A 249581-nucleotide genomic window follows, 5' to 3' on the forward strand; every position below is an offset into this window, starting at 1 on the left:
CTGCAGTGTACACTGCAGCCATACTGCTTAGCGGAGCTGTGCTTATATTCTCGGGAAGAGGCTGCTCCCTAGCAAGAATATGTTTATGTATATTATCCGTGCTTGCTCCCTCTCCACGTACAAGACCCCTCTGCTCCCCCTCCCATGTACTAGACCCCTCTGCTCCCCCTCCCATGTACAAGACCCCTCTGCTCCCCCTCCCACGTACAAGACCCCTCTGCTCCACCTCCCATGTGCAAGACCCCTCTGCTCCTCCTCCCATGTGCAAGACCCCTCTGCTCCTCCTCCCACGTACAAGACCCCTCTGCTCCACCTCCCATGTGCAAGACCCCTCTGCTCCTCCTCCCACGTACAAGACCCCTCTGCTCCACCTCCCATGTGCAAGACCCCTCTGCTCCTCCTCCCATGTACTAGACCCCTCTGCTCCCCCTCCCATGTACAAGACCCCTCTGCTCCCCCTCCCATGTACAAGACCCCTCTGCTCCCCCTCCCATGTACAAGACCCCTCTGCTCCCCCTCCCATGTACTAGACCCCTCTGCTCCCCCTCCCATGTGCAAGACCCCTCTGCTCCCCCTCCCATGTGCAAGACCCCTCTGCTCCCCCTCCCATGTGCAAGACCCCTCTGCTCCCCCTCCCATGTGCAAGACCCCTCTGCTCCCCCTCCCATGTGCAAGACCCCTCTGCTCCCCCTCCCATGTACAAGACCCCTCTGCTCCCCCTCCCATGTACTAGACCCCTCTGCTCCCCCTCCCATGTACAAGACCCCTCTGCTCCCCCTCCCATGTGCAAGACCCCTCTGCTCCCCCTCCCATGTGCAAGACCCCTCTGCTCCCCCTCCCATGTGCAAGACCCCTCTGCTCCCCCTCCCATGTGCAAGATCCCTCTGCTTCCTCTCCCATGTGCAAGACCCCTCTGCTCCCCCTCCCATGTGTAAGAAAATCCCGAAGAGCATTATCGGTGGTGGAGACCAATAATATCTAAACTGAACGTGTGTGTATGTAAAACCACACACTGTTCTATTCCTGTCCAGTATACCACCACCTCTGCCTGGACCAAAGGACAACTGCAATATGTACCAAATACAACAGAAAAAGAGCACCAAGCAGTCATGAAGTCCGAATAACAATAATTTTATTAAATCACAACATTATTAAAACCAGACAAAAGATACATAATAGGGCTAAAAAGATGACACTAGGGGGTCACCCGCAACATACAGAGCCCAAGGCAGGGTGTCAACCTAACACAAAGACAATGCTAGCATACAGGGAACAGTACTAGATATAATAGCGTGGCCACATGTAACAAGAGAATACCTTTGGCCACAGTCCAAAAACGCTGTATAAAGACAAAATGTCCCTAAGCTCCAATGAGCCATGCACGTTACCTGATGCAGTTGGTCAGTAATGAAGGGACACCCGACCACCCCGACGCGCGTTTCGGTGTGTTACCTTCCTCAGGGGGCGCATAGGCAGACAGGGGGCTGAACCGCATAAATAGGGTCCCGAGGATAGGGCGGCGCAGCTGTGTGCAATAGCACTTCCGCTCAGCCTCAGTGAGCCGGGCGCGAGACGACCGGAAGTACGTGGGGCCCCACGTGACCAGGAAGTCCGCGCACGGTCAACAGAGAGTCGGCGGTAAAAAGAGCGCAAGCGCACATGTAATATGCGGCAAGTTACGCCATATTAGTGAAGGGCAACATACGGGCAAAGGGGAGCGGACGCCAAGCTAATGAAGGTAAAAAATAAATATACCAGGCGCCATCTAGCGATGCATCACAGTAGGCAGTTGCCGCACTGCCTATATAAGTAAAGATATAGATATGGATATACAAACACAATATGAGTATATAGGGGACTAATTGGAAAGTATGATCCATAGTATAACCTATAGGTGTACATAATAACTAGAGAACCCATCGCCTCCACCAACATCCACAATATGTACAGTATAAAACAGATGTATAAATATAATTAACGCATGTACAGATATACAATAATTTGGAAGGGATACATTCTCTAGTAGTAATGATCACTCATAACACCTGGTCACACATTCACATAATTAATGAAATATGCCCCCCATATTAAGTATGCATCCAAGAACCGCGATATGCAAGATGGAGTTCTTCCTCTGCTCCAGAATTCTAACAAGTTCCCGACAGTTGCCACCACCATATCCCTTCAAAGGAAAACCTAAGATTAAAGAACGAAAAAAGAAAAATTTAAACCCATATAAAAACATATACAATGGGGGCGCAAGACCCCTCTGCTCCCCCTCCCATGTACAAGACCCCTCTGCTCCTCCTCCCATGAACAAGATCCCTCTGCTTCCCCCACCCATGAGTAAGGCCCTTGTGCTTCCCCACCCATGAGGGACGTACTAAAAAGAATGAAGAAAAGGAATAAATAAAAAGAATGAACATAATAACTTATAGGTCCAAAGAGATGGAGAGAAGTTATAGATTTCTTATGCATCTTGGATATGAACTGAACATAAATTATATGTAAAAAAAATTAGGAAATCAACATAGATCCCGTAAAAAAAGGTGTATATTATATTCCCTGAGCTTTATAGGTGGGCAATGAACATGGAATATATGTAGATAATAGGAGAATGAACACAGATCCCATATAAACAGGTGTATAATATATTCCCTGAGCCTGATAGGTGGGGAATGAAGATGAAATATATGTAGATAATAGAAGAATGAACACATATCCCATATAAACAGGTGTATATTATATTCCCTGAGCTTTATATGTGGGGAATGAAGATGAAATATATGTAGAGAATAGGAGAATGAACACATATCCCATATAAACAGGTGTATATTATACTCCCTGATCCTGATTAGTGGGGAATGAACATGAAATATATGTAGAGAATAGGATAATGAACACATATCCCATATAAACAGGTGTATATTATATTCCCTGAGCCTGATAGGTGGGGAATGAACATGAAATATATGTAGATAATAGAGGAATGGGACAAACGAAAAGAGAAAGGGTAGACTAAAAATAGTATGCACAACCCAAAATATAGAGACAATCGGTAGTACTATAAAGCAAAACACCTTTATTAAACACCTCAAAAAACATGTTAAAAACATTTAAAAACAAATGTACAAATCCCTATACCCATCATATCCCATAATAAATGACAATCCCATAATACAATAGGAAAACAGTAATATCCTACCCTAGATGCACCTAGTCACATATGCTCTCCTGCAAAAATGTGCCTATACAGGCCGCAAAGGACTCGACCACAATATGTCAGTATCCACTGCTAATAACCAAAAAATGAAACATCCATGCAATACATGGTCCTGAGATTGGAATGTGATAGCATGCTATATAACAGCTGTGGATACAACCTGTCCTGCGTCAATTCTGGTATATGGAGATGCAGCAATGTCAAAGGGCACAGAGCACCACAAGGGTTAAATCCACATAGAGCCAGGGAACATAACAGCCCCAAAATGGCCCTGAGGTAGGAGAAGGATAAGGTGGGAGCGCACCCCACGCGTATCGCTGCCTCCGCAGCTTCGTCAGGGGAAGTGAAACTAAAGGTGCAACAGTGTGTGCTTAAATAATAAATCCAATAAGGTAAATTGCATACCGGTGTGGGAGAGAGAGAGAGAGGTAAAAGCCGGAAGACGCCGGCGACGCCATGACGACAGGAACACAATCATAATGAACGGCAATCCTAGAGCGTCCAAAGGGTCACATGCGCACGCGCAAACCGCGGTATTCCATAGGACCACGTTGCGCACGCGCCGTGCCAGCCGGCTAGATGGACACGTCATAGGACACAGGGCAAAGAGAAATGGAATAAAGCCCGAGGACCGGACTAAGCTAGCGAGGCCGGCTAGATGGACACATCATGGGACACAGAGCAGAGGGGGTGGGATAAGGACCAAAAAGCCAGAGAGGGGGGAAGGGAGGGGAAAAAAAAAAAAAAACACAACAGGTAAAAAGAGGGCAGAGTGTGCATGTTGCAGCAAGACACAGAGGCACAAGATATCCACCCGCAGAATGCCGGGAGATATCACAATCATAGACATATACTAGTGATTAAAGGCAAAACCGCCAAAGGACACAAAAAGACAGGGCATATAAAGCCACCCAGAAAACCTGAAAGGGAGAAAGGAATATTATTATTGTTGGCAAGTGCACAGGTATAAGTGCACGTAAACACCTATACAGCAACCATATACAGTATGTAACAATATCAGGCAAAAAACACACACATATATAAATATAAACAGACTGATGTCCCTTGAGTCCGTAAGTATATGTACGAGTATTCTCTCAATGCCGCTATGTAGACGTTTCCGGTCCCCAGCTTATAGTCCCATAGTCGATGAGGCCGACACCATCCAGATCTATACGAGAGAAAGCACTCTTCATCACAAGCCCCTTCCGACTTGCCAATCTCAAATGCGCATCCGAGCCCATAGTCCATAATAGGAGTTTGCCATAAAATCCGCATTGTAGCTGTGAGAGCAAAATCTCTTCTGCATAAGATGTCCTTCCATTTGCCATAATGGCATGCCGCACATCCACCCTCCAGGGTCCACTTCATTATCTAATGTGTCAAAGACCTCTGCATCCATGTTGGTCCCCACAGTAAGCTTGTAATATCCATATCCCAATTTCCAGGGATGATCATCACCCTTTTGGGTGCGTCCTCAGCCTTCCTGAATGGAGACAAATGCAAAATTAGATATGGGCACCAAATCTGAAGGGAACCAAATCAGACGTCCCAGAAACTAAAAATACCCCAATGAATCTACGCGCCAACTATCCTAGGAACCCCGTGAAGAGCAATTCCTCATTTAGGCCCATGGGTGCGACCGCCTGAAGATCGAAAATCCACCTGGACTCAGCACGCAAGAGATAGTTAGATATATTGCCACCCCTTTCGCCACAGGAAACCCTCTGTAACCCCACAACTTGCAAATCAATGGGCGAACCCCTATGTTTCAGCAAGAAATGCGCCGCCACAGGAGTCAAGATTTTACCTTTGCCTTGGTCCGTAGCCGCCAGGCGTATGGTTGATACGTGTTTTTGAAACCTCTTACGTAGTTCTTGGGATGTTTGCCCTACATAGATCATATTACAAGGGCAAATTAGCACATAAATAACATTTCTGCTCCTGCAGTTGATGTAAGCCTTTAACGCATGTCTGCTGGAGTTCGTGGGGTGTGTAAATATGTCCCGGGTGGGCGTCATAAAGGGGCAGACATTACATTCCCCACAGGGGAATGATCCCTTGAGGACAATACCCCTATTAAGTTTGACCGTGGGCCTAGAAAAATGGCTCCTGGTCAACAACTGCCTCAGATTCGGGGCTCTTCTAGATGTCAATAACGGCCTATTGCTGATGACTTGTGTGGTTTGCATATCTGTTTGCAAGATCGGCCAATGTCTAGTGAGGATGTGTCTTACCTGCCCCCAGCTGTCATTATAGTCCGTGATGAACCTCGTCTGCGATTCTCGGGAACGACCCACAGGAATCAAAAGTGAGGCCTGATCATGTTGTCTTGCTTGCTGGAAAGCCGTGGCAACCACTCGTTTGGGATAACTCCTCTGTCTGAAGCGGTCCGTCAGATCCCGAGCTTGCATCAGAAAGTCTTGATCCCGAGTGCAATTACGTCTAATGCGTAAAAATTGTCCCGTCGGGACGCCCACCTTCGTGTGCCAAGGGTGAAAACTGTTGAACTCCAAAAGAGCGTTAGTAGCAGTGGGCTTCCGGAAAAGGTCCGTGACCAGCTTGTTCCCTTGTACGAAAATTCTCAGATCCAGAAAGCTAGTCGAACTGTTGGAAATAGAGTGGGTTAAAAAGATATTATGGGGGTTGGAATTGAGGCTGTGGATGAAATCAGTACAACCCTCCCTGCTGCCCGACCAAATAAAGAATAAGTCATCGATATAGCGATGCCAATTCCGGACATGATGTTGATATGCCAGGGATGGGTACACAAACACCTCCTCCCACCAACCTAAGAAGATGTTTGCGTAGGTTGGTGCACATTTCGCCCCCATTGCCACTCCAGCTGTCTGTAAATAAAATGTTCTGTCAAACAAAAAATAGTTGTGATGAAGAACAAATTTCAGCAGATCCAACAGAAAAGAATCATGCCCCCGATCTGAGTGTGACAGTTTGTCTAGGCAAAAAGTAACCGCATGCAGGCCATCACTATGCTTGATGTTGGAGTACAAAGACTCCACATCACAAGTTACCAGGTAGAATTCTCCCGGCAGTTCTATCCGTCCACAGACCTCAATAAAATGGGCAGAATCCCTTATAAAGGAGGGCAAGGCCGTGACTATTGGCTGGAAGAAGAAGTCCAAATACTCACTTGCCCGCTCGCAGATACTCCCAATGCTAGAAACAATCGGCCTTCCTGGTGGTTTCTTCTCGTCTTTATGTATCTTCGGCAACATATAAAATGTTGCCGTGACCGGATGTTCCACCCATAAATATTTTTTCTCTTGGGGCGAGATAATGCCGAAACTTAGCGTCCTGCAGAGTAAAGAGTCAAATTTAGACGCAAACACTGCCGTGGGATCTGAAGGTAATTTTTGATAGCATCTGGGGTTAGTGAGCTGTCTATTGGCCTCCTCTAAATATGCTTCAATTGACCACAGCACCACATTGCCCCCCTTATCCGCCTCTTTAATCACAAATTCCTTGTTGCTTTGTAAGTCCCGCAAGGCCCGTTTTTCGGCAAGATTAAGGTTAGAGGATCTACCCACCTGTGTTGGCATTGCCAGAATGTCTCGTTTCACCAGCTCAAAGAATATCTTGATTGCGGGTACCAAGGAAAAGGAAGGCGTTTTAAGGGATCTATTTCTGCCAGGGAACTTTCTTCTGGTACACCCTGATTCGTTCTCCTCCAGTAGGGCTAGTAGATCTTGAAAGGCTTGGCGCTCATCCTCAGGTATTGATTGTAGAATATCCGGTTTTTTGTAGATAACCTGAAATGTGAGGTTCCTACAAAACAAATAGAGGTCCTTAACTAAAGTAAATTTGTCGGCCGTATGTGTGGGAGCAAAAGTTAAACCCCTCTTCAGGACGGCAAGTTCCACCGCAGTAAGTTCATATTTAGAAAGATTTATTACCTGGAGGGTGGATGTAGAGGCTCCAGAGGTCTGTTCCGTATCAGGGGGGGAGGAGGCTTGATTTATTTCCGTCTGGTTGAGTATTTGTGGGGGTAAGTCGGATTGTGGTCCCTGTGGCGCGTTATGCGTTTTCTTGTTCCCCCTCCGTCTCCTCCCACGCCTGGTCCGTGGTCTACCTCGCTTCCGGTGGAAGATAAAAAATCATCACTAGAGCTTTCTTCACCACGAGGTAGAGAGGTGGATATTGTAGTTGCTGTCACGGAACCATGGCCATAGGTTCTAGTACGGCGTGGGTTACCCCTGTGCGTCCATCTATACACTGCATTTTGCTCAAAATCAGTCCTGTCCCTAAGAAGTTTTTTACGCTTCCTGCTCGTCACCTCTACCTCATATTTGTCCAAGGTCTCTTTAAGTGTGGTCTTGAAGGTATGCACCTGTGTCCCTTCAAATGTGTTCAATTTGGTTTCCAATTCTTTAATGGAGGTCTTGGTCGCCGTAAACAGGTCTCTGTCATGCTCCAATAATAGGTTGATAAGTATATTTGAACAGCGTGTAAGACCCTGTTCCCAAATCTGTTAAAATGATCCTGAGGGTTCCCAAGCTGGAAATATGGAGACCCTCAAACCACGAGGTATCAAACCTAATTTCAAATACTCTTCTAGACTCCTCATGTTCCACCAGAGTCTAATCCCTGTCTTATGTGCCCTCATCAATTCTGAGCACACATTGGAAAAACCTGATTCTGACTCAACAGCAACCGATCCAGAAAGATCAAACACATTGGATGGTTTGGCTAGCCAGGCCGCCTCCCTAGCCTCCCAGTCCATCACCCTAAACCCGAGTATGCAAAAACCAATATGGAAAAAAAAAAAAAAAAAATAATAATAATTATATATATAATAATAATAATATACAAAATTACGCAAAAATATGCGTGTGCTGCTCCCAAAGAACACCCCGGGACACGGGGCAACAACTAGCACAAGAGTAAAGATAGAAAGGGGCGCACCAATATATAATGTCACAGTCACCATCAAGGGGTGCAATACTTAGTCTATAAATAGAACAGGACAAACGAAAAGAGAAAGGGTAGACTAAAAATAGTATGCACAACCCAAAATATAGAGACAATCGGTAGTACTATAAAGCAAAACACCTTTATTAAACACCTCAAAAAACATGTTAAAAACATTTAAAAACAAATGTACAAATCCCTATACCCATCATATCCCATAATAAATGACAATCCCATAATACAATAGGAAAACAGTAATATCCTACCCTAGATGCACCTAGTCACATATGCTCTCCTGCAAAAATGTGCCTATACAGGCCGCAAAGGACTCGACCACAATATGTCAGTATCCACTGCTAATATCCATGCAATACATGGTCCTGAGATTGGAATGTGATAGCATGCTATATAACAGCTGTGGATACAACCTGTCCTGCGTCAATTCTGGTATATGGAGATGCAGCAATGTCAAAGGGCACAGAGCACCACAAGGGTTAAATCCACATAGAGCCAGGGAACATAACAGCCCCAAAATGGCCCTGAGGTAGGAGAAGGATAAGGTGGGAGCGCACCCCACGCGTATCGCTGCCTCCGCAGCTTCGTCAGGGGAAGTGAAACTAAAGGTGCAACAGTGTGTGCTTAAATAATAAATCCAATAAGGTAAATTGCATACCGGTGTGGGAGAGAGAGAGAGAGGTAAAAGCCGGAAGACGCCGGCGACGCCATGACGACAGGAACACAATCATAATGAACGGCAATCCTAGAGCGTCCAAAGGGTCACATGCGCACATGGATACTGACATATTGTGGTCGAGTCCTTTGCGGCCTGTATAGGCACATTTTTGCAGGAGAGCATATGTGACTAGGTGCATCTAGGGTAGGATATTACTGTTTTCCTATTGTATTATGGGATTGTCATTTATTATGGGATATGATGGGTATAGGGATTTGTACATTTGTTTTTAAATGTTTTTAACATGTTTTTTGAGGTGTTTAATAAAGGTGTTTTGCTTTATAGTACTACCGATTGTCTCTATATTTTGGGTTGTGCATACTATTTTTAGTCTACCCTTTCTCTTTTCGTTTGTCCTGTTCTATTTATAGACTAAGTATTGCACCCCTTGATGGTGACTGTGACATTATATATTGGTGCGCCCCTTTCTATCTTTACTCTTGTGCTAGTTGTTGCCCCGTGTCCCGGGGTGTTCTTTGGGAGCAGCACACGCATATTTTTGCGTAATTTTGTATATTATTATTATTATATATATAATTATTATTATTTTTTTTTTTTTTTTTTCCATATTGGTTTTTGCATACTCGGGTTTAGGGTGATGGACTGGGAGGCTAGGGAGGCGGCCTGGCTAGCCAAACCATCCAATGTGTTTGATCTTTCTGGATCGGTTGCTGTTGAGTCAGAATCAGGTTTTTCCAATGTGTGCTCAGAATTGATGAGGGCACATAAGACAGGGATTAGACTCTGGTGGAACATGAGGAGTCTAGAAGAGTATTTGAAATTAGGTTTGATACCTCGTGGTTTGAGGGTCTCCATATTTCCAGCTTGGGAACCCTCAGGATCATTTTAACAGATTTGGGAACAGGGTCTTACACGCTGTTCAAATATACTTATCAACCTATTATTGGAGCATGACAGAGACCTGTTTACGGCGACCAAGACCTCCATTAAAGAATTGGAAACCAAATTGAACACATTTGAAGGGACACAGGTGCATACCTTCAAGACCACACTTAAAGAGACCTTGGACAAATATGAGGTAGAGGTGACGAGCAGGAAGCGTAAAAAACTTCTTAGGGACAGGACTGATTTTGAGCAAAATGCAGTGTATAGATGGACGCACAGGGGTAACCCACGCCGTACTAGAACCTATGGCCATGGTTCCGTGACAGCAACTACAATATCCACCTCTCTACCTCGTGGTGAAGAAAGCTCTAGTGATGATTTTTTATCTTCCACCGGAAGCGAGGTAGACCACGGACCAGGCGTGGGAGGAGACGGAGGGGGAACAAGAAAACGCATAACGCGCCACAGGGACCACAATCCGACTTACCCCCACAAATACTCAACCAGACGGAAATAAATCAAGCCTCCTCCCCCCCTGATACGGAACAGACCTCTGGAGCCTCTACATCCACCCTCCAGGTAATAAATCTTTCTAAATATGAACTTACTGCGGTGGAACTTGCCGTCCTGAAGAGGGGTTTAACTTTTGCTCCCACACATACGGCCGACAAATTTACTTTAGTTAAGGACCTCTATTTGTTTTGTAGGAACCTCACATTTCAGGTTATCTACAAAAAACCGGATATTCTACAATCAATACCTGAGGATGAGCGCCAAGCCTTTCAAGATCTACTAGCCCTACTGGAGGAGAACGAATCAGGGTGTACCAGAAGAAAGTTCCCTGGCAGAAATAGATCCCTTAAAACGCCTTCCTTTTCCTTGGTACCCGCAATCAAGATATTCTTTGAGCTGGTGAAACGAGACATTCTGGCAATGCCAACACAGGTGGGTAGATCCTCTAACCTTAATCTTGCCGAAAAACGGGCCTTGCGGGACTTACAAAGCAACAAGGAATTTGTGATTAAAGAGGCGGATAAGGGGGGCAATGTGGTGCTGTGGTCAATTGAAGCATATTTAGAGGAGGCCAATAGACAGCTCACTAACCCCAGATGCTATCAAAAATTACCTTCAGATCCCACGGCAGTGTTTGCGTCTAAATTTGACTCTTTACTCTGCAGGACGCTAAGTTTCGGCATTATCTCGCCCCAAGAGAAAAAATATTTATGGGTGGAACATCCGGTCACGGCAACATTTTATATGTTGCCGAAGATACATAAAGACGAGAAGAAACCACCAGGAAGGCCGATTGTTTCTAGCATTGGGAGTATCTGCGAGCGGGCAAGTGAGTATTTGGACTTCTTCTTCCAGCCAATAGTCACGGCCTTGCCCTCCTTTATAAGGGATTCTGCCCATTTTATTGAGGTCTGTGGACGGATAGAACTGCCGGGAGAATTCTACCTGGTAACTTGTGATGTGGAGTCTTTGTACTCCAACATCAAGCATAGTGATGGCCTGCATGCGGTTACTTTTTGCCTAGACAAACTGTCACACTCAGATCGGGGGCATGATTCTTTTCTGTTGGATCTGCTGAAATTTGTTCTTCATCACAACTATTTTTTGTTTGACAGAACATTTTATTTACAGACAGCTGGAGTGGCAATGGGGGCGAAATGTGCACCAACCTACGCAAACATCTTCTTAGGTTGGTGGGAGGAGGTGTTTGTGTACCCATCCCTGGCATATCAACATCATGTCCGGAATTGGCATCGCTATATCGATGACTTATTCTTTATTTGGTCGGGCAGCAGGGAGGGTTGTACTGATTTCATCCACAGCCTCAATTCCAACCCCCATAATATCTTTTTAACCCACTCTATTTCCAACAGTTCGACTAGCTTTCTGGATCTGAGAATTTTCGTACAAGGGAACAAGCTGGTCACGGACCTTTTCCGGAAGCCCACTGCTACTAACGCTCTTTTGGAGTTCAACAGTTTTCACCCTTGGCACACGAAGGTGGGCGTCCCGACGGGACAATTTTTACGCATTAGACGTAATTGCACTCGGGATCAAGACTTTCTGATGCAAGCTCGGGATCTGACGGACCGCTTCAGACAGAGGAGTTATCCCAAACGAGTGGTTGCCACGGCTTTCCAGCAAGCAAGACAACATGATCAGGCCTCACTTTTGATTCCTGTGGGTCGTTCCCGAGAATCGCAGACGAGGTTCATCACGGACTATAATGACAGCTGGGGGCAGGTAAGACACATCCTCACTAGACATTGGCCGATCTTGCAAACAGATATGCAAACCACACAAGTCATCAGCAATAGGCCGTTATTGACATCTAGAAGAGCCCCGAATCTGAGGCAGTTGTTGACCAGGAGCCATTTTTCTAGGCCCACGGTCAAACTTAATAGGGGTATTGTCCTCAAGGGATCATTCCCCTGTGGGGAATGTAATGTCTGCCCCTTTATGACGCCCACCCGGGACATATTTACACACCCCACGAACTCCAGCAGACATGCGTTAAAGGCTTACATCAACTGCAGGAGCAGAAATGTTATTTATGTGCTAATTTGCCCTTGTAATATGATCTATGTAGGGCAAACATCCCAAGAACTACGTAAGAGGTTTCAAAAACACGTATCAACCATACGCCTGGCGGCTACGGACCAAGGCAAAGGTAAAATCTTGACTCCTGTGGCGGCGCATTTCTTGCTGAAACATAGGGGTTCGCCCATTGATTTGCAAGTTGTGGGGTTACAGAGGGTTTCCTGTGGCGAAAGGGGTGGCAATATATCTAACTATCTCTTGCGTGCTGAGTCCAGGTGGATTTTCGATCTTCAGGCGGTCGCACCCATGGGCCTAAATGAGGAATTGCTCTTCACGGGGTTCCTAGGATAGTTGGCGCGTAGATTCATTGGGGTATTTTTAGTTTCTGGGACGTCTGATTTGGTTCCCTTCAGATTTGGTGCCCATATCTAATTTTGCATTTGTCTCCATTCAGGAAGGCTGAGGACGCACCCAAAAGGGTGATGATCATCCCTGGAAATTGGGATATGGATATTACAAGCTTACTGTGGGGACCAACATGGATGCAGAGGTCTTTGACACATTAGATAATGAAGTGGACCCTGGAGGGTGGATGTGCGGCATGCCATTATGGCAAATGGAAGGACATCTTATGCAGAAGAGATTTTGCTCTCACAGCTACAATGCGGATTTTATGGCAAACTCCTATTATGGACTATGGGCTCGGATGCGCATTTGAGATTGGCAAGTCGGAAGGGGCTTGTGATGAAGAGTGCTTTCTCTCGTATAGATCTGGATGGTGTCGGCCTCATCGACTATGGGACTATAAGCTGGGGACCGGAAACGTCTACATAGCGGCATTGAGAGAATACTCGTACATATACTTACGGACTCAAGGGACATCAGTCTGTTTATATTTATATATGTGTGTGTTTTTTGCCTGATATTGTTACATACTGTATATGGTTGCTGTATAGGTGTTTACGTGCACTTATACCTGTGCACTTGCCAACAATAATAATATTCCTTTCTCCCTTTCAGGTTTTCTGGGTGGCTTTATATGCCCTGTCTTTTTGTGTCCTTTGGCGGTTTTGCCTTTAATCACTAGTATATGTCTATGATTGTGATATCTCCCGGCATTCTGCGGGTGGATATCTTGTGCCTCTGTGTCTTGCTGCAACATGCACACTCTGCCCTCTTTTTACCTGTTGTGTTTTTTTTTTTTTTTCCCCTCCCTTCCCCCCTCTCTGGCTTTTTGGTCCTTATCCCACCCCCTCTGCTCTGTGTCCCATGATGTGTCCATCTAGCCGGCCTCGCTAGCTTAGTCCGGTCCTCGGGCTTTATTCCATTTCTCTTTGCCCTGTGTCCTATGACGTGTCCATCTAGCCGGCTGGCACGGCGCGTGCGCAACGTGGTCCTATGGAATACCGCGGTTTGCGCGTGCGCATGTGACCCTTTGGACGCTCTAGGATTGCCGTTCATTATGATTGTGTTCCTGTCGTCATGGCGTCGCCGGCGTCTTCCGGCTTTTACCTCTCTCTCTCTCTCCCACACCGGTATGCAATTTACCTTATTGGATTTATTATTTAAGCACACACTGTTGCACCTTTAGTTTCACTTCCCCTGACGAAGCTGCGGAGGCAGCGATACGCGTGGGGTGCGCTCCCACCTTATCCTTCTCCTACCTCAGGGCCATTTTGGGGCTGTTATGTTCCCTGGCTCTATGTGGATTTAACCCTTGTGGTGCTCTGTGCCCTTTGACATTGCTGCATCTCCATATACCAGAATTGACGCAGGACAGGTTGTATCCACAGCTGTTATATAGCATGCTATCACATTCCAATCTCAGGACCATGTATTGCATGGATGTTTCATTTTTTGGTTATTAGCAGTGGATACTGACATATTGTGGTCGAGTCCTTTGCGGCCTGTATAGGCACATTTTTGCAGGAGAGCATATGTGACTAGGTGCATCTAGGGTAGGATATTACTGTTTTCCTATTGTATTATGGGATTGTCATTTATTATGGGATATGATGGGTATAGGGATTTGTACATTTGTTTTTAAATGTTTTTAACATGTTTTTTGAGGTGTTTAATAAAGGTGTTTTGCTTTATAGTACTACCGATTGTCTCTATATTTTGGGTTGTGCATACTATTTTTAGTCTACCCTTTCTCTTTTCGTTTGTCCTGTTCTATTTATAGACTAAGTATTGCACCCCTTGATGGTGACTGTGACATTATATATTGGTGCGCCCCTTTCTATCTTTACTCTGATAATAGAGGAATGAACACATATTTCATATAAACAGTTGTATATTATATTCCCTGAGCCTGATAGGTGGGGAATGAACATGAAATATATGTAGAGAATAGGAGAATGAACACATATCCCATAAAAACAGGTGTATATTATATTCCTTGAGCTTTATATGTGGGGAATGAAGATGAAATATATGTAGAGAATAGAAGAATGAACACATATCCCATATAAACAGGTGTATATTATATTCCCTGAGCTTTATATGTGGGGAATGAAGATGAAATATATGTAGAGAATAGGAGAATGAACACATATCCCATATAAACAGGTGTATAATATATTCCCTGAGCCTGATAGGTGGGGAATGAACATGAAATATATGTAAATAATAGGAGAATGAACACATATCCCATATAAACAGGTGTATATTATATTCCCTGAGCCTGATAGGTGGGGAATGAACATGAAATATATGTAAATAATAGGAGAATGAACACATATCCCATATGAACAGGTGTATATTATATTCCCTGAGCCTGATAGGTGGGGAATGAACATGAAATATATGTAAATAATAGGAGAATGAACACATATCCCATATGAACAGGTGTATATTATATTCCCTGAGCCTGATAGGTGGGGAATGAAGATGAAATATATGTAGGTAATAGGAGAATGAACACATATCCCATATAAACAGGTGTATATTATATTCCCTGAGCCTGATAGGTGGGGAATGAACATGAAATATATGTAAATAATAGGAGAATGAACACATATCCCATATGAACAGGTGTATATTATATTCCCTGAGCCTGATAGGTGGGGAATGAAGATGAAATATATGTAGGTAATAGGAGAATGAACACATATCCCATATAAACAGGTGTATATTATATTCCCTGAGCCTGATAGGTGGGGAATGAACATAGAATATATGTAGAGAATAGAGGAATGAACACATAACCCATATACACAGGTGTATATTATATTCCCTGAGCCTGATAGGTGGGGAATAAACATGAAATATGTGTAGAGAATAGAGGAATGAACACATATCCCATATAAACAGGTGTATATTATATTCCCTGATCTTGATAGGTGGGGAATAAACATGAAATATATGTAGAGAATAGGAGAATGAACACATATCCCATATAAACAGGTGTATATTATATTCCCTGAGCCTGATAGGTGGGGAATGAAGATGAAATATATGTAGATAATAGGAGAATGAACACATATCCCATATAAACAGGTGTATATTATATTCCCTGAGCTTTATAGGTGGGGAATGAACATGAAATATATGTAGAGAATAGAGGAATGAACACATATCCCATATGAACAGGTGTATATTATATTCCCTGAGCCTGATAGGTGGGGAATGAACATGAAATATATGTAGATAATAGAGGAATGAACACATATCCCATATAAACAGGTGTATATTATATTCCCTGAGCTTTATAGGTGGGGAATGAACATGAAATATATGTAGAGAATAGAGGAATGAACACATATCCCATATGAACAGGTGTAGATTATATTCCCTGAGCCTGATAGGTGGGGAATGAACATGAAATATATGTAGATAATAGAGGAATGAACACATATTTCATATAAACAGTTGTATATTATATTCCCTGAGCCTGATAGGTGGGGAATGAACATGAAATATATGTAGAGAATAGAGGAATGAACACATATCCCATATAAACAGGTGTATATTATATTCCCTGATCTTGATAGGTGGGGAATAAACATGAAATATATGTAGAGAATAGGAGAATGAACACATATCCCATATAAACAGGTGTATATTATATTCCCTGAGCCTGATAGGTGGGGAATGAAGATGAAATATATGTAGATAATAGGAGAATGAACACATATCCCATATAAACAGGTGTATATTATATTCCCTGAGCTTTATAGGTGGGGAATGAACATGAAATATATGTAGAGAATAGAGGAATGAACACATATCCCATATGAACAGGTGTATATTATATTCCCTGAGCCTGATAGGTGGGGAATGAACATGAAATATATGTAGATAATAGAGGAATGAACACATATCCCATATAAACAGGTGTATATTATATTCCCTGAGCTTTATAGGTGGGGAATGAACATGAAATATATGTAGAGAATAGAGGAATGAACACATATCCCATATGAACAGGTGTAGATTATATTCCCTGAGCCTGATAGGTGGGGAATGAACATGAAATATATGTAGATAATAGAGGAATGAACACATATTTCATATAAACAGTTGTATATTATATTCCCTGAGCCTGATAGGTGGGGAATGAACATGAAATATATGTAGAGAATAGGAGAATGAACACATATCCCATAAAAACAGGTGTATATTATATTCGAAAATAAAAATCATAGAGTTCATTCATAGAGTTATGCACATGAAGTTATACTAAGGTAACAAATCTCCAGTTAGTGATTCATGGGTTACCTTATATAGCAGCGATTAGGGAGTAATCCAGTGTTCGATCTCTAGATAGTCCCGGAGAAGGGAGGGGGTTTCGCAGAAACGTTAGTGGTTGGAGTTCAGGAAGTCTTCTGGAGCGCTGTCCCGGCCGATGACAGATGCCCTCTTGCTTCTCTGGTAGGCCCTTGCGCAAGCATGGAGCACTCGTGGTAGAAGCCAGCAGTGCGCGGTGAGCGTGCAGGACCTAGCGTGATGTCAGAAATCACGTGACCAGGCACGTGACAATGTACAGAGCTCTATGTGGACTAATTCCTAAGTGTTTTGGAAAGCTCGGATTCCTTCGTCAGGGATGGTCCATTGATTGACGGAGCTGTCTTTTATCTTCAGAGTGTGTCATGTGACATAGAATTTAGTCAGTGAAGGATAAGAGTTCTACTTCACTTTTGAGACCTCTAGGTATTAGAGTGTCTAATTCAAATATCCATCTATTCTCTGCAAGGGACATTTGTTTAACCCCTTTCTACCATCAGATGCACTATGCCATTTGTGTGACCTGGGACCTAATTCCCATGCACGGGATAGTACGTCACCACCAATCAGCTGTGCTCACGGAGGAAGCGCGGCCGGGTGTCAGCTGATTATCACAGCAGACATCCGGCACTATGTGCCAGGAGCGGTTACGGACCGTTCCCGGCACTCTAACCCCAGAAACACTGCGATCCAACAAGATCGCAGCATTGCGGTGGCATAGGGAAGCATCGCGCAGGGAGGGGGCTCCCAATGTGTTTCCTTGGGACTCTCGGAACAACACAATGTGATTGCGTTGTTCCGAGGGTCTCCTCCCTGCGGGCCCCGGAACCAAGATGGCAGCGGGGTCTTTTTGGGTCCTGTATTTTAATATTCCTTAAAATATGGCAATTTGCATTGTATTGGAAAATGATAGCGATATCTTCCCTAATGTTAGGGTCTCTCATTTTTTTTTTTATTTTGGAGTAAATTTATCCTCGGTATGTTTTCCACTAGTTCTTTTGTTTGCATCAATTGACGTTTGTCGTACCCTTTGTTGACAAATTTCTGTGTCAGAAAATCAGCCTCCTTATTAAAGTCGTGGGTCTTAGAACAATTCCTATGTGCCCGTATATATTGACTCTTTGGGATGTTAATAAGACAGCTGGGGAGATGGCAACTGTCCATTGAGGTGTAATTGTTACAATCAGTTGGTTTATGGTATGTTTGGGTCTGAATAGTTCCTTCCTCTACAAAAATGTTCAGATCCAGAAAATTAATTGATTCTGTACTCATGGTTGCCGAAAAGTTTTTTAAAAATATCATTTTTATTTATTTAAGCAATAAAATCAGTTAAAAGTTTAGGTCCACCTGACCAGATGAAAATTATATTGTTAATAAAACGATTCCAGAGGACCAGGTTCGCCGGTAGTTCACACCCAAATAGTCAATACATACAGGCACATAGGAATTGTTCTAAGAGCAACGACTTTAATAAGGAGGCTGATTTTCTGACACAGAAATTTATCAACAAAGGGTAAGACAAACGTCAATTGATGCAAACAAAAGAACTAGTGGAAAACATACCGAGGATAAATTTACTCCAAAATAAAAAAAAATGAGAGACCCTAACATTAGGGTAGATATCCCTATCATTTTCCAATACAATGCAAATTGCCATATTTTAAGAAATATAGTGGAAAAACATTGGAGTGTCCTAAAAGAAGACAAAATCATGGGAGATCGTTTTTCAGCTCATCCCAAATGTATTTACAAGAAAGCTATCACCAATCCCTCAATAAGTCTTCTTTCACGCTTCTTACAAGTCCGTAGAGGATTTTACCCCTGCCACAAGTGTAAAACATACAAAACATTGCAAACAGGAAAACAATTTAATATTTCAAACGGAACCACAGAATTCACCATTAGGGATTGCATTGCATGCAATACTTCAGTAGTTATTTATTCATTAAAATGCCCTTGCGGTAAACATTATGTGGGACATACCAAGCGCCCACTTAATGTTAGAATCAGTGAGCACTTGCGCACTGGTCTCCATATTGTTAAAAGGGACTGGAAAAAAGGAAAATACATTAAACAAATGTCCCTTGCAGAGAATAGATGGATATTTGAACTAGACACTCTAATACCTAGAGGTCTCAAAAGTGAAGTAGAACTCTTAGCCTTCACTGACTAAATTCTATGTCACATGACACACTCTGAAAATAAAAGACAGCTCCGTCAATCAATGAACCATCCCTGACGAAGGAATCCGAGCTTTCCAAAACACTTAGGAATTAGCCCACATAGAGCTCTGTACATTGTCACGTGCCTGGTCACGTGATTTCTGACATCACGCTAGGTCCTGCACGCTCACCGCGCGCTGCCGGCTTCTAACACGAGTGCTCCATGCTTGCGCAAGGGCCTACCAGAGAAGCAAGAGGGCATCTGTCACCGGCCGGGATAGCGCTCCAGAAGACTTCCTGAACTCCAACCACTAACGTTTCTCCGGAACCCTCTCCCTCCTCCAGGACTATCTAGAGATCGAACACTGGATTATTCTCTCATCTCTGCTATATGAGGTAACCCATGAATCACTAACTGGAGCTTTGTTACCTTAGTATAACTTCATGTGCATAACTCTATGAATGAACTCTATGATTTTTATTTTCGAATATAATATACACCTGTCTTTATGGGATGTGTTTCATTCTCCAATTATCTACATATATTTCTTCTTCATTCCCCACCTATCAGGCTCAGGGAATATAATATACACCTGTTTATATGGGATATGTGTTCATTCCCCTATTATCTACATATATTCCATGTTCATTCCCCACCTATCAGGCTCAGGGAATATAATATACACCTGTTTATATGGGATATGTGTTCATTCCTCTATTATCTACATCTATTTCATGTTCATTCCCCACCTATAAAGCTCAGGGAATATAATATACACCTGTTTATATGGCATATGTGTTCATTCCTCTATTCTCTACATATATTTCATGTTCATTCCCCACCTATCACGCTCAGGGAATATAATATACACCTGTTTATATGGGATATGTGTTCATTCTCCTATTATCTACATATATTTCATCTTCATTCCCCACCTATCAGGCTCAGGGAATATAATATACACCTGTTTATATGGGATATGTGTTCATTCTCCTATTATCTACATATATTCCATGTTCATTCCCCACCTATCAGGCTCAGGGAATATAATATACCCCTGTTTATATGGGATATGTGTTCATTCTCCTGTTATCTACATATATTTCATGTTCATTCCCCACCTATCAGGCACAGGAAATATAATATACACCTGTTTATATGGGATATGTGTTCATTCCCCTATTATCTACATATATTCCATGTTCATTCCCCACCTATAATGCTCTGGGAATATAATATACACCTGTTTATATGGGATATGTGTTCATTCTCCTATTCTCTACATATATTTAATCTTCATTCCCCACCTATCAGGCTCAGGGAATATAATATACACCTGTTTATATGGGATATGTGTTCATTCTCCTATTATCTACATATATTTCATGTTTATTCCCCACCTATCAGGCTCAGGGAATATAATATACACCTGTTTATATGGGATATGTGTTCATTCCTCTATTATCTACATATATTTCATGTTCATTCCCCACCTATAAAGCTCAGGGAATATAATATACACCTGTTTATATGGGATATGTGTTCATTCCTCTATTATCTACATATATTTCATGTTCATTCCCCACCTATAAAGCTCAGGGAATATAATATACACCTGTTTATATGGGATATGTGTTCATTCCTCTATTATCTACACATGTTTCATGTTCATTCCCTACCTATCAGGCTCAGGGAATATAATATACACCTGTTTATATGAGATATGTGTTCATTCCTCTATTCTCTACATATATTTCATGTTCATTCCCCACCTATAAAGCTCAGGGAATATAATATACACCTGTTTATATGGCATATGTGTTCATTCCTCTATTCTCTACATATATTTCATGTTCATTCCCCACCTATCAGGCTCAGGGAATATAATATACACCTGTTTATATGGGATATGTGTTCATTCCCCTATTATCTACATATATTCCATGTTCATTCCCCACCTATAATGCTCTGGGAATATAATATACACCTGTTTATATGGGATATGTGTTCATTCTCCTATTATCTACATATATTTCATCTTCATTCCCCACCTATCAGGCTCAGGGAATATAATATACACCTGTTTATATGGGATATTTGTTCATTCTCCTATTCTCTACATATATTCCATGTTCATTCCCCACCTATCAGGCTCAGGGAATATAATATACACCTGTTTATATGGGATATGTGTTCATTCTCCTGTTATCTACATATATTTCATGTTCATTCCCCACCTATCAGGCACAGGAAATATAATATACACCTGTTTATATGGGATATGTGTTCATTCCCCTATTATCTACATATATTCCATGTTCATTCCCCACCTATAATGCTCTGGGAATATAATATACACCTGTTTATATGGGATATGTGTTCATTCTCCTATTCTCTACATATATTTCATGTTTATTCCCCACCTATCAGGCTCAGGGAATATAATATACACCTGTTTATATGGGATATGTGTTCATTCCTCTATTATCTACATATATTTCATGTTCATTCCCCACCTATAAAGCTCAGGGAATATAATATACACCTGTTTATATGGGATATGTGTTCATTCCTCTATTATCTACATATATTTCATGTTCATTCCCCACCTATAAAGCTCAGGGAATATAATATACACCTGTTTATATGGGATATGTGTTCATTCCTCTATTATCTACACATATTTCATGTTCATTCCCTACCTATCAGGCTCAGGGAATATAATATACACCTGTTTATATGAGATATGTGTTCATTCCTCTATTCTCTACATATATTTCATGTTCATTCCCCACCTATTAGGCTCAGGGAATATAATATACACCTGTTTATATGGGATATGTGTTCATTATCCTATTCTCTACATATATTTCATGTTCATTCCCCACCTATCAGGCACAGGGAATATAATATACACCTGCTTATATGGGATATGTGTTCATTCCTCTATTCTCTACATATATTTCATGTTCATTCCCCACCTATTAGGCTCAGGGAATATAATATACACCTGTTTATATGGGATATGTGTTCATTCTCCTATTATCTACATATATTCCATGTTCATTCCCCACCTATCAGGCTCAGGGAATATAATATACACCTGTTTATATGGGATATGTGTTCATTCTCCTATTATCTACATATATTCCATGTTCATTCCCCACCTATCAGGCTCAGGGAATATAATATACACCTGTTAATATGGGATATGTGTTCATTCTCCTATTCTCTACATGTATTTCATGTTCATTCCCCACCTATAAAGCTCAGGGAATATAATATATACCTTTTTTACGGGATCTATGTTGATATCCTAATTTTTTTTTTACATATAATTTATGTTCAGTTCATATCCAAGATGCAGAAGAAATCTATAACTTCTCTCCATCTCTTTGGACCTATAAGTTATTATGTTCATTCTTTTTATTTATTCCTTTTCTTCATTCTTTTTAGTACGTCCCCACCCATGAACAAGACCCCTCTGCTCCCCTTCCCATGTACAACACCACTCTGCTCACCCTCCCATGTACAAGACCCCTCTGCTCCCCCTCCCATTTACAAGACTCCTCTGCTCCCCCTCCCATGTACAAGACCCCTCTGCTCCCCCTCCCATGTACAAGACCCCTCTGCTCCCCCTCCCATGTACAAGACCCCTCTGCTCCACCTCCCATGTGCAAGACCCCTCTGCTTCCCCCACCCATATACAAGACCCCTCTGCTTCCCCCACCCATGTACAAGACCCCTCTGCTCCTACCTCCCATGTGCAAGACCCCTCTGTTCCACCTCCCATGTGCAAGACCCCTCTGCTCCCCCTCCCATGTGCAAGACCCCTCTGCTCCTCCTCCCATGAACAAGATCCCTCTGCTTCCCCCACCCATGAGTAAGGCCCCTGTGCTTCCCCACCCATGAACAAGACCCCTCTGCTCCCCTTCCCATGTACAACACCACTCTGCTCCCCCTCCCATGTACAAGACCTCTCTGCTCCCCCTCCCATGTACAAACCAAGTAAACAATGAAGGACAGCATCCAATCCAGGTGAAAGTGTACAAGACCCCTCTGCTCCACCTCCCATGTGCAAGACCCCTCTGCTCCGCCCTCCCATGTGCAAGACCCCTCTGCTCCCCCTCCCATGTGCAAGACCCCTCTGCTCCCCCTCCCATGTGCAAGACCCCTCTGCTTCCCGCACCCATGAGCAAGGCCCCTGTGCTTCCCCCACCCATGAACAAGACCCCTGTGCTCCCCCTCCCATGTGCAAGACCCCTCTGCTCCACCCTCCCATGTACAAGACCTCTCTGCTCCCCCTCCCATGTACAAACCAAGTAAACAATGAAGGATAGCATCCAATCCAGGTGAAAGTGTTCAAAAATGGATTCCTTTATTTGCCAAAGTGCAACGTTTCAACCCACATGGGTCTTTGTCAAGCATGTACAAGACTCATCTGCTCCCCCTCCCATGTACAAGACCCCTCTGCTCCCCCTCCCATGTACAAGACTCCTCTGCTCCCCCTCCCATGTGCAAGACCCCTCTGCTTCCCCCACCTATGTACAAGACCCCTCTGCTTCCTCACCCATGTACAAGACCCCTCTGCTCCACCTCCCATGTACAAGACCCCTCTGCTCCACCTCCCATGTGCAAGACCCCTCTGCTTCCCCCTCCCATGTACAAGACCCCTCTGCTTCCCCCACCCATGTACAAGACCCCTCTGCTCCTACCTCCCATGTGCAAGACCCCTCTGCTCTACCTCCCATGTGCAAGACCCCTCTGCTCCGCCCTCCCATGTGCAAGACCCCTCTGCTCCCCCTCCCATGTGCAAGACCCCTCTGCTCTCCCTCCCATGTGCAAGACCCCTCTGCTTCCCCCTCCCATGTACAAGACCCCTCTGCTTCCCCCACCCATGTACAAGACCCCTCTGCTCCTACCTCCCATGTACAAGACCCCTCTGCTCCACCTCCCATGTGCAAGACCCCTCTGCTCCGCCCTCCCATGTGCAAGACCCCTCTGCTCCCCCTCCCATGTGCAAGACCCCTCTGCTCTCCCTCCCATGTGCAAGACCCCTCTGCTTCCCGCACCCATGAGCAAGGCCCCTGTGCTTCCCCCACCCATGAACAAGACCCCTGTGCTCCCCCTCCCATGTGCAAGACCCCTCTGCTCCACCCTCCCATGTACAAGACCCCTCTGCTCCACCTCCCATGTGCAAAACCCTTCTGCTCCACCTCCCATGTGCAAGACCCCTCTGCTCCCCCCTACCATGTGCAAGACCCCTCTGCTCCCCCCTCCCATGTGCAAGACCCCTCTGCTTCCCCTCCCATGTACACGACCCCTCTAAATCCTCCGTACCTCCTTGTTTCCGTAGCAGTTGCAGTATATGTGCTTGCAGAGTCTGTATTATTGCCACTTTGGGTGTTGTGGTATCTTTAATGTATATACAGGAACCTGCCACTGTTCCCTTTGTTATAAAGAAAAAAATCCTCCTTTCTCACCAGAGGACCTTTGCAAATTATGACATTTTACCAGAAAAATACCTTTTTTTTCTGGTAAAATAACAGAAGCCAAGTAGATCTTAAGGACAATAAAGTCTTTTAGGTTCTGTTGGTGACCATAAAGTAACAGATCCAACACTTCTGTCAGTTCCTTTGTTTTGCTTTTATCACAGCACTACAATGGAGTAACTTAATGGATTAACTTAACCCCATTTTGAACAGAGCCCAAGTGCAATACAACTGGGGGGAGTACAGCATCCCTAGGTGCAAATAACAGTGTCTAGTCTGGAGCTCATATTTTGATCCATGATCAAAGTGGAAAAGACGTGTCTAAAAAGAACAAAACAATTGATGGCGTTATATGAAGTTTTATATCGTTGAGCTCTCGGTGCCAGACTGGTCATGCCATGTTTTTATGTACTGGTGATCTTTGGTTTCCATAGAACAAAGGCAGTCTGACATATCTAGGCAACAAATTTTATATGATCTAAGAACCTGAGATTAAAGGGGTTGCCTGCTTCTAATGGATCCCCCAAGTGATAGGTGAAATTTGTGACATTTTTGATGCAAGGGTTGATAATCCCTTGAAATCAGTGTTTTGGAATAAAATATAACTTTTAATAATAGGATATTAACAACCGTGAGTCTGCCATTTGAAAGAGGACTCGGGGTCTCTAAGGTCTTTTATAGACTAGTGTGTTTTTCGTGTGTACCACATTATTTGTCTTGGCACCTTGCACTTTCGGTTACCTCTTTTATACTATACTTATTAAAATTTATATTTTATTCCAAAACGCTGATTTCAATTAAGACTAGTTGGATGTAACCATCTGCTACATTTCATTGGTTGAATCCATGCAGCACCAGTTGTCTGCAATATACTAACATGTCTGCTTCTCCAGAGCGAGAACTGGACTATGTAGCTCAGGGGTAAGGAACCTTTTTTTGGACATGGGACATTTGGATATTTATAATATCAGTCACAGGCTGAACAAAATTATCACCTTAAAAATTAGCCTGTTATATGTGGTCAAACAATTAACTCTCCGCTAATGTGATGGCTGGAACTGCTTTTCTTTGGTGAGGTGTGCGATAAGTGGTACTGATGATGTTGCTACTCACAACTGCTTTTCCAGGCTAGCGTCAGTCTGGAGCTCAGTGGGCTCTGCAATAAGTTTTGTAAAAAGAAAAAAAAGGCCACAGCAGTACGGTGTTCCAAACACAGATGTATATTACACTGCTTGTCTCCTCAAATAATACACATGTCTACTGTATGTACATCACATAGGATACACTGAGACTGCTGTATATGCATCACCTAACATACACTGAGACTTTGGTGTATATACATCATACAACCCCTGGCAAAAATTATGGAATCACAGGCCTCGGAGGATGTTCATTCAGTTATTTAATTTTGTAGATTAATAGCAGATCACAGACATGGCACAAAACTAAAGTCATATCAAATGGCAACTTTCTGGCTTTAAGAAACACTAAAAGAAATCAAGAACAAAAAAAATTGTTAGTCAGTAATGATTACTTTTTTTAACCAAGAATAGGGAAAAAATTATGGAATCACTCAATTATGAGAAAAAAATTATCGAATCACCCTGTAAATTTTCATTCCCAAAACTAACACCTGCATCATATTACCGTATATACTCGAGTATAAGCCGAGATTTTCAGCCCAAATTTTTGGGCTGAAAGTGCCCCTCTCGGCTTATACTCGAGTCACAGTTTGTGACAGGGTCGGCGGGTGAGGGGGGGAGAGGTCTGAGGCATACTTACCTAGTCCCGGCGATCCTGACGCTGCACCTGCCTGTCACACTGTCTCCGGGTGCCGCAGCTCTTCCCCTGTTCAGCGGTCACGTGGGACCGCTCATTAGAAAAATGAATATGGACTCCACTCCCATAGGGGTGGAGCCGCTTATTCATTTCTCTAATCAGCGGTAACGGTGACCGCTGATAGAGGAAGAAGCTGCGGCACCCGAAGACAGTGTGACGGGCAGGGGGAGCGTCAGGATCGCCGGGAGCAGGTAAGTATGTCATATTTACCTGTCCACGATCCACACGCCGGGCGCCACTCCATCTTCCCGGCGTCTCTCCGCTCTGACTGTGCAGGTCAGAGGGCGCGATGACGCATATAGTGTGCGCGGCGCCCTCGGCCTGATCAGTCAGTGCAGAGAGACGCCGGGACCGGACGCTGGGGAGCTGCAAGCAAGAAAGGTGAGTACAGTTAGGTCCATATATATATTTGGACAGAGACAACATTTTTCTAATTTTATTTATAGACATTACCACAATTAATTTTAAACAAAACAATTCAGATGCAGTTGAAGTTCAGACTTTCAGCTTTCATTTGAGGGTATCCACATTAAAATTGGATGAAGGGTTTAGAAGTTTCAGCTCCTTAACATGTGCCACCCTGTTTTTAAAGGGACCAAAAGTAATTGGACAGATTCAATAATTTTAAATAAAAGGTTTATTTTTAGTACTTGGTTGAAAACCCTTTGTTGGCAATGACTGCCTGAAGTCTTGAACTCATGGACATCACCAGACGCTGTGTTTCCTCCTTTTTGATGCCCTGCCAGGCCTTCACTGCGGTGGTTTTCAGTTGCTGTTTGTTTGTGGGCCTTTCTGTCTGAAGTTTAGTCTTTAACAAGTGAAATGCATGATGAATTGGGTTGAGATCAGGTGACTGACTTGGCCATTCAAGAATATTCCACTTCTTTGCTTTAATAAACTCCTGGGTTGCTTTGGCTTTATGTTTTAGGTCATTGTCCATCTGTAGTATGAAACGACGACCAATCAGTTTGGCTGCATTTGGCTGGATCTGAGCACACAGTATGGCTCTGAATACCTCAGAATTCATTCGGCTGCTTCTGTCCTGTGTCACATCATCAATAAACACTAGTGACCCAGTGCCACTGGCAGCCATGCATGCCCAAGCCACCACACTGCCTCCACCGTGTTTTACAGATGATGTGGTATGCTTTGGATCATGAGCTGTACCACGCCTTTGCCATACTATTCTCTTTCCATCATTCTGGTAGAGGTTGATCTTGGTTTCATCTGTCCAAAGAATGTTCTTCCAGAACTGTGCTGGCTTTTTTACAGTTTTTTTTAGCAAAGTCCAGTCTAGCCTTTTTATTCTTGATGCTTATGAGTGGCTCGCAGCGTGCAGTGAACCCTCTGTATTTACTTTCATGCAGTCTTCTCTTTATGGTAGATTTGGATATTGATACGCCTACCTCCTGGAGAGTGTTGTTCACTTGGTTGGCTGTTGTGAAGGGGTTTCTCTTCACCATGGAGATTATTCAGCGATCATCCATCACTGTTGTCTTCCGTGGGCACCCAGGTCTTTTTGCATTGATGAGTTCACCAGCGCTTTCTTTCTTTCTCACGATGTACCAAATTGTAGATTTTGCCACTCCTAATATTGTAGCTTTTTCTCGGATGGGTTTTTTCTGTTTTCGCAGCTTAAGGATGGCTTGTTTCACCTGCATGGAGAGCTCCTTTGACCGCATGTTTACTTCACAGCAAAACCTTCCAAATGCAAGCACCACACCTCAAATCAACTCCAGGCCTTTTATCTGCTTAATTGAGAATGACATAACGAAGGGATTGCCCACACCTGTCCATGAAATAGCCTTGGGGTCAATTGTCCAATTACTTTTGGTCCCTTTAAAAACAGGGTGGCACATGTTAAGGAGCTGAAACTCCTAAACCCTTCATCCAATTTTAATGTGGATACCCTCAAATGAAAGCTGAAAGTCTGAACTTCAACTGCATCTGAATTGTTTTGTTTAAAATTCATTGTGGTAATGCCTATAACCAAAATTAGAAAAATGTTGTCTCTGTCCAAATATATATGGACCTAACTGTATGTGTTTTTTTTTTTTTTTTATTGCAGCAGCAGCGTTATATTTGGCACAGATTTATAATGAGCATCTATGGGGCCAAACTGAACGGTGCAGAGCATATATGGCACAGATTTATAATGAGCATCTATGGGGCCAAACTGAACGGTGCAGAGCATTATATGTGGCACAGCTTTATAAGGAGCATCTATGGGGCCATAATGAACGGTGCAGAGCATATATGGCACAGCTTCATAAGGAGAATCTATAGGGCCATAATGAACGGTGCAGAGCATATATGGCACAGCTTCATAAGGAGCATCTATAGGGCCATAATGAACGGTGCAGAGCATATATGGCACATCTTTATAAGGAGCATCTATGGGGCCATAATGAACGGTGCAGAGCATTATATATGGCACAGCTTTATAAGGAGCATCTATGGGGCCATAATGAACGGTGCCGAGCATTGTATATGGGGCACAGCTTTATATGGAGCATCTATGGGGCCATAATGAACGGTGCAGAGCATTCTATATGGCACAGCTATATATGGATAATATATGGGGCAATAATCAATGGTATGGAGCATTATATATGGCACAGCTTTATGTGGAGCATCTATGGGGCAATAATGAATGGTATGGAGCATCTATTTTTATTTTTGAAATTCACCGGTAGCTGCTGCATTTTCCACTCTAGGCTTATACTCGAGTCAATAAGTTTTCCCAGTTTTTTGTGGCAAAATTAGGGGGGTCGGATTATACGCGGGTCGGCTTATACCCGAGTATATACGGTAGATCAGCTCATTAGTCTGCATCTAAAAAAGAGTGATCACACATTGGAGAGCTGTAGCACCAAGTGGACTGACATGAATCATGGCTCCAACTGAAAACAAAGGAAAAGATTATCAAACTCTTAAAAGAGGGTAAATCACACAATGTTGAAAAAGATGTTGGTTGTTCACAGTCAGCTGTGTCTAAAATCTGGACCAAAAACAAACAATATGGGAAGGTTGTTAAAGGCAAACATACTGGTAGGCCAAGGAAGACATCAAAGCGTCAAGACCAGAAACTTAAAGCAATATGTCTCCAAGACAGGAAATGCACAACAAAACAAATGAGGAACGAATGGGTGGAAACTGGAGTCAATGTCTGTGACCGAACAGTAAGAAATCGCCTAAAGGAAATGGGATATACATATAGAAAAGCTAAACGAAAGCCATCATTAACACTTAAACAGAAAAAAACAAGGTTACAAAGGGCTAAGGAAATACAATCGTGGACTGTGGATGAGTGGATGAAAGTCATATTCAGTGATGAATCACGAATCTGCATTGGGCAAGGTGATGTGGCTGGAACTTTTGTTTGGTGCCATTCCAATGAGATTAATAAAGATCACTGCCGGAAGAGAACATGCAAATTTCCACAGTCATTGATGATATGGGGGTGCATGTCAGGTAAAGGCACTGGAGAGATGGCTGTCATTACATCTTCAAATGCACAAGTTTATGTTGATATTTTGGACACTTTTCTTATCCCATCAAATGAAATCATTTTTTAAGATGATAATGCATCCTGCCATAGAACAGAAACTGTGAAAACATTCCTTGAAAAAAGACACATAAGGTCAATTTCATGGCCTGCAAATAGTCTGGATCTCAATCCAATTGAAAATCTTTGGTGGAAGTTGAAGAAAATGGTCCATGACAAGGCTCCAACCTGCAAAGCTGATCTGGCAACAGCAATCAGAGAAAGTTGGAGCCAGATTGATGAAGAGTACTTTTTGACACTCATTAAGTCCATGCCTCAGAGACTGCAATCTCTTCTAAAAGCCAGAGGTGGTGCAGCAAAATACTAGTAATGTGTTGGAGTGTTTTTTTGTTTGTTTGTTTTTCATGATTCCATACTTCACAATTGAGTGATTCCATAATTTTTCCCCTATGCTAGGTTAAAAAAAGTAACCATTACGGATTACCATCGGGAATTTCTGATGCGATGCTTATACACAATGTTGAATAAATCAAGATGTTTTGAAATCTTTTCCATTTTTCATCATTTGTAGATCACTAACATGTCTATCCTTCCTATGATTTCCATAATTTGACGACTTTTCCTTCTTAAGTGTTTTAATTAAAAGTGAAGCTGTCAGCAGGATTGTGCTAAATAAATTACAGGCATTGTTATGTTGCCACTGTTCCACTGATTAAAATGATACCTGTGGTGAAGAAATTTGTCTTGTGGTTCTTGTGTAATCAGTGTTAGACGTTTTCGTTTAATGATATGCCTGTGCTCCTGGGCGGTACTGTAAGCAGAGTCTTATCTGTATGTTCTAGGCCAGAAAAACTAAGAAGAGACCTGCCCACAGGCCACCATGAAAAACAAACATGTTTCTCATCAGTGAGACAGAGAGAGAGACAGACTTTTTATGCTTTAGGGCTGATTGTGGGGCGACCTGTCTTTCCTTGGTTTCTCTGGCCTAGAGCACCAAGATAAGACTCTGCCTGCAGTTCCGCCCCAGTGCATGAGCATATCATTACCTGCAAACTTCTAACACTGATTACACAAGAACCACAAGACGGATTTATTCAGAGAAGGTCTCATTTCAATCAGTGTAAAGGTACCTTCATACTGAGCGACTTAACAATGATATCGCTAGCGATCCGTGACGTTGCAGCGTCCTGGATAGCGATATCGTTGTGTTTGACACGCAGCAGCGATCTGGATCCTCCTGTGACATCGTTAGTCGGAGCAGAAGGGCCAGAACTTTATTTCGTCGCCGGATCTCCCGCAGACATCGCTGAATCGGCGTGTGTGACGCCGATTCAGCGATGTCTTCACTGGTAACCAGGGTAAACATCGGGTTACTAAGCGCAGGGCCGCGCTTAGTAACCCGATGTTTACCCTGGTTACCATTGTAAATGTAAAAAAAAAAAAGCACTACATACTTACATTCCGGTGTCTGTGCCCTCACAGTCAGCTTCCCGCACTGACTGTGAGCGCCGGCCGGCCGTAAAGCACAGCGGTGACGTCACCGCTCTGCTTTACGGCCGGCCGGCGCTGAGACAGTGCAGGGAAGCTGAGGCCGGAGGACAGACACCGAAATGTAAGTATGTACTGTTTGTTTTTTTTACATTTACAATGGTAACCAGGGTAAACATCGGGTTACTAAGCGCGGCCCTGTGCTTAGTAACCCGATGTTTACCCTGGTTACCAGGGGACTTCTGCATCGTTGGTTGCTGGAGAGCTGTCTGCGTGACAGCTCTCCAGCGACCACACAACGACGAAACAGCGACGCTGCAGCGATCGGCATCGTTGCCTATATCGCTGCAGCGTCGCTTAATGTGACGGTACCTTAACTGTGGCAACATGACAATGCCTGTAGTTTTACTTATCAAAATCCTGCTGACAGGTTCACTTTAATTGTTGAGAGAAAATATATGGGGATTTAATTTTTTATTATGGGTTTACCATTTATAGAGATTTTTACACTCATAAGGCCAAGCCCTTACAAAAGTACCCAGGTTAGTGATGAGTGGATCGCTCCAACTACGGTCAAGGTCAGTTCTCTCTAGCCATGGGCATGAGCAGCGGGATATCCTAAGCCAAGCCTGGGATTTCAAAAGATCAGCAAATTGGCACAGCTCCCGCCAACAGCCAGCGATCACAGATTGTGGACCAGTTTTGCGCTAAGCGATCTGCTCATCTCTTGCTAAGAAAATTATATCGGAGGTAATTTTGGAAGATACTCCGGAATTAAAAGTTGAAGCAACTCCTCTGTTAAAATGCCCATACACATAACATAAATGTAAGCCAAACAAGTGTATTCTGGAAATGGCGAACAACCATCTAATGTGTATAGTGGTTTCTTTACTCTTCCCTTACAGCAGATGTCAGGGAGCAGAAGGATTGGGCATGTCGGATTTCAAAATGTTGATCCTTCTGTTATGATGGGATAAACTGCCAAGTGCTGATAGAGGTTCAGTTTAAGATATGTGGCCACAGTTCTTTTAATCCTCTTATTTATCAAAATTCCGAAAAACAGTGGGGAAAATACGGTAAGGCCACATTCACACGTTCCTTTTTTATCCTGCGGGTTCTCCCGCAGCGGATTTGATAAATCTGCAGGGCAAACCCGCTGCGGTTATCCCTGCAGATTTATCGCGTTTTGTCCTGCGGGTTCCGCTGCGGGATTTACCCCTACTATTGATGCTGCATATGCAGCAATATGCAGCATCAATAGTAATGTTAAAAATAATAAAATCATGATGATATACTCACCCTCTGACGTTCCGATCTCCTGGGCGCTGCAGGCGGCGGTCCGGTTCCAAAGATGCTGTGCGACCAGGACCTTCGGTGACGTCACGGTCATGTGACCGCGACGTCACCGAAGGTCCTGGTCGCATAGCAAACCTGAGACCGGACGGCCGCGTGCAGCGCTGAGACTTCAGAGGTGAGTATATCATGATTTTTTATTTTAATTCTTTTTTTTTTTAACTCAAATATAGTTCCCGGGGCCTGGAGGAGAGTCTCCTCTCCTCCACCCCGGGTATAACCCGCACATTATCCGCATTACTTCCCGCATGGTGGGCACAGCCCCATGCGGGAAGTAAGCGTATCAATGCATTTCTATGGGTGTAGAATCGCTGCGATTCTGCACAAAGAAGTGACATGGTCCTTCTTTTTTTCCGCAGCAATTCAGCGCGGTTTTTTTCGGGTTTTTCCTCATCATGTGCACTGCGGTTTCTGTTTTCCATAGGGTAACATTGTACTGTACCCTGCATGGAAAACAGCTGCGGACTCGCAGCGGCAAAATCGCCGCGGTTCCTCAGTAAAAACCGCATAGTGTGAACATGGCCTAAGTATTTGATACACTGCCGAACTGGCAAATTTTCCCACCCAAAAAGAATGGAGAGATCTGTAATTTTTTATTCTCATTACCTGTATAAAAGACACCTGTCCACAAAATCAATCACACTCCAACCGCTCCACCATTGACCAAGACCAAAGAGCTGTGTAAGGACACTGGGGCCAAAATTGTAGACCTGCACAAGGCTGCGATGGGCTACAGGACAATAGTCAAGCAGCTTGGTGAGAAGGCAATTACTATTGGTATAATTACGGTATTAGAAAATGGAAGAAACACAAGATGCCCGTCATTCTTCCTCAGTCTGAGGCCCCATGTAAGATCTCGCCATGTATGTTAAGAATGATTTTCAGAAAGGTCAGGAATCTGCCCAGAACCGTGAAGGATGGTGGGAGAAACCTCATACTTTGGGGGTGCTTTTCTGCAATGGGGACAGGATGACTGCACTGTATTGAAGGGAGGATGGATGGGGTCATGCAATGCAGTATTTTGGCCAACAACCTACTTGCCTCAGTAAGCCCATTGAAGATGGATCGTGGCTGTGTCTTCCAACATGACAGTAACCCAAAACACACAGCTAGTGCAACTAAGGAGTGGCTCTGTAATAAGCATTTCAAGGTCCTGGAGTGGCCTTACCAGTCCCCAGATCTGAACCCAATAGAACATTTTTAGAAGGAGCTGAAACTCAATGTTGCCCAGCGACAGCCCCGAAACCTGAAAGATCTGGAGAAGATCTGTATGGAAGAGTGGGCCAGAATCCCTGCTGCAGTGTGTGCAAAGTTGGACAAGAACTACAGGAAACTTCTGACCTTTAATTGCACTCAAAGGTTTCTGTACCAAATACTACGTTGTGTTTTTCTATTGTATCAAATACTTATTTCATGCTATAAAATGCAAATTAATTATGTTAAAATTATACAAAGTGACTTTCTGGATTTTTTTTTTAATACTGTCTCTCATAGTTGAAGTGTACCTACAAAAAAATTACATACCTCTCCGTTCTTTGTAGGTGGGAAAACTTGCAAAATCGGCAGTGTATAAAATACTTATTTTCACCACTGTACTTTCTATTTTGTGCATAGCCTTTGGCTATGTTTACACGTTGCAGATTATTTGTGGTTTTTTAGCGTTTTTGCGCTATAAAAACGCTATAAAACCGCAAATAATCTGCATACATTAAGCATCCTATCATTTTTAATGAAATCCGCAATTTTTGTGCACATGATGTGCGTTTTTCCACATGAAAAACGCATTGCGGAAAAATAATGAACCTGCTCATTAATTTTGCGTTTTTTTTCGCGGTTTTCCCACTGTCTAATGCATTGGGAAGTGTCTGGGAAAAAACGCACAAAAAATGCATGCGGATTTCATGCGGAAATCTGGCAGAAATGTCCGGATTTCCACAGGAATTTTCTGCATGAATTCCTGAACGTGTGCACATAGCCTCAGGGGTCCTCCAGTGAGCTGGATTCTAAGCTAGATACATCACTTTACATTAGGTCAAATACAAGGAGAAACATGAGTTAATGCTATATCATTAAAAATCCTTTACATTTTGTTATAAAAATGCTAAAAGCAAAATTATACACATACAAACACAAACAAAATTGAGCAAAAATGTAACAAAAGTGGGGACAGTGCACAGGAGTGCTATCCTACCTACATCCATGGGTAATGACCACTATATTTGAGCTATATATGTATGTGTCTGCCAACCTTCACTAGATTGTTGACTGTTATAACTTTATGTCATGGTTGACATTGCTTCATTTCCTCCAGTGCGGACTTGGATGTGGGTATTATGCAACATTTGAATTCACGTTGACATCAACATTACACATTGCTGCGGTCCACTTTGAATGCTCCACTTGAATGTCGCATGTATAAATATTATTATTATGGGCATTGTCACCTTGACCACTTTTCAGATGGCCATAATATTTTGATTACTTTGCAGACATTAACCCAAGGGCTATTTGCACACCTAGTACTCCTTGCCCTACCTACTTTGGTTCTAGTGTCACCGTCCCCATTTTTGTTACTTTTTTGCCTAATTTTGTTTGTGTTTGTATGTGTATAGTTTTGCTTTTAACATTTTTCTAATAAAATGTAAAGGATTTTAAAAGATATAGCATTGACTCATGTTTCTCATTATACAGTTGTGCTCAAAATTTTACATACCCTGGCAGAATTTTTGCTTTCTTTACCTTCTTTCAGAGAATATGAATGATAACTACAAAACTTTTCCTTTACTCATGGTTAGTGGTTGGGTGAAGCCATTTATTGTCAAACTACTGTGTTTTCTCTTTTTAAATCATAATGACAACCCAAAACATCCAAATGACCCTGATCAAAAGATTACATTCCCTGGTGATTTGGGCCAAATAACATGCAGAGAAGTTGATGCAAATGGGTTTGAATGGCTACTAAAGGTAACATCCTCACCTGAGACCTGTTTGCTTGTAATCAGTGTGCGTGTGCATAAAAGCTGAGTGAGTTTCTGGGGTCCAGACAGACTTTTGCATCTTTCATCCAACCACTGACATTTCTGGATTGTGAGTCATGGGGAAAGCAAAAGAATTGTCAACGGATCTACGGGAAAAGGTAGTTGAACTGTACAAAACAGGAAAGGGATAAAAAAAGATATCCAAGGAATTGATAATGCCAGTCAGCAGCATTCAAGCTGTGACTAACAAATGGAAAATCAGGGGCTCTGTAAAAACAAAACCACAGTCAGGTAGACCAACAAAAATGTTGTCCACAACTGCCAGGAAAATTTTTCGAGATGCAAAGAAAAACCCACAAATAACATCAGCTGAAATACAGGACTCTCTGAAAACTAGCGGTGTGGCTGATTGAAGATGCACAATAAGGAGGCACTTGAAAAAATATAGGCTGCATGGTTGACTCGCCAGTAGAAAGCCATTACTACGCAAATGCCACAAAGTATCTCGCCTACAATATGCAAAACAGCACAGAGACAAGCCTCAAAACTTCTGGAACAAGGTAATTTGGAGTGATAACATCAAAATTGAACTTTTGGGCCACAACCTTAAACGTTAAATTTGGAGAGACGTCAGCAAGGCCTGTAATGAAAGGAACACAATTTCTACTGTAAAGCACGGAGGTGGATCGCTGATGTTTTGGGGATGTGTGAGCTACAAAGGCACAGTAACCTCTTTCAAAGTTGAAGGAAAGATGAATGCAGCAGGTTATCAGCAAATACTGGAGGCAAATTTGCACTCAACAGCCCAGAAGCTGCCCATGGGACGTAAATGGACAATTCGACATGACAACAGTCCAAAACACAAGGCCAAGTCGACCGGTCATTGGCTACAGCAGAACAAAGTGAAGGTTCTGGAGTGGCCATCTCCGTCTCCTGACCTCAATATCATTGAGCCACTCTGGGGAGATCTCAAGCGTGCAGTTCATGCTAGACAGCCCAGGAATTTACAGGAACTGGAGGTTTTTTGCCTAGAAGAGTGGGCAGCTTTACCATCTGAGAAAATAAAGAACCTCACCACAACTACCACAAAAGACTTCAAGCTGTTATTGATGTTAGAGGGGCAATACACATATTAAATGGGGTATGTGAACTTTTGATCAGGGTCATCTGGATGTTTTGAGTTGTCATTATGATTTAACCCCTTAATCCCATATGACGTACTATCCCGTCCAGGTGACCTGGGACTTAATTCCCATGGACGGGATAGTACGTCATATGCGATTGGCCGCGCTCACGGGGGGAGCGCGGCCGGGTGTCAGCTGCCTATCGCAGCTGACATCCGGCACTATGTGCCAGGAGCGGTCACGGACCGCTCCCGGCACATTAACCCCCGGCACACCGCGATCAAAGATGATCGCGGTGTGCCGGCGGTGCAGGGAAGCATCGCGCAGGGAGGGGGCTCCCTGCGGGCTTCCCTGAGACGATCGGTACACGGTGATGTGCTCACCGTGTACCGAGCGTCTTCTCCCTGCAGTCCCCGGATCCAAAATGGCCGCCGGGCTGCATCCGGGTCCTGCAGGGAGCACTTCCGGGTCAGGATCAGGCTGCAGCTGCAGCTCTAATCCTGCCCGGCTGTATGTCAGATCACCGATCTAACAGAGTGCTGTGCACACTGTCAGATCGGTGATCTGTGATGTCCCCCCCTGGGACAAAGTGAAAAAGTAAAAAAAAAAATTTCCACACTTGTAAAAAAAAATTAAAAAAAAATTCCTAAATAAAGCAGAAAAAAAAAAATATTATTCCCATAAATACATTTCTTTACATAAAAAAAAACAAAAAAAACAATAAAAGTACACATATTTAGTATCGCCGCGTCCGTAACGACCCGACCTATAAAACTGGCCCACTAGTTAACCCCTTCAGTGAACACCGTAAGAAAAAAAAAAAAAAAACGAGCCAAAAAACAACGCTTTATTATCATAACGCTGAACAAAAAGTGGAATAACACGCGATCAAAAAGACGGATATAAATAACCATGGTACCTCTGAAAACGTCATCTTGTCCCGCAAAAAACGAGCCGCCATATAGCATCATAACCAAAAAAATAAAAAAGTTATAGTCCTGAGAATAAAGCGATGCCAAAATAATTATTTTTTCTATAAAATAGCTTTTATCGTATAAAAGCGCCAAAACATAAAAAAAATGATATAAATGAGGTATCGCTGTAATCGTACTGACCCGAAGAATAAAACTGCTTCATCAATTTTACCAAACGCGGAACGGTATAAACGCCTCCCCCAAAAGAAATTCATGAATAGCTGGTTTTTGGTCATTCTGCCTCACAAAAAATCGGAATAAAAAGCGATCAAAAACTGTCACATGTCCGAAAATGTAACCGATAAAAACGTCAACTCGTCCCGCAAAAAACAAGACCTCACATGACTCTGTGGACCAAAATATGGAAAAATTATAGGTCTCAAAATGTGGAGACGCAAAAACTTTTTTGCTATAAAAAGCGTCTTTTAGTGTGTGACGGCTGCCAATCATAAAAATCCGATATAAAAAACTCGCTATAAAAGTAAATCAAACCCCCCTTCATCACCCCCTTAGTTAGGCTAGGTTCACATTGCGTTAATGGGTTAACGCTAACGGACAGCGTTGCACGGCGAAAATGTCACAATTAACGCCGTGCAACGGGTCCGTTAGCACAACCATTGACAGCAATGTGATTTTCGGGTGTAGCGCATCGCTAGAGCGTGCCATTTTCGGCTCGCGCTAGCAAGGTGCCGTTCTTTTGTGGCGCGCCTCAGACGCTGCTTGCAGCGTCCGCGGCGCGCCCGAGGTCCGATCCCCGATCTTCCAGAGCGGGGACGTTAACGCGACCACTAAACACGACACCTAAAAAGACATTGCATTAGCGCAATCCGCTAGTGCTAAACGGATTTCCCTAATGCAATGTGAACCTAGCCTTAGGGAAAAATAATAAAATTAAAAAAAATGTATTTATTTCCATTTTCCCATTAGGGTTAGGGTTAGGGCTAGGGTTAGGGCTAGGGTTAGGGTTAGGGTTTGTATTACATTTACGGTTGGGATTAGAATTAGGGGTGTGTCAGGGTTAGGTGTGTGGTTAGGGTTACAGTTGGGATTAGGGTTAGGGGTGCGTTTGGATTAGGGTTTCAGTTATAATTGGGGGTTTCCACTGTTTAGACACATCAGGGGCTCTCCAAACGCGACGTGGCGTCCGATCTCAATTCCAGCCAATTCTGCATTGAAAAAGTAAAACAGTGCTCCTTCACTTCCGAGCTCTCCCGTGCGCCCAAACAGGGGTTTACCCCAACATATGGGGTATCATCGTACTCGAGACAAATTGGACAACAACTTTTTGGGTCCAAGTTCTCTTGTTATCCTTGGGAAAATAAAAATTTGGGGGGCTAAAAATCATTTTTGTGGGAAAAAAAAGGATTTTTTATTTTCACGGCTCTGCGTTGTAAACTGTAGTGAAACACTTGGGGGTTCAAAGTTTTCACAACACATCTAGATAAGTTCCATGGGAGGTCTAGTTTCAATATGGGGTCACTTGTGGGTGGTTTCTACTGTTTGGGTACATCAGGGGCTCTGCAAATGCAACGTGACGCCTGCAGACCAATCCATCTAAGTCTGCATTCCAAATGGCGCTCCTTCCCTTCCGAGCTCTGCCATGCGCCCAAACAGTGGTTCCCCCCCACATACGGGGTATCAGCGTACTCAGGACAAATTGAACAACAACTTTTGGGGTCCAATTTATTCTGTTACCCTTGTAAAAATACAAAGCTGGGGGCTAAAAAATCATTTTTGTGAAAAAAAAAAAGAATTTTTATTTTCACGGCTCTGCGTTATAAACTGTAGTGAAACACTTAGGGGTTCAAAGTTCTCACAACACATCTAGATAAGTTCCTTGGGAGGTCTAGTTTCTAATATGGGGTCACTTGTGGGGGGTTTGTACTGTTTGGGTACATCAGGGGCTCTGCAAATGCAACGTGACTCCTGCAGACCAATCCATCTAAGTCTGCATTCCAAATGGCGCTCCTTCCCTTCCGAGCTCTGCCATGCGCCCAAACAGTGGTTCCCCCCCACATATGGGGTATCAGCGTACTCAGGACAAATTGGACAACAACTTTTGGGGTCCAATTTATTATGTTACCCTTGTGAAAATACAAAACTGGGGGCTAAAAAATAATTTTTGCGAAAAAAAAAAAAAAATTATTTTAACGGCTCTGCGTTATAAACTGTAGTGAAACATTTGGGGGTTCAAAGCTCTCAAAACACATCTAGATAAGTTCCTTATGGGGTCTAGTTTCCAAAATGGTGTCACTTGTGGGGGGTTTTAATGTTTAGGCACATCAGGGGCTCTCCAAACCAACATGGCGTCCCAACTTAATTCCAGTCAATTTTGCATTGAAAAGTCAAATGGCGCTCCTTCCCTTCCGAGCTCTGCTATGCACCCAAAAAGTGGTTTACCCCCACATATGGGGTATCGTCGCACTCAGGACAAATTGCACAACAACTTTTGTGGTCTAATTTCTTCTCTTACCCTTGGGAAAATAAAAAATTGGGGGCGAAAAGATCATTTTTGTGAAAAAATAAGATTTTTTATTTTTACGGCTCTGCATTATAAACTTCTGTGAAGCACTTGTTGGGTCAAAGTGCTCACCACACATCTAGATAAGTTCCTTAAGGGGTCTACTTTTCAAAATGGTGTCACTTGTGAGGGGTTCCAATGTTTAGGCACATCAGGGGCTCTCCAAACGCAACATGGCGTCCCATCTCAATTCCTGTCAATTTTGCATTGAAAAGTCAAATGGCGCTCCTTCCCTTCCGAGCTCTGCCATACGCCCAAACAATGGTTTACACCCATATATGGGGTATCAGCGTACTCAGGACAAATTGGCCAACAATTTTTGAGGTCCAATTTCTTCTCTTACTCTTGGGAAAATAAAAAATTGGGGGCGAAAAGATCATTTTTGTGAAAAAATATGATTTTTTATTTTTACGGCTCTGCATTATAAACTTCTGTGAAGCAATTGGTGGGTCAAAGTGGTCACCACACATCTAGATAAGTTCCTTAGGGTGTCTACTTTCCAAAATGGTGTCACTTGTGGGGGGGTTTCAATGTTTAGGCACATCAGTGGCTCTCCAAACGCAACATGGTGTCCCATCTCAATTCCTGTCAATTTTGCATTTAAAAGTCAAATGGCGCTCCTTCCCTTCCGAGCTCTGCCATGCGCCCAAACAGTGGTTTACTCCCACATATGGGCTATCAGCGTACTCAGTACAGATTGTACAACAATGTTTGGCATCCATTTTATCCTGTTACCCTTGGTAAAATAAAACAAATTGGAGCTGAAATAAATTTTGTGTGAAAAAAAGTTAAATATTCATTCTTATTTAAACATTCCAAAAATTCCTGTGAAACCCCTGAAGGGTTAATAAACTTCTTGAATGTGGTTTTGAGCACCTTGAGGGGTGCAGTTTTTAGAATGGTCTCACACTTGGGTATTTTCTATCATATAGACCCCTCAAAATGACATCAAATGAGATGTGGTCCCTAAAAAAAAATGGTGTTGTAAAAATGAGAAATTGCTGGTCAACTTTTAACCCTTATAACTCCCTAACAAAAAAAAATTTTGGTTCCAAAATTGTGCTGATGTAAAGTAGACATGTGGGAAATGTTACTTATTAAGTATTTTGCGTGAGATATCTCTGTGATTTAAGGGCATAAAAATTTAAAGTTGGAAAATTGCGAAACTTTCTAAATTTTCGCCAAATTTCCGTTTTTTTCACAAATAAACGCAAGTTATATCGAATAAATGTTACTACTAAAATGAAGTACAATATGTCACGAGAAAACAATGTCAGAATCGCCAAGATCCGTTGAAGCGTTCCAGAGTTATAACCTCATAAAGGGACAGTGGTCAGAATTGTAAAAATTGGCCCGGTCATTAACGTGCAAACCACCCTCGGGGCTTAAGGGGTTAAAAAGAGAAAACACAGTAGTTTGACAATAAATGGCTTCACCCAACCCCTAACCATGAGTGGTGAAAAAGTTTTAGTATTATCATTCATATCCTCTGAAAAAAGGCCAAAAAAGCAAAAATTCTACCGGGGCATGTAAACTTTTGAGCACAACTGTATTCGATATTTGACTGAGTTGCTATCAAATTTAATATATGGGTATCTGTTGCATAAATATGTATAAACCATTATGATTTTGATTAGTTTTCTTTCTATACTTTACATAAGGTGTTTATTACCCGTTGTCTGTAGATTTTAGGGTTCAGTGACATCAGTTCCATGTGCAATCTAATTTTTGTTTTTTTTCCATTCCAAACAGGATATATATTACCTGTTGAGGTCTTATTTTCCACCACAAAATACTCCTGTCCCTGACAAACTCACCAAGGATGGACATGACAAGAAAAATGATGACAGAGAAGATATTAAAGCTCACCCTGGAGATCATCTACCTGCTGACTGGAGAGGTGAGGGATTCTTGGAATTATGTCACATGACTGAAGTTATTTTTTTTTACTCATAATAGCATGTCAATAAAACTACAAGCTTTTTATTGGCCCATCCACAGCATCAATGGAAAACGAGCAGCACTCTGCTGTGCACTTCTGCCCCTTTGTTTCCATAATCAAGGGCCTGACCAGTACAGATGAAAACTTCTGACAATAAAGTCACAATAAAATGTAAAACATCTACTCCTTAATTCTGTCCTAATCCAATAGGCAATAAAATGATGACAGTTTTCCATCTCTTCTGGCTTCCAATATCTCCTCTAAAGGTCCAACTCTGGGTACTGTCACACATGACATCTTGATGCTGACCAATATTTTGGACATATTGTGTACAGTATAAAGCGATATTCAATTATGTCCCACTTTATATGCAGGATTGCAAAGTGGTGAAGGAGAATTCTGGTGAATGTATTATTCCTGGTGCATCTGTGGTATGGAACAGAATGCAAAGCCTCATGATAAAGCCCTCACCTCACTTACTGATACATGAGGAAAACCAAAAGAAGATCCTAGACCTCACCAACAAGATGATTGAGCTGCTCACTGGAGAGGTAAGCGCTGCTTTGAATACTGGGGCATTATACAGTAACCAAAGGTGTAGCTAGGGTTAGGGTAGCACCTGAGTGGGCCCCTAACCAGAAAACCCTGATTACAACTATGGTGGTGCATCCTAATTGTGGATGTAGGAGAACCTCAGCAGATGACTGTGCTGTTACTGAAAATAACCTGTGTACAAAAACCAAAACTGATATTACCGCCATATGGTGACCATATAGTGGTAGATGCCAGTCCTGCAGAACATGTAATAGATTACAGTACAGTTACAGATAGTAACTTGCAACTTATGTTTTTTCTGATGAGTCGTTAACTTTTCCTTTATTTCCCATCTGGCCCAGACCAACACAACAAGTTCTCCAACTACGACTCAGCTGCATAGATTACAACAAAGACACATTTGACGTCTCACATTTCCTGTACTGTCCCCATCTGTTCCCAATTTGCACAATCTCCTCATCCTGCTGATACCACAATTCTGAGCTTCGCCCATGAATTTTCAATAGGATTGAGATTAGGGCGTTGTGATAGCCACTCCAAAACATTGACTTTGTTATCCTTAAGCCTCTTTGTTACCATTTTAGCTGTATGCTCCAGTCATTGTCCATTTGGTAGACCCATTTCCACCCAAGCTTTAACTTCCTGGCTTAAGTCTTGAGATGTTGCTTCAGTATTGCCACATAATCTCCTTTTCTCATGATGCCATCTAAATTGTGAAGTGCACTTGTCCCTCCTGCAACATAAGAACTCCATAAAGGCTACGTTCACATTAGCGTTACGCTAATGTGCGTCGCTGTTGCGTCGGCGACGCAGCGGCGACGCGCCCCTATGTTTAACATAGGGGACGCGTGCGTTTTTTTGTTTGCGTTTTTCGACATGTGCGTCGTTTTCGACGCTAGCGTCGGACGCACGAAAATGCAACAAGTTGCATTTTTCGTGCGTCCGATTTTCGTCAAAAAACGACGCACGCGTCGCAAAACGCAGCGTTTTTGCGCGCGTTTTTGTTGCGTCGCCGGCGCGCAACGCTAATGTGAACGTAGCCTAAGATGATGATGCTACTCAGGGCCGGACTACGACAAAAAAGCAGTCCTGCCACACAGATCCCACCTGCCCCCAAACTATAACGCGTCCCACCTCAGATCTGTGAATTTTTATTTACTTTCTCCAGCGGTTTGTTTTTTTTTCAGTGCTAGAGTGACACTTTAATTGTAAGCCCCAGTGATATCCTCACCCTCCAACGTCTTCCCCGCTTTTCAGCACCGCTCCAGTCCCCCGACACCATTTTGTAGGCGCAGCTTCTGGCAGCCAGAAGTCAGAAGCTACAACACAAGCTTTCAATATAAGACTATCGATGTGAATATTTTTCTGCCCAATGATGACAGAAGTATTCTAGGAGTGATACCTTTATTGGCTAACCAGAAAATAATATGTTTGCAAACTTTCAGAGCACAGTGGCTCCTTCTTCAGGCAAGATTACAAATAGATTAATAAGAAACAAGCACATTTAAAGAATACTACAGGAGGACATTTGCTAGAGGGTGGGAAGTGTGATGAGTCCATAGATAAGCCAAGGTAATCAAATTAGGCATTTTCTTAAGGTACCTTCACACTCAGCAACTTAACAACGAGAACGACAACGATCCGTGACGTTGCAGCATCCTGGATAGCGATCTCGTTGTGTTTGACACGCAGCAGCGATCAGGATCCCGCTGTGCCATCGCTGGTCGGAGCTAGAAGTCCAGAACTTTATTTGGTCGTCAGGTCGGCGTGTATCGTCATGTTTGACAGCAAAAGCAACAATGCCAGCAATGTTTTTACATGGAGCTAACAACCAGCGAGAACGATAAGTGAGTTGCCGTTACGTCACTGGATCGCTCCTGCATCGTTCTGGTGTTGCCGTGTTTGACGTCTCTACAGCAACCTAAACAGCGACGCTGCAGCGATCGGCTCGTTGTCTATATCGCTGCAGCGTCGCTGAGTGTGACGGTACCTTTTACAAATGGAGAGGCAGTGGGAATAATGTTCTTAGTTATCTGGAGTCCGTCTGGTGGAGGTGTGAATTGTATCCATGTAGTGACTCATAAATCTTGCCTGAAGAAGGAGCCACTGTGCTCTGAAAGCTTGCAAACATATTATTTTCTGGCTAGCCAATAAAGTTATCACTACTAGAATACTTCTGTCATCATTGGGCAGAAAAATATTCACATCGATTTTTCGAACACGGTACCACAATACAATTTGTTATTGTACATCAATATAAGACTACGAGAGCCAGAATGAGGCCAGGACGAAGCTCTCATAGAGTTGTACTGAAAAGTGACCTCTGCGCAGCTCCATGAAACAATAGATCTGCGAGGAGGTCACTTTTCACAAGAGACAAACCGGAGCGATGCTGGAAACCACTGAAGGCAGCGTAAGGAGAGTACAAGACAGGGGTCTTACATGTAAAGTACCACTCCAGTGCCATACTGGGGCCGACGTGTATCCACCACACGGGACATGCTGGGGCCGACGTGTATCCACCACTTGGGACACCCTGGGGCCGATGTGTATCCACCATAGGGGACACACTGGGGCCGACGTGTATCCACCACACGGGATATGCTGAGACCCATAATGTGTGTATATATGTGTATATATATATATATATATATATATATATATATATATATCTCAAATGCAAAAGGAACAGCCAGACAGCACCACTGCCAGGAAGAACAAAGTGGGAACCGCTCACCTGTGTAAAGCCAGGATATCTGATCTTGGGTGCGTAGCTCCGCTGGAGAAAAGTCCATATGAAATAGTGAATGTATAAGGAAATAGAGCGCACTCGCCGATCATCCAGTGCAGGAATCTTTATTCAAACATCGTGCTGTACATCTTCACGACCGGGGGTGCTGTACAGAGAGTGCGGCAAAGCGGGACGACGGCCGTTTCACGCCTGGCTGGCGCTTTTTATATATAAAAAGAAAAAAAAACAACCAGCACTCCCAATGTGAACACATGCAAGCTGTATCATATAGATATAAAGAAATGAATTGGCCAATTTATGCGCTAAGAATCTTCATTTTATCTATAACTGTAAGTTTTATGAAAAAAAAATTTTTGAAAAATTTTTTATGAAAAAATATTTTTGAGTAGTATGATTCATATCGAATATTTGTCTGTGTTTTCACATGGCCTAGATTCATATACATGTGCTGCTGTGTTTCTTTATATCTATATGATGCAGCTTGCATGTGTTCACATTGGGAGTGCTGGTTGTTTTTTTTTTTTCATTTCTTTGTTTAGTGTATGGATGTGGCTGCATCCAGACTGATCTTGCACTCCTCCCATTGACCTTGCAGGTGGCGGTAATCATCTCTACTTGCCCTTAAATTGTAGGTTTAGCCCAGAGTGACATGTTTGTCCTAAGTTGTAGGCTGGTGGCCCAAGAGTGGCATGTACAGTAGAGTAGGACCCATCAGAGGGAGATCACCTTGCCGTGGTTGATGGGCACACATGAATTGGCCAATTTATGCGCTAAGAATCTTCATTTTATCTATAACTGTAAGTTTTATGAAAAAAAAATTTTTGAAAAATTTTTTATGAAAAAATATTTTTGAGTAGTATGATTCATATCGAATATTTGTCTGTGTTTTCACATGGCCTAGATTCATATACATGTGCTGCTGTTTTTCTCTATATCTATATATATCTATATATATATCTATATATATATATATATATATATATATATATGTATATGTATATATATATATATATATATATATAGATATATATATATCATATGTGATTTTGTGGAGCATGAAAGTGAAATCATGGGCTGCCCGTAATGGACAATGTCAGCTGTTGGCCTCTAATGGGGGGGTCGCTATGTGGTACTCTGGTTACATATTCATCTGTATGGCTCAAGACAGGTCACTGAACCCTCAGTGACCCGCCCTCTATTTTACATACTGCCTAGAATTATCATTTGAAAATAAAATTGCATTCATCAGGCAGGCGGTGGCGCCTGTGCTGTAGCATGATCAGGTGGCTTCTTTCATTTTATTTATACAAAGACTGGAGTAAGGTTTGAGACATAAGGAACCCCATAGCTCGTTATGAATTAGATGAGCAGTGACCTCATGCCCCCGTTTACCTCCGCCTATTGTGATGTCACTTCTCACCTACCCTTCTGGGCGTTTGCAAAAGGATATGTCAGGATGAAGTTTAGGATCATAGTTACAAGACATTTAGTTGGTGACTGCAATGCAATACTGAAATGAAATGTGGGCACTGTCACCGAGGACAGCTGACTGCTCTTTTTATGTTGGTGTTGCGTTGCTCACTTTTTTTTGTACAGAGTTCTGATAAGAGAAGTCAAATAATAGTGGCTGGAGCTGTCACGGGGCTACTGCGAATAAGAGGCTTCAGAGAACCGCAGCGCTCTGGACCTCGTTCACACACAGTGAACAGAAGCTCTTCTCCTGAATTCTGACCTGGCTGCCTTGTGCCAGCAGTGCAGGAGTTAACCTTGTTGCTGAAGTTGCTGAGAGCTTGGTCTCTCAGCTGAATTGGACTTTGTAATCTCATCCTCTATATAGACCTAGCTTTGACTACAACTGTTGTCAGTGATCAGTTCAGCTGCCTGGCTAGGAGTGTGAAGGAGGGTGGTGTTAGGAGCTTGTAGGCTTATCTACTTAGATTGTTGTCTGCTTATTTGGTTGCATGTTAAACCTGTTTTCCCTCCTTTGTTGTTGCTACACTTTTTCCTACTCCATGTTTCCTCTGTGGTTGTGTGAGCTTTTGGGGTCTTTGCTATTTAAGTTACCTTGTCTGTATTCCCTGTCTATTTGTTATTTTGCTATTTTTGTGCAGTCCTCCTTCCTGGGGGGGGGAGAGAGGGGGCCACTGATAGGGTTTACACAGGAGACAGGGATACGCTGGCGGCTCAGGCCTCCTAACCATTATAGGTACCCCTGAGATAAGGGCAAGTCAGGGCCCCTTTATAGAGTCAGGGACAGGTGCGGGTCCCAATACGCCGTCCTGCCCCTTTATCGCAGTTTACGGCGTGACATGAGCACTCAGATCACAGTAATTATACGGTTCAGCAATCAGAATCACATTTGATAAGAATATCTTCACAACTATGTGGATGTTGTCTCATATGATAAGATACATGGACTATATCACAGGTGTTAGTCCGCAGAGCGATATATCTAATACTATCACACATGATAAGATTGGATGCATATCTCAGTGGATTTTATAACATATGATAGGATTAGATACACGGGTCTATAGGTTGAATCATACATGATAGGATTAGATACAGAGCCTAGCAGACTGTATTTCACATGATAGTATTCGATACATGGGCTTTATCACATACAGTGGGGAAAAAAATATTTAGTCAGCCACCAATTGTGCAAGTTCTCCCACTTAAAAAAGATGAAAGAGGCCTGTAATTGACATCATAGGTAGACCTGGGATTTTTGCTCACCGTTCTTGAGATCATTTTGACCCCACGGGTGAGATCTTACGTGGAGCCCCAGATTGAGGGAGATTATCGGTGGTCTTGTATGTCTTCTATTTTCTAATTATTGCTCCCACAGTTGATTTGATCACACCAAACTGCTTGCCTATTGCAGATTCAGTCTTCCCAGCCTGGTGCAGGGCTACAATTCCGGTGTCCTTTGACAGCTCTTTGGTCTTCACCATAGTGGAGTTTTGAGTGTGACTGTTTGAGGTTTTGGACCGGTGTCTTTTATACTGATAAGAAGTTCAAACAGGTGCCATTACTATAGGTAATGAGTGGAGGACAGAGGAGTCTCTTAAAGAAGAAGTTACAGGTCTATGAGAGCCAGAAATCTTACTTGTTTTGTGACCAAATACTTATTTTCCACCATAATTTTCAAAATAAATCTTGCCAAATCAGACAAGGTGATTTTCTGGATTTGTTTTCTTAATTTTGACTCCCATCGTTGTGATCTACCTATGCTGTCAATTACAGGCCTCTCTCATCTTTTTAAGTGGGAGAACTTGCACATTTGGTGGCTGACTAAATACTTTTTTCCCCACTGTATGATAGTGTTTGGAGATTTAGTTTTCATCACCTCAGCTGAATGATTTACAGCTACTAGCCAGCTTGATTACATGTGGGGGTTCCCTAGCAGCCAGCCATGCATACAAGGACGGGAGGGAGGAGCCATGCATATACCAGGATAGGGATGAGGGTGACAGTGCATACCCGGCTTATACTCAAGTCAATAAGCTTACCCAGTATTTTGTGGCAAAATTAGGTGTCTCGGCTTCTACTTGGGTAGGCTTATACTCGAGTATACAGTCATGGCCAAAGGTATTGACACCCCTGCAATTCTGTCAGATAATACTCATTTTCTTCCTGAAAATGATTGCAAACACAAATTATTTGGTATTATCTTCATTTAATTTGTCTTAAATGAAAAAAAAACACAAAAAGAATTGTCCTAAAGCCAAATTGGATATACAGTAATTTCACACCAAACATAAAAAAGGGGGTGGACAAAAGTATTGGCACTGTTCGAAAAATCATGTGATGCTTCTCTAATTTGTGTAATTAACAGCACCTGTAACTTACCTGTGGCACCAAACAGGTGTTGGCAATAACTAAATCACACTTGCAGCCAGTTGACATGGATTAAAGTTGACTCAACTTCTGTCCTGTGTCCTTGTGTGTACCACATTGAGCATGGAGAAAAGAAAGAAGACCAAAGAACTGTCTGAGGACTTGAGAAACCAAATTGTGAGGAAGCATGAGCAATCTCAAGGCTACAAGTCCATCTCCAAAGACCTGAATGTTCCTGTGTCTACCGTGCGCAGTGTCATCACGAATTTAAAGCCCATGGCACTGTGGCTAAAGAACCTCGACTAACATCCAAACAAGTTCAAGCTGCCCTGCAGTCCGACGGTACAACAGTGTCAACCCGTTCTATCCGTCGGCGTCTGAATGAAAAGGGACTGTATGGTAGGAGACCCAGGAAGACCCCACTTCTTACCCTGAGACATAAAAAAGGCAGGCTGGAGTTTGCCAAAGCTTACCTGAAAAAGCCTAAAACGTTTTGGAAGAATGTTCTCTGGTCAGATGAGACAAAAGTAGAGCTTTTTGGGCAAAGGCATCAGCATAGAGTTTACAGGAGAAAAAGAGGCATTCAAAGAAAAGAACACAGTCCCTACAGTCAAACATGGAGGGGGTTCCCTGATGTTTTGGGGTTGCTTTGCTGCCTCTGGCACTGGACTGCTTGACCGTGTGCATGGCATTATGAAGTCTGAAGACTGCTACAAAATTTTGCAGCATAATGTAGGGCCCAGTGTGAGAAAGCTGGGTCTCCCTCAGAGGTCATGGGTCTTCCAGCAGGACAATGACCAAAAAAAAACACTTCAAAAAGCACTAGAAAATGGTTTGAGAGAAAGCACTGGAGACTTCTAAGGTGGCCAGCAATGAGTCCAGACCTGAATCCCATAGAACACATGTGGAGAGATCTAAAAATGACAGTTTGGAGAAGGCACCCTTCAAATATCGGGGACCTGGAGCAGTTTGCCAAAGAAGAATGGTCTAAAATTCCAGCAGAGCATTGTAAGAAACTCATTGATGGTTACCGGAAGCGGTTGGTCACAGTTATTTTGGCTAAAGGTTATGCAACCAAGTATTAGGCTGAGGGTGCCAATACTTTTGTCTGGCCCATTTTTGGAGTTTTGTGTGAAATGATCAATGTTTTGCTTTTTGCTTCATTCTCTTTTGTGTTTTTTCATTTAAGACAAATTAAATTAAGATAATAATACCAAAGAATTTGTGTTTGCAAGCATTTTCAGGAAGAAAATGAGTATTATCTGACAGAATTGAAGGGGTGTCAATACTTTTGGCCATGACTGTATACTGTATTTGATTTATAATGAACTCTTGAGCGTGGGAAAATGAACTGGCATTTTTCCGCACTCCAAAGTTCACTGCGGGCCAAGCTGTGAGTCAGCGCAGCATCAGTGACTTCAGTGCTAGTCACTAATGCTGCCGCCGGCATCTTCTCATTCATTCATCAATGGTTCGCAGCCGGGGCTGTCGCATTAGCACCAGCTCCCAGTTGTAAACTGTATATCCCCTAGATATAGATTACAGCGTGGGACTGAATGCCGGACAGGTATGGTATATTGTTGGTTTATTTTTTTTTATTATTACAGGAGATCGAGGGTGTTGCATGGATTATCAGAATAATAAAGATGGCAAACTGTGTTTAGTGTTTTATTTAATTAAAAGACTTCATTCTGGCTGTGTCTTTAACCCTGTACCAACTATAGGATTAGTAATGAACAGGTGTCTTATTGACACCTCTCCATTACTAAGCTGGGATTGATATCACCTTACAAACTATTACCCCACTTGCCACCGCTACAGGGCAAGTGGGAAGAGGAAGGCTAAGTGCCAGAATTGGCGCATCTTACAGATTAGCTTTTTCTGGGGCGGTTGAGTGCTGATGTGTTTAGCTGGGAGGGAGACAATATCCATGGTCCCTTCCTAGGCTATTAATATCAGCCTGCAGATGTCTGTATAGCCTTTGCTGGTTATTATTTATGGGGGAACCCCATTTTATTTTTTTGGGGGGTCCCCCATTTTAATAGCCAGTAAAGGCTAAGTATACAACTGTGAGCTGATATTAATATCCAGGGAAACTCCATGGGTATTACCCCCTTCCCTGGCTATAAACATCTGCCCCCAGTGCTGGCTTTCCCTCTGCTGGTTTTGAAAATTGCCCTGGAGTCCACGCCATTATTTTTCCTGAAATAATCTTTTATTATGTACATGTCTCCTAAATTGCACACACTGTAGTAATTGTATTTGTCACTGACATCTATATATGTACCTATTCTATATGTATTTACTATTTGTAATCCATCTCTTCTATCCTGTCGGCTCCTGCAGTGAATTTACAGAACCCGGCAAATGAATTACCCACTATTCTTCTATCTATCTCTCTAACTATGTAATATGTGTGTGTATGTGTAATTGGCTTGTGTATATATGTATTCTATGTGTATATATCTATTCTATCTTTTCTATTATAATCTGTCAATGTGATTATTACAGTAGCCGCATATGAATTGCCGACTTTTCACCGGTGCGTAAAAAACGGACACCGTTTTTTTTCTCGCATCCATTGACTTGCATTGGCGAGTATCGTCCGAGATACGCAGCAAATGGCAGCATGCTGCGATTTTTTTCTCAGTGTGATTCCAGTTGAGAAAAAAATCGCAGATGACATGTCACCCATTGAATAACATTGGTCTGAGTGCAATCCAAGTTTTTCTAACAAATGGGTATGAGCCCTTACAGGTGCTTCTCACAAGTTCTTCAATACAAAAAGTGAAACTCATATATAGAGTCATTATTATCAGAGTGATCTATTTCAGTGTTTATTTCTGTTAATGTTGATGATTATGGCTAACAGCCAATGAAACCCCAAAACTCATCATCTCAGTAAATTAGAAGGTTATAACACCAGATTGAAAAATGATTTTAAAATCCAAAATATTGGCCTACTGAAATGTATGTTCAGTAAATGCAGTCAATACTTGGTCGTGGCACCTTTTGCATCAATTACTGCATCAATGTGCATGGAGGCGATCAGCCTGTGGCACTGCTGAGGTGTTATGGAAACCCATGTTGCTTTGATAGCAGCCTTCAGCTCGTCTGCATTGTTGGGTCTGGTTTCTCAAATCTTCTCTTGACAATACTCCATATATATAAGGTTAAGGTCAGGTGAGTTTGCTGGCCAATCAAGCACTGTGATACTGTTGTGGTACATTGTCTCTGTGTTGTTTTTAAACCAGGTATTGGTACTTTTGGCAGTATGGACAGGTGCCAAGTCCTGCTGGAGAATGAAATTTCCATCTCCAAAAAGCTTGTCGGGAGAGGGAAGCATGAAGTGCTCTAAAATTTTCTGGTAGACAGCTGCGCTGGCCTTAGTATGGTTAAAACATAGTGGACCTACACCAGCAGATGACATGGCTCCCCAAACCATTAATGATTGTGGAAACTTCACACTAGACCTCAAGCAGCTTAGATTGTGTGCCTCTCCACTCTTCCACCAGACTCTGGGACCTTGATTTCCAAATGAAATGCAAAATTTACTTTCATCTGAAAGCAACACCTTGAACCACTTAGCAACAGTCCAGTTATTTTTCTCATTGACACAAGGAATGCGAAACTTGTAGCCCATGCGCTGGATATGTCTGTGTGTAGAGGCCCTTGAAGCAATGACTCCAGCAGCAGTCCATTCCTTGTGAATCTCCCCCAAATTTTTGAATGGTCTTTTCTTAACAATCCTTTCAAGGCTGTGGTTATCCCGATTACTTGTGTACCTTTTTCTACCACACTTTTTCCTTCCAGTCAACTTTCCATTAATATGCTTGGATACAGCACTCGTGAACAGCCATCTTTTTTTAGCAATGACCGTTTATGGCTTACCCTCCTTGTGGAGTGTGTCAATGACTGCCTTCTAGACATCTGTCAAGTCAGCAGTCTTTCCCATGATTGTGATGCCTTCTGAAACAGACGAAGGGACCTTTTTAAACGCTTAGGAAGCCTTTACAGGTGTTTTTGTTAATTATTCTAATTTACTGAGATAATGACTTTTGGGTTTTCATTGGCTGTAAGCCATAATCATTAACATTACCAGAAATAAAGACATGACATAGATCTCTATGTTTATAATGACTCTATATCATATATGAGTTTCACTTTTTGTATTGAAGAACTGAAATAAATTAACTTCTTGATGATATTCTAATTTTGTGAGAAGCACCCGTATATAAGAGTAAAATAAATTATTTATTACATTTGTTTAAAAATGTACATTCCGTCATGTTACAAAAAAAAACAAAAAAAAAACCATACATGTATGTGTACTAAGGAAATATCAAACACCTTAGCGGACATCTAGGAGTACGGGTCGGGTATAATAGAAAACAAGATAATGTAATTAGGAAGTACTCAATTGATGACTCTCCCCAAGGGATATAGCAATATTAAGCATCATTAATATCATATATATATAAGCGTGATTATGTAAAAGATAAAAAAGCATGGTCAGTAATATAATAAATAGTTACCCCAACCAACACTAAAGATGACTGCTCCCCGATGCTCGTTGCTTTCTCAAGAGAAATGTAGCTGTTTGATTTTTTTGTTTTATGTGAGACAAATTGTATTACTTTTTACTGCCGCTTTGAAATGCATATAATTACTATGGAATTTATATTCATTCTCTTTTTGTGATGTAAATATAGGAAAAAGCTGTTGTTGATTTAGTTTTTTTTTGGTTACTTTCACCTTTCACACTGAATAACCTGTTGAATGAATTCTTCAAGTTATTACAGTCATGTGGAAATAAAACAATTATTTCAGTATTTTTTTTATAGTGGAGCCTTGCTTTCTTTTTTTTTTGCAGATGAGTTACACTTATTTATATATTTAACATAAATTTGTCCTCAAAAGATCATAAAAAAAAATCTCTGGAGAATTTTTTTTTTTTTTATCTTTTCTGGTTCATTTTTTCTCACTGTAACTGGGAAAGGATTATCCTACTTTGCAAGCTTTCAGTGACAGAGCTAATCAGGAAGTACCGAGCAACCCAACTGGGACAGCAGAAGCCCAGTGATTATGTGACTTCCAGATTCTATAGAAATATCATCACTGCCGATGGTTAGCTTCACTGTATAGGGCTCACTGAGCAATAAGTAGCCCGTAATGGAGACCATTGAAGCAGTAATAAACCTCTTCTGTTTTCTCCCTAGGATTCACTATTGACAGCCAGGGACAGTACCTGCTCTTGCTAGACTACAGGAGCTTTAATCTTGCACCGTAAATTTACTGCACTTGGTCCTTTTCTGGTCAATAAATATACTAAAAAGAAGAGGGCCCTATACTGATCCCTGTCTACACCACTGTTAAATATATCCAAATCAGAGTGTTTTCCATTGATAACCATACTCTGTTTCCTATCACTGAGCCTTTTGTTAACTATCATTGTGTATCAGGTTCCTTTAAGGTGTCAGGATGTCACTGTCCATTTCTCCATGGAGGAGTGGGAGTATATAGAAGGACACAAGGAACTGTACAATGACGTCATGATGGAGGACCACCAGCCACAAACATCAACTGGTAAACTTTTATTGATGAAGGCAAGATCATCATCTGATTATCCTGCATATAAAATGTATTTCTTCACTGTGTATATACGTTTCCTGCAGATGAATGCAGTAACAAATCCACACCAGAAAGATGTCCCAGTTCCCTGCATTCCCATGATTGTCTAGAGGAAAATGACTTAGAAGATTTTCAGGTAAGCTGAGCTCACAAAATAGCAAAACGATCCAGCTAGTAGAATATCTACATTTTTATTGTATTTACTAGATGGTGGCCCGATTGTAACGCATCGGGTATTCTAGAATATGCATGTCCACGTAGTATATTGCCCAGCCACGTAGTATATTGCCCAGCCACGTAGTATATTGCCCAGCCACGTAGTATATTGCCCAGCCACGTAGTATATTGCCCAGCCACGTAGTAGTTTGCCCAGCCACATAGTATATTGCCCAGTCACGTAGTATATTGCCCAGCCACGTAGTATATTGCACAGTGACGGAGTATACAGCACAGAGCCATGTAGTATACAGACTTAAAATAAAAAATAAACATATACTCACCCTCCGTTGAAGTCCTGGCCCTGTGTGCGGTGCACGCGGCAGCTTCCGGTCCCAGGGTTGGCATGGGCGCAGGACCTGTGACGTCACGGCAGGTCTGTCACGCAAGACCTGTGATGACATCGCGGTCACATGACCGTGACGTCATGGAAGGTCCTTGTCGCATACCATCCTTGCCATCGGAACCTGACGCTTGCATGGAGCAGTTACTGGAGCGTCGCGAGGAGCGGGAAAGGCGCCGGAATGTGAGTATATGAAGATTTTTTTTTTTATTATTATTTTTAACATTAGATCTTTTTACTATTGAGGCTGCATAGGCAGCATCAATAGTAAAAAAGTTGGTCACACAGGGTTAATAGCAGCGTTAATGGAGTGCATTACACCGCGGCATAACGCGGTCCACTAGCGCTGCCATTAACCCTGTGTGAGCACTGACTGGAGGGGAGTACGGAGCGGGCACTGACTGCAGGGAGAAAGGAGCGGCCATGTTGCCGCCGGACTGTGCCCGTCGCTGATTGGTCGTGGCAATGGTCGTGGGCATTTTGCCACGACCAATGGTCGTGGGCATTTTGCCACGACCAATCAGCGACTTGGATTCCATGACAGACAGAGGCCGCGACCAATGAATATCCGTGACTCTTAGACAATTATATAGTAGATAGGTGTATTACAGTATTTTATGTAATGAGGAAGGCGATAACTAAATGATGAATTTAGGTCAGTAGATGGCCTAAAAATACTTATAGTATTTCATACTTGGTTGAATTTGTCTTATGAGGTTAGATCCATTCTTATATCGTTAAATCATTTGTTGATACAGGCTGAAGATTTCATGGATATTAAAGTTGAAGTTTTAGAGGACGATGAAGAGACATATGAGATGGGTGATCAGGAGGTGGGAATTCCTATAGATCTAAGCCCAGGTGAGTAATAACGGCTAAACACAGAAAATAGATAATGCTTGTTGATAATGAATGAACTGTGGACTCTGAATTGTTCCCATAGTCCAATGTATGCATACAGTGGCTCGTGAAAGCATTCACCCCATTGGCATTTTTCGTGTTTTGCTATCTCGCAACCCGGAATTTCACTGGTTTTTTTAGGGTTTGCATCAGTTCATGTAAAGAACATACCTACAACTGTGAAAATTTGTTTTCCTTTTTATTGTGAAGCAAACAACAAATGGGACAAAATTTCTGAAAACTTCAGTGTGCATAACTATTCACCCTTCTAAAGTCAGTACTTTGTAGATTCTCCTTTTGCAGCAATTACAGCTTTAAGTCGCTTTGGATAAGTGTCTATGAGCTTTCCACATCTTGCCACTGTGATGTTTGGCCATTCCTCAAGGTGAAACTGCTCAAGCTCCTTCAAGTTAGATGGTTTCCTCTGGTGAACAGCAATCTTTAAGTCTGACCACAGATTCTCAATTGGATTAAGGTCTGAGCTTTGACTGGGTCACTCTAAAACATTCACACATTTCCCCTTAAATCCTTTAATTTTGTTATAGCAGAATGCTTTGAGTCATTTTCTTGTTGGAAAGTGAACCTCCGTCCCAGTCTCAAATCACTGACAGCCTGAATCAGGTTTTGCTCAAAAATATCCCTATAATTAACACCATCTTCCCCTCGACTCAGACCATTTTCCCTGTCCTTGCTGTCGAAAAACATCTCTACAGCATGATGCTGCCACCACCATGTTTCACTGTGGGGATGGTGTTCTTGGGGTGATGACCTGTGTTAGTTTGGCGCTAGACATAGCGTTTACCATGTAAAAAAGTAAAATTTTTGTCTTGTCTGACCACAGCTCCTCCATACATTTTGGGATTCTCCCACATTTTTTTTTTGCAAAATCAAACCGAGCCTTACAATTTTTGTGTGTAAGTAAAGGTTTTTTTCTGTCCACTCTTCCATAAAGGCCACCTTTTATGGAGTGTGGTCGTATGGTCAGATACTCCACTCTTTATTTGGGAACTCTGCAGCTCCTTCAGGGTTACCTTTGGTCTCTGTTCTGCCTCTGATTAACCCCTTAAGGACCAGGGGTATTTCCATTTTTGTATTTCCATTTTTTGCGCCCCTTCTTCCCACAGCCATAACTTTTTATTTTTCAGACAATATGGCCATGTGAGTGCTTGTTTTTTGTGAGACGAGTTGTACTTTTGAATGGCACCATTGATTTTACCATACTGTGTACTGCAAAACGGGAACAAAATTCCAAATGCGGTGAAATTGCAAAAAAGGGCAATTCCACAATTGTTTTTTTGGATTTTTTAAACATGTTCACTAAAAGCTAAATCTGACCTGCCAATATGATTCTCCAGGTAATTACGAGTTCACACACACCACACATGTTTAGGTTCTTTTTTAAGTGGTGAAAAAAAAATCCAAAGTTTGTAAAAAAAAATAAAACAAAAGTTGCCATTTTCCAAGACCTGTAGTGTCTCTATTTTTTGGGATCTGGGGACGGGTGAGGGCATATTTTTATTTGCGTGCTAATATGACATTTTTATTGATACAATTTTGGTATGTTTACAATCTTTTGCATTTTATTGCAATGTTGCAGTGACCAAAAAAAACGTAATTCTGGCATTTCGATTTTTTTTCTCACTATGTCATTTACCGATTGGATTAATTCTTTTATATATTGATAGATCAGGCGATTCTGAACTCGACGATACCAAATATGTGTAGATTTGATTTTTTTATTGTTTTATTTTGAATGGAGCGAATGGGGGGTGATTTGAACTTTAATAATTTTTTAATTTTTTTAATATTTTCAAAAAATTTTTTTTTACTTGCTTTCATAGTCTCCATGGGAGACTAGAAGCTGCGATCATCCGATCGTTTGTAATACATAAATCAGGGCTGCAGCTATGTAGCAGATATGCTCACTTGCTTGAGCAGATCAGCTGTCATGTGCCGGAAATGTGGCGGCTCATCGCCGGAGCCCGCACCAAACAGGGAGAGGTGTGCAATGTCTGATATATCCATCATTGGATGGTAAGGGGTTAATTCCCTCCTTGCTCTGGCTGACAGTTTTGGTGAGCGGCCCTCTCTTGGCAGGTTTGTTGTGGTAACATGTTCTTTCCATTTGATGGTGCTCCAGGTGATCATCATAGATTGGGATATTGTTTTATAGCCCAGCCATGACTTGTACTTCTCAACAACTTTGTCCCTGACTTGTTTGGAGATCTCCTTCGTCTTCATGGTGTTGTTTGGATAGTGGTGCCTTTTGCTTAACCCCTTTCTGCCATTAGACGTACTATTGCGTCCATGTGGGGTGGGCTTTACTTCCCAAGGACGCAATAGTACGTCATATGCGATCGGCAGCGCTCACGGGGGGAGCGCCGCCGATCGCTGCCGGGTGTCAGCTGCCTATCGCAGCTGACATCCGGCACTATGTGCCAGGAGCGGTCAAAGACCGCCCCCGGCACATTAACCCCCGGCACACCGCGATCAAAGATGATCGCGATGTGCCGGCGGTGCAGGGAAGCACCGCGCAGGGAGGGGGCTCCCTGCGGGCTTCCCTGAGCCCCCCGCAGCAACGCGATGTGATCGCGTTGCTGCGAGGGTCTTACCTCCCTCCCTCCCTGCTCCAGGCCCGGATCCAAGATGGCCGCGGATCCGGGTCCTGCAGGGAGGGAGGTGGCTTCACAGAGCCTGCTCAGAGCAGGCACTGTGAAGCAGCCTGCACTCCTATCAGATCGGTGATCTGACAGAGTGCTGTGCAAACTGTCAGATCACCGATCTGTGATGTCCCCCCCTGGGACAAAGTAAAAAAGTTAAAAAAAAAATTTTCAAATGTGTAAAAAAAAATTTAAAAAAATATTCCAAAATAATGAAAAAAAAATAATAATATTATTCCCATAAATACATTTCTTTATCTAAATAAAAAAAACAAAACAATAAAAGTACACATATTTAGTATCGCCGCGTCCGTAACGGCCCGACCTATAAAACTGGCCCACTGGTTAACCCCTTCAGTAAACACCGTAAGAAAAAAAAAAAAAAGAGGCAAAAAACAACGCTTTATTATCATACCGCCAAACAAAAAGTGGAATAACACGCGATCAAAAGGATGGATATAAATAACCATGGTACCGCTGAAAGCGTCATCTTGTCCCGCAAAAAACGAGCCGCCATACAGCATCATCAGCAAAAACATAAAAAAGTTATAGTCCTGAGAATAAAGCGATGCAAAAATAATTATTTTTTCCGTAAAATAGTTTTTATCGTATAAAAGCGCCAAAACATAAAAAAATGATATAAATGAGGTGTCGCTGTAATCGTACTGACCCGAAGAATAAAACTGCTTTATCAATTTTACCAAATGCGGAACGGTATAAACGCCTCCCCCAAAAGAAATTCATGAATAGCTGTTTTTTGGTCATTCTTCCTCACAAAAATCGGAATAAAAAGCGATCAAAAAATGTCACGTGCCTGAAAATGTTACCAATAAAATCGTCAACTCGTCCCGCAAAAAACAAGACCTCACATGACTCTGTGGACCAAAATATGGAAAAATTATAGCTCTCAAAATGTGGTAACGCAAAAAATATTTTTGCAATAAAAAGCGTCTTTCAGTGTGTGACGGCTGCCAATCATAAAAATCCGCTAAAAAACCCGCTATAAAAGTAAATCAAACCCCCCTTCATCACCCCCTTAGTTAGGGAAAAATTAAAAAAATGTATTTATATCCATTTTCCCGTTAGGGCTAGGGTTAGGGCTAGGGTTGGGGCTAGGGCTAGGGTTAGGGTTAGGGTTGGGGCTACAGTTAGGGTTGGGGCTACAGTTAGGGTTGGGGCTAAAGTTAGGGTTAGGGTTTAGATTACATTTACAGTTGGGAATAGGGTTGGGATTAGGGGTGTGTCAGGGTTAGGGGTGTGGTTAGGGTTACCGTTGGAATTAGGGTTAGGGGTGTGTTTGGATTAGGGCTTCAGTTATAATTGGAGGGTTTCCACTGTTTAGGCACATCAGGGGCTCTCCAAACACGACATGGCGTCCGATCTCAATTCCAGCCAATTCTGCGTTGAAAAAGTAAAACAGTGCTCCTTCCCTTCCGAGCTCTCCCGTGTGCCCAAACAGGGGTTTGCCCCAACATATGGGGTATCAGCGTACTCGGGACAAATAGGACAACAACTTTTGGGGTCCAATTTCTCCTGTTACCCTTGGGAAAAAACAAACTAGGGGCTAAAAAATAATTTTTGTGGGAAAAAAAAAAGATTTTTTATTTTCACGGCTCTGCGTTATAAACTGTAGTGAAACACTTGGGGGTTCAAAGTTCTCCCAACACATCTAGATGAGTTCCCTGGGGGGTCTAGTTTCCAATATGGGGTCACTTGTGGGGGGTTTCTACTGTTTAGGTACATTAGGGGCTCTGCAAACGCAATGTGACGCCTGCAGACTATTCCATCTAAGTCTGCATTCCAAATGGCACTCCTTCCCTTCCGAGCCCTCCCATGCACCCAAACGGTGGTTCCCTCCACATATGGGGTATCAGCGTACTCAGGACAAATTGGACAACAACTTTTGGGGTCGAATTTCTCCTCTTACCCTCGGGAAAATACAAAACTGGGGGCTAAAAAATAATTTTTGTGGGAAAAAATTTTTGTTTTATTTTTACGGCTCTGCATTATAAACTTCTGTGAAGCCCTTGGTGGGTCAAAGCGCTCACCACACATCTAGATAAGTTCCTTAGGGGGTCTACTTTCCAAAATGGTGTCACTTGTGGGGGGTTTCTACTGTTTAGGTACATTAGGGGCTCTGCAAACGCAATGTGACACCTGCAGACCATTCCATCTAAGTCTGCATTCCAAATGGAGCTCCTTCCCTTCCGAGCCCTCCCATGCGCCCAAACAGTGGTTCCCCCCCACTTATGGGGTATCAGCGCACTCACGACAAATTGGACAACAAATTTTGGGGTCCAATTTCTCCTGTTACCCTCGGGAAAATACAAAACTGGGGGCTAAAAAATAATTTTTGTGGGAAAAAATGTTTGTTTTATTTTTACGGCTCTGCATTATAAACTTCTGTGAAGCCCTTGGTGGGTCAAAGCGCTCACCACACATCTAGATAAGTTCCTTAGGGGGTCTACTTTCCAAAATGGTGTCACTTGTGGGGGGTTTCAATGTTTAGGCACATCAGTGGCTCTCCAAACGCAACATGGCGTCCCATCTCAATTCCTGTCAATTTTGCATTGAAAAGTCAAACGGCGCTCCTTCCCTTCCGAGCTCTCCCATGCGCCCAAACAGTGGTTTACCCCCACATATGGGGTATCAGCGTACTCAGGACAAATTGTACAACAACTTTTGGGGTCCAATTTCTTCTCTTACCCTTGGGAAAATAAAAAATTGGGGGCGAAAAGATAATTTTTGTGAAAAAATATGATTTTTTATTTTTACGGTTCTGCATTATAAAGTTCTGTGAAGCACTTGGTGGGTCAAAGTGCTCACCACACCTCTAGATAAGTTCCTTAGGGGGTCTACTTTCCAAAATGTTGTCCCTTGTGGGGGGTTTCAATGTTTAGGCACATCAGGGGCTCTCCAAACGCAACATGGTGTCCCATCTCGATTCCAGTCAATTTTGCATTGAAAAGTCAAATGGCGCTCCTTCGCTTCCGAGCTCTGTCATGCGCCCAAACAGTGGTTTACCCCCACATATGGGGTATCGGTGTACTCAGGACAAATTGTACAACAACTTTTGCGGTCCATTTTCTCCTGTTACCCTTGGTAAAATAAAACAAATTGGAGCTGAATTAAATTTTTTGTGAAAAAAAGTTAAATGTTCATTTTTATTTAAACATTCCAAAAATTCCTGTGAAGCACCAGAAGGGTTAATAAACTTCTTGAATATGGTTTTGAGCACCATGAGGGGTGCAGTTTTTAAAATGGTGTCACACTTGGGTATTTTCTATCATATAGACCCCTCAAAATGACTTCAAATGAGATGTGGTCCCTAAAAAAAAATGGTGTTGTAAAAATGAGAAATTGCTGGTCAACTTTTAACCCTTATAACTCCCTAACAAAAAAAAATTTTGGTTCCAAAATTGTGCTGATGTAAAGTAAACATGTGGGAAATGTTACTTATTAAGTATTTTGTGGGACATATATCTGTGATTTAATTGCATAAAAATTCAAAGTTGGAAAATTGCGAAATTTTCATAATTTTCGCCAAATTTCCGTTTTTTTCACAAATAAACGCAAGTACTATCAAAGAATTTTTACCATTGTCATGAAGTACAATATGTCACGAGAAAACAATGTCAGAATCACTGGAATCCATTGAAGCGTTCCAGAGTTATAACCTCATAAAGGGACAGTGGTCAGAATTGTAAAAATTGGCCCGGTCATTAACGTGCAAACCACCCTTGGGGGTAAAGGGGTTAATGGTGTTGCAGCGTCTGTGGCCTTTCAGAAATGTATATATGTACTGACAGACCATGTGACACACAGATTGCACACAAGTGGACTTCTTTTCACTAAGCATGTGACTTATATAGGTAATTGCTTGCACCAGAAATTTTTAGGGGTAGGATTAAGGTTACCCCTAAACCTAACCCTAATGCTTCATTGCAAAAGGGGTGAATACACATGCACATGACAATTTTTAGATATTTGATCCCATAAATTTTATTTATGCCTATATTTTTCTCTCTTCACTTTAGACTATTTAATGGTGATGCATCACACACAAATCGGAAGGGAGGGAGCACCATTTGACTTTTTGAATGCAAGATTGACTGGAATCAATGGTGGTGCCATGTCGTGATTGGAGACCCCCTGATGTGCCTAAACAGTGGAAACCCCTCAATTCTAACTCCAACACTAACCCCAACACACCCCTAATCCCAACTCTAACCATAATCACAACCCTAACCATAACCCTAACCACAAATCTAACCCCAACACACCTCTAACCACAACCCTAACCCCAACACACAACCAACCCTAATCCCAATGATAACCCTAACCTCAACACACCCCTAACCCTAATCTTAACCCTAATTCCAACCCTAACCCTAATTCCAGCCCTAACCCTAATTCCAACCCTAACTCTATTTCCAGCCCTAACCCTAAGGCTATGTGCCCACATTGCGGATTCCAGTGTTTTTTGTGCGGATTTCACCTGCGGATTCCTATTGAGGAACAGGTGTAAAACGCTGCGGATTCCACGCAAAGAATTGACATGCTGCGGAAAATACAAGGCAGCGTTTCCGCACGGTATTTTCTGCACCATGGGCACAGCGGATTTGGTTTTCCATAGGTTTCCATGGTACTGTAAACGTGATGGAAAACTGCCACGAATCCGCAGCGGCCAATCCGCACCGTGTGCACATAGCCTAATTCTAACCCTAATTGCAACCCTATCCCTAATTCTAACCCTAATAGCAACCCTCACCCTAATTCTAACCCTAATTGCAACCCTAACCCTAGTGGAAAAATAAAAACAAATATGTTTTCTTTATTTCATTATTTCCCCTACCTATGGGGGTGATGAGGAGGGGCTTTATTTACAATTTTTTTTTGTTTTTATCACTGTGATAGAACCTATCACAGCGATCAAAATGTACCTGGAACGAATCTGCCTGCCGGCAGATTCGTCGGGCGCACTGCGCATGCGCCCGCCATTTTGGAAGATGGCAGCGCCCATCGCTGAAGACGGATGGACACCGGGACTCGGTAATTATGGAGAAGGGGTTGGACAGCGGGGGGGGGGGCGGAGGGAAGGCCGGGGGCAGGCGGAGGGGAGAGGAGGGCAGCGGAGCACAGAATGGAGGGGAGGAAAGACTGACAGCGGTGGCAGATCGCCGCTGTCAGTCGGTGGAGGGTGCAGATTGCGGTCTCCAGCCATGGCCGATGATATTGCAGCATCTGCCATGGCTGAATTTTAATATTTCACCAAGTTTCACTGGTGAAATATTACAAATTGCTCTGAATTGCTGTTTCACTTTCAACAGCCAATCAGAGTGATCGTAGCCACGTGGGGGCAAAGCCACCCCCCAGGGCTGAAGTACCACTACCCCTGTCCCTGCAGATCTGGTGAAATTACAGTTAACCCTTTCATCCCATCTGTAGGAACGCGATCCTGCCATGACACCACATAGGTGTCACAGGTCGGATTGGCACCGACTTTCATGACGCCCACGTGGCGTCACAGGTCGGGAAGGGGTTAATTTCTCTACTGATGGAGCTGTATGGTGGCTTGTTTTTTTGCAGAAGAAGATGACATTTTCAAAGATACCATTTTTTATTTCCATTTGAATTTCTGATCACATTTTTTCTTTTTACAGGATGATGAAAATTCATTATTTTTTGGCACTTTTTTTTATTGGTGTTCAATGAAGGTGTTAACTAGTGTTAAATTTTTATAGGTTGAGTCATTCCAGACTGGCAATACCAAATATGTGTACTTTATTTTGTTACGTTTTGTTTTTACATACAGTGGGTACAGGAAAGTATTCAGACCCCTTTGCAAAAATTTCTACATTTCTGTTTTTTTTTCAGTGAAGATGGGGTGCAGAGTGTACATTTATGTGAAAAAAAACTTTTTGGAATTTACCAAATGGCTGCAATGAAACAGATTCAAAAACTTAAAGGGGTCCGAATACTTTCTGTGCCCACTGTAAATATACCTATTTATTGGTACAATATTTTTTTCCTTTTTTTTTTTTATTAGTTTGATTTTTTATATTTACAATTTTTTTTTTACTTAGTCTCTCAACGGGACTAACTTTCATTACTATTATTAGTGGTATAGTATTAGGCCATGTTCACACTCACACCAGGAGTGGGTGATAAATACAGAAGTGGTGACGTGTTCCTATTATACTTTTCCTCTGATTGTTCCACTACTGATTTTGGCTTACAAATACTGAGGTAAAATACCGACCTAATACTGAATGTGTGAACGTGGCCTAACACTTGCAGAAGCCATAACGTATAGGTATGTCAAAGGTCCTGAAGGGGTTAAATGTAGTAAAACTTTAAAGACTGCAGAAATTTGGCACTACCATAAGTGCACTAACCAACAAAATAAGGTTCATGTCATTTATCCCTTACAGGGAACATTGTGAAAACTAACCTTAAAATTACCTGATTTCATTGTAACAACTCTGCTGGCATCACAGCATGGCCTCACATCTCTCACACTATCTTACCCACTGCTCCAGGCCATGATGTGGTTTCTGTTTCATGCCAGCTCCATGTTCTGTGTCTCTGCTCTGTGCATGCCTCATGGCTATGTGTATAGGGGCCGGCGCCTGAACTCTCTGGTTCTTATAGGAATCAGGTGCATCTGTCTAATCAGTTCCTGACCAATTACCAAGAGGCCTCCTGTATATAGTGCAGCTCCACCCTGTGGTCTGGGCCTGTGCAACTTACTCCCTCAGTCAGTTCTTAGCTGCTGAGGTGCCAGGTCCTGTCTCGGTTACTCTCTCTTGTCTGCCACCCAGGGGAGCGTTGTACCCTGGTCTGTGTCCTGTGTAGCCACCCAGCTAGGCTTCGTACCCTGGCCTATGTCTGCCACCCAGAGGTGCATCATACCCTGGCTTGTGTCTATGTCTCTGTGTCTTGTCTCGTTCCTGACTCTGTCTTAGTCTAGTCCTATTCCACTGTCTGTTTATATCTGTCTTGGTTTGCCTTTTTTGCTCTGTTCGCCACTGTCTGTGGCTCTGCTTCTCTTTGCTCAGTTCTACCACAACCTGTGCTTCTGTGTCTCTCAGCTTTTCCCTCAGCTCTGCTCTCTGTAACTTTGCTCTGCACTCTGACCTTGCTTTACACTCTGTGGTTTTGCTCTCAGCTTTGCACTCAGACCTTGCTTCGCACTTCTCTGGCTTTGCTCTGTGGCTCCGCTCTTTGCGGTTCTATCTGGCTCCGCTCTTTGCGGTTCTATCTGGCTCCGCCTCCAGCGTCTCCGCACTTGACTCCGCCTCCAGCGTCTCCGCTCTTGGCTCCGCCTCCAGCGTCTCCGCTCTTGGCTCCGCCTCCAGCGTCTCCGCTCTTGGCTCCGCCTCCAGCGTCTCCGCTCTTGGCTCCGCCTCCAGCGTCTCCGCTCTTGGCTCCGCCTCCAGCGTCTCCGCTCTTGGCTCCGCCTCCAGCGTCTCCGCTCTTGGCTCCGCCTCCAGCATCTTGGCTCCGCCTCCAGCGTCTCCGCTCTTGGCTCCGCCTCTTGCGGCTCTGCCTTCTCCTTCTCTTCTTTTTGCTCCACCTTCTACTCGTACTCAGCCTCCTGCGTTTCTGTTCTTGGTTCTAGCTCTTGTGCTTTCGCTCTGCATCCGCTCTTGCAGTCTTTCTCTACTTGTTACTTAGTCCTCTTGTCTGAACAGGTTCCTACCTGTTTCACATACCTGCCTGCAGACCGGTCCCTACCGGTTCTTCCTATGTTCCAGCCGTACCTGCCTGCCTACCAGAGAGCCAGTCGTGTCCGCCTGCCCGCCAGTGTCTGTTGTACCCGTCTGCCTGCCTGTGTCCCAGCCGTGCCAGCCGTGCCCGCTCCGTTCCTTAGTGGGATCAGCAGCCACAGCCAGACATCACCCTGGAGTGGCACCTGGTAGCTTCCTATTGTACAAGTCTGACCTCACCATCAGAGGCTCCAGCGAACACCTAGAAAGCTACTTAGTTACGCCCCTTCCAGGGAAGTTTGGTCTGTGGTCCAGTGGGGCCACACCCCCGTATGCCCGCGCCAACCAGTCTGGGCGCGTGCGTGACATTCATTTTCAATTTCTCAACAAAATATAGTTGTTTTTTTATACATTATGTATGCCAAAATGGTATCAAAAAAAGTTATAGCTCTTCAAATGATAGAAAAAAAATCACTTTGTCATGAAGGCTTAAAACTGGCGTTTTTGTTGTTGTTTTGTTATAAATGGTCTTTTTTTTATAGATGAATGTTTTGAAATACCCAATAAATACAGATATAAATATCTGAAACAATAAAAATATTTTTTTTCTAATTGTCAACAGATGGCTACAGCAAAGGTAACCTTCAATTTCCAGATTACGAATTGGTAGAAAACTCTCTTACACAAAATATGTATCCAGGATATCACAGCAACAATCTGTCATCTAATGCTTCTTGCCAAGATCAACTTTCTCCTCATATATTGGATAGAAATGCAGAACATACAGACTGTGAATTATTTTTTTGTTCAGAGTGTGGGAAATGTTTCACTCAGGAAGTCTATCTTGTTAATCATAAGAGGACACACAAAGACACTAATAAACCTTCATCTTTTGAATGTATTAAATGTACTACCCAGAATGGTGGTGTTTGTAACCATATGATGATCCCAAAAGGCTTGAGGAAGTTTTCATGTTCATTGTGTGGGAAGTTTTTTACCCGAAAGTCATATCTTGTCCATCATCAGAGAATTCACACAGGAGTCAGGCCTTTTCCATGTTCAGAATGTGGGAAATGTTTTACTCAGAAATCAGTTCTAGTTCAACATCGGAGGATTCACACAGGTGAGAAACCATTTTCATGTTCCGAATGTGGAAAATGTTTTACCATCAAATCAAGTCTTATTGAGCACCAGAAAATTCACACAGGAGAGAAGCCGTTTTTATGTTTGGATTGTGGGAAGTGCTTCTACAAGAAATCAGATCTTGCTAAACATGAGAGGTTTCACACAGGGGAGAAGCCTTTTTCGTGTTTAGAATGTGGGAGATGCTTTGCCAATAAGTCAAATCTTATTACACATGAGAGAAGTCACACTGGGGAAAGGCCATTTCCATGTTCATTTTGTGGCAAATGTTTTACCAAGAAATCAATTCTTGTTAAACATCAGAGTTTACATACAGAAGGAAGGCAATTTTCTTGTTCAAAATGTGGGACAACTTTTACAAAAAAATCTGATTTAGTTAAACATGAGAGAACTCATACAGGGGAGAAGCTGTTTACATGTTCAGAATGTGGGAAATGTTTCACCCGAAAATCTGTTCTTGTTCAACATCAGAAAATTCACACAGGTGAGAGGCCGTTTTCATGTTCACTATGTGGAAAAAGTTTTACCCAAAAATCGGATCTTAGTGATCACCAAAGAATACATACAGGTGAGAAGCCATTTTCTTGTTTGGAATGTGGGAAATGTTTTACTAAGAAATCAAGTTTAGCTCAACACCAGAAAATTCACACAGGAGAGAAGCCGTTTTCATGTCAAGATTGTGGTAATTATTTTAGCCAGAAATCTTATCTTATTAGACATCAGAGAATTCACACAGGGGAAAAACCATTCTCATGTTCGGAATGTGGGAAAGGATTTACTCAGAAAGTAGGTCTCATAGCACATCTAAAAGGTCACACAGGGGAGAGGACATTAAGATGTTCAGAATTTGATAAATGTTTTACCCAGGAACCTGGTCTGGATGAACATCATACAATTCAGATAGAGGAAAAACCATTTCTAGACAACACAATGGATGACGAAAGTGAAGATCCAGTGTTTTTTCCTGAAACATTCACCAGTGCAGAGTCTTGAGATCTCTTGTAATGTAGTTTCAGTTGTTCTCTTTTTTTTCTGTAATATATTTACATTTTGTAATATATTTAAAAAAAACATTTTTGAATAGACCATTGATGATGTTTGGTTATGTAATTTTTATGTTTAAAAAAAAACTTACAATATAAATAACTTTGATGTTCATTTTTATATGTGTATATGGTTAGCACACTGAACATGGAATTGTAGACCTGACTGGTGCTTTAGTATACGTTGTATTATATTTACTTACAATGTAACACAGCTAGAGAGGAAGGCCAAAAATATAAACCTACAAAGCAATAGATGAATTATGTTTTATGTGGATTTATTTTAACATTTTCATTTTGGTGTGGTCAATGATGTTTGAAGTAATTTTTTTTTATGGAATTGGTAGGTTATGAACTTTTGAAGGAGTAGTCCAGGTTAGGCTTAACTCTGCAGACACTCTTTGTGACTGCAGACTTGTAATACTCACACCACGCACATTGCATGTCTTCCTGTTAGGATTCTCTTGGCCACATTCTGATTAAACTGTGCAGCCTCACTCAATACAAGACGGTGGCTGTCTCGCTCAATTCACTAGTCGGTCAATTCACTAGTCGGAATGTGGCCGTAAGTATGAGTATCAAACATGCTTGTGGTTGCATGACCGCCCAGTCTCGCTGAAGATGTTTTAGTCCAAGTTCAGATGTTCCTGAAACACGGTCCAAGTACAGACTGTGATGACTGAACCAGCCATGGTTCTCCTGACCTAAACTCCAAAGTCTTATAGGTATATGTGAGGCTGAGTTTGGGTCAGAAGACCTGTGGCCAGTCTGGACATCATGGTATGCGCTCGAACTGTCATTCACAGATGTGAATTCGGCCTTTGTTGCAAAATTCTTAATTGTAAAAAATGTAATGATTCATGCTTGGACATGAGAACTAATGCTTACTTAGCTCTACATTGGATCTTGGAACGGACCATCTTCTTGGTTAAGTAATTATCTCCCTATATCATTCAATTGTCTATTATTCAGAATAGTTGAAAAGGCTCCCCCCACCTATCACAAGTACGGGGGGTTTTGATTGCATGTTGCTCCCTGTCACGATATGGTATGAAATATCACATAAGTTTAGTTGCTCGTCAGCTCATGAGGTGGGCTAAACCCCCCCTTCACTAGCTGACTCTACTTGTTTCTCTCTGGGCTACGGACTGTATGCTAGAAGGGGGTATTATTGCCCTGGGGTCGTAAATTCCAGGCTCAGAGGAAAGTCCCTCACCCCTCCCACCTTCACTAGTCAGAACTGGTAAAGTGGCTCCAAAATTCATGAAAGATCCTTTGTTTGGTTTTGGTACGATATTATGCACCATGTTTACGGTAAGAACACGAAAATATATATTCGTATTCCCACTCGGTGTAGGTACCCATCCCTTGAAACTTGGGCTTCTAACTCCATCTGCTAAAGAAGTAGGGATTTCTCTGTAAATATGTATCCCAGTTAGGACATATTTGATCTCATTAGAATGCTCACGTTAATCTGAGATGAATGATGAGCTTTTTAGGACGCTGACATGTTTTGTAGTGAAGTTATAGAAACTAGAGAGAATAGTTTAAAGTTTAGGCAGAATGTAGAGAGAGGAGGGTCTGGATAAGCCAGCCTTTCTGTGATGTCACAGCCTTAATGTTTAAGTGTCTGGCAGGCTCTGAGGAGTCACTTGCTGCTGGATTTCTTGTCCTGTCCTGGAAGAGCCCTGCTCACGTCCCAATGAGCTGGGACGTATGGGAAAAACTCCACTAGCCTGGTTGCCTGTCATGCTTTGAACATGTAAGTGTTGTTTTTTTTTTCTCTTTTATTCCCTTTATGTTATAATTACCCATGTACATATTTGCAATTGTCTCATTTGTAACTTCTTTATAAAATATTTTTGATAAAGCACTGCCTAATTAATTTAAATGGGATATAATATTATATATTAGTCCGTTCTCCTGTTCTAAACCGTACCCTAAGTCTCTTGAAGGGAAAATACGCTACTGTTACTGTTGTGTTGGGTTAGCTTTGGACCCGTTTAATCGAAGCTGGTGGCGGCGATACCGTGTGCAGGCTTTTGGGTTATGTTGTAGCGGCTGCGGCGTTAATAATTATTGTTCCTGCCTGAGTGGGAGTAGTTATCGCGTCGCTGCAGCGTGCCCAATAGCCAGTACATAGCAGGCAGCCTTTCTGGCGACTAATTACCCAGGGTGCAGTACCTAATCTGACCTGAGAGTAAGGGGGCGCCAGAGAGCTGCAAGTGTTAAGTGGAACTGTAAGCGGGATATACATAAATCCCTGCAGTTTGTGGTATATAGAAAGCAGTGGGATACCTAGAATAAGCCCCTGCTGTAAACTAAGAGGTCAATAGCCTTGTGTGTGGTTTTTTCATCACATTGTTAGCAGTGGAGGGATAACTAAGATAAGCCCCCCTGCACATGTGATAGCCGTCTGTTGGCCTAAAGTCACCCCAACCCGTGACGCAGGGGTGACGGTCACGGTGTGAATCCTGACCAATTGGTGACAGCGGTCAGGGGAATCGTGACACTCCCCTCTAAGGATTGTGCATAACTACTGCCACTCCAACTAATTTCAATATAACTTACTGAGATAGCTGAAAAAAACAAACTAAATCTTCAAAGTCATCCAGCAATATAACATCATTCCAATATTACTGATGTCCAGATTGGTGATCTGTACTGTCTGCATCTTTTTCTTTGCTTCTTGAAGCTAAATTTGGTTTTCTGCTTTGCCCGATCCACTTTAACCCCTTCAAGACGGACCCCTTTTCGTTTTTGCATGTTTTTTGCTCCCCTTCTTCCCACAGCCATAACTTTTGTATTTTTCCATCAATATGGCCATGTGAGGGCTTGTTTTTTGCGGGACAAGTTTTACTTTTGAATTACATAATTGGTTTTACCATATTGTGTACTCTAAAATGGGAAAAAAATTTCCAAGTGCTGTGAAATTGCAAAAAAAAAGTGCAATTCCACAACTTTTTTTTTTTTTTTTACCATGTTCACCAAATGCTAAAACTGACCTGCCATTATGATTTTCCAGGTCATTACGAGTTCATAGACATCAAATATGTCTAGGTTCTTTTTTTATGTGGTGAAAAAAAATTCCAAAGTTTGTTAACAAAACCTGTAGCGTCTCCATTTTTCTTGATCTTTGGTGAGGGCTTATGTTTTGCGGGCCAAGCTGACATTTTTTATTCCATTTTGGTGCGGATACAATTTTTTGAGCTCCCGTTATTGCATTTTAATGCAATATTTTGGTGACCAAAAAAAAACGTAATTCTGGTGTATTTACTTTTTTCTTGTTACGCCATTTAGCGATCAGGTTAATTTTTTTATTGATAGATCGGGCGATTCTGAACGCGACGATAACAAATATGTTTGATTTTTTTATTGTTTTATTTTGAATGGGGCAAAAGGGGGGTGATTTGAACTTTTATATATATATTTTTTAAAATTATATTTTTAAAAACATGGCCGGAAGCGCGCATTAAATGCCACTGTCAGAGTTTGACAGCGGCATTTAACGGGTTAATAGTCGTGGGTGGATTGCAAATCCACCAACAGCTTTTCTGGGCACATGTCACCTGTTCAAAACATGCACAAGGAGACAAGACCTCTCTCCACACCCATAGGCATGGAGAGAGGTGAATATTCATTACCTTAATGAGTGGGGACACATGATCGCCCGACCGCAGGAGCTGCTGGCACCGGAACGAGATGCTGCGAGGACGCACAGGGAAGGTAAGTAGGATTTTTCTTTGTAATGCTTTTCTCATGGGGACCATACATAAAGGATGGGACTAAGGAGCCATGCAAACAAGGATGGGAATAAGGAGCAATACATACGAGGATGGGAATAAGGAGCCATGCAGACAAGGATGGGGATGAGGAACCATGCATACAAGGACGGGGATGAGGAGCCATGCATACAAGGACAGGGATGGGGAGCCATGCACCCCTGAATAGGGATTAGGGGACAATGCATACCCAGCTGATACTCAAGTCAATAGGTTTTCGCAGTTTTTCAAGGCAAAATTAGGTGCCTTGGCTTATACTCGGGTCAACTTATACACGAGTATATACGGTAATTAAAAACCAAGTGGGTCCAACCACTCAAGTCCTGCTCCACATGCAACAATGGAAGTACACAGACATATGTAAATAATCATGTAGGATATAATGTCCATAAATAATATCTGTATTAATCCTTAAACACCCGACACACCACGGTGTCTATACAGGGTGTAAGATAAGTGAAAAATCCCAATCACCCAAAGTATGGATATTGAGGGCCCAAACTAAACTGTAATAGGTCATCAGTCAGAAAGCCTAGAGAAATGAATTCCTGCTAAGGTTAGCATCAGGTCCACACTGACAAAGCAGCACAGGCTGGATCAAAACACCCTGAGCAAAGTTACCAAAAGCAGCCCAAGGCGAGGGGCTAATGTTGTGGAAGGGCTGCTGGAAACCGAAAGGTGCAGCCCATAAGGTAGATGGGAAAACCTGGAATAGCGTGCACCAAGGGTGTCCAGGAGATGCATCCATCTATCTAGAATAGGGACCAAAGGGAGGCTGAACCAGGAGAGCAAGGGCACGAGTGGGGATCCCCTGACGAAGCCGTATCAGATACGGTGATATGCGTGGTACCTAATTTTGGACCCACTTGGTTTTTACTTGTGTTTTATCTTTTTGTATATTGTATGCCAATAAAGTTTTCCCACACTATTATATTTGATTCTTAGTGTGCAAATCATTCAGTAGTGCTTCTTTTCTCTTAGTCGTGTATACTATCACTAGATGGTAGCCCGATTCTAACGCATCGGGTATTCTAGAATATGTATGTAGTTTATTTATGAAGATTTTAGAATAATACATTGAATACACAGGATTCGGCCGGCCGCGACCAATTAGCGAAGCGTGGTTCAAATCCCACGCCAATTCGCGTCCGGACTGCGCCTGTCGCTGATTGTTCGCGGCCGGCCACGTACTATATAGCACAGCCGCATAGTATATAACAGCCCACGTAGTAAATATCACAGCCATGTAGTATATTGCACAGCCACGTAGTATATAGCACAACCACGTTTATAGCACAGCCCACGGAGTATATAGCATAGTCCACGGAGTATATAGCACAGCCCACGGTGTATATTGCACAGCCACGTAGTATATAGCACAGCCACGTATTAGTATATTGCACAGCCTGCGCAGTACCACGCACGTAGTGTAGGCTACGTAGTGTATAACACAGGCCACGTAGTATATAGCACAGCCCGCGTAGTACATAGCACAGCCCGCGCAGTATATTGCCCAGCCCGCGTAGTATATTGCCCAGACCGCACAGTACAGTCATGGACAAAAATTTTGAGAATGAGACAAATATTAATTTTTCCAAGGTCTACTGCTTCATTTTTTCTAATGGCAATTTGCATATACTCCTGAATGTCAGAGTGATCAGCTTAACAGCAATTACTGTACTTGCAAAGTCAATATTTGCCCAGAAAATGAACTTTAACCCCCAAAACACATTTCAACATCATTGCAGTCCTGCCTTAAAAGGAACAGCTAACATCGTTTTAGTGATTGATCCATTAACACAGGTGTGGGTGTTGATGAGGACAGGGCTGGCGATCAATCAGTCATGATTAAGTAAGAATGACATCACTGGACATTTTAAAAGGAGGCTGGTGCTTGGTATCATTGTTTCTCTTCAGTTAACCATGGTTATCTCTAAAGAAACACGTGCAGCCATCATTGCACTGCACAGAAATGGCCTAAAGGTACCGTCACACTAAGCGACGCTGCAGCGATTCCGACAACGATCCGGATCGCTGCAGCGTCGCTGTTTGGTCGCTGGAGAGCTGTCACACAGACAGCTCTCCAGCGACCAATGATGCCGGTAACCAGGGTAAACATCAGGTTACTAGGCGCAGGGCCGCGCTTAGTAACCCGATGTTTACCCTGCTTACCATCGTTAAAGTAAAAAAACAAACGCTACATACTTACCTACCGCTGTCTGTCCTCGGCGCTGTGCTTCTCTGCTCTGGCTGTGAGCACAGCGGCCGGAAAGCAGAGCGGTGACGTCACCGCTGTGCTTTCCGGCTGCCCGGCGCTCACAGCCAGAGCAGAGAAGCAGAGCGCCGAGGACAGACAGCGGTAGGTAAGTATGTAGTGTTTGTTTTTTTACTTTAACGATGGTAACCAGGGTAAACATCGGGTTACTAAGCGCGGCCCTGCGCTTAGTAACCCGATGTTTACCCTGGTTACCAGCGAAGACATCGCTGAATCGGTGTCACACACGCCGATTCAGCGATGTCAGCGGGAGAGCCAGCAACGAAATAAAGTTCTGGCCTTTCTTCCCCGACCAGCGACATCACAGCAGGGGCCTGATCGCTGCTGCATGTCACACTGGACGATATCGCTAGCGAGGACGCTGCAACGTCACGGATCGCTAGCGATATCGTCTAGTGTGATGGTACCTTTACAGGGAAGAGTATCGCAGCTACAAAGATTGCACGTCAGTCAACAATCTATTGCATCATCAAGAACTTCAAGGAGAGAGCTTCCATTGTTGTCAAAAAGGCTCCAGGGCGCCCAAGAAAGACCAGCAAGCGCCAGGACCATATCTTAAAACTGTTTTAGCTGCGGGATCGGACTACCAGCAGTGCCGAGCTTGCTCAGGAATGGCAGCAGGCTGGTGTGAGTGCTTCTGCACGCACTGTGAGGCGGAGACTCTTTGAGCAAGGCCTGGTTTCAAGGAGGGCAGCAAAGAAGCCACTTCTCTCCAGAAAAAAACATCAGGGACCGACTGATATTCTGCAAAAGGTACAGGGAGTGGACTGCTGAGGACTAGGGCAAAGTCATTTTCTCTGATGAATCCCCTTTTCGACTGTTTCGGACATCTGGAAAACAGCTTATTCGGAGAAGAGGTGAGCGCTCCCACCAGTCTTGTCTCATGCCAACTGTAAAGCATCCTGAAACCATTCATGTGTGGGGTTGCTTCTCAGCCAAGGGAATCGGCTCACTCAGTCTTGCCTAAAAACACAGCCATGAATAAAGAATGGTACCAGAATGTCCCCCAAGAGCAACTTCTCCCAACCGTCCAAGAGCAGTTTGGCGCCCAACAATGCCTTTTCCAGCATGATGGAGCATCTTGCCATAAAGCAAAGGTGATAACTAAAAGGCTCATGGAACAAAACAGAGATTTTGGGTCCATGGCCTGGAAACTCCCCAGATCTTAATTCCATTGAGAACTTGTGGTCAATCATCAAGAGACGGGTGGACAAACAAAAACCAACAAATTCTGGCAAAATGCAAGCATTGATTATGCAAGAATGGACTGCTATTGGTCAGGATTTGGTCCAGAAGTTGATTGAGAGCATGCCAGGGAGAATTGCAGAGGTCTTGAAGAAGAAGGGTCAACACTGCAAATATTGACTTGCTGCATTAACTCATTCTAACTGTCAATATAACCTATTGGTACTCATAATGATTGCAATTATATTTCTGTATGTGATATAAACATCAGACAAACACTAATAAAAACCAGAGGGCAGCAGATCATGTGAAAATATAATTTTGGAGTCATTCTAAAAATTTTTGGCCATGACTGTACATTGCCCAGCCCACGTAGTATATTGAACAGCCCATGTAATATATTGCACAGCCCACGTAGTATATAGCAATGTGGGCATCATATCCCTGTTAAAAAAAAAGAATTAAAATAAAAAATAGTTATATACTCACCCTCCGTTGTCCCCCGGATCCAAGCGAAGCAGTTACAGACGCTTCACGCGCGCTCCGGTCTCCAGAGTGCATTGCGGTCTCGCGAGATGATGACGTACCAGTCTCGCGAGACCGGTACGTCATCATCTCGCGAGATTGCAATGCATGGAGCGGTCACCGGGGCGTCGCGAGGAGCGGGAAAGGCCTGTTCCTGATCCGGGGGCCGACGGACGGTGAGTATATAACGATTTCTTTTATCTTATTATTTTTAACAGATCTTTTTACTATTGATGCTGCATAGGCCGCATCAATAGTAAAAAGTTGGTCACACAGGGTAATTAGCAGCGTTAATGGACTGCTTTACCCCGCGGTCCGTTAGCGCTGCCATTAACCCTGTGTGAGCGCTGACTGGAGGGAAGTATGGAGCGGGCACTTACTGTGGGGATGAAGGAGAGGCCATGTTGCCGCTGGACTGTGCCCGCCACTGATTGGTCGTGGGTGTTTTGCCACTACCAATCAGCGACTTGGATTTCCATGACAGACAGAGGCCGCGACAAATGAATATCCGTGACAGAAAGACGGAAGTGACCCTTAGACAATTATATAGCAGACTAGATGTTGGCCCGATTCTAACGCATCGGGTATTCTAGAATATGCATGTCCTCGTAGTATATTGGCCAGCCACGTAATATATTGGCCAGCCACGTAGTATACAGCATAGAGCATATTGCCCAGCCACGTAGTATATTGTCGTTACGTAGTATATTGCCCAGTGACGTAGTATACAGCACAGAGCCACATAGTATATTGTCCAGCCACGTATGTCACAGGTTAAAAAATAAACATATACTCACCTTCGGATCGGAGGGCCCCTTGTAGTTCTGTCGCCAGCTTCCAGTCCTAGGGTGTGATGACGTCACGGTCACATGACCGTGACGTCATGGCGGATCCTTCTCGCGTAGGCGCGCAGGACCTGTGATGACGTCGCGATCACGACCGAGATGTTATGGAAGATCCTTCTCGCGCAGGACCTGTGATGACATCACGGTCACATGACCGTGACGTTATGGAAGGTCCTTCTTGCGCAGGACCTGTGATGACTTCACGTTCACATGACCGTGATGACATGGAAGGTCCTTGTCGCATACCATCCTTCGCACGGAACGTCGTGAAGAGCGGGAAAGGCACCGGAGGGTGAGTATATGCTATTTTATTTTTAACAGATCTTTTTACTATTGACGCTGCATAGGCAGCATCAATAGTAAAAACTTGGTCACACAGGGTTAATAGCGGCGGTAACAGAGTGAGTTACCTGCGGCATAACGCGGTCCATTACCGCCGGCATTAACCCTATGTGAGCGGTGACTGGAGGGGAGTATGCGGGCGCCGGGTAGTGACTGCGGGGAGGAAGGAGCGACCATTTTCTTCTGGACTGTGCCCGTCGCTAATTGGTCGTGGGTGTTTTGCCACGACCAATCAGCGACTTGGATTCCATGACAGACAGAGGCCGCGACCAATGAATATCTGTGACAGAAAGACAGACGGAAGTGACCCTTAGACAATTATATAGTAGATAGCCTATATGAAAGCAGAGGCAGGGAATGGAGTAGCTGAATCTGGATAGGATGTCACAGCTTAACAATAAAAATAGGGAGGTAGGGAAAGCTATAAAACAATAAACTTTTCAGATAGTGACAGCAAACCAGTAAAGGTCAGTTACTATAAACTTGCCAATATGCATATGCAGTGGTGTGAAAAAGTGTTTGTCTCCTTCCTGATTTCCTGTTCTTTTGCACGTTTGTCACACTTAAATGTTTCAGATCACAAAACAAATGCAAATATTAAACAAAAATAACACAAGTAACAGAAAATGCAGTTTTTAAATGAAGGTCTTTATTAAGGGAAAAAAATCAAAACCTTCAGGGCTCTGTATGAAAAAGGTATTGCCCCTAAACCCAATAACTGGTTGGGCCACCCTTAGCAGCAACAACTGCAATAAAGCGTTTGTGATAACTGGCAAAGAGTCTTTTACAACGCTCTGGAGGAATTTTGGCCTATTCATCTTTGTAAGAATTGTTGTAATTCAGTTACATTGGAGGGTTTCCGAACATGAACCGCCTTTTTAAGGTCATGCCACAGCATCTCAATCAGATTAAGGCAGGACTTTGACTAGGCCACTCCAAAGTCTTAATTTTGTTTTTCTTAAGCCATTCAGAAGTGGACTTGCTGGTGTGTTTTGGATCATTGTCCTGCTGCATAACCCAAGGGTGCGTCAGCTTGCGGTCTCAGATGGCCAGACGGTCTCATTTTCCTCTTTTTGGTGTGGATAATGCAGGAACCGAAATCTTATGCCTGTGCAGTATCATTGCTGGCTGGTGCAGGTACACTTTGCTCTCCCATGCTCGTTTCGGAACATAGGACCCCAAAATGACGTGTCTCTGCACATGCAGTTGTTTTATGCCCAACCCCCAGTAGGGCATAGCAAAGGGCACCTGTGCGACCCAGCGATTCTACTGTGCAGGCGGAAGCTTTCATTTTGCTATAAACATTCCCATCAATCAAAGCTAGAGGAGACGAAAGACAGCTGCCTCAGGCCATTGGACTGTCTGGATTAACATACTGGTAGGGGGCAATATAAAAGGTATTTTGGGGGTATACAGGGGGAGACGATAGAAAATTATGGACTGCAGCACAGGCGATGAGGAAGGTGTGGGAATTGATCAAACAATAAAAAAAACTGATGGCAGGTTGCCTTAAACTGTCTCAACAGTTCTGCAATGTTTGCTACGGTTACTGGCAATTTACCATAGCCTCCGTAGCTGTATAGGACAGAAGCAGACTCGTTACACGCAGAATCACACAGCTGGCACATATGGCTTTGTGTCTTGTAGCTCGGCGCCCTGCACCTCGGGTGCCAGTCCCCACACCAGTTCCATGGTGAGCCTGTGCTGAGCACGCTGGCCGCACACGTGATACCTGACAGGCCGCGCTCCTGCTCCGCGTCTAGCCTCGTGGTATACAACACAGAGGAAGCAACCACAGCACAATGCCCGCCTCCTCAGAACCCTCTGAACGCCCGCCGCCTCAGAACACCCGCCGCCCCAAAACCCTCTGAACGCCCGCCGCCTCAGAACGCCCGCCTCCTCAGAACCCTCTGAACGCCCGCCGCCTCAGAACCCTCTGAACGCCCGCCGCCTCAGAACCCTCTGAACGCCCGCCGCCTCAGAACCCTCTGAACGCCCGCCGCCTCAGAACGCCCGCCTCCTCAGAACACCTGCCTCCTCAGAACCCTCTGAACGCCCGCCGCCTCAGAACGCCCGCCTCCTCAGAACACCTGCCTCCTCAGAACCCTCTGAACGCCCGCCTCCTCAGAACCCTCTGAACGCCCGCCGCCTCAGAACGCCCGCCTCCTCAGAACCCTCTGAACGCCCGCCGCCTCAGAACACAAGCACTCGGGGTTTCCATGACGCAGCCAATAGCGTGCACAGCGAGTGACGTAAGCGAAAATAGCTTGGAATAACCGGAAGTGGAGATTGGAGATGAAACGTTTCCGGGGCAAAGGAAAAGTGGCTGAGTGTGGTGAAAAGATAATCGGCTGCTGTGCGTACGTAAGACTTAATGTAATCCTGCCATGTGTCAGCCATCAGCTGGCATCATACATCTCTCTGCTGTACCCGCAGAGCAACTACTGTATATACAGCATGCTCCCTGCAGTCTCCCTGTATATAGTATGTTACCCACTGTTCATCTACTGTACATGCAGCATGTCTGCTGATGTCCCCACTGGGCACTTATTATTTATACCGTATATATAATGTATATATAAAATGTGTGTGTATATATAGAATGCCCCCTGAAGTCTCCCTGTATATAGGATGTTCCCACTGGGCACCTGCTGTATATACAGCATGCTACTGATACTCCCTGAAGCCTCCCTGTATATAGGATGCTCCCTCTGTGCATCCACTGTATATGTTATAGTCCCACTGTGCACCTACTATATATACAGAATGCCCACTGATGCTTCTAGTGTGCACCTACTGTATATACAGAATTCCCACTGATGCTCCTTCTGTGCACCTACTGTATATACAGCATGCCCACTGATGCTCCTTCTGTGCATCTACTGTATATACAGCATGCCCACTGATGCTCCTAGTGTGCACCTACTGTATATACAGAATTCCCACTGATGCTTCTAGTGTGCACCTACTGTATATACAGAATTCCCACTGATGCTTCTAGTGTGCACCTACTGTATATACAGAATGCCCACTGATGCTTCTAGTGTGCACCTACTGTATATACAGCATGCCCACTGATGCTCCTTCTGTGCATCTACTGTATATACAGCATGCCCACTGATGCTTCTAGTGTGCACCTACTATATATACAGAATGCCCACTGATGCTTCTAGTGTGCACCTACTATATATACAGAATGCCCACTGAAGCTCCTAGTGTGCACCTACTGTATATACAGAATGCCCACTGATGCTCCTAGTGTGCACCTACCGTATATACAGAATTCCCACTGATGCTCCTTCTGTGCATCTACTGTATATACAGCATGCCCACTGATGCTCCCACTGTGCTCCTACTGTATATACAGAATGCCCACTAATGGCGCCTGCAGTTTCCCTCTTTATAGGATGTTTCCACTGTGCACCTACTGTATATACGGTATGCCCGCTGATGCCCCCTGAAGTCTCCCTGTATATAGGATGTGCACATTGTACACCTACTGCATATACAAAATGCCCTCTAATATCTATTTTGGACACCTGTATATGCATATATGCAGCATGCCCTTTGATATCTCCGCTGAGCACCTACTATACATACAACATGCCCTCTGATGCCCACCAGTGCAGTCTCCCTGTATGTAGGATGTCCCAACTGTGCACCCACTGTATATACAGAATGTCGTCTGATGTCTTCTACATTCACTTTGTATGTAGGATGTCCCCTCACTGCATATACAGCATGCCCTCTGATGCCCCCTGTAGTGTCACTGTATATAGGATGCTTCAACTGTGCACTTACTGGAAATACAGCATGCCCTCTGGTGCTTCCTGTACACATTACATTAAAGGGGTCTTTATCTTTCAGGAAAGTGGTCCCAAATGTTACAATATACATAAAATAGAGTAGCCCCCCCCCCCCCACACACACACACACACACACACACACACACACACACACACACACACACACACACACACACACACTACCAGGCCCAGTTTTGATAAAATCCCTGTTTTAGTTTTATCGGTAGGAGACTATCATTAGAGGACAAGTAAACCTGCTGCCATGTAGTCCTCCGTATTCATGAGCTCTGTTACCAAACCACTGATAGGCAGCTCAATACAGCCTAAACACATGCAGGAATTGCCTGTTAGGGAATCCCCACATGTGTTGAGGCTGTGTAACAGCCATGAATCATGCAGCCTCAGGGACTCGAACATAATAAACGAGCACGGCGTGAGATATTCTGATGACACCCGAACATGTTCGGATAAGAAGTTATCCATCTGAGCACATTCGCTCATCAGTAATGTTGATGTATAAGTACGGATGCCACATGGACATAAAATACAGATGCAGGAATAATTATTTTTAAAGCATCATTAATTCCAAAGTGTTGTACATGTGAAGATTGTTTACATAGATATAATACACACATGGAGATAATTGTTAGCACCCTTATGTTGTCTCACGAGATTAGAAAGAACTCTGTAATCACCCAGAAGGGATGACACCTGGAGGAGATCCACATACACCCAGATGGCTGATCTTTCACAATACTCAAACCTCCGCCTCACATTATGCGCTTGAGCTGTCACTCACTCCCATTCCTGACAGCTCAGCAAGCCCTGGATCCCATAGAGTGGCAGAACTGTCATTTATAGTATACATAGGATACAATGAGTAGTGGAATCATGACACAAGGTACATCAGTGTCAGATTTCACCATCCCTCGCTGCCTTAGGAGGACTAGGACTTCATGGAAGATCACAGAAGAGGAAACCAGTGTTAAAATCAAATCATTAAAATGTGAAATTGAAATGTGCCAAAATGCATATTGACTAGCCACAAAGCTTCTGGGAGAATGTCCTTTAGACACATGAGACAGAACTGGAGCTTTTTGTAAAGTCACATCAGCTTTATGTTCACAAACTCAAAATTGAAGCATACAAAGAAAAGACATTGTACCTACTGTGACAGATGGAGGATGCTTGGCAATGTTTTTGTTTTGCCGCATCTGACACAGGGTGTCTTGATTCTGTGCAAGTTATAATGAAATCTCTAGACTATCAAGACATTCTGGAGTTAAATGTGCTGCCCAGTGTCAGAAAGCTTGGTCTGAATTACAGGTCATTCATCGTCCAACAGAATAATGTCCCAAAACACACTCTAAAAACCAAATCCAAGATTGGCTAAGAGCAAATCATTGGCCTATTCTAATATGGCCTTCTATTATCCCTGATCTAAACCATATTAAACAGCTGTGGAAGGAGCTGAAACATGCCCTCTGGAGAAGATACCCTTCACACCTGAGACAACTGGAGCACTCGTGAGGAGTGGGCCAAAATACCTGTTGGCCCGTGCAGAAGTCGCATTGAGAGTTATGGAAATTGTTTGCAGTGACTGTCTCAAAAGGTTGTGCAACACAATATTAAGCTACGGGAACCTTCGTTTTTGACCAGGCCAGTTTCATTCTTTGGGTTTTTTTTCTGTTGAACCAAAATTACAAAGCAATGTATGATTTATATTAGTTAATATTCAGTAAATCTAAATTGAAAATTACTTTTGTCAGTTTCAAGATATGTCTGTGACCAGTGTGGGGTTTTCTCACTTTAACAGAAAGGCACTTACAATTTTGTCCATGTGTGTAAGGCATAGCTTCAAAATATAGTGAACATTCTAACAGTGACAGATTGGTACAGAGGGGAAGAGGACTCTGCCCTCATGGGATTTAAAAATCAACAGGATAATGGGGAATGAGATAGTAGGTTGGGGCTGGTACCATTCCAGTGGTAGTGAGTTGGCAAATGGGTTATTGCAGCTTGCAGGCTTTCCTGAAGAGATAAGTTTTTAGTTTGCATCTGTAGATTTCAATTGTGAGAAACAATTGGATGTGTTGAGTCACTGATGGGATATTTATGGAGGAGACAGATTGTGGACAGCCTTTTAAGTTGTTGTTAGTAATTCACTGGATTCTCTGGGGAATTGGAAGCCAGTGTAGGGATTGGCAGAGTGGAGAGGTGGATTTATCAGGCAGCAGAGTTAGGGTACCGTCACACAGTGGCACTTTGATCGCTAGGACGGCACGATCCGTGACGTTCCAACGATATCCTTACGATATCGCTGTGTCTGACACGCTACTGCGATCAGGGACCCCGCTGAGAATCGTACGTCGTAGCAGATCGTTTGAAACTTTATTTAGTCGCTGGATCTCCCGCTGACATCGCTGAATCGGCGTGTGTGACGCCAATTCAGCGATGTCTTCACTGGTAACCAGGGTAAACATCGGGTTAAAGAGGGGAGAAGCCAGCGCAGCCTAAGGTTAAGACGCAATACATAAAGTGCAAATGCACATATTAATTTCTAACTGTATTTTCAAAATGAGACATTTAGCAAACAATTGATCAATTCTTTGAGCCACCCCGCCTCTTCACGGCAATCTCATATTGGGGCAGTCCTACACTACGTTTTTTATATTCGCTGTGCCATAAAGGCCTCCTAAATGAACTAAAAGCAAGACCACATTAAAAACATGCTGTACCTGGAGCATTACTGAGTCACCCCCATGGCGCCAGAGTAGGCAAGCGAGGATAAAGGTTGACCAGGTCCAGACAGACATTTCGGATCCAACCTCCACACTGCCCATCCAGTACCACAGATGAAGAGTGAGACAGGCTGAGGCACAGGTGCATAATTAAACAAAGCCTGAGGCAGGGCAGGGCTGCTATGTGTGTGTACAGCAGCCTATCAATCACTGAGACACAGAAAGAATGGCGCACATAACCAGGCGCGGCGCACAGCAACAGTGGTGGTCAGCCACTTACCAATAACAGAGCAAAAGAGGGGAGAAGCCAGCGCAGCCTAAGGTTAAGACGCAATACATAAAGTGCAAATGCACATATTAATTTCTAACTGTATTTTCAAAATGAGACATTTAGCAAACAATTGATCAATTCTTTGAGCCACCCCGCCTCTTCACGGCAATCTCATATTGGGGCAGTCCTACACTACGTTTTTTATATTCGCTGTGCCATAAAGGCCTCCTAAATGAACTAAAAGCAAGACCACATTAAAAACATGCTGTACCTGGAGCATTACTGAGTCACCCCCATGGCGCCAGAGTAGGCAAGCGAGGATAAAGGTTGACCAGGTCCAGACAGACATTTCGGATCCAACCTCCACACTGCCCATCCAGTACCACAGATGAAGAGTGAGACAGGCTGAGGCACAGGTGCATAATTAAACAAAGCCTGAGGCAGGGCAGGGCTGCTATGTGTGTGTACAGCAGCCTATCAATCACTGAGACACAGAAAGAATGGCGCACATAACCAGGCGCGGCGCACAGCAACAGTGGTGGTCAGCCACTTACCAATAACAGAGCAAAAGAGGGGAGAAGCCAGCGCAGCCTAAGGTTAAGACGCAATACATAAAGTGCAAATGCACATATTAATTTCTAACTGTATTTTCAAAATGAGACATTTAGCAAACAATTGATCAATTCTTTGAGCCACCCCGCCTCTTCACGGCAATCTCATATTGGGGCAGTTCTACACTACGTTTTTTATATTCGCTGTGCTATAAAAGCCTCCTAAATGAACTAAAAGCAAGTCCACATTAAAAGCATGCTGTACCTGGAGCATTACTGAGTCACCCCCATGGCGCTAGAGTAGGCAAGCGAGGATAAAGGTTGACCAGGTCCAGACAGACATTTCGGATCCAACCTCCACACTGCCCATCCAGTACTACAGATGAAGAGTGAGACAGGCTGAGGCACAGGTGCATAATTAAACAAAGCCTGAGGCAGGGCAGGGCTGCTATGTGTGTGTACAGCAGCCTATCAATCACTGAGACACAGAAACAATGGCGCACATAACCAGGCGCGGCGCACGGCAACAGTGGTGGTCAGCCACTTACCAATAACAGAGCAAAAGAGGGGAGAAGCCAGCGCAGCCTAAGGTTAAGACGCAATACATAAAGTGCAAATGCACATATTAATTTCTAACTGTATTTTCAAAATGAGACATTTAGCAAACAATTGATCAATTCTTTGAGGGCCGCGCTTAGTAACCCGATATTTACCCTGGTTACCAGTGTAAATGTGAAAAAAAAAAAACCACTACATACTTACCTTCCCGGTGTCTGGTCATGTCCCTCGCCTTCAGCTTCCCGCACTGACTGGTGAGCGCCGGCCAGCCGTAAAGTACAGCGGTGACGTCACCGCTCTGCTTTCCGGCTGTCCGGCGCTCACTGTCGGTGCAGAGAAGCACAGCGCCGAGGGACGCGACAGGAATGTAAGTATGTAGTGTTTGTTTTTTTACGTTTACGCTGGTAACCAGGGTAAATATCGGGTTACTAAGCGCGGCCCTGCGCTTAGTAACCTGATGTTTACCCTGGTTACCAGGGGACTTCGGGATCGTTGGTCGCTGGAGAGCTGTCTGTGTGACAGCTCTCCAGCGACCAAACAGCGACGCTGCAGCGATCGACATCGTTGTCGTATCGCTGCAGCGTCGTTTTAGTGTGACGTACCCTTAAAGATGTACCGGAGATCTGCAAATATGTTAGGAGTGCACAGAAGTATAGTGCAGTAGTACTAGCAGGAGATGATGAGGGCATGTATTAATATATTTGCTGATTCGGGGTTGATGAAAGGAATTCTGAAAATATTTGAGTTGGAGGCAGGAGGTGGTGAAGGCTTGGATGTATGATTTGAAGGACACAGTGAAGTCAAGGGTTACACTGAGTTAGCGCACTTGTAAGAAAGTGTGTCATTTATAGTGATAGATTGGGTAGGGGGGTTCAGTGAAATAGAGGAAAGATGATGACCTCGGTTTTGTCTACATTGAATTTTATAAAACGTGATGAGATGAAGGATATGGTTGATGGACATTCTGGGCAGCAGAGGAGGTGGCACCTGGCCAGACAGGTAGATTTGAGTATCATCAGCATATAGGTGGTTCTGGGAGCCATAGGACTTTTTGAGTTGTCCTGTGCCAAAGGTGTAGATGGAGAAAGTAGGCTTCCCTGGACAGAGCCTTGAAGGACACCAACATAGAGAGGGTGGGATGAGCCGGTACTATAGGAATCAGAGACACTAAATGTAAGGTATGAGGAAATCTAGGCGATGGCAATGTCTTCATGCCAATGAAAGAGAAGATCTGTAGTAGGAGGCAGTCTTCAACTGTGTCAAAGGCTGAGGACTGGTCAAGAAGTAAGAGTCTAGAATACTGTCTGTAGGTATGGCAGTAAGTAACTCATTGATAATTTTTGTTAAAGCTATTTCAGTGGAGTTGTGGGGACAGAAGCTGGATTATAGATTGTTGAACAGCAAGTTGGATGGGAGGTGGGAGGAAAGTTAAATGTGGACATGCTGTTTAAAGCGTTTGGAGGCGAACAGATGTAACGATATCGAGCGATAGCTGGACATATATGTTAGGTCAAGGGATGATTACTTCAGGATAGGTGTGATTGTTGCATGTTTGTAAGCATAAGGGAAGATATCTTTAGGATTGGTGTGATTGTTGCATGTTTGAAAGCAGAAGGTAAGAGAGTGAGATATGAGGAGATCCAAGTAAGGGCAAGGTGTTTTGATGCCAAATAAAGAGAGGATCTGTAAAAGGAGGGAGTGATCAACTTTGTAGGTTGCAGAGGACAAATCTACATGGAGGACTACAAAGCCTTGTCTATTAGCATAGGCAGACAACAGGTTGTTTGTAATTTTGGTGAGTGTAGTTTCAGTGGAGTAATGGAAGCCAGATGGTAGGTTGAGAAAAATGTGTCAAATAAGAGGTTGTTTGTGGCAAATGTGGAGTAGTGACAAGGATGCTCCACTTCTTTCTTGCTTAAAAAAAGTCTTAGGGCATGTGCCCACTATCAGGAATAGCAGCGTTTTGGGCGCTGTGTCCAAAATGCTGCCTTCTACATTAGAAGCACAGTGGAACGTATTGGATGTGGTAAACACACATTGTTCAGTAAACACTTGGATTTACCTGTGTCATTAGAACTCAGCGTTTTGGATGTAGTGAAAATACGTTGCATGCAAAGCTCTGCTACTTCCTGATCATGGTCTCGTAGCTTTATAGTCCAAAAAATATGGTAAATATTTTTTCCCTAATGTTGGCTAAAGTTCCGCCTCCAAAATGAGTCATGAACCTTCTACATAACTATTATATACTGTATTCACTCATTTTTCTTTTTGTTGCTGTTTTAGAAACTCTTCCAACTTGAAGTCTTTGTAATCTCCCTCATGAGCCAGTGGCCCGCTCGTTGAGTAAACCACATAGTATGGAGAAGGGCAGAAACACAATTTCAGGACAGATGTTAAACTTTGCACTGGAGATTATCTATCTGTTAACTGGAGAGGTTGGTTTGTTCACACTGTACCTATAGAACAGGATAATGTAGATATGATTGGGGAGGAGAGTGGGTCTGGTCATGCACATTGTCATATTCCTTATCGACTCTACCTACGTACAGGATTACACAGTGGTGAAGAAGACATCTAGGGAGTGTGTGAACCACAAATGCAGTCATTGTGCATCCGAAGGATGGTGCAAGAGTTGTAGCCCCATCATGGAGCCTCCACCTCACTCACTGATACTAGACAGATACAATGATCAGAAGATCCTGGACCTCACCAACAAGATGATTGAGCTGCTGACTGGAGAGGTGAGTGCTGCTGGGAATACTGGGACATGACACGGTAACACAAGGGATGATGTCTCGTGTGTCAGGTTCCTATAAGTTGTCAGGATGTCATTGTCCATTTCTCCATGGATGAGAGGTGTCATATGAACTAGATTGTTTAGAGTTGAATTGCTGTACTTCTGTGGTACTTTCACTAATGTTCTCAGAAAAGTGTATGTCAATGTTATAAGCCAGGTCACTTCAACTACAGACAGGAGTGATCAAGCAGACAGTGTAACTTCTTGTAAGTCTCTCAACAAGCTATGAGCTGAGTATCAAACGGAGTGGAGACTAGCAATGCATTATACAGGTATTGATGGCAAAATAAGCAACCCACCCTGAACTGATACCTTGGGCCTGTTCATATGCATTTCTGCAGTTCTTTTGAGGTACTTTTTGAATTCCCTTAAAAACAGCAGTCGGAAGAACCGCCAACAAACCCAGAAAATTAAATATTACAAAATGAGTTATAATAAACACCATTTCTGTTATTTTTTTTCTGTGAACGTGTCCATTTGTTCAGAATGGCACAGAAATGTAGCAGCAGACTATGTTTCTGTGAACATCTAAACAAACGGACACATTCAGAGTAAAAATGGAGGTCATTGAATTCTATGGTCCCATCAATGGTTTGTGTCATTTTTAGGTGAATTGAAACGCAGTGCAAAAGCGAAGTGTAAACCGAGCTGTACAGTGTTTGCTACCATGCATCAACCTTTCCATGCACTGACAACCTCCTAAGAATTATATGACTTTTTAATGATGTACTGAATTCTTACAGAAGAAATGAAAACTTCCTCTTGTTTCTAAATCTTTGTGTGCAGTAACTTTGTATCTTGTAATATCTGTTCAAAGATCTGCTGTTTACTATATCCCACTTAACAGATAAAAATTTCTATCATATTGAAGATTTTAATGGATGAGATAATTGATCTTAAAGCCACCTGATATCTTGCTACCTCCCCTCCGCCATGGTGTCCTCTGTAAGTTAGTCACAGTTCAGAGCGAAATTACTGCTAAACTACAACACTAATATTTGAAAGGTTGGGAATGGGTTATGGTGAAACATTTTCTGTTACATACTTTAGCATGCTATCAATAAGGTTATCAATGGTTATCCAAGGAACGTTCAGCCGTGCTGATTGCACTTGTGGACACATCCGCTGCTGGCAGCTCCCTTTACAAATGCTAGCCAATGACTTTTCAGATGTGCTCGATGTAAAACAAGCCCGGAGACACTGCAGGCAATGGTGGCAACTTTAGGAAGACACTGCAGGCAATGTGTTGTGAATTCTGTGGCTGAGTTCACTTCTGTGGTCACAAGTGGTATTGCAGTCTCTGGGCTTCCTCCCTCAGGTGTTTTGGTGAGCTCGTTGGCTGCCTTGCTATTTAGCTCCACCTGAGTCTGTCTTCCTTGCTCCTTGTCAATGTTCCAGTGTTGGATCTGAGCTACTGCATCTTTCCTTGGGCCTGCTGCTCTGCTAGATAAGTGCTTCTAGTTTGTTTTCTGTTTTTTCTGTCCAGCTTGCTATTAACTTTTGCTGGAAGCTCTGAGAAGCAAAGGGGTGCACCGCCGTGCTGTTAGTTCGGCACGGTGGGTCTTTTTGCCCCTTTGCGTGGTTTTCGTTTTAGGGTTTTTTGTAGACTGCATAGTTCTCTTTGCTATCCTCGCTCTGTCTAGAATATCGGGCCTCACTTTGCTGAATCTATTTCATTCCTACGTTTGTCTTTTCATCTTGCTAACAGTCATTATATGTGGGGGGCTGCCTATTCCTTTGGGGTATTTCTCTGAGGTAAGTCAGGCTTGTATTTCTATCTTCAGGCTAGTCAGCTCCTCAGGCAGTGCCGAGTTGCATAGGTAGTGATAGGCGCAATCCACTGCTGCTTATAGTTGTGTGAGGATAGATCAGGTACTGCAGTCTACAGAGATTCCACGTCTCAGAGCTCGTCCTATTGTTTTTGGTTATTGCCAGATCTCTGTATGTGCGCTGATTACTGCACGCTGTGTTGCCTGATTGCCAGCCATAACAGTACAAGGAGCCCCCAATGATTCCCAATAGAGGGAAAAAAGAAATCCTGACATCATTTTTTTTTCTTAGCTCTGTCTTCAGTCTTTTTTTTTCCCCTAGACATTAGAGTGCTTCAGGACACAGCTGTGGACATGGATATTCAGGCTCTGTGCTCCTCAATGGATAGTCTCGTTGTAAATGTACAAAAGATTCAAGATACTATTGATCAGAAATCGATGCTAGAACCAAGAATTCCGATTCCTGATTTGTTTTTTGGTGACAGAACTAAGTTCCTGAGCTTCAGAAATAATTGTAAGCTATTTTTGGCCTTGAAACCTCATTCTTCTGGTAATCCTATTCAACAGGTTTTGATTATTATTTCTTTTTTGCGCGGCGACCCACAGGACTGGGCGTTTTCTCTTGCACCAGGAGATTCTGCATTGAGTAATGTTGATGCATTTTTCCAGGCGCTGGGATTGCTTTACGATGAGCCTAATTCAGTGGATCAGGCTGAGAAAAATCTGCTGGCTTTATGCCAGGGTCAGGATGATGTAGAAGTATATTGTCAGAAATTTAGGAAGTGGTCAGTACTCACTCTGTGGAATGAATCTGCACTAGCGGCTTTGTTCAGAAAGGGTCTCTCTGAAGCTCTTAAGGATGTAATGGTGGGATTTCCTATGCCTGCTGGTTTGAATGAGTCTATGTCCTTGGCCATTCAGATCGGTCGTCGCTTGCGCGAGCGTAAATCTGTGCACCATCTGGCGGTATTGTCTGAGAGTAAATCTGAGCCTATGCAGTGCGACAGGACTATGACTAAAGTAGAACGGCAAGAACACAGACGTCTGAACAGACTGTGTTTCTATTGTGGTGATTCTACTCATGCTATTTCTAATTGTCCTAAACGCACTAGGCGGTTCGATAGCTCTGCCGTTATTGGTACTGTACAGTCCAAATTCCTTTTGTCCATTACCTTAATGTGCTCTTTGTCATCGTATTCTGTCATGGCGTTTGTGGATTCAGGCGCTGCCCTGAATCTGATGGATTTGGATTATGCTAAACGTTGTGGATTTTTCTTGGAGCCTTTGCGGTGTCTTATTCCGTTGAGAGGAATTGATGCTACACCTTTGGCCAAGAATAAGCCTCAGTACTGGGCCCAGCTGACCATGTGCATGGCTCCTGCACATCAGGAAGTTATTCGCTTTCTGGTACTGCATAATTTGCATGATGTGGTCGTGTTGGGGTTGCCATGGCTACAAACCCATAATCCAGTATTGGATTGGAACTCTATGTCGGTAACCAGCTGGGGTTGTCAGGGAGTACATGGTGATGTTCCATTTTTGTCTATTTCGTCATCCATTCCTTCTGACATCCCAGAGTTCTTGTCGGACTTTCAGGATGTATTTGAAGAGTCCAAGTCTGATGCCCTACCTCCGCATAGGAATTGTGATTGTGCTATCGATTTGATTCCTGGTAGTAAATTCCCTAAGGGTCGTTTATTTAATTTGTCCGTACCTGAACACACCGCTATGCGCAGTTATGTGAAGGAGTCCCTGGAGAAGGGACATATTCGCCCATCGTCGTCACCATTGGGAGCAGGGTTCTTTTTTGTAGCCAAGAAGGATGGTTCGCTAAGACCGTGTATTGATTACTGCCTTCTTAATAAGATCACTGTTAAGTTTCAGTATCCCTTGCCATTGATTTCTGACTTGTTTGCTCGGATTAAGGGGGCTAGTTGGTTTGCTAAGATTGATCTTCGTGGTGCGTATAATCTGGTGAGAATCAGGCAGGGAGATGAATGGAAAACGGCATTTAATACGCCCGAGGGTCATTTTGAGTATCTGGTGATGCCGTTCGGACTTGCCAATGCTCCATCTGTTTTTCAGTCTTTTATGCATGACATTTTCCGTGAGTATCTGGATAAATTCTTGATTGTTTACTTGGATGACATTTTGATCTTCTCAGATGATTGGGAGTCTCATGTGAAGCAAGTCAGAATGGTTTTCCAGGTACTGCGTGCTAATTCCTTGTTCGTGAAGGGATCAAAGTGTCTCTTCGGTGTGCAGAAAGTTTCATTTTTGGGGTTCATCTTTTCCCCTTCTACTATCGAGATGGATCCGGTTAAGGTTCAGGCCATCCAGGATTGGACTCAGCCGACATCTCTAAAAAGTCTGCAGAAATTCCTGGGCTTTGCTAATTTTTATCGTCGCTTCATCTGTAATTTTTCTAGCATTGCCAGACCATTGACCGATTTGACCAAGAAGGGTGCTGATTTGGTTAATTGGTCTTCTGCTGCCGTGGAAGCTTTTCAGGAGTTGAAGCGTCGTTTTTGCTGTGCCCCTGTGTTGTGTCAACCTGATGTTTCTCTTCCGTTCCAGGTCGAGGTTGATGCTTCTGAGATTGGTGCAGGGGCGGTTTTGTCACAGAGAGGTTCTGGTTGCTCAGTGTTCAAACCATGTGCTTTCTTTTCCAGGAAATTTTCTGCTGCTGAGCGTAATTATGATGTGGGCAACCGAGAGTTGCTGGCTATGAAGTGGGCATTCGAGGAGTGGCGTCATTGGCTTGAGGGTGCTAAGCATCGCGTGGTGGTTTTGACTGATCATAAGAACCTTACTTATCTTGAGTCTGCCAAGCGCTTGAATCCTAGACAGGCCCGTTGGTCGTTATTTTTTGCTCGTTTTGATTTTGTGATTTCATACCTTCCGGGCTCTAAAAATGTGAAGGCGGATGCTCTGTCTAGGAGTTTTGTGCCCGACTCTCCGGGGTTATCTGAGCCGGCGAGTATCCTCAAGGAAGGAGTCATTGTGTCTGCCATCTCCCCTGATTTGCGGAGAGTGTTGCAGAAATTTCAGGCTAATAAACCTGATCGTTGTCCGGCCGAGAAACTGTTCGTCCCTGATAGGTGGACTAGTAAAGTTATCTCTGAACTTCATTGTTCGGTGCTGGCCGGTCATCCAGGAATCTTTGGTACCAGGGAGTTGGTTGCTAGATCCTTCTGGTGGCCATCTCTGTCACGGGATGTGCGTGCTTTTGTGCAGTCCTGTGGAATTTGTGCTAGGGCTAAGCCCTGCTGTTCACGTGCCAGTGGGTTGCTTTTGCCCTTGCCGGTCCCGAAGAGGCCTTGGACACATATTTCGATGGATTTCATTTCTGACCTTCCCGTTTCTCAAAAAATGTCGGTCATTTGGGTGGTCTGTGATCGCTTTTCTAAAATGGTCCATCTGGTGCCCTTGGTTAAATTGCCTTCCTCCTCTGATTTGGTGCCTTTGTTCTTCCAGCATGTGGTTCGTTTACATGGCATTCCTGAGAATATTGTTTCTGACAGAGGTTCCCAGTTTGTCTCGAGGTTCTGGCGAGCCTTTTGTGGTAGGATGGGCATTGACCTATCTTTCTCCTCGGCCTTCCATCCTCAGACTAATGGCCAGACCGAACGAACCAATCAGACCTTGGAAACATATCTGAGATGTTTTGTTTCCGCTGACCAGGATGATTGGGTGTCATTTTTGCCGTTGGCTGAGTTCGCCCTTAATAATCGGGCCAGCTCGGCTACCTTGGTCTCTCCATTTTTCTGCAATTCTGGGTTCCATCCTCGTTTCTCTTCAGGACAGGTTGAGTCTTCGGACTGTCCTGGTGTGGATTCTGTGGTGGACAGGTTGCAGCAGATCTGGACTCAGGTAGTGGACAATTTGACCTTGTCCCAGGAGAAGGCTCAGCTTTTCGCTAATCGCAGACGCCGTGTGGGACCCCGACTTCGTGTTGGGGATCTGGTTTGGTTATCTTCTCGTCATATTCCTATGAAGGTTTCCTCTCCTAAATTTAAACCTCGTTTTATTGGTCCGTATAGGATTTCTGAGATTCTCAATCCGGTGTCTTTTCGTCTGACCCTCCCAGACTCCTTTTCCATACATAATGTATTCCATAGGTCGTTGTTGAGGAGATACGTGGCACCTATGGTTCCATCTGTGGAGCCTCCTGCCCCTGTTTTGGTGGAGGGGGAATTGGAGTATATTGTGGAGAAGATTTTGGATTCTCGTGTCTCTAGACGGAAACTCCAGTATCTGGTCAAATGGAAGGGTTATGCTCAGGAAGATAATTCCTGGGTTTTTGCCTCTGATGTCCATGCCCCAGATCTTGTTCGTGCCTTTCATGTGGCTCATCCTGGTCGGCCTGGGGGTTCTGGTGAGGGTTCGGTGACCCCTCCTCAAGGGGGGGGTACTGTTGTGAATTCTGTGGCTGAGTTCACTTCTGTGGTCACAAGTGGTATTGCAGTCTCTGGGCTTCCTCCCTCAGGTGTTTTGGTGAGCTCGTTGGCTGCCTTGCTATTTAGCTCCACCTGAGTCTGTCTTCCTTGCTCCTTGTCAATGTTCCAGTGTTGGATCTAAGCTACTGCATCTTTCCTTGGGCCTGCTGCTCTGCTAGATAAGTGCTTCTAGTTTGTTTTCTGTTTTTTCTGTCCAGCTTGCTATTAACTTTTGCTGGAAGCTCTGAGAAGCAAAGGGGTGCACCGCCGTGCTGTTAGTTCGGCACGGTGGGTCTTTTTGCCCCTTTGCGTGGTTTTCGTTTTAGGGTTTTTTGTAGACTGCATAGTTCTCTTTGCTATCCTCGCTCTGTCTAGAATATCGGGCCTCACTTTGCTGAATCTATTTCATTCCTACGTTTGTCTTTTCATCTTGCTAACAGTCATTATATGTGGGGGGCTGCCTATTCCTTTGGGGTATTTCTCTGAGGTAAGTCAGGCTTGTATTTCTATCTTCAGGCTAGTCAGCTCCTCAGGCAGTGCCGAGTTGCATAGATAGTGATAGGCGCAATCCACTGCTGCTTATAGTTGTGTGAGGATAGATCAGGTACTGCAGTCTACAGAGATTCCACGTCTCAGAGCTCGTCCTATTGTTTTTGGTTATTGCCAGATCTCTGTATGTGCGCTGATTACTGCACGCTGTGTTGCCTGATTGCCAGCCATAACAGCAATGGTGGCAACTTTAGGCCACACATGCTGCACTCAGTAGCACGAGCATCATGCTGCCTGTTGTCATTTTGAAAAATGGTTTCTGGGACACTTTGGAGAAATGGCAGTACCACCTGTCCTGTTATGAAAGGCAATTCAGAATCACAATGGACATGGAGGTCAGAGCACATACAGTGTGTCATGATCCCAATGGCAGGGGATCACTAAAGGACAAGCACAGATACAAACAAGCTCTAGGGCGATGGAACCTGAGCTGACCGCGACCCTGAACCTAACACACAAATAAAAGTAGCCGGGGAACGTGCCTACGATTATCCTAGACGTCTCGCTCCAGCCTAAGATCTAACTTCCCCTATTAGAAGAAACACAGACCTCTCTTGCCTCCAGAGAAATTCCCCACAGAAATAGCAGCCCCCCACATATAATGACGGTGAAATGAGAGGAAAGCACATACGCAGTATGAAAACAGTTTCAGCAAAATGAGGCCCGCTAAAGCTAGATAGCAGAGGATACAAAAGTGAACTGCGCGGTCAGCGAAAAACCCTTCAAAAAACCATCCTGAAATTACTTGAACTCATGTGCCAACTCATGGTACATGAGGAGCAATTTCAGCCCACTAGAGCAACCAGCAGCAAGAATCACATATCTGCAGGCTGGACTAAAAACCAAATAAAGCAAAACACCAAAACAGGAAAATCCAAACTTAGCTTGACCAGAAGGTTCTAGGAGCAGGGAGCAGAGGTAACAAGACACACTGGATACATTGGTAACCGGCGAGGAAATGCCAGCAAAGCCAGGTTAAATAGGAAACTCCCATATGCTGATGGAACAGGTGGAACCCAGAAACCCAGGAAAGACAATTCACCCAGTACCATCAGTAACCACCAGAGGGAGCCCAAAAACAGAACTCACAACAGTACCCCCCCCTTGAGGAGGGGTCACCGAACCCTCACGAGAACCACCAGGGCGACCAGGATGAGCCCTATGAAAAGCGCGAACCAAATCATCAGCATGAACATCCGAGGCAACCACCCAAGAATTATCCTCCTGACCATAACCCTTCCACTTGACCAAATACTGGAGTTTCCGTCTGGAAACACGAGAATCCAAGATCTTCTCCACAACATACTCCAATTCTCCCTCCACCAGCACTGGAGCAGGAGGCTCAAGCGAAGGAACAACAGGTACCTCATACTTCCGCAACAACGACCGATGAAACACATTATGAATAGCAAACGATGCCGGGAGATCCAAACGAAACGACACAGGGTTAAGAATTTCCAAGATCCTATAGGGACCGATGAACCGAGGCTTGAACTTAGGAGAAGAGACCTTCATAGGAACAAAACGAGAAGACAACCACACCAAGTCACCAACAAGAAGTCGAGGACCCACGCGGCGACGGCGATTAGCAAACTGCTGAGCCTTCTCCTGGGACAACTTCAAATTGTCCACCACATGACTCCAAATCCGATGCAACCTATCCACCACCATGTCCACTCCAGGACAATCAGAAGGTTCCACCTGACCAAAGGAAAAACGAGGATGAAACCCCGAATTACAAAAGAAAGGAGAAACCAAGGTAGCAGAACTAGCCCGATTATTAAGGGCAAACTCGGCCAGCGGCAAAAAGGTAACCCAGTCATCCTGATCAGCAGAAACAAAACACCTTAAATAAGTTTCCAAGGTCTGATTAGTTCGTTCAGTCTGGCCATTCGTCTGAGGATGGAATGCAGACGAAAAGGACAAATCAATGCCCATCTTAGCACAGAACGTCCGCCAAAATCTAGACACAAACTGGGATCCCCTGTCAGAAACGATGTTCTCAGGAATCCCATGCAAACGAACCACATTCTGAAAAAACAGAGGGACCAACTCAGACGAGGAAGGCAACTTAGGCAAGGGTACCAGATGAACCATTTTAGAAAAGCGATCACACACAACCCAGATGACGGACATTTTTTGAGAGACAGGGAGATCCGAAATAAAGTCCATGGAAATGTGCGTCCAAGGCCTCTTCGGGATAGGCAAAGGTGACAACAATCCACTGGCCCGAGAACAGCAAGGCTTAGCCCGAGCACAAACCTCACAAGACTGCACAAAAGAACGCACATCCCTCGACAAGGAAGGCCACCAAAAAGACCTGGCCACCAAGTCTCTAGTACCAAATATTCCAGGATGACCTGCCAACGCAGAAGAATGGACCTCGGAGATGACTCTACTGGTCCAATTATCCGGAACAAACAGTCTCTCAGGCGGACAACGATCAGGTTTACCCGCCTGAAACTCCTGCAAAGCACGTCGCAAGTCTGGGGAGACAGCAGACAAAATCACCCCATCCCTAAGGATACCAGAGGGCTCAGAATTTCCAAGGGAGTCAGGCACAAAACTCCTAGAAAGAGCATCCGCCTTCACATTCTTTGAACCTGGCAGGTATGAAACCACAAAATTGAAACGAGAGAAAAACAGTGACCAACGAGCCTGTCTAGGATTCAGACGCCTGGCAGACTCAAGGTAAATCAAATTTTTGTGATCAGTCAAGACCACCACACGATGTCTAGCACCCTCTAGCCAATGACGCCACTCCTCAAATGCCCGCTTCATGGCCAAAAGTTCCCGATTACCAACATCATAATTCCGCTCAGCCGGCGAAAACTTTCTAGAAAAAAACGCGCATGGCTTCATCACTGAGCCATCGGAGCTTCTCTGTGACAAAACCGCCCCCGCTCCAATCTCGGAAGCATCAACCTCAACCTGAAAAGGGAGCAAAACATCTGGCTGACGCAACACAGGAGCAGAAGAAAACCGGCGCTTAAGTTCCTGAAAGGCCTCCACAGCCGCAGGAGACCAATTAGCAACATCAGCACCCTTCTTAGTCAAATCCGTCAAAGGCTTAACAACACTAGAAAAATTAGTTATAAAACGACGATAGAAATTAGCAAAGCCCAAGAACTTCTGTAGACTCTTAAGAGATGTAGGCTGCGTCCAGTCACAAATAGCCTGAACCTTGACGGGATCCATCTCAATAGTAGAAGGGGAAAAAATATACCCCAAGAATGAAATCTTCTGGACTCCAAAGAGACACTTTGAGCCCTTTACAAACAAGGAATTGGCCCGCAGGACCTGAAACACCTTCCTGACCTGCTGAACATGAGACTCCCAGTCATCAGAAAAAACCAAAATATCATCCAAATACACAATCATAAATTTATCCAGATATTCACGGAAAATATCGTGCATAAAGGACTGGAAGACTGAAGGAGCATTAGAAAGTCCAAAAGGCATTACCAAATACTCAAAATGGCCCTCAGGCGTATTAAATGCGGTTTTCCACTCATCACCTTGCTTTATTCGTATAAGATTATACGCACCCCGAAGATCAATCTTAGTGAACCATTTAGCCCCCTTAATGCGAGCAAACAAATCAGTCAACAATGGCAAAGGATACTGATATTTTACGGTAATCTTATTCAAAAGACGATAATCTATACAAGGCCTCAAGGAACCATCTTTCTTGGCCACGAAAAAAAAACCTGCTCCCAAAGGGGACAAAGATGGACGGATATGTCCCTTTTCCAAGGACTCCTTAACATAATCCCGCATAGCAGTATGCTCTGGCACTGACAGATTGAACAAACGACCTTTAGGAAATTTACTGCCTGGAATTAAATTTATAGCACAATCGCAATCCCTGTGAGGAGGAAGCGAACTGAGCTTAGGCTCCTCAAAAACATCCCGATAGTCAGACAAAAACACAGGAATCTCAGAAGGAGTAGATGAAGCGATAGAAATCGGAGGTGCATCATCATGAGCCCCCTGACAACCCCAGCTTAACACAGACATTGATTTCCAGTCAAGGACTGGATTATGAGTTTGTAACCATGGCAGACCAAGTACTAGAACATCATGCAAATTATACAGTACCAGGAAGCGAATCACCTCCTGATGAACGGGAGTCATACGCATGGTCACTTGTGTCCAGTACTGAGGTTTATTCATAGCCAAAGGTGTAGAGTCAATTCCCTTCAAAGGAATAGGGACTTCCAGAGGCTCCAGACTAAACCCACAGCGATTGGCAAATGACCAATCCATAAGACTCAGGGCAGCGCCTGAATCCACATAGGCATCGACGGAAATGGATGATAATGAACAAATCAGAGTCACAGACAGAATGAACTTAGACTGTAAAGTACTAATGGCAACAGACTTATCAACCTTTTTTGTGCGTTTAGAGCATGCTGATATAACATGAGCTGAATCACCACAATAAAAGCACAACCCTTTTTTCCGCCTATACTTTTGCCGTTCACTTCTGGACTGAATTCTATCACATTGCATTATCTCAGGTGACGGTTCAGACGACACCGCCAAATGATGCACAGGTTTGCGCTCCCGTAAACGCCGATCAATCTGAACAGCCATAGTCATAGACTCATTCAGACCAGCAGGCGCAGGGAACCCCACCATAACATCTTTAATGGCCTCAGAAAGGCCATCTCTAAACTTTGCAGCCAGAGCGCACTCATTCCACTGAGTAAGTACCGACCACTTCCGAAATTTTTGACAATAAATTTCTGCTTCATCTTGCCCCTGAGAGAGGGCCAACAAAGCTTTTTCAGCCTGAATCTCTTGGTTAGGTTCCTCATAGAGCAAACCCAATGCCAGAAAAAACGCATCTGCATTAAGCAAGGCAGGGTCCCCTGGTGCCAATGCAAATGCCCAATCCTGAGGGTCACCCCGCAGGAAAGATATAATTATCTTGACTTGCTGAGCAGGGTCTCCAGAGGAGCGAGATTTCAAAGAAAGAAACAACTTGCAATTGTTCCTAAAATTCAGAAAACGAGATCTATCTCCAGAAAAAAACTCTGGGACAGGAATTCTAGGTTCAGACATAGGAGCATGTACAACAAAATCCTGTATATTTTGAACCTTAGTGGCAAGATTATTCAGGCTGGAAGCCAAACTCTGGACGTCCATGATAAACAGCTGGGATCAGAGCCATTCAAAGATTAAGAGGAGGAGGAAGTAGCCAGGCTGCAATAAGGCTAGGCAGCAAACTCTGAGGGAAAGAGAAAGAAAAAAAAAAAAAAAAAAAACTTCCTCAGACTACTTATCCTCCTACTTCAGCCAATACAATTAACACTTTGTGGGCCGGTTATACTGTCATGATCCCAATGGCAGGGGATCACTAAAGGACAAGCACAGATACAAACAAGCTCTAGGGCGATGGAACCTGAGCTGACCGCGACCCTGAACCTAACACACAAATAAAAGTAGCCGGGGAACGTGCCTACGATTATCCTAGACGTCTCGCTCCAGCCTAAGATCTAACTTCCCCTATTAGAAGAAACACAGACCTCTCTTGCCTCCAGAGAAATTCCCCACAGAAATAGCAGCCCCCCACATATAATGACGGTGAAATGAGAGGAAAGCACATACGCAGTATGAAAACAGTTTCAGCAAAATGAGGCCCGCTAAAGCTAGATAGCAGAGGATACAAAAGTGAACTGCGCGGTCAGCGAAAAACCCTTCAAAAAACCATCCTGAAATTACTTGAACTCATGTGCCAACTCATGGTACATGAGGAGCAATTTCAGCCCACTAGAGCAACCAGCAGCAAGAATCACATATCTGCAGGCTGGACTAAAAACCAAATAAAGCAAAACACCAAAACAGGAAAATCCAAACTTAGCTTGACCAGAAGGTTCTAGGAGCAGGGAGCAGAGGTAACAAGACACACTGGATACATTGGTAACCGGCGAGGAAATGCCAGCAAAGCCAGGTTAAATAGGAAACTCCCATATGCTGATGGAACAGGTGGAACCCAGAAACCCAGGAAAGACAAGTCACCCAGTACCATCAGTAACCACCAGAGGGAGCCCAAAAACAGAACTCACAACAACAGTGAACTGACAATAACCCAAAATAATAGAACGAACTCTGCAGACCGCAATCCCTAAGCCTATCAAACCACACTAAAGGTAGCCGTGGAGCGCTCCTGACCAGAACCTAGGCGCCTCATCACAGCCTGAGAAACTAGCTAATCCTGAAGATAGAAAAATAAGCCTACCTTGCCTCAGAGAAATTCCCCAAAGGAATAGGCAGCCCCCCACATATAATGACTGTGAGTAAGATGAAAACACAAACATAGAGATGAAACAGATTTAGCAAAGTGAGGCCCGACTAGCTGAACAGAACGAGGATAGGGAAGATAACTTTGCGGTCAGCACAAAAACCTATAAAAAAACACGCAGAGGGGACCAAAAAGACCCTCCGCACCGACTAACGGTACGGAGGTGGTCCCTCTGCGTCTCAGAGCTTCCAGCAGGCGAGAAAAACCAATGAAGCAAGCTGGACAGAAAAATAGCAACAAAATAACATAAGCAAAACTTAGCTTTGCAGAGCAGCAGGCCACAGGAATGATCCAGGGTAAAAACAAGTCCCACACTGAAACATTGACAGGAAGCATAGATCAAAGCATCAGGTGGAGTTAAGTAGAGAAGAAGCTAATGAGTAGGGTTGAGCGACCTTGACTCTTTTAGGGTCGAGCCGGGTTTCGCGAAACCCGACTATCTCAAAAGTCGAGTGAAATCGGCCGATTATGGCGAAAAGTCGAGGATCGACCGAAACACGAAACCCAATGCAAAGCCAATGGGAATTTTTTTTTTCTCTCTCTCTCTCTCTCTCTCTCTCCCTCTCCCTCTCCCTCTCCCTCTCCCTCTCCCTCTCCCTCTCCCTCTCCCTCTCCCCCTCCCCCTCCCCCTCCCCCCCTCCCACACAGGGGTCGGGTTCATGAAACCTGACTTTGCCAAAAGTCGGCGACTTTTGAAAATGAACGATCTGATTCGCTCAACCCTACTAATGAGCTCACCAGATCACCTGAGGGAGGAAACTCAGAAGCTGCAGTACCACTTTCCTCCACGAACGGAAGATCCCAGAGAGAATCAGCCGAAGTACCACTTGTGACCACAGGAGTGAACTCTGCCACAGAATTCACAACACTGTCCAACCAAAAAATGAATGTAAAGACTTGGGCAGGATTTTATTACAAAGTTTATAGAAAGATATAGCTGACTGTTGATTGAAGGAGTCAGACAAACATATTCATGACCTATCCTCGGGACAGATAACTTAGATTGCAGAGTGAATGAAACCTGGTAACTCTAGCAATCTGCTGTCACCATCTACGGCAAGATGTAAGGGTTCATTCACATTGCGGGCAGCACGGTGGCTCAGTGGATAGCACTGCAGCCTTGCAGCGCTGGAGTCCTGGGTTCAAACCCCACCAAGGACAACATCTGCAAAGAGTTTGTATGTTCCCTCCGTGTTTGCGTGGGTTTCCTCCAGGTACTCCGGTTTCCTCCCACTTTCCAAAGACATACTGATAGGGAATTTAGATTGTGAGCCCCATCCGGAACAGTGATCATAATGAGTGTAAAGCGCTGCAGAATATGTTAGCGCTATATAAAAATAAAGATTATTTTTATTGCGTTAAGGCACCCGTTCAATGGCCTCATTGTGGCATATGTCTGAACTTCCCCCGCAAATCAGTATTCTGACGTATGCGCCGATGGGGCCATAGACTGTAATAGTGCCACAGAGCGAACGTGCGCTCTGCCTTGCATCACTTCAAGTCTTGTATGCCCACTGGAGGCGGCCACAGTCTGCTCTGTCTGGGTTTTTGCCTCCAGTAGGCGTACATGCCCGAAAATGATTCATGGCAATGATGGCATACCTCATGCTCGAACTGTCGGCACCATTATAGTCTTTGGCCATCCGAATCCCGTTTTGTGGGGGGTTCAGTTGTAAGCCTCAATGGGGCCACTGAACGGGTGCCTAAACACAATGTGAAAGCACCCTAAATAATGTACAGAGATGGACAAGCACAGCTCTATACACTGTTTAGGGGTCACTCCCAGTTACAGGACCTCATGTTCTGCCTAAGTGAATAGGTGCTAGTCTGCATTATTAGGGAGCTGCCACAAAACAGTGTACAGCGCTGTGTTGTTTCAGCTCCGTACATTATTTACATCTGGCTACTTGCAAAGCTGATCTCAAATGATTGTGCGTCTGCGAGGTTTCAGACCCCTACAGATCTGTTATAGATGACCGATTTTATGGATAGGTTAATAGTATGTTAGTCCTGGATGAACTTTTAACATCAGGTTAATTACCAAGGATAGCGCTTTATTATATACTCAATGGCACATAAAACATTTTTGTTACAATGCCTGGAAGTCTGCTCTAAGTGTTGGGCAAGATCCTATGGTCTATAAGTGCTATCTCTTTCTGATTTCTATATGTTATTATAGTGCCCTTGAATTAATAATAAATAAACATAATGTACATCAATATCTGCTTCCTACCTGGCTAGAATATTGGTAGTTAATTGCGTAAAGACAGAAAATGCTTTAGAATACAGTAGCAATTTACAGTATAAATTCAAAAGGTATTATGGTGCCTCAGGCTTTGTCCCTGTATTTTGTCATAACTTTTCTACGCACGTTAACTTTTTTGCTAGGACTGCATTATGCAAAGTTTAGGACTCTCTTCTAAACACTACCAAGTACTCACTGGTGCTTTTATCTATCCATACACCTGTAGAAATGCTAGTGTGAGTACATTGAACATAAAAGGCAACTGATTTTCTCCACCGAAAACAGTTAAAGGCCTTATACTGAAAAATAAAAGGTCAAAGCATTAGATCATTTTTTTGGTAATTTATGTATTTATTTTACTTTTTTGGTGGTGTAAAATGTTTCGGCTGGAAATTTTCCACTTTGTTTGATGGTACGTTCTTTTTCAACAGGAAGAAGATATGATTGATATTAAAGTTAAAGTTATAGAAGATGATGATGAAGAAGAAGAAGAAGAGGCATTTGCCATGGGAAATGAGCAGTATAAGGAAGAGGAAAGTCCAGTAAAGATCAGTCCCGGTGAGTAATAAAAGTACAAAAATTACCAAAACCAATGACCTACCCTCCTGTCTGTACGATCTACAGGTCCTTCTCAAAAAATTAGCATATAGTGTTAAATTTCATTATTTACCATAATGTAATGATTACAATTAAACTTTCATATATTATAGATTCATTATCCACCAACTGAAATTTGTCAGGTCTTTTATTGTTTTAATACTGATGATTTTGGCATACAACTCCTGATAACCCAAAAAACCTGTCTCAATAAATTAGCATATCAAGAAAAGGTTCTCTAAACGACCTATTACCCTAATCTTCTGAATCAACTAATTAACTCTAAACACATGCAAAAGATACCTGAGGCTTTTATAAACTCCCTGCCTGGTTCATTACTCAAAACCCCTATCATGGGTAAGACTAGCGACCTGACAGATGTCAAGAAGGCCATCATTGACACCCTCAAGCAAGAGGGTAAGACCCAGAAAGAAATTTCTCAACAAATAGGCTGTTCCCAGAGTGCTGTATCAAGGCACCTCAATGGTAAGTCTGTTGGAAGGAAACAATGTGGCAGAAAACGCTGTACAACGAGAAGAGGAGACCGGACCCTGAGGAAGATTGTGGAGAAGGACCGATTCCAGACCTTGGGGAACCTGAGGAAGCAGTGGACTGAGTCTGGTGTGGAAACATCCAGAGCCACCGTGCACAGGCGTGTGCAGGAAATGGGCTACAGGTGCCGCATTCCCCAGGTAAAGCTACTTTTGAACCATAAACAGCGGCAGAGGCGCCTGACCTGGGCTACAGAGAAGCAGCACTGGACTGTTGCTAAGTGGTCCCAAGTACTTTTTTCTGATGAAAGCAAATTTTGCATGTCATTCGGAAATCAAGGTGCCAGAGTCTGGAGGAAGACTGGGGAGAAGGAAATGCCAAAATGCCTGAAGTCCAGTGTCAAGTACCCACAGTCAGTGATGGTGTGGGGTGCCATGTCAGCTGCTGGTGTTGGTCCACTGTGTTTCATCAAGGGCAGGGTCAATGCAGCTAGCTATCAGGAGATTTTGGAGCACTTCATGCTTCCATCGGCTGAAATGCTTTATGGAGATGAAGATTTCATTTTTCAGCACGACCTGGCACCTGCTCACAGTGCCAAAACCACTGGTAAATGGTTTACTGACCATGGTATTACTGTGCTCAATTGGCCTGCCAACTCTCCTGACCTGAACCCCATAGAGAATCTGTGGGATATTGTGAAGAGAAAGTTGAGAGACGCAAGACCCAACACTCTGGATGAGCTTAAGGCCGCTATTGAAGCATCCTGGGCCTCCATAACATCTCAGCAGTGTCACAGGCTGATTGCCTCCATGCCACGCCGCATTGAAGCAGTCATTTCTGCCAAAGGATTCCCAACCAAGTATTGAGTGCATAACTGAACATTATTATTTGATGTTTTTTTTGTTTGTTATTAAAAAACACTTTTATTTGATTGGATGGGTGAAATATGCTAATTTATTGAGACAGGTTTTTTGGGTTATCAGGAGTTGTATGCCAAAATCATCAGTATTAAAACAATAAAAGACCTGACAAATTTCAGTTGGTGGATAATGAATCTATAATATATGAAAGTTTAATTGTAATCATTACATTATGGTAAATAATGAAATTTAACACTATATGCTAATTTTTTGAGAAGGACCTGTAATAAAGAGACTGCAGAGTCAAATATGGCTTGAGTTTCTAATTTTCTTCACTCTGTCAAGTATATTAATCTCTGTACAAAACTTCTGTTTCTCGGTAAAGTTTAGTTTTCCTCCAGTCAATCGCATAATCATCAGATTCATTGCGGATGATTGTGTTCAATACATATCACAAAGCATTCAGGCAGATCTGGAGATAAAGCTGTGGCGCAACACATTGCACTAGAATATTAGACACGCATCTACTATTTATCCACTTTATTTCCTTCTTTCCCCATGACGTACTATAGTGTCATAGAGTGAATGTAGGTGTTTGGAGCGGCTTTATTTAAATAGCTCATTATTTAAATGCCCATTTCCCCCACCACCACACAACGTGATCACGGGGGTGTTGATGGGTTACCATTGCAGCCGGGGGCTAGCTGAAGGCCTCCATGCCGTCTATGAAAGCTATATTTTTGAAACCTAATTGTGACTGGGCTTCATTGGAGATCACGACTTAACCCCTTCACGACCTTGGGATTTTCCGTGTTCGTTTTTCGCTCCCCTCCTTCCCAGAGCCATAACTTTTTTATTTTTCCATCAATATGGCCATGTGAGGGCTTATTTTTTGCGAAACAAGTTGTACTTTTGAACGACATCATTGATTTTAGCATGTTGTGTACTAGAAAACGGGAAAAAAATTCCAAGTGCTGTGAAATTGCAAGAAAAAGTGCAATCCCACACTTGTTTTTTGTTTGGCTTTTTTGCTAGGTTCAATAAATGCTAAAATGCTATTGCGGGCACATGTCAGCTGTTCAAAACAGCTGACATGTCCCGGCTTTGATGCGGGCTCACCGCCGGAGCCCTGCATCAAAGAGGGGGATCTGACCTCGGACGCACTATCCCATCCGAGGTCAGAAAGGCGTTAAACTATATACTGCAATATTGAAGTATTGTGCGAAAAAAAGACAAGCTGTCAAATGAATGCAGGTTCAAATCCCCTATGGGACTAAAAAAGTGGAAAAAAGTTTTTCAAATATTAGAAAATAAAAAACATAATCTTTTTTTTCCAGAGTCAAAGATAAAAAATAGAGATAAAAAATAAATCTTATTTGGTATTGCTGCTTCTAATCTATCACAATAAAAAAAACTATTTACCCTGTACAGGAAATGTTGTAAAAAAAAAAGCAGATTGCCAAAATTTGCTGTTTTTTTTTTTTTTTTGGTCAGTGTACAACCAAGAAAAATGCAATAAAAACATTTGTATGTGCCTCAAAATGGTACCCATGAAATCTCAAGTGACAAAAAGATGCAAAAAGTTATGTCTTTGAAAATGTCGACACAAACCAATTTTCTTTTTTTCCCAAAGTTCAGAATTTTTCTAAGTCACTGAAAGCGCAAAATTGCTATCGCTGTTATTGTACTGACCTGGGAAATCATCATGCCATTCTTGTGTACTGGATAATTAATGCCATAAAACTGAAACCCAAAACACCATTTACCATTGCACCAAACTTTATTTTTTTTATGTTTCTCAGCACATTATATGGTAATGTGAATTGTCCTTAACCCCTTCATGACCCTGGGTATTTTCATTTTTTCATTTTCGTTTTTCACTCCTTTCCTTCCCAGAGCTATAACTTTTTTATTTTTCTGTCAATATGGCCATGTGAGGGCTTATTTTTTGTAAGAGAAGTTGTACTTTTGAACAACATCATTGGTTTTAGCATGTCATGTACTAGAAAACGGGAAAAAAATTCCAAGTGCGGTGAAATTGCAAAAAAAAGTGCGATCCCACACTGTTTTTTTGTTTGGCTTTTTTGCTAGGTTCACTAAATGCTAAAACTAATCTGCCATTTTGATTCTCCAGGTTATTATGAGTTCATTGACATCTAAGTGGTAAAAAAAAAAATTGCGCAATTTTCCAATACCCGTAGCGTCTCCATTTTTCGTGATCTCGGATTAGGTGAGGGCTTATTTTTTGCGTTCCGAGCTGACGGTTTTAATGATACCATATCAGTGCAGATACGATCTTTTGATCACCTGTTATTGCATTTTAATGCAATGTCGCGGTGACTAAAAGTAATTCTGACGTTTCAATTTTTTTTCTCACTGCACCATTTAGCGATCAGGTTAATCCTTTTTTTTATTGATCAGGCAATTCTGAACGCGGCGATACCAATTATGTGTTTATTTGATTTTTTTAAATTTTATTTTGAATGGGGCGAAAGAGGGGTGATTTAAACTTTTATATTTTTTTTTTCATTTTTTCATATTTTTTAAAACATTTTTTTTCTACTTTTGCCATGCTTCAATAGCCTCTATGGGAGGCTAGAAGCTGGCACGACTCCATCGGCTCAGCTACATAGGAGCGAAGCATAGATTGCTCCTATGTAGTAGAATTGCTGCATTGCTATGAGCGCCGACCACTGGGTGGCGCTCACAGCAATCTGGCATCAACATCCATCGATGTCTCAAAGAGACCTCTGGTTGTCATGCCGACGCATCACTGACCCCTGATCACGTGACAGGGGTCAGCGATGCGCGCATTTCTGGCTGGAAGCTAGTTAAATGCCGCTGTCAGCGTTTGACAGTGGCATTTAACTAGTTATTGGCGGCGGGTGAATCGCAATTCCACCCGCCGCTATTGTGGGCACATGTCAGCTGTTCAAAACAGCTGACATGTCCTGGCTTTGATCCAGGCTCACCACCGGAGCCCACATCAAATCAGGTGATCTGACCTCGGACGTACTATCCCGTCCGAGGTCAGAAAGGGGTTAAAAGTCGTTTAAAGTATAACTCATCCTCCAAAAAAACTCTTCTTACTGCTATGACTGCCTTGAAGGGTTAATAATGTTTCTCTACTATTTTCATGTTTTAGGAATCAACATCGTAATTAATTACTTTATGCAAAGTGTACAGGAAAAAGGAGCTTGGATAATAATCTTATGTTTCAGGAAATTTTTTATTAATTTTCTTTACATTTTTTATTCTCAGCTAATGAGCAAAGCAAGACCTTTGAGAGACATGATAAAGATATACAAAGTTTTCCAAATAAGAATCCAATTGGTGAAAATTTGTGTTCAGATTCAGGACTCCATGATGCCAATCTATCTTTTGATTACCCCAATGACGAGGGATGTTCTGATAATTCACATATCGTTCAACAAAATGCAGAGCTGTACTCTGAATCTGAGGAATGTTCTACAGAGGAATCTGAGAATTTAAGTCAGGAAAGAATGCGTGAAGTGGAAGAAACATTTCTTTGTCCTGAATGTGGACAATGTTTTGCCCAACAGGCAAGTTTAATTTTACACAGAAAATTGCACGAAAAATGTTGTGATGGACTGGAAAGCACTCCGGTTAAAAAGCTCTTCTCTTGCTTAGTGTGTCCAAAGAGTTTTACCAAGAAATCTCTTCTCATTGAACATCAGAGAACTCACACAGGGGAGAAACCATTTTCATGTTCACAATGTGGGAAATGTTTTACTAAGAAGTCAAATCTGGTTAAACATTGGAGAATACATACGGGGGAAAAGCCATTTTTGTGTTCTGAATGTGGGAGATGTTTTACAAATAAATCTGATCTTGTGAAACATTACAGAATTCATACAGGGGAGAAACCATATTCCTGTTCATCTTGTGGAAAGTGTTTTACCCAAAAGTCAGGACTTATTGAACATCAGAAAATTCACACAGGGGAGAAGCCATTTTCATGTTCAGAATGTGGAAAATGCTTCACCCATAAATTGGGTCTTATTGACCATCAGAGGTGCCACTCAGGGGAGAGGCCTTTTAAATGTACAGAATGTGGGAAATGTTTTGCTCGTAAATCATTTCTTTTTAAACATAAAAAAGGACACTTGGGGGAGAAACCTTATCCCTGTTCAGATTGTGGGAAATGTTTTGCCAAGAAGTCGAATCTTGTACAGCATCAAAGAATTCACACAGGGGAGAAACCATTTTCATGTTTGGAGTGTGGGAGATGTTTTACACAGAAATCAGCTCTTGTTGAACATCAGAGAATTCATAAAGGGGATAAGCCATTTATATGTTCAGATTGTGGGAAATGTTTTACCCAGAAATCTTATCTCTTTAGACATCAGAGAACTCACACAGGAAGTAAGCAGTTCTTATGATCACAATATATGAGACATTTAGATCAAAATTTTGATTGCGTAAGTTAATCACAAAAATTAAGTCACTCAATTTCTTAAATATTCAGATGACCGGTGATCCATTTTGTCAAAAGTAGCTGTTTAATGTGAATTCTATCAAAACAGCTTGACTCAGTGAGCAAAGTATTCTTCTATAGGCGTTCTTCACTGAGTTCTTCTCTCTTGTACATGAGAGGACATTATTAGGCATTGTTCATACGTCCATTCAGACATTTTAGTGTGTCTATTGCCTTTTAGGAGTAGAAACATGGAACAAGTTATCCATTGTATCGCTTATGCAAACGGAAGCAAAGTGATCCCATTGATTATTATGGGGCTCGTTTGGTATCCATCCTTAAATCCCTTCACAACTCGGCCATTTACTTTTTTTCTTTTTGTTTTTTACTCCCCTTCTTAGAGCAACTACTTTTTATTTTTCTGCCCACATAGCCATATGTGGGCTTGTTTTTTACAGGACAAGCTGTACTTTTAAGCAACACCATTTATTTTGTCATGTGATGCACTGGAAAGTGAGAAAAATATTCCAAGTGCATTGAAATTGCAAAAAAAGTGCAATTTCACAATTGTTTTTTTTTATATTTTATTTGTTTACCCCTTCATGACCGGAGGTATTTTCGTTTTATGCTTTTTCTTTTTTTGCTCCCATTCTTCCCAGAGCCATAACTTTTTTATTTTTTTGTAAAAATGGCCATGTGAGGGCTTGTTTTTTGTTGGAAAAGTTGTACTTTTGAACGACACCATTGGTTTTAACACATCTTGTACTGGAGAATTGGAAAACAATTCCAAGTGCAGTGAAATTGCAAAAAAGTGCAATTCCACGTTTGTGGGGTTTTTTTTTTTTTTACCATGTTCACTAAATGCAAAAACTGACCTACCATTATGATTCTCATTACGAGTTCATGGACACCAAACATGTCTAGGTTCTTTTCTATTTAAGTGGTGAAAAAAATGCAAAACTTTGGTTAAAAAAAGGCATCATTTTCCGAGACCTGTAGCGTTCGTGATCTGGGGCTCGGTGTTGGCTTTTTTTTACGCACTGAGCTGATTTTATTGCAATGTAGCGGCGACCAAAAAAATGTAATTCTGACGTTTTGAATTTCTTGTTATGCCATTTAGCAATCGGGTTAATTCTTTTTTTTTTATATTGATAGATCAGGCGATTCTGAACGCTGCGATACCAAATATGTGTGTTTGATTTTTGTAATTGTTTATTTTTGAATGGGGTGAAAGGGGGTGATTTGAACTTTCATGTTTTTTTATTTTTTCTAATATTTTTAAAACCATTTTTGTAACTTTTTGCATGCTTCAATAGTCTTCATGAGAGACTAGAAGCTGCAGTTGTGTAATCGCCTGTGCTACACAGAGGCTATGAGCAGATCCCCGGTGTGTAGCAGAAATGCTCGCTTGCTATGAGCACCGACCCATCGGTGACACACGATCACGTGACTGGCACACTGATGGATGGGATTAACAGCGTGCTTCCGGTAAGCGTGAGTTAAATGTTACTGTCAGAGATTGACAGTGGCATTTCACAGGTTAAAAACTGCAGGTGGAACGAGATTCCACCAGCGGCTGTTAGAGGCACATGTCAGTTGTTCAAAACAGCTGACATGTGCCAGAAAAGATGTGGCCTCCGTGCCTACATCAAAGGGAGGGATTCTGATGTGTGTGTACTATTACGTCCAACGTTGGAAAGGGTTTAACTCTACGGTAAAACTGACCTGGCAATATGATTTTACAAGTCAGTAAGATACCAAACATGAATATTTTTTTAGTTTTGTTTTGCTTTTTTAATTTAAGTGGGGTAAAAAAAAAATAGGATAGTTGTAAAAAAAAAAAATTTGCTTTTGTTGCCATTTTCGAGAAACGTAACGCTTTCAATTTTCGGGCTACAGGGCTATGTGATGGCTTATTTTTTGTGCCCTCATCTGACATTTTTACTGATACTACTTTGGGGTAGATACGATGCTTTGATCAGCTCTTACGTCATTTTATTTTTCACAATGTTGCGGCTGCCAAAAAAAATTCTTTAGAGTTGAGAGTCCTCAGTGGTTTTTAATTTTTAATGGCTAACTGAAAAGATGGTAATAAATTGCAAGCTTTCGAGACTACACAGGTCTCTTCATCAGGCAAAGACTAAAACAAATTCTGAAGAATCACATATTTATGCACAACATAGTATAAATATGTGATTCTTCAGAATTTGTTTTAGTCTTTGCCTGATGAAGAGACATATGTAGTCTCAAAAGCTTGCAATTTATCACCATCTTTTCAGTTAGCCTTTAAAAGGTATCAACCACTGAGGACTCGCAACTCTAAATATTTTTTTATCTACTGGCTAACACGGTACCAAGATATATTTCTTTCCTGTATCAAAAAAAAATTCTGACATTTAAATTTGTTTTCTCCTTACACCATTTACAAATCAGTTTAATTTATTTAATATTTTGACAAAACTGACTTTTACTAATGCAGCAATACCAAATTTTAGAATTGTATTATTTTTCTGAGGCAAAATGGAGGTAATTTGATTGTGATTTCTTCTTTACACATTTTTAAAAACATTTTTTTTTACATTTTACTGAATTTAATACTTAGTTACATACGGTAGGTTGAAAAAAGACCAACCTTTCCAACCTGTCATCAAATGAGAGGCCTTCCATCCCTTGTTGTAATGTAGTTGCCCGCCATTGTACTGACTGTAACTTCTGATTATCCGTTTTAAAATGTGGAGCCCAAAATTGGATCCAATATTCTAGATGTGGCCTCCCAAGGGATTTGTAAAGGGGTTACAATACGTAGGGATCGCGGGATTTTATCTTTCCCTTAGGGGACTTGAAGCTGTGATAGCTTGTGCTATACATAGCAGTACATTAGCACTACTATGTATAGTGAAAATGACGATCTCCTATGAGTGCTAGCCACAGAATGGCTTTCACAGGAGAATCGTCATGACAACCACAGGGGTCTTCATTAGACCCTCGGCTGTCATGGTAACAAATCAGTGCCATGCGATCACACTCCGAGCATGCTGGTGGGTGCGTGGAATGACTGCCTGTACGTGTTTAATGCTGCTGTGAGAAATTGACCTAGGCATTTTAACAGGTTAACAATTTCGAGAGGAGCTCAGCTCTGTTCGCGGCTGTAAAAGACACATGGTGACCATCATCTGCTGGGAAAAAGGTGAAATCGGCGTTCGATACTGCTTCAAAGGCAGAAACACGACATGACATAGTGTATGTGATATGTCGTGAAGGGGTTAAAATGGAAAGAAATGTCTGCCGGAGGTTATTTTTTATATTCTAAAAAACTAACTGATCCCAGAATACTCAATGGGGCCCCTTTGTTTTCATTTGAATAATTTATGCAATGGAGGATAACTTATTCTGTTTGTCTGTTCCTAAAATGGAATGTTCTAATGGACATGCTAAGAGAGCCTTATCAGTCAATTATCGTCTCTGGGTGCAGTATAGTATAAAAGACCGCCCAAACGCCCTGTGTCTTGCTTTGGCGGCATCGCTGAAATCATGTTAACAGCGCTGCTGCCAATCGTGAACGAAGCAGCTCTGAATGGGGTGTTTCTCCTGCACTAGCAAAACTGCTGAACACACTGATTGGCTGCCGCACTGTCAAAGTGACATCACCCCCGCAGCCAATAGTAGGCACCAGGAGCTGTGGCAGAGACTCGGCGGTGGACCTAGGGAAGGTGAGTGCAGCTCTGATTGTTTTTTAATACCAAACTGCACCCAGGGAGGAAAACTAACTGAAAGGAGACCGCCCCTTTACCAGTGTTTTAGCTGTTGTATTATTGTGTGCAGGAAGATATTTTGGTTTTCATAATAAAGGAATGGCTGAAGTTGTTTTGGTTTTGTGGTTATTCTGTGATAAAATTCAAAAATGGGGGACAGGTGGTTTGTCCTAATGAGGAAGTCTGTGAACTTCGAAACGCGTTGACAATAAAACCACAAATCCTGGATTCCATCTTTTCCATCTGGAAACCATTATTGGTGTGTTCGGCAGCGCCAAAAAAGGTTGATCCTCCATTTAGTTTGCTTCTTAGAATACGCCCTTGGATCTGCAGAAGCCATTGTTTTGAGCTTTTATGGTGTTCTGGTCTTACAACAATGCCAAGTGAGTACATCCCTGAACTTGTTAGTCTTCCATCATCTATTTTTGCAGGACCCTATATTGCGCTATTTTTTTTTCCAACTTTCTTATTGAAAAATAGGGAACGGGCATTCACTTAGTAAGAATTCGGTGATCCTTTGCAGGAATTGGCAGAGTAAGTGCTCCTGTTGCATATTTAGACAATATAGGGGCACTAAACATACTGATCCACTGGGCAGATATTAAGCTGCATGTCGAATCAAAAAAGAGTGCCATAATTTTTTTAATAAAAAGTTAGAAAGTTATGGAAGGTCGGTCGATTTTCTCGATTTGCAGATACGTGCCCTGCCTGAAGGGGACCTTGTTACTAATGTTTTTCGTAAGCCCACTGCCACCAATTCGCTGCTTCATGCAGAATCCGCCCACCTGCCGTCCACAATTAGAGGAATACCTGTAGGACAGTTTTTGCGGGTTAGACGCATTTGTTCCAATGATGATGATTTCTCGGTGCAGGCGGATGACCTTGCTGAGAGATTTTTGCAGCGAGGTTATAACCAAAAAACTATACGGAAGGGTCGGATAAGGGCCGAAAGGACTCCCAGAAACACCTTATTGTATGGCAACACCTCTAGGTTGAATAAGGATGGGGACCAAGTTAGATTGATCACCGGATACCACGATAAGTGGTTTCAATTTAAAAACATTATAGAGAAACATTGGGCTGTGTTACACACTGATCCAGTTCTCAAACAATGCTTGCCTTCTAGACCATCGATAGTGGCAAAAAGGTCGAGAAACATTCGAGATGTTTTGGTCCATAGCCATTATGAGCCACATGATCGGAGTAAGGGAACCAAACGGGATCTTATTGGCTTTTTCCATTGCGGCCGCTGCAAGGCTTGCGCCAACTGCGTTAAAGCCAAAAAATTTTCCAATTTTGATGGATCCAGAATTTATGAGATCAGGAATTTTTTGTCATGTGGATCTAAAGGCGTGATTTACCACTCTACGTGCCCTTGTGGCAAGATCTATATAGGCCTCACAACGAGGGAGTTAAAAGTTCGTGTTCGGGAGCATTGCCTTGATATAGAAAAATCTAAGGGTGTTCAGGATTTGGCCAGCCTTAAAACGCTCCCTAGGCATTATAAGAAATTTCACAACAGTGATCCAAGGCTTATGAAGGTTAGGGCCATAGATCTTGTCAACATGGGACCTAGAGGGGGTGACTTGGCTAAGAGATTGGCCCAGGTTGAAAGCCGATGGATCTATCGATTAGGAACATTAGCACCACAGGGCCTTAATGAAAACTTTGGCTTTGGGGCCTTTTTGTGACTTACATAGTTCACGCATCTCTTTCGGTTTAGTTGTATTGGTCATTTTTAATTTAATTTTCGTGTCGTTGAGGTGTCTTTATATAGTTTCGTTTTAACTTGTTTTAATCCAGTTCTATTTTTTCATAGAGCCTTGGTCCCACTGATCTTTAGAGGATGTGTGTGTTGCGGATACAGATGGCCTGTTCTTCCTTGTGCCCGGGATAAAAGATGAGATTCAAGAGACGCCATGTATCGATGTGGTTGCTGACTCTTCTTTGGAAAATACAGCTGTGTCACAAGCAGGCTCTCCAGTTTTCATCCACAGAATTTTGGATCTGTTCAGCCATCGGATACATTGGGTGCACTTTGAATTTTGTGGCCAATGGATAAGGAAGAGCCATTTTGGACTGGTTAAGACTCACTTTCTGTGGGTCATAAGTAGAGCAGGGCCATTCTGGACTTGTTATAATTCACGATGTGTGGTTCATGATTAAATAGGAGCCACAATGGATCTTTAACAACTTAGAATGCATGTTTATTAGTGGAAATTCTTATCTGGATACTGGACTACAATCATCTTGAAGAAGAGTGTTTCACTGCTTTATAGCTTTTACTATATAGTGCACTATAAACACTTTAATTAGCTGTGGAGGTGTTCCACTGACTTAAGTCATGTGCTAGTTTAAATAATATTTTCTAATTATTTTTTCATTTATTTATTTATTAATTTTTTTTTTTTATTTTATTTTATTTTTTTTTTATATTTATTTGTGATACACATTCGACCTTTCCTAGTAAATGTTTTTTCAATCTGTTTTTGTGGTTCTATCACTTGTTTACTACATGAATTTTATCATTTGGCTGTGGATATCGGCAGATGGTCCCACCATTGTAGTGGGCTCTTTGTTGATTTTCACGGCCATTTATGGATGTTCTTTTTATTTTTATATTTCCTTCTGGAAATTATTTTTTTCATCTTTTTGTCGGTTTCATTAACATTTTATTTTTCTTTCACTGATCAATAGTAGGTTTGGCCGTTTGGTCCAATTCGTTAGTTGTTCACCTATGCGGGTGTTGTGATGGTAGTTGGTTGCCCCTACCTGCAGGGGGAGGCTCCAATCTCCTCATACCGACCTGCATGGGTGTTCATTGTCACCACTATGGTTTATGTCTACATAGTGACATTTTATGCCGCTATGCTCACCTTTTTTTTTTTTTTTTTTTTTCCAGCACTATTGTTTTCCGGTTTTAACATTTTCAATTATTGAGTGGGGTTAGTTTTTGTCCTATTTGACAGTTGTATTGATAGTGTTATTCATAAGCGATCGTGGTTATTGCCGGTCTATGTGCTTTTTGTGTTTAGTTAATATCGTGTATTCATACCTCTTTTTTGAGTCCTTTGTTCAGTTTAGCATAGTCCGTTATCAGTAAGTAAACCTGGCCGTTAATACCTTTGCCAATAAATACCACTGGCATATGGATATCTCTAATACAATGAGGTTATCTAATAATACGGCGATGTACCCGTGAATTTACTTGTATTATTGGTCCCGTGGCGGTAGTGAGCTCTGCTGATTGTTCTAACCAACACTACGTGACGACATGGTCCGCCCCTCTAAGATTTCATTGGCTTTTTGGTGTTTAAAAGCTCTATGATGCCTCTTTGCAGACACGCCCCCAGGAGGAAGCTGTCGCGAAACGCGCGTCGGGGTTTGTGGAAAGCGGCGTGCCATGTGCGGCTGGAAGCGATTAGCACTTCACATTTAGGTAATATGTATATTTGTGGGTCTTGGTGTACCCATTATTCAGGCATGCATTAATGTATGCAGGTGACTGATCACACGGCATTTCAAACCTATCTGGGACTGGTTAATGGGCGCACTGTTTATTTATGTATTTATGAGTGGCTATATCGCTCTAATTTTAGTTCTGAGTACCGTCTGTTAGCCTGTTCATAGTAATATATGGAAATCCTTGATATAGAGTGTACTTACCTTATGCGGTGTTGAAATCAGGGCGTGCAGCGGCTCTGCATGGTTGGTCTATTGCAGCTAATGCTATCAACACATGGTATGTATTGGAATATATCTATTTAGTGTATTTTGTGTGGCCAAAATCGGCTTTTGATATTCTAGAGCTGTTTACCCTCACTGCAACAGTGGCGTATGTATAACGGGCTGTGCTGTCTATGAGTCCAACGGTGACGACATCAATAGTAGTTGAATTCACATTGTATAACCGTGTATCCATATGGCAGCAGGTGCACATTTATAACAAACTGCCCTGTGGTTATAATCATTAATCTTATAGTTACGGTATCAACAGTAGCCAGTTTGTCATCTTAAAAGCTATTCACGCATACGGCGGCTAGCGCTTATTTTTGTCAGGCGGCTCTGTTTATATATCCAGTGGTCACGGCATTGAGAATAGCTGGTATGACATTACAGGGGTACTTCCCCATACGGCAATTAACGCCTATTCATAATAGACTGCCCTGACGATATAATCATCAGTCTATTAGCTGTTGCACTAGCTGGGGTTGAAGTAGGGGATTTTCCGATGGTGTATGCAAGTTATCACTAAGTAGCACTTTAAACCAATAGTGTGCCTAGCGCCCGTGTGTAATAATTTGCTTTGGCAGTATCGACTTTGATATAAACTATACCGTGAATAAGATTTTTGTAAGAGTGTGCCCAGCGCCCGTATGCATTATTTTGCTTTAGCGCTTTCAAGTGCCTGTGTTGGTTCTTTAGCATGCCTTTGATACAATCTATATCTTCATCAAATTAGTTTGAGATATGGAATCAATGTATAGATTGGTATCATCAGGTAATAAAGAATAAATACTAAAATCTATCAAGAATTTTCTTAGCATGCTTTAGTGCCAAACATAACAATGTTCAATTATATATATATTACCTAGTGCTTTCCTATAATTCTATAAAACGCCTATTTCTAGTATATTGTGTATGGTTTTGAGGCATTGTTTTATTATGTGTATTGTTCGTGTCAATAAATTTCTAACTTTTTATTAAAAAAATTATGGCACTCTTTTTTGATTCGACATGCAGCTTAATATCTGCCCAGTGGATCAGTATGTTTAGTGTTGTATCGGAGTGTTACCCATCCTAAGTGTGTGGTAATGGGTTTGGGTTATATGTTTAAATATAGGGGCACTGCATGGTAAAGTTCTGATAGGGCAGCAAAGAATGAACTAGATTGAAATTTGCTCACCTGATGGAGTTGTGGAATGTAGGCACAACTCTGATGAGAGTAGTATTCCATGTGTACACTGCTGCTCTGCCCATTCAGCCAATTAGAGGCTCAGAAATTAATAGAAAAAAGGAGAAATAGCTTGAGGAAGAAATCAGACCAATTTTAAAACGCATTGCTGTTTTAATTTGATTTATTTTTTCCTCTATGCTTGTACTCATTTTCACATCTCCCACTGTAATGTTATTCCTGGTTTTATTTATTATCTGCTGCACATGTTGGGGAGTTGTTAGACAGAACGATGGCAGTGCACTTTAATTGCTAATGATTTAACATTATTTTTTTTAGGGGGGATGAGGGGTGCAGTGTATCATAATGCAGCTAGCCATTTAGCCTGTAAATAGTATGGGCCACTAGTAGTTGTCGAATGTTGTGCTCTAGTTGCGTTGTGGCACAGAAATGGAGACAAATGTTCATGCATCCTTCTATAAATAATGTTATATTGTCTTCGAGAAAACTAACATAAAGACACATTTTGTATGAGACATAGTAGGGAGAGGTTGTGAGCAACTGATTTTGCATAATTTACTCCATAATACTGGTTGCAGTTTCTTTTTTATATACCTGAAGTTGATTTACGGTAATTTTCTTGACTCCCCAAAATGCACACTCCTTTTTTTGTTAAATATTACCATTTTATTCTGGCCGTCTTTTTGTAAAAGACTAGCATATAAAAGCCAGTCCAGATAACTTTTTCCTCAGGTTGGTAACATTGCGAGTCAAGACTCTGGATGCTGGAACTAGATGCTATAAATTTCCAAATGTGAATATGGAAGCTACATGGTTTGGGATGGAAAATAGGACAAAATAATAAGCACTCGTTCAACTTAATTGAAGAACTGTATATATTTTATTTCATGCTCAAAGAAGTGTGGAGGGGTTTTCCCACAAAGAAAATTCTGCTTCGAGGTGATTTATGTGGAAAAGCTGTGGTTATCATTCTACCCGTAATGGGGGTTGGGTTGCCACTATTGCGAGGGGAGCTGGATGTGACTCAAGACCCTCTCTCAGAGGATGTGGCTCTCAAGGTCATAAAGGATGGGAACCACTGATACAGAATATCCTTATGAAGAATGCTCCCATAATGATAATGTGTGCAAACTGTAAAGCGCTGCGGAACATGTTAGCGCTATATACAGGGGTGGATTAAGGGTAGCCAGGGCCCCGGTTCGTTCAAACACTGTGGGCTCCCCGGTCATGTGACGGGGTCATGCTATACCTGAACCAGATTAGTCCAGAAAAATTATTCCAGAAAAAGTGTGAAACTAAAACCTGTCAAATATCCATTGATCTAGTCAATTTACCCTTCAGTTAAGGTACCTTCACACTAAACGATATCGCTAGCAATCCGTGACGTTGCAGCGTCCTCGCTAGCGATATCATTTAGTTTGACACGCAGCAGCGATCAGAATCCTGCTGTGATGTCGTTGGTCGGGGCTAGAGGGCCAGACCTTTCTTTGGTCGCTGGCTCTCGCACTGACATCGCTGAATCGGCGTGTGTGACACCGATTCAGCGATGTCTTCGCTGGTAACCAGGGTAAACATCGGGTTACTAAGCGTAGGGCCGCGCTTAGTAACCCGATGTTTACCCTGGTTACCATCCTAAAAGTGAAAAAAACAAACGCTTCATACTTACCTTCCGCTGTCTGTCCCCGGCGCTGTGCTTCTCTGCTCTGGCTGTGAGCACAGCGGCCGGAAAGCAGAGCGGTGACGTCACCGCTCTGCTTTCCGGCTGCCCGGCGCTCACAGCCAGAGCAGAGAAGCAAAGCACCGGGGACAGACAGCGGTAGGTAAGTATGAAGCATTTGTTTTTTTTACTTTTAGGATGGTAACCAGGGTAAACATCGGGTTACTAAGCGCGGCCCTGCTCTTAGTAACCCGATGTTTACCCTGGTTACCGGCATCGTTGGTCGCTGGAGAGCGGTCTGTGTGACAGCTCTCCAGCGACCAAACAGCGACGCTGCAGCGATCCGGATCGTTGTCTGGATCGCTGCAGCGTCGTTTAGTGTGAAGGTACCTTTAGGAAGAAAAAGAAAACAATACTATCACCATAAGTGCCAGTATTCACAGGAGATCTGTACTTAGTATGAGTCTGTGTAGAGGTTATACAGTGATCACCGGTGACATTATACACAGGACCTCTATATATAGTATACAGTGTATAGTGTCAGTGTATAGGCAACACACTGACTCACCAGTGACGTCTCTAGGTGAAGTCCTTCATCTTTCATCCAGCACAGACCGCCATCACTTCATCCAGCCAGGACTCGTCTCTGCAAGAAATAGCACAGTTATCTCGAGCTCCGCTTGCAGAACACATTACTTAATTTTTCCCAACTTCTACATTACACCACATGAAGAAAAAGCACCATAGTGTCACTCTACTCAGTAACAGGACCGCCCCCCCCCCCCCCCATTTAAAACCATGTCGTCAAAAAAATAAAATAAATACATCACTGCAGTAATAATATCCCTTAATTAGCCCCTATGGTAATAATAATATCCCCCATCCTGGCCCCGTGTATCTCATTCCTGGCTCCAGCCATATGTTTTCCCATCCTGCCCTCATGAGTATCCATCCTGCCCCATGATCCTGCACGATCTGTCTCCAATCCTGCCCCATGTCTTTCATTCTGCCCCGTGTCTCCAATCATGCCCCGTATCTACATTCTGCCCATGTCTCCAGCATCTCTGCCCCCAGTGTCCAGCATCTCTGCCCCCAGTGTCCAGCATCTCTGCCCCCAGTGTCCAGCATCTCTGCCCCCAGTGTCCAGCATCTCTGCCCCCAGTGTCCAGCATCTCTGCCCCCAGTGTCCAGCATTTCTGCCCCCAGTGTCCAGCATCTCTGCCCCCAGTGTGTCCAGCATCTCTGCCCCCAGTGTGTCCAGCATTCTGCCCCAGTATCTCCAACAATCTGCCCCAGTGTGTCCAGCATATTGCCCCCAGTGTGTCCAGCATATTGCCCCCAGTGTGTCCAGCATTCTGCCCCAGTATCTCCAACAATCTGCCCCAGTGTCTCCAGCATATTGCCCCCAGTGTGTCCAGAATCCTGCCCCAGTGTGTCCAGCTTATTGCCCCCAGTGTGTCCAGCATCTCTGCCCCCAGTGTGTCCAGCATCTCTGCCCCCAGTGTGTCCAGCATATTGCCCCCAGTGTGTCCAGCATTCTGGCCCGGGCCCCCTGGATTGCCGTTCGCAATTAAAAAAAAAAAAAAAAAAAGTTCTCACCTGTTCGGGCTCCTTCATCAAAGCAGCTCCTTCCAGCAGCGCACACTCGCTGGCGACTGACAAGGACTTCAGACACCGGCGACGTGCGCGCTGCGGCTGATGTCAGCTGCCAGCCTCCGATTGGCTGTTAATTATTGACGTGCGGGTGCGCGCCCGCACATCTATAGCGTTTAACTGCCACAGCGCAGGTAGGGGCCCGGTTAGCAGATGAGACGGGGCCCGATGCGGGCCCCTTCTGCCCACTGGGCCCATACGCCAGTCAGGGCAGTAATGCCCTGATGGTGGCGGGCAATCTGAGCGGTAGCCCAGGGTCCCCCCACACCACTGGGCCCTGGGCTACCGCCCAGATTGACCCTGTTATAATCTGCCCCTAGCTATATAAAAATAAAGATTATTATGATTATTATTATAAAACAATTCCTGTTAGAGACTACACCATTATACAATACCAGCAAGTACCCACATACAAATAGTGCAAGCAAAGACCAATGCAAAGCCCACCTTTGCTGTCTACACACTACATACAGTGGGGGAAATAAGTATTTGATCCCTTGCTGATTTTGTAAGTTTGGCCACTGACAAAGACATGAACAGTCTATAAATTTAAGGGTAGGTTAATTTTAACATTGAGAAATATAATATCAAAAATAAGATCCAGAAAATCAAATTGTGTAAATTATATAAATTTACTTGCATTTTGCAATGAGAAATAGGTATTTGATCCCCTACCACCATTCTGGCTCCTACAGACCAGTTAGAAGCTCCTAATCAACTTATTACCTGCATTAAAGACTGCTGTCTTACATAGTCATCTTTTATAAAAGACTCCTGTCCACAGACTCAATTAATCAGTCAGACTCTAACCTCTACAACATGGGCAAGACCAAAGAGCTTTACAAGGATGTCAGGGACAAGATCATAGACCTGCACAAAACTGGAATGGGCTTACAAAACCATAAGTAAGACGCTGGGTGAGAAGGAGACAACTGTTGGTGCAATAATAAGAAAATGGAAGAAATACAAAATGACTGTCAATCAACATCGACCTGGGGCACCATGCAAAATCTCACCTTGTGGGTTATCCTTGATCATAAGGAAGGTGAGAGATCAGCCTAAAACTAAACGGTGGGAACTTTTTAATTATCTCAAAGCAGCTGGGACCACAGTCACCAAGAAAACCATTGGTAACACATTACACTGTAAAAGTTTCAAATCCTGCAGTGCCCGCAAGGTCCCACTGCTCAAGAAGGCACATCTGAAGTTTGCCAATGAACACCTGGATGATTCTGTGAGTGATTGGGAGAAGGTGCTGTGGTCAGATGAGACAAAAATTGAGCTCTTTGGCATTAACTCAACTCGCCGTATTTGGAGGAAGAGAAATGCTACTTATGACCGAAAGAACACCATCCCCACTGTCAAGCATGGAGATGGAAACATGTTTTGTGAGTGTTTGTCTGTTAAGAATACAGGACTACTTCACCGCATCAATAGGAGAATGGATGGAGCCATGTACCGTAAAATCCTGAGTTATAACCTCCTTCCCTCCGCCAGGACATTAAAAATGGGTCGTGTATGGGTCTTCCAGCAAGACAATGACCACAAACATACAGCCAAGGCAACAAAGGAGTGGCTCAAAAAGAAGCACATGACGGTCGTGGAGTGACCTAGCCAGTCTCCAGACCTTAATCCCATAGAAAACTTATGGAGGGAGTTGAAGCTCTGAGTTGCCAAGCGACATCCTCAAAATCTTACTGATTTGTAATGAAGAGTGGACCAAAATTCCTCCTGACATGTGCGCAAACCTCATCATCAACTACAAACAATGACTTACTGTTGTGATTGCCAACAAGGGTTTTGCCAACAAGTATTAAAGGGACACTGTCGCCTGGATTTGGAGGGAACAATCTTCAGCCATGGAGGCGGGGTTTTTGGGTTTTTGATTCACCCTTTCCTTACCCGCTGGCTGCATGCTGGCTGCAATATTGGATTGAAGTTCATTCTCTGTCCTCCAAAGTACACGCCTGCGCAAGGCAAGATTATTCTCACCTCTGCTGTCTACTTGTTACACACATGCAAACCTCTAACGTGTAGTCATATACCTGCATACCTCAGCTGCTTACACATTACATGCATACTCCTACTCTCTTGAGTATTATATGCATGCACACTCCTGCTGTCTACTCATTACATACATGCACACCTACTGTCTACACATTACATACATGCACACCTACTGTCTACACATTACTATCATGCACACCTTTGCTGTCTACACATTACAATCATGCACACCTCTGCTGTCTACACATTAAATACATGCACATCTCTGCTGTCTATGTATTACAAACATACACACCTCTGTTGTCTATGTGTTGCATACATGCACACCGTTGCTGCCTACAATTACATGGATGCACGTCTGCTGCCCACACATTACATGGATGCACACCTCTGCTGCCCACACATTACATCCATGCACACATCTGCTGCTGCCCACACATTACTTGCATGCATGTCTGTTGCCTACACATTACACGCATGCACACCTGCTGCCCACACATTATATGCATGCACATCTCTGCTGCCCACACATTGCTCACATGCCTACATACCTCTGCTGCCCACACATTACACACATGCACACCTGTTGCCTATACATTACACACATGCACACCTCTGCTGTCCACACATTAAACACATGTACACTTCTAATCAAAATAGTGTCCACCATCATATCAATCTATAAGAGGTGTTGATAAAACATATTACATCAATAAAGGATAAAAAAAATTATCCAAAAAACCACTTAACAAATAATAAAAACCTCAATCTTTATTAGAGATATCAGCATACAAATATAAGGATAGCATGAACCGTGTGTACCACGAGAGGTATAAGGTATAGCAAAAATATAGAATCAAGTCCATACATATAGTGGAACAGACCAAAATTCAGACTGCAACACACTTAAATGATCATAGTAAAGCTCCACCAGGTCAGAAAAAAAGACCAAATAGAGCAGTAATTCATAAATTGATCTTACCCATGTTGCTGTAAGCCTCTGTCTGTGATGCCACAGAATGCCCCGACGTGCGTTTCGCAGATGTGCTTTCTCAAGGGGAGTGTGTACACTTCTTCTGGCTACACATTACTTGCATGCCCACCTGATGCCCACACATTACATGCATGCACACCTGTTGCTCACACATTACATGCATGCGCACCTCTGCTGCCTACACATGACACACATGCACAACTCTGTGCTCCAGACATTACACACATGCACACCTGCTCCCTACACATTACTTCATGCTCACCTATTGCCATTACATCCAAGCACACCTCTGCTGCCCACACATTACACGCATGTACACCTGCTGTTCACACATTACATGCATGCGCACCTCTGCTGCCTACACATGACACACATGCACAACTCTGTGCTCCAGACATTACACACATGCACAGCTGCTGCCTACACATTACTTGCAATCACACCTGTTGCCCAAACATTCCATGCATGCAGACCTGCAGTACACACATTACATCCATGCACACAACTGGTACCCACACATTACTTGCATGCATACATACCTCTGCTGCCTACACATTACACACATGCACACCTGTTGCCTACACATTACACACATGCACACTTCTGCTGGCTACATATTACTTGCATGCATAGCTGTTTCCCTTACATTACTTGCATGCCCACCTGCTGCCCACACATTACTTGCATGCACACCTATGCTTCCCACACATTATTTGCATGCACACCTCTGTTGCCTACACATTACACGCATGCATACCTGCTGCATACACATTACTTACATGCACACCTGCTGCTCACACATTACTTGCATGCACACCTATGCTTCCCACACATTATTTGCATACACACCTCTGCTACCCACACATTACTTCATGCTCACCTATTGCCATTACACCCAAGCACACCTCTGCTGCCCACCTGCATTACACCTCAACTGCCTACACATTTCATGCATGCACACTTGTTGCCTACACATTACACGCATGCCTACTCATTAGATCCATGCACACCACTGCGGCCCACACATTACTTGCATTCACACCTCTGCTGCCCATACATTACTTGCATGCAAACATACCTCTGTGGCCCACACATTACTTGCATGCACAGCTGTTGCCTACACATTACACGCATGCACACCTGTCGCCTACTGATTAGATTCACGTACATCTCTGCAACCCACATCACACACATGCACACCTGTTGCCTACACATTACACTTATGAACACCTGTTGTCTACACATTACATACATGCACACCTCTGCTGCTCACACATTTCTTGCATGCAGACTTGCTGCCTACACATTACACGCATTCACACCTCTGCTGCCCACACATTACACAAATACACATCTGCTGCCCACACATTACTTGATGCCTAAACATTACACCCCTGCTGCCTACACATCACATGCATGCACACCTCTGCTGCCCACACATTGCACGCATGCACACCTGTTGCCTACTCATTAGATCCATGCACACCTCTGCTGCCCACACATTACTTGCATGCACACCTCTTCTGCCCATACATTGTATACATGCTGCCAACACATTACTTAATGCCTAAACATTACACCCCTGCTGTCTACACGTTACATGCATGCACATCTGTTGCCTACACATTACACACATCTGTTGCCCACTCATTAGATCCATGCACACGTCTGCTGCCCACACATTACTTGCATGCATACACACCTCTGCTACTTACACATTACACACATGCACACCTGCTGCCTATGCATTACACGCATGCACACCTCTGCTGTCCACACATTAAACACATGCACACTTCTGCTGGCTACACATTACTTGCATACATACCTGTTGCATATACATTACTTGCATGTGCACCTGCTTCCCACACATTACACGCACACACACCTGTTGTCTACACATTACATACAGTCATGGCCAAAAGTATTGACACCCCTGCAATTCTGTCAGATAATACTCATTTTCTTCCTGAAAATGATTGCAAACACAAATTATTTGGTATTATTATCTTCATTTAATTTGTCTTAAATGAAAACAACACAAAATGAATTGTCCTAAAGCCAAATTGGATATAATTCCACACCAAACATAAAAAAGGGGGTGGACAAAAGTATTGGCCCTGTTTTAGGCTTTCTCAGGTACGTTTTGGCAAACTCCAGCCTGGCTTTTTTATGTCTCGGGGTAAGAAGTGGGGTCTTCCTGGGTTTCCTGCCATACAGTCCCTTTTCATTCAGACGCCGACGGATAGTACGGGTTGACACTGTTGTACCCTCGGACTGCAGGGCAGCTTGAACTTGTTTGAATGTTAGTCGAGGTTCTTTATCCAACATCCGCACAATCTTGCGTTGAAATCTCTTGTCAATTTTTCTTTTCCGTTCACATCTACGGAGGTTAGCCACAGTGCCATGGGCTTTAAACTTCTTGATGACACTGCGCACGGTAGACACAGGAACATTCAGGTCTTTGGAGATGGACTTGTAGCCTTGAGATTGCTCATGCCTCCTCACAATTTGGTTTCTCAAGTCCTCAGACAGTTCTTTGGTCTTCTTTCTTTTCTCCATGCTCAATGTGGTACACACAAGGACACAGGACAGCGGTTGAGTCAACTTTAATCCATGTCAACTGGCTGCAAGCGTGATTTAGTTATTGCCAACACCTGTTAGGTGCCACAGGTAAGTTACAGGTGCTGTTAATTGCACAAATTAGAGAAACATCACATGATTTTTCTAACAGTGCCAATACTTTTGTCCACCCCCTTTTTTGTGTTTGGTGTGGTATTACCGTATATACTCGAGTATAAGCCGAGATTTCCAGCCCACTTTTTGGGGCTGAAAGTCCCCCTCTCGGCTTATACTCGAATCATACCCAGGGGTCGGCAGGTGAGGGGGAGCGGGGGCTGTCTAATTATACTCACCTGCTCCTGGCGCGGTCCCTGCAGGTCCCTGGCTTCCTGACACCGGCAGCTTCCTCCTGTACTGAGCGGTCACATGGTACTGCTCATTACAGTAATGAATATGCGGCTCCACCTCACATAGAGGTAGAGCCGCATATTCATTACTGTAATGAGCGGTAACGGTGACGGCTCACTACAGGAAGAAGCTGCAGCGCCGGGGAAGCAGGGACTGCACAGCACCAGGAGCAGGTGAGTATAACGGGGAGCGCAGCGCTGTGTGGTATTCACCTGCTCCTCGTTTCGGCGCCGCTCCATCTTCAGCAGTGATGCTCAGGTCAGAGGGCGCGATGATGTGGTTAGTGCGCGCCCTCAGCCTGAACGTCAGTGCTCAGTGCTGAAGATGGAGCGGTGCCGGAACGAGGAGCAGGTGAATATTGAAAGTGCCGGGGGCCTGTGCGACGGAGAGGTGAGTATGTGATTTTTTTTTTTCTATCACAGCAAATGGGGCAAGTGTCTGTATGGAGCATCTATGGGGCCATAACGTTTGTGCAACACTATATGGGGCCATAACAATTGTGCAGCACTATATGGGGCCATAACGTTTGTGCAGCACTATATGGGGCAAGTGTCTATATGGGGCCATAACGTTTGTGCAGCACTATATGGGGCCATAACATTTGTGCAGCACTGTATGGGGCCATAACGTTTGTGCAGCACTGTATGGGGCCATATCGTATGTGCAGCACTATATGGGGCAAGTGTCTGTATGGGGCCATAACGTTTGTGCAGCACTATATGGGGCAAGTGTCTATATGGGGCCATAACGTTTGTGCAGCACTATATGGGGCCATAACGTTTGTGCAGCACTATATGGGGCAAGTGTCTATATGGGGCCATAACTTTTGTGCAGCACTATATGGGGCCATAACGTTTGTGCAGCACTGTATGGGCCATAACGTTTGTGCAGCATTATATGGGGCAAGTGTCTGTATGGGGCCATAACGTTTGTGCAGCACTATATAGGACCATAAAGTTTGTGCAGCACTATATGGGGCCATAACGTTTTTTGTGTTTTTTCATTGAAGAAATATTAAATGAAGATAATACCAAACAATTTGTGATTACAATCATTTTCAGGAAGAAACTGAGTATTATCTGACAGAATTGCAGGAGTGTCAATACTTTTGGCCACAACTGTATACATTACTTGCATGTCCATCTGCTGCCCACGTATTACACGCATGCACACCTGTTGCCTATACATTACATGCATGCACACATCTGCTGCTCACACATTACATGCATTCACACCTCTGCTGCCTACACATTGCTTGCATGCACACCTGTTTCTTACGCATTACAATAAGGAAAAAATTGTGTGCACTCTGAAGCGTGAGGTGCCGGTGGAACGGACTATTGTAGTCCCAGAGATAGGGATTATGATTCACTGCACATAAGTTGCAAAACATGCTCATCAGATTTATTCAAAAAATATATATCCAAAAAATGCCACAAGCAATAGAGTACATAGTAATACAATATGACTGAAACCCAACATTTCGACCCTAACGGGTGTCATACTCATGGGGTTACTAAAGAAACAAAAAAAAAACGTATAAGTAACAAAATACACAAAATAAACAATGATAAACAAATATTCTGAAATAACAAAATGGTAAAAATACACAATAATAGTTCCCAAAGGGGTACAAAATTTCAACAAAAGAGAGAGCAACCAGACTTTCTGGTCATAATGTTTGTTAGTTATCTTATGATATAGCATATTGCAGGTCCCATCAATAAGTATAAATGCATAGAATTTGATAATATTGCACATAATATTAGGGTAGGATAAGCATGTATTTACCTTGTTTTCAGGAGTAAAGGTAACGAGAGGTAGAGAGAGGGGTGTGGAGAGACCTCTGGTGTCTATCAGTGGTGTATCCAGGGGGGCAGCCGACAGGGGGGCGCCAGCGGGCCGCCTGATGATGCGGCGGTCCAAGGAGGCTCCTCGTCGAGTCATACCCAGGGGTCGGCAGGGGAGGGGGAGCGGGGGCTGTCTAATTATACTCACCTGCTTCCCCGGCGCCGCAGCTTCTTCCTGTACTGAGCGGTCACATGGTACCGCTCATTACAGTAATGAATATGCGGCTCCACCTACCATAAGGGTGGAGTCGCATATTCATTACTGTAATGAGCGGTAACGGTGACCGCTCAGTACAGGAAGAAGCAGCAGCGCCGGGGAAGCAGGGACTGCACAGCGCCAGGAGCAGGTGAGTATAACTGGGAAGGGGAGCACTGCGCGATATTCACCTGCTCCTCGTTCCGGCGCCGCTCCGTCTCAAGCGTCTTCTGCAGTAACGCTCAGGTCAGAGGGCGCAGTGACGTGGTTAGTGCGCGCCCTCTGCCTGAACGTCAGTGCAGAAGACGCTGAAGATGGAGTGGCGGCTAGAACGAGGAGGTGAATATTGAAAGTGCCGGGGGCCTGAGCGACGGAGAGGTGAGAATGTGATTTTTTTTTTTTTTTTTTTTTTTAATCGCAGCAACAGCAAATGGGGCAAGTGTCTGTATGGAGCATCTTATGGAGCCATAATCAAAGTTTCTGCAGCACTATATGGTGCAAATATCTTTATGGAGCATCTTATGGGGCCATAATCAACGTTTCTGCAGCACTATGCGGGGCAAATGTCTCTATAGAGCATCTTATGGGGCCATTATTAACCTTTATGCAGGATTATATGTGGCTCCTGATTCAATATGGATATTCAAAAACACTTAACCTACTGATGTCTCAATTAATTTTACTTTTATTGGTATGTATTTTAACATTATGGGGATTCAGGAATGTACCTTGGCTTGGTCATACAGTTTCAATAGAGTTCAGGTTCAAATGGGGGAGGTTTGGGGGGACGGGGGGAAACTGATCCTTTGTCCCGGGTGCAGGAAAGGCTAGATACACCTCTGGTGTCTGTTATCCAGGTGCTGCAATGAATGATGTAGATGTTAACATAAATATATAGGAGGCTAATTAGGTAAGTATGTGTTAAGTACCTTCCTTGGAGCATACACTGAGTTCCTGATGCTGGTGGCCGCCCACCCAGGGGGTGACCTAGAATATATCAGAGATTTTTTTCAAGGTGGGTAGGCAGGAATAAACACATAGATGAGAGGTATAATGTTACAGCAGTAAACACTGGTCCGCGGTGATGAGTAGTTTTACCTAATAGAAGCGATGGATACTGGCTGAAGAGCAATGCTCCCGCTCCTTGCTGGTTTCGCTGCCGTCAGAGAGGGGACTGCGGCCGGTTTAAGTGCTGCCGCGCCTACCGCCGGACCGGAAGTGACGCGCTGCTGGTGAAAAAAAGCTCATGCGCAGTGACAGTAAAGGAAATATTTTTTATGCGGCTCTAATGATACAATAAGAGAGGCGGTATCTGTTAGGATACATTGGCGTCACTGTGTGTGATAGACGCAGATAGTCCTGCGGCATGGAGGGAGTAGCTGCCCAGTCACATAGGTCCTATGGGAGTGATATTAACCCTAAAGCCACACAATAGCATATTATATGTGAGCAGGGAGATGTTAGTAGTAAAGAGATGAATGTTATGGCTAGTAAGTACCTAACCTGGAGGCTTTGTAAATGAGAACTTACCTAGTGAGATGGGATGTCAGCGTGTCTGAAAGATAAAGGATATAGTAAGCATCATACTAACCAATCAATTTCTCTATTTAGATCCTTGGGGGCCAGAGTTTCAAGTTTATGGGTCCAATAGGTTTCTCTTATTTTGAGTAATCCGATATGATGGCCACCCCTTCTTGGTCTGGATACATGCTCAATCACCTGGTATTTTAGTTGAGCCACCGTATGCTTAAATTTAACACAATGGTCTGGTGAGAGTAACCATATCTTGCCATAGCGTATGGTGGATTTGTGGCTGGCAATACGATCCTTAACATGCTGGGTCGTTTCCCCGACATAAAGGAGGCCGCAGGGACATTTAATAAGATAGACCACGAAATTGGAGTCACAGGTATGGTACCCGTGAATAGGGTATGATTTTCCTGTACTTGGCTGAGTAACACTATCCGATTTTATGACATTGGAACACGAAGCACAACTGAAACATGGAAACGTGCCCTGTCGGCGTGTGGTCAGAAAGCTTTGAGTGGTGGTGAGGCGTGAGCTACCAATGTCAGCCGGTACAAGTGTGTCTCTGACGTTAGGGGCTCTCCTATTGCACATTAAAGCTGGTGTCGTAAAGCAGTCAATTTTTGGGTATTCTCTAGAGAGTAATGGCCAATGTCTCCTAGTGATCGAATGGACCATGGGCATTAGAGGATGATGGGTAAGTACGAAGGGGACGCAGTCTTTGGAAAGTAATTGTGGACATGGAGATTGTGGGTTAAGGATACGAGTTCTTTCTTGTTCAAGTAAACGTGATGGATAATTTCTGTCCCTAAATTTCTGGGACATATCGTCCAGGCGGGCAGGGAGTAGGTCAGGATTAGAAACTATTTTGGCTACCCTTGTAAATTGTGACCAAGGGAGGCTATTTTGGGTGGCTTTGGGGTGGCTACTAGAGTAGTGTAGAAGACTATTACAGTCTGTCGGTTTGGTAAATAGATCGGTTGTGACATTCCCAAGTTGGTCCTTGTGTACCATGGTGTCCAGGAATGAAATATGATCTTTATCAAAGTGGATGGTAAATTGGAGCTCATGGTAAATTGAATTAAGAAGTTGGTGAAACGATAGTAGTAGATCAGTTGACCCTGTCCAGACATAGATGATGTCATCAATATAACGATGAAAACACCTTACATGTTGGTTGAAGAGCACCTCTGGGTAAATGTAATTAACCTCAAAATAGCTCATGAATGCATTCGCATAGGCCTGTGCGACATTCGAACCCATCGCGGTCCCACGGGACTGGATGTAGTATACATCCTCATATAAAAAGAAATTTTCATATAGGACAAGTTTGAGGAGGTCCAGATAAAAATGAATATAAGTACCGGACATATTGGAAGTCTGAAGCAGTGCTTTAGTGGCCATGATACCCTTTTTTGTGGGAGATGGACGTATAGAGGCTGTTTACGTCTAATGTAACTAGATGGCTATCTGGAGGTATTGAATAATATTGTTTGATTAAACCCCAAAATTGTACAATAGAAAAGACCTAGTGGTCTTGACGAGCTGTTAGTATTTTTTCAAGATAAATGGATAGAGCTGAGAGTATGGAGTCTGTGGAAGCCACGATGGGTCTACTCGGAGGATTGGCGAGTGATTTATGGACTTTTGGGAGGATGTAGAAAACTGGGGTTATGGGGTGTGGCTTGGTAAGAAATTTGCCTGTCTTCTGATCTATTGTGTGGTTGTCCAAATAGGTCCTAATCAGACTCTGAATTTTTTTTATCAATTTCAAAGGTGGGGTCTCTCTGGATAACCCTATATGTGTCACGATCAGAGAGTTGACGCTGTACTTCGTTGGAGTACATAGTGCGATCCATGATCACAATAGCACCGCCCTTGTCGGCTGGGTTTATGATAATGGATTTGTTGTTCTGAAGGAATGTTAGTGCCTGTTTCTCTGCCTGTGTGAGATTGGTGTGAGTAGGGAAGAAACCCAGGCATTGTTGGTGCGATAATTCTTTCACTTTACAATCTACAAAAGAAATAAACATTTCAATAGCATGGAAGGCCTGAGGTGGCCTATAAGTGCTGGGGTTGCATAATCCCAAGATGGCGAGGGAGATCTCCGCAACAGACGTCCCCTCTGAGAGAATATCTGTTCTCGGAGGTCTCCGGTAGAGTCCCAAAGTGAGTCTTTAATCTCACCGCACGGTAAAAGCGCTGTAGGTCCCTCTCCAACTGGAAGGCATCCCAGTTGGGAGTAGGACGGAATGATAAACCCTTTTGTAGCAGAGCCAATTCAGCAGGAGAGAGCCTGTAGCCGGAGATATTGATCACCAGGTTCGGTGTCTTACCTGGAAATGAGTTATCTTTTCTCCTTGATCTTCTCGTCGGTTGGGTCATTGATAGCCTCCCCTGCAGCCCTTTGATAAAAAAAACGAGACCTGTTGGAACCCGTGGAGGAGTCGCTTTCTGTGCTGATGGACCCAAATATTAAGCATTACACACATGCACACCTGTTGCTTACTCAGTAGATCCATGCACACCTCTGCTCTCTACTCATTCCTTGCATGCATACATACCTCTGCGGCCTACAAGCATGCACACTTGATGCCCACATATTACACGCATGCACACCTGTTGCCTACACATTACACGCATGCACACCTGCTGCCCACACATTACTTGTGTGCACACCTGCTGCCCACAAATTAATTGAATGCACACCTGCTGCCCACACATTACAGGCAAGCACACCTCTGCTGCACACATATTACATGCATGCACACCTCTGCTGCATAATTACACGCATGCACACCTGCTGCCCACACATTACTTGCATGCACACCTGCTGCCCACACATTACTTGCATGCACACCTGCTGCCCACACATTAGACATGCACACCTTTGCTGCATGCATATTACACGCATGTACACCTCTGCTGCATGCATATTACACACATGCACACCACTGCTGCATGCATATTACACACATGCACACCTCTGCTGCATAATTACACGCATGCACACCTCTGCTGCATACATATTACACGCATGTACCTCTGCTGCATGCATATTACACATGCACACCTCTGCTGCATAATTGCACGCATGCACACCTCTGCTGCATACACATTACACTCATGCACACCTGCTGCCCACACATTACTTGCATGCACACCTGCTGCACATATTACACACAATCACGCCTATTGCCATTACATCCAAGCACACCTCTGCTGCTTATATAATGCACATTCTCCTGTGCTTTCTTATCTGTACCCACACAACTCTGCTATGCACATATAAGGGCTCACACCTCTCCTCTATACACTGAAATATTACAGTCACAGTCACTGTGTAGGATAATGAAAGTGTCTGACTCCTCCTACACACGTGACTAGTCACATGGCCAGGATGACATCACCAGTAGGATCTCCAGTCCAAATGACAGTACTGAGTTCAGATGTCTCTGATCACGTCACCAGGGGATGCATGGCGGAGACAGAGAGTGTATGGTAAGTGCTAGTGGTCTCCTCCTTGCACCTTTAACTACCTTCTTTATATCTCCTGCTGTATTGGTGAGTAGAATAGTGCTGGATATAATATAGCCTTTCCAGTGTCCTCCTCTAAGAATACAGCCTCACCCCCATCACCATGTCTATAGCCTCTGACATTCCCTGTCTAACTGTAGGATGATTGACCTCCCGCAGCTTTGGCACCAACTGAGCAGATCACTTCTAAGCTGATGGCATGGAGTCAAGATCACAGACTGATTGTGATGGGACATGATGAGATTTAAAGATCCTGAAGTTGCATCGTCCACTATATAAAGCTTTGCCGTCTGGAGGACTTTATATGTGCACAAGTTTGTACAAGTTTTAACGAGCCCCTCCCAAGTAAGTATGTGACCGTATGGGAAATAATCATCTAACCTAATTGTGCAGCTGCACTCCTGGGTCATTTAACTGTAGTGATCATTTACAATGTATCCAGGGTTTTTGGCCACATGACAAGGAGTATGTTAGGGTGCGTGCCCACGATCACCGTTTTACATTAGAAACCCAGTGGATGGGATTTATAGAAACCTTATGCCCACTGTGCTTCTATTTAATGCTGCATAAACTCACCCGCAGTGCGGGTTTACGAGTCGCAGCACATCCATTATCTGCAGTGGAGACGCTAGTCTCCCCTGTGCAGTGTCACCCACAGCCCTTCACTAGATGCGGTAAATCTGCATGGTTCTCTGATCACATGCGGATTTACCTGTGCGTTTAGAACGCTGCAATTTGGACTTAGCGAAAATACACTGCGTCCAAAACGCTATTTCCCAATCATGGACACATACACACGTGTCAAAATTGTTGGCACCCCTCGTTTAATGACAGAAAAACCCACAATGGTCACAGTAATAACTTGAATTTGACAAAAGTAATAATAAATAAATCTATGAAAATAAACAAATGAAAGTCAGACATTACTTTTCAACCATGCTTCCACAGAATTTAAACAAAAATAAAACTGATGAACCAGGCCTGGACAGAAATGATGGTGCCCTTAATTTAATATTTTGTTGCACAACCTTTTGAGGCAATCAATGCAATCAAACGATTCCTGTAACTCTCAATGAGACTTCTGCACCTCTCGACAGGTATTTTGGCCCACTCCTCAAGAGCAAACTGCTCCAGCTGCCTCATGTTTGAAGGTTGCCTTTTCCAGACGGCATGTTTCAGCTCTTTCCAAAGATGTTCAATAGGATTTAGGTCAGGGCTCATAAAGGGCCACTTCAGAATAGTCCAATGTTTTCCTCTTAGCCATTTTTGGGTGTTTTTAGCTGTGTGTTTTGTGTCATTATCCTGTTGCAAGACCCATGACCTGCGACTGAGACCAAGCTTTCCTAACACTGGAAAGCACATTTCTCTCTAGAATCCCTTGATAGTCTTGAGATTTTATTGCACCCTGCACTGATTCTAGACACTGTGTGCCAGAGGCAGCAAAGCAGCCACATAACTTAACAGAGCCTCCTCCATGTTTCACAGTAGGGACAGTGTTCTTTTCTTGATATGCTTCATTTTTCCATCTGTGAACATAGAACTGACGTGCCTTGCCAAAAAGTTCCATTTTTGTCTCATCTGTTCATAGGACATTCTCCCAGAAGCTTTGTGGCTTGTCAACATGTAGTTTGGCAAATTCCAGTGTGGCTTTTTTATGATTTTTTTTTTCAACAATGGTGTCCTCCTTGGTTGTCTCCAATGAAGTCCACTTTGGCTCATACAACGACGGATGGTGCGATCTGACACAGATGTTCCTTGAGCTTCAAGTTCACCTTTAATCTGTTTAGAAGTTTTTCTGGGCTCTTATGTTACCATTCATATTATCCGTCTCTTTGATTTGTCATCAATTTTCCTCCTGCAGCCACTTCCAGGGAGGTTGGCTACAGTCCCATGGATCTTACATTTCTGAATAATATGTGCAACTGTAGTCACAGGAACATCAAGCTGCTTGGAGATGGTCTTATAACTTTTACCTTTAACTTGTTTGTCTATAATTTTCTTTCTAATCTCCTAAGACAACTCTTTCCTTCGCTTCCTCTGGTCCATGTTGAGTGTGATACTCACTGTGCTGTTTGGTAGCATGGTGTGTATCTGTAACCCTGTATACAGGCACACTCACTGATTCCAAGATTGTAAACACCTGTGATGCTAGTTAGTGGACACACCTTGATTTAACATGTCCCTTTTGTCACATTATTTTCATGGGTACCATCATTTCTGTCCAGGCCTATTTCATGAGTTTTTTTTTTTTAATTCTGTGGAAGCATGGTTGAAAAGCAATGTCTGACTTTCATTTGTTCATTTTCATAGAATTTTTATTTATTATTACTTTTGTCAGAGTTACCGTATATACTCGAGTTTAAGCCGAGATTTTCAGCCCAAAATTTTGGGCTGAAAGTGCCCCTCTCGGCTTATACTCGAGTCACGGTGGGCGGCAGTGTCGGCGGGTGAGGGGGAGAGGGCGCTGAGGCATACTCCCCTAGTCCCGGCGATCCTGGCGCTCCCCCTGCCCGTCCCACGGTCTTCGGTGCTGCAGTTCTTCTCCTCTTAAGCGGTCACGTGGGACCGCTCATTAGAGAAATGAATACGCGGCTCCACCTCCCATAGGGGTGGAGCCGCATATTCATTTCTCTAATCAGCGGTGTCGGTGACCGCTGATAGAGGAAGAGGCTGCGGCACCGAAGACCGTGTGATAGGCAGAGGGAGCGGGACACTGGGAGCAGGTAAGTATGTCATATTCACCTGTCCGCGTTCCACACGCCAGCGCCGCTCCATCTTCCCGGCGTCTCTCCGCTCTGACTGTGCAGGTCAGAGGGTGCGATGACCCATATAGTGTGCGCGGCGCCCTCTGCCTGATCAGTCAGTGCAGAGAGACGCCGGGACCGGACGCTGGGAGCTGCAAGCAAGAGAGGTGAGTATGGCGTTTTTTTTTTATTGCAGCAGCAGCAATGGCAGAGCTTTCTATGGCACAGCTATGGGGCAATACTGAACGGCGCAGAGCACTATATGGCAGCTATGGGACAATACTGAACGGTGCAGAGCACTATATGGCAGCTATGGGGCAATACTGAACGGCGCAGAGCACTATATGGCAGCTATGGGGCAATAATGAACGGTGCAGAGCACTATATGGCAGCTATGGGGCAATAATGAACGGTGCAGAGCACTATATGGCAGCTATGGGGCAATAATGAACGGTGCAGAGCACTATATGGCACAGCTATGGGGCAATACTGAACGGCGCAGAGCACTATATGGCACAGCTATGGGGCAGTAATGAACGGTGCAGAGCACTATATGGCACAGCTATGGGGCAATACTGAACGACACAGAGCACTATATGGCACAGCTATGGGGCAATAATGAACGGCGCAGAGCATTATATGGCACAGCTATGGGGCAGTAATGAACGGTGCAGAGCACTATATGGCACAGCTATGGGGCAGTAATGAACGGTGCAGAGCACTATGGCACAGCTATGGGGCAATACTGAACGACACAGAGCACTATATGACACAGCTATGGGGCAATAATGAACGGTGCAGAGCACTATATGGCACAGCTATGGGGCAATACTGAACGGCGCAGAGCACTATATGGCACAGCTATGGGGCAATATTGAACGGCGCAGAGCACTATATGGCAGCTATGGGGAAATAATGAACGGCGCAGAGCACTATATGGCAGCTATGGGGCAATAATGAACGGCGCAGAGCACTATATGGCAGCTATGGGGCAATACTGAACGGCACAGAGCACTATATGGCAGCTATGGGGCAATACTGAACGGCGCAGAGCACTATATGGCAGCTATGGGGCAATAATGAACGGTGCAGAGCACTATGGCACAGCTATGGGGCAATACTGAATGGCGCAGAGCACTATATGGCAGCTATGGGGCAATAATGAACGGCGCAGAGCACTATATGGCACAGCTATGGGGCAGTAATGAATGGTGCAGAGCACTATATGGCACATCTATGGGGCAATAATGAACGGCGCAGAGCACTATATGTCACAGCTTTATATGGCACATCTTATGGGGCAATAATGAACTGTATGGAGCATCTATTTTTATTTTTGAAATTCACCGGTAGCTGCTGCATTTCCTACCCTAGGCTCATACTTGAGTCAATAAGTTTTCCCAGTTTTTTGTGGCAAAATTAGGGGGGTCGGCTTATACTCGGGTCGGCTTATACTCGAGTATATACGGTAAGTTATTTCTGTGACCATTGTGGGTTTTTCTGTCATTAAACGAGGGGTACCAACAATTTTGACCTCGTGTGTAGACTTAGTGTTACATATAGTTTCCTGGCTACATAATACTAATGATCATAATATTAAGTGATGTTTTCTACATTATGTCTCTTGATTCCATAGCGTATTATTACAGAATCTTATGGTTTTGCTCCTCCTAAAGTCAGGAGTCTTCTCATTTACTGAGGAAGTATGGACAAGCAAAGGAACCACATAACTGAGAGGATATTAAACCTCACCTTGGAGATACTTTACCTGCTAACTGGAGAGGTGAGGGATTCTAGGAACAATGCCACTTGGCTTCACTCTTATTTCTATTAATGGGTATTTCCCAATGTTTAAATGATAGGTGATAACTTTCAGATCAGAGGTCTGACCTTTAGGACCCCCACCTTTCCCAAGAATGAAGCTCTGAAATACGCCATTAATATTGCCTAACGGTGTATTAAGCTGTCACCAGCAGTCCTATAGTGAATGAAGGTATAGGTATCGCACATGTGCAACAACTACACTAAGTCCCCCCATCTGCAAATTATCCTTTGGCTAGGTGATAACTTAAAAGGGAATCTGTCAGCAGGTTTTTGCTGTGGATTCTGTTAGCAGCATAAAGTAGCCAAACCATCCTGGACCACTCGAGAGAGAAATTCCCAAAGGCCAATACCTACTGTACGCCTAAGACGAAACTGTATTGATGAGAACACCTTTGAAAAACAGGCAAAAGAACTATGAGACCGCTCTCTCCAAAAAGGTTGTCCTAAAAAAAATTACTGGAGGAGGCTTGTAGGGTGTCAAAAAATGGGGCCAAACTGCTATCTCCTTGTCAAAAGTTTGAAATGGAGGGCTAGACGAGATTACCCCATTTTCCAATGGAGCACATGAGATTAGGGCCATCCTGTTGAAACACTGGCCTATTTTAATTATTGACAATGATATCTGTTCTCACTTGGACACCGATTATGTCCCCTGCCACACTGAGTTTTGACTACTGAAGGTCACTATTCGACAGGTGGACACCTTTGTCCATGAAGTTAAGACACATGCTGTGGCTCTCCCCTGAATACTTTTCATAAGAGAAACTCGCCGGGAGGCACTTAGAGCGCTTATAGGGCAAGATAGGCAAGGCTAGCTGTGGTCTGCCCTTGTTGGAGCACATTAGGTCAGCTCCAGACTCTGCCTATTATTCAGACCAGATGAGATTCTGTAAACAATGCATCAAAGGAAGGATTTTCCATATTTCATCTGGATGAAACAGATGGGTGAGGCGGTTCCTATTATTCAATTATTTGTATTGTAGGGATTTCACTCACTCGGGTGCGATGGCTGAGACTCAGGAGGCACGTTCCGGCTCAGTCCTGGAGCCTTGACACACTCAGGAGGGTTTCACCTCCTCACATATCTGCTGTGTAAAGCATTAGCCAGTCTTATATAGAGCTAACCACAGCCAGTAACCCATCACATGATTAGCCATGTGGTCTGACATCACCACAGGTCCTGAAACACGTATATATACAAGGTTATGTGCAAGAAAGAAATACTCCGGGCTACATTACAGCAACAAGGCACTTATGTGGCACATACCTCCCATCGACTACACACCCTTTAGCCATGCTACATACCTCCCCCCTCTGCCTAAAGTCGTGGGGCTTGGCACTTTCCCCCACTAAACAAGGGATTCTTGATAGGGCATCCGCATTACCGTGCAGCTTTCCGGCCCTATGTTCCACATGGAAACTGAAGTCCTGCAGGGCTAAGAACCAACGGGTGACTCTAGCATTTCTACCCTTCGTTTCCCTCATCCACCTAAGTGGGGCATGGTCGGATATCAGTCTAAATTTACGTCCCAGCAGATAGTACCGTAATGTGTCCACTGCCCATTTTATGGCCAAGCACTCCTTCTCAATGACTGAGTAGTTCTTTTCAGACGAGGACAGCTTCCTACTCAGAGAACAGGATGCTCCTCCCCATGTAGTTCTTGGGAAAGGACTGCTCCCACCCCAACATCTGAGGCATCTGTCTGAAGAATAAACTCTTTCTTGAAGTTTGGGGCCATCAGAACGGGTTGCTTACATAAAGCCTCTTTCATTTCTTGGAAGGCTGACTCTGTTTCTTTGGACCACTTAACCATTACTGATTTTGTCCCTTTTAGCAGGTCAGTCAGAGGCGCAGCCATCGTGGCGAAGTTTGGGATGAACCTCCTGTAATATCCCATGATTCCCAGGAAGGCTTTAACTTGCTTCTTGGAAACTGGTTTTGACCATGTTTGAATTGCCTCCACTTTACTGATTTGGGGTTTTATTTCTCCATGACCCACTATGTATCCAAGGTACTTAGCTTCTTCTTTACCCAAGGCACACTTCTTCGGGTTTATTGTAAATCCGGCCTCTCTTATAGCATCAAGCACTGCTTGGACTTTCTCCAGATGACTCTCCCAGTCCGGGCTAAAGATGATGATATCATCTAGGTACGCAGCAGCGTAGGCCTTATGGGGTGCAAGGACTCTATCCATAGCCCTCTGGAAGGTCACCGGAGCTCCCTGTAGGCCAAATGGCATCCGGACATACTGGAAGCATCCATCAGGTGTCGAAAAGGCCGTCTTCTCCATGGCTTCCTGTGCCATGGGGATCTGCCAATACCCCTTTGTCAAATCCAAGGTGGATATATATCTGGCGTGCCCAAGCCTTTCGATGAGCTCATCAACGCGGGGCATGGGATAGGCGTCAAACTTGGAGACCTCATTCAACTTCCGATAGTCGTTGCAAAACCTCCACTCTCCATCAGGTTTTGGGACCAGGACAATTGGGCTCGACCAACCGCTCTTGGATTCCTCAATGACTCCAAGCCTCAACATACGCTCCACTTCCTTGGAGATAACTTCTTGACGAGCCTCAGGAATACGATAAGGTTTCACATTCACCCGCACATGTGGCTCTGTTAGGATTTCGTGCTCTATGACCTTCGTGTATCCTGGCAATTCTGAAAACAGGTCCCTGTTTTTCTGGAGTAACTCCCGGCACTGCTGTTTCTGGGTCTTCAATAGCGTCTCTGCTATAGTAACCGCTCCAACCTCACCTTCTGGGTTGCTTAACAACGATGGAGTTACTGTCGGCTCTCTATCTTGCCATGGCTTGATGAGGTTGACATGGTAAACTTGGAATGGTTTCCGTCTTCCTGGTTGGTGAATTTTATAATTTACCTCACCAAGTTTCTCGACAACCTCATATGGCCCTTGCCATTTGGCCAAGAACTTGCTTTCCACCGTCGGAACTAACACAAGAACTCGGTCTCCCGGATTGAACTGCCTCACTCTTGCAGACCGGTTGTAGACCCTGGCCTGAGCTTCTTGTGCTTGGAGAAGGTGTTCTTTCACAATAGGCATCACCTTTGCAATCCTCTGCTGCATCAGGGCCACATGCTCAATGACGCTTCTGTGGGGCGTGACTTCGGCTTCCCAGGTTTCCTTGGCTATATCCAGGAGTCCTCGTGGATGTCGGCCATATAGAAGCTCAAACGGTGAGAACCCTGTGGAGGCCTGTGGAACTTCACGAATGGAAAACATCAAATAGGGTAAGAGTCAATCCCAGTCTCTACCGTCTTTCTCTATAGCTTTTCTCAGCATGCTCTTCAGTGTCTTGTTAAATCTCTCAACAAGGCCATCTGACTGGGGATGGTACATCGAGGTCCTCAACTGGGAGATTTTCAGGGCTTTGCATAACTCCCTCATCACCTTGCTCATGAAAGGTGTCCCCTGGTCAGTCAGGATCTCCTTCGGCAGACCTGTCCGGGAAAAGACATGGACCAACTCGCGGGCCATACTCTTCAAGTAAGAATTTCTTAAGGGAATTGCCTCAGGATAGCGTGTGGCATAGTCCAGGATGACTAATATATACTGATGGCCCCGAGCTGATTTAACTAAGGGACCGACCAAGTCCCTGGCAATTCTCTCGAACGGTATCTCAATAATGGGCAGTGGCACAAGGGGGTTCCGGAAATGAGGAGTAGGAGCAGTTAGCTGACATGTAGGGCAGGACCTGCAATAGTTCACTATTTCCCGGTGACACCCAGGCCAATAGAACCTCTGCACAACCCGTTCCTGCGTTTTTTCCACCCCTAGGTGTCCACCCAAGATGTGTGAATGGGCCATGTCCAACACTTTCCGTCTATACGGACTCGGCACTACCAACTGCTCTACCAACTCCTCCCTTATTTTCGTGACCCGGTACAACAACTCCCCACTCATCAAAAAATGGGGAAATCTTGTGTCTGCCCCCGGCTCCTGTACCACCCCGTCAATAACTGTGACATTATTAAAGGCTTCCCTCAGAGTGGGGTCCCTATGTTGGGCAGTCCCAAAATTTTCACCGGATACCTCTAACTCCAGAATATCAGATGCAGGGGACACTTCCTCCTCATCCCCAACCAGAACACAAAAATGAAACCTGTCTGACTCTGGGTGTGGCGACACCCTTCCAGGGTTCATTGGTTCCCTACTCTTGCTAGGGAGCTCAGAACCTTTCCCCCACAAATCCCAAAACAAACAGAAATCCCGGCCAATAATTATAGGGTGCAAGAAGTCCTGAACGACGCCGACTATGTGGGACTCCGTGCCACATGCCGTTTCAATGTCCACACTGGCCATAGGGTAGTCCTTTGCATCACCTTGTATGCACCGCACTCCGACCTTCTTTCCCGGGAGCAGGTGGAGAGGAAAAGTGGCCCTCACCAGGGTCACTAGGCTCCCCGAGTCTAACAGTGCCGTTACTGCTCGACCGTTCACCTTTAGGGGACACGCTTGAGGTCCCTCGTTGGGCGGAGAGTTCACACTGCAGGCTGGATACGCATAGTATGAACAACGGCGTCCCATGTTGCAGTCCATCTGCTCAGTGGTCTGGGAACAACAGGCAGCTATATGTCCTGGCCCGTGGCACCTCCAACAAATAATATCGCCTGTAGGGACCTTGGGCACCACCTCCCCCGCCCTTTGTGACCTTGGACGCACCACCTCTTTTTGGGACTCAGCTCCCTTCTGGGACCCCCAGTACGGCATGGGCTGCCTCCCGAAGGAGCCTTCCAACCCTTGGTATCTCTCAACCAGTCCAATCAGCTCGTCGGCATTCTGGGGATCACCCTGGGCAACCCAAGATTGTATAGGCCTCGGGAGGGAATGGACAAACCGATCCATCATCACCCGTTCTACCATCTGTGCAGGTGTAGATGACTCTGGCTGCAGTTATTTCTGGACCAGGTGCAACAGATCAAACATTTGGGAACGAGGTGGTTTGTCCCGGTGATAGGCCCAGCAGTGAACTCGCTGTACCCTGACAGACAGTGTCACCCCCAAACGTGCGAGAATCTCGGCTTTCAATTTGTGATACTCTTTGGCATCCTGCAAGGTCAAATCATAGTACGCCTTCTGGGGTTCTCCCGTCAGGTATGGCGCCAGTACCTCTGCCCACTGCTCTGGTGGAAGTTTTTCCCTCTCAGCGACCCTCTCAAACACCGTCAGGAAGGCCTCAACATCATCCCCGGGAGTCATTTTTTGCAATGCACGTCTTACCGTCTTGCGGACGTGGGTGTCATCAGCCAGACCTGGGGTTGGGGCGCTTGTCTTGCCCTGGATGGCGGTTGCCAGAAGCTGCATCTGCTGCCGTTGCTCCTGCTGGTTCTTTTGCATCTTCTGCCATTGCTCCTGCTGGTTCTGTTGCATCTGCTGCCGTTGCTCCTGCTGGTTCTGTTGAATCTGCTGCAACAACAGCCTATTGCTCTCTTGCTGCGACTGAAGCAAGTGTTTCAGCAGGTCCTCCATTTTCCCCGGCAATGCTTGCTGGCTTACAACAGACTTGACCCAGGACATCTAAAAACAGACTCTTCGTCTCCACTGGGAACGCTGCCCGCACGTCTACCACCAATTGTAGGGATTTCACTCACTCGGGTGCGACGGCTGAGACTCAGGAGGCACGTTCCGGCTCAGTCCTGGAGCCTTGACACACTCAGGAGGGTTTCACCTCCTCACATATCTGCTGTGTAAAGCATTAGCCAGTCTTATATAGAGCTAACCACACCCAGTAACCCATCACATGATTAGCCATGTGGTCTGACATCACCACAGGTCCTGAAACACATATATATACAAGGTTATGTGCAAGAAAGAAATACTCCGGGCTACATTACAGCAACAAGGCACTTATGTGGCACATACCTCCCGTCGACTACACACCCTTTAGCCATGCTACAGTATGTATTTACTCACCCTTGTCATCATGATAGGTTATCCGGCAGCCGTCTACATGTCCTCATTATACATACGAGTTTGATAATGTGTTATTTTATATATATCGTTATTAACCCCTTACTGACATCGGGCATAATAGTACGCCGATGTCAGTATACCCCACTTTGATGCTGCTCCAGTGGTGAGCCCACATCTTTTCCGGGACATGTCAGCTGTTTTGAACAGCTGACATGTGCCCGCAATAGTCACGTGTGGAATCGCGATCCACCTGCAGCTATTAACTAGTTAAATGCTGCTGACAGCGGCATTTAAATGGCGCTTCCGGCAATCGTGCTGGAAATACGCACACCGTTGACCCCGTCATGTGATTGGGGGATCATTGGTTTGTCAGCATGACAACCAGAGGTCTCCTGGAGACCTCTATGGTTGTCAGTGTCGAATTGCTATGACCGCCACCCAGTGGTCAGCGCTCATAACAAGTCAGTAATTCAGCTACATAGAGGCATCGCCTCTATGTATCTGAGCCGACCGAGTTGTGGCAGCTTCTAGTCTCCCATTGAGACTATTGAAGCATGCCAAAAGTTAAAGAAAAATGTTTTTAAAAATATAAAAAATATATAAAAGTTCAAATCACCCCCCTTTTGCCCTATTCAAAATAAAACAATAAAAAAATCAAACATACACATATTTGGTATCACCGCGTTCAGTATCGCCCGATCTATCAATAAAAAAAAGATTAATCTGTCAGAATTACATTTTTTGGTCGCCACGACATTGCATTAAAATGCAATAGAGGGTGATCAAAAGAACGTATCTGCACCAAAAGGGTATCATTAAAAATGTCAGCTGACGGAGAGGACAGGCCAGAGAATAGCGGGAGGGCAGGTGGATTAGTTGGGCAGCAGGGTGTAAGATAGATTGGAGGGGTGCAAGAGTGTTAGACGGGAGGCCACAGAGCAGGAGGTTACAGTAATTGAGGTGGGAAATGATGAGGGCATGCACTAGGGTTTTTGCAGATTCTTGATTAAGGAATATATGGATCCGAGAAATGTTGGGAATTGACAGGAAGTGAAAACGGCTTGGATATGTGGTTTGAAGGAGAGACTGGAGTACAGAGTTACCAACTTGCGGAACTGGAGAGAGTGAGCAGCCATTTACTTTAATGGATAGGTCTGTTGAGGGGTTTGAATGAGATTGGGAAAAAAGATTCACTCATTATTGCTGCTAGTACTTATAAATGACTAAGTGAGGCATAGGGAGACACGCTGAAGCTTCTGGTCCCTAGATCGGATTATCTTTTGGAGCTTTTTCTTGCTGCTAATTATAAGCATAAAGTTGAGACAGAAACCCTGATTCCAGCGATGTATCATTTGCTGGACAGCTTGGTGCCATTTTGATAGAATCCCTGTTTTGTATGCTCTAGATGTAGCAGAGCTAAGTTTTTTGGGCTGTGTATAACTCTGCCCAAAACCATGACTCATCTACCTGTATACACTGTAAATGGTCGGTAAGCTGCCAATCAGTGGTGGGGGTGGGATTACACAGATTAGCCTGACTAGTCAGCACGTGAGACCTAGTCCTCTAGTGAAAGTTTTCTGCTGATAAAAGAATGATTGCATTGAAAGTACAGCACACAGCCTAATAAGTGACATAAACATGTAATCAGGCTCTCAGCTCCTACATTATGCTGCTCTCTTAAATAGCAAAAACCTGCTGACAAATTCCCCTTAAATGCTGGAATATAACATTTTATCAGTAGAGGGGCATGCCAGAGTCTCTTTTAATACACAGGATTACACAGTAGTGAAGACATCTGGAGAGTGTGTGATCCCCAGCAGGTGTGTATCTGGTGGGCGGAGAAGGACTCAAAGCCCCATCCTGGAGCATCCACCTCATCCCCTGCAACCTGATCAGAAAATCCTGGACCTCACCAACAAGATGATTGAGCTGCTGACTGGAGAGGTGAGCGCTGCTGGGAATACTGGGACATTATAGAGTAACCCAAAAGATGATGTGTCTGGATGATGACTGTATCATTGTGTGTCAGATTCCAAAAAGGTGTCAGGATGTCACTCTCCATTTCTCCATGGAGGAGTGGGAGTATATAGAAGGACACAAGGATCTGTACAAGGACGTCATCATGGAGGACCACCAGCCCATCATATCATCAGGCAAGTGCAGACTTTAGTTGTTCAGGTGCACTGAACAAGATAATACAATGCAAAGTGATTGTAAGCAGAGCGTTGTTAGTACTACTTGTTTCTCTGACGCCCATGACGGCACCACGGAGAGAGGGTATCCGCCCACCAAGGACAGGAAACCTACAGATAAAAAGGCGGTACCTCTCTCCCACATCAGTTGGTTTCCTGTCTTTGATGGGAGACCTACAGAAGTCCTTACCTACAGAGGACAAACGTCGTGGGAGTCCGGGGCCAATCAGTCCGATTCAGGCAGCGGGGGCCCCCCTGCCTCGGTTGGTGTGGTGACCCGAGGCGCCACTGCTGGGGCTAGTGGGCCTCTAGGGTGTGCGAGGAGAGGTGGCAAGGAGTTTGCGGCCCTCTCTCCAGGTAAGAAGCAGCAGCATCCAAGTGGGGTCCCTCTGTGGATGGGGATTCAGCGCATTTCTTCCCCCAAGCGTCAGTCTGCCGGCTGAAAGCCCCGGGAGTTCCAGGAACCAACGTACACGCGCGGTAATGCGTGGCGCCATCTTGTGGGCGGCGTTATCATTCGGCACGTGCGCGGGATCAGGACCCGATTTTGCACTGTGCATGACGGAGATTAGCCACTGCGCATGCGCTGGATCGGACGCGCGGTCTTGTGAGAGCGGGAAGCATTTACTGCGCATGCGCGGGTTTGAATAGTGCGGGCGGGTATCACCGCTATTAAAGGGGAAGCATAACTTAGGTCATCGCTTCTCATGGAGCTTAACCAGTTTTCCCCTAACATAAGCAACCTGGAACAGGCATCGCCCCTATCTAGATCATTACTGCAGCAAAAGCGACGGCTGCAGAAAGGACACCAGGATGTTACCGGTAAAGGATGCTTGGGATCACTACATAGCAAGGAGTCCAGTACAGTGTTCGGCACAAGGGATAAGCTAATGACAGACACAGAATATCCCCATCAGGTATTTATGGGTCCATAAGGTGGTAAGTGATCTCCGTGAAAGTCAGTGATGGTAAGGTTATATATTTGTCTTTTCTTACTATAGGGGAAGAAAAGCTTAAGCAAATCTAAGCATAGAGTATGCGCCCTTTGTAGGGAGGATCTTCCTTCTACTTGGGAGAAGAGGCTTTGTAGCGCATGTATACAACATACAGTGTCCGAAGGGCTTCCCGGGTTCGCAGCAGACCTCAAAACCATGATAAAAAAAATCAGGTGGAAGATACTTTTAAATCCCTAAGGGGGGAGAAAGCGAAGAAAGACCAGGCACAGATCCCCATCTCCTGAGTCCAGTGATACGGATAGCGAAGATGTGGACTCGGATAGATCTAATTCTTCCTCTTCATCATCATCTTCTTCCTCTGGGGGTCGTAGCTGTTTTCCTCTGGAAGAGACGGACAGCCTCGTTAAAGCAGTTAGGAGCACTATGGGGCTAGCGGACCCTCACGCAAAAAGATCAGTACAGGACATTATGTTTGGGGGTCTCGAGCAAAAAAAGAGGAGAGCCTTTCCTCTTAATGAGAGAATATTAGCATTGATTAAAAAGGAGTGGAAAAAGCCTGTAAGAAAAGCGTTACTAACGCCGAAAAGAAAATACCCATTTGATGATGAATCTTGCTCCTTCTGGGAAAAAAACCCTAAACTAGATGTTGCCATCGCTAAGGCATCGAAAAAATATGCCCTTCCGTTCAAGGACATGGGGGTCCTGAAAGATCCCATGGACAAAAAGGCAGATGCGTTCCTCAAAAGTTCATGGGAAGCAGCTGGGGGATGGCTAAAACCGGCGGTTGCCGCCGCATGTATATCCCATTCCTTAATGGTCTGGTTAGACCAATTAGAAATCCAGCTTAAAAACAAATCATCTCGGGACTCAATATTAAACACCTTACCGGTAATGCGAGGAGCTGCTACTTTCTTAGCAGATGCCTCCGCTGATTCAATCAGACTAGCTGCTAGGTCAGCAGCTTTTCTAAGGCGGCCAGGCGAGCCCTTTGGCTGAAATGTTGGCCAGGGGATCTCCAAACAAAATCTAAATTGTGTACCATCACCTGTGATGGAGAATTCTTATTCGGACCCACTTTAGACGGCATCTTAGAGAAGGCAGGGGATAAAAAGAAATCATTCCCCTCCCTTGGTTTTCCTTCCTACATGAGGCCCTTTCGGAGCAAGAGGTTCTTCCGGAGAAAGCCGGGGAAAAACCAAGATAAGTGGTAAGATAAGAGAAACAAGAACAAGGGATTTATGTTCAATAAGAGCCCCACTAACAACAAAAAGCCCACCCAATAAATGTTTGCCCCAGGTGGGAGGAAGACTGTCCCTCTTTCTCTCGGCCTGGGAGAAAATTACCATCAGTCCATGGATTTTGAACATAATAAAATCAGGACTAAAGTTAAGATTTCACAAACTTCCTCATCCCTCCTTCATGATGACATCACTGAGGTCTTCGGGGGAAGAGCAACTAGCATTAGAAAAAGAAATTATGGGACCAGTAGGCAAGGGTGTTCTCCTGGAAGTCCCCCTCCAAGAAAGAGGGAAAGGATATTACTCCCCTCTGTTCCTGAGGAAAAAGCCGGATGGGTCCTACAGGACAATTATAAACTTGAAAAGCCTAAACAAATATCTGGAAGTTCAGTCGTTCAAAATGGAAACAATAAAAACATCAATAAAAATGCTGTTTCCACTTTATTTTATGGCAGTCCTGGATCTGAAGGACGCTTACTATCACGTCCCTATCCACAAAGACCACCAAAAATTCCTCAGGATAGCAGTCCTCATCAGTGGTGTGACATGTCATTTTCAATTCTAAGCTCTTCCCTTCGGGCTAGCCATAGCTCCGCAAATCTTCACTAAACTAGTTGCAGAGGTGATGACCCACCTGAGGGAACACCAGGGCCGGCGTCAGCACCCGGGCAAGTGCCGGGGCCCTGAGCAGGCAGGGGGCCCACTCGACGTCGGGGACACTGGTGCGCTATAGTGCCGGCTTCCGCGAATGGACCCCCTGCCTGCTCCGTGCCCGGCACTTGCGATACTTACCTCTCCCGGTTCCAGCGCTGCAGCGTCTTCCATCCTCTGACTGTGATGTTCACGTCACCAGTGCGCGCCCTCTGCCTGAGCAGTCACAGCACAGAGAGCAGGAAGACGCCGACGGTGAGGAGTCCAGAGCAGAGCAGCGTCAAGCAACGAGAGGTGAGTATTTCATTTTTTTTTTTTTTTTTTTTTAATATTTGGAGCAATATATGGGGACTATCAGAAGGGGCCCATATATGGTGCATTATATGGAGTATCTTATGGGGCCAATAATATAGCGAGCATCTTATGAAGCCAATTCTATAGGGAGCATTATTTGGGGCCAATTTAATATGGAACCAATTTAATATGGAGCATCTTATGGGGCCAATTCAATATGGAGCAGTATATGGGGACAATAATATATGAAGCATCTTATTGGACTAATTATATATGGAGCATTTTATATGGCCAATTATATATGGAGCATCTTATGGGGCCAATTATTTTTGGAGCATTATATGGGACCCATTCTGTAAGGAGTATTATATGGGGCCCATTCTGTATGGAGCATCATATGGGGCCCATTCTGTATGGAGCAATATATGGGACTCAGTATACTGTATGAGGCCAATCATATACTGTATTGAGCATTACATGAGGCCCATTCTGTAAGGAGTATTATATGGGGACCATTCTGTATGGAGCATTATATGCGGCTCATTCTCTATGGAGCACTCTTTGGTGCCCATTATACAGTATGGAGCATTATATGAGGCTCATTATTCTGTATGGAGCATAATATTGGGCTCTTTATTCTGTTTGGAGCAATATATGGGGCTCATTATTCTGTATAGAGGACTATATGGGGCCAATATACTGTATGGGGCAATATATGGGCCTCATTATTCTGTTTGGAGCAATATATGGGGCTCATTATTCTGTATAGAGGACTACACTGTCCAGTTTCTGAGCTAATGTAGAATGTGCAATAGATATCACTCATGTAATGTAAGAAGTAAGTGAAATCTTTGGCATTGTACTATACCTATATTTCTCTGCTGTATCGGTGCATTATGAATTGTGGTATGTGTTAAAGAGGCCCACCGGGACTCTTTCACCCAGGGCCCATGAAAACCTGGAGCCGGCCCTGTAAGACACCCTGGTAGTGCCATACCTCGAAGACTTCCTGGTAATCGGCAATTCTCCCCAACATCGCAAAAGTCAGCTAGAAAGAATCATGAGCTCATTAAAAAGTCTGGGCTGGTTAGTAAACTTAACAAAATCCAGACTGTTGCCATGCCAAATCCAGGAGTATCTGGGTCTTACTTTGGACTCTGTAAGGCAGGAATACCGCCTTCCATCAGAAAAAGTGCAAAAGATGGTGGGCCTCGTATCCAGAATAAGGGATTCCCCCTAAATAACTCTCCGACAAGCTATGTCCCTCTTGGGATCCATGAAGACTTGCATCCCTGCAGTCCAATGGGTTCAGCTTCATTCGAGGAACCTTCAATGGCAAATTTTGTCAGAAGTCTCTCTAGAAGGAAATTTAGAAGGTCGGTTCAGTTTATCTCCTAACACAGCTCTCTCACTAGATTGGTGGATGTCACAAAACAATCTCTCCCAAGGAGTCCCCTGGGTAACCCCGGTCTCAAAAGTAGTAACTACAGACACGAACCCCAGCGGGTGGGGGGCACATCTGAACGACCTATTAGCTCAAGGGACTTGGTCACGGAACCTGGAGAAAGTATCTTCCGACATGAAGGAACTGCTGGCGGTCAAGTTTGCACTCTTAGGCTATGTGCACACGTTGCAGATTTGTGGTTTTTAGCGTTTTTGCGCTATAAAAACGCTATAAAACTGCAAATAATCTGCATACATTAAGCATCCCATCATTTATAATGGGATTTGCAATTTCTGTGCACATGATGTGCGTTTTTCCGCATGAAAAATGCATTGCGGAAAAATAATGAACCTGTTCATTAATTTTGCGTTTTTTTCGCGGATTTCCCACTGTCTAATGCATTGGGAAATGTCCGGGAAAAAACACGCAAAAAAAACGCGTCAAAACTGCGAAAAAAACGCATGCGGATTTCATGCGGAAATCTGGCAGAAATGTCCGGATTTCCACAGGAATTTTCTGCATGAATTCCTGAATGTGTGCACATAGCCTTAGAGTTCCTAGATCCCCTTCGCTCCCACCACCATGTCAGAGTTATGTCAGACAACAGTGTAGTGGTAGCGTACCTGAATTACCAGGGGGGTACCCGCTCTCAGAGTCTGATGGAAGTAACCAAATCAATTTTCCACATAGCCGAAGGCTATCTTCAGTCTCTGTCAGGCCTTCATATAAAGGGGGTAGACAATTACAGAGCGGATTTTCTAAGTATTTCCCGTCTAAAACAAAGGGAATGGGAGTTGAATCAGGCAGTGTTCATCCAGATCTCACAAAGGTGGGGGGTGCCGAGCATAGACCTCTTCGCCAACAACTTAAACAAAAAAGTAGACACCTTTTGCTCCATAACACCGTCAGGGAGTCCCGTATCACTAAATTCCTTGGCACCATCAACTGGCGTATTCCTTTCCCCCAATTGCTCTAATTCCTGCAGTTCTGAGAAAGATTCGGAAGGAAGGGACTCTTAATATTAAAAGCCCCGTTCTGGCCGAAGAGGGCATGCTTTTCTTGGATGATGAGGATGTCTATCTCCGATCCCTGGGTACTCCCGGATCTCCCAAAACTCCTCTCCCAGGGTCCAGTTCAACATGCGCAGGTTGCAAGTTTACACTTGACAGCCTGGCATTTGAGAGGGACCTATTAGAAAACCTGGGGTTTTCTCCAGGGCTGGTAACTACCCTTTCTACAAAGTAGAAAACCAATTACGACCAGACAATATGGGAAAATTCCTCTCATCCTCAGGCGCCAAAATAGGTGTGGGAGTCCCTCTTAATGCCATACTAGAATTCCTACAAAAAGAGTTAGAAATTGGTCTGGCCACAAGTACCCTAAAATTCCATGTAGCAGTGTTGGGGGCTCTATTGAACTATGATTTAGCGGGGAATCAGTGGGTTTCCAGGTTCATCAGAGCAGCCGGGAGATCAAGACCTCTTCCCATATGAAACACCCCTCAGTGGGATTTAAATTTAGTCCTTAAAGCTCTGACTAAACCTCCATTTCAACCCTTGGCGGATTTACCATTAAAAATTGTATCCCTCAAAACATCATTGCTGGTTGCTCTCACCTCTGCACTCAGAGTTAGCGACATACAAGCTATATCTGCTACCCCACCTTTCACTCAATTCCTGGATGATAGGGTTGTTCTTAAAACAGACTCAGCCTACCTCCCAAAAGTAGCATCCCGATTCCATAGGACACAAGAGATATCTCTCCCCTCCATTTACCCTAACCCCCAAAACAAGGAAGAAGAGTCCTGATGCATTACATAGAAGCAACCAGAGAGAGTAGGGAGATGGCTGGATGGCTCTCTTTTTGTATGCTTTCAGGGTCCCCGAAAGGGGAAGAAAGCCTCCAAGGGCACTCTGGCAAGATGGATCACGGACGCCATCAGCCTGTCATACTCGTCAAGTGGAGTACCTATCCCGGGAAATGTCAAAGTGCACTCAACGAGAGCAATAGCAGCCTCCTGGGTGGAGAAGGCCGGAGCTTCAATTGATCAGATATATAGAGCTGCTATGTGGTCTTCACCATCTACATTCTATAAGCACTATAGATTGGACCTTATTTCCTCTTTGGACCTTACCTTTGGTAAAAGGGTTCTGTAAGGGGTGGTCCCTCCCTAAATGTACAATTTCTGCAATTCTCTCCGTGGTGCCGTCATGGGCGTCAGAGAAAAATATAGTTCTTACCGATAACGGTATTTCTCTGAGCCCATGACAGCACCCGTACAGTCCCTCCCTTCACATATGGGTGTGCACATTATTAAAATGCCTAGGGTAAATACGTAAATAATAGCACGCAGTATCTCGATTAAGACTTCAACTAATGATAAACTTAGATTCTATTCTTTAAGCTCCCATCATGCTCTAGTAAACAACTGATGCGGGAGAGAGGTACCACCTTTTTATCTGTAGGTTTCCTTTCCTTGGTGGGCGGATCCCCTCTCTCCGTGGTGCCGTCATGGGCTCAGAGAAATACCGTTATCGGTAAGAACTATATTTTTCATGATTATCATGCCCTGTAAATGGGCTGTCTATCACTTGTGATTATTCTTATTCTGCAATATCTTTTATTGTCTGTACAAGTCTCCTCTAAAATGTAAAGTGCTGCAGAATATGTTGGCACTATAGAGATAGCATTTTTATTATTATTATTATTATTATTAAACAACTGCTCATTCATCGGGTGAAATGATCTTTGTGCGGCACAACAGATTGGTGGTGCAATGTTCCGTGTAAACAGGACTTGCACTGCCGAGAACCATGGCAGATTATGTGCACTGAGTGATCTAGTATAGATGTACAGTGGCATGTGAAAGTTTGGGCACCCCTTATCAAATTTACTGTTATTATGAACAGTTAAGGCTACGTTCACATTTGCGTTGTTGGGCGCAGCGTCGTCGACGCATACCGACGCATGCGTTATGCGCCCCTATCTTTAACATGGGCGCATGGACATGCGCAGGTATGCGTTGTATTGCGTTTTACGACGCATGTGTCCATTTGACGCACCAGACAGGACGCGGATGACGCTACTTTGTAGCTTTTTCCCTGCGCCAAAATTCATGAACAATACTAGTTTATGTCAACGCATGCGTCAAAAAACGCAGTGTTGTGTATATGCGTTGTTGGTTGCGTCGACGACGCTGCGCCCAACAACGCAAATGTGAACGTAGCCCCTTAGTAAGTTGAAGATGAAAGAATCTCTAAAAGGCCTAAAGTTTATAGTTTGGGCACCCTTTGAGATTTGTGTGCTCAGATAACTTTGACCAAGGTTTCAGACATTAATTAGCCTGCTAGGGTTATGGCTTGTTCATTATCAGCCACCATGGGTTCAGTCACCGCTCTGTTTATTGAGAGTGGCGGCTAAAGTTGTGCCCCTGGCACTGACTGACAGCATGACCTAATGCTGAGCGAGCTGTCAGTCAGGGCTGGAGGCATAGTTAAAGCCGCCGTGCTTTATACACAGAACGGTGAATGAACCTAAGCTGGAGCCACCTCCATGAATGAAACCTGAACGCTGCAAGGGAGAATAAAGTTAATTTCATCCCGGTAGCGGAGCTCTAAGTGCGTGCGCCTTGCACGTCCAGAAGGTAATTAACCTGCGGAGTAACCCCATATCTTCAGGTTATTATCTTTTCTTTTTCATGTGACAGGTTCCCTTTAAACGACTGATAATTGGTAAAAGTTTACTGATTGGTGGTCATATCGTGCCATGCATCGGTCAACGTAAAGGAACCTTTATTAGAATTCAGATAGCTGTATTGTATGTGTATATACATAATATATTTTCCCGCACTTTTCACTGTGTTTGATGTATTTCTGTTTCCCAGCGGAAGAATCCAGCATCAAAAATCCAGAAAGATGTCGGAGTTCTCTGTTTTTCCAGGAGTGTCAAGCAGAAAATAGTGATGCCCTAGAGAATCTTCAGGTAGATTTCATAAAGAAATACGCTATGGATTTCTTGATTATTCTCCCCCAAATTTTGAAAATTCAGGCTTAAAGGGAACCTGTCATGTCCCCAGAAGCACTATAGTAGCTGTTCCTACTTATCTAAATTCCCTGCCTAACAGTCCCTTTATTACATTGACACATAAACAGATCTTTAGAAAAAGTATTTCTAAAGCCGGCTTATAATACAGTATGTAAATTAATCCTTTGACTAGTCTATGGGACATTAGTTTGCACAAACTAGTTGACCCACTTAGTATGTTATCTAGCCCCTGTGTGTGCGAACCCCTGGATGTTTGGGAATGGGGGGCCCGAATATCCATTGTTTGCTACTCTGTCATTTGCATAATCTGAAGTAAGATTATTATCGCCGGTCAGAAAGCTACGCCTGCGCTATAAATACATTTTTAAAAATTGAGCAGAATCCCCTCTATTTGTGGAGTCCTCCCCATTTTTCACAAACAACCAATCTAAAGCAGATAGCTGGGGACTGGTATTCTCAGACTGGTAAGGGGCCATGGATATTCTCCTCCCCCTCCCCCCCCAGTCTAAAAATAGCAGCCACAGCCATTCCAGAAAAGGTGCATCATTAGATGCGCCAGTTTTAGCTCTTGGCCTGTAGTAGTGGCAAGTGGGGTTAATATTTGTTGGGTTGATGTCACCTTTGTATTGTCAGGTGACATCAAGCCCACGGGTTAGTAATGCAGAGGCTCTCTGAGACGCCTTTCTATTACTATTCCCATAGTCATATTGTAAATAAACACACAACCACAATAAAGTCCTTTATTTGAAATAAAAATACACACCGTTTTACTTTTTTATTTAAAAATAAAAAACAAAATTATATTCACCTTACACCCATTCCATTGAAGCCCTCGCATCCTGCAAAAAAAAAATAAAATAAATAAAAAACATCCATATCCCTCACCAAGAGACCATGACTTAAATAGAATGGGTCGTTAGGTGAGTACTATTGTTTATTATTTTCTGTTTTTTACAGGAGATGAGGGCTTCAATGGAGTGGGCGTGAGGTGAGTATAACTTTGTTTTTAATTTTTAAAATAAAAAAGAGAAACAGTGTGTATTTTTATTTCAAATAAAGGACTTTATTCTGGCTCTGTGTATATTTACAATATGACTATAACCCCACAAATATGTGAGTGAGAAGAGCCAGTCAGTGTGCCAGAATTGGCGCATCTAATAGATGCACCTTTTCTGAGGCTTCTGAGGGTTGCGATTTTTAGGCTGGGGGGAGCAATATCCATGGCCCCTTACCAGCCTGAGAATACCAGCACCCAGCTATCTGACTTAGCTTGACTGGTTGTCAAAAAAAGGAGATACTCCACGACGTTTTTTTTAATAATGACTAATAAACGAGATACCAATTCACCACGCTATGCTGAGATAATAGAGAGGAAAAAAATAAATACTCACTCTGTGATTGTGTTAATATGAGTATATATCAGGAAACTCATAAGAATTAAATCCTTTTGGTGGTCACTGTCAATAAAAAATAGTATAGATCATATACGGAAATGGATAGAATTACCAGTAGTACTGCTGGCTAAAAAAGTTTCAGTACTTACTACTTGGTGCGAATGTCCATGAGAGACCTCTTGGACTGGGTACTGGGTTCTAGCGTCAAGGGGTTCTGCTAATAGTATGCTTTAATTGTGCGTATTTAGTACTTCAGGGAATAACAATATGTTATATGATTATTGGATGTGTTCCCTATACCTAAATACTAGCCTCTGAGTATTTGAGATTTACTGCGGTATAGGCAGAGGCAGCAATTGACACTTGAAGGTGAAGGCAGTCTAAACAGTGAGATACTGATAGAAAGCACTAGGTAAATGAGAGGGGTAATTAGAGGAAATTGCTCGTGTAGCTGAGTGTTTGAATAACCTGTGCTTATATATGTAAGATTAGTATGATCCCATAAGACCTTACTGCGATATAAGATACGGGCAGAGGCAGCGTATAATTGTAGGGGATGGCAGCCCAACTAGTAGAAACGCTGATAGTAAGCACTAAATAAATTATATATGATAGCGGTGATTAGAGAAATAATCTCAGAGTTAAATGCTAGAGATAGAATTGCAATTATAGTGCGCTTACTTGTAGAGCATAATTCCTTGCGTGGGCCGGCTGGGTGCTGCTGCTAAGCGTGTTGGTGCTGGCTAGCAGTGACAGTGCGGTCTGAGGACGCGCTGACTCTTTGCGTGCTCCGGCCGGAAGCAGCGCTAAGGGTTGCGGCGTGGAAAAAAGTTTCTGTGACGTCACGCGGAAGCAGGACGGGTGCGCAATAGACTCAATCCTACGCGTTTCAAGGGGTGTCTCCCCTCTTCATCAGGGATATGTTGTAAGCTATGCGCATTTGTCCATATAGACCAGCACCCTGAGCCCTGCAGGTGTCTATCCTAGTAGATGATTAATTAAACCTGGGCTGGTCTGTGTGTCCAATTAAGCCATCAGTTAGCCAGAATAGAGTTGATCAATGGATTTTGATGTATGGATGTAGTATTTGATTCTGGGTAATGAGCTGCATTAGAGTAATATAAAGCCGCACTCACCTCAAATAGTGAAAGGTTTTCATGGGTTAAACTGAATAAAGATAAATAAATATAGATAAATACGTGTGCCTATATGTAGAAATATAAAAATATAAAACATAACTTTTATTACTAGAATGGGATAAAAACTTCCGGTGTTGTATTTTTAATACTAAGCCCAATCAGAGCTTATATAAAAGCTAATATAAAAGCTAATAAAACACACCGCCTGGTGTCTATTTTTTCTAAAAACATATCATTAAGCTCGTACCAATAATTTAAACCAATGTTTATTTACTCTAAAAACTGTAGCATTTAGCTTGCGATTTGGGATGCAAGCATTTGCAATGAATGCATTTGCGACGAGCGCGATCGCTATATGTATTGCCTTAAAGAATAAGCGCCGATATAAGAATTAAAAATAGAGGGGAGAGTAATAGACTAGAATACATAAATCTCGATTTCTTGGTTTAAGCCTTTTGGCACCAGACTATCCAAAGTGTAGATCCATTTGGATTCCACACGTGACATGGCTTTTATGTAGTCGCCTCTTCTACGGTTTTTTGGGACTACTTGTATGCCACAATAAGAAACCCCTTTGCAGGACCGCTTATGTTTGTCTAGAAAGTGTCTCGATAATGGGTGTCCCTTAAAGCCCTTAACTATATTATCGAGATGTTCTTTAATTCTATCCTGTAAACGTCTTTTGGTTCTCCCAACGTAAATTTTGTTGATTATGGCCCTATACAGACACTTGCTCCATAAGTGCTGCACAAACGTTGATTATGGCCCCATACAGACACTGGCCCTATATAGTGCTGCACAAACGTTGATTATGACCCCATACAGACACTTGCCCCATATAGTACTACACAAACGATGATTATGGCCTCATACAGACACTTGCCCCATATAATGCTGCACAAACGTAATGGCCCCATAAGATGATCCATACAGACACTTACCCCATTTGCTGTTGCTACGATTAAAAATAAAAATCACATACTCACCTCTCCGTCGATCAGGCCCCCGACACTTTCAATATTCACATGACTTTGTTCTGGCACCGCTCCATCTTCAGCGTCTTCTGCACTGACATTCAGGCAGAGGGGGCGCACTAACTACGTCACTGCGCCCTCTGACCTGAGCATCACTGCAGAAGACGCTGAAGACTGAGCAACGGCTGGAAGGAGGAGCAGGTGAATATCGTGCAGCGCTGAGCTCCCCTCCCCGTTATACTCACCTGCTCCTGGCGCGGTGCAGTCCCTGCTTCCCCGGCGCTGCTGCTTCTTCCTCTACTGAGCGGTCACCGTTACCGCTCATTACAGTAATGAATATGCGGCTCCACCCTTATGGTGAGCCGCATATGAGAGGTACCATGTGACCGCTCAGTACAGGAAGAAGCTGGGGCGTAGGTGAGTATAATTAGACAGCCCCTGCTCCCCCTCCCCTGCCGACCCTTGGGTATGACTCGAGTACAAGCCGAGAGGGGGACTTTCAGCCCCAAAAAATGGGCTGAAAATCTCGGCGTATATACGGTAACAAAAAAAAACTGAATGAGGACCCCTCTATTCTTGATAACCAGCCATGATAAAGCTGACAGTTGAGCGTGGTTATTATTATTATTATTATTATAAATGAGGGGAACCCACACAATTTGAAAAAATGCAATTATTTATAGCGCAGTCGCCGGCTGTAATGCAGATGATAGCGTGGGAAACACCCGATGTTCGGACTGCCGAACCAAAACAGTAACACGACCTCAGGAGAAGTCCGTGTTCAGGGTCCATGCCCGAACAGTAGGTGTTCAGTATGGACCCTGAACTTTACTGTTCGGGTTCGCCCATCTCTAATGATAACATGACTTAAAAGAGCCGGTGTCACTGCCAGCGCTATACTTACCTTGTGCATGTGCACATCTTTCTTCCCTCACATTATTGAGCCTTGGAAGCTGGGTGTACGCTCTCCAGCTTCAGAAAGGCACACTGCGCACGATTGGAAGTGCAGGGGACTTCCAATCATGTGCAGTGCACCTTTCTAAGTTTTGGGACGCGTACAGACAGCTTCAGAGGCCTAATTATGTGAGTAAACAAAGGTGCGCGCATGCGCAAGATAAGTATAGCGATGGCTATGACTCTGGCTTTTGTAAGTGGTGCTATCACGCCAACATGACATGCTAAGTGGGCTGTCTAGTCTGGGGAACCTAATGCCCAATCGACTAGTCAAAGGGTTTATTTATGTATCATAAACAGACTTTAGAAATACTTTTTCTAAAGTTCTGTTTATGTGTCCAGTGTAATAAAGAGATTGTGAGGCAGGGAATCTAGATATGTACACACAACTGCTGATGGTTCTATGGTCAAGGGGGGGACCTGACAGGTTTCCTTTAAAAGAGGACCTGTTGCCACTCCTGACATGCCTATTTATGTAAATACTTGTGTTTCCCATAAAACAACAATTTTGAAGTATCTTTTCTTATAAATCTGTAATATACTGTTCCTCTACTACTTCTCCTTGAAAATGTATAAATAAATTGAGACATGGGTGTGACTTTTCTTTTCATTAAACATTCATCCTCGTTACACTGACCCTTGATTGTAATTGGAGCTCTACTGTTTCATTTTCCCTGTGATAGGTTCATTTTCTTTGTCAGATAATCATTTATCGACACTGACCCAACCCAAGGAAAATGTCAACTGATATTAGTTAGCCTGCAGTTTTTAACAACTAATATACGGTATATGACTGCTAGCCAGTTTTCATTAACAGACTCCTGATTTGTACGTTTCTTTTTTTCTTGTTAATCAGGACAAATTTCATACTGAAATTAAAGCTGAAGTCATGAGTAAAGAAGAAAAGACATATAAAAGTGGTGATCGCTTGTTTAAAGAAGAGGAGATTCCTATAGATATCCATCCAGGTGAGAAAATAAAAAAAAGCTTGACATTAAGGGGTCAACTGTCCCATTCTCGACTAGTATTGCTCTGAGCTTTTACAGAAGAGACCTTTACTTGTTTTACATGGCTAATTTAACAGCAAGTACATTAACGGTGCAGTGCAGAAAAAAAGAAAATAAAAACCCTTATGAGTCACCAATCTAGCGACTGTTAATGCTCTCTCAAGACTAATTATAAATTATATGAAAATGCTAATTAAATCCATAAATGTATAGTGTACATAAAGTAGAGAGATCTTCCTTCATATTTTTATATATCTGAGGTATTCCATATAACTATATTTATAGTGATACGGTAAAGGAAGTTTATATAGAGTCCCAGTACATTTCTTTTTTTTATTATTTATTTACTGGTTTTGGAAGCAGTCTTATTTTTCTCCTTCGCCACATTAGGGGACACAGAACCATGGGTGTATGCTGCTGTCACTAGGAGGCTGACACTAAGTTGAGACAAAAAAGTTAGCTCCTCCCCTGCAGTATACACCCTCATGCTGGCTTCCAGAGACCCAGTTCAAGCTTAGTGTCCGTAGGAGGCACACAGGGTCTGCTATTCAGACCAGAATTTTTTCTTATTTTTTTGATTTTTTACTATTTAACTTTTTTACCTGGATGAAGGGGTGACGGAACCTTTCAAGGCTCCGATCTCCCCGAATCAACAACAGGTGAGCACGGAGAGTGTAGCCTCTCCGTATCCTCTCCTGCGACGTGGGATGCCACTGCCTGAGCTGGTTCTAGGGGCGACGGGCCCCTTTAAGGGCACCGATCTCCCCCCCTCCCTTAACAGACGAGCACATGGAGTGTCACCTCCACGTATCCTCTTCTTCAGCCAGGCCTATTGCCGGACATTTTGCCCTGCCCACCAGGTTATACCCTCTGTTGCTCAGAGGCACTTTCCATCGTGGCGTCCGTGCAGCCCCCACTGCATCGCCACTGAAAAAAGCGGATGATGGAGGCGGACAGTTCCTCTCCACCCCCTTTTAAGGGGATGGTGGATGGAGGCTCCCCCAACCCTGTACCGTCCTAACTACCCCGGGCACAGCTCTGACCTGCAGCATCTGCCATCCCGTTCATATCGGGGTAAGTGCCACCCGGGAGGGGTCGTTTTTCCGGGGGTCATATGAGGGCTCCATAGCGGCAGGGTCCCCACAGGGCTCCGCTGCATCTTTCCCGGCGGTCCGCAGGTGCGCACCGGCCGAAGCCAGAAATTTAGCCCCCAGCTTCGGCCTAGTGCAGGCCGAATCCTGATAGGCCCCGCCCACCGCTCGTATCACTCGTGCGGCTCCGCCCCCAGACCTGGCGCTTCTCGCTCCTTGCGAGACTATCTCCCAGCTCTCGGCAGCCATCTTTCCCGACTGCACAGCAGCTCTGGCCGCCCTCTGCACGTGTCAGCACTCCTGGATGCCATTCTTCCCCTACTCAGCGCCATCATCTTCAGATTGCGGGACACAGGACCTGGGTAAGGAGACTGCACTAGGTGCTTCCCTGCAGCTTTACCCCACATCGCTTCCACTAGCAGTGTTTTTTACTTATATTGGGGTACATCATGTCTCAGTCAAGGGCTAAAAAGGCTACAAAGGTACATACCACCTTTTTCCCTGCGTGTACCACCTGCGAGGCTCCCCTCCCTCGGCCTCAAAGCTCCCCTCTCTGCTCAGCCTGTGATGCCCAATGTGCCCAGGAGCCCTCCGCCGCTACCAACCTCAGTGTATCTAGCCCCCCTGAGTGGGCCGCATGACTCTCACAATCCATGGCTTCGTTGGCCAAAGTGATTGAATTCCTTCATGACCCCTCTGGGGAGCGGGGCACTCGTCTACCTGGGTTAAGAGACCCCTCCCTTACAGGGGAATCATCGGCCAGCAGGAGCCGCTCTCACCTGAAGGAGGTACGGACATCCAAAAAATGGATCCGCACTACCTCTCCTGAGCATTCACCACGCCATTTAGCCTCTGGTAGCTCCACTTCTCGCTCACCCTCTCCAGGGGTTCGTAGCGATCATGACTCTGAGTATGAGTCTGAGGCATCCTTGGACCCGTATTCTCTAGAGTTTCAATCGACTGTGGATTCCCACATTGAATCTGTCAATTATTATTATTATTATTCATTTTTATAGCGCCGTTTATTCCATGGCGCTTTACATGTGAATGGGGCAAATATAGACAAGTACAATAAACATGAGTAAAACAAGGCACACACAAGTACAGGAGGAGAGAGGACCCTGCCCGCGAGGGCTCACAGTCTACAGGGGATGGGTGAGGATACACTAGGTGAGGGTAGAGCTGGTCATGTGGTGCTTCAGTAGACTGGAGATCACTACAGGTTGTAGGCTTGTCGGAAGAGGTGGGTCTTCAGGTTCCTTTTGAAGGTTTCCGTGGTAGGTGAGAGCCTGATGTGTTGGGGTAGAGAGTTCCAGAGTATGGGGGAAGCACGGGAGAAGTCTTGGATGCGGTTGTGGGAAGAAGATATGAGAGAGGAGTAGAGTAGGAGATCATGAGATGATCAAAGGTTGCATGTAGGTAGGTAGCGGGAGACCATGTCACAGATGTATGGAGGAGTCAGATTGTGAATGGCTTTGTATGTCATTGTTAGTGTTTTGAACTGTAGCCTCTGGGCAATAGAAAGCCACGCGCTAAAGGTTGATGATGACCCTAATTCGGCTCCGGATCATGCTGTATCTTTTAAAAGAACCAAGCGATCCCATAGGGTGTTCGCCTCTCACCCGTATTTTTTAGATATAGTCCAGCGACACAGGGAGCGACCGGATAAGCGCTTTACAGGAAAAAAGGCCCTGGAAACGAAGTATCCCTTTTCCGCAGATCTTGTCAAAGATTGGACGGAACCTCCACTAGTAGATCCTCCAGTATCATGTTTGGCTACCAAAATGCTTTTATCCGTACCTGATGGGGCTTTGATTAAAAATCCCACAGAACGCCAGATAGATTCCCTGGCTCGCTCAGTGTTTAAAGCCTCGGGTTCCTCACTATCCCCTTCCTTCGCTGCGGCATGGGTCGCAAACGCAATGGTTTTCTGGGCAGATGCCCTTGCAAAATCCATTCAGGACCAGGCTCTTCCGTCTGAGGCGGCGGATCTCGCCAAACAAATCGCTATGGCTGGAGACTATGTGATGTACGCGTCTTTAGACGCAGCAAACTGTGCGGCAATTGCTGCCTCAAACGCCGTCACCATTAGGAGAGCACTATGACTTAGAGAGTGGCGCACGGATTCCTCTTCTAAAAAGTCTCTGATTTCTCTGCCTTTTCAGAGCGGACGTCTGTTTGGAAAAAATCAGACCAGCTTATTTCCGATGCTACAGGAGGGAAAAGCAAATTCCTCCCGCAGCACAGGCCTAAACCTGCTTTTCAGCATTTTCGCTTTCGTTCCCTTTGCCTAACTGCATCTCCGCCCCTTACAACAGGCTCTGCTGAACAACTGGAACAGGAGTCCCTTATCCCTCGATGGGCCATGTCCTCTGTCCCCGCTCTGGCAAGCGCTCAAATGGTGGACTTTGGAATCATCCCTCAGCGAGGGGAGGTCCTTTCTCCCAACTCACTGGCTTGTGGTGACTGCCGACGCCAGCCTCCTCGGTTGGGGAGCGTTATTTCACCACCACACTGCCCAGGGACGTTGGACCATTCGGGAGTCGAGACTTCCGATAAACATCTTGGAGATTCGAGCCATCAGATTTGTCCTGAGACGTTTCCACTTTCTCCTCACGGGTTACCCAATTCGAATTCAATCAGACAACATCACAGCTGTGGCGTACATAACCCATCGGGGGGGACCCTCATCAGGGCGGCAATGCGGGAAGTCTCCCACATTCTCTGTTGGGCCGAGAACAACTGCTCCAATATTTCTGCACTGCACATTCCAGGTGTTGAGAACCTCCGGAGGTCTTCCAGCAGATTTGCCTTCACAGGGGGACTCCGGACATGGATCTAATGGCGTCCAGACTGTACGCAAAAGTTCCCAACTTCATAGCACGTTCTCGGGATCCCCAGGCCATCGGGGTGAATGCACTGATATCCCCATGGCATCGGTTCCACTTCCCGTACGTGTTTCCTCCTCTTCCTTTACTACCAAAGGTAATCTGGAAAATCAAGATGGAGGGGGTTCCTTTGATCCTAGTCGCCCCGGATTGGCCACGTCACACGTGGTATGCGGAGCTCGTTCAACTCGTATCCGACGTTCCCTGGCGGTTACCAGACCACCCAGATCTGCTTCGCCAAGGGCCGATCTACCACCAGAGCTCAGGGGCCCTATGTTTAACGGCTTGGCTGTTGAAACCTGGATCCTAACTCAAGCTGGTTTCTCCCAGCAAGTCATTGCCACCATGATAAGCGCTCGCAAGACGTCTTCCGCTCGCATCTATCACCGCACCTGGAAAGCCTTCTTCCCATGGTGCAGGCTCCGTGGACATCCTCCTCTCATTTTTTCAATTCCCTCCATTCTGGAATTTCTCCAGTCTGGCTTGGATTCCGGTCTGGCGCTCAGTTCCCTCAAGGGTCAGATCTCGGCATTATCCGTGTTGTTCCAACGTAACATTGCTGCTGACTTGCAAGTCAGGACTTTTGTTCAGGGGGTCTCCCAAGTAGTACCCCCTTATAGAATGCCGTTAGAGACTTGGGATCTCAATTTGGTCCTGAGTGTTCTTCAGGAGTCCCCTTTTGAACCTCTGCAGGATGTCTCGCTGATTGTTCTCTCCTGGAAGGTCACCTTCCTTGTGGCAGTAAGCTCTATCAGGCGAGTTTCAGAGTTGGCCGCACTGTCCTGTCAGGCACCCTTCCTTTCCTTCCACCAGGACAAAGTAGTCCTACGTCCATTTCCTTCTTTTCTTCCCAAGGTGGTTTCATTCTTCCACCTTAATGAAGATATCGTTCTTCCCTCCTTCTGCCCACAGCCAAGACATAGGGTTGAAAAGGCTCTTCACACTTTGGACATGGTAAGGGCCCTCAGGAGGTACATTTCTAGGACTGCCCCCTTCCGCAAATCGGACTACGTCTTTGTGCTCATGGAGGGTCACAGAAAAGGGTTTAGCCGCTTCTAAAGCCACGATAGCCAGATGGATCCGATCAGCTATTCAAGAATCTTATCGGGTCAGGGGCAGGGGATTAGGGCACACTCAACTCGGTCGGTGGGTGCTTCCTGGGCCTTTCGGCACCAGGCGTCGGCAGAGCAGGTTTGCAAGGCTGCAACATGGTCCAGCCTGCATACTTTCACGAAGCACTACAATGTCCACACTCAATCTTCTGTGGATGCGGCCCATGGCAGACGTATTCTGCTGGCGGCCGTTGCGCATTTATAGTCAGATGGTACACGGAGTTATTTGGTTGTATTGTTCCCCACCCAGGGACTGCTTTGGGACGTTTCATGGTTCTGTGTCCCCCAATGTGACGAAGGAGAAATAGGGATTTTTGTGTACTCACCGTAAAATCCTTTTCTCTGAGCCACTCATTGGGGGACACAGCACCCACCCTGTTAGCCTTATGGCTCATTCCTTTTTTGGTTCTTGACTTACTCTTACATGTTATACTCTAATATTATGTAATATGTTGTTAATGATCTCCTACAGCTTTTACACTGAACTGGGTCTCTGGAAGCCAGCATGAGGGTGTATACTGCAGGGGAGGAGCTAACTTTTTTGTCTCAACTTAGTGTCAACCTCCTAGCGACAGCAGCATAACACCCATGGTTCTGTGTCCCCCAATGAGTGGCTCGGAGAAAAGGATTTTACGGTGAGTACACAAAAATCCCTATATTGCACAAAGAATCTTCTCTTGCACTAAAATTGACATTTTGCTTTTTAAAGATGTGGATAACCCCTTGTCAATCTGAATGATTCCCCTGTAAAAATAAAAAAACTTATACTCACCACCCGTGCCTGGTGCAGTGTCACTGTCTCTGCCTTCAGAAGTATTAGTAATTAGGAAGACGTGAACGTCCAGCCTCAGCTCTCACGTCATCTCGAATACATATAGTTCCTAAGACTGAATGTGCGCAAAGCTCACGTCATGGAAACCACATGTGAGCACCAGAAATGCGAGTGCCGACACTGCTGGAACGGTGCCAGCATGGGAGGTGAATATAAGCTTTTCTATTTTCATGGGGGCAAACATTCAGATCGAGAAGGGGTTATCCTAGTGGACAACCCCTTTAATGAGTACCGTATTTTTCAGACTATAAGACGCACCGGACCATAAGATGCACCTCAAATTTGGGGTGAAAATTGCAGAAAAAAAGATTTTTTATAAGATGGGGGTCCGTCTTGTTGTCCGAATTTACAGTATTTTACCTGAGGGCTGGCGGTGGCAGAGCAGGGTCACAGGAGGCATGGTGTCGGCAGAGGTGCGGTGATGCGGTGGGCGATATGGCCTGCACCTGAGCAGGGTCCCTTACTGCTTAGGTGGGCGACGCCACGGCCTGGTGGCCATGGGAGGGTTGCAGCAGTGCTGTGGCGGCGGCAGGGGTGCGGGGATGATGAGGCGCAGTGAACGGTATGGCGTGAGCAGGGTCCCTTCCAAAGGTGAGGTGACGCAGCGGCCCGGTATCCAAGCTAAGCAGCAGAGCCGGGTGAATCATGGCTTTATCGGTGGTGGCGGCCATTTTCCTGAAGCCGAGTTCGCAGATTTAGATCTCGGCTTCAGGAAAATGGCTGCCGCGATCTCCATCTGCGCATACGACCAAACTGGTCGTCGTTTCATACTACAGATGGACAATGACCAGAAACATAAAGCCAAAGCAACCCAGGAGTTTATTAAAGCAAAGATGTGGAATATTCTTCAATGGCCAAGTCAGTCACCTGATCTCAACCCAATTGAACATGCAATTCACTTGTTAAAGACTAAACTTCAGACAGAAAGGCCCACGAACAAACAGCAACTGAAAACCACCGCAGTGAAGGCCTGGAAGAGCATCAAAAAGAAGGAAACACATCATCTGGTGATGTCCAGGAGTTCAAGACTTCAGGCAGTCATTGCCAACAAAGGGTTTTCAACCAAGTACTAGAAATGAACATTTTATTTAAAATTATTTAATCTGTCCAATTACTTTTGGTCCCTTTAAAAACAGGGTGGCACATGTTAAGGAGCTGAAACTCCTGAACCCTTCATCCAATTTTAATGTGGATACCCTCAAATGAAAGCTGAAAGTCTGAACTTCAACTGCATCTGAATTGTTTTGTTTAAAATTCATTGTGGTAATATCTATAACCAAAATTAGAAAAATGTTGTCTCTGTCTAAATATATATGGACTTAACTGTATTACCCTGTGAACATACTTGCAGGATACATACTGTATTAACGAGATAATAACCAAACGCCATAAATTTATTGAGCTTCGCCCTAGGCTATAATACCACAACCTTGTAAATTTATGGCACTTGTTTAAAGCTCCTGCAATCAAGCAGGAGCTGTTCTGATTGTCTTCTCCCCAAGGTCCAAAGCTAATCTATTTATTATCATTTATTGTCATTTTTGCGGTGAAAAGAAGCAACGACATTGCCAATGCTTCTGTAGGACCTGGCGATCACAAGATCAGAATCTTTCCCGCCATAGCAGAGCTTCTTGGTCCTATCCGATCCAGATCAGCTCTGTCTGTCGAGCTTGCCTTCATTACAATTGGGGAAAAAATGTTCCCCACAGATCTTTAATGATTTCCTGGGAGACAAATTATGTAAAAAAAAAAAAAAAAACAAGTAATTTAAAAAAAAACAAGTAATACAAAACAAAAAGCCCTCACTAGAAAAAGTATAAAGCAATGTTTTTTTTTTAAATTTAAAATATATTTTATTACATATAAATGTGGCACCCCTAGGGGTATTTGCCACAAAAATAGTTACTGACAGTAAGTACAAATACTAAAATAGCAAGACTGCACTACCACCTCCGGCCAGAAGGGGGAGCTCCAGAGACTCCCCTTGATCCATTCTGGTCTGAGAGAAGAAATGGCAGTTGGGCCAAGGAGCTGATAGTGAGAGGTCATACAGTTGAATTTCTAACAGCCCTGTGACTGTGACCAGGCCTAAATCACCGGCCTGAGGAGAAGAGGGATAGAGAAAAAGGACATTGTGAGAACCGGGTAGCATTAATCACTACCCAGAACAGGCGCAAAGACGGATACCGGATCCGTGGCTGTATTCATTATATATAATACAGCAACCGGAAAAACGTGAGGTGATATCAGCTTCACTAGGGTCGGATGCAGCAACAGACACAGAGTTCAGCGGTACTCCCAGAGGGGGTAAACCGATAAAAGGACTCGGGTTGCCCGTCGAACCAGGACCCGGAGGGGACAGATTGGGCCGGCAGCCAGTTCACATACAGCAGCAGGGCCACACAGAAATTGTGCACAATAAGAGGCGAAGACCCCGGCAGGGTCAAAGTAACTCAGAGTTCCCATACAGACTCCGGTGACAGGACTGGTTGTAAATCCTTTTATGTTAAAGTAAACTGGTTAAACGTTTCAGTGCCTCAGTCTTTCATTTGGACAATAGCCATCTATCCAGGATCAGGATCGTCACCGCTGGGAAAACCTGCTGCTGATCAAGTAAGTGCCTGTCCCCTCATGATACCCCTTACACTGTGCATTGCCTGAGGCCACAGCACCGGGTCAAGCCACCCGTGACATCCCCCTCAAGAGACAGACTCCATTGGTCCGGTGCTGGGTATCCCGGTCTCCTGGGCGTCACATTTGGCGTCACGAACAGGATCTAGCCAGCCCGTATACCGGGTATTGTGTGCCGTGATTGGAGCCCAAAACTGTGAAAACTGGGATGAAAAATCTTGAAAATTGACTTTATTAAAGAAAAATCCATTCCCCATTGAAAACTATTGAAAGTGACTTTTCCCCATTGGTTATAATGGAGTAAAGATGGCCGCCATCCCCTGAGGTAATCACTTCATAACCGTTAGGCACGAGACTGTTAATTGAGCTACGCCATCACCTGAGCCCCAGTCTAACTGAAAAACTTCAGAATCCGCCATTACAGAGCGCGGTGGGTGGGAGCAGCAGGGGGCGTGTCATTGTGGGCGGCACCAAGCTGAGCGCTCTGACATCAGAGCAAGGGGAAAATCGATCCTGCTGCACAGCGGAACGAATCTACACTATCCCGACGGAAGCGGAGGACCGGAAGGGTCCGGATTAACTAAGGGGGCACAGTATGTCGCAGCACGGAGACGCCGCAGCACTCGGCAACGCTAATGCAGCTGAAAGACAGAGTGTCAATAGAGAGTCCGGCAGCGCAGCGGTGCAAGGAGTGGCGCCCATCATGCCGGTGCTGATGCCATATACCCCTGGGTGGCCCGTGGCTTCCAATGTATGAAGGTGAGCCTAATACCCTTGACGATTTCAGAGAAAAGATGCTGGCCCATTTTGACATGTTCCCTGTGGGTGAAGTTCAGCGTGTTGGTCTCCTGATGATGCAGTTAAGTGGCCATGCTAAGCGAGAAGTCACAGCATGGGCAGCTGATCTAAAAGGCACTGTTGAACGCATATTTGCTGGATTAAAAGCTACATTTGAAACCACTGCCAGCAGCAAAGCTAAAATACGATTCTTTAGTTGCAAACAAAAAGCTAATGAGGGCATGAGAGACTTTGCCTTAAACCTGCAGGAAGCCCTTAAATCACTTACACCGGCTGAACCCATTTTTAACACCGGGGCGGATAAACTGCTAAGAGATCAATTTATTGAGGGACTCTACACCCCTTCTCACCGGGGGCATGTGAGCATGCTTGTTTTTAAGAACCCTGAATTGACATTTGCCCAATTAAAGGAGAGCGCTATACGTCTCCAGCTGGCAGAGGCACCTCGGGATCAGGATCCTGCGCAACCCATGGCAGAGGCACCTCAACAACAGGGAGTGCCAGTGACATCAGCTATGTCTGGGGCCATTGCTAAGCCCCTGGGGCCCAGTACTAATGAGGCTCTTCAACAAAAGCTTGACTCTTTAGCTGATGTTGTTGCTTCAATGGCTAAAACCATGCAGGAGATGAGAGGACACAAGATGGAGTTGGCAAACTGTAGAGAGGATGTTCCATGGATGAGACCCCGGAGATACCCGACATGGAGAGGACGACCACGCGACCGCTACCAACCGGATGGACAGCCCATTTGCCGCCGTTGCCAGCAGCCGGGCCACTTTGCACGAGATTGTGATTTAAACGGGAATCCCCTGGGAATGCGGGCCGCTTCGCAGGAATGAACTTTCAAGGCCCAACACCCTGGCACGACAGGTACATCGGAGGACGACCCATTATCCCTATCGTGCTGGACGGAATTCCCCTCAACGCTTTGCTGGACACAGGTTCCCAGATTTCATCTATACCGTATATCCTTTATAAGAGGTACTGGGCTGATGCAGATATTGATAAAGGGCCCTCTGATGTTGAACTAGATATATGATCCAGTAATGGTAAGTTGGTACCGAAACTAGGATTCAGGGAGATGACCATAAAGATTGGTAAAGTAGAACTGAAGAAACAGGGTATAATTGTTGTTGATGTTGACCGGCGGAACTGTGAACCAACTGTATTGATAGGAATGAATGTGTTAGAGAACTGCTTTTCCGAAGTCATTTCTGTCTTACAGCAAATTGCTGAAACTGCCCAATCCTGCCAGCAGAGAGTTCTCCGGAGGGAAATAAAAGTATTGATGTTAAGGCAACAGGTAGAAGTTGCAGGTGGAGAAATCGGCAGTGTGAGGGTAAGTGATCCAACGTCTATTGTAATCCCACCAAAAACAGAAATGCTGGTATGGTGTAGAGCAGCCATTGGTACTAAGGGACGAGATTATCAAGCCTTAATAGAACCAGTGTACACCGACAGCAGGCCCACTATACTCACAGCACGAGGGATAGTCGAGGTACACCGGGGACGAGTGCCGGTACGACTTTTGAACTGTGGAGAGGAAGAGGTCACTTTGCCAAGGTATGCTACAATGGCAAAGCTATATACTGTTGACAACAATGCCATCACAACCATTGAGCCCTTAGAACCAACCTGTCAGGTGGAAGGCAATGGCTCAGATGGAGAAATGGAGGATTGGTGCCAACAGCTACACGTGGGCATAAATTCAACACCTACCCATCAAAAACAAGGGGTGTATAGGCTAGTGACGGAATATGAACAAGTCTTCAGTAAACACCCATTGGACTTCGGACGGATAGAAGGGGTAGAACACACAATCCCCACAGGTGACCATCCCCCAATAAAAGAAAGATATAGACCCATACCGCCCGCTCACTATCAATGTGCAAAAGATATGCTGAGGGAAATGAAACAGGCCGGGGTAATAAGAGACAGCTGTAGCCCCTGGGCGGCCCCTCTAGTGATTGTCAAAAAAAAGGACGGAACCATGAGAATGTGCGTAGACTACCGGAAGATTAATAACATCACCCATAAAGACGCCTACCCCTTGCCTAGGATAGAAGAGTCCTTAACTGCTTTGAAATCTGCTAATTATTTTTCCACCTTGGACTTAACAAGCGGGTATTGGCAAGTCCCTGTGGCTGAGAGAGATAAGGAAAAGACGGCATTCACCACACCAATGGGTCTATGTGAATTTAATCGCATGCCGTTCGGACTCTGCAACGCATCCGGTACCTTCCAGCGGCTGATGGAATGCTGCCTCGGACACAAGAACTTCGAGACCGTCCTCCTGTACCTAGATGATGTGATCGTCTACTCAAAGACTTACGAACAACACTTAATAGACCTGGCAGAAGTGTTCGAAGCCTTATCCAGGTATGGCATGAAAGTCAAGCCATCCAAATGTCACCTTCTCAAGCCAAAGGTACAGTACCTGGGACACATCGTGAGTTCGGAGGGAGTAGCACCAGATCCCGAGAAAATAAGCGCCATAAGGGATTGGCCAAGACCTACCAGCGCAAAAGAAGTGAGACAATTCCTGGGATTGGTGGGTTACTATCGCAGATTTATAAAAGGATTTACCAAGTTGGCAGCACCCTTGCAAGACACCTTGGTAGGGCAGACGAAGAAACCTTCAAACCGAAACCCTCCTTTTCAGTGGAACGACGAAAGGGAAGACTCCTTTGAACAACTAAAGAAGGCACTAACCGGAGAAGAGGTTCTGGCATACCCAGATTACCATAAACCTTTCATCCTCTACACCGATGCCAGTAATGTGGGACTAGGAGCGGTGCTGTCACAAAAGCAAGAAGGTCGGGAGAAAGTCATCGCCTTTGCAAGTAGAAAGCTCCGGCCTACTGAAAGCAATTCAGAAAATTACAGCTCCTTCAAATTGGAACTACTGGCAGTAGTTTGGGCTGTGACGGAGCGTTTCAAACACTATCTGGCCGCTGCAGAATTTATTGTCTATACTGACAACAATCCGTTGACCCACCTGGACACAGCCAAATTAGGTGCGTTAGAACAGCGATGGATAGCCCGGTTATCTAATTACAACTTCATAATCAAGTATCGAGCAGGTCGCAAGAATGGAAATGCCGATGCCCTATCCCGGATGCCACACTTGAGAGATGTAGAAGAGGAAACGGGGGAGCTTGAAGAAATTGAACTACCAGCCTTCCATCGTCCCAAGGCAAAGCATCATCAGTCAAGTACCTATCAGAAACAACAAGAGGTGAATTTTAATCCGTTAGCACACCATAGATGGGCTGACACCCAAGACAGCAATCCGGCTGTGAAGTTGGTGAAGGAACTGTTGACTGAGCAAAGTGCATATCCCTATGAGGATGCCCCAGAAGAGACGCATCAACTCTGGAAAGAGAGAGGCAAAATGTTCCTGTATCAAGGGAAGCTCTGTAGAAGATACACCAATCCGAAAACACATGAATTGGTTTGGCAGATTATTGTGCCTAAACAAGATGTGAAGATGGTCCTCGAAGCTTACCATAATGGTGCTGGTCACTTCGGTTGGAAAAAGTTAGAAGTACTTCTAAGAGAAAGATTTTATTGGGTCGGGATGAGAAAATCAATCGAACAGTGGTGCAGAAATTGTGGCCCGTGTAACCTCAGAAGAAACGATCAAAAGAACCAAAGAGCACCACTGCAGCCCATAATCACAAAACAACCACTTGAACTTGTAGCCATGGACCACGTGAAGTTGACACCAAGCCGGTCCGGCTATGTCTATGCCTTGACCATCGTGGACCATTATTCACGTTTCTTGGTAGTAGTACCCGTAAAAGATCTGACAGCAAAAACAGCAGCCAAAGCGTTCCAAACGTACTTTTGTAGACCCCATGGATATCCGGAACAGGTTCTCACCGACCAAGGTACAGCCTTTGAATCAGAGATCTTCAGAGAATTCTGTAATATGTATGGTTGCAAAAAGATCCGGACGACGGCCTATCATCCACAAACAAACGGCTTATGCGAGAAGATGAACCATATTGTAATAGACCTACTAAAGACTTTACCTGAGACAGAAAGGAATCAATGGCCAGAGAAATTGCCTGACTTGGTGGATCTGTATAATCATGTCCCGGTGAGCTCCACCAACTGCACCCCAGCTTACCTTATGCGTGCAAGACCCGGCCAATTACCAATCGATCTAGAAATGGGAATTCTGAAACCAGACTCAGAAGTTCAAGACTCCAATTGGGATATCATACGGCAAAAGCAGTATCGCCAAGTGCAAGAGAGTGTGGAAAGAAGCCTTCAGCAAACTAGAGAAAGACAAGAGCGAACTTTCAACCAGAATGCTCTAGCGACCCCATTAAGACCGGGTGACCAAGTGCTCAAGAGAAATCGTCGAACCAATAAACTGGACAATCAGTGGGAAGCCGTACCCTACACAGTTTTACCAACAAGAGTGGATAATCCTAAAATGTGTCTCATTAGCAAAAACGGAGGCTTAACATCTGTACTAGTGTCAAGAGACAATCTTAAATTATGTCCGGAAGCATTGAAAGAGCCAGACGTTGTCCAGCCAGAACCAGAAGTTATTCAACCCATACAGGTTCAACCAGTAAAGGAAAAAGAAGAGGAAGTGTATCACACCTGTATAGGAGACTTTCCCAAAACCCTACTAACATACCATGGTGCAGTAGTGGTTCCCATGGTGGCCTTTTACCCAACACCGAACCCAATACCAGAAGTCCCAAGACAGGAAGAGGCTGACCCCGTACTACAGGAGGTTCCAGGCCAGGAAGAACAGATTCCTGGTCAGAGTAATCCCATTCACGGTGGCCTTGCCAACTCCATAGTCGTGGAATTATCTTTAGCAGAGCGGGCAGATACTACATCCGCAGTAGACAGTAGTACACCACATGAAGAGACACCGCTATTACGTAGATCACAGCGTAGTACCCAGGGTCAATTACCGGCCAGGTATGCAGATTACCAACTATAAAGCTCATAATGTGAATTGTATATATGTTATGCCGTATATAGTTAAACAGAAAATGTAGTATAGTCATTGCTATCAGTCTGCAACGTTTAAGCCCAGTGCCTACAGAGACTTGTCTGTATGAACTTATTGCATATTCTTGAACTTTTTATCAGCCCGGAGGCACTAAATCAAAGCTCCGGAAAGACTGCTTTTTGAACTTTGCTTTTTGCTCTTTTTGAACTTTCTTTAGACTTTATATTGATAACTCCGTTGGAAAAATGGAACTAAATTCCTGGACATTAAGTACAGTGCCGTTCCTAATACCTTCAAGGATAGAACTGTATTAATGGACGCTATTTGAAGTGACTTTTTACAGAACTCTATTTTTGTTTCCTTGAGTGGTTTTTGTAACTTTTCATTTTTAAGACTCTGTACATATTAATTGTTATTTCAAAATGTTATTGTCCCACAGTCCCGGAGTACTGTTCTTAACTAAGGGGGAATGTGGCACCCCTAGGGGTATTTGCCACAAAAATAGTTACTGACAGTAAGTACAAATACTAAAATAGCAAGACTGCACTACCACCTCCGGCCAGAAGGGGGAGCTCCAGAGACTCCCCTTGATCCATTCTGGTCTGAGAGAAGAAATGGCAGTTGGGCCAAGGAGCTGATAGTGAGAGGTCATACAGTTGAATTTCTAACAGCCCTGTGACTGTGACCAGGCCTAAATCACCGGCCTGAGGAGAAGAGGGATAGAGAAAAAGGACATTGTGAGAACCGGGTAGCATTAATCACTACCCAGAACAGGCGCAAAGACGGATACCGGATCCGTGGCTGTATTCATTATATATAATACAGCAACCGGAAAAACGTGAGGTGATATCAGCTTCACTAGGGTCGGATGCAGCAACAGACACAGAGTTCAGCGGTACTCCCAGAGGGGGTAAACCGATAAAAGGACTCGGGTTGCCCGTCGAACCAGGACCCGGAGGGGACAGATTGGGCCGGCAGCCAGTTCACATACAGCAGCAGGGCCACACAGAAATTGTGCACAATAAGAGGCGAAGACCCCGGCAGGGTCAAAGTAACTCAGAGTTCCCATACAGACTCCGGTGACAGGACTGGTTGTAAATCCTTTTATGTTAAAGTAAACTGGTTAAACGTTTCAGTGCCTCAGTCTTTCATTTGGACAATAGCCATCTATCCAGGATCAGGATCGTCACCGCTGGGAAAACCTGCTGCTGATCAAGTAAGTGCCTGTCCCCTCATGATACCCCTTACACTGTGCATTGCCTGAGGCCACAGCACCGGGTCAAGCCACCCGTGACATCCCCCTCAAGAGACAGACTCCATTGGTCCGGTGCTGGGTATCCCGGTCTCCTGGGCGTCACATATATATATAAAAAAGCCTGCACATAATAAATATCATGACAACATAATAATATAAACAATTACGTCAACAGGTTATTTGGTGTGAAACGTGAAGAGTACAAAATAAAAATACAGAAAATCAAAAATTGCTTTCTTATACACTGTGTGCAGAATTATTAGGCAAGTTGTATTTTGATGACAATACTTTTTATACATGTTGTCCTACTCCAAGCTGTTCAGGCTTGAGAGCCAACTACCAATTAAGTAAATCAGATGATGTGCATCTCTGTAATGAGGAAGGTGTTCTCTAATTACCTCAAAACCCTTTATAAGGTGTGCTTAATTATTAGGCAACTTCCTTTCCTTTGGCAAAATGGGTCAGAAGAGAGATTTGACGGGCTCTGAAAAGTCCAAAATTGTGAGATGCCTTGCAGAGGGATGCAGCAGTCTTGAAATTGCCAAACTTTTGAAGCGTGACCACCGAACAATCAAGCGTTTCATGGCAAATAAGCCAACAGGGTCGCAAGAAGCGTGTTGGGCAAAAAAGGCGCAAAATAACTGCCCATAAATTGGGGAAAATCAAGTGTGAAGCTGCCAAGATGCCATTTGCCACCAGTTTTGCCATATTTCAGAGCTGCAACGTTACTGGAGTAACAAAAGCACAAGGTGTGTGATACTCAGGGACATGGCCAAGATAAGGAAGGCTAAAAAACGACCACCTTTGAACAATAATAATAAGATAAAACGTCAAAACTGGGCCAAAAAATATCTTAAGACTGACTTTTCAAAGGTTTTATGGACTGATGAAATGAGAGTGACTCTTGATGGGCCAGAGGCTGGATCAGTAAAGGGCAGAGCGCTCCACTCCGACTCAGACGCCAGCAAGGTGGAGGTGGGGTACTGGTATGGGCTGGTATCATCAAAGATGAACTTGTGGGACCTTTTCGGGTTGAGGAAGGAGTGAAGCTCAACTCCCAGGCCTACTGCCAGATTCTGGAAGACAACTTCTTCAAGCAGTGATACAGGAAGAAGTCGGTATCGTTCAAGAAACACATGAATTTCATGCAGGGCAATGCTCCATCACATGCCTCCAACTACTCCACAGCGTGGCTGGCCAGTAAAGGTCTCAAAGAAGAAAAAAATAATGACATGGCCCCCTTCTTCACCTGATCTGAACCCCATAGAGAACCTGTAGTCCCTCATAAAATGTGAGATCTACAGGGAGGGAAAACAGTACACCTCTCGGAACAGTGTCTGGGAGGCTGTGGTGGCTGCTGCATGCAATGTTGATCGTAAACAGATCAAGCAACTGACACAATCTATGGATGGAAATCTGTTGAGTGTCATCATAAAGAAAGGTTGCTGTGTTGGTCACTAATTTTTTGGGGGTTTTGTTTTTGCATGTCAGAAATGTTTATTTCTAAATTTTGGGCAGTTATATTGGTTTACCTGGTGAAAATAAACAAGTGAGATGGGAATATATTTGGTTTTTATTAAGTTGCCTAATAAATCTGCACAGTAATAGTTACCTGCACAAACAGATAATCCTCCTAAGATAGCCAAATCTAAAAAAAAATCCCCACTCCAACTTCCAAAAATATTAAGCTTTGATATTTGAGTCTTTAAGGTTGATTGAGAACATAGTTGTTGATCAATAATAAAAATAATCCTCTAAAATACAACTTGCCTAATAATTCTGCACACAGTGTAGAGGTTACTTTGGTTAAGTAGGACATGTTATCACATTCAGTGAGCTAGAGCTTGTCAGAAACCCAAGTTTTTTTCTTGGTGTGATATGATCATCTGTCACATCCCAGAAAATCTCTGAACCTTTATGGGTTAACAATCATGGCCCATTCATATAATCCGACTGAACATTGTCTTTCATTGCTTGTTGACCATTAAAGGGGTTGTCCTGTGAAAACAGGTTGTCTCCTAGCCACAGAATAGGGGATAAATTAGTGATTGGTATATGGTCGAACACTGGAGCCCCTCCCCCCCCACCAGATTGGTAGAATGGTGAATTTTTATTCTTGATGGGGGACTTATATCCCTGTTACAAAATTGAGTTGTAGTTTGGAGTGCAACCCCAAGGAAATAAATGGAACAGTAGTTGAGCATACGCCTTGACACCCTATTTTAAAGTAGATAAAAGTTCTTCAATCAGTGCGCGTCCCATCGGTCAAATCCCCACCAATGAATAAGTTATCACGTACTCTATACATGGTTGATGTCTTGTTTTTACTAGACAACACCTTTACATCTGTACAGGTCTGTATTTTGTGTGATTTATAATATACAAGTTGTAAAAAAGAAAATGCCTTTTTATTTCCCAGCAGGTGACTACAACAATACCTCGAAGAGTCAATATAATGATATCTCAAAAGATTCTCTAGTAGAACATCCTACTACCCAAAATATGTATGCAGGACTTTATTTTCCAGAACTGTCGTGGGATTTTTCGAATCATGAGGAAGGTCAAGAACATATTCTTCCACAGAGTTTATCGTCTGAATCTGTGGAATGTTTTGCTGAAGACTCTGAGCAGTGTTGCCAGGAAAGAATGGGAAATGTGGATAATCTATTTCCTTGTCCAGAATGTGGACAATGTTTTGCCCACAATGCAAATCTCCTTGTACATTTAAGAATTCATAAAGAAAGTCTCGAAGGACAGAAAAACACTTCTCTAAAAAGACTCTTTTCATGCTTACAATGTGGAAAATGTTTCACTAGGAAATCTGTTCTTAATGAACATCTAAGAACTCACACAGGGGAGAAACCTCATTCTTGCTTACAATGTGGCAAGTGTTTTACCAAGAAGTCAAGTCTGCTTAAGCATGAGATAATTCACACAGGGGAGAAGGTATTTTCGTGCTTGGAATGTGGAAAGTGTTTTATGTTCAAAGATCATCTTGAGCGTCATCAGAGAATTCACACAGGAGAGAGGCCATATCCATGTTTGGAATGTGGAAAACGTTTTATCCAGAAATCAGGTCTTAGTAAACATCAAAAAATTCACACAGGTGAAAAACCGTTTTCATGTTCAGAATGTGGGAAATGCTTTGCTGAGAAATCAGGTCTTGTTAGACATCAAAGAACTCACACAGGTGAGAAACCATACTCATGTTCAGAATGTGGGAAATGCTTTGCGCAGAAATCAGAACTTGTTGAACATCACAGAAATCATACGGGAGAGAAGCCGTTTTTGTGTTTGGAATGTGGTCAGTGTTTTAGCAGGAAATCGGTTCTTGCTAATCATCAAAGAATTCACACGGGGCAATCAATATTGAAAAATCATCAAAGCTCCAAGAAAATCTTCTTTGTGTAATGAATTATATGGACTCGTTAGAGAAAATGTGATTCAGTGGACTTCATCGTGAACAAATGTTCAAGCCATTGTAGTATTGTGTGTCTGCCCAGAATTACTGTGCTGGTGTTTGTCATTCGCTATAAAGATTCTGCTCAAGTCTTGTTTTCATTCTTGATCATGCTACACTCATTTCAAATAAAATTATTTTCATATGAATGACTTCAGTCTGGTTGGAATATGTTGCACTGAATCTTCCTTCCACTCCTGCCTTATTGAGTGTTTACTGAACACCCTCATCATGGAGTACATTATACAGCAGTACTGAGTGGTATTGCTGTAAATTGAGCACTAAGGCACTAAGACAAAATGGTAGAAACAAAGTCATGCAGATGTCAAACACTGGGCAAGTGTTTGGTAGCTTTACTCTTACCATTTAGTTCTAGGTTTCACGATTGATTTGTAATGGAATAAGTTGTTAAAACAAATAAGTTCACGCTGACCTTTATGGTAGATAAGTAGTTTTATTGAGGAAATATGAGTTCACTTGACTTGTCTGATTTAGTAGGTATTACCAATAAAATATCAATTCTGGATCACCTTTTGTTAGAACTCTGTGTTGTGTTGCCTTTCTGTTTATAAATCTGACAAGTCCTCTTCATGTGTAGGGCTTTAGACCTGTTTAGTACCTGTTTATGCATTTACATTTTTACATACAAGTTTGCTTGTGTTACCAGTTTTCTGGCAGCACCTATGTCTAATTGGAATGACCTGAAAGAAAACAGGTATAAAACCAGCATTGAAACACTATTGAGTGATCACTTCCAAAGGATATATGGGGATAGTAAACAGTTTTCCACATGTGCTCATCACCGTCTGCGTCCTGCTCCAGCAATAAATGATTGAAACAGTAAAACGTGTGTGTGACAGCACAGTCAGATATATATCACATGTGAATAGGCATGATTTAGATATAAATAAATGTTGCAATTTCCTTCATTGTGTACACAATATGCATCGTTCTAATCTGTGATAAATATTTAAATCTAGGACTTTTAATAACGAAACCTCACAGAATACTATGTTTTCATTTTCTATTCCAGTCATTCTATAAGTGATATATAATAGATGAATAAGCATGGCAAAGAAATGACCAAAAGGATTTAAACTTCACCATGGAGGTGATCTATATAGCGCTGCTTCTGGCGTTCCTGCATGGTGTCACCTTCTCCCTTCATGCAAGGACACCGCTTACTCACCACCGCTGCCCTGGGTGCAGTCCCCGGCGTGCTGCTTCCTGTGTGTGTACGTGCTCCCCCATTCTTAATGGGGCTTGTAGCTGAGAGGCATTGAATAATCAGAACACCTGCAATATGGCTCCCAGCCAATTGCTGGGAGTCACCCTGTATAAAAGACTCCCTCTCCCCTAGGGAGTTGCCAAGCAACGTGTAGAATCATTAGTAAGGTGTACTACTAGAGAGTTTTGAGGTCCTCTGGTCCCAGTGTGGCCAGTCCTGTATACGCAGTTCCCTGGTCCCAGAGCGGCGAGCGCCTGAACCTCGTCTCCTAGTCCCGGAGCGGCCAGCACCTGAATCTCGTACCCTGATCCTGGAGCTGCCAGAGCCTAAACATTATCCCCTGATCCGTGTGTGGCCAAACCCTGATTCAGTATGCTAGATCGGCGTGTCTGAACCGAGCACTGATCAGTGTCAGTAACTGTTCTGTCGAGGTGCCAGAAATTAGTAGCCTGAACGGAGACCTAGCCCCTGGTGTCAACAGCTGCAATACTGGGCTATGCCCAGGAGTGGTACCTGGTGGCTACCTGCAGCCCAGTCTATTTCCACCAACAGGAGCTCCAGTGAACACCAGGTAAACGCTTAGCTACGCTCCTTCCTGGGCAGGCCCGGCCATATGGCACAGTGTGTCCACAAATCCACATGCAAATGTTGGGTGTAACAGTTTGCTTGGCCCTGACATGGCCACATCATTCTATTGTTCATGTGGCACCATTCTCAATTAGGAACCCATATTTCTTATTGGTTCTTTCTATATACAAGGTTACTGTTGCAAAATAGCACTGTACCTACTTGCCATGTTTACACTTACAGCTCCTGGGCAGACTATCCCTCCCACACCACTCTTATCCATAATATACTCCCTACACCATACCTCCCCATAATATGCCCCATATACCGCCTCTCTCCATAATATACCCCCTACGCCACCCCTCCCCATAATATACCCCCTACACCACCTCTCCCTATAATATACCCCCACAAGACCCCTCCCCATAATATACTCCCTACACCACTCCTCTCCCTAATATCCCTTTCACTGACCCTCCCTATAATATACCCCCACACACGCCGCCCCTCCCCATAATATACCCCCACATATGCCACCCCTCCCCATAATGTCCCTCTTCATAATATCTCCTTACACCTAAAGAACATCTCTAGAATCCGCCCTTTTCTCACCATGGAAACAACAAAAAACCCTCACTGTCGCCTTGATCCACTCCCGCCTGGACTACTGCAATGCTCTATTAGTTGGCCTCCCCCTTACTCAACTTTCCCCGCACCAGTCTATCCTTAATGCAGCAGCCAGGGTTGTCCATCTAGCCAATCGTTACTCGCACACGTCCGCTCATTGCCAGTCGTTACACTGGCTGCCCATTCATCTACTATATAAAGCTGAATGTGTGTATGTGTGTGTGTGTGTATGTCCGGGAATGGCATCTGCACCGTCGCAGCTACAGCCACAAAATTTTGCACAGTCACACGTCTGGACCCCGAGAGCGTCATAGGCTACGTTGTGAGGCAAAATTTTAACCCCGCGCGTTCCAATTCACCAAACAATTTTGCCCCTATCTACATAATGGGGAAAAAAGTGAAAGGAAAAGTGTTGGAGGCGTCGCAGCTACAGAAACAAAATTTTGCACAGTCACACGTCTGGACCCTGAGAGCGTCATAGGCTACGTTGTGAGGTGAAATTTTAACCCCGCGCTTTCCAATTCACCAAACAATTTTGCCCTTATCTACATAATGGGGAAAAAGTGAAATGAAAAGTGTTGGAGGAGTCGCAGCTACAGCCACAAAATTTTGCACAGTCACACGTCTGGACCCTGAGAGCGTCATAGGCTATGTTGTGAGGTGAAATTTTAACCCCGCGCTTTCCAATTCACCAAACTATTTTTCCCCTATCTACATAATGGGGAAAAAGGTGAAAGGAAAAGTGTTGGAGGCGTCCAAGCTACAGCCACAAAATTTTGCACAGTCACACGTCTGGACCCTGAGAGCGTCATAGGCTATGTTGTGAGGTGAAATTTTAACCCCGCGCTTTCCAATTCACCAAACTATTTTTCCCCTATCTACATAATGGGGAAAAGTGAAAGGAAAAGTGTTGGAGGCAAATTGACAGCTGCCAGATGTGAACAAGGGGGACTTAAAGAATGAGAGCGATGGCGCCAAAGAGTATATACCGATCAGTTGCTAAGGTGGGGCCCCGACATGAGATACTCACCACACATGGGGATATGAACACACACACAAAATGCGCCACACACTACCACGTGCTTGAACACATATACCACCCTCAGCACACATTTCACCACACATACACCAACCTCGCCACATAAAAGTCGAAACACAAAAGTCGCCGCTCAAAACTCACCACGCGCAAAACTCGCCACATGCAAAAACTAGGCTCACGCAAAACTCGCCACAAGTGCAAAACTCACCTCATGGAAAACTCGCCACACGCAAAACTTGCACACGCGGAATACAGGGGAGATGACACACAGATATATACTATATACAGGAGAGATGACACACAGGTATATACTATATAGAGGAGGAGATGACATACAGGTACATACTATATACAGGAGGAGATGACATACAGGTATATACTATATACAGGAGGAGATGACACACAGGTATATACTATATACAGGAGCAGATTACCTACAGGTATATACTATATACAGGAGGAGATGACATACAGGTATATGCTATATATAGAAGATGACATACAGGTATATACTATATACAGGAGGAGATGACACACAGATATATACTATATACAGGGGAGATGACACACAGGTATATACTATATATAGGAGGAGAGGACATACAGGTATATACTATATATAGGAGGAGATGACATACAGGTATTTACTATATATAGGAGGAGATGACATACAGGTATATACTATATACAGGGGAGATGACACACAGCAGGTATATACTATATACAGGGGAGATGACATACAGGTATATACTATATACAGGAGATGACATACAGGTGTATACTATATATAAGGGAGATGACAAACATGTATATACTGAGGTGAAAATGAGAGGTGTGAGGTAAAAATGAAAAGGTGTGAGTGCAAAATGAGAGGAGTGAGGGAAAATAGTGTAGTGATCGGAAAATGACAGATGTGAGGTCGAAATGACAAGTGTTAGGCGGGAATGAGGAGTGAGGGAGAAAATGAGAGGTGTGAGGGAGAAAATGAGAGATGTGAGGGGGAAAATTAAAGATGTGATTGGGAAAATGAGAGGAGTGATGGGAAAATAAGAGAAGTGACGTGCTATAACTAACCACAGATATTTACTATGCCCAGGCAACGTCGGGCTCTTCAGCTAGTTACAGGATAAAATTCAAAGTACTTGTTCTCACCCGCAAAGCTCTCCACAGTGCAGCACCCCCATACATCTCCTCGCTCATTTCGGTCTATCGGCCTAACCGACCACTGCGCTCTGCAAATGACTTTCGACTTACCTCTGCACTAATCCGTACCTCCCACTCCCGACTCCAAGACTTCTCCCACGCTGCGCCAATGCTCTGGAATGCTCTACCCCAAGATATTAGGACCATCCACAATTTGCATAGTTTTAGGCGTTCCCTCAAAACACATTTGTTCAGAGCGGCCTATCACATTCACTAATCAGTCATTTTATGTTTGTGTGTATAGCCCATTCACTACTTCCATCTATCCCTCACCCCCTGAAGATGGCTGGACCATCATTGTAAATACATCATTGTAAATACACACCTGTACTTTGTATATCCCCCACCTCATCGTACATTGTAAGCTCTCACGAGCAGGATCGTCTTATTTTGCTTTAATTATTGTTAGCATTGTTACTTATGACTGTTATGTTTGAAACTGTTAAACTGTAAAGCGCTGCGGAATATGTTGGCGCTATATAAATAAAGATTATTATTATTTTCCAGAGCCTTTCTACTACCAGTAACGTGGAAGCCCCCTATATTTCCATTGACAGATGATAGACCTGAGAGAGGACTTGCTTTTCTGTGGATTAAGTTGAAGCTTTTGTTGGGAACATTTTACATAACCTTTGGGATCACACTTATCCGGTGCACTATGCAGAGCACTTACCTTGGGGTTCCATCTCTGAGTGACATGATTCAGATGATACCCCCAAGGAATCATCCATTCACTGTAATGAGGCAGCAGATTCCATCTGGTCTCTGTTCAGTGGTGTCCTTCTTTTCAGAAGTGCACAGAACTATGGCCGATGGCACATTTATGCAATCCTAAAAAGAAGGACACTGCCAGATCACAGGTCAGACGGCATCCTCAGTGCCTCCATCTGCTTCACTATAGGGATTCTTTTGCCAGAGGTTCCATGTGAATCGCCTATTTCAGACATTTACATGGAAACCCTGGTGTAAACGCTCAATGCAGGATAAATGTGCGCCGAGTGTTAGTGTGATCTTTGGGAGGCAGAATGAAAAAAACAACAGCAGGTGAATAATTGGTTTTATTTATTTTCTACCTAATTCCCAATGCGGTATAAGTGATTAGGCAACTTTAATCTTTGGGTTGGTACGATTACAGCAATAGCAGAATTATATCAGGTTTTTATGTTTGCCTGCTATCACACACTAAAAGACACTTTTTATTGCAAAAAATTGTTTTTGCATCACTATATTTTGAGAGCTATAATTTTTCCATATTTTGGCCAGCAGAGTTATGTGAGGGCTAGATTTTTGACATTTTATTGGTACTATTTTCAGACACATCACATTTTGTTATCGCTTTCTGTTCCGATTTTTGGTAGGTAGAATGACCAGAAACCTACAATTCAGGAGTTTTTTGGGTGGGGTTTATGTCGTTCCGCGTGTGGTAAAATTGATAAGGCAGTTTTTTTCTTCGGGTCAGTATGATTACAGCGATACATTTATATATTTTTTATGTTACAGAATAAATATTTTTCCATCGCTTTATTCTGAGAGATATAACTTTTATTTTTCTGCTGATGGAGCTGTATGGCAGCTTTTTTTTTGCGGGACAAGATGACATTTTCAGCGGTATCATGTTTATTTATATCCGTCTTTATGATCCCATTTTATTATTCCACTTTCTCTTTGGCGGTATGATGATAAAGCATTGTTTTTTTACTTGTTTTTTAATCTATTTTTTTATGGTGTTCACTAAATGGGTTAACCAGTGGGACTGTTTTATAGGTCAGGTCGTTCTGGAGATGGTGATACCAAATATGTGCACTTTTATTGTTTAAATATTTTTTTCATACAAATATTTAATTATGGATATGATATAGTTAGTTGTTTTTTTTTTATTAAAAAAAAAATAATTTTACAATTATTTAAAAAAGTTTTTTTTTTTTACTTTGTTGCATTGTCCCAAAATGGGACTATCATTTTTTGCTGGCTGATTGCTTGTATAGCATGGGGGATGCAGCAGCGTCCCTGTGCTATGTAAACTCTCAGCTCTGCACTGACAGATATAGTTGCTGATCATGCTCTGAGCATGATCTAGCAACTTTACTAGCTTTGGTGACCCGGATGTCAGAAGACATTGTGTCACCATGGCAACGATCGGGATCCCACGATGATGCCTCAGGGACTCTGATCCAAGGGCAGAGGGGCTGTCTTCCCTCTTCCTGCTCCCGGAATGCTGCGATCGAGTTTTTTTGCAGCATTTAGGGGATTAAATTGTTGGGAGCGGTGCGGGACTACTCCTGGAATTTAGTGCTGGGTGTCAGCTGTCAGAATATACTAACATAGTAACATAGTTAGTAAGGCCGAAAAAAGACATTTGTCCATCCAGTTCAGCCTATATTCCATCATAATAAATCCCCAGATCTACGTCCTTCTACAGAACCTAATTGTATGATACAATATTGTTCTGCTCCAGGAAGACATCCAGGCCTCTCTTGAACCCCTCGACTGAGTTCGCCATCACCACCTCCTCAGGCAAGCAATTCCAGATTCTCACTGCCCTAACAGTAAAGAATCCTCTTCTATGTTGGTGGAAAAACCTTCTCTCCTCCAGACGCAAAGAATGCCCCCTTGTGCCCGTCACCTTCCTTGGTATAAACAGATCCTCAGCGAGATATTTGTATTGTCCCCTTATATACTTATACATGGTTATTAGATCGCCCCTCAGTCGTCTTTTTTCTAGACTAAATAATCCTAATTTCGCTAATCTATCTGGGTATTGTAGTTCTCCCATCCCCTTTATTAATTTTGTTGCCCTCCTTTGTACTCTCTCTAGTTCCATTATATCCTTCCTGAGCACCGGTGCCCAAAACTGGACACAGTACTCCATGTGCGGTCTAACTAGGGATTTGTACAGAGGCAGTATAATGCTCTCATCATGTGTATCCAGACCTCTTTTAATGCACCCCATGATCCTGTTTGCCTTGGCAGCTGCTGCCTGGCACTGGCTGCTCCAGGTAAGTTTATCATTAACTAGGATCCCCAAGTCCTTCTCCCTGTCAGATTTACCCAGTGGTTTCCCATTCAGTGTGTAATGGTGACATTGATTCCTTCTTCCCATGTGTATAACCTTACATTTATCATTGTTAAACCTCATCTGCCACCTTTCAGCCCAAGTTTCCAACTTATCCAGATCCATCTGTAGCAGAATACTATCTTCTCTTGTATTAACTGCTTTACATAGTTTTGTATCATCTGCAAATATCGATATTTTACTGTGTAAACCTTCTACCAGATCATTAATGAATATGTTGAAGAGAACAGGTCCCAATACTGACCCCTGCGGTACCCCACTGGTCACAGCGACCCAGTTAGAGACTATACCATTTATAACCACCCTCTGCTTTCTATCACTAAGCCAGTTACTAATCCATTTACACACAATTTCCCCCAGACCAAGCATTCTCATTTTGTGTACCAACCTCTTGTGCGGCACGGTATCAAACGCTTTGGAAAAATCGAGATATACCACGTCCAATGACTCACCGTGGTCCAGCCTATAGCTTACCTCTTCATAAAAACTGATTAGATTGGTTTGACAGGAGCGATTTCTCATAAACCCATGCTGATATGGAGTTAAACAGTTATTCTCATTGAGATAATCCAGAATAACCTCCCTCAGAAACCCTTCAAATATTTTACCAACAATAGAGGTTAGACTTACTGGCCTATAATTTCCAGGTTCACTTTTAGAGCCCTTTTTGAATATTGGCACCACATTTGCTATGCGCCAATCCTGCGGAACAGACCCTGTCGCTATAGAGTCCCTAAAAATAAGAAATAATGGTTTATCTATTACATTACTTAGTTCTCTTAGTACTCGTGGGTGTATGCCATCCGGACCCGGAGATTTATCTATTTTAATCTTATTTAGCCGGTTTCGCACCTCTTCTTGGGTTAGATTGGTGACCCTTAATATAGGGTTTTCATTGTTTCTTGGGATTTCACCTAGCATTTCATTTTCCACCGTGAATACCGTGGAGAAGAAGGTGTTTAATATGTTAGCTTTTTCCTCGTCATCTACAACCATTCTTTCCTCACTATTTTTTAAGGGGCCTACATTTTCAGTTTTTATTCTTTTACTATTGATATAGTTGAAGAACAGTTTGGGATTAGTTTTACTTTCCTTAGCAATGTGCTTCTCTGTTTCCTTTTTGGCAGCTTTAATTAGTTTTTTAGATAAAGTATTTTTCTCCCTATAGTTTTTTAGAGCTTCAATGGTGCCATCCTGCTTTAGTAGTGCAAATGCTTTCTTTTTACTGTTAATTGCCTGTCTTACTTCTTTGTTTAGCCACATTGGGTTTTTCCTATTTCTAGTCCTTTTATTCCCACAAGGTATAAACCGCTTACACTGCCTATTTAGGATGTTCTTAAACATTTCCCATTTATTATCTGTATTCTTATTTCTGAGGATATTGTCCCAGTCTACCAGATTAAGGGCATCTCTAAGCTGGTCAAACTTTGCCTTCCTAAAGTTCAGTGTTTTTGTGACTCCCTGACAAGTCCCCCTAGTGAAAGACAGGTGAAACTGTACAATATTGTGGTCGCTATTTCCTAGATGCCCGACCACCTGCAGATTTGTTATTCTGTCAGGTCTATTAGATAGTATTAGGTCTAAAAGTGCTGCTCCTCTGGTTGGATTCTGCACCAATTGTGAAAGATAATTTTTCTTGGTTATTAGCAGAAACCTGTAGACATCCGACTACAATCCCTCACGCACAACCTGTGTGCGCTCACTATGGTCTGGACGTCCAAGGTGCAAAGGGGATTAAACTAAAAGTCAAGAGATTTTATGTTCTCCAGTTGTACCATGTATCTCTTGTCAATACCACAGGAGCAATTGCAGCTTTTCTTGATTCCAGGGTAATTGGAAATTTTATTTTCTACTGTAGGGTCAGAAAGGGGCTTCTCCATAGAAACACTACGTTCCACCTTCTCTTTGGTTGGTGCCAATTGGAATCAAATGTTGGGTGGGGCTATTATATTGAGATTCATGCTCCTCGTCATGTGTATCGGAGTACTGCATCATTAAATTGTACCATTCTTAAAGTGTACATTTTAGGACATGACCATATATAAAAGTCAAACATCAGCAATTCTCTGTCTGATACCTGACTGATACCGAACTCTGGTACCTGACTCCATTACCGGATTCTGATACGTGACTCTGATACCTGATTTTGATACCTGACTCTGATACCTGACTCTGATACCTGACTCTGATACCTGACTCTGATAGCTATGACTGATACCTCAGGCTGACAACTGACAAGTGACTTTGGCAAGTGAAGAATCTGCATCACACATAGTTTTGGCTTAAAATAATAATAAAAAAATGTAAATTCCATTGCTGAGATTTGAACTCAAAGCTCTCTGATTATAAGTTTGCACACTTAACCACTGTGCTATACCCTTAATTGAAGGATATTAGTCTTCTATTTGGTTATGTGACTTTCAATGTAAACATGTGGCTGAAACACATTGCTGTGCCATTTCGATGAATGATACTTGACTTTTCTCAAACATGAGAATCAGAAGGTTTTTCAGATACCCTCAATACAGTACTTGAATGGTTCATCTCATAAGCGAAGAAAAAGGATCCTTTCACAAACTCCAGAGATGTTTCACTTTGATGAGTGAAGAAAGTCACATATCATATGTCAGAATGAAAAAATGATTTATCCACTCACCGAGAGTTTACACAGCAGATTTCATAGCCAAAGAAAATCAGCATTAGGTATCACTTGAACTTGTAGTGCAATGATAAGGCTGCTGTCTCTAGAGTAGAGCTTTTTCTGGGTTCAAATCCCATATTTGATTTTTTTTATAATTATGCAGGTTACCACACAAACTCCAATCATGTTCCACTTTTAATATCTGACATTCTTTTTATCCTCCTGACGTGTTAGCAAAGAGCTTCAGACATGCCATTAATACGATATACAAGGGACAAATACTGTTACACCATGACAAGACAACATATTACCACCACTTTATGACCTATAATAACACATACAAGGGACAAATGCCATCACATCATGACCAGACCACATATTACCACCACATAGTGACCAAATAGTACCACAATCAAGGAATAAATACCACCACACCATGTCAAGACCACATATTACCACCACATAGGGACTGAATTCTACAATACTGATCTTTGAAAAAGAAAGCAAACACAATACTAAGTGACATTATACACAGTACACAGGAACTCTGTTTTTACTGTCAGATAACAGGTAATACAGTGATCACCAGTGACATTATACACAGAAGCTCTGTACATAGTATACAGTGTCAGTACATTATACACAGAAGCTCTGTGCATAGTATACAGTGTCAGTGCAGAGGTAATACAATGATCACTGGTGACATTATACACAGGAACTCTGTATATAGTATACAGTGATCACCAGTAACGTTATACAGAGGACCTGTGTATACAGTGTCAGTGTACAGATAATATAGTGATCACTGGAGACATTATACACAGGAAGCTCTGTACAGAGTATACAGTGTAAAGTGTCAGTATACAGTACAGGTAACACACTGTCTCACCAGTGACGTCTCTAGCTGAAGTCCTTATTCTTTGCTTTTCTTTTTCATGCAGCGCAGACCGCCATCACTTCTTCTAGCCAGGACTCATCTCCGCATAAAATAACATAGTTACCTAGAGTACGGCTTCCAGAGCACATTTCCTTCTTTTCCCATTCTTCTACACTGCGTGCAGAATTATTAGGCAAGTTGTATTTTTGATTACATGATACTTTTTATACATGTTGTCCTACTCCAAGCTGTTCAGGCTAGAGAGCCAACTACCAATTAAGTAAATCAGGTGATTTGCATCTCTAATGAGGAGGGGTGTTGTCTAATGACATCAACACCCTATATAAGGTGTGCTTAATTATTAGGCAACTTCATTTCCTTTGGCAAAATGAGTCAGAAGAGAGATTTGACGAGCTCTGAAAAGTCCAAAATTGTGAGATGCCTTGCAGAAGGATGCAGCAGTCTTGAAATTGCCAAACTTTTGAATCTTGATCACCGAAAAATCAAGCTTTTCATGGCCGATAGCCAACAGGGTCGCAAGAAGCGTGTTGGGCAAAAAAGGTGCAAAATAATTGTCAATGAATAGAGGAAAATCAAGCGTGAAGCTGCCAAGATGCCATTTGCCACTAGTTTTGCCATATTTCAGAGCTGCAATGTAACTGGAGTATCAAAAAGCACAAGGTGAGCGATACTCAGGGACATGGCCAAGGTAAGGAAGGCTGAAAAACGACCACCTTTGAACAAGAAACATAAGATAAAACGTCAAAACTGGGCCAAGAAATATCTTAAGACTGACTTTTCAAAGGTTTTATGGACTGATGAAATGAGAGTGACTCTTGATGGGCTAGATGGATGGGCCAAAGGCTGGATCAGTAAAGGGCAGAGAGCTCCACTCCGACTCAGATGCCAGCAAGGTGGAGGTGGGGTACTGGTATGAGCTGGTATCATCAAAGATGAACTTATGGGACCTTTTCGGGTTGAGGATGGAGTGAAGATCAACTCCCAGACCTACTGCCAGTTTCTGGAAGACAACTTCTTCAAGCAGTGGTACAGGAAGAAGTCTGTATCGTTCAAGAAAAACATGATTTTCATGCAGGACAATGCTCCATCACATGCCTCCAACTACTCCACAGCGTGGCTGGCAGGAAAGGTCTCAAAGAAGAAAAGAAAATGACATGGCCCCCTTGTTCACCTGATCTGAACCCCATAGAGAACCTGTAGTCCCTCATAAAATGTGAGATCTACAGGGAGAGAAAACAGTCCACCTCTCGGAACAGTGTCTGGGAGGCTGTGGTGGCTGTTGCACGCGATGTTGATCGTAAACAGATCAAGCAGCTGACAGAATCTATGGATGGAAGGCTGTTGAGTGTCATTATAAAGAAAGGTGGCTATATTGGTCACTAATTTTTTTGGGATTTTGTTTTTGCATGTCAGAAATGTTTATTTCTATATTTTGTGCAGTTATATTGGTTCACCTGGTGAAAATAAACAAGTGAGATGTTAATATATTTGGTCTTCATTAAGTTACCTAATAATTCTGCACAGTAAGGCCGGCGTCACACTCAGCGTATAAAAATACGGTCCGTAATTTACGGCCGTAATACGCAGAAAAGTCCCCAAAATAGTGGTCCGTATCTCCTCCGTAGGCAGGGTGTGTCAGCGTATTTTGCGCATGGCATCCTCCGTATGTAATCCGTATGGCATCCGTACTGCGAGATTTTCTCGCAGGCTTGCAAAACCGACATATGGACATACAATGGATCCATGTTCTCAAAAAATCATAAAAACATATACTGTCTATATATATATATATATATATATATATCTATAATATAACGCTGGGAGCGTCACTCTGTCCGAAGCCTTTATAGACTGTGCAAGCGCAAGCGCCGGCGCAGTCTGGGCCTCACAGAGTGATGCTCCCTGGAGATCGCGGTATGCGTAAACACTGAACGCACACCGCGATCTCCAACAGAGAAGCAGGGACCGCCAGGAGGGTAAGTATGAGCTATATTCACCTGGCCCCGTTCCACCACTGCGCGCCGCCATCTTCCCGATCCTCGGCCTGTGACCTTCAGTTCAGAGGGCCGATGACGCGCTTAATGCGCACTAGCGCCGCCCTCTGACCAGTCACAGCCAGAAGACCGGGAAGATGGCGGCGCGCAGCGGTGGAACGGGGCCAGGTGAATATAGTAAGTGCTGGGGGGCCTGAGCTGGCGGCGATACCGGCAGCTGACCCCCACAGGTGTCCCCGCCTGCTCAGGCCCCCCAGCACTCGGCGCCCAGCGACCATAGGTGAGTATGGTATTTTTTTTTTTATATATTGCAGCAGCATACGGGGCATATACAATGGAGCATCTTATGGGGCCGTAAACCATAATGGAGCATCTTATGGGGCCATAAACCATAATGGAGCAGTGTACGGGGGCATATACTATGGAGCATTTTATGGGAGCCATAAACCTTTATGGAGCAGCGTATGGGGCATATGGATGGGAGCAGCAAATTAAAGAATGGTGGCGCAGGATGGGAGCAGCACATGACAGAATGGGGGAGCAGGATGGGAGCAACACATGACAGAATAGGGCAGCACATGACAGAACGGGGGCGCAGGATGGGAGCAGCACATGACAGAACGGGGGCGCAGGATGGGAGCAGCACATGTCAGAATGGGAGCGCAGGATGGGAGCAGCACATGTCAGAATGGAGGCGCAGGATGGGAGCAGCACATGTCAGAATGGGGGCGCAGGATGGGAGCAGCACATGTCAGAATGGAGGCGCAGGATGGGAGCAGCACATGTCAGAATGGGGGCGCAGGATGGGAGCAGCACATGTCAGAATGGGGGCGCAGGATGGGAGCAGCACATGACAGGATGGGGACGCAGGATGGGAGCAGCACATGACAGGATGGGGACGCAGGATGGGTGCAGCACATGTCAGAATGGAGGCGCAGGATGGGAGCAGCACATGTCAGAATGGGGGCGCAGGATGGGAGCAGCACATGTCAGAATGGGGGCGCAGGATGGGAGCAGCACATGACAGGATGGGGACGCAGGATGGGAGCAGCACATGTCATGATGGGGGGCAGGATGGGAGCAGCACATGTCAGAATGGAGGCACAGGATGGGAGCAGCACATGTCAGAATGGGGGCACAGGATGGGAGCAGCACATGTCAGAATAGGGGTGCAGGATGGGAGCAGCACATGACAGGATGGGGACGCAGGATGGGAGCAGCTGGATGTCCTTCGAGCGTGGGAAAAAAATCAGGCAAGTTCCCAGGATCGAGTTCATATGAGGACATCCAGCAGAGGGCGCATCACCCCGAATGAAGGTAACTACAGGTCATTGACCTACATTACCTTCATTCCCCATGGTTTTACAGCCACGAGCACAGCTGCATTATAGCAGAGCTCCTGGCTGTAAAATATTTTAACCCCTTCAGATGGATTTACATCCTGGGACGTTACAGATCATCGGAAGGTATGTATATTGTTGGTTTATTATGTTTCCTTTGTTACCAAGCGAGGGTCTTCAGGTGGATTGAGAGAACAATAAAATATTCAAACAAACTGTGTTCATTTCATTAAAATAATTTTTAATAATGTGTGTGTGTTTTTATTAACCATTTCATGCTATTGGATTAATAATGGATAGGTGTCAGAATTGACGCTTCTCCATTATTAATCTGGCTTAATGTCACCTTACAATAGCAAGGTGACATTAACCCTTCATTACCCCATATCCCACCACTACACGGGAGTGGGAAGAGAGTGGCCAAGTGCCAGAATAGGCGCATCTTCCAGATGTGCCTTTTCTGGGGTGGCTGGGGGCAGATGTTTTTAGCCAGGAGAGGGGGGCAAAAACCGTGGACCCTCTCCAGGCTATTAATATCTGCCCTCAGTCACTGGCTTAACTACTCTGGCGGAGAAAATTGCGCAGGAGCCCACGCCAATTTTTTCCGCCATTTAACCCTTAAATTTAATAGCTTAGAGCGCCCAAATTTTGCACCCCTCTTACGTCCGTAAAACACGGTAGTGTGACGCCGGCCTAATAGTTACCTGCACAAACAGATATCCTCCTAAAATAGCCAAATCTAAAAAAAAAAACACTCCAACTTCCAAAAATATTAAGCTTTGGTATTTATGAGTCTTTTGGGTTGATTGAGAACATAGTTGTTGATCAATAATAAAAATAATCCTCTAAAATACAATTTGCCTAATCATTCTGCACGCAGTGTACACTACATATCTGAATATAGATATGCACCCACCCACCATTAATACATAATTGGTTATTATGCAACCCACCATTCCAAATATAAATTATAATACGCCACTGTGCCCCTTCTAGCTATACATAGTCACTTTCCCAACCTAATAAATATATTAATTAGCACCTGTACTCTTTCCCCCAATTCATTGCCAGTCACTGCATACTCAATGCCCTCACTATGTACCTCCCGCTCCCACGACTCATTATATTTACATGCCCCTTCCGCCCCAAGTCAGGTCTTCACTCTCCCACCCTCTATTCATTATCAACAGCTCTACCCCCACATTCAATACATCATTTACTTCCCACCCTCAAAATTAATTATCATTTGCTCTCCCGATCATCATTTGCTCTCCCCACCCCCACCTTCAATTCAATTGCTGTCCCTCTTTCCTCACTCTCAATTCATCATTTGCAGTCTCCCGTCCCCTTCCCCACTTCATGTGCGGTCCCATTCCCCCCACTTCATCATGTGCAGTCCACTTTACCCCCACTTCATCATGTGCAGTGCCCTTTACCCCATGTCATCCTTTTCAGTTCCAGTCCCCCTTTAACCCCCTCACATCATGTGAAGTCCCCCTTTAACCCCCCTCCCCACATCATCCTATGCAGTCCCCCTTTAACCACCAATATAATCATGTGCAGTCCCCTTTACCCCATGTCATCCTTTGCAGTTCCTTTTAACCCCCACGTCATGTGTAGTCCCCCTTTAACCCCCTCCCCACATCATGTGCAGTCCCCCTTTGCACATCATGTGCAGTCCCCCTTTAACCCCCCTCCCCACATCATCATGTGCAGGTCTCCCTTACCTCCATATCATCTTTTGCAGTTTCTTTTAACCCTCCACTTCATGTGCAGTCCCCCTTTAACCTCCCCATATCATGTGCAGTCCCCCTTTAATCCCCACATCATCATGTGCAGTCCCCCTTTAATGCCCCTCCCCACATAATCATGTGCAGTCCCCCTTACTCCTTCCCCCATTATCATGTGCAATTCCTCCTCCCCTCATCCATTTAATTTATTTTGTACAGAAAACAAAACAATTTTGGATACTTACCTCACAGTCGCTCCCCAGCAGCGTGGCTCAGCAGCGTCTGATACATGTCAGGCGCGTCATCGTGTACACGCCGTCACCTGACAGGAAGTACACAGAAGATGAAGGGAGCAGGAGCTAAACAGCCATCAAGGTAAGACGGCTGTGCACAGGTCCGGGAAAACTTCTGTGCCCCAGCGCCGACATGCGAGCTGCAGCGCGCACCACTTTGCTGCAGGATGGGGCCCGATGAACAGTAGCACATAAGTGGGCCCCGGACCTACGGGCCCCTCTGTGTACTGTTGTTCGCTGGGCCCCATACAGCCATAAGGGCAGTAATGCCCTGATGCTAGCCCTGACTGTACATATACTTAATGTAATTGGAAATGGTCTATTGATCAAATTACTTTACAGAATTTTTTGTCTGCATCCACGCAAGTACTGGCTGCAAACTCATGAGCACTAGCACTAGCTCATCAGGGATCAAAGTCATGTATCAGAGTTAGGTATCAGACTCAAGTAAAATCTTTTGTATATTTTTCATAAACACTGCCTCACTTTGAATATAAAATTTAACAGTTTTGTTCCTTTTGTTCTGTAAACTGCACCCCAAAGCCATATGCAACTAGAACCAGACCTCCCGTCAGCCTGGATTTAAAAAGTACAAACAACTGGTGGTGGCTGCATGTAGTCTGGGGTTATCTGTGAGTTACTAGTGATCGTATGAGGTATACACATATTCAATGCATTGGAGTCTGGAGGTGTATATAACATATGCTCACGGTTAGTTTTCTGATAACCGACCTGTTAGTACCAACAGCCTGTGGCCTCTTCCGTTATTCTTTGGCAAATCGTGTAATTGTCTGGACAATAGGGGCATCAGAGAGCTGTACACACCAAAGATCACAGTGATATCCTCATTTTCAGGCAGTTTTACTCCAACCCTCCTTTATATAGCCAAGATTAGAGTCTCATTTTTCCAAGTATAGAAGCTCCAGCGACAAAGACCCCATCTGGTCCTAACATGCTGGGGGCCTGGAGTATCCAGCCACGGGACTCGGATTCTCTCATTTGTAGCTCCAGCATGTCTTGTAGAATAAATCTTATTCCTTTCAGTCCTGTAGTAATGAATTTGTTCTCACGTTTTGTAGGAGGGTTCGTCTGACTCTCTTATGTTATCAGTATATGTGCAAGAGATGAGAGACCGACGACTGCAGTTTTACCGTGTGTTTCCGGTGTCAGTTCTACAGTGTGATAGAGAGCAGAGGGTCTGTGAGTGAAGCTGGAGGCATACGGGTGTATGTTACAGCTTCTGGTGATACTCACCTTGCTTCCTGGGTCCCTCGCCACGTCCACCTGCTCTTCCGGGTCCTCAGCCACGTTGGGGATCCCGTTCCCTGCGCATGCATCCTAGGCCGCTTAGGTCGCAGTTGCGCGCACTCCCGGCTTCTTTATGATGCCAGGTTGTACTGACCCGGAAGCGCTGTCCTGCCTGGGCAACAGCCTCCGGGTATATCAGGTCGCTTCCTGCTAGAGGAAGCACCTGATTGTTATTATGCCTTTCCGTGCCCCCTCCAGGTCCTCTTAGGTTTCTGTACGTCAGGTCCCCATACATCTCTGGGTACTGTTCTCTCCAGTACCTTCACTGCTCTGTCCCTGTATGCTTCCAGTGTGTGCGTGCACTGCTCAGTCCCTGTACGCTTCCAGTGCATGCTCTCCTCTGTCCCTGTACACTTCCAGTTCATGCTCTGCCCTGTCCCTGTACGCTTCCAGTGTGTGCGTGCTCTGCTCTGTATGCTTCAAGTGCATGCTCTGCTCTGTCCCTGTACTCCTCCAGTGTGTGCTCTGCTCCATCCAGGATCCAGTACCCTCTGTGTCAACCCTGCCGTGTCCTGAATCCTGGGTCTCTCTGTGGCTGCTCTGCCCGTCTGGTCATTGGTGAGTACCCTGATTCTCAAGCACAAGCTATCGTGGTGTATCTCCCTCCTAGACCTGTCCCAAACGGTCCCTGTATAAGGCTAGGTTCCACCTGGCCAGCTCACCTGGGATCGGTCATCACCGCGATCCAGTGGGTCCACTCCAGGAATCATAACAGAACAATCAGGCCATGGACCCCGTTGGTGCCTCTGGTGCCGCTCAGAAGGAGTTGGTGTACTTGCGGGAGAATCAGATGCGTATAATGTCTTTCATGAAGTCCATGGAGTCTCAGTTGTCCGCTTTACAGGCCTCTGACTCAGGGAATGCATCCTAGCTCACCAGTCTTCAACAGGAGCTAGTTCAGCAGCGTGACACCCAGACTCACATATTAAGCTATATGGCTTCATTGGATGACCATCTGCTCTCCCTTCAGTCTGCCGCCACAGCCTCTGCTCAAGCTCAGTCTCGTAACCCCGATCCCTCTCCGCACCCTCCACCCCGTCTTGCTAAACCACCCTGGTATAATGGTGACCCCAAGCTGTGTCGGGTTTTTTTTTAATCAATGCCGCCTGCACTATTGCCGCACCAATATCCCACGCATCGGGCAAAAGTGGCGTTCGTGGTTTCACATTTGGATTGCGAGGTTCTGCCCTAGGTAAATCCTTTGTGGGAACATGATGATCCCATAACCTTTCAATTGTCAACTTTTTTTTTTGCTCATGCAGTGTTTCAGGAGTTCATAAATGACATCTTCCGGGATCTCTTGTATTCCTGCGTTGTGGTGTACCTCGATCGAGATTCTCGTTTTTTCTCCGGATCTGCCTTCCCATAGACGGAACGTTCGTCAAGTGTTACTTCGTTTGAGAGAGAACCATCTCTATGCCAAGTACGAAAAGTGTATCGTTGAGCAGACATCCCTGCCTTTTTTGGGGTAGGGGAAACAAGCCTGGCTCAATAAATTTTTATTTCAAAAACCTATATTTATGATAGCAAAAGTAAGCGGGTTTTTGCAAAATATGGACTCGTTAAAACATAACTTTTACTATATTCCCTTAAAAAAGGTGCAAACATATAGTGCAAACAAGGTGCTCGTGTGGACTATAACAAAACATGGAAACAAACAACCAATAAAAATGCCTTACTGCCTTAGGCAAATGTATTGAGACAATTCCAGTCTCTATTCAATCAGATATAGAGAAACATTGCTCAAATGGGGTCTACCATACTGGAAACAGCGGGGGTCTTCCCTTAGGTAATTGATCAAATAGTCTCAATGGTTAATAGTGTGATAGCGCCACACCTAACAGGGGGCCACACACTTTGCAGACACAACACCTGATTTGAGGATATCTCTTACCAGAACCCCACTGTGCGGGGTGTAGTTAACACCAAAGGTGGACCTACATACATATGGCAGTGTTTTTGCGCGATGTGCTACAAATATAAAATACAGGATCTTGAATAAGGAATATCCTGAAACACAGAAGAATAAATGCACCCTAGAAAACAAGGCTAGAATACATCCATACCGTTTTTCAATACTGAAAACACCTTGTGGTATACGTTCACAGCGGCCTTTGTATAGGGTTAAATATTAAATCATATCATTTTATACTCATCTGCTTGTACTGGTAGCCCTCACAGTCTTAATGCAGGATTGAGTTTAACCGGACCATTTTGCGGCTTTTTAGAAACATCCGCACTTGTGTGTCCTTATAGTAGAATGCCTCCCAACGCGTTTCATCCTGAACAGACTCATCAGGGGATTACGGCATGCATCCAATAGAGGTGAGCAATCGCTGGCGTACCTGTATGAGAACGGGCTTATATCTGGTACCCACCGGCATAAGCGGTCACGTGCTTCCGGACGCCACAAGCTGGACTTCCGGTCTCTTAGAGCGCGTGCGCATCACTGTGACACGCACATCTGTAGCCGCTCTAGAGTTTACCTGAGAGCCCACATGGGACTTCCAGTTTGTTACGGCGCATGCACCATATGGTGACGCGCACATTCCCCCCGGCAACCGAGACGCTAAGAACCTGCAGCGTTATGTCAGTTCCGGTCTGTGGATTCCTTACAGGATTACCACTCCACAGGGGGTTGTGCGCACCATATACCTTAGAAATGAGGCGCAAGTTACGGTAAACCAATCTTGGTAGACCATATTATCAGACTTCCTCATTCTTTCAAAGAAACGGGTAAAAGTTCCTTACCCTAAAGCCAAAAAGAGTTATATGTGTAGGTAAATCTTAACACATTATGTTAATATACCCTCATGGATATAGGATCTAATAGAGAACAAATCAGACTTCACCGAAACCCAGAATAAACAAACACAGAATAAAAAATATATATTCAAGCCATACTGAGCAACACGGCAGACTTTCCATAAGGAAATGATAGACAAAGGGTGCAGCTATGATGTTCCCTGTTATACCCTTCCTATCTTCATTCCTACCTCACGCGGAGGTTGGCACCCTAGTCCTGCGCAGTGGCGCCCCCACTCAACGGCGGATGTCCCTAGCGTAGACAAACCCTGGTGCACCCTACCCCTACAAGAAGGAAGAAAAGCTTAATTGGTCATTAAGACCATGTGGTGTCATAGTTTGTAGACGGAATATCCATTTGCTCTCTTTTTGTAAAATGTTCCTATCCCAGTCTCCACCTCTTTGGGGCTTGTACACTCTGTCTATCCCCATAAAGTGCATTTGTTCTAAGATCTGGGCAGGTAAGTGTTGCTGCCTTTTTTTCTGCTGTTAAAAATCCCAAATAGGTGCAGGCTTTTAGTGATTGGGTTCAGCCTCGAGATTTGAAGGGTCAGCAACGCTTCTTGGGGTTTGCAAATTACTATCGAAAGTTCATCAAGGGGTTTTCACAGATAGTTAAGCTCCTTACTGATCCCACGTTAAAGGGTGCTGATATTAAGAATTGGTCACCATCCACCATGGAATCATTTTTGGATTTGAAAAAGTGTTTTATGATCGCCCCGGGACTGGTTCAACCTAATCCGTCAGAACATTTTATTGTGGAGGTGGACGCTTTTGAGGTGGGGGCAGTGTTGTCTCAGGGACCTGGCACTTTGACCAACCTCAAACCATGTGCCTTCTTTTCCAAAAAGTTCTCTTCAGCAGAGAGAAATTATGATGAGTGCATAGAGAACTTCTTGCAGTCACGTTGGCTTTTGAAGAGTGGAGTCATTTTTTGGAGGGGGCGGCTCATCCGATTACGCTAATTACTGATCATAAAAATTTAGCTTACATCAAGTCTGCCAAACGACTGACCCCCAGGCAGGCCCGGTGGTCGCTTTTTTTTTCTTGGTTTCAATTTTCCATTACTTTTCGTCCGGGATCTAAAAACATTAAAGCTGATGCCTTATCCCGCAGCTTCGATCCAGTGTCTCCTCCTGAACCTCCATCCTCCATTCTTCAACCTGGGGTGGTGGTGGCCGATATCTCGTCAAAGTTGGAACGAGAGATTTTTGAGGCCCACTCTCTTGCTCCTAGTTCTAAGCAGGTTGGGAAATTGTTTGTCCCGTGTTGAGTGCCCATCCGGGGATTTCAGCCACTCGGGAGACCATTGACTAGGGTTTTTTGGTGGCCCTTACTGGTTGTTGATATAAAAAAAATTGTGTCTGCGTGTGGGGTCTGTGCCCAATCTAAAAGCTCTCATTCCCGGCTGGCCAGGGAATTGGTACCTCTACCAGTTCCTGATAGACCATGGACCCATCTGTCCATGGATTTTATCACCAATCTCCCTCCTTCCAGGGGTAATACCATTGTGTGGGTGGTGGTGGACAGGTTCTCTAAACAGGCCCATTTTGTACCCTTATCCGCGTTGCCCTCAGCGGATACTTTGTCCAGACTGTTTGCGCAAAACACGTGGTGCGTCTGCATGGTGTGCCTACGAATGTGGTGTCTGACAGAGGTGTGCAGTTCGTCGCTAAATTCTGGAAGGTGTTTTGTAAGAAATTGGGGATTTTTTTGTCTTTTTTTTCTGCCTATCACCCTGAGTCTAATGGGCAAACTGAACATACTAATCAGTCTCTGGAGCAAATTCTGTGGTGCTTGGCCTCTACTAGGCAGGATGAGTGTTGTCATGCTTTACCTTTGGCTGAGTTTGCTTTCAATAGTCGTGTAAGTCAGTCCACTGGTATGTCTCCCTTTCTTGTTAACTATGGGTTCAATCCGCATTTTGGGGAGTTTTCACGCTTAGACTCAGATTGCCCTGGGGCTGAGAGTACTGTGCAGCGTTTAAAGGTGCTGGGGACTGAGGTTCATCATAACATCTCCAAGGCTCAGGGGAGGTACAAGTTTTTTGTAGACAAGAAAAGGGTGTCAGGTCAAATGCTCCATGTAGGGGAGAAGGTGTGGTTGTCCACTCGTAATATAAGACTCAAGGTACCATCGGCCAAGTTGGGTCTGAAGTTCATCGGCCCGTATGAGATCATGGAGATTATTAACCCAGTGGCTTGTAGGTTACGTCTCCTGGCTTCGCTGAAAATTTCCAACGTGTTCCCCAAGTCCCTGTTGAAGCCCTTGGGAGCCGTTGAGAGTTCCTTGTCCGCCGTTCCTCTGGTGTTGGTGGAGGGACACATGGAGTACGAGGTAGGATGCATTATTGATTCCCGATGGCTGCACCGTGCGTTGCAGTATTTGGTGCACTGGAGGGGGTATAGTCCGGAGGATCGGTCATTGGTCCCGGCCCAGTCGGTGCATGCTGATCACCTGGTCCGGGCGTTTCATGCTAGGGGGTCTGGTGGCCCCTCGTTGAGGGGTGTACTGCCATGGTTTGCCCAGGATTTCTTTGGCAGTACTTCTAGGGTTAATACTATGTGGCCCCTCTTTGGTTGGGGAGGGCTATATCTACCCACCCTTGTGCTGGTTGACAGTTATATGACCGTTCTCAGCTGGGCAGCTGACCCCTGTATTCCTGTGCACATTGCCTGTATTTGTATGTTTGCCTGTGAATGACCCGGTCTGTATCTCGTTTGCTACCTGCTTGTTGACTGTGTACTTCTTCTGCACTCTTGGTTTTCACCTCGACTATGTCCCCTGACTTCCCTCTTATTTGTCCTTCTGGTACTGCTCCGTCTTCTGAATTTCGACCCTGGCTTGTCCCTGACCACTCTACTCATCTGCCCCTTTTGGTAACCGCGCTGTTCTCTGGCTTCTGACCTCAGCTAGTTTTGACACTCCTACAGGCTTGCCTGTCCTGCTATCATCCCCGGGAGTTCGGGGCCTTGCTCCACCTCCAGCCACTCCCCCTGCGGTCACGTGCTGCAGGTCCTGTTCACCTGCAGTACACTTCCAACCGTGCTCAAACATCTCTGTAGGACTTTTTCCCGGTGTGCCCCAGCACATTCCTGGAGACGTGCAGTCTCTGGTAGTGAGTCTGGTACGGTGTCCATCACAGGTAACAGGTGCGCTCTGATTTCCTCCCAATTAGGATTGCAAGTAAAGGTAATGAAAAGATCTGGATGGCCAAACTTTCTTACATAAGTCATTGCATCCTGCGTGTATTCATGCATGTGTTGTCGGTTTCCAATGAAAGTTGATGGAAGGATTACCATTTTACCCAAGTCGTTTGGATCGGCATCATTTGCCACAGCATCTCTAAGGTGAATGTAATCCTCAGCTCTGAGCTTCTTTTGATTTAGTTGGATATACAGAAGATGTTCACTCTCAATTTTTGCATACATGTCAACGATGAATTGGTGGAAGAGATGTCTGCATTTGAGAATGTGATTTTCCTCACCAACACTTGTCATGATCCTAAAGGCATAAAAGTCCATGGCCGACACTTTTTTCCCTGAAGGGTTGCCTGTTGCAGGATTTGTCTGAGGTATTTCAAACTGATACCCAAGGTATTTCAAACTGATAGCCACCCTGTCCCTGCTAAAAGATAATTGGATATTTCAGTGCATCATATGACCTGTGAGTCTCTGCCACGTGTTGCAAACCATTGTGCCTTTTCTGAAGCACAATGTCAAGGCTGTGAAACTCATTACCCACAATCAAAACAGCTACCTCATCAAATGTGGGGGCATTGAAACGCCGCTGATTCTCACTTTGTGGTGTTTTCTCAGCTCTGATTACAACTTTGTAATCATCACTTGGCATGCATTCAAGTGCAGTCTTGATAAGTTGAACATATGGATTGCTTAAGTGAAGAAACTGCTGCAAGTTAGTGACAATATCAAGGCGAGTGTTTGGAATAAAAGAGCATCTCTGCTGAGCCTCTGCTTCTACATTTCCCATGAAGTAGAGTTGAAGAAATTGTGGTTATTTCCTTGTAATGGAAGCAGTGAGCCAATTGAGTGGTAAATCTGTCCTTGAACTTTGAACGTGGGCATAAATCCAGTTGGAAAAACGTATTTTTTTTGCACCAAATTATGTCATTTGAAAGCTGGAGTTGTACTTCCTGATGTGGTCCAAGAAATGGTTTGATACTGCAGTGGTGCCTGTCATCAGAGACTTCAGGGTGAGAGAAGATGAAGTAGTTTTACCTTGCCATTTGCACAGCTTAAACCTGGCAGTTCATCTTTCCACTTCAGGGCATTGCAGTAAATGCAGACCACATCCATTTTTCCTATCTTAACTATTGGATTATCCTGATAGTTGATGTCTGAGTAGTAGCAAAAGGCAAAGTATTTCAAATTACCAACTTTTTCCTGTTTCCTGGTGGAAGCAGTTGCGATTCTCATGTGTGTAAGTCTTGCTTCTCCGCTGAGACGTTTCAGTGGCCCTTGAAGAAGCAGCTCTTGTTCTCATGTCTGCAAGTCTTGCTTCTCTCTGCTGAGACGTTTCAGTGGCCATTGAGAAAGCAGCTTATTCTCTTGTCTGAAAGTCTTGCTTCTCTCTGCTGAGTCGTTTCCATGGCCCTTGAGGAAGTAGCTCTTAATTTCATGTCTGCAAGTATTGTTTTTTCTGCCGAGACATTTCAGTGGCCCTTGAGGAAGCAGCTGTTATTCTCATTTCTGCAAGTCTTGCTTCTCTCTGCTGAGACATTTAAGTGGCCCATGAGGAAGCAGGTTGTGCCTCCCTTTTTTCCATTTCTGTACTCATTTCTGTAAGTCTTGCCTCCCTTTCTTCTTTCAGTAAGTCTTGCTCATTGAGGCGTAATACAGCTTTTCTCTTAGAGAAAGCAGATTTCAATCTTGTGGGAGTGTAATATCATATAGTTATAAATTCAAAAGAAGGACTAATTTAGAGTGGCATTAGTTGTAGCTGTATAAATAAGTTTAAAGCGAACCTGTCATCAGGATTTTGCTAACTAAACTACAGGCCTTGTCAGGTTGGCGCTGCTACACGGATTAAAGTGATGCCTGGGTTGGAGAAATCAGTCTTGTGTGTTCTTTTTTTAATCTGTGTTTGAAGTTTTAAGTTAATAAGATGCTGGTGCTTCGGGGTGTGCCGGTATGCGGATCTTTTTTTGGTGCTCTGGCTTCACCATGATCATTCTGGGCTTAAATGACAGGTCACTGAATCCTTCAGTGACATGCTTCCTATTTTAAACACTGCCCATTTAATATTGTGGTCTTCAAAAAAGAAAAATTTTGTCTCGACAAACTGGTGCTGGCGCATACGCAATAACATCTATCGGCAAGCAATGCTCTCAATCTGCACATGCACAGCCCAATGTGTTCCAAGAACCAGAATGGGAATGTGCAGAAGTAAAAGAAATTGTCGCTGTTGATCTTAGCTGTGCCATTTTGTTGAAGCAAAAATGTTTTAACTCAATATTAACCCCTTAACGACTGCCGATATGACTTTTAATGGCGGCAGTGAAGGGGCTTTAATCCTGCACCTCATGCTCCTGCTTTTTACACAGCCTCCTCCTGCACCTCACGCTCCTCCTATATACACAGCATTTTTCTGCAGAACAGCTTTTCTCCTTTATAGTCGCCTCCTCCAGCAGCACCTCACACTCCTATTCCATATACAATTGGAAACACTTGATCCCAAGAGAAATTGCACTAATTGCAATAAAGTGTATCGTATACACAGCCTACTTCTTCTGCAGCGCCACACAGCAACTTCCTGTTATGAGCACTGGGAATGGTTTTCACTTCACAGGTGTGCCCTGTCAGGTTTAATAAGTGGGATTTCTTGCCTTATAAATGGGGTTGGGACCATCAGTAGTGTTGTGCAGAAGTCTGGTGGATATACAGCTGATAGTCCTACTGAATAGACTGATAGAATTTGTATTATGGCAAGAAAAAAAGCACCTAAGTAAAGAAAAACGAGTGGCCATCATTACTTTAAGAAATGAAGGTCAGTCAGTCCGAAAAATTGGGAAAACTTTGTAAGTGTCCCCAAATGCAGTGGCAAAAACCATCAAGCGCTGCAAAGAAACTGGCTCACATGAGGACCGGCCCTGGAAAGGAAGACCAAGAGTCACCTCTGCTTCTGAGGAAAAGTTTATCTGAGTCACCAGCCTCAGAAATCGCAGGTTAACAGCAGCTCAGATTAGAGACCAGATCAATGCCACACAGAGTTCTAGCAGCAGACACATCTCTACAACAACTGTTAAGAGGAGACTTTGTGCAGCAGGCCTTCATGGTAAAATAGCTGCTAGGAAACCACTGCTAAGGACAGGCAACAAGCAGAAGAGACTTGTTTGGGCTAAAGAACATTAGACAAGGAATGGACATTAGACCACTGGAAATCTGTGCTTTGGTCTGATGAGTCCAAATTTGAGATCTTCTTTGCAACCACCGTGTCTTTGTGCAACGCAGAAAAGGTGAACGGATGGATTCTACATGCCTGGTTTCGACCGTGAAGCATGGAGGAGGAGGTGTGATGGTGTGGGGGTGCTTTGCTGGTGACACTGTTGAGGATTTACTCAAAATTGAAGGCATACTGAACCAGCATGGCTACCACAGCATCTTGCAGCGGCATGCTATTCCATCCAGTTTGCGTTTAGTTAGACCATCATTTATTTTTCAACAGGACAATGACCACAAACACACCTCCAGGCTGTGTAAGGGCTATTTGACCAAGAAGGAGAGTGATGGGTTGCTACGCCAGATGACCTGGCCTCCACAGTCACCAGACCTGAACCCAATCGAGATGGTTTGGGGTGAGCTGGACCGCAGAGTGAAGGCAAAAGGGCCAACAAGTGCTAAGCATCTCTGGGAACTCCTTCAAGATTGTTGGAAGACCATTTCCGGTGACTACCTCTTGAAGCTCATCAAGAGAATGCCAAGAGTGTGCGAAGCAGTCATCAAAGCAAAAGGTGGCTACTTTGAAGAACCTAGAATATAAGACATATTTTCAGTTGTTTCACACTTTTTTGTTAAGTATATAATTCCACATGTGTTAATATATAGTTTTGATGCCTTCAGTGTGAATGTACAATTTTCATAGTCATGAAAATACAGAAAAAACTTTAAATGAGAAGGTTTGTCCAAACTTTTGGTCTGTACTGTATATTATATATTTATTTAATAAATATTACAGTTATTAAAACAAAAAAGAGAGTTCAATTTTGGTCTCGTATGACCAGACTATAATTTCCCAGTATTTGACATTCTTGTCTAAATGTTGTTGTCACGATATGGTATGAAATATCATATAAGTAGCTTCTCTTGCTCAAGGCTGTGGGCTAACAAGCCCCCCTTCCCTTTCACTCAGCCAAGAGCTGCTTTGCCAATGTAGATGGGGGAAGAAGAGTTTATTACCTCTAGCTCGGAGAGCAGAAGTATTTACGACCGGCATTTCCTGTGGAAGCTCTTGTCCAGCTATAAGTGAACTAGAAACTTCGAGGATCCATGAAAGATTCTTTGTTTAGTTTTTGTAAGATATTAGGCAAACGATTTAAGCTAGAAATAGGAAACATATATATTCCTTAGCTGTCAACCGCTGTAAGCATGAACTTCTAACTCCATCTAGTAAAGAAGTAGGGATTTCTCTGTAAATATGTATCCCAGATAGGACATATTTGATCTCATTAGAATGCCCACGTTAATCCGAGATGAATGCTGGGTTTGTTATGACTATGACATGTTTTGTAGCGAAGTTATAGCAAGTAGATAAATTTAAGATTGAAGTACTCAGAATGTAGAGAGAGGAGGGTCTGGATAAGCCAGCCTTTTTGTGATGTCACAGCCTTAAGGTTTTAAGTTTGTGGCAGGCTCCCCAGCTCAGTCTTCTGCTTGATTACTTCTTCTGGACTTCTTGTCTTCTCCTGAAGCCAGCAGCACATCCAATGAGCTGGGACGTATGAAAAAACTCCACTAGCCTGGTTGCCTGCCATGCTTTGAACATGTGAGTGTTACTTTTTCTCATTTAATCCCTGTTTATTTCATAATTACCCTTGTACATATTTGCAATTGTCTCATTTGTAACATCTTTATAAAATATTTTTGATAAAGCACTGCCTAATTTTTTATGGGATATAATATATGTTAGTTCATTCTCCATGCTCTAAACGTACCCTGTCTCTTGAAGGGAAATACGCTACTGTTGTGTTGGGTTAGCTTCGGACCCGTTTAATCGAAGCTGGTGGCAGCGATAGTGTGCAGACTGTTGAGTGATGCTGTAGCGACTGCGGCGTTGATAATTATTGTTCCTGCCTGAGTGGGAGTAGTTATCGCGTCGCTGCAGCGTGCCCAATAGCCAGTACATAGGCAGCCTTTCTGGCGACTAATTACCCAGGGTGCAGTACCTAATCTGACCTGAGAGTAAGGGGGGCGCCAGAGAGCTGCAAGTGTTAAGTGGAACTGTAAGTGGGATATACATAAATCCCTGCAGTTTGTGGTATATTGAAAGCAGTGGGATACCTAGAATAAGCCCCTGCTGTAAACTAAGAGGTCAATAGCGTTGTGTGTGTTTTCTCATCTCATTGTTAGCAGTGGAGGGATAACTAAGATACGCCCCCCTGCACATGTGATAGCCGTCTGTTGGCCTAAAGTCACCCCAACCCGTGACGTAGGGGTGACGGTCACGGTGTGAATCGTGACAAATTGGTGGCAGCAGTCAGGGGATTCCTGACAAATTGGTGGCAAGGCGGTGGGATATCTTAGAGCATTAGTGATTTGGTTTGAGTAATCATTCCTCTCACTAAAAACTTGCAGAAAGTTCTTGCGAGGACTCTGCGCAAATAAGTTTGGAGAACGAACTCAGTGTTTTATTAGTCTTGAGACAATTGCGTTCTGGTAATTATCCCCTCCCTTCCTCTTCGTTTTTCTATCCTATCTTTTATTTGGCAACCATGGCTGCGAAAGGGAAAGCCTGGTACAACCAGCAGAAGAAGGACTTTCTTGCTGGGATATGCACGTGCCATGGCCTGAACCCCCAGGGTAAGACCAAGACTCAAATGGTCGCTGAACTGGTGCAATTTGAAGCAGACCAAGCCAGGCCACAGAGCCCAGAGGCCGCAGAAGCCAGCACAAGCGAACATGGTGCTGCAGCAGAGGTCCAACCACTGAATACGGGCCCTACTGGCAACCAGGGGGGTGCAGACCTCCTCCTGCAGCTGGCTCTGCAACAATGCGCCGCAGATGACCTAGAGGGACGTCGGCAGCTGATTCAGCAATACCATGAGCAAGCCAAGCGAGAGGCCCAGTGAGCCGAGCGAGAGGCCCAGGCCCAGCGAGCCAAGCGAGAGGCCCAAGCGGAGCGGGAGTACCAGCTGCAGTTAGCCCGACTGCAAATGCAGGGGTCGTCCCAGTCCAGCCGTGAGCCCAGCAGCGCTCATATATCTAAGCCCCGGCCAGATCACTTCCCTGTTATGGAGAAGGACGGAGACTTGGACACATTTCTGCGGGCCTTTGAGAAAGCCTGCAGACAGTACCGGCTGCCTACAGATGAATGGGCACGATACCTGACCCCAGGGCTGAGAGGCAAAGCTCTGGAGGCATTTACTGCCCTCCCTCAAGAACAAGATGGTGACTATGAGGCCATCAAGCAGGCTCTGATAGCCAAGTACCAGCTTACACCCGAGGTGTACCGTAGAAAATTCCGGACCCTCCAACGTGGCCCACACGACAGTTACAGTGATGTGGTGCATGGACTGGGGACCCACTTTGACCAGTGGACCCAAGGACTTTCAGTGACCACCTTTCCACAGCTGCGAGACCTGATGATCAAAGACCAGTTTTTTCATCTTTGCCCAGCTGAGGTGCGACAGTTCGTGATGGACAGAGAACCCAAAGACGTGACGAAAGCAGCGCAGATTGCCGATGCCTATGAGGCCAACCGTAGATCGGAAGTGCGGAAGCCAGTCACCACCAGCTGGAGAGGGGGTAAGCCTGCAACCAACGCCAGTACCCCTGCCAGCCAGCACACCAGAGGTCCTGTCCCCGTAGCCAACAACCCCCGAACCACCACCGAACCTCGCAAGTGTTACCATTGCAATCAGACTGGTCATATCAGTACCTACTGCCCAGCCAAGCAGAAGAACACCCCAGCCAAGGCCCCAGGGCCTAATGCAGCAGTTCTTTTGGTGGGTGGTGTGGTTGGGAGGGTGTGTGACAACGTACAGCACGTCACTGTGGGAGGCCATGTTGCTACAGGCCTCAAGGACACCGGGGCTGAACGAACCCTCATCCGACCCGAACTGGCGGCCCTTGAAGAAATCATTCCGGAGAAAACCCTAATTGTCACTGGGATTGGGGGCATCAGCTGTCCCTTACCGATGGCCCGGGTTTTTATTGATTGGGGTGCCGGGAGCGGGGTGAAGGAAGTGGGGCTGTCTGATAATTTGCCCACTGATGTTTTGTTGGGGACTGATTTGGGGAGGTTGGTTGCACACTACGTCCCTGACACCCCTCCCCAATCTACTAATAAGGGTAACGTTAACCCTGATGATGATGATGATGATGATGATGGGAAATCGCATGTGTTACCTGACCATGCTTTATCTTGTAATGATGCATCTAATAACCATTTTTTTCCTAGGATTGATGGTGAAAATGTTGTACCTGTGCCAGCTGAACCTGATAATGATTTTTCTGTGAAGGTTAATGTGTCCGTAGGTACAGGCGTGCCCAGCCACGTCGCTCTGCGGAGTGAGACGGCTGAGGAACCCCTAACGGGGGCAAGTGTCGGTGCTACAGGAAATGGGGAGATGCATGGGAACCGTGAGGAAGGTGATGCCATGAAAGTGACCAGTGCCACCGAGGAAGGTAACTGGCCCATAAGTAGCACTGCCCCTGGAGTGTTGGGGGTGGATGGAGAGGTCGAGCCCATAGCAGCGCTGGCGGATGGGTCTGTAGAAACCCCCGGGGAGACAGCCTACGTAGCTGCTGTCACCCGCAGTCAGAGTACCCGGAACGCAGATAACTGTCAGCCTTCCGGACCCTCCTCAGTCATCACTGTGACTGAACCAGAGGTGGACTCAGAGCAGGTCCAAGAGGGTTCCCGTGGGGAAGGGACCCTGACGTCGCTTTTGGCTTCTCCTAGCCAGGAGTTTCAGGCCACTCTGCACACAGATGCGAGCCTAGAGAGTTTGAGACAACTCGCCGGGACGCGCTTCTCCGAGACTGATAAGGAGAAGGTGTTCTGGGAGCAAGGAAGGTTGTACCGGGAGACAGTACCCGGAGAATCACAAAAGGAGTGGTTGAGGGAAAGACAGCTGGTCGTCCCACAGCAATTCCGGGGTGAGTTGTTGCAGATTGCCCATGAGATCCCGCTAGCTGGACACTTGGGGATCAGCAAAACTAAGGCCCGGCTGTCTCAACACTTCTATTGGCCTAAGATGGGGACAGATGTGTCAAACTACTGCCGCTCCTGTGTCACCTGTCAAAGGGTGGGGAAAGCGGGGCCTGCTATTAAGGCTCCCCTGATCCCTTTGCCAGTGATAGAGGAGCCTTTCCAGAGGATCGCGGTGGACATTGTGGGCCCGCTGGCCGTCCCCAGCAGCTCTGGAAAGCGATACATCCTTACTGTGGTAGACTATGCTACCCGGTACCCAGAGGCAGTAGCTCTATCGTCAACTAGGGCAGATAAGGTGGCGGATGCCCTGTTGGCTATCTTTTCACGTGTAGGATTTCCCAGGGAAATGCTTACTGATCAAGGGACCCAATTTATGTCTCGCCTAATGGAGGCTCTCTGTAAGAGAATGCAGGTGAAGCACCTGGTATCGAGTGCGTATCACCCACAGACCAATGGCTTGTGTGAACGCTTCAATGGTACCCTCAAACAGATGCTACGCATGCTGGATGAGACTCAAGGGCGCAACTGGGAGCGGTACCTCCCACACCTGCTGTTCGCTTACCGAGACGTTCCGCAGGCCTCGACGGGGTTCTCCCCCTTCGAGCTCCTGTACGGCAGGCAAGTCCGGGGACCCCTTGGGTTGGTAAGAGAATCCTGGGAAAAGGAGCCGAACCCTTCTGAAGTGTCCATAGTGGAGTATGTCATGCGCTTCCGTGACAAGATGCAGACCTTGACGCAGTTGGTGCATGACAACATGACGCAGGCTCAGGCTAACCAGAAGCACTGGTACGACCAGAACGCCCGGGAGCGGACCTACCACGTGGGTCAAAAGGTGTGGGTGCTGGTCCCCGTACCAGCCTGGGAGGGCCCGTACGTCGTCCACAAACAGCTCAACCCGGTCACGTACGTGGTCACGCTTGACCACGCTCGGGGTAGGCGAAAGGCCTTTCACGTCAACATGATGAAGGCTCATCACGAACGTGAACCTTTCATCCTACTGGTCTGCAGCTTGCCCGAAGACGGGGAGGAGGACACCCTCCTGGACATGCTGGCCCAAGCCAAGGCCAATGGGTCCATCGAGGACGTGGAGGTAAGCGCCTCGTTAACAACCCCAGTGGTTAACTGAACGCCTCCCGGGTCGTGTTCTCCAACCGACCTGGGAGGACTCAGTTAGCAGTCCACGAGGTGGACATCAGGAATCACGCCCCACTACGGCGAACACCCTATCGAATCTCTGACCAGGTGCAGCAGATTATGCGCCAAGAGATCGATGAGATGTTACAGCTGGGGGTGATTCGACGGTCAAAGAGCGTGTGGGCATCACCTGTAGTTCTCGTGCCAAAGAAGGACCGGACCACCCGGTTCTGCGTGGACTACAGGGGGCTCAACGCCATCACAGCCTCCGACGCGCACCCAATGCTGCGCATCGAGGAGCTGCTGGATAAGTTAGCTGGCGCAGATTACCTAACAATAATGGATCTGAGTCGAGGATACTGGCAGATTCCCCTGAGCCCCGAGGCACAGGAGAAGTCCGCCTTTATCACACCTTTTGGACTGTACGAGTCCACGGTCATGCCCTTCGGCATGAAGAATGCCCCTGCCACTTTCCAGCGGATGGTCAACTGTTGTGAATTCTGTTGTTGAACTCCCTCCTGTGGTTGTGAATGGTACTTCGGCGAATTCTGTCCATGGACTCCCTCTGGTGGCTGTGAGTGAAGCTGCTGCTTCTGAGGTTCCTTACACAGGTGACGTGGTTTATCCTTTGGTTGGCTGCTCTTTTTAACTCCACTCAGATCGTTACTCCAGGCCAGCTGTCAATGTTCCTGTGCTGGTTCAGTTCGCTACTGGATCTTTCTGGAGACCTGTCTCTTCCTGCAAAAAGCTAAGACCCCGTTTGTTATTTTCTGTTCATGGTTTTCTAGTCCAGCTTGCTTTCATGATTTTGTCTTGCTAGCTGGAAGCTTTGGGATGCAGGGTGGCGCCTCCACACCGTGAGTCGGTGCGGGGGTCTTTTTTCACACTCTGCGTGGTCTTTTGTAGTTTTGTGCTGACCGCAAAGATACATTTCCTATCCTCTGTCTATTTAGTTAGTTTGGCCTCCCTGTGCTAAAACCTGTTTCATTTCTGTGTTTGTGACTTTCATCTTAACTCACAGTTAATATTTGTGGGGGGCTGCCTTTTCCTTTGGGGAAATTTCTCTGAGGCAAGGTAGGCTTTATTTTCTATTTCCAGGGCTAGCTAATTCTTAGGCTGTGCCGAGGCGTCTAGGCCTGTTAAGTACGCTCCACGGCTATTTCTAGTGTGTGTGATGGGATTAGGGATTGCGGTCAGCAAAGTTCCCACTTCCCAGAGCTTGTCCTGTGAGTTTAACCATCAGGTCATTCCTGGTGCTCCTAACCACCAGGTCATAACAGTACAGCTGGCCTAAAGTATTAATGCATCTCAATAGAGGGATAAGAGAAGCTCTGAGACCATTTTTTTTTCTTTGCACTGTGTTTTGTCTTTCTTTTCCCCTAGACCTTTGGGTGGTTCAGGACACAGGTGTAGAGATGGACATTCAAGGTCTGTCCTCTTGTGTGGATCATCTCACTTGCAAGGGTACAAAACATTCAAGATTTTGTGGTTCAGAATCCTATGTTAGAGCCTAGAATTCCTATTCCTGATTTATTTTCTGGGAATAGATCTAAGTTTCTGAATTTCAAAAATAATTGTAAACTGTTTCTAGCTTTGAAACCCCGCTCCTCTAGTGACCCCGTTCAACAAGTAAAAATCATTATTTCGTTGTTGCGTGGTGACCCTCAAGACTGGGCATTTTCCCTTGCGCCAGAAGATCCTGCATTGCGTGATGTTGATGCGTTTTTTCTGGCGCTTGGATTGCTTTATGATGAACCAAATTCAGTGGATCAGGCAGAGAAAATCTTGCTGGCTTTGTGTCAGGGTCAGGATGAAGCAGAGGTGTACTATCAGAAGTTTAGAAAGTGGTCTGTGCTTACTCAGTGGAATGAGTGTGCCCTGGCGGCAATTTTCAGAAAGGGTCTTTCTGAAGCCCTTAAGGATGTCATGGTGGGATTTCCCACGCCTGCTGGTCTGAATGAGTCTATGTCCTTGGCCATTCAGATCGATCGGCGCTTGCGTGAGCGCAAAGTTGTGCACCATCTGGCGGTACTCTCTGAGCATAGGCCTGAGCCTATGCAGTGTGATAGGACTTTAACCAGAGTTGAACGGCAAGAACACAGACGTCGGAATGGGCTGTGTTTTTACTGTGGTGAATCCACTCATGCTATCTCCGATTGTCCTAAGCGCACTAAGCGGTTCGCTAGGTCTGCCACCATTGGTACTGTACAGTCTAAATTTCTTTTGTCCGTTACTCTGATTTGCTCTCTGTCGTCCTATTCTGTTATGGCATTTGTGGATTCAGGCGCTGCCCTGAACTTGATGGACTTGGAGTTTGCCAGGCGCTGTGGTTTTATCTTGGAGCACTTGCAGTATCCTATTCCATTGAGAGGAATTGATGCTACGCCTTTGGCCAAGAATAAGCCTCAGTACTGGACTCATTTGACCATGTGCATGGCTCCTGCACATCAGGAGGATATTCGCTTTTTGGTGTTGCATAATCTGCATGATGTGGTTGTTTTGGGGTTACCATGGCTACAGGTCCACAACCCAGTATTGGATTGGAAATCAATGTCTGTGTCCAGCTGGGGTTGTCAAGGGGTACATGGTGATGTTCCATTGCTGTCAATTTCGTCTTCCACTCCTTCTGAAGTCCTTGAGTTTTTGTCGGATTACCGGGATGTATTTGATGAGCCCAAATCCGGTGCCCTACCTCCTCATAGGGATTGTGATTGTGCTATTGATTTGATTCCTGGTAATAAGTTTCCTAAGGGTCGACTGTTCAATTTATCGGTGCCAGAACACGCCGCTATGCGGAGTTATATAAAGGAGTCCTTGGAGAAGGGTCATATTCGCCCGTCGTCTTCACCATTGGGAGCAGGGTTCTTTTTTGTGGCCAAGAAGGATGGCTCTTTGAGACCTTGTATTGATTACCGCCTTCTTAATAAAATCACAGTCAAATTTCAGTATCCTTTGCCGCTAGTGTCTGATTTATTTGCTCGGATTAAGGGGGCTAGTTGGTTCACCAAGATAGATCTTCGAGGGGCGTATAAACTTGTGCGAATTAAACAGGGCGATGAATGGAAAACAGCATTTAATACACCCGAGGGCCATTTTGAGTACCTGGTTATGCCATTCGGGCTTTCTAATGCTCCATCTGTGTTTCAGTCCTTTATGCATGACATCTTTCGAAAGTACCTGGATAGATTCATGATTGTATATTTGGATGACATTTTGGTCTTTTCGGATGATTGGGAGTCTCATGTGAGGCAGGTCAGAATGGTGTTCCAGGTCCTTCGTGCAAATTCCTTGTTTGTGAAGGGGTCAAAGTGTCTCTTTGGAGTTCAGAAGGTTTCATTTTTGGGTTTCATTTTTTCCCCTTCTACTATCGAGATGGACCCTGTTAAAGTTCAGGCCATTTATGATTGGACTCAGCCGACATCTGTGAAGAGCCTGCAGAAGTTCCTGGGCTTTGCTAATTTTTACCGTCGCTTCATCGCTAATCTTTCTAGTATTGCTAAACCGTCAACTGATTTGACCAAGAAAGGTGCTGATGTGGTCAATTGGTCCTCTGCGGCTGTAGAGGCTTTTCAGGAGTTAAAGCGTCGTTTTTCTTCTGCCCCTGTGTTGTGCCAGCCAGATGTTTCGCTCCCGTTTCAGGTCGAGGTTGATGCTTCTGAGATTGGAGCAGGGGCTGTTTTGTCGCAAAGAAGTTCTGATGAAACCACGTGCCTTCTTTTCTATAAAATTCTCACCTGCTGAGCGCAATTATGATGTTGCCAAATCGAGAGTTGTTGGCCATGAAGTGGGCATTCGAGGAGTGGCGACATTGGCTTGAAGGAGCTAAACATCGCGTGGTGGTCTTGACGGATCACAAGAATTTGACTTATCTCGAGTCTGCCAAACGGTTGAATCCTAGACAGGCTCGATGGTCGCTCTTTTTCTCCCATTTTGATTTTGTGGTTTCATACCTTCCGGGATCTAAGAATGTGAAGGCTGATGCCCTGTCAAGGAGTTTTGTGCCTGACTCTCCGGGTGATCCGGAGCCGGCAGGTATTCTTAAAGAGGGGGTAATTTTGTCTGCCATCTCCCCTGATTTGCGGCGCGTGCTGCAGAAGTTTCAGGCTGATAGACCTGACCGTTGTCCAGCGGAGAGACTGCTTGTCCCTGATAGATGGACTAGTAGAGTTATCTCTGAGGTTCATTGTTCGGTGTTGGCTGGTCATCCTGGAATCTTTGGTACCAGAGATTTGGTGGCTAGATCCTTTTGGTGGCCTTCTTTGTCACGGGATTTACGTTCTTTTGTGCAGTCCTGTGGGACTTGTGCTCGGGCTAAGCCCTGCTGTTCTCGTGCCAGTGGGTTGCTTTTGCCCTTGCCGGTCCCGAAGAGGCCCTGGACGCATATTTCAATGGGTATTTATTTCTGATCTCCCTGTTTCTCAAAGGATGTCGGTCATTTTGGTGGTTTGTGATCGCTTTTCTAAGATGGTCCATTTGGTACCCTTGTCTAAATTGCCTTCCTCCTCTGATTTGGTGCCATTGTTTTTCCAGCATGTGGTTCGTTTACATGGCATGGCATTCCAGAGAACATCGTCTCGGACAGAGGTTTCCAGTTTGTTTCGAGGTTTTGGCGGTCCTTTTGTGCTAAGATGGGCATTGATTTGTCTTTTTCTTCGGCTTTCCATCCTCAGACTAATGGCCAAACTGAACGAACTAATCAGACTTTGGAAACATATCTGAGATGCTTTGTTTCTGCTGATCAGGATGATTGGGTGTCCTTCTTGCCTTTGGCTGAGTTCGCCCTTAATAATCGGGCCAGCTCGGCTACTTTGGTTTTTCCTTTTTTCTGTAATTCTGTTTTCCATCCTCGTTTCTCTTCAGGGCAGGTTGAGCCTTCGGACTGTCCTGGTGTGGATACGGTGGTGGACAGGTTGCAGCAGATTTGGACTCATGTGGTGGACAATTTGACATTGTCCCAGGAGAAGGCTCAACGTTTCGCTAACCGCTGGCGCTGTGTTGGTCCCTGACTTCGTGTTGGGGATTTGGTTTGGTTGTAATCTCGTCATGTTCCTATGAAGGTTTCCTCTCCTAAGTTTAAGCCTCGTTTCATTGGGCCATATAAGATTTCTGAAATTCTTAATCCTGGGTCATTTCGTTTGGACCTTCCAGCTTCTTTTGCCATCCATAATGTGTTCCATAGGTCGTTGTTGCGGAGATACGTGGCGCCTATGGTTCCCTCCGTTGATCCTCCTGCCCCGGTGTTGTCGAGGGGGAGTTGGAGTATGTGGTGGAGAAGATTTTGGATTCTCGTGTTTCGAGACGGAAACTCCAGTGCCTGGTCAAGTGGAAGGGTTATGGTCAGGAAGATAATTCCTTGGTTTTTGCCTCTGATGTTCATGCTGCTGATCTAGTTTGTGCCTTTCATTTGGCTCATCCTGATCGGCCTGGGGGCTCTGGTGAGGGTTCGGTGACCCCTCCTCAAGGGGGGGGTACTGTTGTGAATTCTGTTGTTGAACTCCCTCCTGTGGTCGTGAATGGTACTTCGGCGAATTCTGTCCATGGACTCCCTCTGGTGGCTGTGAGTGAAGCTGCTGCTTCTGAGGTTCCTTACACAGGTGACGTGGTTTATCCTTTGGTTGGCTGCTCTATTTAACTCCACTCAGATCGTTACTCCAGGCCAGCTGTCAATGTTCCTGTGCTGGTTCAGTTCGCTCCTGGATCTTTCTGAAGACCTGTCTCTTCCTGCAAGAAGCTAAGTCCCCGTTTGTTATTTTCTGTTCATGGTTTTCTAGTCCAGCTTGCTTTCATGATTTTGTCTTGCTAGCTGGAAGCTCTGGGATGCAGGGTGGCGCCTCCGCACCGTGAGTCGGTGCGGGGGTCTTTTTGCACACTCTGCGTGGTCTTTTGTAGTTTTGTGCTGACCGCAAAGATACCTTTCCTATCCTCTGTCTATTTAGTTAGTTTGGCCTCCCTGTGCTAAAACCTGTTTCATTTCTGTGTTTGTGACTTTCAACTTAACTCACAGTTAATATTTGTGGGGGGCTGCCTTTTCCTTTGGGGAAATTTCTCTGAGGCAAGGTAGGCTTTATTTTCTATTTCCAGGGCTAGCTAATTCTTAGGCTGTGCCGAGGCGTCTAGGCCTGTTAGGTACGCTCCACGGCTATTTCTAGTGTGTGTGATAGGATTAGGGATTGCGGTCAGCAAAGTTCCCACTTCCCAGAGCTTGTCCTGTGAGTTTAACCATCAGGTCATTCCTGGTGCTCCAAACCACCAGGTCATAACAGTCAACCTCCTGCTTCAAGGACTGGAGAAGTACGCCGTGGCGTACTTGGATGACATTGCCATCTTCAGTTCCTCCTGGGAGGAACACCTGCAGCATCTCGAGGAGATGCTCAGGCGAATTCACCAAGCAGGACTGACTATCAAGCCAGGAAAGTGCCAGATGGGCATGAGGGAGGTTCACTACCTGGGGCACCGGGTATGCGGGAACACCCTGAAGCCAGAGCCGGAGAAAGTGGGCGCGATCGTCAACTAGCCCACTCCCGTGACCAAGAAACAGGTGATGTCCTTCTTGGGCACTGCAGGGTACTATAGGCGCTTTGTACAACACTATAGTAGCCTGGCAAAACCTTTGACGGACCTCACCAGGAAGAAGCTACCCCACATTGTCAACTGGACAGATAGCTGTGAGGGGGTCTTCCAGGCGTTGACAACCGCACTGTGCAACGCCCCTGTGCTGAAAGCAGTCGACAGCATTCGACCGTTCTTGGTGCAGACCGACGCCAGCGATTTTGGCCTTGGTGCTGTGCTCAGCCAGGTTGACTCGGAGGACCAAGAGCACCCCGTGTTATACCTGAGCCGGAAACTTTTGCCGAGGGAAGTGGCCTACTCCACCATCGAGAAGGAGTGCCTGGCCATAGTCTGGGCCCTGCAGCGCTTGCAGCCCTACTTGTACGGTCGCACCTTCACTGTGGTGACCGACCACAACCCTCTGCGCTGGCTAAACGCCATGTGTGGAACCAACGGCAGGTTGCTACGCTGGAGCCTTGCCCTTCAGCAGTTTGACTTCACCATTGAACACAAAACGGGCAAAGAGCATGGGAATGCAGATGGACTCTCCCGCCAGGGTGAACCTACTGAGGTGCCCATGGAGGCATACCGTGGGGTACTGCCTCCCTAGCGCACACCAAAAGGGGGAGGTGTCACGATATGGTATGAAATATCATATAAGTAGCTTCTCTTGCTCAAGGCTGTGGGCTAACAAGCCCCCCTTCCCTTTCACTCAGCCAAGAGCTGCTTTGCCAATGTAGATGGGGGAAGAAGAGTTTATTACCTCTAGCTCGGAGAGCAGAAGTATTTACGACCGGCATTTCCTGTGGAAGCTCTTGTCCAGCTATAAGTGAACTAGAAACTTCGAGGATCCATGAAAGATTCTTTGTTTAGTTTTTGTAAGATATTAGGCAAACGATTTAAGCTAGAAATAGGAAAAATATATATTCCTTAACGTCACTCGGTGGAGCTGTCAACCGCTGTAAGCATGAACTTCTAACTCCATCTGGTAAAGAAGTAGGGATTTCTCTGTAAATATGTATCCCAGATAGGACATATTTGATCTCATTAGAATGCCCACGTTAATCCGAGATGAATGCTGGGTTTGTTATGACTATGACATGTTTTGTAGCGAAGTTATAGCAAGTAGATAAATTTAAGATTGAAGTACTCAGAATGTAGAGAGAGGAGGGTCTGGCTAAGCCAGGCTTTCTGTGATGTCACAGCCTTAAGGTTTTAAGTTTGTGGCAGGCTCCCCAGCTCAGTCTTCTGCTTGATTACTTCTTCTGGACTTCTTGTCTTCTCCTGAAGCCAGCAGCACGTCCAATGAGCTGGGACGTATGGAAAAAACTCCACTAGCCTGGTTGCCTGCCATGCTTTGAACATGTGAGTGTTACTTTTTCTCATTTAATCCCTGTTTATTTCATAATTACCCTTGTACATATTTGCAATTGTCTCATTTGTAACATCTTTATAAAATATTTTTGATAAAGCACTGCCTAATTTTTTATGGGATATAATATATGTTAGTTCATTCTCCATGCTCTAAACGTACCCTGTCTCTTGAAGGGAAATACTGTTATGAACAGGTGATTCAGAACCACAATGGACCTAGTGGTTAAGAGCACACAAAGTGACCTGATAGTTACTAACATAGGACGAGCTCTGAGACGTGGAAACTCTGCTGACCGCAATCCCTAATCCTATCATTCCACACTAGAGGTAGCCGTGGATTGCGCCTAACGCTCCCTATGCAACTCGGCACAGCCTGAGAAACTAGCTAGCCCTGAAGATAGAAAAATAAGCCTACCTTGCCTCAGAGAAATTCCCCAAAGGAAAAGGCAGCCCCCCACATATAATGACTGTGAGTTAAGATGAAAATACAAACACAGAGATGAAATAGATTTTAGCAAAGTGAGGCCCGACTTACTGAACAGACCGAGGATAGGAAAGATAGCTTTGCGGCCAGCACAAAAACCTACAAACAACCACGCAGAGGGGGCAAAAAGACCCTCCGCACCGACTAACGGTACGGAGGTGCTCCCTCTGCGTCTCAGAGCTTCCAGCAAGCAAGAAAAACCAATATAGCAAGCTGGACAGAAAAAATAGCAAACAAAAGTAACACAAGCAAAACTTAGCTTATGCAGGGCAGACAGGCCACAAGAACGATCCAGGAGAAAGCAAGACCAATACTGGAACATTGACTGGAGGCCAGCAACAAAGAACTAGGTGGAGTTAAATAGAGCAGCACCTAACGACTTAACCTCGTCACCTGAGGAAGGAAACTCAGAAGCCGCAGCCCCACTCACATCCACCAGAGGAAGCTCATAGACAGAACCAGCCGAAGTACCACTCATGACCACAGGAGGGAGCTTGACCACAGAATTCACAACAGTACCCCCCCCCTTGAGGAGGGGTCATCGAACCCTCACCAGAGCCCCCAGGCCGACCAGGATGAGCCAAATGAAAGGCACGAACCAGATCGGCAGCATGAACATCAGAGGCAAGGACCCAGGAATTATCTTCCTGACCATAACCCCTCCACTTAACCAGGTACTGGAGTTTCCGTCTCGAAATATGAGAATCCAAAATCTTCTCCACTATATACTCCAACTCCCCCTCAACCAAAACCGGGGCAGGAGGATCAACAGATGGAACCACAGGTGCCACGTATCTCCGCAACAATGACCTATGGAACACGTTATGGATGGAAAAAGAAGCTGGAAAGGTCAAACGAAAAGACACAGGATTAAGAACCTCAGAAATCCTATACGGACCAATGAAACGAGGCTTAAACTTAGGAGAGGAAACTTTCATAGGAATATAACGAGATGATAACCAAACCAAATCCCCAACACGAAGTTGGGGACCCACACAGCGCCTGCGGTTAGCGAAACGTTGAGCCTTCTCCTGAGACAATGTCAAATTGTCCACCACATGAGTCCAAATCTGCTGCAACCTATCCACCACCGTATACACACCAGGACAGTCAGAAGACTCAACCTGCCCTGAAGAGAAACGAGGATGAAAACCAGAATTGCAGAAAAACGGCGAAACCAAAGTAGCCGAGCTGGCCCGATTATTAAGGGCGAACTCAGCCAAAGGCAAAAAGGACACCCAATCATCCTGATCGGCAGAAACAAAACATCTCAGATATGTTTCCAAGGTCTGATTGGTTCGTTCAGTCTGGCCATTTGTCTGAGGATGGAAAGCCGAGGAAAAAGACAAATCAATGCCCATCCTAGCACAAAAGGTTTGCCAAAACCTCGAAACAAACTGGGAACCTCTGTCAGAAACGATGTTCTCCGGAATGCCATGTAAACGAACCACATGCTGGAAAAACAATGGCACCAAATCAGAGGAGGAAGGCAATTTAGACAAGGGTACCAAATGGACCATCTTAGAGAAGCGATCACAAACAACCCAAATGACCGACATTTTTTGAGAGACGGGGAGATCCGAAATAAAATCCATAGAGATATGTGTCCGGGGCCTCTTCGGGACTGGCAAGGGCAAAAGCAACCCACTGGCACGAGAACAGCAGGGCTTAGCATGAGCACAAATCCCACAGGACTGCACAAACGAACGCACATCCCGTGACAGAGACGGCCACCAAAAGGATCTAGCCACCAAATCTCTGGTACCAAAGATTCCAGGATGACCAGCCAACACCGAACAATGAACCTCAGAGATAACTCTACTCGTCCATTTATCAGGGACAAACAGTTTCTCCGCTGGGCAACGGTCAGGTCTATTAGCCTGAAATTTTTGCAGCACCTGCCGCAGATCAGGGGAGATGGCAGACAAAATTACCCCCTCTTTGAGAATACCCGCCGGCTCAGACAAACCCGGAGAGTCGGGCACAAAACTCAAAGACAGGGCATCCACCTTCACATTTTTAGAGCCCGGAAGGTACGAAACCACAAAATCAAAACGGGAGAAAAACAGCGACCAACGAGCCTGTCTAGAATTCAACCGTTTGGCAGACTCGAGATAAGTCAAGTTCTTGTGATCAGTCAAGACCACCACGCGATGCTTAGCTCCTTCAAGCCAATGACGCCACTCCTCGAATGCCCACTTCATGGCCAGCAACTCTCGATTGCCAACATCATAATTACGCTCAGCAGGCGAAAACTTCCTGGAAAAGAAGGCGCATGGTTTCATCACCGAGCCATCAGAACTTCTTTGCGACAAAACAGCCCCTGCTCCAATCTCAGAAGCATCAACCTCGACCTGGAACGGGAGCGAAACATCTGGTTGGCACAACACAGGGGCAGAAGAAAAACGACGCTTCAACTCTTGAAAAGCTTCCACAGCAGCAGAAGACCAATTGACCACATCAGCACCCTTCTTGGTTAACTCAGTCAACGGTTTAGCAATTCTAGAAAAATTATTGATGAAGCGACGATAAAAATTATCAAAGCCCAGGAACTTTTGCAGACTCTTCAGAGATGTCGGCTGAGTCCAATCATAAATGGCCTGAACTTTAACAGGGTCCATCTCGATAATAGAAGGGGAAAAAATGAACCCCAAAAATGAAACCTTCTGAACACCAAAGAGACACTTTGACCCCTTCACAAACAAAGAATTCGCACGCAGAACCTGGAACACCATTCTGACCTGCTTCACGTGAGACTCCCAATCATCCGAGAAGACCAAAATATCATCCAGGTATACAATCAGGAATTGATCCAGGTACTCTCGGAAGATGTCATGCATAAAGGACTGAAACACTGATGGAGCATTAGAAAGCCTGAATGGCATAACCAGGTACTCAAAATGGCCCTCGGGCGTATTAAATGCTGTTTTCCATTCATCGCCCTGTTTAATACGCACAAGATTATACGCACCACGAAGATCTATCTTGGTGAACCAACTAGCCCCCTTAATCCGAGCAAACAAATCAGACAGCAGCTGCAAGGGGTACTGAAATTTGACCGTGATTTTATTTAGAAGGCAGCAATCAATACAAGGTCTCAGCGAACCATCCTTCTTGGCCACAAAAAAGAACCCTGCTCCCAATGGCGACGACGACGGGCGAATATGACCCTTCTCCAAGGATTCCTTTACGTAACTCCGCATAGCGGCGTGCTCAGGTACAGACAAATTAAACAGTCAACCTTTAGGAAACTTACTACCAGGAATCAAATCGATAGCACAATCGCAATCCCTATGCGGAGGTAGGGCACTGGACTTGGGCTCATCAAATACATCCCGGTAATCTGACAAGAACTCTGGGACCTCAGAAGGGGTGGATGATGAAATAGACAGAAATGGAACATTACCATGTACCCCCTGACAACCCCAGCTGGACACAGACATTGATTTCCAATCTAATACTGGGTTATGGACTTGTAGCCATGGCAACCCCAAAACGACCACATCATGCAGATTATGCAACACCAAAAAGCGAATATCTTCCTGATGCGCAGGAGCCATGCACATGGTCAGTTGGGTCCAATACTGAGGCTTATTCTTGGCCAAAGGCGTAGCATCAATTCCTCTCAATGGAATAGGATGCTGCAAGGGCTTCAAGAAAAACCCACAGCGCCTAGCAAACTCCAAGTCCATCAAATTCAGGGCAGCGCCTGAATCCACAAATGCCATGACAGAAAAGGATGACAAAGAGCAGATCAAAGTAACGGACAAAAGAAATTTCGACTGTACCGTACCAATGGTGGCAGACCTAGCGAACCGCTTAGTGCGCTTAGGGCAATCGGAGATAGCATGAGTGGAATCACCACAGTAAAAACACAGCCCATTCTGACGTCTGTGTTCTTGCCGTTTAGCTCTGGTCAAAGTCCTATCGCACTGCATAGGCTCAGGTCCATGCTCAGATAATACCGCCAAATGGTGCACAGCCCTGCGCTCACGCAAGCGTCGACCGATCTGAATGGCCAAAGACATAGACTTATTCAGACCAGCAGGCATAGGAAATCCCACCATGACATCCTTAAGGGCTTCAGAGAGACCTTTTCTGAAAATCGCTGCCAGCGCACATTCATTCCATTGAGTGAGCACAGACCACTTCCTAAACTTCTGACAATATATCTCTACCTCATCCTGACCCTGAGACAGCCAGCAAATTTTTCTCTGCCTGATCCACTGAATTAGGCTCATCATACAGCAATCCGAGCGCCAGAAAAAATGCATCAATATTACATAATGCAGGATCTCCTGGCGCAAGGGAAAATGCCCAGTCTTGAGGGTCGCCACGTAATAAAGAAATAATAATCTTAACTTGTTGAACTAGGTCACCAGAGGAGCGGGGTTTCAAAGCCAGAAACAGTTTACAATTATTCTTAAAACTCAGAAACTTAGCTCTATCTCCAGAAAACAAATCAGGAATAGGAATTCTTGGCTCTAACATAGAATTCTGAACCACAAAGTCTTAAATATTTTGTACTCTTGCAGTGAGATGATCCACACAAGAAGACAGATCTTTAATGTCCATCACTACACCTGTGTCCTGAACCACCCAAATGTCTAGGGGAAAAGAAAGACAAAACACAGTACAGAGAAAAAAAATGGTCTCAGAACTTCTCTTTTCCCTCTATTGAGAAGCATTAGTACTTTGGGCCTCCAGTACTGTTATGAACAGGTGATTCAGAACCACAATGGACCTAGTGGTTAAGAGTAGGGTTGAGCGAAACGGGTCGAACATTTTCAAAAGTCGCCGACTTTTGGCGAAGTCGAGTTTCATGAAACCCGATCCGACCCCTGTGCGTGGTCGGCCATGCGGTACACGACTTTCGCGCCAAAGTCGCGTTTCAATGACGCGAAAAGCGCCATTTCTCAGCCAATGAAGGTAAATGCAGAGTGTGGGCAGCGTGATGACATAGGTCCTGGTCCCCACCATCTTAGAGAAGGGCATTGCAGTGATTGGCTTGCTGTCTGCGGCGTCACAGGGGCTATAAAGGGGAGTTCCCGCCGACCGCCATGTTACTGCTGCTGATCTGAGCTTAGGGAGAGGTTGCTGCCGCTTCGTCAGAAGCAGGGATAGCGTTAGGCAGGGTCCATTAACCACAAAACCGCTTGTGCTGTAGCGATTTCCACTGCCGAACACCACCTTCGGTGTGCAGGGACAGTGGAAGCTCCTTTTTTTTTTTTTTTCCTCAGCGCTGTAGCTCATTGGGCTGCCCTAGAAGGCTCCCTGATAGCTGCATTGCTGTGTGTACGCCGCTGTGCAAACCAACTGCTTTTTTCAAAGCACAAATCCTCTTGTTCCTTCCTTTCTGCACAGCTATCTTATTTGTTTGTCCACACTTTTTATTTAATTTGTGCATCAGTCCACTCCTTATTGCTGCCTGCCATACCTGGCTGAGATTACTGCAGGGAGATAGTAATTGAAGGACAGGTCCTTTTTTTTTTTTTTTTTTTTTTGTGGGAGATTAAGATTGACATTTCTGCTAGAGTGCCATCTCTGTCTGTGTCATCTCTCACTCAGTGGGCCATAGAAAGCCTATTTATTTTTTTGCTTGATTTGGGTTCCAAAATCTACCAGAAAAAATCACAACATCAATCAGTGGGAGAAAAATATTGGCCTCAGGGCTTGTGTGCCACTCCTTACTCCTGTGTGTGCCATCTCTCACTCAGTGGGCCATAGAAAGCCTATTAATTTTTTTGCTTGATTTGGGTTCTAAATTCTACCTGAAAAAATCAATAAATCAATCAGTGGGAGATTAATATTGGCCTTTGGGCTTGTGTGCCAGTCCTAAGCGTGCCATCTCTCTCTCTCTCAGATAGTGGGCCATAGAAAGCCTATTTTTTTATTATTTTATTGGGTTTATAAATTTTCCCTGGAAAAAAAAAAAAAGTGGGAGATTAATATTGGCCTCTGGGCTTGTGTGCCAGTCCTGAGCGTGCCATCTCTCTCACAAATAGTGGGCCATAGAAAGCCTATTTATTTTTTTGGTTGATTTGGGTTCATAATTCTACCTGAAAAAATCAATCAATCAATCAGTGGGAGATTAATATTGGCCTCTGGGCTTGTGTGCCACTCCTGACTCCTGTGTGCGTCATCTGTCACTCAGTGGGCCCTATAAAGCCTATTTTTTGTTTTATTTGTTTTCTAAATTCTCCCTGAAACAATCATTTTATTTTCTTTGGTTTCTAAATTATTCCTGAAAAAAATCATTTTTTTTTCTCTCAAGTCTCCCTGAAAAAAAAAAAAAAAAAAAAAAATCTGTGGGAGATTCATATTGCCCCTTCTGCTTGTGTGCCAGTCTTGACTCCTGGGTGTGCCATCTCTCTCTCTCTCCCCAATTGTGGGCCATAGAAAGCCTATTAATTTTTTTGCTTGATTTGGGTTCCAAAATCTACCAAAAAAAATAACTAAATCAATCAGTGGGAGATTAATATTGGCCTCTGGGCTTGTGTGCCACTCCTGACTCCTGTGTGCGTCATCTGTCACTCAGTGGGCCCTAGAAAGCCTATTTTTTGTTTTATTTGTTTTCTAAATTCTCCCTGAAACAATCATTTTATTTTCTTTGGTTTCTAAATTATTCCTGAAAAAAATCATTTTTTTTGTATTTTTTTCTCTCTCAAGTCTCCCTGAAAAAAAAAAAAAAAAAAAAATCTGTGGGAGATTCATATTGCCCCTTCTGCTTGTGTGCCAGTCTTGACTCCTGGGTGTGCCATCTCTCTCTCTCCCCAATTGTGGGCCATAGAAAGCCTATTAATTTTTTTGCTTGATTTGGGTTCCAAAATCTACCAAAAAAAATAACTAAATCAATCAGTGGGAGATTAATATTGGCCTCTGGGCTTGTGTGCCACTCCTGACTCCTGTGTGCGTCATCTGTCACTCAGTGGGCCCTAGAAAGCCTATTTTTTGTTTTATTTGTTTTCTAAATTCTCCCTGAAACAATCATTTTATTTTCTTTGGTTTCTAAATTATTCCTGAAAAAAATCATTTTTTTTGTATTTTTTTTTTCTCTCAAGTCTCCCTGAAAAAAAAAAAAAAAAAAAAAAATCTGTGGGAGATTCATATTGCCCCTTCTGCTTGTGTGCCAGTCTTGACTCCTGGGTGTGCCATCTCTCTCTCCCCAATTGTGGGCCATAGAAAGCCTATTAATTTTTTTGCTTGATTTGGGTTCCAAAATCTACCAAAAAAAATCACTAAATCAATCAGTGGGAGATTAATATTGGCCTCTGGGCTTGTGTGCCACTCCTGACTCCTGTGTGCGTCATCTGTCACTCAGTGGGCCCTAGAAAGCCTATTTTTTGTTTTATTTGTTTTCTAAATTCTCCCTGAAACAATCATTTTATTTTCTTTGGTTTCTAAATTATTCCTGAAAAAAATCATTTTTTTTGTATTTTTTTTTCTCTCAAGTCTCCCTGAAAAAAAAAAAAAAAAATCTGTGGGAGATTCATATTGCCCCTTCTGCTTGTGTGCCAGTCTTGACTCCTGGGTGTGCCATCTCTCTCTCCCCAATTGTGGGCCATAGAAAGCCTATTAATTTTTTTGCTTGATTTGGGTTCCAAAATCTACCAAAAAAAATAACTAAATCAATCGGTGGGAGATTAATATTGGCCTCTGGGCTTGTGTGCCACTCCTGACTCCTGTGTGCGTCCTCTCTCACTCAGTGGGCCCTACAAAGCCTTTTTTTTTTTTTTTTTCCCTAAATTCTCCCTGAAACAATCATTTCATTTTATTTGTTTTATAAATTCTTCTGTAAAAAATAATTTTTTTTTTATTTTTTTTCTTTCTGAAGTTTCCCTTTTAAAAAAAACAAACACAAATCAGTGGGAGATAAATATTTACATTTGCGCTTCAGTGACAGTCCTGCGTGTGTGCCATCTCATTTGTTGCCAACAACAACAGAGTGTGTAACATTGTGGCTGATTTTCGTTGTGGTCTCACCCACCTGTAAAGGGGTAGCTAAATCATACTGAAGTTATAGCTCACCGTGTAAGTTGTGTGACAGCAACAAATACCGTTCGTTTGGTAACGTTTTTAAAACAATGAGGAAGTCTGGTGGAAGAGGTCGTGGCCGGGGGCGTTCATTGTCAGCTGGTAATGAGGGTAGTGGTAGTGGTGGAGCATCAGCTGGTCGTGGGAAAAAAAATATTGCACCTAAGTCTGGAGCTGTGGAGCCAGGTTCGTCGTCTGGCTACACAAGGCCTCGAACGCTCCCTTTTCTGGGAGTAGGAAAACCGCTTTTAAAGCCGGAGCAGCAAGAGCAAGTTTTGGCTTATCTTGCTGACTCAGCCTCTAGCTCTTTTGCCTCCTCTCGTGAAACTGGTAAATGTCAAAGCAGCGCGTCGTTAGTGGATGTTCACGGTCAGGGACAAGTCGCTTCCTTGTCCTCTTCAGCAAAAACAACAACAGAGAAGAATGCAGCAGGCGACACAACGGGTTACTCCATGGAGCTCTTTACACATACCGTCCCTGGCTTAGAAAGTGAAGCAGTTAACAGTCCATGCCCATTACAAGTTGAATCTGACATGGAGTGCACTGATGCACAGCCACAGCCAGACTACTATGCTGGTCCTTTGACTCAGACCACAACATTGCCCTCGCAGGGTGCTGATCAAGAATCAGACCCTGATGAGACTATGTTGCCCCATCACGAACGCTATACCACCGACCGACACGGTGACACAGACGAAGTTGCACACGAGCTACAAGAAGAGGTAATAGATGACCCAGTTCTTGACCCCGATTGGCAGCCATTGGGGGAACAGGGTGCAGGCGGCAGCAGTTCTGAAGCGGAGGAGGAGGGGCCGCAGCAGGCATCAACATCGCAACAGGTTCCATCTGCCGGGCCCGTATCTTGCCCAAAACGCGTGGCAAAGCTAAAACCTGTTGGAGGACAGTGTGGCCATCCGGTTAAAGCTCAGTCTGCAATGCCTGAAAAGGTATCCGATGCTAGAAAGAGTGCAGTCTGGCATTTTTTTAAACAACATCCAATTGATCAGCGCAAAGTCATCTGTCAAAAATGTTCAACTACCTTAAGCAGAGGACAGAATCTGAAAAGTCTCAATACAAGTTGCATGCATAGACATTTAACCACCATGCATTTGCAAGCCTGGACTAACTACCAAACGTCCCTTAAGGTTGTAGCACCCTCGGCCAATGAAGCTAGTCAGCAACGCAACATCCCTTCCGGCAGTGTAGGGCCACCATTTTCCGCACCACCTGCAGTATCTGTGCAGGTTTCTTTGCCAGGCCAAAGCCGTCAGGGTCAGGGAATCACCAGTTTCGTAGTAGGAAACACTGCATCTAGGGCACCGGTGGCAACAATACCATCTCCCACCGTCTCTCAGTCTGCCATGTCCACCGGCACCCCCGCTAGTTCCACGATCTCCAGCTCTCCAGTCCAGCTCACCCTACATGAGACTATGGTTAGAAAAAGGAAGTACTTAGCCTCGCATCCGCGTACACAGGGTTTGAACACACACATAGCTAGACTAATCTCGTTAGAGATGATGCCCTACCGGTTAGTTGAAAGCGAAGCTTTCAAAGCCCTGATGGACTACGCTGTACCACGCTACGAGCTACCCAGTCGACACTTTTTTTTCCAGAAAAGCCATCCCAGCCCTCCACCAGCATGTTAAAGAGCGCATCGTCCATGCACTCAGGCAATCTGTGAGCACAAAGGTGCACCTGACAACAGATGCATGGACCAGTAGGCATGGCCAGGGACGTTACGTGTCCATCACGGCACACTGGGTAAATGTGGTGGATGCAGGGTCCACAGGGGACAGCAAGTTTGGGACAGTTCTGCCTAGCCCACGGTCTAGGAAACAATTGGCTGTAGCCGTTCGCACCCCCTCCTCCTCCTCTTCGTCCTCCTGCAGAAGCGAGAGCTCGTCCACAGACCGCAGTCGCACAACCACTCCATCCGCAGCTGCCACTGTTGCACACCAGGTCTCCCATTATGGGGCAGCTACTGGCAAACGTCAGCAGGCTGTATTGGCTATGAAGTGTTTGGGCGACAACAGACACACCGCGGAAGTTCTGTCCGAGTTCTTGCAGAAAGAAACGCAGTCGTGGCTGGGCACTGTAGATCTTGAGGCAGGCAAGGTAGTGAGTGATAACGGAAGGAATTTCATGGCTGCCATCTCCCTTTCCCAACTGAAACACATTCCTTGCCTGGCTCACACCTTAAACCTGGTGGTGCAGTGCTTCCTGAAAAGTTATCCGGGGTTATCCGACCTGCTCCTCAAAGTGCGTGGACTTTGCTCACATATCCGCCGTTCGCCCGTACACTCCAGCCGTATGCAGACCTATCAGCGTTCTTTGAACCTTCCCCAGCATCGCCTAATCATAGACGTTGCAACAAGGTGGAACTCAACACTGCACATGCTTCAGAGCCTGTGTGAACAGAGGCGGGCTGTTATGTTTTTGTGGGAGGATACACATACACGGGCAGGCAGTAGGATGGCAGACATGGAGTTGTCAGGTGTGCAGTGGTCGAAGATTCAAGACATGTGTCAAGTCCTTCAGTGTTTTGAGGAATGCACACGGCTGGTTAGTGCAGACAACGCCATAATAAGCATGAGCATCCCCCTAATGCGTCTGCTGATGCAAAGTTTGACGCACATAAAGGATCAGGCGTCTGCAGCTGAGGAAGAGGAAAGCCTTGATGACAGTCAGCCATTGTCTGGCCAGGGCAGTGTACAGGACGAGGTAGCGGGCGAAGAGGAGGAGGAGGACGAGGAGGATGATGGGGATGATTATATTTTTAATGAGGAAGCTTTTCCGGGGCCACTGGAAATTGGTGGCGCGACAAGGCCGGGTTCTGGTTTTTTGAGGGACACAAGTGACGTTGATTTGCCTGAAACTGCCCCTCAACCAAGCACAACCGCAGATTTGAGAACTGGAACTTTGGCCCACATGGCGGATTATGCCTTACGTATCCTCAAAAGGGACACACGCATAACTAAAATGATGAATGATGACGATTACTGGTTGGCCTGCCTCCTTGATCCTCGCTATAAAGGCAAATTGCAAAATATAATGCCACATGAGAACTTGGAACTAATATTAGCAACCAAACAATCAACTCTTGTTGACCGTTTGCTTCTGGCATTCCCTGCACACAGCGCCCGTGATCGTTCTCACACGAGCTGCAGGGGCCAGCAGACCAGAGGAGTTAGAGGGGCAGAAATCAGAAGTGGCGTTGGCCAGAGGGGTTTTCTGACCAGGTTGTGGAGTGATTTTGCTATGACCGCAGACAGGACAGGTACTGCAGCATCAATTCAAAGTGACAGGAGACAACATTTGTCCAGTATGGTTACAAACTATTTTTCATCCCTTATCGATGTTCTCCCTCAACCGTCATTCCCATTTGATTACTGGGCATCAAAATTAGACACCTGGCCAGAATTGGCAGAATATGCATTGCAGGAGCTTGCTTGCCCGGCAGCTAGTGTCCTATCAGAAAGAGTATTCAGTGCTGCAGGTTCAATACTAACAGAAAAAAGGACTCGTCTGGCTACCCAAAATGTAGATGATCTAACCTTCATTAAAATGAACCACAACTGGATTTCGAAATCTTTTGCCCCACCTTGCCCGGCTGACACCTAGCTTTCCTATGAAAAGGTCTTGCCTGTGGACTATTCTGAATGCCTTTTCCAATCTCGTAATTTTCAGCACCTGATTGTCCAGCATACGACATGTTTACACCTCACTAAATGGCCAAACTCCCCACACGGGGCCGTGGTATCGACACTTGGCGACAGCACCCGTGAGAGTGCAGTTTGTCTGAAGAGGTGGGTGAGCCCGCTTTTGGTCGACGGCACTGCCACTGGGTCCCTCCTAGTACAATAAAGTGTCTCTGGCGGTGGTGGTGCGCACCCAACGTCAGACACACCGTTGTAATATGAGGGGCCCTGGGCCTGTACCGCCGGCCACAAGACAGTTTCCCCCCACCCCAGCTCAAACAGTGCTCTACCACTTGCAAAATTATCTCACAGCTCCACCAATGTTTAGTCTATGCGCTGACATCCTTCAATGCCTGCCACTGACAATACCATTGTATTGACATTTTTGTTATGTTAGGCCTTCGATGCCTGTCTGTGGTCACTCCTTCCACTAGGCCTCCACTGACCACACCACTGCTGCCCGTGTACCCCTGGAACCAATTTAAAATTGCCTACAGCCATGTGTTATTATTTTAGGCCTTCGATGCCTGTCTGCGGTCACTCCTTCCACTAGGCCTCTACTGACCACACCACTGCTGCCAGTGTACCCCTGGAACCAATTTAAAATTGCCTACAGCCAGCCCAATTTTTTTATTTTAGGCCTTCGATGCCTGTCTGCGGTCCATTCTTTCAACTACTACTACACTGACCAGGGCACTGCTGCCCGTGTACCCCTGGAACCAATTTAAAATTGCCTACAGCCATGTGTTATTATTTTAGGCCTTCGATGCCTGTCTGCGGTCACTCCTTCCACTAGGCCTCCACTGACCACACCACTGCTGCCCGTGTACCCCTGGAACCAATTTAAAATTGCCTACAGCCAGCCCAATTTTTTTATTTTAGGCCTTCGATGCCTGTCTGCGGTCCATTCTTTCAACTACTACTACACTGACCAGGGCACTGCTGCCCGTGTACCCCTGGAACCAATTTAAAATTGCCTACAGCCATGTGTTATTATTTTAGGCCTTCGATGCCTGTCTGCGGTCACTCCTTCCACTAGGCCTCCACTGACCACACCACTGCTGCCCGTGTACCCCTGGAACCAATTTAAAATTGCCTACAGCCATGTGTTATTATTTTAGGCCTTCGATGCCTGTCTGCGGTCACTCCTTCCACTAGGCCTCCACTGACCACACCACTGCTGCCCGTGTACCCCTGGAACCAATTTAAAATTGCCTACAGCCATGTGTTATTATATTAGGCCTTCGATGCCTGTCTGCGGTCACTCCTTCCACTAGGCCTCTACTGACCACACCACTGCTGCCCGTGTACCCCTGGAACCAATTTAAAATTGCCTACAGCCAGCCCAATTTTTTTATTTTAGGCCTTCGATGCCTGTCTGCGGTCCATTCTTTCAACTACTACTACACTGACCAGGGCACTGCTGCCCGTGTACCCCTGGAACCAATTTAAAATTGCCTACAGCCATGTGTTATTATTTTAGGCCTTCGATGCCTGTCTGCGGTCACTCCTTCCACTAGGCCTCCACTGACCACACCACTGCTGCCCGTGTACCCCTGGAACCAATTTAAAATTGCCTACAGCCATGTGTTATTATTTTAGGCCTTCGATGCCTGTCTGCGGTCCATTCTTTCAACTACTACTACACTGACCAGGGCACTGCTGCCCGTGTACCCCTGGAACCAATTTAAAATTGCCTACAGCCATGTGTTATTATTTTAGGCCTTCGATGCCTGTCTGCGGTCACTCCTTCCACTAGGCCTCTACTGACCACACCACTGCTGCCCGTGTACCCCTGGAACCAATTTAAAATTGCCTACAGCCAGCCCAATTTTTTTATTTTAGGCCTTCGATGCCTGTCTGCGGTCCATTCTTTCAACTACTACTACACTGACCAGGGCACTGCTGCCCGTGTACCCCTGGAACCAATTTAAAATTGCCTACAGCCATGTGTTATTATTTTAGGCCTTCGATGCCTGTCTGCGGTCACTCCTTCCACTAGGCCTCCACTGACCACACCACTGCTGCCCGTGTACCCCTGGAACCAATTTAAAATTGCCTACAGCCATGTGTTATTATTTTAGGCCTTCGATGCCTGTCTGCGGTCACTCCTTCCACTAGGCCTCCACTGACCACACCACTGCTGCCCGTGTACCCCTGGAACCAATTTAAAATTGCCTACAGCCATGTGTTATTATATTAGGCCTTCGATGCCTGTCTGCGGTCACTCCTTCCACTAGGCCTCTACTGACCACACCACTGCTGCCCGTGTACCCCTGGAACCAATTTAAAATTGCCTACAGCCAGCCCAATTTTTTTATTTTAGGCCTTCGATGCCTGTCTGCGGTCCATTCTTTCAACTACTACTACACTGACCAGGGCACTGCTGCCCGTGTACCCCTGGAACCAATTTAAAATTGCCTACAGCCATGTGTTATTATTTTAGGCCTTCGATGCCTGTCTGCGGTCACTCCTTCCACTAGGCCTCCACTGACCACACCACTGCTGCCCGTGTACCCCTGGAACCAATTTAAAATTGCCTACAGCCAGCCCAATTTTTTTATTTTAGGCCTTCGATGCCTGTCTGCGGTCCATTCTTTCAACTACTACTACACTGACCAGGGCACTGCTGCCCGTGTACCCCTGGAACCAATTTAAAATTGCCTACAGCCATGTGTTATTATTTTAGGCCTTCGATGCCTGTCTGTGGTCACTCCTTCCACTAGGCCTCCACTGACCACACCACTGCTGCCCGTGTACCCCTGGAACCAATTTAAAATTGCCTACAGCCATGTGTTATTATTTTAGGCCTTCGATGCCTGTCTGCGGTCACTCCTTCCACTAGGCCTCCACTGACCACACCACTGCTGCCCGTGTACCCCTGGAACCAACATCAGAAAATATAAAAATAAGTATTTTGCTTATAAAAAAGAAAATACTGGAGAGATATCAAATGCAGACATTTTAACATTAAAAACAAACACACAACTAAAATCTGGTACAGTACTAAAAATGGCCACCAGCTACAATTACTTTCTCCTGCAAGTAGTTAACTGAAAGGTTTTTTAAATTGAAAACACAGATATGGCATCCACCGAGTGTTGTCCTGTCGCGTCTTCTTTATATTATTGCCGAGAAGATGCAAAACAATGAAAATAATAAAATCATTAATTACCAAAATAATAGAGAAAGTCAACACCACATTGCAAATAAACATTCATTCCAAATAAAGAAGCAGGGCGCGTCCGAGGGTGAGTATATACCTAATAAGAATATAATCACCCTCGGACGCGCAATGCTTATTTCCAACAGCCTTCCTTCCTAAGAATCAGCCCTTCCGTGGTGTAGAGAGACGTTGTGTTACACTCCAAGGTGTTTCCCAGGTTGCCTTTCCTGAGCTTCGATCTTCCGGCTCTCGTTTAGTAGTTGTTGGAAACTACGCTGCATTAGGCCTTCAAATTGGGTATGGGGTGTAGAGAGATGGTGTGTTCCACTCCAAGGTGTTCCCCAGGTTGCCTTTCCTGAGCTTTGATCTTCCGGCTCTCGTTTAGTAGTTCTTGGAAACTACACTGCATTAGGCCTTCAAATTGGGTATGGGGTGTAGAGAGAGGGTGTGTTACACTCCAAGGTGTTCCCCAGGTTGCCTTTCCTGAGCTTCGATCTTCCGGCTCTCGTTTAGTAGTTCTTGGAAACTACACTGCATTAGGCCTACAAATTGGGTATGGGGTGGAGAGAGATGGTGTGTTACACTCCAAGGTGTTCCCCAGGTTTCCTTGCCATTGCTTCGGTCTTCCGACTCTCGTTTAGTAGTTGTAGAAAAGTACACTGCATTAGGCCTACAAAATGGGTATGGGGTGGAGAGAGATGGTGTGTTACACTCCAAGGTGTTCCCCAGGTTGCCTTTCCTGAGCTTCTATCTTCAGGCTCTCATTAAATTGTGGTTAAATGGAACAACTGCATTTGGCGTACTAGTTGGTTTGGGGCCTACTATCGGTGTCTGCCACTCCTTGCTGTTCTCCTGGTTTCCTGTCCTGAAATTCCATTTTCAGGCTCTCGTTAAGTAGTTGTTAATGTTAGACTGCATTTGGCCTACTAGTTGGGTTGGGGCCTACTATCGGTGTCTGCCACTCCTTGCTGTTCTCCTCCACTGAACAAAGCTGTGCCGCCTGTTTACTACGGTTGCCAATTTTGAACTGCATTTCGACTACTTACTGATTTGGCCCTACTCTCTGTGTCAGCCTCTCATTCCAGTTGTCCTCCACTGCAATGCCCCTTGGTTATTCCTGTGTTACCAATTTTGAACTGCATTTAGCCCACTTTATTCTTTGGGCCTATATCTGTGTTTCCACTTCATCGTGCCCATTGCCCAGCCAGTGATAGATGAGTCTGCTGGTACATTGACCCATAACGCAACATTCCCCGTGCATGCTACACAACAACATTGTGACCCTGCTGAAAGTCAGGTTGCTCTTCCCGCATACCATACCACCTTACACGGGGACAAAGAGGAAGGTGCAGATGAAAGTGCAGGTTCCTTCATCAGGTGGGGGGAGGAATACTAGTTGGCGACGTCACTGGCACAGGGCCTCTCATAGTACGCAAAAGTGTTGCTGCCGGTGGGAGGCGCCCCCGCCGTGCAAACACACCGCTGTACTTTGAGGGGCCCTGTGCCAGTGCCAATGCCAACAAGTGGGCCCCCCCTGCTTGCTCAGGATCACAGCACTTGCAAAGTTGAAATACTTACCTCTCCCTGCTCCACTGCCGTGACGTGGTCCAGATTTCCTGGGCCCACTAATTACTTGAACCAGCCCTACCCCACACAACTTTAGCCAAATGACCCCCAATTTCAAATGCCTTCCAATTATTATAAGGTAAATTACGCTTGACAAGCTTCATTAAGAAGAATGGATGGTTTTGACATTAAAATGGGCACTCTAGGTGTTTTCCTGGCCCCCACTCACTGCCGACTATGCTGCCCCATTGACTTGCATTGGGTTTCGTGTTTCGGTCGATCCCGACTTTACGTCATAATCGGCCGATTTCACTCGACCCGACTTTTGAGATAGTCGGGTTTCGCGAAACCCGGCTCGACTCTAAAAAGGTCAAGGTCGCTCAACTCTAGTTAAGAGCACACAAAGTGACCTGATAGTTACTAACATAGGACGAGCTCTGAGACGTGGAAACTCTGCTGACCGCAATCCCTAATCCTATCATACCACACTAGAGGTAGCCGTGGATTGCGCCTAACGCTCCCTATGCAACTCGGCACAGCCTGAGAAATTAGCGAGCCCTGAAGATAGAAAAATAAGCCTACCTTGCCTCAGAGAAATTCCCCAAAGGAAAAGGCAGCCCCCCACATATAATGACTGTGAGTTAAGATGAAAATACAAACACAGAGATGAAATAGATTTTAGCAAAGTGAGGCCCGACTTACTGAACAGACCGAGGATAGGAAAGATAGCTTTGCGGCCAGCACAAAAACCTACAAACAACCACGCAGAGGGGGCAAAAAGACCCTCCGCACCGACTAACGGTACGGAGGTGCTCCCTCTGCGTCTCAGAGCTTCCAGCAAGCAAGAAAAACCAATATAGCAAGCTGGACAGAAAAAATAGCAAACAAAAGTAACACAAGCAAAACTTAGCTTATGCAGGGCAGACAGGCCACAAGAACGATCCAGGAGAAAGCAAGACCAATACTGGAACATTGACTGGAGGCCAGGAACAAAGAACTAGGTGGAGTTAAATAGAGCAGCACCTAACGACTTAACCTCGTCACCTGAGGAAGGAAACTCAGAAGCCGCAGCCCCACTCACATCCACCAGAGGAAGCTCATAGACAGAACCAGCCGAAGTACCACTCATGACCACAGGAGGGAGCTTGACCACAGAATTCACAACAAAATACGCTACTGTTGTGTTGGGTTAGCTTCGGACCCGTTTAATCGAAGCTGGTGGCAGCGATAGTGTGCAGACTGTTGAGTGATGCTGTAGCGACTGCGGCATTGATAATTATTGTTCCTGCCTGAGTGGGAGTAGTTATCACGTCGCTGCAGCGTGTCCAATAGCCAGTACATAGCAGGCAGCCTTTCTGGCGACTAATTACCCAGGGTGCAGTACCTAATCTGACCTGTGAGTAAGGGGGGCGCCAGAGAGCTGCAAGTGTTAAGTGGAACTGTAAGTGGGATATACATAAATCCCTGCAGTTTGTGGTATATTGAAAGCAGTGGGATACCTAGAATAAGCCCCTGCTGTAAACTAAGAGGTCAATAGCCTTGTGTGTGCTTTCTCATCTCATTGTTAGCAGTGGAGGGATAACTAAGATAAGCCCCCCTGCACATGTGATAGCCGTCTGTTGGCCTAAAGTCACCCCAACCCGTGACGTAGGGGTGACGGTCACGGTGTGAATCGTGACAAATTGGTGGCAGCGGTCAGGGGATTCCTGACAGTTGTAGAGCAAACTTTTTTTAAACAATATCTTTTTATTTGGTTTTTAAAGAATAACAACATCCAAATGTTTACAAAACACAAATAAACTGATCAGAAGGTACATTGTAGGAGAATATCATATTAGAATAGAGTGAATTAATGATGAATCGCGATCCTCCCGCTGCTGTTAACCCATTAAATGCTGCTGTCAAACTGACAGCATTTAACACTCGCTTCCGGCAAGTGCGGCGGAAATACTGCCCATTGGCGCCCGTGTCACATGACCGCGGATCGCAGATGGGCTGGCATGACAATCAGAGGTCTCCAGACCTCTATGGTTGTCACTGCCGGATTGCTAAGAGCGCTGCCCGATGGTTGGCGCTCATAGCAAGTCAGGAATTCTAATTATCGCCTGCATGTAGAAGCGGCGATTGGATTATGGCAGCTTCCAGTCTCGCAGTCCCATAGGGACTATTGAAGCATGCCAAAAGTAAAAAAAATGGTGTTTAAAAATATTAAATTAAAAAAAATATAAAACTTCAAATCATCCCCTTTTGCATCATTCAAAATAAAACAATAAAAAATATATACACATATTTGGTATCTCCTCATTGAGAATATCCCAATCTATCAAGATAAAAAAAGAATGAACCCGATCGCTAAACGGCGTAACAATAAAAAAGTCAAAACGCCAGAATTAGTTTTTTTTTTGTTGCCGCAAAATTGTATTAAAATGCCATGATGGGTATCTTTCAAAATGACAGCTTGGCAAACAAAAATTAAGCCCTCACCCAACCCGAGATCATGAAAAATGGAGATGCTACAGGTATCAGAAAATGTTGCAATATATATATATATACAGTCATGGCCAAAAGTATTGACACCCCTGCAATTCTGTCAGATAATACTCATTTTCTTCCTGAAAATGATTGCAAGCACAAATTATTTGGTATTATTATCTTCATTTAATTTGTCTTAAATGAAAAACCACAAAAAGAATTGTCCTAAAGCCAAATTGGATATAATTCCACACCAAACATAAAAAAGGGGGTGGACAAAAGTATTAGCACTGTTCGAAAAATCATGTGATGCTTCTCTAATTTGTGTAATTAACAGCACCTATAACTTACCTGGGGCACCTAACAGGTGTTCACAATAACTAAATCACACTTGCAGCCAGTTGACATGGATTAAAGTTGACTCAACCTCTGTCCTGTGTCCTTGTGTGTACCGCATTGAGCATGGAGAAAAGAAAGAAGACCAAAGAACTGTCTGAGGACTTGAGAAACCAAATTATGAGGAAGCATGAGCAATCTCAAGGCTACATTCCATCTCCAAAGACCTGAATGTTTCTGTGTCTACTGTGCGCAGTGCCATCAAGAAGTTTAAAGCCCATGGCACTGTGGCTAACCTCCCTAGATGTGGATGGAAAAGAAAAATTGACAAGAGATTTCAACGCAAGATTATGCGGATGTTGGATAAAGAACCTCAACTAACATCCAAACAAGTTTAAGCTGCCCTGCAGTCTGAGGGTACAACAGTGTCAACCAGTACTATCCGTCGGCATCTGAATGAAAAGGGACTGTATGGTAGGAGACCCAGGAAGACCCCACTTCTTACCCCGAGACATAAAAAAGCCAGGCTGGAGTTTGCCAAAACTTACCTGAAAAAGCCTAAAACGTTTTGGAAGAATGTTCTCTGGTCAGATGAGACAAAAGTAGAGCTTTTTGGGCAAAGGCATCAACATAGAGTTTAAAGGAGAAAAAAAGAGGCATTCAAAGAAAAGAACACGGTCCCTACAGTCAAACATGGCAGAGGTTCCCTGATGTTTTGGGGTTGCTTTGCTGCCTTTGGCACTGGACTGCTTGACCGTGTGCATGGCATTATGAAGTCTGAAGACTACCAACTAATTTTGTAGCATAATGTAGGGCCCAGTGTGAGAAAGCTGGGTCTCCCTTAAAGGTCATGGGTCCTCCAGCAGGACAATGACCCAAAACACACTTCAAAAAGCACTAGAAAATGGTTTGAGAGAAAGCACTGGTGACTTCTAAGGTGGCCAGCAATGAGTCCAGACCTGAATCCCATAGAACACCTGTGGAGAGATCTAAAAATGGCAGTTTGGAGAAGGCACCCTTCAAATATCAGGGACCTGGAGCAGTTTGCCAAAGAAGAATGGTCTAAAATTCCAGCAGAGCATTGTAAGAAACTCATTGATGGTTACCGGAAGCGGTTGGTCGCAGTTATTTTGGCTAAAGGTTGTTCAGCCAAGTATTAGGCTGAGGGTGCCAATACTTTTGTCTGGCCCATTTTTGGAGTTTTGTGTGAAATGATCAATGTTTTGCTTTTTTGCTTCATTCTCTTTTGTGTTTTTTCATTTAAGACAAATTAAATGAAGATAATAATACCAAAGAATTTGTGTTTGCAATCATTTTCAGGAAGAAAATGAGTATTATCTGACAGATTTGCAGGGGTGTCAATACTTTTGGCCATGACTGTATTATTTTAACAAACTTTGGCATTTTTTTCACCACTTAGATAAAAAAGAACCTATACATGTTTGTTGTCTATGAACTCATAATGACCTGGAAAATCAGGTTAGCCGGTCAGTTTTAGCATTTAGTGAACACAGTAAAAGAGCAAAACAAAAAACATTGTGGAATTGCACTTTGTTTTGCAATTCCACCGCGCTTTTAATTATTTTCCCATTTTACAGTACATGATCTGTTAAAACCAATGGTGTCTTTCAAAACTACAACTCGTCCCGCAAAAAACAAGATCTCTCATGGCTAAATTGACCAAAAAATAAAAAAGTTATGGCTCTGGGAAGAAGGGGATCAAAAAATGAAAATGCAAAAATGAAAATACCTCTGCTCATGAAGAGGTAAAAAGGGGGTTGACTTAAAGACATTTTTTGTGTCCAATAAATTATATATTGGTTTCATACCACTTGCAATAGATCTTGTTTTAGATAAGGCTGAAATTAGACCCGAATTCACATTTGTCAAATGAAATGAGAACTTCTGCAGTTCATGTCTTAATCGTAAATATTTACAGAACTCACTATTAGGGATCATGAAACAAGAGTGTAAGGACTCAAAAGAATAGAGAGTATAACCGTCAAATAAGTCTTTATCCAGTACTATGCCCCTTTTTCCCATTCTTGGATATTTAGATCTGCTATTAGGATTTCTAGAGTTTCCAATGAACTCTGGACAAAATAGGAGTGGAAGCAGCCAAACTTTTTTTTTTATTAAAGAGTTTCCAACTATATAAGCATGAGATTGTTAGTGGAAGTGCAACCAACTTTCTTGATGGCTCCACCAAGGATGCATAACAAAAAGCTTGTAAATTGTTAGAAACTACATTGTGTGATTCATTCTGAACCCAGTTGCTTATCTTTCCATCTCTCTACCACCCTTTGACTAGGTCAAGTTGGGAAGACAAATAATCTAGGTTGTTTGGAAGACCAAGTCCACTCAGCTTCTTAAGGGTACCGTCACACAGTGGCACTTTTGTCGCTACGACGGTACGATTCGTGACGTTCCAGCGATATCCATACGATATCGCTGTGTCTGACACGCAGCAGCGATCAGGGATCCTGCTGAGAATCGTACGTCGTAGCAGATCGTTTGGAACTTTCTTTCGTCGCAGGATCTCCCGCTGTCATCGCTAGATCGGTGTGTGTGTGACACCGATCTAGCGATGCGTTCGCTTGTAACCAGGGTAAACATCGGGTTACTAAGCGCAGGACCGCACTTAGTAACCCGATGTTTACCCTGGTTACCAGCGTAAATGTAAAAAAAAAAAAACAGTACATACTTACATTCCTGTGTCCGTCAGGTCCCTTGCCGTCTGCTTCCCGCACTCACTGACTGCCGGCCGTAAAGTGAAAGCAGAGCACAGCGGTGACGTCACCGCTGTGCTGTGCTTTCACATTACGGCCGGCAGTCAGTGAGTGCGGGAAGCAGACGGGAAGGGACAGACACCGGAATGTAAGTATGTACTGTTTTTTTTTTTTTACGCTGGTAACCAGGGTAAACATCGGGTTACTAAGCGCGGCCCTGCGCTTAGTAACCCGATGTTTACCCTGGTTACCCGGGGACCTCGGCATCGTTGGTCGCTGGAGAGCTGTCTGTGTGACAGCTCTCCAGCGACCACACAGTGACTTACCTACGATCACGGCTAGGTCGTATCGCTGGTCGTGATCATAGGTAAATCGTATAGTGTGACGGTACCCTAAGTCTTCTTAACAAATGATTGGACAAGTGAGGTCTTATTTTTCCACACGAAAGCTCTTAATAATTTATGTGTCTGATGAAAAAATGCCTCTTTGAGAAGTATTGGGACAGTACAGAACAAATATTATTTTAGGTAGGGAAAACATTTTAAAGGCTACAATGCATCCAAACCAAGAAATTTCTTATTTACATATTTTATTTAAATCTGATTATAGTGTGTGTAATAAGGGGAGATAGATTGATTCATATAAGGCTGAAGTTAGAGGGGTTAATGATATCCCCAAATATACAATGTGGTCTTTTCTCCAATCAAGGGAGATTTTCTCTAGGAGTTGTGTTAGGACTTTGTCTGGCATGTTTAAAGGGAGAATTTGGGAGTTGTTTTTTATTAACATTATAAAATGACATGTTTCAGAAAAGTTTAATGGTTTTTAGAGCCTCCTCAATAGAGGTTTTTGGTTCAACCAATGTCAGTAACACATCGTCTGCATACAGTGAAATACAATGTAAACACCTCTAATCTAAAGGTACCGTCACACATAGCGACGCTGCAGCGATACCGACAACGATCCGGTTCGCTGCAGCGTCGCTGTTTGGTCGCTGGAGAGCTGTCACACAGACCGCTCTCCAGCGACCAACGATCCCGAGGTCCCCGGTAACCAGGGTAAACATCGGGTAACTAAGCGCAGGGCCGCGCTTAGTAACCCGATGTTTACCCTGGTTACCATCCTAAAAAGTAAAAAAAAACAAACACTACATACTTACCTACCGCTGTCTGTCCTCGGCGCTCTGCTTCTCTGGTCTGGCTGTGAGCGCCGGGCAGCCAGAAAGCAGAGCGGTGACGTCACCGCTCTGCTTTCCGGCTGACCGACGCTCACAGCCAGAGCAGGAGGAGAGCAGAGCACAGCGCTGGAGGACAGACGGCTGTAGGTAAGTATGTAGTGTTTGTTTTTTTACTTTTAGGATGGTAACCAGGGTAAACATCGGGTTACTAAGCGCGGCCCTGCGCTTAGTTACCCGATGTTTACCCTGGTTACCAGCAAAGACATCGCTGAATCGGTGTCACACACGCCGATTCAGCGATGTCTACGGGGAGTCCAGCGACGAAATAAAGTTCTGGACTTTCTTCCCCGACCAGCGATCTCCCAGCAGGGGCCTGATCGCTGCTGCCTGTCACACTGGACGATATCGCTGGCCAGGACGCTGCAACGTCACGGATCGCTAGCGATATCGTCTAGTGTGACAGTACCTTTAGCGTTTTGCCTGATAGCCTGGGCAAGTGGCTCTATAAATAACACAACTATCAGGACAGAGGAAATCCATGCTTTGTGCCTTGTGTTATTAAGAATTCATTAGACATGGTCCATTAACGAACAATTTCACGTAGGGTATTGAATAAAGGGCCCTAATGGGGTGAATAATTGGACCATCAAATGAAAACATATTCAACACCAAGAAGACATATGATCAATTGACTCGGTCAAACACCTTCTCAGTATCCAAGGTAAACAACACTGCCGCAGCCTTACGTTTATTCATTTTATCAATGAGGTCTATGGCTCTCCTTGTGATGTCAGCTGCTTGCCTCCCTTTACAAAACCTGTTTAATCTATTGAAATGAAAGATGGAAGAATGGAAGTTAAGTGTAACGTTAAACATTTAGTGTAAATTTTAAGATTGCTGTTTAGTAGGTATATTGGTCTAAAATTAAGGGACAATCACTTTTTCACACAGGGCACATATATATACACACATACATACTGCTTCATGGACCGTGCACGCACATTCAGCTGTGCTACAAATGCACATTTACATACACACAGTTCTGCTACAGAGGCACATTTACATATACACAGCTCTGCTATATATAAACATTTACATACACTCACAACTCTGCTTCATAAGCACATTTACATGCAGGCAGCTCTGCTACACATGTACATTTACATACACACACAGTGCTGCTACATATTCACACTTGCATACACACAGCTCTACTACCTATGCACATTTTCATACACATACACTGTGTATATGTTACCCAATTTTTCAGTTCCTTCCAGGTCATGTGATTGATTACATGATCGCAAAGGTCTTTGATCTATTCCAGTGGAAGGTTCTTCAGCTGCTCACTCAGAATGTGCAGCCTCTGTGCAGGTCCCCATACCTTACTCTCCTGCTCCGCACCAGTTAGATAAGTATGGGGCAGGAGTAGAGAGCACTTTTCTCCTAGTGATCAGGAAGGACACCGTCTCAGAGTTCTTCTCTGTCACAGTAAGCTGCCTCCAGTCTATAAGGCACACTCGCTAATTAGCAAGATTTTTTCTTTCTAAAAGTGTGTCTTATAGTACAAATAATATGATAAATTCTAAAGTAATTTCCATTTTTATTTAATTATACAACTGTCTGTCATAAGACTTTGTACAATTTGTCAATAACAAATAGTTTATTCTCTGTCTGGGTTAATTTTGTTGGTCAATAAAATACGATTTTCCAGTAATTAATTTTTCACACTCTAGATATGATATGGGATTTCTGATGTTTAAAGAAGTTGTCCACATCTTGGACAACCCCTCATCATTCCTCATGTTTGGTTCTGTTAAAATAAAAACACTTAAACAAAACTCCCATGCTGGTGCCATTACAGCGATGTTGGCATTTGTGTTCCTGGAACTCATGTGAACTTGTCACGTCACGTTATGCCCTGTGCCCAATCAGCATTAGCATCACTGTCCCTACCTTCGGACAAATCGAACATCTGGAAGAAGGCATAGAACTGTTGCAGCCCTGGCTTCCTGTTGATGTTTAATACTTCCAAAGAAGAGGCGAGTGAAGCCGGCGCTGATTGGGCACAGGGCTCATGTAGTGTAGCAACCTCATGTGAGCCTCGGAAACTCAAGTCCTGACCCCGCTGGAACGGTGCTAGCAAGGAAAGTTAGTTTGAGTGTTTTTATTTTAACAAGGCCAAACATGAAGAATGACAAGAAGTTGTCCTAGTACTGGACAACCCCTTTAAGAAAACACAATTTTCAGTTAAAACATATTCAACATTCTGGCCATGAAAAAGGCTTCTTCCCTGTGTGGACTCTCTGATGTTTAAGAGTTTTTTGTGTGTAAAACATTTACTACATTAAGAAAATGAAAAAGGCTTCTCTCATATGTGAATTATTTGGTGATTAAGAAGAGATGATTTCTTCACAAAACATTTTCCACATTCAGAACAGGAAAAACGCTTCTCCCCTGTGTGAATTCTCTGGTGCGTAACCAAAGTTGATTTCTGTTTAAAACATTTACCACATTCTGAACAGGGAAAAGGCTTCTCTCCGGTGTGAATTCTCTGGTGCTTAACCAAATCTGATCTCTGGTTAAAACATTTTTCACATTCTTTACATGAAAAAGGCTTCTCCCCTGTGTGAGTTCTTTGGTGCTTAACATAATTTGATTTGTGTGTAAAATATTTCCCACATTCTGAACAGGAAAAAGGCTTCTCCCCTGTGTGAATTCTCTGGTGCTTAATCAAATCTGATCTCTGGTTAAAACATTTCTCACATTCTGAACATGAAAAAGGCTTCTCCCCTGTGTGGGTTATCTGATGACTAACAAGAATTGATTTGTGGTTAAAACATTTTCCACATTCTGAACATGAAAATGGCTTTTCCCTTGTGTGAGTTCTCTGGTGACTAACAAGATTTGATTTCTGTTTAAAACATTTACCACATTCTGAACAGGAAAAAGGCTTCTCTCCGGTGTGAATTCTCTGGTGCTTAACCAAATCTGATCTCTGGTTAAAACATTTTTCACATTCTTTACATGAAAAAGGCTTCTCCCCTGTGTGAGTTCTTTGGTGCTTAACATAATTTGATTTGTGTGTAAAATATTTCCCACATTCTGAACAGGAAAAAGGCTTCTCCCCTGTGTGAATTCTCTGGTGCTTAATCAAATCTGATCTCTGGCTAAAACATTTCTCACATTCTGAACATGAAAAAGGCTTCTCCCCTGTGTGGGTTCTCTGATGACTAACAAGAATTGATTTGTGGTTAAA

The 249581-nt window shown here is 44.4% G+C and overlaps 3 protein-coding genes across 7 annotated transcripts; 2 read left to right on the forward strand and 1 right to left on the reverse strand.

Annotated features, from left to right (window-relative positions):
* Positions 1–3360: 3360 nt before the first annotated feature.
* LOC138665267 (uncharacterized) lies at positions 3361–7698 on the reverse strand. 3 transcript variants are annotated; one of them, XR_011318439.1, is made up of 5 exons: positions 6772–7698; positions 6375–6538; positions 5461–5830; positions 5034–5114; positions 3361–4709 (listed from the first exon to the last, which is right to left on the reverse strand). XR_011318439.1 is itself a non-coding variant. In XM_069752591.1 (3 exons), the coding sequence occupies exons 2-3, from the start codon at positions 6781–6783 to the stop codon at positions 5022–5024; spliced, it is 1416 nt and encodes a 471-aa protein (XP_069608692.1). In that variant the 5' UTR covers positions 6784–7009; positions 7138–7698; the 3' UTR covers positions 3361–5021. The 3 variants fall into 3 exon arrangements, 2 of the variants coding, with proteins under 2 accessions (XP_069608692.1, XP_069608693.1); XM_069752591.1 differs by having other exon boundaries at positions 3361–5114; positions 5461–7009; positions 7138–7698; XM_069752592.1 differs by having other exon boundaries at positions 5461–7698.
* A 2051-nt stretch (positions 7699–9749) lies between these two features.
* On the forward strand, positions 9750–14087 carry LOC138665266 (uncharacterized). Of its 3 annotated transcripts, XR_011318438.1 has the most exons (5): positions 9750–10676; positions 10910–11073; positions 11618–11987; positions 12334–12414; positions 12739–14087. XR_011318438.1 is itself a non-coding variant. In XM_069752590.1 (3 exons), exons 1-3 carry the CDS (start codon positions 10665–10667, stop codon positions 12745–12747), a joined length of 1413 nt encoding a protein of 470 aa, XP_069608691.1. In that variant the 5' UTR covers positions 9750–10664; the 3' UTR covers positions 12748–14087. The 3 variants fall into 3 exon arrangements, 2 of the variants coding, with proteins under 2 accessions (XP_069608691.1, XP_069608690.1); XM_069752590.1 differs by having other exon boundaries at positions 9750–11987; XM_069752589.1 differs by having other exon boundaries at positions 9750–10310; positions 10439–11987; positions 12334–14087.
* Positions 14088–36585: 22498 nt separating this feature from the next.
* Positions 36586–181627, forward strand: LOC138666760 (zinc finger protein 850-like). The gene is made up of 18 exons (XM_069754935.1): positions 36586–36658; positions 42225–42352; positions 42769–42945; positions 55004–55127; positions 55217–55308; positions 56490–56592; positions 67626–69138; positions 88373–88505; positions 88620–88811; positions 104611–104737; positions 109390–110528; positions 147902–148072; positions 148158–148281; positions 153889–154124; positions 154781–155055; positions 156740–156884; positions 162265–162376; positions 180426–181627. Exons 1-18 carry the CDS (start codon positions 36586–36588, stop codon positions 181415–181417), a joined length of 5856 nt encoding a protein of 1951 aa, XP_069611036.1. The 3' UTR covers positions 181418–181627.
* The last annotated feature ends 67954 nt before the right edge of the window (positions 181628–249581 follow it).

This window comes from Ranitomeya imitator, chromosome 2 (genome assembly GCF_032444005.1).
Source record: "Ranitomeya imitator isolate aRanImi1 chromosome 2, aRanImi1.pri, whole genome shotgun sequence".
NCBI lineage: Eukaryota > Metazoa > Chordata > Amphibia > Anura > Dendrobatidae > Ranitomeya > Ranitomeya imitator.

Bases quoted from the DNA above. Each gene is read 5' to 3' on its own strand.
- LOC138666760 (XM_069754935.1), top strand. From the start codon at position 36,586: ATGAATGCAGCAGGTTATCAGCAAATACTGGAGGCAAATTTGCACTCA. The intron at 36,659-42,224 runs GTAAATGGACAA...TTACCTGTTGAG, and splicing joins CCAGAAGCTGCCCATGGGAC to GTCTTATTTTCCACCACAAA. The intron at 55,128-55,216 runs GTAAACTTTTAT...CGTTTCCTGCAG, and splicing joins CCAGCCACAAACATCAACTG to ATGAATGCAGTAACAAATCC.
- LOC138665266 (XM_069752589.1), top strand. From the start codon at position 10,665: ATGCCAACACAGGTGGGTAGATCCTCTAACCTTAATCTTGCCGAAAAA. The intron at 11,988-12,333 runs GTAAGACACATC...TGATCTATGTAG, and splicing joins ATAATGACAGCTGGGGGCAG to GGCAAACATCCCAAGAACTA.
- LOC138665267 (XM_069752591.1), bottom strand. From the start codon at position 6,783: ATGCCAACACAGGTGGGTAGATCCTCTAACCTTAATCTTGCCGAAAAA. The intron at 5,115-5,460 runs GTAAGACACATC...TGATCTATGTAG, and splicing joins ATAATGACAGCTGGGGGCAG to GGCAAACATCCCAAGAACTA.